Consider the following 288,358-nt stretch of genomic DNA (forward strand, 5'->3'; position numbering starts at 1 on the left):
ATGGCTTTTTTGTGGAAAGTGTTTTAAATGCTTTTCCAGGTTTCACAACGGAGGATTTATCTTATGATGTACGAAGACAGGGCATTTTTAGCTGGCACACATAGCTGTCACTGACCTCTCAGTCAAGGTAGATAGATAATAGTTAAACATCATGACATAGGATGCCATTGTTTTGCAAACACAATGCAGGATTTTTCTCCATATAGTGGTCTTAAATGGGGATCAGCAGGTTGAAGGTTCATATTGCAGTTTTAATGCAGCTTCGAAGGGCTCTACACGATCCCAGACGAGGAGTAAGGGTCTTATCTAGCAAAACAATTGGTCATTTTCTAAAAAAAATGTAAATGTATATACTGTTTAACCACAAATGCTCATCTTGCACTAGACAATGTGCATGTACATCTTCACGCACTATGTAACCATGTTGAAAAGATCACGTGCCGTTAGTTCTTCTTCTTCAACTTCAAAATCGTCCAAAATCAATGTCTTACATTTGTTTGTAAAGGGCATTTGACTTTCTTTGCACGTTTGCTTTGTATACACTGGGTTGGTACTTCCACTTACATCACATGTGACCTTTCCAATGTGATTACGTAATGCGTGAAGTCTACACTCTTAAAAATAAAGGTGCTTTAAAAGGTTCTTCACAGTGATGCCATAGAAGAACCATTTTTGGTTCCACAAAGAACCATTTAGTCAAAGGTTCTTTTTATATATATTTTTTTATAATCTTTCGCTACAAAGAACCTTTCGTGAAACAGATGTTAAAGGTTCTTTATGGAACCACTTAGACAAAAAAGGTTCTTCTATGGCATCATGAAGCACCTTTATTTTTAAGAGTGTTTGCAAGACGAGCAATTGTGGTTAAAATGTATATTCATTTAAAAAATTTTTTAGATAATGACCGATTGATTTGCTATATTATTCCTCTGCTGGGACTGTGTAGAGCTCTTTGCATTGAACCTATGATTTGGACTTTCAACCTGTTGATCCTCATTGAAGTCTATATGAAGAAAAATCCTGAAATGTTTTCCTCAAAAACCTTAATTTTCTTTCTACTGAAGAAAGACTTGGATGATAAGGGAAGACGTAAATTATCAGGAAACTTAAATTCTGGAGTGAGCTAATTTTTGAACTCACTGCTTTACTGAACCACAAGTCATTTAAAAAAAAGTATATTAGTTCAATTTCGCTTTCATGTTGACTTTAATATTCTTCCATCCCTGATTCTGAACCAAAACACTGTCGTTGCAATACATCACTGCCTTAGTTCCTGTATTATTTCAAATTCGAAGGTCAGTTTGCACGCATTTTGTGAAGAAGACAAAGAGTGCATTGTTGGCATTCTTAAAACTGACTTTATTTTTTCTAAATCTTTAAATATCTCTCCGACTATTATCTTTATTGATGTAAACTACTGTATTTAAAAGGTGTGCTTTTTTTCTACAGCATGTTTCAAGCTGAGACTGCTGTTTTCATTGAGAGGTCACATACACAATGTTGCAGGCCTAAGTGGTGAGTGACAGGGCCTAAGACTCTATGGGATGTGATCGGCTGAGCAATAACAGTCCTGGTAAGAGGAGCTGATGCGAGGCTGTGATGGAGATGAAGGAGCAAGCGCGCGAAAGTGAGAGACCCGGCGACGGGCGCTCGGAGTAGGCAGAAGAGACAGGCACTAGGTGCTCTGAGAGAGACTTGAAGGGTTGAACTGTTCAACTGTGCCGAACGCACTCCGGTGGACTCCTTCAAATATGAAACACTTACGTTTTGGACCCAGAACATCACGAATTCACAACATAAAGTGGATCCAAACAAAAGGCAACATTTACAGTAATATTCCCAGTGAGGCTAGCATGACTTCGGTAAGCTGAATGAAATAAAACTGGAGATGAGCGACTGGCTTGCATGAATTTGGAGGCTAAAGTACATGCACGTCAGCTCTCGGGGGTCTGAAATGAGGTGGATTTCTGAAAAAACTACATTATTATAGATGTTTCAGAACCTACTTCCGTTTCTACCTAACTGACACGGGGATTAATAATTGCGACAGATGCGAAGGAAAACTGTATACATTATATCATTACATCTGGATGTGTTTTACACACATGAACACTTTTTTTTTTTTCAATGTAACTATTTTAAGGGCAGATCTGTTGTTGGCTGAACTTCTTTAAAGCCCTTGTATGCTTGTTATCTGAAAACCAAAAGCCCTTGGAATTTATATTCATCAGTATGATATTGATAACATTAACTAAGCAACTAAATTACAGTATACATTTATATTGTGTACTTAAGTTCAGTATAGCACTGATGTAGCATTAATGAGCAGTATATATTTGCAAAGAAGTGTTGTATGCATGTTCGTAAGCATTATTGTGTATAGGCTTGAACCTGAAAATCCCATCAGCCCATTTAGAGGCTTGTCTACTCATGATATGTGAATGGTCCAAGTACTTAGGGCAGTTCCTTTTGTTTTATAATGTTCTGATTTTTATAAACTCTTGATGCCCAGCTTTTGGTAAATCTATGAACAATATTTTCTCCAAAAATATTTTAACTATAGACAATTAAGAAATCTACATTTGGCAGCCAACTGCTTTTCTTTCGCTAACAGATGATAATGGTATAACAATGACCACGATATTCACAGTAATAAGCACAAGGGCCTCCAATGAACCTCTTATTAGAGTAAATCACAGAAAACCTTTCCTTTTTACATTTGTCAATGAAAACAATGTAATACCAAAAAACTTTGGTGGGCTATAAGATCATATTTAATAACAAGCATTTTAACCCTGTTATAAAAGTTTATGCAGGGGAATCTTGCAATGGAAATAATGGGAGTAAACGTAAAAAAATATATATAAATAAATAAATAAATAAATAACAGAACTGTGTGGATGGCATGCAGAGCCCGGCCAAGTAGCTTGTGGGCAGCGTGTAGGTGGGATGAGCGGGGGTGATCGGCATGAGACAGTGGCACTAGTTGTGGGCTCAATTTCCGACCCGGGAGAGAAACCAACGATGTATACAATCTTGTGAGTGTGAGGCAGCACTCACCAGCTATGGGCTACTGAGCTGTGCATAAGGCGAGTTTCGGGACAGCCTTCCGGTTCGTCTGTCACAAGCGTTACAATCCTCCCCCTCAGAGGGCTTCACAGTTTCGCTGGGCTAACTCCAATCGCAGAACAAATGACTTTGAGGAGAGGACTAGCATTCTACTCGAGTAGCCCTTAGGGGGAGGGAAGTGTGAGTCAGGTGAAATGACAGAAACAGTGACTGAAAAATGAGGATTAAAAGGAAGCACCAATGATCTAACAATTACCATCTATATTTATATATAATGTTATAGAAAGAGGGTTAAAGCCCTGCAGGCCTCGAGTGAATTCTTCTTCCTGCTGGGCTCCAGCTCAATTCTGTGGGTGTAACGTCTTGGCCGTGGCACTTCCTCTGTGCTTATACTCTCTCAGACTGGAGTGGTCCTCCTGTTGGCCGCATCTTTGAAGTCCTTCGCGTTGGAGTTGTGAGCCTGCAAAAACTCCCTCTCGGAGTTGAGCAAGGCACCCATGGCGGCCTTGGAGGGATCCCTGGACAGGGTGTACATGGAGATGTCTGCCGCGGCGGGGCCCGTGTAGCCACTCTTGCCCATGGGCGAAGCGTCACGAGAGGCCGGCTCGCTGGAGCGGCAGCTGGAGCGCCGGCGGAATCGGTAGCGGTAGCTGGGGATGCGACTGAAGGCCGACTTCTTGATCAGCTCGGTGCGGGACTTGGCGCGCAGCTTCCGGTGCTTCTCGATGAACATGTGCACGGCGAGCACGCCCACCATCTCGGCCATTATGAAGGACAGCGCGCCGAAGTAGAAGGACCAGCCGTACGAGTAGCTCTTCTTCGAGTCGCTCTGGCCGGGGTCGCCCGAGTTGGCGGATATGTACACGATAATGCCGATGATGTTACTTAGGCCTAAAAGCAGAGGAGAGGAGAGGAGAGAGAAAGTTACGGCTCAGCACGCAGCTGTGGCTCATCATTCCGTATCATTACACAAGAATGCATCGCTTATCAGCCATGCGGAACGCGGAAAAAAAGAACAATTGAAACATTTTAATTAGCTTTTTATCATCGGCATCATAGTGAAGGGTAAATAATTAGCAGTTTGCCGTCGAATATTTAGATCACAACCAATACGACGAGGCGATTCGAGGCGCATTGTGTACAAAGCGACGCTCTGTCATCGTCAGCGTGTTGGCTGCAATCATGAAGATTGATTCATCATAATTCAATTGTAACGGAGGCTCATTTGTGTGCTCATGAGATCCTAATGGGGTCTTCTCTAAATATTTGACCAACATGCGGTTCTGTTTGAGGATCCCCGTCTGTCACCCTTTTCCAGGCCAGAACTACAGCAGTGGGTCAATATGCCGGCCTGCTGTTTGTTTACACTGCTCGAGCCGGCCCATCCATTTCCTTTGTCAATAATCAGAGTTAATCTGGGAAGTCAACACGGATCTGCCGAGTCTACGAGGAGGACGACATCCTAACCCGTCTGTGAACTAATCCATTCTCGGCACGCTGTATTCTCAACCCAACGATGCTCTCTGTCCTGTGGGGGAACCCTGGTTTGGACAATTGACTAATATGCTAAAGCTAAAGATATAAACAGGCTGAGCGCGCTAGCACTGATGCAGTGGGTTTAATCTCTTACCAGCGGAGACAAAGAAGATTCCAGCACTGAGGATGACATTGTGTCTGCTCCTGTAAAACTCACTGGCAGCCACACACAAACCTCCCATGAATAGAAGCCCAACGCTCATGATGGGGAAGATGCTGGACGCTCGCACTGCTCCTGAGGGGGATACAAGCAAACCCAAACACATTAGTGACACTGTAAATAGTACAGAGGGAAACTCTACATACACAGAGTCAGAAAACATTTTTATGTAAATGACAGATCATATTCTAAGCTCCATTTATGCTTCAATTGATTATTTAGAAAACAGAGCATTCTAGTTCTGGATATTGACTGGATGCAAACTGTACTAAACTATTACATCTATTGTTTATCACTGCACAGCACACACAGAGGCTAACAATTATTCTTACACTTAAAAAAAATCTTAAAAAAAAAAAAAGCACTCTTGGAGGTATTGGAATGGTAATGTACATGACAATGTTAATGTATTTGATCTTGGCGGAAAAGATCTGCTACGCCGCTGCTGCTTGCTACTGCAAATATATTCATAACATGCTGCTGTGAGCATGTAAGAAAAATTGCTGCAAATATAACATACATGAAATAAACCCCATATAGCATACATGAATCACCTCGTAGCAGATCTATACAGGTGGAGCTGGGGAAGGTGGAGAGTTTCTGAAGCATGCTGCAAACTGCTACAGCAAGCACTAGTCATATATTTGAATGCTGAATGGCCAGATCATTGGCTACCGATACATGAGAGAACCAATCATATGTGCCATATGATTATCACATCATTATGTGAATAATGATGTCATTATGTCAGATTGAGTTAGACCTATCGGACTGCACCATCTAGAGTTTCATGCCAGAACTTTGTATAAAAGAAAGAAAGAAAGAAAGAGGTCAGCTTTTTAATGTTTTGAAAGACGTTTCTTATGCTCAACAACACTGCATTTATTTGATCAAAAATTCAGCGAAACAGAAATATTGTAAAATATTATTACAATTTAAAATGTTCTATTCAAATATATTTTAAAATGTCATTTATTCCTATAATGGTGAAGCTGAATTTTTAGCATTATTACTCCAGTCTTCAGTGTCACATGATTTTCACAAAAATTATTTCAATTTGATGAGAACATTCTTATTATTGTCAATGATGAAAACAGTTGTGCTGCTTAATATATTTGTTAAAAACTGTGATAAATATTTTTTCATAATTCTTTGATGAATAGAAAGTAATATAACAACATTTATTTAAGATGGAATTTTGCAACAAATTTTGCAATTTGTCACTTTTGATCAATTTATTGTATTCTTGCTAAAACAGAACAGTCTTATAGCATTGGTGATTAGTATTGGTTTTAGTATTGGCAGGATTAGTATTGGTAATATATGATAACCTACTTTATTTCTTAAATATACATGAAGAGTTCAGATGCAAAAGCCTCTAAATCCATCTGATGTATTTCTTTAAAATGAGTATTTCTTTCTGGCTACTTTGTATAGGTTTCTATGTAAGTACTGGTACTTCTGACTGGGCTGAGGCTGAAATTTAGCGAGTTTGAAGTAAAAGTATTTGATGTGCGTATAATATGTGTCTGGGGCATTCACTCAGTAACATTATCTCACTTTTGACCGAGATGGCTTTTAGCTGGTTTTGCATCTGAACTTTCACATATACATATAGAATTCTGTCGTTCTATTTACTTTATGTATATGCGTAAACATGTATGTCTTACTTTGCTCTATTGAAAAATGCAGTGTAGACATTGTGCCAAATAACTCCTTTTATGTTCCACCGAAAAAGAAAAATGACATGTTGGTGAACAGATAATGACATTTTTGGTGATCTATGCTTTCAGGATATCCTGATACAGTGACATTTATGGTACACCGAAGATTTATGTTGTAAATCAGTCAGAGGTATTTGGTCTAATAACCCGGCATTTGTACGCTCCGTCCCGAGCGAGCCATCTGATGGTGCTCTGCAGAAAGAATATTTCCTCAAAGCGCTGTGTTTAGTTAAGTCTTCACAGATTTGAGCACTGCAACAGACAGCATCTGTCCAAAATGCCTCATACTTCCTTCCAATTATTTGCGGACAGTTCTGAATCAGAAAACGCAGCACACATGGGGCTTCTCAGACTGGCTGAACTCCTTCGCTCTGCCTCAGATCAAGCTTGATCAGCCTCTTCAGAAATAGGATAAAAGCTAAAGGAGGGGCGTCTGAGAGTGTCAGGATCAATGTCAATAGCCTAGTTGACTGCCCTTATCAGTACGCTATTGCTATGCATACCGCAGCGCTGCAGCATTTGCCCTTCCAAGCGCTTCTCCTCCAAGAAATAAATATTTTGGCACAAGAGGGGCAATCATGCCTACAGATGAAATAACCAGTGAAAATGAGGCTGTTTAGCCTTTTCTGAAATGTAGCCTTTGCATTATCCTGCATCCCAATGCATGTAAAACTGACAGAGATGTCAGATGGAAGAATAAATGACTTTAAATGTTGTTTGATCGTCAGTTCAACACGATCAGTTGGTAAGTTGCTTGTGAAGAAAACTGCACTACGGCTTCATTGTCTTTCTCTAACAAATGTCACTCTCCTTCCCTCTCCTTCATTTCTCTCTCTCCTCAGTGGATCAGCAGTCTCCCATGGCACACCTCATTAATATATTCGTGCCCAGGGGAAGACAAAATACTCCTCCATCATCCAATTTTCCTGCCATCCTTGAAAAATGGATCAGTGGCCGAGCCGTGCTTAATTACAGCTGAAAACGGGAGATATTTATTGAGGAGGATTGTACCAGGCATTAGCATGCAACAAAAAGGATGACATCTGCATCCTTGATGGGTCCATCGCCTCGCTGACAGGTGAGGTCTACGCAGGGTAAGACCTCCGTGGGACGACTGAAACATTCCTTCGTGCTTGGCTGAGACTTTGCAGTTTGAAAAAAACAAACAGGACGGACGGGCCTCTCTGGTTAACAAGTCGAGGTTATAAGCCTCGTGAATCCCCTGAAGTCTGTGCGGTGGGCATTTTGTACACAAAGATGTGCAGGGCAGAATGTGAAATGCCCGCCTGAACTTGCATGCAGAGCATGTTAGGCCAGAGGACACGGCCCTCTGCTTCAAACGAATAACAGAGAAATTAGAACAATGCTTAAAGCAAGAGACAGCCATCTCAAGGGTAACTAAAGTACGCTATGAGAGAGACAGATAAAGATCGAGAGAATCAGAGGCTGAGAAAAACAGAGAAGGGAAATGCATTTCGACTTTTTTTCTTTTGCTCAGAAGTGTGTATTTGTTGTGCTCATGAATGTATTTCAATGCATTGTTTATTCTGAATGAGCAGTATAAACAGGGCAGCGAACAGAGCTGTAACGCAGAGCTTTAAATTGTGTCTCCAGTGTTTTCTCTCTTTCTTGTTCTTAAAATCTTGGTAGGATATCTGTATTTGTGGCCTCTTGATTGCAAAACAGTCGACATGCTGACACCGATCACGTTAGACTCACCTCCTGTGAAACTTCAGTCTAAGACATCTAGTGTAAATAGCTATTGACAGAAACCCCGCTTGCTTTGGTTTGTTGTTTACATGCAGTTAGATCTCACATCACGTCAGCCTCTCCACGAAGCTCCAGTTGCTCTTGGATTCTTTTTGTAAAAGGGATAGTTCACCCCCCCAAAAAAAAAAAAAAAAAATCACATTCGGTCATTCCAAACCCATATACTTGTATATTTCCCCACAGAACACAAAGTAAATGTTTTTATTTTAAAGGGGTCATCGGATGCCCATTTTCCACAAGTTGATATGATTCTTTAGGGTCTTAATAAAAAAGTCTATAATATACTTTGGTTAAAATTTCTTAATGGTAGTGTAAAACAACACCTTTTTTACCTTGCCAAAATCAGCTCTGCAAAAATCATCTCATTCTGGTCGAGGCTGCTTTAAATGTTAATGAGCTCTGCTCGCCCCGCCCCTCTCTTCTCTTTGTGGAGAGATGAGCCTGTTCATTTTAGCTGCATTTAGCCGCGTTTAGCCGCTAAACTTGCTAACTAGCACTTTATTAGGAAAGACGATCACAAAGATTCATAAAAAAAACCCCTTATACTCACTTCTGCTGTAAGTGAAGCTGGATCACAAATGATTCGCGTGAACATAGACGGATTTATGTAGATCGGGAGGCGCATTCCCTTCACAAACAAACGTAATCTACTGCATCTTCAGCGGCTCAGATGTCGGGAGTAAATGAGGACCACTATGTTCATTATTACATCCAGCAACACAACACCTCAATCTCTCAATTCTTGTCTAATTTACATCCCTGCTCCGGCATCAAAACATGGAGGTCGGACTACAGCTGATCTGAGGTAAGAGCTCATGTCAATCAACCATCGTGGGAGCGGCCTCTGTGGGTGTGACGCCACAACGACAGGCATCTGAGAATGGCTCGATTTGAAAAAGGGGATATTATTTTTACAGATTAATTAAAAACCACTGCATGGATTTTTATCATTATAGGGTAGATTTGTACATACACTGCCAACACACATTAATGTTCAAGCAACATGTAAAAGTGAACTTAGCATCTGATGACCCCTTTCCATATAACACTGCATAGTCACCAATTGATAATCGCAAAAAGCACCTTAAAGTCTGTATAAAAATATAATTTCTAGTATATTTTTCTTTTTGACTTTGTAACTTTTAATTGAAATCACTCTTTAAAAAAAAGGTTCCAAAAGGGTGTTTTTGCAGTGATGCCATAGAAAAAACATTTTTGGTTGACCAAAGAACCTTTCAGTTCTTCTAAAAGAAGCATTTTGAAGAACATTTTAAAAGTCTAAAGAACCTTTTTTGACTATAAAGAACCTTTTCTGCATTTAAAAGGTTCCATGGATGTTCAAGGTTCTTCATGGAACCATCAATGCCAATAAAGAACCTTTATTTTTAAGAGTGTAACTTAAACACCCCAAATGATCTCAGATCCCCCTGAACAGACCCCGAAAGGAACCATATACAGACTACCTCAGGAGGTGATCTGAGTACGGTTCATTTTTACGTCCTTTTGTGGTTCCACTGCATCCTCTTTGAAAACCAAAAGCACTAGCTCACTTGCAGATTGTCTTTTTGGTTCACTTTAAAGGGCTAGTTCACCCGAAAATAAAAATTCTGTCATTATTTACTCACCCTCATGTCATTCCAATCCTGTAACCGTAATCTTCAGAACGAAAATTAAAATATTTTCAATGAAATCCAAGAGCTTTCTGACTATCCACAGACAGCAACACAAAGACACGTTCAAGGCAGTAAGGACATCGTTAAAATAGTCCATGTGACATCAGTGGTTCAACCTTAATTTTATGAAGCAACAAGAATACATTTTGTGCTCAAAGAAACAAAAATAATGACTTTAACAAATAACAATTTCTTCTCTTCCATGTCAGGATCATGACGCATGTGTGTGGTGCTGTTGACACAGGAGCCGGTGTTCTGATGTAGAACGTTCATCTCTCTTAGTTCATCGTCTGTATATTCCGGTTTAGATAAGTAAGGCTGGGCAAAAAATTGCAAGTCATCCTCTCTGTCAAAATCTTCAGACATGTTTACCAAGACTGTTTTATGTACAGCATGCGTCGTCTTCTGCTTGTAAACAAAGCGTAGCATATCTGGGTTCTATGTCAGAATACCGGCTCCTGCATCAGCAGCGAAGACTGACACGGAAAAGAAGAAATTGTTGAATAAAGTCATTATTTTTGTTTCTTTGCGTGCAAAAAGTATTCTCATAGCTTCATAAAATTATGGTTGAAACACTGTTGTCACTTGGACTATTTTAACATTGTCCTTACTACCTTTCAGGGCCTTGAACGTGTCAGTTTCATTGCTGTCAGGGTCAGAAAGCTCTCGGATTTCATCAAAAATATCTTAATTTGTGTTCTGATGATGAACGAAGATCTTATGAGTTTGGAATGACATGAGGTTAAGTAATTAATGACAGAATCTTCATTTTTGGGTGAACTATCCCTTTAACTAAACTGGGTTTGATTTATTAAAAGTATAATACTTGTATATATATAAAAAAAGTATGATTAATATGCTTAAAACCCAATCTATCCACCAATCGACTGCAAGCTTGCATTCATTTTTTCGATAAACGATTACAGTTGTACATTAAAGGAAACATTTAAAAATAATCTACACAGGAAAAACACTATATTCTACACTAATTTTGTGGATTAGCCCATTATACATTTTACATATCCAAAATAACATGTTTCCAACCCTGTTGAATGCAAAACTCCTAGTATTTGCAGGTATGGTTATCATTTGCCCATACCTGACTGGTATATTTGCCAAAAGTGTATATAATTCAAAAAAGATTATCATTAAATGATTATTATGCAAATAACATTATAATTTATAATTGTACGTATAATTGCCTGTTAATGTAAAAGGTCTAATTACTGATGTCCAGGGTGTTTTTATGGGTCATTAGCAGTATTGTGAGCATTCCCTCTACACACATATTCATTTAAATTACACATGATTGGCTGCTTTTGATGAATGGACATCACTGAGAAACTACCGCTACTTACTTCATTTTTGCTTCTTTTCCTCACATTTTTAATTGAACAGAGAGAAAATAAATGAATGTGGGTGGGTGAGTGGGTGGCGGGGGATGAATGGAAATCATGAAATTGAAACAAATAAAAAGTTAAAAGACCAGTCAATTCTGATGCAGCTTCATCACAGTAGCTTTCTCAGTGATGCTCATTCATGCACAACGATTTCCTAAAATGTTGTATTTCTGTTTTCCACAGGAGAAGAACAGCGCACAGGTTTGAAACAACATGAGGTTGAGTAAATAATGACAGAATGTTCATTTTTTGGTGAAGTTTTTCTTTAACGTGTGATTGTTATGTTCATAATTACAGGAATCTGCTGAGCGCCTCATTGTAAATGATGTAAATGACACACACAAACGAGAGAACAAACACATTCCAAGAAAATGTATGAATTTACACAAGAGAGCGAGTTAAAGAAGATGTCACTTAAATAGTACAACCAAATGGCCATGACAGTGTAAAGGCTTGTGGGTAAGCATGATTTATCACTAAGCATAAACCATGACATGCTTGAATGCATGCATCTACTTTGTTCAGCTTCAGTCACCAAGCAATTTCAAGACACGCTGCACCTAATCTATAAGATGGTAAAAAGTGTGGAGGTCATTGCAAAAACTGAAGAAACCCAGCAGGGCTAAACGAAAAAAATCCATCTGACCAATATGACCCTTCTCTATGCATATCATCAGTCTGGGTGATTGTGAGACGGTTAAGATATGTGGGGGAGACCGTATAGCAGTCGGGGAGCTGTGACTGTGCGTGTGGTGAACTCTGAAAGTCCTCTTTCGGGGTTTGAGATTTTAGTCCAGTATTACATTCATGTTTCATTTGAGGTTTATATGGTATATGAGAACAACATTTTATCTTACAGTGTTAATAAGAAACCAATACTATAACATTATTGTATGCTTGGACTATAGAAGTTTAGGGTAGGTAATTAATGTTTAATGTTAAATATTTTCCAAAAAAAACTCTCTTATGTTCAGTGAGGCTCCATTGATTTGATCAAATAGACAGGAAAATTTGTAATATCGTGAGATATTATGACAATTTGTATTTTTAATATTTTTAACAACGTAACTTATTTCTGTGATGTAAAGGTGAATGTTCAGCATTTTTTCAGTTTTTAGTCTCACATGATCCTTCAGAATTTATTATAAAAAAAAAGTATTAATATTATCATCAATGATGGAAACAATTAATATTTTTGTGGAAAGCATGACATTTTTAACATTTTTTTCAGTAATCTTTGATGGATAGAAATATCAAAGAGCAGCATGGCTCTTTTATCAATTTAATTTGCCCTTGCAGAATAGAAGTATTCATTTCAGACTGCGTGCTAAAAATACAACTCCCTCACAGATAATTTCAAGTCATTTTAAGTTTGTTTTGATTTAGACGAAACTGACAGTGATGATGTCTGAGTGGTTGTTGTTTGAGTCAGTTGTTTGTGTCATTAGACAGTTTCCACAATTTGGACTCATTAAAGGATTAGTTCACTTCCAGAATGAACATTTCCTGATAATTTACTCACCCCCATGTCATCCAAGATGTTTATATCTTTCTTTCTTCAGTCAAAAAGAAATTAAGGTTTTTGAGGAAAACATCACAGGGTTTTTACCCATATAGTGGACTTCAATGGGAGCAACAAGCTGAAGGACCAAACTGCAGTTTCAATGCAGCTTCAAAGGGCTCTAATGATGCCAGCTGAGGAATAAGGGAAGAGAATCCTGCCCACGTTTTTTTTTCTTAAATGTCATGCGCGGGGCTCCGTAGTAACTACCTCAATTTAAAGCATTTTTGGCAAATACAGGTAATTTGCAATAGAAATATGATGTTTTTTAACGTTTATGACTGTTATAGTGCCAGCTGTGGTCCGATGTCCTTAAAACTTTGCATGCTTGTTTAGAATCACCTGTCTCATGTGCTCATCAGATTTCGTTTTCAAGTTTTCAAACTCAAGTTTTGAGTTTTCCTTTAGGCTTTATAGGATTTTGGGTAAATTCAGACAGGCCCCTGTTCTAAACGACTCCACTATAACTTCCCAAAGGGTAAATTTCAATACTTTTTTGATAATTATTGACCTAAAGAGTCCAGAGAAAAACTTAGGACAAGTTTGCAAAAGTAGGTTTTTGACATCTCAATCATTTAACAAACTATTTGATTGACAGCAGTGTTTTTAGAGGCACAACTGTCCAAAATGAGGAGTTATATCGTACGATATGAATATTGCGCATATGTGCAAAAAACCATGCAAGATACAGTCGTTTTGAAAAATCCGATATCACCCCCCAGTGGCCGATTTCTTTTAAATTTCTCTCAGTCCCTTGGGGCTATCAGTCAAACAGGCCCACCAAGTTTCATTCCGATCAGCCTCCGTTAACCTTGTCTAACAGGTACTCAAATTTCGGTGGCCATGTTTTTTTTACAGTACGCAAATGTCCTCATAGACACTTGTTTTCATGTTAAAAGAACAAATGGTTGTGCAGTTATAGCCCTTTTTGAGTGCCACTAAGTGGCCCAGCTCTGCGATTTTTTTCCTGTGATCTCAGATTGAGCTCTTACAACAAGTGTTGTGAGTTTGGCGAAGATATCCCATACCGTTACAGGCATTTTACTAAAAGTGGCCCTGCCCCTTTCGAACATGTTGGCATCCCTTTGCGACGGTGAGCTAAAAGTTCAACTTTTTTTTTGATAATAACTGATATTCACTCTCCAGAGAATCTTTCTGCACTGGTTTGGTTCCGAACGAAAAACCTAGGACTAGTTCGCAAAAGTAGGTTTTTTAAAAAAATGCAAAATACCAGTAAATTTCGCCAGACTCACGATTGAATTTTGTTCATGTGTTTTGTCCACAGTGAGCCAAAGATTCCAGCAGCATAAGATACTTGAGTGTGCGAATGATGGTTTAGGAGTTATGAGCGATTTGGTACTTTTATTCTCTGTAGCGCCCCCATCAGGCCTATTGGGGCGAGACTTGGTCACATTGTAGGTGGTGTGAGTACTACCATCCCTCCAAGTTTCAAGTCTCTACGACTTACGGTTGGGTCTGCATGATCAGTTTTACGTGGACATCGCTAATACGTGACCATTCTAACAATTACAATAGGGTTTCAGCGCTACACACTTGAACTAATTATGTACTTTTTAACCACAAATTCTCATTCTGCATCTATGACTTCACGCATTATGTAATCACGTTGGAAAAGTCACGCGTGGTTAGTTCTTTGTCTGTGTATTTCGGTTCAAAAAGGTAGGGTAGGACGAAAAACTTCCACCAAGTCGAGCTAGTGCAAGATGAGCATTTGTGGTTAAAAAGTATACATTTTAATTTCATTTTAGAGAATGACTGATCGTTTTGCTAGACAAGACTCTTATTCCTCAGCTGGAGCACTTTTGAATTTTGACCTTCAACCCACTGATCCCCATTGAAGTCCACTATATGGAGAAAAATCCTGGAATGTTTTCCTCAAAAACCTCAATTTCTTTTTCGAATGAAGAAAGCCAGGCATGAACATCTTGGATGACATGGGGTGAGTAAATTATCAGGAAATTTTAATTCTGGAGTGAAGTAATCCTTTAAGGCAATTTGAGGGCCACAAAAGGTGGGTATTTTTGCACTGACAACATCATCAGCCAATGGTAGTGACGTGGAAGTAATTTTACCACCCCCAACCCTCACGTTTACATCATGCTATAGGATCTCAATGGAAACCAAAAGGAGGCAAAAGAGACACTGCCTCTTTATCACTGCTGGACAGTGTTATTTCATAAAAATGAATGATTTACACAATCTTTCTACTCAGAAAAGAAATATTTGTTGTGCTTTATTATATTAGATTATTTTATCATCCAATTTATTTCCAAGAGGTGCCTTGCCTCCTCAGAGAAAACGCCCCTGATGTGTGTTGTTCTGACAGACTTACGTAGTAAATACTCTGCTGCATCCTGCTCATAATCTGCATCCTCCGGAAAGTGGTCAATCTTCTTACAGACACCTCGAAATGTTCCTGCAGCCATGAAGAACAGAGAGCAGAAGAGAGAGAGAGAAATACCATTAGCCTGCTTTTTGTGCATGTGTTGGAGTGCATACAAATACACAGACACACACTACAGGAGTCCATTTCATGTGTAAATACAAAAGTAAATGGGTCTTGGTGTGTTTATTTTGCTGCATTTTCTTCTGCATTTATCAGGTCAATGAGCACAGTCCTAGTAAGCCGCTTGCTATGTGTATATGTGTGTGCGTATGTGCACGTATGCATGCCGTCTTGTGCATTCACTGACAACCCCTGTTCACTCGGCTGTGCGCTCAAGATGACAAATGAACAAAAATAACGCTTCTGCCCTCGAGCGTAACATGTGACCGGCTAATGAAGAGGTTTATCGTACCAAATACATGCGCCCTATGTAGGGGGAAACCATTCTGACACATACTGTCACATTCTCTGCTGCATTAAAGGAGGAGTACACGGCTCAAATGCTCTGTTTGTGTTTGAAATGTTTCCATTTTTAAGCAATACTCATGCATCAACTTCTCTGTAGCTAGTATCAGTGCATAGTACTGTTAAAATACAAAAGTAAATGGTAAAATGGATGAATTCCATACTAAATATTTAACCCATTTTCTGGTTAGATATTTTTGTGGTTCCAGAGATCCCTGTGATTACATCATTTAAAATCAACCTCTTATTTTCACTTGAAATTCTTTTGATATGCTCCTTGGACCAAATCAAACCCCATCTGACAGATATGATTGAAACATTAAACCTCTGTTTTATCCTATAATTATCATTTATATTCTCAAATATGTGACTGCTATTCATTCAGGCTCAGTTTGATTATAGCAAAAAAAACTATGAAAAAAAACGAATAAAATATGTTTTAAAAAATCTAAATTAATAAAATCACCACAACTAAATATCTATAAATACCACCATGTGAAAAATCTCTTTTTTAAAATATTTTTAAATCTTGCATAAAATGACATGATATGACAAAATTAATATTTTAATATGTTAATAATAAAAATGAATTAATTAATGCAAATAATTAAAATACAAAATTACATAAATTAAATAAATAAATTATCTGAATCTGAAAATTACATGAGAAAATGAATATTTAATATTCTGAATAATAATTTTACAATTATTTAAAAAAAATAATTAAAAAATAAAATTGCATGAATGAATAAATAAATAAATAATCTGAATCTGAAGATGACATGTAAAAATTAATATTTAATATATTGTATTATAATTAAAAAAAGTAAAATAGTAATTAAAATAAAATTACATAAAAATAAATACATAATCTGAAAATGACATGACAAAATGAATATTTAATATATTAAATAATAATGAAAACATTTAAAAAATCATTTAAAAATAAAATTACGTAAATAAATAAATAAATGAATAATCAAAAAAACAAATGAATAAATAATCTGAATCTAAAGATAACATGAGAAAATTAATGATTAATATATTGGATAATAATTTAAAAATTATTTTAAAAAATAATAATTAAAATATAAAATTACATAAATATATAATCTGGTAATGACATGACAAAATGAATATTTAATATATTAAATAATAATGAAATAATGAATAATGAAAAAAACAAAATATAAAATTATGTAAATAAATAAATAAATAAACAAAGAAATAAGTAAATACTCTGAATCTGAAAGTGATATGACAAAATGAATATTTAATATATTGAATAATAATTGTAAAAAAAACGATTTAAAAAGTAATAATTAAAATATAAAATTAAATAACTAAATAAATAATCTTAATATGAAACATGACATGACAAAATTAATATTTAATATATTAAATAATTACAAACATTTAAAAAATAATAATCAATATATAAAATTGAGTAAATAAACAAATAATCTGAATCTGAAAATGGCATGACAAAATGAATATTTAATATATTAAATAATAATAAAAATATTTTTAAAAATAATAATTAAAATATAAAATTACATAATTAATAAATAAATAATCTGAATCTCAAAGTCATATGACAAAATTAATATTTTATATATTAAATGATAATTACAAATATTAAAAATAAATAATAATCAATATATAAAATTGCGTAAACAAACGAACAAACAAGCAAACAGAATCTGAAAATACAATTACAAAAGAAAAAAATATATCAGAATGACAGATCAACCAAATGTTAGGTATATTTTACAACTATTAAAATGGCATTGACATCTCAGAGCACGCACAGAACATGAGGGTTAAGAATCGGTCATTGAAAAGCCCATAACATAGCATTTTGAATAAGCATGTGTTATAACTAAAGAGGCCACATAGACCAACTTCATAGTTTTCAAGGGTTTGTGTGCTTGTTTGTGTTTCTGTGAAATGCTTTTAGTCATTTTGTTTAAGAAAGAGACAGAACAGGTCTCTGCGGTGCATGGCGAGGGCTTTCAATGATTCAGAGTGAATCAGGGCACTCGGGCTTCTTCAGAAATCCCCTCTGGCTCAGCCCGCAGCCCTCTCCCACCATCACCGTCTACAGGTGACCTGACAGACCGGCCACTCAAAGCCATTCAGCTCTATTCACTCCCTCACATACACACACACACAGAGGCACACAAACATTGCCTGCTCATAACACAGAGATGGAGGGAGATCAGAAAACGAGTAGGCGATGAAGGCTCGGAGAGAGGGACGGTTATTGTCATGGTGACTGTGACTGCTGTGACGTATTTATGCTTTGAGTGGGAAGGGCTTTAACTTGATGTGAGTCCTCAGATATAAAATCATTTGAATTTTGATATGATCGAAAAATGGCGCTATAAAACACGCCATGAATCAACGACTTAATCTGAAGGTTGTAGCATACAGTGATAAAAAATTACTAAGTGTACCACTGTGTTTTTATGGCACTTTATGAACACATCCTGAAACAAAACATTTGCAGGTTGGGATTGGTGGTTTTATATCACAATACGAGCATTTATATGATGCATTATTATACACATTGTTTTTGGACATTGAGTGGATCGCTACATTATATTCCTCAGCAACAAGGTGGTAAAATTGCTGTTTTTGAAGTAACTAAACACAGCTTCATTGTTTGTAGAGAGAGACGCGCAGACGCAGGTAACTCACACACACAACTGTCATCTCTCTCTCTCTGTAATTAATTCAAATAAATGTGATCTTACCGCACTATTTCATCTCTGTGTCTAATTTGAAGCGGGTGAATGCTAGAGATAATGTGCCATAACTGACAAAAATAACCATCATTTTTACCCTTCTGGTCAAATATTGCGCTGCAAACATCATTAAAAGCTTTAAGTTGTCAATGCTGGCAAATGATCATGGTATAAGCGGGATAAAGCACTGCTGGCTGTGCATTAAATGACTTTAATGCGCTTTTGCAGAGGCTTCGCGTCGGGTGGTTCTTGGCCCCATAGTGCATTAAAATCATTTAATGCACAGCTAGCCGTGCATTATCGCTTGCATTATAGTTATATAATTTAATAATAATTTAATATAATTCAATATATTAAAGGGGTCATATGATGCAATTTCATGTTTTCCTTTATCTTTGGAGTAATAAGATCTGTAAAGTTGCAAAGATTAAAGTCTCAAACCCAAAGAGATGTTGTTTATAAAAGTTAAGACTCAGCCACGCCTTCCTAAAACATCTCATTCAAACACGCCCCCATAAATCTACCTCACTGTGAGAGAAAATTTGCATAACGCTGCTCAAATGTTTATGCAAACAAAGAAGGCGTAACTTTATTCTCGCTGCAATATTGTTGCAGTCGCCACCATGTTGTGAAGACGCTGTGTGTTTTGTTGCGAAAGCCAAAGTTCTTTGTTTGGCCTTCAAATGATCACACAACTAGAAATCAGTGGTTAAGTTATATTTACTATACTGTTCCAGAACAGTACAACGCAAATATTCGAGTGTGTGCAGTGCATTTTACGGAGGACTGTTTCCTGAACCTGGGAGAGTAGCCTACAATTCCGGCAGTGCACACTATAAAGTGGGGCAGTTCCAACTTTGCAAGGATAGTTGGGCACTTCTGACTCACAGCCTGTAAGTACGTTTTCATATTTAAAGAATTTGCTACTGGCTATTCAAACGCGAGATTTAAGCAGCATAGTGCTTGTTTGTCGTTCCTACAATCACAAATGCAGACATGGTGTTATGTTGACACTGCGCGACGTGATGCAACGTGTAAAAAGACAGTATAAATCATTATAATCCGTAATTATGTCTTCACTGGATGCAATAAATGTCTCATTTATAATAGGTTTTATTTTTTTTGTCCCATCGCGCCGGTACACGGCATCACAACATGGTAAGGGGCGTAACATTTCCAATGGCCAATCAGAGCACACCACGCTTTTTTAGAACGATGAGCTTTGTAAAAATTGATGCATTTCAGAAAGGCAGGGCAGACAGGAGCAACAATAATGTACATTATGTGGAAAATAATGTGTTTTTTTGAACCTCAAACTGCATAAACACAATGCATTACACCTAATACACAAAATAATGTTCTTTTTAGCAACATAATATGACCCCTTTAAACAATAACGTAATATATAAGACAGTCCAACTTGGTCTTATGACAAAAGGCTTTCTCATGACTTAGGGTACAGAATCTTTGGGTACGAATCCTGTGAAAACAGGACATGATGAAAGAGCTGAAAGATGACAGATCGAAAAACAAACTAAAAGGGTGTGCTTGCGATTGTGTTCACTTTTGTTCATATACTATTGGTTAGGTTTAGGTGTAGTGCAGATGGTACTTTTTTTTTTTCTACCTATTAGATTGTGTTTTATTAACTTCTACACCTACTCCAAACCTAAACCCACTCATTACAATAATGCAAAAACAGTCATTTTAGTACAGTACATATGTATACCATCTAGCCTTTACCATAAAACATACTATATGTACGTTCATCTGTTCCAGGGGAAAAGAACACTCGTTTAGCGCAACTGCAGTGATATGTACTTATTGGTACGTATTTCGTGTCTCGCAAAAAAGTTCCCCCAGTTCCCTAGGTCTTAAAAGAGGAAAAAAAGGTAAAAAAAATAAATAAATCTCACAAAAATGAAAACTGAAATACATTTTTAGGAGCATTAAGATTTGTGATTTTGCTAAACATTTTATCCATGACAACTAGGCATGTCCCCAATTCTCAGTGCGAAAGAAAGAACTTCATGCAAAATGTATTTTTTTCTTTTGATTTTTAGGTGAAATATAAAAATCTAGATCTAGATCTAGACATTTTTTTCTTTTTAGATATTTCTTTGTGAGATTCACCCACTAACATTATGAAACAAATAGTTTTAGCTGATCAGATGAGCCACAAGTTGTTTTAAAATAGCTTGCCTGCACACACACACACACACACACACACACATTTAATTAGCTAAGTAAATGTGACTCTGGACCACAAAAAATGATTTTCTCAATATTCGTATTTTTTTGCACCCTCAGATTCCAGATTTTCAAAAAGTCGTATCTGGGCCAAATGTTGTCCTAACCTAACGAGAGAAAAGATAGCCTTCTGAACTTTTACAATTTAACATTTTGTTAGAATTAGCTCACTTCTGGGTATGAATTTGTCCTCAAAATATGATTAAGTAGGTACACACACACACCCAAAAAACTGTAGTTTCTAACACTCCTGCCTATTGGAATGTCAACTGAAAGACAGTCATCTCATATCATATTTCAATAAATCTCCTGTCCACTGGCCGTGTCCACACTTATCTGTCTAGCGCAGTGTGAAGTACAACCAGGCCTCTCCATCCTCCAACGAGCTGCGATGGATTACAGCGGCACTAAAAGCATCATAAGACCTAGCAGCTGCTTTTACCAACAATCACTCAGATTTAGAGCCCGGCTCTTTGTCTCCATTTACATAACACAAACCTGCAGAATGACTGCGTGTTTGTCACAACTCCAGTCGCAGACCTGTCAGAGAGAGCTTCACCGGAGGATGGGTGAATGCATTAGTGAGGAAGTATTTCATTAGCTTTTATCTCTGTGTTTACCATCATTACAAACAGCCTGTGAATAAATAAAAAGAACACTGATGCTATTAGCTGAAAGGGTCCCCTGGAAAAACGCCTGCAAGGAATACTTTGCATTGGAATTAAAATTCCTAATTTGGTTTCTATGCTGACAATGCAATGATTCAGAATAATCTGATTAGAATTCACACTCAAACCTTTTTTTTTTTGGCATTGTCGTCTGCAAGTGGAAAGATTTGTCTTCATCACACTTTGAGGTCTCATTGACCCTTTTGTCTCAGGACCCTCTTAAAACAATTAGTCACATCTGAGTCTGCGCTTCACACTTTAAGCTAATGGAGTGCTTGTGCTCGGACATCAATAGAGACGTTGAGAGAAAGAGAGAAGTGGGAAAGCAAGTAGTTTACATTCAATATTGAGGTAAAATCACCAGAGACATGTTTTCAATTAAAGGCTACCTTTGTGTGGATTAGAAAACAACTCATCCGCTTGTGTTGATTCGAGCCTCTGGGTCTCCGCAACGGAGAGAAGGTGAACCGAGAGGTGAGCGGCGAGTCCCGTGGGCTGGGGGCTGTCGCTGCACCGACACACCTCCGGTTTGAATAATTCAACAGAGATCTCCTCAAAGGTGACAGCTTTGTTGGAGGAGACCAGAAAGATTAAGAACTGATGGAGACATTTTCCGCTCTGCCCTCCCTTCATCCCCTCCTCCTCCTGGATTGTGTAGCCAGTGCGGCTCTCTCGCCTATTCAGCGCACTGCTAACAGATAAAGCGACACTTTTATAAAAGCACAAGGAGAAAGGGGGATGAAAAGGGGCTTTTGTGTCGCTCTGAGCTTCGGCATTGCCGTTCTCCTCTCTCGGTCCTGTGTGGCCGGCGGTGGGTGGCTGTGGGCACAGTGAAGAGCTCTGCCGCTGGAGCTCCTCTGATAGCACAGGGCTGCCTGCCTCGCTCTGATTGACACATGGTTAGTCACACTTCAGAGAAATACATGCTCAGCTTAATTTGCCTATGCATTCACCCTCAGCTTAAAGGGAACTTACAGTCAAAGTGTAAAGACTTCATTTGTGCTGAACGGAGCGATGGAGCAGAAGTCAGCATTTCCATAAAATTTCCTGTCAAGCAAGATTTCACCCTGTTTCTGGAATATGATGGCCAAATCCATCGATGATGTAGGAGGTGGTCTCAAAGCCTTTCTATTAAGTGTGTTGCACATTTTATTATTATACAACATTATAGCTGTGTTTTAAAATGTAGTAAAAATCTAAAGCATCCTTCTTGACTATAAAGAACCTTTTCTGCATTTGAAAGGTTCCATGGATGTTCAAGGTTCTTCAAAGAACCACTGATGCCAATAAAGAACCTTTATTTTTAAGAGTGTAGGGCACTATAGGGACGTTCACACAGAACATGCTTGCGTATTCCACTGAGATACCTTTTCATTGTTTTTCTATGTGAACGTGCTAGATAGATGTGTTTGTTCACTACACTTGCATTTTATATGGTACTCAAGTTCAAAACTTCAAAAAATGTGACTATTAGTGACTATAAACACAACTGTTACAGATACATTACATAAGTAGACGACTTTCAGTTGGACTCGGAGAGACTTTCAGACACACAGAAATGCCCGTTCTCCTTATTAATGCCAAGTTCTGTCATGAAACTTTAGATGGCGGAGGCTGATGGATTATTAAGACAAACTGATGATATTCACAGTGTTAAACTACTTGGCACAAGCTGATTGGTTCATGTTGCATACGCAGCCAAAGAGCATTCACTACAGCATTTTGCAGTGTGCTTTCAGACTTCCTCTGAAACCTTTCACCTCCCCAGCTCCACCTGTATAGATCTGTTACAGGTTATTATATATGTTACTTGTGCTGCAGCAGTATGTCTTAAATACTCACAGCAGTGTATTGACGTATGTACTGGCAGTAGCAAGTTCCTATACTTGGATCTCAAAATCATACAGTCACTACTGGAAAGAGTTCAAATATGCAAAAGATGCTGGAAAACCGAAGAATCTGCAGGACATGAAGGATTTTTTCTGAAGAACAGTCCTCAGTTTAACTGTTCAGAACAAACAAGAGTTTGAAAAGAGTATGTGAAAAGTACCCGAATGACTTTCACCGAGATTCGAACTTTACTATCCCATGATGCCACAGCAGAGGATTTGTGAATGGCAGTGAAGCAAGGTTATATGACAATAACAACATGGTTAATGTAGTATATCAAAATTTCATTCATACTATCCATATTTATACCATACACAACATACTTTTTTAACAGTCGCAAAGAAAGTTTTAAACCATATAGTACTGACTAGACCAGCTGATCGCAACTACTGTCTTTTTTAATGCATCACATTCAATGCACACTACCAAAATTTAATTCACAAATTCAGCAAATTAAAGGGATAGTTTACACCAAAATGAAAATTACCCCATGATTTACTCACCCTCAAGCAATCCTAGGTATATATGACTTTCTTCTTTCAGACAAATACAATCGGAGTTATAATAAAAACAATATCCTTGCTCCAGAGGTCGCATTAATCGGAAATTGTCCGTCATTGGCGGAATTTTTTTTTTATCAATGATGGAAAAATCTGAGGGCCGTCCGTCACTTTGACAGATTATACTGAGGGTGATCTATTGTAACTTCTAACTGTAATTCCCACCCCTGTCCAGTTGGTGGCGAGTGCGCTCCAGTGCACAGGACCCAGAACAAAAATGAAACTGTCATAAATCTTTTGCTATGCGTTTGATTACGCACAGGCGAGTACCCAGAAGCTACGATTTATCAGGCCACATTAAAAAGGACCAAAACGGTATTTATTGCTTGAATTTCCTAATGAAATGGACACAATTTGAAATCAGACACTTTGTTTCATACCAAAAGTAACACAAAGCTTAGCTTTTTGCAATTTATTGAATGGGAAGCACACTATGTACTGTTCATTTATCAACCGAAAACTATAAATAATATATTAAAATCGCTGACACACTTCGGGGTGTGGTGTCTCATCTGTTCTCTTCAGAATAAATCCATAAGCCTATATCATCCTGTTGGTTCAGAATTAAAATTAAAATCAATTAAACGGGTTATTATAATTAAAATATGAAAATTAAAATGACGGTTAATAATAGATTATGAAGGAATTTTTACGAGTCTAACACAACCTCTGCCTGGCTCTTCCAAGCTTTATAATGGCAGTGAATGGCTGTTGAGATATTGAAGCAAAATAAAGTGCATCCATCCATGATAAAAAAGTACTCCACACAGCTTCAGGAGGTTAATAAAGGCCTTCTGAAGGGAATCGATGTAAGAAAAATACCAATATTAAAACTTTATAAACTGTGATCTATATGATCTGTGATCTTTATAAACTGAATGGTGTTCCAGCAGATGATGAAGGACGTAGCAAAAACTCCAGTGAGGAATAACCAAGAACCAAGTTTTGTTTACAGCAAAAGAAAACCAGTCTCCTCTTGGCTTATATCGAAATTCTCCAACAATTTCCTTTACAAATCCTCATATTATACTTCTAATTTGTGACCAGTGTTTTGTTTTGCTCTGTCGTCTGCGCTTCTATGTTCATCACTTCGACGTTTGTTACTGTGTTCACTTACAGTTAGTGGTAGCTAGAGATTACGGTTTATAAAGTTTTAAATATGGATATTTTTCTTATACAAATGCATCACTTTGCTTCAGAAAGCCTTTAACCCCCAGAAGCCATGTGGAGTATTTTTTATGATTTATGGATGCACTTTATTGGAGTCACAATGCCCATTCACTGCCATTATAAAGAGCTTGAAAGAGCCAGGACATTTTTTGATATAACTCAGACTGTATTTGTCTGAAAGAAGAAAGTCATCTACACTTAGGATGGATTGAGGGTGAGTAAATCATGGGGTAATTTCATTTTCGGGTGAACTGTCCCTTTAATTTGCCGTGGCGCTGAACATTCATCAGCAGTGGCATTGATTCAGAAGCGAAAAAAACTTTTCACACGACCAATGAAAATAGGCTTAGAGTGAAAGCTCGGCCTTGGGATTTCTATTGGAGATCATTTAAATGAAGATCCTGATTATTTTTACCCAGCCCTATGAATAGTGCTATTTGTGCGTCACGCGGAGTTGATTCCTAAGAGTGTTCCAAATAAGTCGCTTCACATTTTGTTTAGGATGCTATCTTTCTAAGGCAGCTATCTACGTAGGCTGTAAAAAGCAAAGCAGCTCACTAGGTTTTGGAAAGGAGCTTAAAGCACATTTCCGTAGCCACAATGAATTGAGCTAGCAACGGCTCGTGCCAGTCAGAGTGTGACTGTAATCACTGCTCCAGTGACAACACTGCACCTTTCTGCTGCTTTTAATGACCTGTGTGTGTTTAATTTTGCAGGTAGAGTCTGAAAATTAAGGCCCAGCTTGCAGAGAGACTGATTGGCCTAATGGTTTTGACACGGTGAGTCATCCACATTTATTAGGCATGGTTTTAATGATCCTCCACAGGGCACGATATCTTTGCACAATAATATTCCTACCAACACGAGAGGCTCACTTACCAGCCCGCTAATTCAACTAAACATAACAGGGCAAGGTACACTTTATTCAAGCTCTGCGATAAGCGAAGACATGGAGCGTCCATGTTAAATCATGTTTCCGGAGGATGGGGTAATAAATGTGCAACGTGGCCTATCCAAGACAACTGGGACGGGACTGAAAGACTTCAAATTGTACAAGAGGCAATCTTCTTCCACTTGTGGCGTCGCATGCCCCCTCCTCTCTCCCGCTCGCCCGCACGCACGGATGCCGTTAGCTGCTTATTACTGTTGTCTCAGCAGGGCCCAATAACCATTCTTGTTTGTTTAAGTTCGCTACTTCTGCTTTGGTCTTTTCCATTAAATGGAGCTTTTTCAAAAGACAGCACACTTCAGAGGACGGGTAGAGGAGTTGTGCAGCAGCTGATACAGGCAGCCACTTCCTGAAGAACCGCAGGGGCTCTTGAATGCCTCTCAGGGGCTGAATAGCCTAAGCAATCCTGAGGGGTTCAGGTTTACATCACTCCAGGACAATATCTCTTCTTTTCCTTCCAGAAGTGTCATGCCAATTCAAACTGAGTGCCCCCTCAGAAATGGATTAGCAATGCAATTTCCAAGAAAAAAATCAAAATCATATTGTATCATATTTATTTGTATCTTTAATAATTAAGCAAATATTATCAATCATTCATTACTAAAAATATTAAAATGCATTAAAATCAGGATGATATATACATATATATATATATATATATATATATATATATATATATATATATATATATGCTTTCTATTAATTATAGAATTCTGGAAAAATGTAATTTTTCCAGAATTCTATAATTAATAGAAAGCAACATTATAAATGTCTTATTTATTGAATAAATGAATTTGTTCATGCAAAATAAAATAAAATAAAATAAAATAAAATCCAGGATTCTATGATTAATAAAAAGTTCAAAAGAACAGCATTTATTATACTGCAACATTATTAATGTCTTTACTGTCACTAGTAATCACATTAATATTTATTGAATAAAAGTATTCATTTGTTCATGTAAATAATAAAATAAAATAAAATAAAATAAAAAAAAATATATATAATAAAATCTTCCTGGCCCCAAACTTTTGAACAGTGCATATGAACAATATATTTACTTTTATGCATAAGGACAAAAAGTAGTCATACAGGTTTGGAAAGACATTGCCATTTACATGCCAGAATTATCCATTTTAAGTGACAGTTTACCCTAAAAATATAAAATCATTTTAATAAGAAAGTCATCATTCACTCACCTTCATGTCGCTTCAAAACTTTTCTGTTCAGTACACAAAAAAATGACATTCTGAAGTTTCATTTTGATGTTTCTACTGTATTTGAATTAACAATGGAAGTCATACATGTTTGACATGAAGGTCAGTAAATGGTGTCATAATTTTCCTTTTTTTTACTGACTTTTCCTTTCAAAGGGGAGATCTAACGCTATTTCATGGATTTTGACATATTTACGCTGTTAATGAGTTGGACATATGACAGAGTATTTACACTCCTTCAGGATTCGTATAAGTTTCAGAAAGTTTTTTTCGAGCATGGCTCTGTGTGATGTCATAAAGAGCAGAATTCCTTGTATGGGCAGTTCTCAGAGAACAGCGACAACAACAGATCACAAAATAGTTCATGAAATTAACAAGATCACCAAAGAAGTGTGTTTTTGGTTGTGAGAGAATGACAACCTTGTTCAGCTTGCCAAAGAACCCAGTGTTAAGGGAACAGTGGATGCAGTTTGTTTCTCCGGGGCAGCAACGGCTATTTGTTCTCTGCATTTCGGTGACAAATGTTTTATAAACAAATTACATCAAATTTAAGTCAATAAAGTTTTTGTCCCTGTTTTAATTAAGTCAAAGACTCTTTAGCTCCCTCCAAGGGACACCTCCAGTACCTCGACTGATTTTGGAGAGAAGCGGTACAGCTATAAATGTCTTTTAGAAATCTGATACAACTAAAGACTCGTCTGAGTCATGAAGGATGTAAAACTACTCTATAGGTACTCAAGATTTAGATGAGATTGGCAGAAACTGTGTTTTATGTCCCCTTTAAAATTCCCAAAACAAAGACAGCAGTTATACATGAAAAATAACCTCAAAGTCACCAGTTTGTTGGGTCGCAAACTGCTAACTCACCCTAGCAAGGCCAAAGTGCTTTGACAGAGAAATGACAGTATTCATCTAAAGTGGGCTGCGCTCCCTATTTGTAATTCAATGAGACCATCTTGTCTTTTGGTTGCCAAAGACTGAGCTCATGAATATTTGGGCTTACTGCGCAACACACGACAGCAGAACCATGAAAGTGAACACATTTTGTGTGGGGGCTAATCCTAAAAGGCCGTATGTTCGGCCGATAAACATTTGCCGGATAGCATCGGAGCCTGATCCGAGGGATGGGGAGCACACGTATGGGAGGGACTCGAAGCCAGCTGGTATGTACGCACGAGCCAGTGCTGACGCCGTGATTGCTGTAAAAGCACTTTTTTCGACACACATCGAATGGCCTTCATCTCATGGCTATTCTTCAGAGCCAACATGCTTGATTTAGTTTTCCATGAAAAGGAGGAAGCTGCCTGCGCAAGCCAGCCAAAGGTTGCTGCCAGCCCATTCTCCACAGAGAGGTCTCCTCAGGCGCGGGCCAACATCGAGTTTAATGGACTTATTTGGCTTGTTAACACTCTAGCAGCGCTGCCCGCGTTCACGCAGAGGTGAAGTCGACACATACGCATCAATATTCACTTCTATCCCTCCCTGATCCCTTTGCTTTCCCACTCTCCCTAATAAAATACGTATCATACGAGAGCTCGGGAATAACGCCGGACATCTACATGAAATGTGGCAAAAACTGTTCCACATCAGTGGATGCAAGCGAGTAAACAACCAGGGCTTAAGGGAGATAACGGCACTTAATAACACAGGGAAGGAACACAGCTTTTTCAGCAGGCTTCCTAATCACAATACACCAGGAGATCGCAGAAACACAAGACAGATAGCTCATAAAAACAGGGACACAGCCATAACTATTGTTCGGCGGTAAGCTTATGAAACCCCGCAGGTGGACATGCTGCAGATATTGAAGACACTTACTCATTGCCAAAGCCACAATAATTCTTTCGGTGACTTGTGCGGACAGGGTGCTACTTTGAAGAGCTATAGCGATGCTATTGAGCTCTAAGTACATTAAGAGAAACCCCCTAGAGGCCAACGCAATCAATGTTTGCTCAAGGAGTGTGAAAGTCTGTGTTTGACACTGCCAAGGACCTTGGGACTGCTAGACCTATATTGTTGTTAGTGTCAGATAAAGCTGAGTGTTTAGATGTAACAATTGTGTGGGCATGCATGCACACTTGCATATGAGTGTTTCTTCAAGCGCGGGCATTTGTACAGTATATCCCAACGGTTGAAACTAGAAACATAACTTTCTTTTTCTTTTATATGAAGGTCACATAAAAACTTTTCACTAGTGCCTTTTGTGTAGATTTTATTGTTCTATTTTCTTCCCAGACCTAGTTGTAAAGTTTTGATGAAGCAGAGGTAGCAACAAATTTTTCTTCCTTATTTTGTCGTACATCCAAGTAAAACAAATTATCAAAAAGAAAAAAACTCTGTTTTGGGACTTTGTTCTATCCTTCAGCTGTTGATTGGGTGGGGGCAGATCATCTGCAAACAAAATAAAAAATGCACTGTGTAAACAGTGTTGGGTATGTTACTGAGTTAGTAACTGAGTTACATCATTATAAAAGTAACTAATTACCAGGGAAAGTATCTACTGTGTTACTTGTTTTAAAAAAATGTTCAAATATGTCAAATAACTTTGACGCCTCCAATATTAAACATGTTAAATTAATAAAACATTGTACACTAGTCTACACAGTTTAATGTTACTGTGGGACAATGTGAGAAACACCATCCATGGGAATAAATAGCACGTTATTGTGTGAAAAACATCCCACAGCAACACTGTTAACCCTCTGGGGTCAAAGACCGCACTGGTGCGTTTTGTCTTGTTTTTCCTCGATGACCGCAAAAAGAAATAAAAATACTCCATCACTTTGAAATTGCAAAGGGTCAAGTTTTAATTGTGTATACTCGTAATAACAAGAAAACAATGTGCTTTTGTAAAATAAAATAAACAGGGTGCGCTCTCTGCCGTCTCGACACGAACATAAAGACACGTACATAAACAACCTGAATCTCTGCGAATACGTGTCTCACAGACATGTATAGAAAGCTTGAAATGTCTACTTTTAAATGAAGTAAGTCACGTTGAAAACAAATATTCTCTGATAAAGTAATCCGTATGATACCAACGCGAGCTCCAATTTTTCCCGTCTAAACTCATCTCTAATGTAATCACATCCACAAGTAGCTGTTTTTCAAATTTAAAACATCCAGGTGAGACGCACGGACATGTAGGTAAACACCCACATCACCTCCATAAACAAACGTGAACATTCATCAAGTTCATCTCAGCTACTTTTCGTTTCTGGAAGAAGACGCGCTGAGAGGAATAAGCCAGAATTTACCTTAAAAGAAGAACGCAATGCAAAATTATAGTAACGCCACATTTTATTGTCAGTAATGGTAACAGCGTTGTAACAGGGGAAACTGTCATTTGTTTGATTACTTGTAACTGAAAAAAGTAATGGCGTTAGTAATGGCATTTATTTATAACACCGTTATTCCCATCACTGTGTGTAAACAAGTTCAGACCGCTCATTTGAGCGCGATATGGTCAACAGATGCCAATGAACAATAACCGTTTTAAATTGACTAACTGTAATACTGTACAAGATTTCTATTGAAAATGAAAACTTAAATCTAGGCTATGCGCTGCTAGTTTCACAGCAAAACACAAAACTGTGACATTTCATTCACTGATGCGCTTCACTCGGCAGCTCTAAGAAGGAGATCTCTCATGAGGACCAGACGGAAAATGAAAAAAATGATATTCCTTTTCTCAGTAATAATAATGTGACAAACCAATACTTATTTCCTGGCTGATAATCAATGAACGGGCAACATTAAAATTATATACTACCTATGTCTAAATAAATAAAAAATAAAGCACTAAAACAGGTGAATTTAAGCATCACAACAATGTACAAAATAAAAAATGAATTCACTTTTGCTAAAGATTACAAACTATACAAAGAGTATGAAAAATAGTGATTAATGCATTCAAAGTCTTTGCCTTTATGACAGTCTCCTTTGTGAGTGACAAAGTGACAATACTAGTGGCAGAGCAAATAGGCCACACACACAAAGACGGATTGCCAGCAACACATTCTCAGAAGCCCTGTTATCACCTAAATCAACACTCATTGAAAAGTGTTTGCACAAACAGATTTTTCAGGCCTGCTTTCTCTTGGCACCCTGTCCCTCTCGTCAATATAATACAGTCTCTTACTTTATTCCGCACTCCCCTTTTCACAGTAACCAATATGAAATCCATCCTAGCCCTGGCACTTTCATCTCAAGCTAATATGAGCCACTCAGTATCTCTGGCAGGTCTGTGTGAATATGTGTGCGTGTTTATGTACTGTACACAGCAGGCACGTTTCCAAAAGAGACTGTTTCGGGTCAGCGGAGGGCCCATAAAACTGTATCACGCTCCTTAGTGAATGTCTTAACAGTCAGATAACAGCACATATAAAATATATAATCCCTCCTTCTTGTTGAAAACCCAGTTACGGGTCACCGGTCTTTAATCAGTTATGTGTTGCCTTTGAGACTAATGCGTGATTGATTTGAGCAAGTTGTTAAAGTAAACCCAAAACGCATTCTCATAAATCTGACGCACACCCGTATGAATGTCGGATTCACCATGCAACCTCGCTTTCTTCAGCTCGGCCTACAGGAGTGGGGGGCGGCCGCGTTATCTCTGGTCGCCTCTGAGATGGGGAGGAGACATGGGGAGCTATTTTTGCAAGCTTAACCAATGCTGTTAGAGGATCTATCAAGAGTAATTTGCCTCACAAAGGTCATCGCAGCCAGGGGCAGAGGCAGCATCACAGGCAGGAGCCTGGAACAGCAGTGACTCACTATGGTCCACATTCTCCTGCCGGCTTCACAGGACGCCATGTACCCACCACATCAAATTAACACACTGTCACGGAGGGATAAACTAGCATCAATATTGTATTGATTTTGCATGGCATTAGATATTAATACATTGGTTTGCTAAATGTTGTATGGTTTCAGAACTATACAAACTGCAAAAATTGTGCTCTTCTTCAGTTTGTCACAGTGCATGGTGGGTACTTTTAGCAATGTCTTACACTCCAAAAACAGTGAGAAACGTAGGACTAGGAAGAGGCCAAGAACTTGCCATTGTATACACATACTAGAAAATACTCTGAAATAGGCAATGGCTCTTATTCACAAACAAATCATTACTCATCAATAACTTTCATACTGAGATTTATTCTAAGCTTACCAAAAAAAAAAAAGCAAATAAAACCACATGCATGTCAAAATCTTGTTTTAGAATAATTAAGGTTAATTTTTCATGTTTTTGAAAGATGCATTCACAAATGCTGAATTTATTTTATCAAAACGATAGTAAAAAACATATTTTGTGAAATATTATTCAAATTTTTGTTTTCTAGTTTAATATCTGTGAAATTTGAATTATTTCTTTGATTTACGCTAAATTTAAAGTTTTAAGTTATTTTTCACCAGCTATTACTTCAGTCTTCAGTGTCACATGACCCTTCAAAAATCTATCTAATATACTGATTTGGTGCTCAATTATTATAAAGACTTTTAATATTATATAATAATATAATATTATATAATAATAATAATATTATTATTAATGTTAAAAACTTTTTGAATATATATTTCTATATTATATACTAAATTACATACTATGAGAGTGAAACAACATATTTCAAAATATTTTTGTCTGCCAATAATCATTGCATTATTATATTATTATATAATTATTAAAATGAAATACTATGCCTAAATAAATAAAAATATAATATATTATTTATTTATTTATTTGCTTCCTGCAGTATTTACTGTTTAATGTTTTAATTGAATTCAATATTTTTCTGGAAACCATGATTCTTTTTTCCCCAAAGTTTTCTGATTAATAAAAAGCTACAAAGAAAAATATTTATTTATTTAAAATGGAAATCTTTAGATTTTTCTTTACTGTTTAATTTTTTTTTTTTTTTCTGTAACTTTTACACTTTTACCAATTCATTGTATCTTTGCTGAATATATATATATATATATATATATATATATATACACGTACATATATATAAATACATATACACATACAGTGGCATGTCAAGGTTTGGGAACCCCTTGCTTGCAGAATCTGTGAAAATGTCAATAATGCATGTTATTTTTTTATTTAGTACTGTCCTGAGTGAGATATTTTACATGAAAGATGTTTACATATAGTCCACAAGACGAAAAAAATAATTGTAAAAATAACCCTTTCAAAAATTTGTGAACCCTTGGTTCTTAATACTGTGTGTGGTTACCTGGATGATCTATGACTGATTACTGTTGACTGAGCACTGTTCTTCAGCGAAATCCTCCAGCTCCTGCAGATTCTTCTGTTTTCCAGCATCTTTTGCATATTTTCACCCTTTCCAGCAGTGACTGTATGATTTGAGATCCATCTTTTCACACTGAGGACAACTGAGGGACTCATATGCAACTAAAAAGGTTCAAACATTCACTGAAGCTCCAGAAGGAAACATGATGTTTGGGGGTGAAAACTTTTTGAATTTGAAGATCAAGGTAAATTGTACTTAATTTGTCTTCCGGGAAACATGCAAGTATCTTCTGTTGCTTCCGAAGGGCAGTACTAAATGAAAAAAAAAAAAAAATTCAACAAAATAAGAAAAATTTGGACATCTTCATCCTGTTCCAAAGTTTTCACCCCCTAGCTCTTAATGCATCATGTTTCATTATGGCGCATCAGTGAATATTTGCACCTTTTTTAATAGTTGAGTTACTCAAATGTCCTCAGTGTGAAATGATGGATCTCAAAATCATAGTCATTGCTGGAAAGGGAATCTGCAGGAGCTGGAGGATTTTTCTGAAGAACAGTGCTCAGTTTAACTGTTCAGAACAAACAAGGGACTCATGAACAACTATCACAATTATAAAAAAACAGTCGTAGATCATCCAGGTAACCACACACAGTATTAAGAAACATTCTTTTCCAGATTTATTAACATAGCATAATGTTATGAATGCTTGTGAATTTGACAGAAATTTTTCAGTGTGAAGTTCTATGAATAATCCACACAATTACTAGTGAATGAGACTCCATTCATTCTGCAATATACAATTCTGAACAGTCAGATATTTCTTACCATTTGCCGTTGTCCATAGTACTTTCATTAACACTGCCTTATTTATAGGCCATTTGTTTTGTGTAATGTAATGAGCTAAAGTACAAGTTAAGTTTTATTTAAACTCTAATCAATATTTAATGTCCACATATTGATTTATTTGGTGGTTAGCCGAGTTATAAGTAGGATAGCGTAGAATCAGTCGGTCATTATTGCAAAAAATAATCCCCAACTCAGGATGGAATACATTATCACTTACATACTTCACCAGAAAGAATTGTCTGCTTACTTGTCGTCATTTAAAATCAGGAAGTGTCTTCACATTCCCCCATAAGTCTTTACACAAAGACGTGTAGGAGCTCATGTCAGCGGCACTAAATGAAAATGGTGAAAGCATATCTGACTGTTATACTGACTGGGTTTTAACACAAAGAAACATTCATTATTAATTTCTTCTGCTCATTCAAATTGCCACCAAAAAAAAAATTCTGCTAGCGTATAGATAAAAAGTGTATTTCAACAATGTACTGCAAAGTGCTGACAAGTTTCTTCCATTACCACTGCCATAATAAATGAAGTCCACTGTATTAGCCCAACCTTTTGTCCCCAGTCTAACAGCCCTCACTCACACCTTTAAAAGGCAAAAACACAGGCCCGCATGCCTGCAAAGTGTCCCGAGTGCCAGTGTAAGTAGTTATGAGGTAGTATGTTCACATCCCAATGAGCCAATCTGACTCCACAATGCGTGCGCATCTCTCCATGCATGTTTGACACATGTTTGAGGAGCCGTGTGATGGCCGGGCAGCATTTCGTGTTTGTGTTTCTCCAAAGCTTTGGTGAACGAAGAGAGGAGGAGGACGGAAAGCAGGGTTGAGGATGGGGGAAGGTATGGAGATAGAGCAGTGGGCCTATCTCGCAGGCGGGAGCGGCTGGTTTCCAAGGAGATGTGTGTGCGTGATGAGAGTGTATGAGACAGGCTTTGCTTGGGTGCACACTTGGAAGGAAGAGTCCCTCTTCATCACTCCCTGCTTTGCCTCTCTCTCCCCCTCCTTACCTCAGTTCCCAGGTCATCATTTATCCTGAGCACGGCCAAACCGTTCCCCTGAGATCCACCTGCACTTGAGGACGTACTGCATTAATCTTACACCTCCATTCAGCATATGAACCCGTGTTAAATTCCAACGGAGCGTTCGCGTATTATTACGTACATAACCACTAATGCGTCTCCCTGTGATGACACGCGATGCAACGCGCCGTATATTTAACCCTCATGTTCTGTTTGGGAGGCCTGAAGGCCAATTTCATAGCTTGACAATTATGCTTAATATTAAAGTATCAGGCGGATACTTCTGGACTTTTCCTAATCTTTTGAGAATTGATTATAAACACATTTTTGACTTACGCTTCAAAAATACTCCTCTGAAAAATGTTACATCATTTCTGTTTGGGTCTCACAGACTCAAGATATAAAACACGATTAAATGTAATGGATTTTCACATGCTCAGTTCTCTAACACTTACAAATAAACTTCTGCCAGTTGTTTATTTGGTTTGTTTTGATATATGTATTTCTTTATTAGAATTTGTGGAATTAATAATAGTCACAGTGCATGTCTACTTTAGGATAACACAGATGGTTAAATCTTCAAAATGATCTGCTGACTGGGTTTTTGATTAGATCAGAGGAGCATATTAAAATAATTCAAAAAGTTTAATTTTGAAATTCTTATTTTTAGACATACACCACTAATATGGTTTTTGAAAAGACGTCTCTTATGCTGACCAACGCTGCACTCAAAATATAATAAAAACAGTAATACTGAGAAATATTATTACAATTTAAAACAACTCTTTTCTGTTTTAATGTATTTTAAAATGTCAATTTTATTTTATGATAAAACATAGTTAAAGCTTGCAAATGATCTGCTGATTGGATTTTGATTACATTAGGAGCACATAAAAATAATTTACAAAGTTTAATTTTGAAATTATTATTTTTAGACATACACTATTAGTAAGATGAAAAGATGTCTCTTATGCTGACCAATGCTGCACTTATTTAATAAAAAACACCCTAAAACAGTAATATTGAGAAAAATTACAATTTAAAACAACTCTTTTCTATTTTAATGTATTTTAAAATATCAGTTTTATTTTATGATAAGTTAACGCTTCAAAATGACCTGCTGATTGGGTTTTTGATTAAACTGGGGCATATTAAAATAATTCAGATATAAAATAATTTTAAGTACACTACAAATATATCTACATAATTATGTACTTAATAAAAATACCCTGCAATTGTACTTTTGGTGTAGTAAACTAGTAAATTTTGACTCCGCTAAATTTTGCGCTTAATGCACTTTAATTGTGCAAAAGTAGTGGTGAAGTCCAACTAAAGATATACTTAAGTATATCTAATTTTGATAAAGTGGAAGTATACTTAAGGTACACTTTACATATCTTGCATTTATTCAAAGATCATACAATCCTCATCAATAGTTACATTAAAACACATTTAGTCAATAATAAGAAATGTGCACTGTGCACAAGTAGTACTCTCGAAATAAAGTTTAACTATAATCTTTATATCAGTAAGTCTCAAGCAATATGTCAGTAAATATATTAACAGATTTGAACTAGTATGAAATAAATGTATTTTTAAATATATTAATTTTTTACTACATATTTAAAAATAGTAATATTGAGAAATATTACAATTTAAAACAACTCTTTTCTATTTTCATATATTTTAAGATAATTTAATTTTGTCCTGTGGAGACCTTCAGAAATCATTAATCAGCTGCTCAAGAAACACTTTTTAATAGTTAATTGTGACCCTGGGCCACAAAACTAGTCATATGTCACACTGGTATGTTTGTAGCAATAGCCAAAAATCCATTGTATGGTTCAAAATGATCAATTTTTTAAATGCCAAAAATCATTAGGATATTAAGTAAAGATCGTGTTCCATGAAGATGTTTTGTAAATTTCCTACCGTAAATATATCAAATTTTGATTAGTAATATGCATTGCTAAGAATTTCATTTGGACAACTTTAAAGGTTTTTCTCTTTATTTAGATTTTTTTTTACACCCTCAGATTCCAGATTTTTTAAATAGTTGTATCTCAACCATATATTGTTCTATCCTAACAGCACACATCAATGGAAAGCTTATTTATTCAGCTTTCAGATTGACCCTCATGAAAAAAATTGACCCTCATGTTTTGTGGTCCAGGGTCACAACGGTTGCTTTGTTTAATATTTTTGCAAAAACCATAATATTTTATATTTTTTATCAATAAAAGTTAGATCAATAAAAAGTTCAAAAGAACATTTATTTGAAATAGAATAATCTTTTTTGTAACATTTTAAATGTCTTTACCATCACGATCGATGTCTTTCTGTAAAAGTAAAAGTAAAAAACAATCTTACTGACCCTTAAACTTCTGAACAGTAGTGTATATCAAGGGGGTCTTTGTAACCCCATACATATAAAACAAGAAAGTATAATATCGAAAAAAAGAACAGGGCTAATAAACTCATGCCTTTTGGTAGCTGTGTGTTTCAATGAAAAACTGGAGCAGTGAATCACATTCTCACTGATTCATATCATTCACATGAATTCTAATGGACTGATATGATGTTTGCTTTAAACATATGACTGTACCATCAGCCTTTGGCTTTTAAACTGTAATTATGCAGTAAGAAACATGATCTTAAGCGATTCTTATGGCCCATCAAATCCAAGACGCACCTCACTTCACAGCTTTTCCGGGAAGTCTCGATCAGTGCTGCCGTTTAGGCCTCCTGCGGAGACACAGCCATTTACATATTGGCACACAGAGCTGTACTTGATGAACTCCCCTCAGAGCATTTAACACACCTGGCTGCTGGACATATAAGGAGTCTGCAGACGAAAGTAGTGCGACCTGACAGACTACTGAAGGCACAAACACACCCTTACACTCCCTCCCTAACACTCATGGCTTTTCGACAATATGCACCTGTACACAGGGCCATCCCAAGTTGGCACGGGGCCCATGGGCCCCTCCTCGGTCTGTTTGCCATGGGGCCGCTTCAAGCGCGAGGCCTGGTCTGGCCCTGCCTGTACACCTGTACAGTTTTTTTCCTTAGTGCAAACATCTGAGATGCTTTCCTCTAAAATTTCAAGCATCCAAAAATGAATGCTATGTTATAATTTATTCAAATGCATGTCATTCTAAACCGGTATGACTTTCTTTGCAAAACATAAAATGAAGTTCCAAACATAGGTTTGGGAGGAGCCCAGTCATTCAGACCTGTCAATTATCATTACGAGCCTATAAAAGCAGCAGACATTAGGCCAATTCTTCCGGCATCCCTCCACCTCCCCATCTCCTCCTCTATTTTTGTTGTTCTCCCTCTATTTAGTATTGCAATGGGGGTGTTAAACTTGGAGCTCAAGCCAAGCCTCGGGTTCAACCTCCGTCAAGGATAGCAAGCCAAGTTCATTTACCATTAACCATCAGGACTGGATGGGCAGGCAAAATCTTAAAAAGAATATATTTAGAGAAATGTCTCAGTGTCTTTTTTTAATCCAGTCATTGAAAGTCAATGGGGTCCAAAAAAGACAGATAGATACTTTCATTGCATTGACAAAAACAAAATCATGCTCCGAAGCAGCTTTGTGTGTGTGTGTTCAGCTAAAGAACGACATGAGGATGAATGAGGGTAAATGATGACAGAATTTTCATTTTTTGGTCAACTATCACTTCAAACACAAGACCGATAATCTCAAAGAGGCCAAGTCGCTCAAGAACAATAAGTCAACGTGTATAATGGAAAATATGTTTAAAGTCAATCTGAATTGGGTTTTCGCCACTCTTTTTATCTTCGTAATTCAACACATTTCTGATCAAGAAAGACTATTTGATGAGGGGAAAAACTTGATTTTATCAATTGAGAATTAATTGGATTGTGATAAGTAGGCATTTCACACCATGAACGGAGGCAGACCAAAAAAGAGCTTGCTAAAATGTGTCGAAATACCTTTTTGGCTATTGGTTAACCTTATCAAATACACTGCATGGCCTAGGTGATGTCATCACAACAGGAAAGTTATTATATTATAATTCAAGATTACAAAGGCCAACATTTTTTTCTATGAAATAAGACCCAAATTGTGCATTAAGAAAACAAAAAGGGTCACTGCTGGTTCTGTGATGATTTTCAATAACATGCAAAGCAAAGCTGTCATGCATGAAGAAAAACATGCATAAGGTAGTGATAGGCTGTAGAATAGCACAGTCCTGAAGGTTATATTCAGAGAAGCTGGTCATGTAGTCTTGTCCAGCAGAAAGCTTCATTATTACCTTCCTCAAAGATTTATGTACAGACAAGCCTACACCATGACTCAGAGTGATAGGTTTCTACTTAGACGGATCAATCGCTCATTGATATTACGCGAATAAATCATGAGAATCTTTTTGAGATTTAAAGTGGATCAAATATGGCTGTGGGTATCTGTGCACTGGGTGACAGTGACATACACTTCAATTAAATTAATACTGAAAAGTCAATCACTGGATTTGTGTAATCTGCCATGGCCACATCTATTGGATTGCGCCCATCCCTTTCAATTAAAGATGAGGATCTCCCATCACACTGCAGTCATGTCACCTCTCTGCGTTCCCTGGGGCAGGAGATTAATCAAAGTTTGAAAAGACATTATGAAGTACATTATTTCGCTCCCAGTCAAGCAGTGTCAGGGCTGCCAAAACCTAAACTGCATGGAATTAGAATGAATCCATCCAGAGGACAAAGGCAAGGAAAAAGAGGGAAGATAAGAAGGGAAACGATCTGATGTTTTGGGGATATATAATGTACATTTGAATAACAGGGTATGTTTCAACTCCATAGGGTGTTTTGTTGCGCTCACTGTACTTATGTAAGGCTGGAGGCTTCTAGTTTGAACTGACTTTGATTTCCCCTCAAAAAGCCTTTTAAAGACGCTTTGCATGTGAGGGGGGCAACAGTCTGTTCAGAGCACCTTGATTGACATATCGGTTGGGCCGATTACAGCTTTATGAGTGAATACGATGCACCCCCCGCCAATTCTCATTTTTAAGGCTTCTACATTCTTTCCTTTATGCAAAGGACAGATCAGCCAAGTATTCTGTTCCGTGTCAACACTGAGACATTCATGCTTCGTAGAATAGAGTGCTTTTATTGAACTGCAATATAAGGTAATCAATATGATTGCCCATCTTATTTTGAATTGACAAGTGAGTAATTAGACAATTTAGCCCTGATTTATTGGTTATATGACAGCTGCAATCATCACGCTGCATATTTAAAAGACTCGATTTGTTGAAAGAGCTTCAAAAAACCCTCAATTCACCTGGACAGTTAGGAATTATCTAAATATTGTAGTATAAAAATGCATTCTTCTAGACAGTGCTTCCAAAAGGTCACATTAAATAATCCTAGTGTATACTAGAAAAGCTTGTCTACTAGATAGATAGATAGATAGATAGACAGATAGATAAATAGGAGAGCAGATAAGTTGGACTTTCAGAAGCACACGAAATCTCTTACTTACCTTCTAGACAGCAGGTTCTCCACAGTCCGGAATGGGTCATGACTTCCTCGTTCTTCCTGCTCGTCTCGTTCTCGTTATTACTTTTGACCCGGCACACTCCTCGTGAGTACAGCCAGTAGTCCGTTCCCACAGCGATAGTCATCAGGCTGAACGCCGCGAACGCGCCCACTGTGGTGATGAGCATTTGGACTCCTCTGTCACACATCAACATTTTGCCTCATTTCAGGATGGGGGGTCAAAACAGGGTTCTTAGCGTGTCTCGTAAAGCCTCCTAGCCTGCCTGGTGTGCGGACTCCATGCTCCAATCGACTTCAGAAGCCCATACCATTATTACGTGCTGATTTCTGGGGTGTCGAGACTGTTGCAGTCGCTGTTGCTGCTTCTCAAGTTCAGTAAGAAAGCTCACAGTGTTTCCATCGCTTACGCGGAGAGCTATTTGTTTCTCATTCTGGCTTGTGAAAAAACTGTTATCGAGGAACAGTCTCTCATCAGCACCACAGCATTTTGCAATTGAGGCACGAGGCTAAACGAATGACACGATGTTTCGCCTGTGACTTCACAAGAACATCTTTGTTTCCCGAGAACGGCAATAAATCAGTGTTTATGCACGGAGAGTAAGTATGAAAAATACTGTCCTTTGTTAATCCAGCGGCAAACACCGTCGTTCAACGGATGCATCCGGTATTTTTCTCTAAAACACGAGAGAAGAGTAAAATATCCCACTTCATGATCAGCTTGTGTCTGTCCAAAATTCCCCTTCAAATCTGGCGAATATCTAAAGAAAATTTCACTTGATTATATGTGGAGCAGCATGTTATGAAGGCACCTATCAAGAAGTGATGGTTTAAATGAACATAATCCCAGCACTTGTAATTGCTGTCAACGGTGATGCTGGTCCCCGCAAATGTGTCTTACAGCAATGACAGCTCCCACGTTCCTCCCGAATCCGCTCGTTTGAAACACCGCCCACAGAGGGAGCGGAGCGGAGCGGAGGGAGCGCGCTGGCTGCTGTCCGCGCTGCTGAATGGACGAAGCCTCTCGTCTAATCTCTGAGTTTCTCCCCGCACAGCGCCCCTGGCTCAACCAATGTGCTACTTAAGGCCTTCATATGCAAAGATATGGGCAAGAAGCGATGCATGAAAAATCGGACCCTGGAGAACAGGAATGTCCTTAAAGAGCCACAGACATTTTCGATCATTTCCTCCATGGAGAGTTTTTAAAGATCGCTAAAATTATAGGGATATGTTGATGACGGTACAGTCAAAAGTTGCACGATTTGCATTGATCTAGTTTTTGAATTGGGTCGGGAACCACAAAATGTTATTTTTCAGAATCGGTAGTTCTAAGGAAAACACTGAATCTACAGCGCGAAATGTATAATGATGAGCGCACGTCGGTTCTTTTTAGTGAATAACTAAACGTGCTTGACCAACACTGTCCAGTTCTCAGAGAAATTACTCTTATGCGCTGATTCTTTTTAGTGAATCGAATCGAAAAGGCTGAATCTAATTAGTGGCTGACTCACTTACTGAGCCCTGTCAAAACCAAAATCTACTGCCGTATTATGCTGGGAGAGTTAGGTTACGTTTAACACAACAAAGATAAACTAAAAAAAATCCTTTGCGTTTTTGAGAAGTTTTGCAAACAGGCGATACTCTGTTAAAATGATCCAGTTCACACGGATTCGCGAAAAGGACTAAAAACGCTGTACTATGCATGCTAGACCAGTAGCTGGCGATGTCATTGTTTAAAGAAAAAACTACGTGCCTGTGCACATGCAGAATTAAGCCTGTGTGCGAGACTTCCGGTTCATTAGTTTCTATAGGGAAATAAGGAGAAGAATAACACCATGCACTAAACTGTAAAACCAACACATTCTCACTCCCAACTCCTCACATATTGACGATTGGTTTAGGACCCCTTAGATGTCACTTTTTGACACACAGTTTGATGTGCAGGGTACTCCATTGCTTTTAGTTGTTTGCATTATGCGTTGCATTTATTGGTTTGCATACATACATTTGTAAAAAATATGAATCATTTTGTATACATTTATATTTTTATAGATATTCTGGAGCACTTAACCTAACTTACCCATGAAAACATAAAAACACAACAGGCAAAAGCACAGTGAAAGGTATTTATTTCAAAAACTGTCCATAAAAAAGCAGTATAAAAGTATTACAAACAAGTTGCGTTGCATTCCAAGCCCTCCGAAGCCATACTATATCTTTATACGAAGAACAAATTAAATAATAAGGTTTTAATTGCTGAAAATGAATGATCCTGCTCCTGCACATATGTCATTTAAAAAGATACTCCCAAACTTGTTTAGCATGACGCAATCGGTCATGAGACACACAAGAGCCAATGGTATTTTACAACCAAAGCTGACGTAACGCTTCTTCTGGTGGCAATTTTTAAATTTGTGCACAGGATCTGAGCTCTGTGGCGGATAGAGACGGTGATCTATTCCTCTCAGAAACAAATTGTTTTGCCTCGGAAGACTTAGGGAATTTATACTTTTTGAATAAATTGTGACTGTAGTTGTATCTGTCTGTTATATCCTGTGTTTTATAATGATGAATGGTTATGTTTAGGGTTAGGGGTTGGGTTAGGTGTTTATAAATGTGTAAATAGTGTAATGTAAATAAAATTGTTGACTGTTTACATTGAAAAATCACATCCCAACATATATGCAATAATGGAAAAATTATTACCCAATATGTAATTTAATCATGACAATAAAATTCCCAATGCCTTTCACATCTGCATATTGATGCCATGTTGTTTCTTATTTAAAGCAATGGAGTACACTGCACGTCGAAAAATGACGCTAAAGGGGTACCCTATGTGTCAAAAAGTGACCCCAAAGGGTCCTGACCAAATGTCAATTTGTGACGAGTTGGAAGTGAGAATGTGTTGGTAAAACTGTTTGCACTACAAACCAGTGTACTCATAATTAAGATAATATATTAAAATAATATGGTAAGACACACCAGCTGTTTTGCACAAATAAAAATAGCTGGATGCGAATGAGACCGGAAGTCAGACACATTACATTTACAAATGGCGGCGCCCACTATTACGGGTAAAAACTGTTGGCATATTATGCCGTGAGAATAAGGGTACATTTACATGACTAAGCTGTACTAAAAATGGAAAAAACTTTTCCTTTGCGTTTTTTAAAAGTTTTGGAAACATGATAACGCTATTAAAAATGCACAAAAACAACTGAAACGCTGTACTATGCATGTCACAAGAAAAACTATGCACCTGTGCACATACAGTATCTATCCACCTTATTCAGTGGAAGTACGCCTATCAGCAAGACTTCTGGTTTATTAGCCGTTATAGGGAAATAATGAGAAGAATAACAACGTGCAGTAAACAATAAAACTGTTTGCACTATAAATGTGTTCATAATTAAGATAATCCATTAACATAATATGGCAAGGCCATATAAAACAAGCGGTTTTGTACAGCTAAAATAGCTGGATGCTGATTTTTTTTTTTTAAGTTTGTGTTTTCAGGCCTTCAAAACGCTGCAAGACTGTTTTTAACTGAAAACGGTGTCATGAAAATACCCCCTTAAAAAGTAACTGTTCATACTTTTTTTTTTTTTTTTTTAATAAGTAGTAAATCAATTGATAAGGAAGGTAAATCATTAAGTGGAATTGGAATTGGATCCATTTAGTAGTGGTCAGTGAGGTATTTTTTTCCAAAGAGGGTGATTAATATTCATCAAATTTTATTAGCTGCTAATATAAGTTTGCAGCAGATGTGTTATATATTTGCTGATAATTATGCTCACACAAATGATGTCCCCTGATATCAACAGTCTTGATAATTAATACTGCATTATTATCTCTCAGATCACCACCAACACAACAAAAGTCAATATACTAAATCTACAAAACAAATCACTGAGTGTCATTATTAGAGCACAACCATTATAATCATTTAGATGTGAATGGAGAGCCCCATTCCATCCAACACCTACTCATCTATGGTGAAGAAGTCCATCTCCCACACCTTCATTATGACAAATGCAGCCTATTTTCTTCTTTTTCTCCTCCTTTCTCAAGCAGTCCTAAAGCAGTAAATTCTTAAAGCTGATTGGCTTGAATATTTTACCTTTGACCATGATTGGTCCATGATACATCCTAAATGGATATATATGGTGAAACAGGAGAACTTAGGCTTCTGTTATGCCTTTTCAGCCACATGGATGAAAATAAAAGACGTTTAGAATATTTGAATGTACATCCTTATTGTGTTTTTGTGGAAGAAATCACCATGATGCTAGTCTCCCATAGCTAGACCTTTAGACTGACAGCTGAAAGTCCAATCAAGACCCACCCAAGAGGCCATTTGACTGACAGGTAAAGCAACCAATCACATTTCGTTTTGTGGCACGTCATGTTTAGGGGCATGGAAACGTCGCCACAATAACAGACCGGTGTGTAAAACTCTTGGACATATTTTAAAGATTCTATGCTGTGAAATTGAAATATTTCACATACTTTTGAAAATCCAGAGTTTAGTTGATACTAATAAGTGCTCATTGTCACAGTTGTAAACACGACAGCTTTCTTCTTCGATGAGGGAGTTTGGCGTCATGGCATCTTTGTTTCCAGGCGTAACGTCAAAGACTGCGAGACACGTCTCCCAGAAATCCTGTATAATTTAACCAATCCAATGACGACTTTGAAACACTTTGAAAGTGTTTGCAGATAAGCGTGCCTTATGCATCAGACGTTTAGCCAACGTTCCGTGGGGGTGACGTCTGAGGCTGAGACTAGCATTATGCAAACTTCTGTGCTAGCCTTCAAAAGTACGTCATCAATGCAGTGTGCTTTTATTAGCCTTAAAGGAGAAGTCCACTTTCAGAACAACAATTCACAAATAATTTACTCACCCCCTTGTCATCCAAGATGTTCATGTCTTTCTGTCTTCAGTCGTAATGAAATTATGGTTTTTGAGGAAAACATTTCAGGATTTTTCTCCATATAATGGACTTGATTGGTAGCCCGATTTTGAACTTTCAAAATGTAGTTTAAATGCAGCTTCAAAGGGCTCAAATGATCCCAGCCGAGGAAGAAGGGTCTTATCTAGCGAAATGATCTGCAATTTTGTTTTGAAAAATAAAATTTCTTTTAACTTTTTAAGCACAAAATCTCATGTAGCACAGGCTCTGGGATGTGCGTCCACGATGCTACATACTATTGAATCACGTCGAAAGGGTCACACAGAACGCAGGCGGAACTACAGACCCAGTGTTTACAAAACGATCGCGCAAAGACTAAGAAAGTGGTGGAAGTTTGTAAACATTGTTTCCAAACAAAAAGGTACAACGATGTCCTCCTCTCAAGTTGTAGGAGAAAATAAGATGGAGTTTTTTGCCATACTCAGTACACAGGCGGTGAACTTACACGCGATTCGTAGTAGTGATGGGAAGTTTAGATCATTTTACCGACTTGGACCTTTGAGTCTCGTTCAGCAAAATGAACAAATCTTTTTTAGAGTCATTTCGTTCATTTTAGCAAAATATAAATAAAATGTTACGTGTTATTTCCCTAACACATCTAACATTACTGCTTACACAAACGTTGATTACACTACAAACAAGACAAAACTGTAATGCTATAAGAAACAGAAAAGATTAATTCATTGTTTACCTGGGTCTTTAGTCTATGATTAGCTCACCTCACCTCTTATCTGACAAGTTTTCGGGTTTGAGTCGTTCGTTCATCATGTGGCAGCCCCATAAGGTGAACGAACGACTCGAAAAACCCTGAAGACTCGAAACAGGTGAACTAATTCCGGTACAGAACCTAATAGGATGTTGTGCATGCGTGACTGAATGAATCACTCCCCGAGATGACTCGTTCTTCCCGAGTCACATTAAAGATTAGTTCAAAATGAAAGAATCGTTCAAGAACGACCCATCACTAATTCATAGCGTCGTGGACACGCATCCCAGAGCCTGTGCTACATGAGATTTTGTGCTTAAAAAGTATACAAATGTTTTTCTTCCTCGGCTGGGATCGTTTAGAGCCCTTTGAAGCCTATAATGAAGTCCATTATATGGAGAAATGCTTTCCTCAAAAAACATAATTTCTTTATGACTGAAGACAGAAAGACATGAACATTTTGGATGACAAGGGGGTGAGTAAATTATTTGTAAATTGTTGTTCTGGAAGTGAACTTTTCCTTTAAAGGTTAGCCTAACCCTACAAACTGATTGTATGACTAAACCTTTATTACTTGCAAATGTAACATTTTAAGCAAATTTAATCAATTTTAATACTATTTTAAATGTATTTTTATACTGTGGTTAGGTGGACTAGGTCAGGGTGCATTTTTTGCACATTATTTCAAGTTGTGAAATAAATGAGCAGATGAGAAACGCATGTGTCACACCTAATGTGACACATCACCTCCTGCACTGTGTGAAGATCCGATCAAAGTCTGCCTCCCACTACAGCTCAGTGTTATATGAACCTCCCTTCGTTTAACATCACATATCCGTCTTCACTACCCCTAAATATAGCCTGGAAATGACATTTGTGTTTTACTTCATTCTAATTGTTCACTTGGTCCTTACAAAGCAGGCATACAGCATGGAAACACGTTAGTGTGACTCCAGACTCTTTTCCCAAGCGGGAAGCACCTTTATCCCCCAGCCTGCTTTTCCTGCTTTCCTCCGCCAGAGCCAGCGTAAGCATTGAGGATGAAGTTATCCTATGAATAATGCTTTATAATTCAAATGCTCAGCTACAAATCTCTCGAAGGATAATGACAGATGGTACAAATCGAAAGAGTGTCGTCGAAATCGCTGCCGTGATGCAAGACTGGGTTTCTTTCCCACTGACACAGCTTTGTGTTGTTCATATCATATTCAAATCAATAATACAATTCTAAAATCAATGTGAATGACATTCTAGTAAAAAAAAAAGGTAATAATTTTTTAAAGCTACCCAATAAACAAGCGAGTGTGTGAACTCCACTGAGCACTGCAATAACAAGACATCAAGCTTTTGAGATGAATCCATTTATTCACCATGTGCCATTTCCTGTGAAGTGATTACGATAACCCCTCTGTTCACATCCCTCTTTAACCTCTCATTCACAGTGGTTCCCCACAGAGGCACTGGGCTTGATTGATCTGGCACTGTATGAATGCCCGTGAATGAGCTCCAGATTGTCTTTAAATGGGGATGTGGGGTTTTATGTTAGAGGGACCAGCGCCATGAAGGTCAGTTCACATAGCTGTGTCATTTGCTGATGGAGCTGGAATGCAGTGAGATCGCTCAGCTTTAAGGCTGACAGAGAAGCACAAGGATGCTGCTCCCTTAGCAATAAAGCTAATGGCTGAAATAAAGAATTTTAGAAGAAACTGACAGCAGAGAAATTCAGGGTATTATGGGCAAACATTGATTTCCCCAAATGCACACTTTGACTTTTGGCAGAGATTTTCAGAGTATGTTTTACAAGAAAAAACTATTTCAGTCTTTCAAAATTTCATGCTTAATTCAACGTTATATTCTGTTTCTTTGTAAATTTGTTATTAATTTGAGTAAAATTTGTTTAAAAAAAAATCCAAAACCATTAATTACGCACAACAGGGTTCAAAATGAAGAGCTAAAATATTTATTAAAGGGGTCATCGGATGCTAAGTTCACTTTTTCATGTTGTTTGAACATTAATGTGTGTTGGCAGTGTATGTACAAATCTACCCTATAATGATAAAAATCCATGCAGTGGTTTTTAATTAATCTGTAAAAATAATATATTCTTTTTCAAATCGAGCCGTTCTCAGATGCCTGTTGGTGTGGCGTCACACCCACAGAGGCCGCTCCCACAATAGTTGATTGACATGAGTGTTTTACCTCAGACCAGTTGTCACAGTCCAGTAACTTTCCATGTTTTGATGCCAGAGCAGGGATGTAAGTTAGACAAGAATATCTCTGATTGAGCGATTGAGGTGTTGTGTTGCTGGATGTAATGAACATAGTGGTCGTCATTTACTCCCGACATCTGAGCCGCTGAAGATGCAGTAGATTACGTTTTATTGTGAAGGGAATGCGCCTCCCAATCTACATATATCCGTCTGTGTTTGCGCAAATCATTCATGATCCAGCTTCACTTACAGCAGAAGTGAGTATAAGCGTTTTTTTATTAATCTTTGCGATCGCCTTTTCTTATAACGTGGTAGAAAGTTTAGCGGCTAAATGCGGCTAAAGTAAACAAGACCGTCTTTCCACAGAGAGAAGAGAGGGGCGGGGTGAGCAGAGCTCATTTGCATTTAAAGGAACAACCCCTTAGAATGAGATGATTTTTGCAGAGCTGTTTTTGGCAAGGTAAAAAGGGTGTTGTTTTACAAAACCATTGAGAATTTTTAAACAAAGTATATTATAGACTTTTCATTAAGACCCTAAAGAATCATATCAACTTGTGGAAAATGGGCATCCGATGACCCCTTTAACAACAACAGCAACAACAACAACAACAACAACAACAACACAACAACAACAACAACAACAACAACAATAATACATTTTGTTCATTTTACTTATTTATTTATTTATTATTATAATATACTACAGGAAGGGTCAGAAATGAACTTTTTCCATTAAGGGGCAATATTTGCCCCCTGAAATTGATTTCCATGGGCATTTTTTACATTTGTAAGGTCAATTTATATAACAGCGCTGACTAATCTAAGTGCCTCTGATTGGCCAATGCACTCCTAAGTTCAACATAAATGCATTTGATTGGTTATAATGCTCAACACTGCACAAAACAGTGCGTAAAAGCAATCTAATGCAGTGTGAGTGAATCTAAATGTAATTCCGCAAATTGACACTTTTCATTCATTTTCACATGTTAATCGCAGCCATAATACATTTTTTAATTGTGCAGGGCAGGGGCATTTTTTTTGTCCCTTTGTCTTGAATTTATAGGAAGTTTTTGTTCATTTTGGTGGCATTTTTGCCACAAGCCCTCGTTAATTTACGACCCTGACTACACGTGTTGCAATATTGACGATAATCATGATAATAAAATCATGAGATATCACTATCATGCCATTTAGGGGTGTCACAATATACCGGATTGATAATATTTACAAATTAATAGTGCACATACAATAATATGACAAATAATAATCCAGCACTGGCACCATTATGAAGCGTAAAACTCTAGTGTGTGATTTGTTTCATTCATACTAGATAATGTATATTTATATTGCAATGTTAATTGACATAGTCTTTATTACTGTATAGAATACTATAAAATATGAATCAGTTCACAGAAGGAAGTTATTTCAAACACTCGATCAATGCAATAATGCAAGTTTGCAGAAAAAAAAAAATGTAGTTATTCTCATAAATTGTCTTACTTTGACACTAAAAACAGTTAGCATTTTCTGTTCTGTTCAGTGTAATTTTCCTTTTGTATATAAGGCTGCAATTCATTGGTTAAAAAAATAAATAAATAAAGATGAATTTGACTGATAGCATTATTTATTTATAAGTTTTTAAGATTTCTAAAGATGTCACAATTATGGAAGCCTGTTTCTGACCACTGAATTAAAAAAATAAAAAATAAAAGGTTATTGCATCTTTTTATCTCACGATTCTCAGAACTCTGTGATACAAACTCACAATTCTGAGTTTTTTCTCAGAAATGTGAGATATAAACTCGGAATTGCGAGTTATAAAGTCAGAATTGCGAGATATAAACTTGCAATTTTGAGAAATAAAGTCAGAATTGCGTGATAAAAAGTTGCAACTGCAAGTTATAAAGACAAAATTGCAAGATACAAACTCGCAATTGTGAGAAAAAAAATTGCAGAATTGCAGGTTTATATCTCGCAATTCTAACTTTATTTCTCGCAGTTGTGTTTACATATGACGAATTCTGAAAAAAGTCAGAATTCGACTGCGCGAATTTATATCTCGCAATCCTGACTTTATAACTCACAATTGTGAGTTTAAATCTCACAATTCTGAGAAAAAATGTCAGAATTGCGAGATGTAAACTTGCAACTGTGAGGAAAAAAATCTGAATTGTTAGATCAAAAAAGTCACAATAACTTTTTTTTTTTAATTCATTGGTGGAAACTGGCTTACACAATATATATTATGAGGCCTCAATAATCGTGTAGTGAAAAATCTGATATCGTGACAGCCCTAGTAGATACACAAACACACACGTATATAAATGTTGCTGTGTGGTTTCTGAATTATTCAGCAGTTTTTTTTCCATTGTATATCTGAGGCAAACAGTACGTTAAGGTGTCACTCGCAGCACAATATAAAGGCAGTCTCTGTAAAATGCCACCTCAAAAAATGAATATCCAGTGTGATTGTGTTTCTGACAGTAGTGACATCCTCGTATTGTGGTTTTAATACTCCTTTCTCCCTTGTTCTTGAGAATACAATCACAGTTCTGCTCTTCGTTTGAGGAATAGCAGCTCTCTTTGCAGATATTTGTCACATTCCCCATTATATCAGCATTTCATTACCGTTCATTAAAATTCTCCTTTCAACCCTTTCTTATGGGATTGCAAACTAAATGCATTTTAATTTGCTATGGCAGACCCAAATGCCTTTGAATGTCAAAGACTTGGGCTTCAGCATGCATACTAAGTCGCGTCTAACAGTAATCGCGGTCGGGTAACACGACGGCGAGTCCTAGTGCAAGACAGTCACCGTGGACAAAACACCCAATCTGGGCGGCAAGGACAACAAGAATTTCCATGCTGTCAGAACAGGTGGCAACAGCACCTGCTTCCAAACTTTTTAGTAATTTGTCACATTTAGCAGCTGCGTAGAAATAAGTTCCGATGTATTCAACGGCGGGTTGCACTATGAGGGGGAAATAATAAAGAACGAACACGAGACAAGCCCACGCAGCAGCCCGTGCCGTCTAAGGCGTACGCAGAACGAGTCGAGTACGACGACTTCTCCGTTAGACCTTGCCTATGATCTCGGGCATTGTTCCACAGCATCTAATGCCATTAGACAGGAAAAGAAAACCTTACAAACAGTTAAGCTGACAGAATCTGAATGAAAGTGAATGAATAAAAGATAAATATCCGCATGAACGGATAGACACAGAGGGCGAAGCCGGCAGCCCCTCTCATCTTAAAGTCTGTGTTGGAGAGGCAGCCCTTGCTGACTGTCTTATCTTATTGAGAGTCTCATTAGCATAGAAATTACTTCAGGCAGAGGCAAAGAAGCAGGACCCAGCACAGGTAACTCTCAACTCTCTCTTTCCATTAGTATGGAGAGAAACAGAAGATGTGAGGGGAGGAAAAGTTGAGTAAAAAGACAAAAATGGAGACTGGCTGAGGGCAACGAGAGGGAGCGGAGAGAAGGGGAAAAGGAACAGAAAAGCGAAATACAATGTCATTTGGATAACCAAGCGATTCCTACTCTCTTTTGATGTTTTTTTCAGGCCCGCATAAAGACTGCAGCCAGCGACTAGTTCTACGCGAGCAGTTCTAAGGGAGAAGTTCTGCAGAAAGACAAAAGCCAGTTGCATTTCGTCAAAAGAATTGGGAAGTCAGCACAAAATTTTAAACCAAAAATCTTCTTTCCCTGCACGTAACTTCAGTGTTTTTTGGGGGGGGCAGGTAACAGAAAACAGCTTTTGTGGACACAATGCACTCCAAATGTCATTAAATGCAATTTGTCCCGTACACACTCAATCTTTTTAATGACATACACTGTAAAAAAAAATTCAATAGTAAAAACATGTTAATTGGTTAACAGTAAATTCCCATTATATTCAGTAAAAACCATACATGCATGGGACATTTCATGTAATTACAGTAAAATGCTAATACAGTTACAGTTTTATTTGAAGTGAAAACAAGTCATCTTATAATTTACAGTACTGTAAATTGGCATTCCCAGAATTCCCTGTGTCACACTCAACATTTGATGGTTGCTCATTGAAATGTTACATTATGTTGTAAAATGAATGATTGCTGCATTATTTTAGTGTCAAGTGAGATACCATGCCGGTGTTTTGCATTTGTGTGCATATTAGTATCTACTTGTGATGTTGTGTTGTATCTAGCGTTGATTCATGATGGTTTTTGGTGGTTGTCAATGTATTATAAATTTTAATAATTTAAGTATAAAATACATTTTAATTTTAAGTCAGCGTATTACAAATGTATAAATAAATTTTAAGTTTTTCAGCCTGGTTCTCATAAAAGGACCTGGAGATTTGGTTTGGTCCTCATATTTTACATAGTGTGACCCATTAAATATAACTATTACAAAAAGAAATTTTTCATAGTGATATATTAGTAAATATTGGAATTTCATTTTTAAGTTTACTATAAGATTTTTATTTTCCCTTTTTATTTTAAACTATATTAGCACACTTTATTATTTTGTTTATTATTTTATTTTAAAAAGTAAATGAATAAAATGCAATAATATTATTTTCACTATTAATAATTAATGAGGAATTAATGAGGAGTCCAAATCCCCAGGTGCTTTTATGAGAACCAGGCTGAAAAACTTAAAATTTATTATGCATTTATAATACACTTTAAATTAAACTGCATTTTATACTTAGAATTATTAAAAATTTATAACACATTGACAACCACCAAAAACCATCATGAATCAAAGCTAGATACAACACAACATCACAAAAAGATACTAATATGCACACAAATGCAAAACACCATCATGGTATCTCACTTTACACTAAAATAATGCAACCATTAATTTGACAACAATATTAAATTTATTTTACCCTCCAGAATTTGATTTTTAATGGAGGCCCCCCCCCCCCCCTCGAAATACAATTGGGCTAGTTTTGGGATAGCAATTGGGCAGGTTTTGTTGTGAAAACTTGGCAACCCTGCTGGCAAGTAAGTATATGCGCTGCTGGGTTTAGCGCTGATGACTGAAGAACGTAAGTGAAGCGCGTCAGTGAATGAAACGTCTTGCATTGTGCAGATAGCCTAGACTTATGCTTTAGGTTTGAATAGAAATCTTATACAGTATTACAGTTTATCAACCAAAAATGGCAAATGTGCATTAACAGCTGTCATGTCGGTACGCAAACGAACGGTCTCAACTTATTTATAAAGTGCATTTTTTATTTTGGTCAGAAATGCGTACCTGCAGACCACTTACTGTATGTGCACCCGAGATTGAAGGTACAGAAAGATTTTAGTACTTCAAACTACATAGTTTTCACTATATATTTAAGTGTTACTGTATATTTATGGTTAAGTTCTGGCATCCACAGCATTTATTTATTTATTTATTTATTTAATATACCATCATTTATTTTATTTTATTTTATTTTATTTTACTTTATTTTAGTTTATTTTAGTTTACTTTAAGTGACTTTGGTCCACAAAACCAGTCATAAGGGTACATTTTTCGAGATATATACTGAGATAAAACTGATAAATAAGCTTTCCATTGATGTATGGTTTGTTAGGATAGGACAATATTTGGCCAAGATACAACTACACTTTTAAAAGTAAAGGTGCTTCACGATGCAATAGAAGAACCTTTTTTGTTTAAATGGTTCCATAAAGAACCTTTCACATCTGAAGAACCTTTCTGTTTCACAAAAGCTTCTTTGTGGTGAAAGAAGGTTCTTCAGATTATAAAAAGGTAAGAAAGAGATGGTTCTTTAAACAACCTTTGACTCAATGATTCTTTGTGGAAACAAAAATCGTTCTTCTATGGCATCGCTGTGAAGAACCTTGTAAGCACCTTTATTTTTAAGAGTGTATTTGAAAATCTGGAATCTGAGGGTGCAATAAAAAAATATTGAGAAAAATCACCTTTAAAGTTGTCCAAATGAAGTTCCTCGCAATGCATACTACTAATAAAAAAATAAGTTTTGATATATTTATGATAGGAAATTTACAAAATATCTTGATGGAACCTGATCTTTACTTAATATCCTAATGATTTTTGGCATAAAAGGAAAAATCAACAATTTTGACCAATACAATGTATTTTTGGCAATTGCTACAAATATACCCATGCTACTTAAGACTAGTTTTGTGGTTCAGGGTAACATTTTATTTATTTTGTTTGGTGATTTTGCATGTCACAACATTTCATAAATAATGTTTCCCATTCTGTGAATGAGATCTAGAACAGCCTCTTTCAAAGATGAAAATATGCATTCTCACCAAATGCATTTTATTACATGGTGCTGCATTTTGTCAACAACAGGTGTTTTCTGAAATGATAAGTTTACATTCTGCAGACATTTTTATTGAAACAAATGCATTTATAGTTGGCATATAATTTCCATTAATTCCTACATTCCCTAGGCATGACCATGGCATTGCTCTCCGGTATGAAATGAAAAGTTCTAATTAGTTTTTGGAGTGCTGACTTTTCAACTGATGGAATGCAACTAGCTTTTGTTTTGAAAAACTGCTTTTCATGACACATAATTCATTCAGCCAATAAAATTAGTCATATTACACTTGGGCGCGGCTCACATCCGAGGCTAATTTTGATGATGAACACCTTCCTAACCTAGTGTTTATAAAGACTCCAAGCTATTACCAGGCAGACCAGTCCATATCCGGGCTAACAGAGAAATGGGTAGAGCGAAGCTCGGTATAAAGCAAACGCTCTACAGAGGCACTTTGAAGATGTCCACCGAGAACAGCAGTACCCATTCCAATTAGAGCCCCAAAATGGACTCTGTAATGAACATAAACAAACCAGTTTAAAAAGTGCTGTTAGCCTTAATATTTGCTGTAACGTGATAATTAATAAGGAAAGACAAAAAAACTGCTTTGTATTTATCTTGGTAATTATTTTTAGAACCCTGGGGGAAGGTGCCTGTGTCAGAATCCTTCATTAATTCCGCGCTGTGGCTTGTAAAGTAGTTTTAGTCACTGCAGAGTGAACATGATAAATAAAGCCACAGGTAGCAGTGAGGTAAAGCCCTGCGGATGAGTCTGCGCTCGCTGAAAGCTCCGGAATGCAGCCTCTGCTCACCCACACAATCAAAGACCTTCAGAATCGCTTCAGTCTGCGAGCCAACATGTCGAGCAGCGAGAACAAGGGGGACCGGAGACAAATTTTGTCGCACAACGCTGCGCCGTGTAAACGCTTTATGTAAGATGTTAAACAGAGCTTCAGAATATAACCTTCATTAAGGTCAAACCATCCACAAAACAGAGCTAAATTTGCATTTACATTGAGAAACACAGCATTCCCACGTAGCTTTAGGACAACAGGCTGCCTCGGTCTTGGGTGGGCACTACCGAGACACTGAGCCCACTGCAGTTAAGGATATTAAGCATGGAGTCTGTCATCATTTGTGAAGTGCACTGACCCTGGACTAAACACACATGCCCCAGTATTGCTCAAATTCATCCTTGTCAACTGCAATGGATGATGTTTCTGAACAGCCTCTGGTGCAGCGGAGCATCACAGGCCAGACCACAGGAGGACTGCACCACAGTTCATTATAACTGCAAAGGTGGGGGGAGAAAAGGCGCTGTGTTAAAAGAGACAATACAGAGTACTGATGTGCCCATTTAATTTAGTATATTATATATCACAGCCTAGTGTATGCTATATAAAATCTAAAAGGGCTTCGGGGCCCAACCACAATAATTATGTATGCAGTAAAAGACTGTTTACCCCAAAACTTGTGCCCAGGCCAAGAGCAAAACACTATAAATTTAAAGTGTTTATTTTTACATCTGTAAGTATAAAATAAAAAACAAACCAACATATTTTTAGGAAGTCACTGCCACTAAAAATCGATGATGCATGTATATTTTATCTTTGCTTTGAAAAAGTGAGCTAGCAGGATGAAAGTTCAGCATGTTCCCATCTTTCCGCTGGGCTCTGAAGATCATTCAGAATAGTTTTATGATTTACTTAATGGCATCTGTTGTGTGAAAAGCATTCAGGGCTCATGAAATCACAATTTTCTGTCTTTTATTCATTATCATATTCATCTTGAACCAGGAACTTCAAAGAAAGAGAGGAACAAACAAAAAAAAACAAAAAAAAGAAAGTTTGCTATTCTGTTGGGCTGCAGGTGATATAAAGCCAATTTTTTATATTTAAAACTTGTAAACACCATCTACTCCACTATCCCACAACCCTACATGCCTGCAGCTTTCAGCCAAGAGGTCAATCTGTGATGTTTAGATCTTAGTCTTTAGTCAGGTTAGACACAACATTAAATTGAACTCAGATGAAAGTGAGGCTATGACGGATAGACTTACTTTACAATGGCATGCACTGTATAAACCCTAACCTATGCCATAATTTATTTAAATTACTTTTATTTCATACTAAGTATACTTCTAATCCATTAACATCTTTATTGACATTACACTTAAGACCGATATGAAATTACAATTAAACTTTACTTGGAGTATTTTTTTATTGCACAATGCACATTTCTTAATGTGTTTTAATATCACTATTAATATAGATTATATGATCTCTGTATAATAAAGGGTTTGCACTTGTGTCACGGTTTGGTCAGTTACTCAGATGCGCGGCAATATTGGAGATACTCGGATGTAAACAACAGCATTTGTTTTTACAGTTAATGTACTACTGAATACATTGTTCTGCTAATTTATGCTGTCTAAACCACAAAAACATGTGGAAGCTGCTAAATCATACAGAGAAGGACTTAGTAAGCAGGAAAGGGCACAATATTTTGACAAACTAAAGTCACTAGACGGTAATGCTATGTACAAGCAGTATTAATTAAAATAGTAGCCAAATTTTTCATCTACCTGATTGGAAATAAGAACAAACACGAATGTTGTCAAAGATTTTTGCCCTGGAAATGCTGCTTTAGTTTGGCCAACCACAAACGCTGCCTTTCTTCATACAGTTTTTTGCCCTCTTTTCCTTGATTTGTTATAACTTTTGGCAGCCTATAATACTCCAAATGTGTTTCCCGATTAGTAAAGCCCAAAACATGACAATAATTGACCATTTTCAGCAGCAATAATCATCAAAATATTCAAGTTCTGTTTGGTTCAATGGCTTTGATTATGTTCTGTGCCACCAATATGGCCAACTGATGACGCGTCATGAAAACATCTATATCAGTCTTTAAATGCAAGACCAAGCACACTGTGCTGTGCCTCCCCTTAAATAACAAGGAAATCGAGCAAGATTTAAAGGGGTCATCGGATGCCCATTTTCCACAAGTTGATATGAAGTCTATACACACTTTGGTTAAAAATTCTCAATGGTAGTGTAAAACAACACCCTTTTTACCTTGCCAAAATCAGCTCTGCAAAAATCATTCTGGTCGAGCCTGCTTTAAACGCAAATGAGCTCTGCTCGCCCCGCCCCTCTCTTCTCTCTGTGGAGTGATGAGCCGGTTTACTTTAGCTGCATTTAGCCACTAAACTTGCTAACTAGCACATTATTAGGAAAGGTGAAAGCAAAGATTCATAAAAAACCCTTATACCCCTGCTGTAGGTGAAGCTGGATCATGAATGATTTGCGCGAACATAGACGGATATATGTAGATCGGGAGGTGCATTCCCTTCACAAACAAACATAATCCACTGCATCTTAAGCAGCTCAGATGTCGGGAGTAAATGACGACCACTATGTTCATTATTACATCCAGCAACACAACACCTCAATCGCTCAATTCTTGTCTAACTTACATCCCTGCTCTGGCATCAAAACAAGGAGATTTGACTGTTACAACTGATCGGAGGTAAGATGCTCATGTCAATCATATATATATGTATATTCACTAGGGAAGGTATTCGATAATATAACGTACACCAACTTACAATTCATTAAATGTACTGCCCACACTCTACCCTGACTAAAATCTATTGGACAAATGTTTTTGCCCTATGCACATTTGCAGACCAAAGTTCTCCAAACATAAACTTTAGTAACTTTGCTTCATATCTGATTGGACAAAAAACTTTGTAGTGCTGGATGAATCAACAATATTTTTGGTCCATTATCCTGGAAGAGAAAGACATGACTAGAGTTGCAACGATTCCCCAATGCTATTTGAGTATTTGATTATAAAAACAATCCTTGATTGCATTTTTCCCATGTTGAGTAATCAGCAAAATATCGGAAGTGGTGCATTCCACATATTAAACTCATTTAAAAAACATAATAAAGCATAATGCTATTAAGAATTCACAAACGCTACAATTTAATTAAATAGATATCTGCAATGTCGGTTTAATATATGTGCTTTATTTCACGCTCTGAAGTGTAAAAACAATCTTCAGGCGGTTGGGGCCCTCTACAGGCATTTGTTATAATGCATAACGTACAGCTCTATTGTTTATAACATTGTTTTTTTTTTTCAAACAGTTTTGTTCAATAAAACCATATGATTACTTGCTTTTGACACTTTATTTGAATTTATTATTATTGCCTTATAGCTATTATATACATATTTTAAGTCATTTTAAAGGTTATTGCTCACCTAAGTCTATTTTTATTACTACAAAAAAAAATCATTATAATTATCCAATTACCTGATTAATCATCAGAATAATCGACAGATTACTCGATTACCAAAATAATCGTTAGTGAAAGCCCTAATCATGACTATTTTAGAATATATTTTAAGTGTGTGTATCTAAAAAGTCATTTTCAGTTAACTTTTATGTACTTTTAAGTACTCTAGCATACAGATGATGTCAATGCCATAGTAACAGACATGAACTAAAAGCCACAAATCAAATTTTTCATCTAATTTTTATAGGGTCTTTAAGAACTGTTGACTCACTAAGGTTTGAAATGTTTGTTGGAATGTTTTTACATTTTTTTTGGATTGTGTCCATGTTTTTTCTATACCTGATGTGATTTTGCTGTGCTGAGAGATTGAAACTGTAAATCCTCACGAAACTGAGACTGATAGAGGAAATACCCCCGAGGATCTGACGTGAGAGCTGGCAGATTATGCACCCTCTCCAAGGGAGAGGAATTTCTGTAAATTTACAGAAATGTACTCATCAACATGCTTAATTACGAACGCTGCAGTTAGAGTATGACTTTTCACTATGCCGCTACCTCTGAATGACTAATGGCTATAATGATTTGATGATAATGAAGTGATTTTCACTCCGCACAGGGTTATGATGAAAAGGATCATGAAGATAAAAGAGCGAGAGCTGAAAGGATACAGGTAAAAATGTTTCCAAACATCCCCTGGGAACACAACACGAAGACACCAAAGTCCCAGTGTGTCAGGATGAGCAGAGAGAAAGCCCTCACGCCGGCGTGACAAAAGAATATGAAACACAGGAGGGGGGCAGAGGGGGGACGCGGACAGAAAGGGCGGTCTGGAGCGAGATGGCAGCAGATAGAAACAGTGATGGTGAGTGACAGCCTCAGACAGAGGGAGGAGAGTTCACACAGGGATGAAAGGACACTTACATAATCAGAGGCTGGATCATGATCAGGCAACGCTCGCTCTACCTCGCCGCCTCTTCAGCACGAGCTGCTGTCGGAGAACAACTACATAAACATGAAGAACGCCAATTAAATGTGCCGGAAAGTTTATGACTCCTCAGAGAGGGGGAAGAAAGAGAGACAAAGCCTGGCTTCTGCTGGTGCATTCCTTCTGAATAACTTATTTATTCATTCTGTACTCTGGGAAATATTTATAGAATAAAAAGTTTCCTATGAAGTTTTCTATATTTGATGAGTGTTTTTATAATTCAAAAAGCTCAGTGCTATAGCACGCTCTCTGAAGATTACCACTGATTGACAAACATGGGTGTGCGAAGCCAAGTAATTACTATTCTCTCGCCTTATCATTTTGGGAGTTATGAACTAGACCTCTATAAAAACACCAGTAATTATCAGTTCCAGGGCTCCCCGTAATTAGCATCCCAGATGTTTCATTACTGATCACAATAGCGGAAAGGATCATTTCTCTCCTTCTATACCTCGCACGATTCCCTTGTGCTTTAAGGGGAGGCGCAGCACGGTGTGCTTGATTCAGATTGTCGAAGCGGCTGAAGTCACTCTGGGTTAAATCTTCTCAGTGGGTCCGTGATGATGCCATATTATTGAGTTTGCTGGAGGAAAGGGCAGTGGAGGGGCAAGAGCCACTGAAATGGAACAGAACGTCCACGAACAGCATCTCTCCACAAAACACCACTAATATAAGTGCACATCAGCAGGAAAGAGAACACTTTCATCCATCTGCACCTATAATGAGAGAATAGGAGTGTAGCGGTACATGTATTCGTCCTAAACCGTTACGGTACGGAGGTCACGGTTTGGTTTATGCAGTCAGGCGAGGAATAAAGTAAGTCCTAGGCGATCGATCTAAAAGGTAGTGCACGGAAATGTAACGATAACTGTCACAACAGGAAAGAGCAGAAGAAGAGATGATCTATGCAACAACCCAAAACAAGAACGGCGAGTTCAGATGGCACGCAAGAGCTCGAAGAACCGCCTACTTGTTTTAAATCAGCTGGGTGGGAAAGTTTCGGGTTCTAAAGACGCACCAGTCGACCAGCTTTAAATCAAAACTGGTTTTTAGTTGTATTTTGGCCAATCTCTATTCCAGAGATGCCCACAAACTGTATTGCTATCATTTCCCAAAATATAATTTGTGTGAAATTTTTATGAAGTCTGTAAAGAGGATAACTCTGTATCAGGAACAGAATACTGTATCAGGCAGATCAAGCTCACTGTTTGCAATGCTCCAAAAATAGGAAGACAAATATGTGGGGGTTTATATGAATGTGTCTCTGAGAGGAACTGACCGTCTTCAAAAATGTTTTGATGGTCGTTTCTTTTCCTCTCTTACCTACAGCCATAAGTAGGGTTTATAAGCACATCTGCTTTGTTTAAAGCGGTAATCAAGGAAACTCTATATCGCTGCTGTTCCATAAGCACCACCTGCTGTCAGAAAATAAATCTGCATTTTTATTCAGTGTTGCGTTACCTGTTGTTTGTCTTGAACAGTTCAACTGCCTGCTGTTCTTCAGAAAAATCCTTCAGGTCCCACATATTCTTTGGTTATTCAGCATTTTTGTGCATATGAACCCTTTCCAACAATGACTGTATGATTTTGAGATCCATCTTTTCACACTGAGGACAACTGAGGGACTCATGTGCAACTATTACAGAGGGTTCAAACGCTCACTAATGCTTCAAAAGGGAAACATGATGCATTAAGAGCCGGGGGTGAAAACTTTTGAACAGAATGAAGATGTGTACACCTTTTCTTATTTTTGCCTAAATATCATATTTTTTTCATTTAGTACTGCCTTTCAAAAGCTACAGAAGATACTGACATGAAGACAAAATAAGTTAAATTTACCTTGATCTTCACACTTCAGTGTGAAAAGATGGATCTCAAAATCATACAGTCATTGTTGGAAAGGGTTAAAATTCACAAAAATGCTGAAAAACCAAAGAATATGTGGGACCTGAAGGATTTTTCTGAAGAACAGCGGGCAGTTGAACTGTTCAAGACAAACAACTGGTAACGACGGAACTTGCGATCACAGTTGCTTTTGGGAAACGCAACCCTGAATGAAAATGCAGATTTATTTTCTGACAGCAAGTGGCACTAAATTAAAAAAAAGGTAACAACACAGTATTAAGAATCAAGTGTATGCAAACTTTTGAACAGGTTTATTTTTATAAATTCAACTATTATTTTCTCCTGTGAACTATATGTAAACATCTTTTATGTTAAATAACTTATTCAAGTCAGTACTAAACAAAAAATAACGTGCATTTTGTATGATCCCTCTTAAAGTGGTAAACTGATTTACATTTTGCAGATTCTGCAAGGTGTATGTAAACTTTTGACCTCAACTGTATTTAGCACCACTGTCTGTTCAAAATAAATGAAAAAATAAATTTCCTGTTGTACCAAGGCCGTATTGAACCGTGACCCCAAAACTGAGATACGTACCAAACCATTACTTTTATGTACTGTTACACCCCTATTAGAGACTAAAACTATACAAAAACATTAATCTTACTGAAAAGAATGTCATCAGCTAAGCTATAAACTACTCTATTGAAAACAATTAAATATAATTACATTTAAAAGACAAAATAATCTGAATGTTACCTAACAGAAAATAGCTAGTTATATACAAGCTACATGGAAAAGTAGCTTGCAGTTACTGTTATAATATTAATGTGTGATATATTAAATAGGTGTAATGTGATCAGATTTGCCAACTTATTTTAATATAAAATCTTTGAGAGTAAAAACATTGTCTGTTTGTTGAGAAGATGTAATATTACCTCACATGTCAAAACACTTTTACAGGAGTATTTAAGAGAGTATACAAAGATGTGTGTGTTTGTACTCACGCAGCGTGGGAGGAGGTAGTTTAGAGGAACAGAATTGAGTGATTGAGTCATTATGCTGGAACCGCTCCGATCCATTAAAAACTTAAATGTTTAGCTCGTGACTTCAGTTAGACTGATCACTGAAAAGAACCGACTCAAGTCTTTTTGATTTGTATGATCATCGCTTGTTCTGATTCTAAACAGCAGACAGAACGGCACTGCAGGAAGAGCACGCAGTTTGTTCGGACGTTCCATATGAAGTGAAAAATCGAATCCTTTCAGGAATGACCCTCCCGCGAGATCGTTAACGAAGGGTTTATGCGATGATAGGGAAGTAATTTTACCGTTTAAATCACGTGATCCTGATGACGCATCCTGGCGATTCGTTTTTTAACCCGGAGGTAGGATTACTTGGCAAGTTACCTGAGAGTTGAAACAAATGAAACCCAACGTGAAATATCCCTAAATATATCGAATATATTTTTTATGTTTATTGACATTTAGCGAATGTCAAAGGAGAAGACAATAAGCATTAATAAATAAATTTGAATTAAATTATTTACGTTTAATTGATGCAAGACTTCAACAACGACATATTTTCATTATTTCAACATCTTAACAGTTGGAAATTTCTTAAAAGTGTACATTTTAGCTGTTGTGTTACCAAGATAGCAGTGATGTAGCCTACCAAGGATGGACGCGTCGCTTTTCATGAGGCATTTCAACGGTCATCAGCAAATTATCCAAAGTTTTTTATATTTTCATTTCTTTAAATGTATGTATATTAACAGTATACTTGTATTATATTACCATTGCATCAAATTAAAAAAAAAAAAACGAACGAACGATATGCAAGGGTTTTTCTAATACAAGGTCAATGGGAGTGATGGTAAATTTGTCTTTTTCCCCTCTTGAAAAAGTGAAAACACTATTGTGGATTTGCTCAAATGTTTGAGCAAATGGGAATGCAAAAAATATATTTGTGGTAGTCTCCCATTCACTGCTATAGAAGTTTACCCAACAACTTCCGCTGCTGAGAAACCAGAAAATATTAAAAAAGGTAGATTGGGTTACTTTTGCACTGCTGCCACAGTTTGAAACAACACCCCCTCCCTGGAACAGGATTTTGGAGTAATTTTGATTGCCAATTTCCCCCAGAATGCAAGTGGGCTGGTTTTGTTACAGAAACCAGGCAAACCTGGTGGCATGTAACTCTGTGTAGGATCCATCCAAATGTGGGCATCTAAAAAAAATAAATATATTAAAATAAAAAAAATATAGAAAAATAATAAAATAACGCACAAGACTGGAGAGAATCAAGAGGCCTATTTTTTGCATGGATGTCAATAGAGAAGAAGCTTCAGTATGCTGAATAAACTGCTTTTATGGGAAAACAGCTTAATCAATGAATGAATTGACAGTCTATCAGCTAATCTTCATCATGTTTACAACAGTTTTCAACACTATTGATCTACTTTTGGAATTTACACGGAAAATATGCAGTTTTATAAGAGAAGTATAATAATATAATATAATAATTAAGAAAAATATACATCAAATGTACATACATCTATACTGCTGTAACATTTAAAAATGTAATGCTTCTTAATCAATATAGTTTCACTAGTTTCAAGATGCTACAATACATGCTACCACCTCACTACAGAGAAATACAGTTCAACTAATAGCATTGCTAATTTTAGCAATGCTGCCTATTCACTAGTCTCCTATGCAGTGAAAAGGTAAACAAACATGCGGTTCCAGGTTTCTGTGTTTCTCTACGTGTGCTACGCTCATGTGCTCACAGCGAGTGAAGCCCCCCCTTCCACACCACTCCTGTGACTGTACACAGGACGTGTGGAAGATCCCTGGAGCCTCTATAATAACTCTCCCGGCTTCATTAGCTCCATGCAGGCCCGCATGCTTGTTTTCATTAAAACAGGAGATTGCTTTTTAAATTGTTTTACCTCTATAAGACAGGACAGCCAGACCACTTATCACAATTAAAGAAAAGAAAAAATGCACGACTCTCTCTCCGTCTCCGCGTCTCTGTAAGCGAGTGCTACCAAATCCAATAAATCCTTCCGTCATGCATTTCTCCTAAACGTTCTCTAAGATCCAATGAATGAAATAAATATCAGACGCTGGGCCTTTGTCTTTTTTTTCTCTTCTCTTCTTCAGAAACGAGAGCGTTCTCTGTGGAGGAGAATATCTCTGCGCTTTGGTGTTTGCCATGTGCGAGAGAGCAAATTGTTTTGCAGTTAATTAGGGATCTTCTTTAAAAGCAAGAACAAACAGCACAAGGAGAGAACACTAATTGAGGAAGAACAAAACGAATTCAAATCAATAGCGGCTTTTCTCCATTTGTTTGCTCGCTGCACGGGGAGTTGCTGGGAGAATTGAGGGGCATTTAGGGGGGTGGGGGAAGTGGGAGGGAAGCCACCGCTGGGATATAATGCACACTAAAACACACACCATGCACCCGACGCCGCTTTAATTACATCCCATACAAAAAGCGAGAGAAGGGGTGCGTCTGTTGGTCTGTAAATCTCGCTGCAGGGGCCTGCTAGGGTGTCATTAGAGGATGGATAGGGGGCCGATGCATAAGGCCCGCACACCATGCGATGTGACGCTGAAAAGAAACGTCGCCTACATAGTATAGTGCTTGTGCGGTTACATTATGTACAACAAGAAAGGCAAGTAATTACATTAGCAACAGCAGTGGTTGAGGCGAGGTGATATTGTGACTAACCTGGCGTGGATAACCTGGGAGGCTGATGGATATTGTATTGTATTTAAGAACGCACACAAACATGAGCAAAGTCAAAGATACAAATAGGAAACTCAGAACTTTCTTTTAAGGTGAAGTTTGTAAGATTTTATGTCAAAATACATTCTCTTATCCCAGTGTTCATTCGCTGCTATAAATATGCCATTCATGGATTTACTCCCTCAAAAGTGTAAACTTCAAGCCTCCCAGACACCAACTTCTAGAGCGGTCCGCTCAGATCTTTCAGTCTGTAGCTGAAGTTTGTGGCATGGCTATGATAGCAAGGTGAGCCAGAGGGTGTTTAGCCAGTTAACACGGCTGACACGCTACATGGAAAAAGACATTCAGATTTGGTTTTAGGAGTGCAAGCAAAATTCAAAGACTTGCCAAAATACAGACAACAGAGCATAACAAGGGTAAACTCTTCTCACCTCTTTACTGTCAAACCCCAAATTAAATGGTAGGGGATTGTAAGAATAATAATAATGGTATGGATTGAAAATGGTTTGTTTTTGTAAATGTGCTTAGTGATACAAGTTCCGCATAAACTGAATACTTCACCTTAAAGGGACATCAGATGCCCATTCTCCACAAGTTCGTATGGTCTTCATGAAATGTCTGCAACACACTTTGGTTAAAATTTATCAAAGGTTGTGTAAATCAACACTCTTTTTTTAACTTTTCAAAACAGCTCTGTTCACAGCAACCCATTTCAGTGCATGTCTCTTTAAATGATAATAAGCTACTGTTCACCCCGCCCCTCTGCTGTTTTTTGTGTATTTGGTGAAAAACAAAACTAATCCACTGCATCCTCAGTTGCTCTGATGTCGGGAGAACATGAAGACTCATATATTCACTTTTACATCCAACTACGAAATACCTGCATTGCTTACGAAATGACGGACAGCGTACAACTGACTGAGGGTGGAAATATGCTAATACAGGTCAGTCTGTCAGCAGTTGTGGGTGGGGCTTGAGCAATATGACATCATACTGCTCAGAAAATCAAAATCGTTTGATAATTGAGATTGTTTAGGTTTTTTTGGGGAGTCAAAAAAGGAGTGAATGGATTTTTTTAGGGTTGTCAGTTTAACATGTTAATTAATTAGTTATGAAAAATAACATGATTAAAATCTTTTAACGCAGTTAATGCTCTGGCCCCCCCAGACCTGTACATCATCTTATATTTCATACAGTTGACTGTTGACAGATTTGCTGGGCAACAACTCAAATGCAGCTATGCTCTAAAATTTAAGATATTGGTGCAAAAAAAAAGCCCCTGTATGTGTTTTGTCTCATATTTCTATATATCACATATCATATGATATCACACGGGCAGCAAGAGCAATATGACACAAGTGCTGATTTTGTCCCGATCTTTCACAGGCTGATAGATGATTTTATACAACAGTTCAGTAAATAAGAAGTTGATATTGTGTTATATTTTAAACTATATTATGTGTTTTTGCTTAATTTTGCAGAGAACATATTACCTTTGAAGCCATAGCAGAATTGTTGTGGGTCTCAGAGCAACACAGCGCTGTTTAGTTTCTGAATGAATCCGTGTTTTGAACTAATCGTGTGAATCAATGATTCCAAGGCCCATTTATAAAGAGAGCCATTTACTTCATTCCTGAACAAATTAGCCGTTTGAACGAATCGAATGAATGAATAAATGACTGGCAGGTTTAGTTCTTATTTAGCGTATAATTTAATTAAAAAATTATAAAAAATAATAATAATAAAAACAATAAAGGGATAGTTCACCCCAAAAAATGTAAATTCTGTCATCATTTACTTAGCCTCATGTTGTTTCAAACCTTTCTTTTTTTGGAACATAAAAGAAAGTATTTTGAAGACTGCTGGTAACAAAACCGTTTTGGTTACCATGACTTTCATTATATGTGACCCAGACCACAAAACCAGTCTTAAGTAGCACAGGTTTATTTGTAGCCAAAAATACATTGTATGGGTCAAAATTATCGATTTTTTTTTTTTATCGATTTCTTTTATGTCAAAAATCATTAGGATATTAAGTAAAGATAATGTTTCATAAAGATATTTAGTAAATTTCCTAAAATAAATATATCAAAACGTAATTTTTAATTAGTAATATGCATTGCCAAGAACTTCATTTGGACAGTTTTAAAGGTGATTTTCTCAACATTTTGCTTTTTTTGCACCCTCAGATTCCAGATTTTCAAATAGTTGTATCTCTGCCAAATATTGTCCTATCATAACAAACCATGCATCAATAAAAAGCTTATTTATTCAAGTTTCAGATGAAATTGACCCTTTAGACTAGTTTTGTGATCCTGGGTCACATATTAACAAAAATATGGAGATGTTTCTCAAATTATCTTCTTTTATGTTCCATAGCTTGTGTTATGTTTATGTGTAATAAATTTAATGTTGAATCAAATAAAATATTTCTTTCTACTTGATACTTTTTCATTTAACACAAAAATAGCTTTAAATAATCTTTTGGAGGTATTTTCACAGTCAAAATTATTTTACGATTAATTAGATTAATTAATCAACACATTGTGTAATTAAATAGATTAAAAATTTTAATTTTTATCATTGTAGTGTAATTGTGTTTACACACCGCTAAGACGCATTATATGCAAACACCATGTAGAAGTAAATTTTGCATCCGTTGCCCCCTTTAAACACAGTGTTTCAGAGTTGGGGGCTTGTCAGTGAGAAAATGACAGACACAATCCACCTTTTTTTGCAATGTGGAAGAAAACTACTTTTTGTGAATGACTGAGACTTTGGAGAAAGCGTAACGGTCAACTTAGATCATGTGTGCTTTGATAACCAATCACTTTACAGCCTTGCTGTCACTGAATATCTGAGTTGTGTGACAGTTAATCACTATTTGTGGAGACCAAAGGAATGAATGAGAACGAAACTGAACCCTACCTGTTACAAAACTGTCTATAACTTTTTATAGAACAGACTTTTTCAATGTAAACAAAAATGAATGCAAACACGTTAAAGATTAGCCTATAGACTGTTGGTTGATTAAATGATAAGCTGTTTTTCTACAAAAGCAGTTTATTCAGTGTAGCGAAGCCTCTCCTCCACTGACATCCATTAAAAAAGTGGCCTCAGGCCTCCTTCCCTGCGTGCTGTATTGTTATGCTTTTTTGTTGTTGTTGTTTTTTTTACTAACCTTGGAGGAATGCCTTGAAGCGGTTCTGTTTCTGATTTATTAGCCACTTTCTGTAAAAAGCTAGAGGAATAATAAAGTGCAGTAAATGCTAAAATTATTTGCGCTACAGACCACTGTGTTTGTAATTACAATAAACTGAAATAATAACATAAGAAATACCTGTTTCCAATATCAAGCATAATGAGCTGTTTTGCACAGCTAAAAATAACTGCAATGGGATGCCAGTGGAAGCCTTGCAGATTCAAGTTAAATGCAGCATCTGTATTGATAGCAAATTTGTTCAGTTGAATGACCCCCCCCCCCCATATTTTATCCTAAGTGTACTTAGGATAAAAATATCGAATGGCTAAATTTACAACTTTATACATTTATTTAGAATGTAAAATGCAAAAACACACACAATGTGCATTCTTTAGTCATAATTCAGTAGAAGTAGAGGTTAAAAAAATCATGCTGAATTTTTTGATAGAAAAGGTACATTGACATCTTGAGCACACCTGACATCGTAATTACAGCTTCCCAACTCGTAAATACAAACTTCCCATTAGGACTTGAATGCACAATTAGTATCTGTTGTGGATGTACTGAGCTGCTTGCACGAGTAAGTGGGGAGGATGTATGGGAATCTCTCTCAAATTTTATGCTGATAAATGACTTGTGGGATGTAGTCATTATGAATCTTATTATTCCAAAGCAAGCTTTACTTTGCTGTCTTGTCTTCGTCCATATGTTCTCTTTTTTTAAGGCCAACTTTGGTCCTTCAGATGGCAGATTCTTTGTCATGGGGGATGGTTTTAATTGGATTTATACAAAAAAAAATCTCTAAAGGGGGTGAAAAAAACAGGAAGAGAATAAAAAAGATCAGAACACAGCAGTCCCAGACAATGCCTTTGAGGCACATAATGAGCTGTTGTCAAAGGCAAATAATTTCATTAGCTGTCACAATGAAAGCTACACCAAAAATGCTCACTCAGCACCGAGCCTCAGAGAAAGCACCGGGATGACATTTTGAGAATGAAACCTTCATATTCCCATGCACACACACACACACTATAACATCATAATGATTCGGACAGAGAGATGAGGATTTTGGGTAATTGTTCTCATTCTTGTTTATACCGTTTTGTATTGTCCCAGTCTGGAGTGCTGGACGTGGGTGAGGGAGATCTTCGTGAAGGATCAAATCATGTGGGAGTCAGCTCTGAGTGACGGCAGGCCAGGGGAATAATTTGCGTCCGCAGATTGCCCATGACTCCGGTCGCATCGTCTCATTTCCCAAACATGAATTTCGGCAGCTGATAAGATGGGACATTTCTTTGGCAGATAGCATCTTGTGCTTAGCAAAACGCTCGCAGGGGCCGCAGCCTCTCACATGCCTGCAAATACTGTATGTTTGTGTGAGTCATCCAAATATTAATACCTCAAGTGCGGTGAACACGCACACTATGCGCTGTTTTAAATTTGCAGGGCCGGTTTAGATGCGACTCGTATTGAACCCAACGTAAACAAGAAAATTGAGTATTTTATTCAATAAATTAGACGTGTGATGAGAAATGCTAAAGTTCAGCTTCAGTGCAAATTATTTATGAACCTTTTAGACAAATTGTCAAACTTTTCTGTTTACCTTTTAAGCTACAAGAGAAAAAGTAAAAAAGAAAAACATTATCTTTAAAACCACAAAACCAAAGCTGGATAGAAAGAAATCGATAAAATATCTATTCTTCTCTAAATGTTCAAAACAAACTTTCCAATTATAAACATGAGGGGATTTTTTTTTTCTTTAAAATGTCCAGTAAGGATATCTAGCCAATTTGATATTCGAAACAGCAAATATGTAAACTGTGATGTTTTCGAGTCCAGGGGGGTTTAATTTAAGAAAAACACTTATTGAATTACATTTAATATATTTTAAATGTTGTTTTCATATAATATCCACCTTTTTCCTGAGTAACCGATGAGTGCCACCATGATGGATTCTAATGAATCAATTGTTGGCTGCACAGTAGCAGCAATAAGCGTAAGGAATTTCTGTAAAGTACTTGTTTTGCATACCAGTAAATCTGTCCATGTCCGGTGCTGTATGCCTTGCATAAATGATTATAAAAGAAAACGAGCATGGCTTACAGCGCTTAAGTTAAAATACTGTGTGAAAAAACAAAATAATGTGTGCTCTTACCATTTTGTGGACAAAATCCTGCAAACTTCACCCAGATGGGGAGCTGTAAAGAGTGTTTTCACATAGCTTCATCAATTGGCCATATTGGCACACTGAACATAAACAATGACACTGACCTGAATGGAACTTGCTAATTTTGTTGATTATTACTGCTGAAAATGGTCAATTATTGTCATGTTTTGATACTGTACTAATTGGTGGGACTGCCAAAAGTACAAGTAACAAATCAAAAAGAAGAGTGCAAAAAACTGTCTGAGGAACAAAAGGCGTTTGTAGTTGGCCGGTCAGGTAGGTGAAATATTAGGCTAATATCTTAATTAATGCTCGTATGTATCTTTAACACATATTAACTTTAGTTTGTCAAAATATTGCGCCCTTTCCTTCTTACTAAGTCCTTCTCTATATGATTAAGCAGCTTCCACACATACTTTCCGTGGTTTAGACAGCATAAATTAGCAGAACAACGTATTCAGTAGTACAATCAATGCTGTTGTTTACGTCTGAGTATCTCCAATATTGGCTTCGCATCTGGGTAACTGACTAAACTGTGATGCAAGTGCGAACCCTCTTTATATGTGGGCTCATTTGTTTTCAATGCAGCTAACCTTACGTCGCTTCATGTCCTCTTCACGCTTATTGAACTACAAGTGAGTTATTGCAAAAAGACGGTCATTGCGACACTGTAAAGTGATTAAACTATGACTCCATGTGGTTTTTATTTTATATTTATGAACCGTTTTTAATAGGTTTAACGTTATATTATCGGCTCCAATACGTTAATTTGGCGAGACTTGCGGAGAAAGGTGGATAATGAGAATAAACTGAGCATTATGTGACATTTATTTTAAATATTAGGAAATTCTTAACAAAATACCAAATAACTGGACTTTACATCGTCATTGTTTTAAAGCCAGATTCTTAATTTTCTAGTACACAATTACATTTTTCCCAATCACACTACTATATGTTGACAAAGCCATATCTTTTTGTTCAAAAATGATGTTCATATCACATACAACCCTGGTATTCAGCTGCCAGATTTTGAAGTTGCTCATTCTACTCTGCATTTAAACATAGTTTTGCCTTCAGTTAGATTAGGTTATCAAGACATTTGGGTGTGCGCTTCAAAAATAATAAGTGTTTATTGTGATATAACTTGTTTTATTTGTGTCTGAAAAACCATTGTCAACTAAGTTACCCACTAACCCCCCCAGTACTGGTTTGTCCAATCCTCGCATAATTATCGATTAATTGACTGTCAACAGTGTTACACCAATACTATTGCTGCAAATTTTATGTTTATGAACATATATATACTAAACATATGTTTAGTAGTTCTAGGCTTCCATGTTAAGTATAGGCCTAAAACACTAAAAATGTCAACTAAGTTACCTGTCAACTGTGTTACCCAGTAAAGGTAACATGGTGGACAGTAGCAAACATAGATAGTAATTTATGCACATATTCCTACAGATCACCTTTATTTACATAGCACTTTATACAACATAGATTGTTTCAAAGCAGCTATGTAAGGTCATGCTTGGGTTTTTGGGAAAAGTAAAATTTTTTTCTTCACATTGTCAAATTCTAAATGTACCCCTAATTATAGAATGACCCTACAGACGCTCTCACACACACATACACGTCATTCACACAGGAACCAGACAAAAAAACACAGGTTTACATTGAATATCTGTATTATAAATAGAACATATTACATATTCTCTCATAAATACATCAATAAGTTATAACTTTAATGGTTTACCTAGCGTCTCGTCCAGTATCTATGTGTTTGTGGCTTCCGAGACCTCGCTACCTTTATCCCTGGAGCTGACCTCAAAGTCATAAACTGTTCGGCTGGCAATTAAGCAGACACTCTGTGCCGTTAAGCTCGCGAAATTCTCCCTCTAAATCACCTCGCGCTCACCCCACGCTCCACCGTGTCAACTGATATACGTCTTTTATTTCTCTTTTTGATAATTGTCCGATCGATACGCGGGAGCTTAACTTTCTCGGGTCTCGGACAGCATTATGGGATAGCACTACCGGCCACACGGTGAGTATAAAATGAAGGCTAGTGACACAAAGCCCAATCAAAACACTGCAACTATTCACCTCACAGAGACAGCACCGCTACACACACAGCACTAGAGAGGTTAGGATCTGTACAAGAGTAGGCAGAACAGATCAATCCAGCTCCGCTTATTCAGGAGAGAGAAGGCTATCGATTTATGTGGATCTAATCTCAAAGTCGTTTTCATTAGAGGTTTCGACGGGGATCTTTGAGACACATGAATATGTTTACATACTTAAAAAAAACGAGATGATGCAGAGGACAAATTACAAGCCAGTAATGTGTAGTGATAATAAATCTGAACATGCAAAACCTTAATAACAGTATGCCTTTATCTTTTAAACGAATGAGAAGGTAGCTAAGAAATTTTTTTTTCATTCAGAAAGTGCTTAGTTACATTATTTACACAAAGCCTATGAGTCATCAGTACACATAGGTGGCAGACTCGAATCACATTGCTATATACGACTGATCTAGACCAAGCGTTCGGAAATGCATGATTTTTGTGTGATTGAAAACCAGAGTCTTTTTATGATAGATACATCCAAAAATATTATGCCTAGAGGATAAACAAACTATTGCAATCATGCAAATTAAGCATTTGAAATCACAGGGATGCTGAAGTCCCTTGGAAAATGGCACATTGTGTTTCCTACAAGGTGCATAGATACACAGTTATGTACTATTTGAATTCTGTATTGCAAGACGGCGTCGACTGCGTTTGATCTATCCGGCTGTTTCTAATCCTCATCCTCAAGGATACTGAAATATGAACTAGTAGCTTTACAAATCTCCGCTCTCCCCAAACCCAGTGATATGAATCCTTCCTGAAATACAGCGTTATGAATGATAATGACATTTTCACTTTGCAACCATTTTGACATTTTTTTTCTTTCTCGTTCCCTCTCCCTGAATGTCACAATAGTGAGGACACTTCTGCCAGGAATTCAGCACTTCGCAGAGGCTGCACGGGAGCCCCGGCTCAAGTCATGTGTGGGAGGTAATAATATTTTGGTATAATGGGTTTAAGCCAGTGAATTAAACATTAGCTCAGCTCAAATAGAGACCAAACAGGGGGAAAAATAATGAACCGCAAATAAATAATTGAAGGCGGCATTGTTGTTTTTCAAATTGCTCACTCGGGGTTAGTCGTGTTTGTTTCTCGTTTGTTGCATAGGCCACGTTTACCGTCGTATAAACGCCAAACACTGAATGCACTCTCGCAGAGCTGAGAGTTACCGGCTCTCCTGAAACTGTGAAAGCCAGGAAGAGGGAAACGTTTGACTTGAGGTGCGACAGATTGGTTGAATTCTGGCCCCTTGGAAACATGTCCGAATACCGCACAGCTATATACTGAGGTGGTCCACCTGAGCCCTTTGGTAAAATCCTGTTACAGTAATATGAGTGAGCTTTCACGACCCTGAGCATACATGTCACACACATACAGGCAGAGAGATACACGGCCAGCAGTCTCTAGTATGTTTGCTCGATTAACCCTGAGCGGGATTGACATACTCCGGGTTGGTGTAGGAGAACCCCAGGAACTCGTCCTGGTCCAGATTCATGATAAACAGCTTGTCGGTGGGCGTGAGCTCCACGGCCATTTTAGTGAACTCCCGGTCAAAGTTGCAGGTATCTCGGCTGTTTCGCTGGAAGAAGAGAAAAATGACAGGTGTTAGCTGCATTTAGAAAAATATATATAGCTTTAAAGGGATAGTTCACCCAAAAATGAAAATTCTGTCATCAATTAATCACCCTCATGTTGTTCCAAACCCGTAGGACTTTTGTTCATCTTCAGAACACAAATTAAGATATTTTTGGTGAAATCTGAGAGCTTTCTGACCCTATAGACAACAATGTAACTGGAATTGTTCCCAGACCCAGAAAGGTAGTAAAGACATCATTAAAATAGTCCATGTGACATCAGTGGTTCAAACTCCAAATTTCTTCTCGTTTGATGCACCATCACGAGAGTAACACAACGCATTTGTGTGGTGCTGCTGAAGCAGGAGCTGGCATTCTGACGTAGAACGTCCATCTCTCATTCTGGTTCAAATAAGTAAGGCTGGGCAAAAAATTCAGACATGTTTACAAAGATATGCGTCTTCTGCTTGTAAACAAAGTTCAGTGCATCTGGGTTCTACGTCAGAACGCCGGCTCCTGTGTCAGCAGCACCACACGGATGCGCCGTGGTACTCTTATAAATGTAGAAGAGAAGAAATTGATGAATAAAATCTTTTTTTTTTTTTTTTGTTTTCTTTGCGCACGTCATGTGGCTTTCTATCGGGTGATCTTTGGACTTTTTTTTTCAAACTATTGTGGGGAAATGTCACTATGATTCACTGACGAAGGCTTGTTGCTGAAACATCTGATTGTTGATTGCTCTGTTGCAAAATTAAATGAAATTAAAAGTGATTAAGAAGATAAAGCAAGTGCAGATCCCTTACTTGAATATGTTTTTTAACATTATGCTTGAACCACTGTTGTCACGTCGACTACTTTAACGATGTCCTTACTACCTTTTTTGGGCCTTGAACATGTCAGTTACATTGCTGTCTATGGAGGGTTAGAAAGCACTGTGATTTCATCAAAAAATATCTTAATTTGTGTTCTGAAGATGAACAAAGGTCTTACAGGTTTGGAACGTCATGATGGTGATTAATTAATGACAGAATTTCATTTTTGAGTGAACTATCCCTTTAAAGTCATTAGATCTTAAAGCGATAGTTCACCCGAAAATGCTAATTCTGTCATTATTTACTCGTCTGCATGTTGTTCCAAACCTATGTGATGTTATTTTTTTTCTAGTGAAACACAATTAAAAGCATTTTTAAGAATCCTGTAGCTTTTGCCATGTGGCCACATCAAATGTCATTGATTTTTTGTAAGGTGTTTTGTAAAAAACATTATATTAAGATGTCAGACCTCTACTGTATATGCCACAGATTTTGAGAACTGTAGTGGAGAGGAATGAATAACAGCAAAGTGACTAGATATACAGCAAATTTAACAAAGCTATCATGTGACTTCAAAATACTTAGATTATAACATTAATAGATTATAACAAGTGATCTTTTTGAAGCTTGGCAGCACACGGTCATTATAAACTGCCATACGGAGAAAAAAAAAATCAACACTACTGTTCAAAAGCTTGGGGTCTGTAGGATTTTTTTGAAAAAAGCTTTTGATTTTTTTTAAAAAGATTTTTAAAATGTTTTTGAAAGCAGTCTATAATGCTCACCACTTATTTGTTCTAACATACAGTATAAATATATATGTGACCTTGGACCACAAAGACAGTCGTAAGTGTCAATTATTTAAAATTGGGATATATAATCTGAGGGTGCAAAAAAACAAAATATTGAGAAAATCGCCTTTAAAGTTGTCCAAATTAAGTTCTTAGCAATGCATATTACTAATCAAAAATGAAGTTTATATACATTTATGATAGGGAATTTACAAAGTATCTTCATGGAACATGATCTTTACTTAATATCCTAATGATTTTTGGCATAAAAGAAAAAAACAATCATTTTGGCCCATGTAATGTATAATTGGCTATTGCTACAAACATACCCATGACTGGGTATATTATGACTGGTTTTGTGGTCCAGTTTTCTTTTATAATTTATTTTAACACGTCATTTATTCTTGTGATGGCAAAGCTGAATTTTCAGCAGCCATTACTCCAGTCACAGTGTGAATGTACATATTTATAAATATGTACTGTACATAAAAAATAACAGCATATGGCTTTAGATTAATATGAGGCGAGTAAATAGTAACAGAATGTTAATTTTCGTCTGAACTGTCCCTTAAAAATCCATAATTATCCACATTAAATAAGAAGCTGATGAAAAGTAGACTCTAGGCAAAAGCCCAGCTGTGTTAAAGGCTGAAGAGGAATTATGTGCCAAAGAAGAAGGGATTCCACTTCAGGAGAAGACGCTATAACGCGCCAGCACTTAAAAAGACGCCGGGGCCACTGATGAGACTCATATCTCACTGACAGTCCCCATCCAGAGCTGCTGTGGGAGACGGCTCGCTGCGTCGACACACTGTGTGCTACCGTTTCTTTTATGAGATGCTAAAGCGTAGGCACTGCTGGCCTTTCTCTTTTACTCGATATGCCTCTGTCTCTGTCTCTCTCTGCGAGAGGAGTCTAAATGAAAGGGGCAGACGGTTTGTTAGGCCCACAGGCCTGTTCTTACTGGGAGAATTCCTCTCTGCTGCGCTACTGCTGCTGTGGCCTTGTGTGCCAGCGCGCCCGAGGGAAGAGCCAGCCTGGCTCAGAGGACACACACACACATTCAAACACACTGAGTGGGAGGACTGCGAGGGAAAGAGACAGACTAAAAGAAAGAAAGAAAGGAGGTAAGGTGGGTCAGAGTAAGCTTAGAAAGGGATGGAGGGAATGTGACAGAAGGTGTGGAAGAGATGGAGGGGACGGAGAGAAAAAATGCAGAGGGGAAAAGGAGAGAGGACTGGGCCTTCTCTGGGGCTAGACATTGTTAATGCACTGCTTGGCAATGTAAATCCACGAAGGGAAAGGAAACGCTAGTGTGGGGGGAGGGGTTTGCCCTCAATATGCTAAGCATCAGTGGAGCAAGAAAGCTTCGGCGACGCAAATACTACGTACCAATACACAAATGTACACAAGGCGCTATGCTATGTTGTCTTGTAGACGTGTGTTTGATATAGGGTAGTGGGGCTGTCATCTCAAACTATAGGGGAAAAAAAACATTTCTGAATGAGCACCACTACATTGCGGTGTTCAATAAAGTCGATATGGAAGCCTGTGTCTGCCTCAGAGTAAAAAAAATTAAATAAACATACATAAAAAGTAAATCGTTTTCTCATACAGTATTGGAGCTTTATATCTCACAATTTTCTTCTCATAACTGCAACTTTGTATCTCTTACTTGTGAGTTGTTCTCATTATTGTATCTTTACATCTGACCAGTGTGGTAATTGTGCACCACCCCAACCCCCCACCAACATTTTAGACTATCTCTTGTAACTGCACCTTCATATCTCACTATTTTAATTATTTCTTGTAATTTGTACATAATTTTGAGATCTCAGAGTTGTTAGTTTCTCATACTTGCAGCTTTATATTTCAATATTATTTTAAGTTTTGACTATTTCGCATAACTCTGCATTCCTATTTTACAATTGTGAATACACCTGTAACTAACTGTGATTGTGATTGTGATTTCTTGTAGTTGCAACTTCTCATTATTTTGACAATTTTTGGACCTTTATATCTCATAGTTCGGACTATTTCTCATAATTGTGCCTTCCTATCACACAGTTGTGAAAATTTATTTTAATATCCACTTTTTGTCTCACAATTGTGACTGTTTCTCATAACTGTGCCTTCACATCGCAGTTGGGAATATTTCTTTTAATATCGACTTTTTTGTCTCACAGTTGTGACTATTTCTCACAATTGTGACTATTTCTCATAATTGTGACTTTCTGATAATTGTGCCGTCATATCACAGTTGTGAATATTTTTTTAATATCGACTTTTTGTCTCACAATTGTGACTGTTTCTCATAACTGTGCCTTCACATCGCAGTTGGGAATATTTCTTTTAATATCGACTTTTTTGTCTCACAGTTGTGACTATTTCTCATAATTGTGACTATTTCTCATAATTGTGACTTCATATTGCAGTTATATTTTTTAATATCGACTTTTTGTCTCACAATTGTGACTATTTCTCATAATTGTGACTTTCTGATAATTGTGCCGTCATATCACAGTTGTGAATATTTTTTTAATATCGACTTTTTGTCTCACAGTTGTGACTATTTCTCATAATTGCACCTTCATATTGCAGTTGTAATTTTTTTTTTTAATATCGACTTTTCATCTCACAATTGTGACTATTTCTCATAATTGTGACTGTTTCTGACAATTGTGCCATCATATCACTGTTGTGAATATTTTTTTTTAATATCGACTTTTTGTCTCATATTTGTGACTACTTCTAATAATTAAACCCTTATATCACACAGTTGTGAATATTTCCTTTAATATCGACTTTTTGTCTCACAGTTGTGACTATTTATCATAATCGTGATTGTTCTCATAATTGCACCTTCATATTGCAGTTGTAATTTTTTTTTATATCGACTTTTTGTCCCACAATTGTGACTATTTCTCATAGTTGCAAGCAACTTACCTGTCATTATTTTGACAGTTTTGTCCTTCATATCTCACAAATGTGACTATTCCTCATAATTTTGACTTTGATCTTGTACTTCTGGTAATTACAACTTTATAAATAACTAACCACTGCAACTTCATTTCTAATAATTTCAAGCCCAGTAGTATAATTGAGCCCAATAGTTTATAACATGTGACTAAAATGTTTCTACTAAAATCATGATAATCATCATAAATTAATTAATAATTTTTTTCCCTCTGAGGCAGAAATGAGAATCTGTAAATCAACATGACCCTACTTAGTGTATATTTCTGGTCATGTTGCGAACAATTCATCAGCGCACGTTATTCTGAACAATTTTTTTTTTGTCTCATAATCTTTAATCAAAATGCAATAACTTGCTCTTATTCTGAAACTACATTCCTTTTTGCCAATACTGCAGGCTATTCCACAATCTTTTCTTGTTGAATATCCTGTTTCACTTGAAAATATGTCACGTTGTGGAAGTAAAATTGCTTGTAAATGGCAGTTCACACTGACTTTTAGACATCAAGAGAAGCGCAGAAAATAATCATGGTGGCCCAATATATATATACACATGAGTGCTAACCTTTCTCACAAATTAATCACAGTCTATTGGATGTCTGCTTGGATAATAAGGCCAAAAATGAAACCTGCCTTGGAAAAACAATGCAATTCAGTTAAGTTATTATTTTCACCTAAATAATTCAGCTTTCTGGTCAATGGTGAGCCTGAGGGAATTGTGGAAAGTGCAAAATATGTTTTACGCAGCATAATGCACGGTATTAAAGCAAACATTCAGTACGTTTTGAAGACAATAAACCAACAACGACAAGGCAGTGTGATCTCTTTGTTTTCAAGGCAATGAACACAGCACCTTAAAATGACAAAGAACAGGAACAAGTCGCTTTCAGGTGAGCAAGACAGAGAGAAGGATGAGAGTGCTGTCAAAGCACAGCGAAAAGGATTTACAAACAACCAGGATCACAGACGCAGAGAAGACATATGACTTCAAATATTGGTATGCAGATCACATCAAACAAGAGAAAACTAGGGGAGAGAAATGGTCCAGAAGAGCATTTGAGATCTCCTGGCACCAAGCACATGGATAAAAACAGCTCCAAACAACAGAAAGAATACAGTAGACAGGAGGAAGATATATGATACAACAACAGAAGCACATTTCCTACCTTATGTCCATTTGCTGGTTCAAGCACACCACAGCACATCGAAGCACACAAGCCACAACTCCAGAGCGATGGCCACTAGATTACCTGGGCTCTCAAGAGCCAAACAGTTCAGAGAAAAATGGCACTGGGCATTGGCATGGAAACCTCAGGACTGCAGGTCAATGCAAATGGAATTTTGAATGACTAGTTTTAATTCTAGTAAAAATACTAATGAGCCTACAAATCTGTCTACTGTTGCATGGATCCATGTGTAGGTGTAATACAATATAAGATACAGTGGGATCCAAAAGTCTGACAGACCTCAAGCCTAGGATATAACATTGCAAAAAATGCAAAAAATGCAGCAAAAAAAAAAAGGTAAATAAATAAATGAATAAATTATACATATATTAAATGATAAATAAATACATATTAATTACAATAAAATTAAAAATAAAATTAAATCTGGAAATGTAATGTGTTAATCTAGCTAAAAATACACTTCATATATTATAATAAAATGTACATATATAATATATTAAATGGAAAATTAATCACATAAATAAACTGTTATGCTGTCATATAATTTGTTACATTTGAAAAATTAAATAAATAAACAAAACTAAATAAAATATTAATCATAATAAAATTAAAAATAACAATGAAATCTGGAAATAAAACTTTCAGAAATTTGAAACTGAAATGCATTAATATACTGTAACTACAATATAATAAAAATACTATAATAAAATGTTCATATATAATATATTAAATGGCATAAACAAACAAAAAAATACAATTCTGAACTGTTCAATCTAATCAGATAAGTAATAATTTGTAACTTATAATCTTCGAAGCTCTAAAAGGTGACATTACAATTAGCATCACCCATAAATCCACATTTATATCCCTAAATTGGCAATTGACCTTTGGAGGTATGTGGGCACAGGTGTAGCGCTGGGTATCAGGAACTGAAAAAATGTTAACATCAGAATGGATATAACAGATCAAAGAGCGTAAAAAGAACATCCACCAAAATATTTGTCATCCTGAAGCGGCACTAAATGATATATGACACTAATTAGAGATGAATGATGGTCCAAAATGGTCTCAGTTGACAGGAATATCCATGCTAGCTTGCCATGCTGATGCAGGCCAGTGCCATTCTGTGTTGATTAGATACAGGTCTGTTTGACAAGATGAGATTAGCACGGGCACACTGAGCAGTTCACTTCCCATATGACGCACGTCGTGGACATATAAGATAGCGGTGGATGACAGCAGAACAAGGGACGCCGGCACATCGAGAATACCAGAATTTATCGCCCATGGTTTCATACAGATATACAGCAGAGATAGGGTTCAAGACGCATGCCGTACCAAAAGCCCCGAAGGGAATGACGATAGTAAAAAAAGCTCTCGGGAAGGAGAGAAAAGACGAGAGACACTCTCCTTTAAATCCAAGGTGTTCACTTTGCCAGGCTTTAATTCCAATCGTGATTCTGTAATTTTGTGCGATACTAAGGCACAGAGCTTTCTATAAAGGAGCGGATTAGCGGCGAGCTGATGTCAGCGCAAGAAGAGAACAGCAGTATCAAACGCTGACCTGTTTTCAGCTGATAAGCCGCACACACTTCGTGCTAACCGACTCATTTAATTTGAGGCTGCGACATTCAGAATTAATTAACACTCTTGTGCGGAGCGCCAGACTCAACTGTGCACCGCATATATGTAAAAACAACAAGTTTGAGCGATCACAGAGACCCCCATGCTGATTTTGACGCTGCTACTTACATAAGCAGGCCAACCACCACTCAGATGTTCACAATAAGCGTTCGCAGCATGTTTAATATGGCATCTAAAGCGTCTCTCTAGTTTTCACCCACCCTTATGTATGTTCTTCCCATATGTCATTGGCTGAATGGTGGTGGAACAGGATGAAATGTTCTCATGTTAAGTGGCAGGCATGAAATATGCAGAGCTTAGCGTGGGCACGTGCTGCGCACCGTCCAAGGTTTTATACGGCGGTGCTCTGAGCAAATTGACAAGACTTCCTCTGAACCAAGCGGTTCAGAAACACATACAAATAATGCTTTATGTGATCGAATAAAATGTCACACCACCTAGATAGCACACGTACGTCTGCAAGATGTCTGTTAAAGATCACTTCCCTGATAGCACACGTACATCTCGGAGACGTCTGCAAGAGTGTTTGCTCTTCTGCAAGACGTCTATAGGACGTCTCCTATCAGATGTCAAATAGACATCTATTAGATGTCTTTATGATGTTTATGGTTTAGAATGTATGTAAAACAGATGTCTGTCAGATGTTTGCACACAGTAGATGCTTCCAGATCAAGAGATCTTTAACAGACATCTTGCAGACGTACGTGTGCTATCTGGGTTGATCTGGAAACCCTTGATAGTACAAGTACATCTCGGAGATGTCTATTTGACGTCTGCATTTACATCTGCAAGACGTAGTTTGCTCATCTGCAATACGTCTATTGAACGTTTCCTATCAGATGTCAAATAAACGTCTAGTTGATGTCTTTAAGATGTTTATGATTTAGAATGTATGTAAAACCAACATCTTGCAGATGTCTGCCAGACATCTGGGCACAGCACATGCTTTCCAGATCAAGAGATCTTTAACAGACATCTTGCAGACCTACATGTGCTATCTGGGAAGCATCTGCTGTGTAAAAACATCTGACAGACGTCTGTAAGATGTCAATTTTACATACATTCTAAATCATAAACATCTAATAGATGTCTATTTGACATCTAATAGGAAACATCCTATAGACCCATTGCATATGAGCAAACAATCTAAAAAATACATTTTGCAGATGTTAAATAGATGTCTTCGAGATATATGTGTACTATCAGGGCAGGGTCTGGGTTTCCAAGGTCAAGAGTATTACAGGTATGCTTGAATTTCAAGGTTATATACACTCAAAATTGCAATGAGGGAAACAACGCAAAACCAAGGCTATTGAGGTTTCAGTTTTATTTAAATGCATACTTGTGGTTTTTTTGTGGAAAATACTTTGGCACAAGAAAAGCACTGAGGATGTATGAAGCAAAGCACACAGAAAGGTCAAGAGCACTCGCTAAAACACTAGGGGTAGTTCGTTGTAATTCATGCAGAAAGCTTCTATGCACATTTTGTGGTGTAGAAAACACAAAGAATTGCCTTTTTTTGTTTATTTTTATCTACAATACTGACCACATAGAATTCATAACATTTAAGAACATTTGACACATTTTATTTGCTTATATTATTTTAAGACACTTAAAAAAAACTCCTCGCTATATTTTGTTTTTGGCAGAAATGACATTCCATAACATGTCCTTTGTTTTCCTATCCCGCAATTTTCTACGACATATCTGAAAACCTTCTCATGTGAGAAGCCATTTTAGAGAGGTTATCCCTTCCCTGAAATCCCATGATGAAGATATGATATGAAGCCCCAGCGGTTTCCAATAAAAGCCACTGGCCGCTAGTCAGCACGGATAAGCGCTCAGGGAACTCTGATGTCTGAGAGGATCTGACCCGATTCTGTGGATGTGTGGCTCTTGTGGCCTTTCCAGTTCCATTTAGTGATACGGTATCTGTTCCACACAGGGACTTCGCTGCTGACACGAACAGTGCTCGCGTTTCTAGACCGACTGTCGTATCCGAGTCGTCAGCGTGCTAAATTAGGACACCGTATTAAAGCACTGACCAGCCTGTGTTGGATCCATTAACACAACAACGGTTGTGCTTATGAGCAATGTTTACACGCTTGAAATGTTTTATTTCCAAAGCTACACCGTCTAATTGCGTTGCAAATTATTCGTCAGCTTTATATCCTGTTCTTCTCGCCGCCTTTGATGCTTGTTCCACACAAACGTTGCGGTATTCTTTCAGGGTTTCAATATAATGTGGCGGGTCTCTATTGACGAGCTTCGAGATGGAATCATTCAAGCGAAGTGAAGCTGTATCAATGCATCCCAACTAGACTAATTTGCTCATTCACAAGCTCTTCAATGAAATCCAGGGTGTAATTTTAAGATATTACCCATGGGTCATCTCTTTGTCATCGTAAACCCCAATGATGGTTCTATTTGTACATGCATATCTAACATAGGGGTCAGTAATATATGGCCGACGGGTCTTTTAAAGGTTATTGGCTACAGCGCTAGCACGTTTCTGATATTAGCACTCGTTCTCACGTCCTGTCTCAATCTGTAATTGTCTCAAGCAGGAGGTAGTTGATATTTAATGTGCCTGTCAAATACCTCTCGATAAAATCCGGCTGACCTTTAAGCAGAAGTCAAGTGTTAAACAAGGAAGAGCCAACGGGAACCATCACAGGAGTCATGCTTCCTGTACATGGGTGAGTGTTTGCTGATGGTGTGAGATGATCAGGCAAAATAAGCAGATCACTACCACAATCAGGCACATCCATTAAGCTCTACTGGCCCATACATACACACAAACAGGATACAGGCATCCTAAAAAAGTCTTATTTACTCATGCTTCCAAAAAAAAAAAAAGAGAAAAACTTTGGTCAATTTCTGTTATCTACTTGTCTGTACAATGCAAGTCAGAGATGAAAACAAGACTAGGGTTCACGATAGGGCTAACTATACTAGGGCTAACCGTCATGCAAAAACCTTTTGAGTTTGCATTCGTTTTGAAACAGGCAAAAAGGTTTGATTATAAAATCAGCAGAATATCACTGTCACAGGCTGGATAAGAAGAGCGAGGGTAGCCATTATGCATCTTGTATGCAATTCATGCACCTTCAGTGCAAATGGCTGATTCTGAACACCGATGGTGTTCGAAACACACACACATCTCAGGATAGTTTAGAAAAGAGCTATGCAATACACACCGCATTCAGGAATAATAGTATAAAGAGACAGCCTTTAGATTCGAACGTTCCTCCAGCATGGATACACTCAATGGGATGTCGTGAAAAGCTGCAGCGTCCTTCAGGCTAGTCTACGAATATCGAAATTTCGCATGCATATGTATATGGTTTAGTTTCAGTGCATGGCTGTTTATATACATACACGTGGCCGTTTTTTACCGAGTGTATGATACATAAACGTTTGGAGGTTTGATGAAGAGGGGGTTTTGATGGAGGGTTGGGTTAGTTTTAGGAGGTCGCCCTTAACTCTGGGCTTCCATGGCAGGGTATTCGGGGTTTATGAAGGAAAAGCCCTCGAACTCGTCTTGGTCGAGGTTCATGATGACCTCCTGGTCTGGAGGGGTGAGAACCGGTGGATGGCGGGTGAAAAAGCGGTCAAAGTTCTCTGCATCCCGGCCACACTGCAGGAGGGAGAGAAGAACAAGAGAGGCATGTAATGGATGGAGGATGATGAACATGGTCATAAAGACAAAAGCAGAACGTAAAAAAGAGAACAAAGAAAAGTATGGGAATGGATGTGAATGTAAGGGATATGACAGCTGTTGTAGATTACTGAACAGCAGTTCGGATACATGGATACATATCCTGTTGGACAGACCAGCATACTCTAGGCTGCTGAAACAGCTTTACGTGATTGTTTACACTTTTAACTATATAAGGAATCAAAAAGAACCATTTGAGATCCCCAAAGAACCTTTCAGTGGAACCAGTTTTTCCTAGTGTGAAGAACTAATAATCTAAAGAAACTTTTGTGCAATGCAAAGGTTTCATAGATGTAAATACAATTCAGAGAATCAAAAATGCCAATGAAGAACTTTTATTTTTAAGACGTCTGTCATGATTTACTCCCATTCAAGTCATTCCAAAGCTATATATTTAAAAAAAAAAAAATAACTTCCTCAAAAACAACTAAAAAAACCCATGAAATATTAGTTCACTCCTGAATAATTTCCTGATAATTTACCCCCATGTCATCCAAGATGTTTATGTCTTTCTTTCTTCAGTCAAAAGTAGTGAAACGATCTGTCATTTTCTAAAAAAATAAAATTGATATACTTTTTGACCACAAATGCTCACCTTGCACTAGCTCTGCGATGCATGTCCATGACGTCGCGCATTACGTAAACATGTTGGAAAGGTCATGCATGGTTAGTTCTTCGTCTGTGTACTCCGGTTCATAAAAGGTAGGGTAGGGTGAAAAACGTCATCTCATTTTCTCCTCCAACTTCAAAATCGTCCGACATCGTTGTTTTACTTTTTTGTAAAGGGCATCTGACTTTCTTTGCACATATGTTTTGTAAACACTGGATCAGTACTTCCACATGACTACGTAATACGTTAAGTTGTGGACACAGACCTAGTGTAAGACTAGCAATTGTGGTTAAAAAGTATATATATATATATATATATATATATTTTTTTTTTTTTCCTTTTTTTTTTTAAGAAAATGACTTATTGTTTCGCTAGATAAGACCTACATGAAGACTACATGAAGAAAAGTCCTGGAATGGTTTCCTGAAAAACCTCAATTTCTTTATGACTGAAGAAAGAAAGACATGAACATCTTGGATGACATGGGGGTGAGTAAATTACCAGGAAATTTTCATTCTGGAGTGAACTAATCCTTTAAGTGCTATGTTTAAAGCCATATGATTGCTGGAGAAACAGACCAAAATTGAACTCATTATTTAATGAAAATCTTGACTCCATTGAAAATACTTGTGAAGTAATGATGTTTGATTCAAATAAATCATTTCAGTCAGATTTTTTTTTTTTTTTTTTTTTTTAGATTTATTTTTGTAGAAAATAGAGGACAGTAGAAAACTGACAGGCTCACTGACTCAAAGATCTGTTTGCAGTGGTTCACTGGAGGAGAAGATTATCAGTGAATAATGACTTTAGTCTGTTCATCAAACCATCACACTGCATCCTAAGCCAAATGTGACCCTGGACCACATAAGGATCAATTGCTTTCCACTGATGTATGGTTTGTTAGGATAGGACAATATTTGGCTGAGATACCACTATTTGAAAATCTGGAATCTGAGGGTGCAAAAAAAAAAAAAAAAAAATACAAAAAAATAAATCTAAATATTGAGAAAACTGCCTTTAAATTTGTCCAAATGACGCATATGACTAATCAAAAATTTAAGTTTTGACATATTTATGGTAGGAAATTTACAAAACATCTTCATGGAACATGATCTTTACTTAATATCCCAATGATTTTTGGCATAAAAGAAAAATTGATCATTTTGACTCATACAATGTATTTTTGACTATTGCTACAAATATACCCGTGCTACTTAAGACTGGTCTTGTGGCTCAGGGTCACAAATGTAATATAGTGCATAAGTCATATATTATTCATTTTAAAGTGCTAATGCATCCTTTTGCGTTCTTCATATGCATTCCAGCAAAAAAGTCAGTCAAAGTTTGGAACGACATGAGTAAATTATAACAGAATTGAAATTTTTAAGTACATTGACCAGCATTTTTTCACTGGTCCACCAGTTGCACAAGTATAGGACTTCATTTGAATTGGTAAAAGCCTGAAGCTGGTCTTTCCATCATGGTATTGGGTATAACTTAGAGAATATGAATTTGTGGAGGCACGTGTTAGACCTTTACACTCATACTGATACAGAAATATGTTATAGATGTCAATGGGGTGTTAGGGTGTCATTCATGATGCTTTTGAAAACAACAACAACAGTGAAAACAATAACAACAGCATTAATGCCACCACGAACACATACGCTTCAGTTCAAATGTCAGCTTGTGAAATTCCAATGTTCTTTTGCACTTCCAGTGACATTTAAATAGCTCGCTCATCATAATGGTAAGAAACAGGTAAGTCCACGCAAGCGAATTTGTAAATAAGAGTGAAATCCTTTGCACTGCATGTTCACACATGCGGACACCTTTACATGGAAAGCATTGATCAGTGGCAGTCCAGTACGATATCAAAACTCACCTTTTACAGCCCAAGTCATGCAATATTCATGACCAGGACTCAGAAGCAAAGTCAAACCATCAGAATATTCCAAACCTGGCCAGTTCTCTAGCTCTGGCCCATGATGAGGTATCTCTGCATCCTCTCCTTTGGCAAACAATACTGTAGGAGCAGCCACAATGAAAGGAAAAATCTGGCAAGTGGTGAAAATTAGAGCGCTCACGATATGATGCACATCACAATCCATGTGTTACTGTTCAACATATGCATTATCTTATAACAACATATTGTGACTGCATATTTTGTTCTATACGGTAATACTGTGCGGTCATTAGTGGAGAATCAGCACCAGCATTGTAGATCACATATTATATGCGTGAATCAAACATATTATATACAGACCAGCTGCACAGGACAAAATCACAAGCTTTCGACTTCATCATTTCCACCAATCAGAGTGAAGACCTTGTCTATAAAAGGTTCTGCTCCTAATAAGCACAATGGGTGGGCAATCAACTTTGGGTCCATTTGCTACAGCTCCTTCACAATGAAAGAAATTTACTTGCACAAAACCTGTCACAATACACTATTTTTTCCATTTTCCCATGTTGTCAGTGTTGCATTACATTTAGTGAACTTAAAGGGATAGTTCACCCAAAAATAAAATTACCCCATGATTTACTCACCAGGTGTTATGACTTTCTTCTTTCAGATGGAGTTATATTAAAACATGTCCTGGCTGTTCCAAGCTTTATAATGGCAATGAATGGCTGTTGGGATTCAATAACAGAACCAAGCTTTGTTTACAGCAAAGAAAAACCAGTCTCCTCTTGGCTTATATCGTAATCCTCATTCTATACTTAATATAATTTGTGTCCAGTGTTTTGTTTTGCTTTTACCTCTGTGCTTCCGTGTTCGTCACCGCATTCGCCAGCATAATTCGTTGTAACGCTACTCTCTCGTGAACGTGCATGCGACAGTTAGCGTGTGGAGTGCACTGTATTGGGCTTCTGTTGGACTACTCAATCCCAGCAGCCATTCACTGCCATTATAAAGCTTGGAAGACCCAGGAAATTTACAATTCCGATTATATTCATCTGAAAGAAGAAAGTCATATACACCTAGGATGGCTTGAGAGTGAATAAATCATGGGGTAATTTTTCATTTTTAGGTGAACTATTCCTCTAAGAAACAACAGACTCTAAGAAACAACAATCAACAGTTGTACAGTTGATTAATTCCACAAGTGGCACTTAAACTAATGACAATTATTCGTAATTAATCCATTTCTCACCTCAGTCATTGATTCTGATAGATTGAGCCACATTCAAAGCTGTTGTAAAATACTCTACAAACATACCCCTTTGTTGACTTTTGTGTGTTGCTTGGAAATCACTTTGTTGCAACCACAACTGTTTCTGAGAAACTAATATACATTGTTTGGTGGAAAAATACTGTTTTTATTTATATCATTACACTTTATTTGCTCTGTTTTATTTTGTGAAATCTTACTATGTATATGGAATAACCGTTTTATAACAGCAATAAGCCCCGTGAAGCCGTGGTTTACAGTGAATTTATAACAACTAAGGAGGTTTTAGGCACTCTGCTTCACATCCTGCCTAACAACGCCATTATATATTTACTGTAAACCACGGCTTCTTGGCAAGCTTGTATCCACCTAAATCAATGATTTAAAAAAGCATTTTTGGCAAATCCAGGTAATTTACCATATAAATATTATGTTTTTAAAGTTTATGACTGGTATAGCACCAGCTGTAGTATGATCTCCTTAAAACTCTGAATGCTTGTCACATGTGCTCACCAGATTTAGTAAAGTTTTGCATTTTCCTTTAGGCTTTATATGATTCAATTTGAACAGGCTCCTTTTTTGAATTACCTTTTTTGATAATTATTGACCCAGAGTCCAGATAATTGTACTGCAGTGTTTTTTTCCGGATTGAGCGAATACCCTAGGACTAGTTAGGTAGATTTTTTATATGTTGCATCATTTAACAAACGATTTGATTGACAGCAGTGGTTCTAGAGGCAAAGTTCTTTGGAATGTGGAGTTCTATCTTATGATATGAACATCACGTGTATGTGCGAAAAAAACAGTGCAATGTACAATCATTTACATCCTTGAAAAATGTGATACCACCCCCCCCAGTGGCTGATTTCTTTCCAGTTTGTCACAGACCTTTGAGGCCGTGAGTCAAACAGGCCAATTGAGTTTTGTTCTGATCGGCCTCCGTTAACCTTGTCTAATAGGTGCTCAAACTTCTTTGGCCAATGGCAGCCACGTTTTTTTGAGATACACAAATGTCCTTATAGACAATTGTGGCACTTCGGATCACAACAGTGAAAGTGGCCAAGCTCTGCAAACTCATTCCGTTTAGGAGTTACAGGCATTTTACTAAAAGTGGCCCTGTCCATTTGGCATTTAACTGTCTTGAGCCAGAATACACAGAGTTCAAGGACTGCAAGGGAAGATGAGCGTTTGAGAATAAAAAGTATTTAAACTGTATTATTTTTTTTAAAATAACCGATCGTTTCGCTAGATAAGACCCTTCTTCCTCAGATGCGATCGTTTACAACCGCATTTGGGATCGTTTGAAGCCACATTTAAACTGCTTTTTAGAAGTTCAAAATCAGGGCACGATATCAGTCCATTATATGAAGAAAAATGCTGAAATGTTTTCCTCAAAAAACAATTTCTTTACGACTGAAGAAAGAAAGACACATCTTGGATGACAAGGGGCTGACTGCATTAAATGTGAATCTTTGTTTTGGAAGTGGACTTCTCCTTTAATGCATCCTTGCTGAGAAAAAATATTCATTTCTTTACAAAAAATTAAAGTTTTGAGGGTAGTGTATACACAAGCATTTATATACATATACTAAAATTGTTTATAATCGATCACTGCATGATTTTTATTAAGGTTTACAAAAAACATGTTACCTCCTGAGCCTGTACCTCAACTTTGTGTAAACAGAAGCATTAGTAAGACCAAAACCGTTCATATAAACACTCCCTACGCCACTGGGCAGCCCAACAAAAGCTTGAGCCTTTAAAAGCCCCATTTCATACAGCATGAAATGACCTCATTTTCTTGACTGTACCATTAGCCCAGAATCCTTAGCGTGGACCTGGCAGCAAACACAATAGCTTTAGATGTGGCTCTGCATTTTCAGCAAGAGGCATCTGACTACCATGTGAATGATTTACAACCAATACATCTTATATAAGACAGAGGTGCAATCAAAGCTCAGACTTTCTTGGCAAGTTCACTCACTACCTCTAAATACTAAACAGCCTCACACACACGCAGAGAGTGACAGACAGTGAGAGCACTGAGGCATAACATCTGTGTGTGGGAACCATTAAATCACCCCGCGCAGCATCTGTGTACCTCTGCATTCAGAAGCCCCTCTAATTTAAACTCAATTAATGGTCCCATGCAGCAGCCACCTGACCCCTGTCGCCCCGCCGCAGACGCATTAGTATTTCCAAACGCGATCGGGGGAGGCAGCGACTTATGGATCTGCCCACTCGCTGCCATACGTGCCGTATGCCATCTAGACAAGTGAACCCACAGAGAGTCGAATGACCTGCATCTCGTCGGCCCCTGAAAATTGAGGGAAAAGCTTTTCGGTGTCCTCTTAAAATCACCTGTCCAAAGTCATTAGCATCAGGGGGCCACATCCACTGTGAACAGCCTTTGCTATTAAAGACACACATGTGACAAGCGGCTTGTCTGAAGACCGCTGTGTTAAACACCGCAGACCTTTTCTCTCTGACACACGCTTTGCTTTTATTCGTGAGAAAGAGTTTTCCCTCTGCTCGCCCATATCTCTGAGTGACTGCTGCACATGGGGATGAAGGGAGAGGGAATGAAGGGGAGAATAATATTCTTTAAAGCAAAAGCTATGGAGCATCACGCTCACACAGCCCATAGTTGTCATTTTTGACTACGACATGCTCTCAAATCTTCACTCTGGGCAAAGCCTGTTCAAAAGACCATAGCTGGACCCCAGCGTGAGATAATGGGAGTCCTGGTGGCTCCTTAACTAAGACTTCTTAACTAGCTTAAGCCCCAAGATGCTTTTATCCATAGCCATTTACAGAACATTTACTATATTACAGTGACAGTCTCTCTAGAGCAGGGGTCTCCAATCTTATTTCATTCAAGAGCTACTTTTAAAAATGAAAGTGGATGAGAGCTACTCATGTTATACAATACTTAAATCTTTTAGACAATTGAACAATTCAAACTGTTATACATGGTATTGATAAAATGTGCTGGAAAAGTTCACACAGAAATAATTTCAACAATTTTTATGTTGAAAACCAACAAATAAAATTTGCAGCACTATGCACTTGTTTTTTTTTTTAGCATAAAAACATTACATAACTTGTTATCTACTGACATGTACTACATATTTTTGATAAACCTCACATTTCTGCCTTTATGTTTTACATTTCAGAATGATAAATTATATATTATCTGCTCCATAAACAGTTCTACATAAGCTAATATGCATTCTAAAAATACATTTGTAAGAAAAATTTGATGCTCAGGAAATATTTCTAATTATTATAATCAATGTTACCATAACTTTTTCAGGATTCTTCGACAGTAAAAATGTCTTTAATGTCTTTTATAGTATCTTCTGCTCACCAAGCCTGCATTTATTTGATCCAAAGTACAGCAAAAACAGTAAAATTTTGAAATATTTTTTACTATTTAAAATGACGGTTTTCTCTTTGAATATATTTTAAATTGTAATTTATTCCTTTGATTTCAAAGCTGAATTTTTTTTAATTTTTCATCATTACTCCAGTCACATACTCCTTCAGAAATCATTCTAATATTCTGATTTGCTGCTCAAAAAACATTTTTGATTATTATGATGATGTTGAAAACAGCTGAGTATAATTTTCAGGTTTCTTTGATGAATAGAAAGTTTAGAAGAACAGCATTTATGTGAAATAGAAATCTTTCATAACATTATAAATGTCTTTAGCATCACAATTTAAAACATTCATGCTAAATAGAAGTATTAATTTCTATAATTTCTTTCCCAAAAAAGTTTTTGTATGTGTATACTGAATAAAATGTTCCACAATGACACACACAAAACTAACCTAAATATAAACTAAATATAAATTATAATTTAGGTCATTGTAGAATAATATTTTAATTGATAGAAAAAAGTATAGTTTTTTATGTAATATACATCTAATTGTATCTAAAACATACTAAAATTATATAATTTATTAAGAGCAAGCTATGCAAATTGGGTTTGTAATATTCTGTAATATTATAAAATAATTTGATCAATTACTGAAGATTATAAATAACCACTGTTGTTTAACCTCACATCCTCATGACCTGGTCCTTGCCATTTTTTTGCATTTCGCATTCATTGTACAGAAAAGAACAGAACTATCCACTGTCCCTTTAATCAGAAACACTTCTCAGCATCAGTGAAAGCTTTAGCATTTTACTGGTGATCATCAAAATCAACACTCACCAGTATGTACTAGCATGGGAGCCTGCTGGTATCAGCTAGACTTTTCATAATGAATCTGTCACTCTCCTCACCTGGCTTTAATCCCTTTTCACCCCTGCCCATCACTCCTTTGTTCCAGCATGAGCAGAGCATGACGGACAGTGTGTGTAAATGAAAGGGTGAGGTTAAGGTGACCGTGTCCAATCTGCACCGACACAGAGAAGGTGCCGGGTGACATACAGGAAGTGAGAGTGAGCGGCGCTGGCAGCAAAGAGACTGTCAGCGTTCAGAGAGCCGCCCTCCCGTGGCTGGCACACGCTGGCCGCCGCTGCCAGTCTTGTAGCGCGCAGGAAACAACAGTCCATCTGCTGCAGATACAGCCAGAGGCGTTCCACCTAGAGCTGGCTGGCATCCCAAGCAACAAATCAACAGTCACTTCTCACCTGCCACCAGACAATTCAACAGCACCAGCAGAGAAATGAAGAGCTCCGTATGGCGGCCCTCCCCTCGTTCTGCTCCAAACCTGAGCTGTAAAGTCACTCTGTTTCGAGGCCCGCGTCCCTCCTCGCATCCCCTGGGTCCGATTCCCTAATCCACCTCAACGCAGTGATCCCTTGCCAGACACTGCTGTCACGCTTAATTTCAGAGCCACAGGCTGTGATGTGTAGAGGGACATGCCATCCAAATCCTACGTCAGACTACCGTGATTCCCAGTGGAGTGAGATCTGGGCAAGGAGGACCAGGGCAGATTCTAGGGAACTGTCTTCAATGACCAGCCTGCCTTCGGCTTTTTAACTACAGGTTCTGGATCTTCAAACGCACATAGTAGCGTCTTTGCTGCTACATAGACAGCTGCCTTTTAAAGCGGTCATTGGATGCCCATTTTCCACAAGTTGATATGATTCGTTAGGGTCTTTATGAGAAGTCTATAACATACTTTGGTTAAAATGTCTCAATGGTAGTGTAAAACAACACACTTTTTACCTTGTCAAAATCAGCCCTTTTCACAGCGAGACATTTTGTTGCATTTGCCTTTAAATGCTAATGAGCTCTGCTCGTCCCGCCCCTCTCTTCTGTGGGGTGAAGAGCCGTAATGTTTACTGAAGCCACATTTAGCCATGAAACTTGCTAACTAGCACATTATTAGGAAAGGCAATTTGCAAAGATGAATAAAAAAAACGCTTCTGCTGTAGGTGAAGCTGGATCACGAATGATTTGCGCAAACATAGACCTATTTATGTAGATCGCCTGATGCATTTACTTCAAAAACGAAAGTAACGTTAACGTTAATTCTCTGCATCTTCAGCGGCTCAGATGTCGGGAGTAAATGACGATTACTATGTTTATTATTACATCCAACAACAAAACACCTCAATCGCTCAATCAGAGACATTCTTGTCTTCCCCTGCACCGGAGTCGACACAATGGTGGACTGTTCACAGCTCACTCAGGGCGGGTCTAAGGTAAAACGGTCGTGTCAGTCAACTATCGTGGGACCGGCCTAGGTTTTTGTGATGCCACACAGACAAGAAGCTGAGAATGGCTTGATTTGATTAAGGGGATATTACTTATAAAGATTTAAAAAATACCACTGGTTGGATTTTTATCATTATAGGGTGGTTGTGTACACACACTGCCAACACACGTTTATGTTCAAACAATATGTAAAAGTGAGTTTTGCATCCAAAGCCCCCTTTAAGGCGCCATTGTAACCGTTGAACAATTTTTTTCTCTTCCAAGCCAGTATTCATCATGCGTTAAGTAATTAATGACAATTTTCCTTTTTTGGACAAAATCGGGGCACAGTGGTATTTCACTGGGGCTCATAAAAGGGTTTACCAATGCCCCTGCCATAGCATGAAAATAATACTACATATTGGCAATAATTTTCAGTTGGGCTGCCCCCTAATAGTCGACTAACCGTTAGTCGATGAAAAGAGGCTTGGTCGACCAAAGTTTTATTAGCCATTTAATTGCAGAAAAAAATAAAATAAATAGGCCTAAATAAAAATTTTTTTTAAATCCACAGGAAGTGGCGAAGTCACACAGTCCCTGACAGATAGATCGTTAACGGATGGTCTTTGTGGTAATATAGTACATTGGGCAGGACATCCAAGCGCTCACCTATCTTTCATTGACCTCAAATATGGCTTATCATCTGAAATACCTTATGTAAGAAAGTAAGTAAGCAACTGTACATTGCAGTGTTAACCTAGAAAAATGAGCGCTATTCTGCTGTGTCACCAGCATAAATCAGAAAAAAGAGCACACGTATCTTAATACATTTGTCTGTTTACTGAAGAACTGCACGATAAAAACATCCATCTCCTTCACTTACATGTATGCATGACAATCCCCAACAACAACTCCCTCTAGTGGTACTTCTTAACTAACAGACTTATAATTGAACACAACATCCTTCCCCAACATAACAATAACATCTTACTACTTCTATCTTACTATCAAGGTTTACGTTACATAGTCCTTTAGCTACATTGGCTTCCTTCTGACACAATGTCTATCAACCCTTTCTGTTGCTGAGGCAGAACTAGGTTGTTCCACTGACCTGAGATCTGTATGCAATGGTGCCAGATGAGACACGTCCCAGGTCAGTCCGTCATTCAGTTCGTAGCTGTAGTTTCCTCTTCTCCTGACAATCTACAAAGGGTCACTGAATTTTGAGGTTTTTTTTATAACCTGTGCCGGTTTTCTCACACGTACACAGTCTCCTTCTTTGAGCTTTGGAATTTTTGCTCTCCGTTTTGTATCCAGGTATTGCTTTCATTTTTAGCTGTTTCTTCTTTACCTTCGTTCTCAGTTTCCTTATAGCCAGGGTTATGTTGCATGGTGTGAGAATTGACCACTTTGTTCTCATCTTTCTTCCGAACAAAAGCTCAAAAGTAGACGTTCCTCTAGTTTCATGAGGAGTAACTCCATTTCCTTCAGGATGGTAAATGGAGGTGCGAATGTGCTTGACATCTCTCTCTTGCAGGAAATGTTTAAACTCTGAAGAGAGAAATTGAGGGCCGTTGTCTGTAACAATCTCCAGTGGATTCCCCTTTTGGCTAAAGGCCGATGTAAGAAAACTCGTAAAAGTTGCTGCTGTCACATTCGATGTGAACGCAACTTCTGGCCATTTCGAGTAATAGTCAATTAATGTAATGGCATATCTGCAGCTAGCAGGACCTATCTCAAAAGGACCCACCACATCCATGCCAAGTTTCGGCCAGGTGCCCGCTGGATACTTAACCGGAGTCAGCGGTGCATGTGTGGTTCTGGCTGTCTTATCGTGAAGAGGGCAGGTGACACAGGTTGCAATGGTGGACTGTACTTGTCCATCTTAGGCCACCAATATAGCCCTCTCAGCCTTTGCTTGGTCCTCACGATTCCTTGATGGCACTTGTGAGCTAGAGTGACCAACCTTGAGCGTAAAAATCGAGTGGATGGTCACAGAAATCAACCTATGTGTTCCCCTCAACACATATGAGTCATGAATTGACAGTTCATCTCTTACCGGAAAATAAAGAATCATGTCATCAGGCAATGTTTTAGCTGTTGCAATTTGTATAGCTTTGTCCAAAGTTAAATCTGCGTCAAGCAATAAACGTGCCCGAATTCGGCTGCTATGCACTTTCTCAACAATTTGATCTCGCAGCATTTCCTCTTCTTTGTCACCAAATGCACATAAAGATACCATATCATGGAGCGCGGCCACATATTGCAAAATGTTTTTGTCATGCCGTTGCTCCCTTTGGCGAAATTTGTGTTGCTCCGCAATAGCATTAACTTTCGGGACAAATTGTGCCCTGAGTGCAGTTAGTGCAGATGCATAAGTCGTACCCGTTTTTGGAAGGGTGTAAACGATTTGCTGGGCTTCTGTTCTAAAACAGTGAAGCAGTATTAGGCCAGTCATCTTCCTCTGCATAATTCGCCATCAGATAGTTTTCAAACATCTGTATCCATGTACTGAACGGAATTGCAGGCTCCCCTGGGCACTGCAAATATATAGGAGGAAGATTAACTGCCATCCTCGTTGGCAATATGCAGTGTCACCAGCATAAATCAGAAAAGAGAGCACACGTATCTTAATACATTCATCTGTTTACTGAACTGCATGACAAAAACATTCATCTCCTTCACTTACATGTATGCATGACAATCCCCTACAACAACTCTCTCTAGTGGTACTTCTTAAGCAACAGACGTATAATTGAACACAACATATTTCTGTGCAGAGTGTGGAAGCTGAACCGCGCGATCACTGCATGACAGATGGAGGTGCCGGTGCGGTCACTTGCTCTTAAAATACGTAATGCTTGGTCATACAGATAATGGTAATACATTGTTCGAACCTGTAAAGACTCTCTGTTTATTTGTGTGCACTCAGAATAACAACAAAACATTGCGCATTTGTAAAATAACGAAGGCAAACAGGACGCGCATGCCCTCTTGGTCTGAACTTGAGCGTGTCAAGAACAAAATTAACAGATATTCTGTGAATACTTACCTTACAATCACAAAAAATATATCTATAAAGAGTGAAAAATCTACCTTAAAATGAACCAAGTCAACTGGAAACGAATATTCTCAGATTATGTAATCCATATGAAACATGCATACAGGCGCATCCACTAGCCTACTGCTAACAAGACAAAGAAAGCACTAGTTTATCATCCTGGATTTTTTTTTCTTCTTACTGTGCTTGTCGCAGTGCATTCTGGGATTGCCTTTAATTTATGCCTCTTACAAAGTTTTGGAAGAGAGCTAATGTCTGCATGAATTTTTGGTCTCCACATGAGACAACACGAGTCTCATTCAGATCATAATTGCCTGAGTTTGTAAATCACAGTTATTTGAATGTCCATCAAGCATGCGGCCGTCATCACGAAGAGGGTCTAAAATCATCCGTCTTTCTGCTCTGCTAATGACACCAGCATGCAAACATCCATCTGCTGCTACACACAGGCAGCCAGCACCACATGAACACTCCCAATCACACACACCTGAACAGTGAGCTAATGTACCTCACTGCTGTTTCACAGTATAAGTAAGCCTGAAAACTGGGAACAGATTTAGAGAATTTCAGCACTGAATCACTTGCTCATCAAAGGATCCTCTGCAGTGAATGGGTGGCATCAGATTGAGAATCCAAACAGCTGTGAAAAACATCACAATAATCTACAAGTAATCCACATGACTCCAGTCCATCAATTAAGGTCTTGTGAAGTGAAAAGCTGTGTGTTTGTAAGAAACACCATCATGAAGTCACATCACAAATCCATCATGAAGGTGTTTTAACTATAAACTGTCGCTAGCAGTCCATAATCCATGATAACGCTTCCTCTTCCTCTGTTCTGCTTTCACTTCAAAATCCATCAACATATTTGTTTAGAACTGTTTTGGATGCACTGGATAAATGCTGGGTTAAACACAACCCAGCGCTGGGTAAAATATGGACAAACCCAGCAACCGGGTTGTTTTGACGCAGCGGTTGGGGTAAATGTTTAACGCAACCTTTTGGGTAATAACCCAAACACTAGATTTGTCCATATTTTACCCAGCGCTGGGTTGTTTTTAACCCAGCATTTTTTTAGAGTGTGGTTTTTGCTTGTAAACAGTGCTTGATCTGTGCATATTTCTCTGCTGATTCAGATGACATGATGTTTTCATCAAGAAAGCATTATTATCATATTTTAGCCAGAAGCAATGGTTTGAAAATGTCTTGATGGATTTTTTAGGGGCTTTCAGCCAGCATGGTTGTTCCTGGAGAACCAATTTTCCTGGTTACATTTGTACCAGCAGCAGGAACAAACGTGAACAACTGGTGAATGGAGGATGCTGTGATCAGAGCTGTTTTCGTTGTGTGTTGTGGGTTTCATGATAATGAAGATGGAATGGAAATGCACAATTTACACAATTCATGATCTCATGACGAAAACGTACCTGTGGAAACTTTTTCGCAAGACGCAAAATACGTACCAATAAGTACATACCACTGCCGTTTCCAATTGAAATGAACACTAGAGATGGTAAAATAGTGAGCACTTGCAATTGTTTTCGTACACACTTATGATTACAGTTTTGTATTCTGGACATAACGTCACATAAAATGTACTATATGTACATTAATCTATTCTGGGAAAAAAACAAACACTCTTTTAGCACCACTCAGAGGACATTTCACATCGAATACTGTAAGTCAAAAAAATGTACATGGCTCTACATATTTTGCGTCTTCCCACGGGTACGTTTTCGTCATGAGATCTGGTTGTGAAAATCTAAGGGGCAGATTTACTAACAGCTTGTGCCAGTGCAAACCGTCTTTTGGCATTAAAATAGTACTGTCAGAATTTACAAAAAATGCACAGTGCATAATTTGCGCTAAAAAGGCGTGGACACAGTTATTTTTGCTCCTGACCTTAATGAATATGCATTTGTAGGAGTTTCCCTTTCAGACACAAAATTTATGGGAGAAGACTATTAGAATCATGCAACGCAATTTACTAACGTTTATGCTCGTCAAATTACTGGTATTTGCACCATTATTTAACGGCCAAAAAAAAAGCATGTCTTAAAGCAGGAGCTAATTTGCGCTGCTCTTGGTAGATTGCACTGGTCATTATGGAAATGATCTGAGTGCATCTGTGTTCTTTATTGTGCGCATTGTCAGTAAATCACACGCAGAATTTTCCCCTCCCATCTAACAAAGACTGTAGAATACCCAAGATACTCGTATAGTTTTGAATGGGGAAAGATGCAACGCTCATTATGGCCGCAAAGCCCCGCTTCCTTAATGAAAGAGCCAATCGTTGACTAGTAAAGTCAGTGCGTCACTGCAGCTGCTGATATAAGTCCCAGTTGCTATAGAAACAGTCAACGTTCTGAGACGTGCACACAGTATTGCATGAGCACTGGCTGATCTCACCTGAAAATAAGCTTTTTTTTAACGCTATTGGAGCATAAGGAACGAAATTTATGAGGCAGTTTGTTGTCAGATTTCATTGGTGGTTTCAAATATGAAATTTAATCGTAAGCTTGGTGAACAGTTTTGGAGAATTTGATGTTTCCTCACTCAAATAGATAGGAGCTTCACTTGCCTGCCCGTGAGGCGTTTCAAGAATGGCCTCGTCAAAATGACTTGCCTTAAAGGGACTTATAACGCTAATTTGCCCTGTTTAGTAAATCTGGCCCTAAATCTTCTATGACAACTTGCAGCGTTACATATCATCGAGGCTGAGAAAAGAACACAACGATGCAGACAATAGGTAAATGTTGTTATCACTGTTTTCCATGTTCGTGTAGTAAATATTTTTACAAGGCTTTTTAAAATGCTGGGAAGCCGGTGTTTCATATGCATTTGGCCAATCAGCATACACTTACATCACTGGTAGTTCCCATAGAACTATTTTAGAACCCTACTTTGAAGTAGGAGCTAATTTTGCTCCTTCCAAATGAAGTTCCTAGAACTAAATACGTTCCTAGTTCCTGCAGTGCGAACACCAAAAAGCAGATGCCTTCGCCAATAGTTCTAGGAGCTTTGGAAAGGTTCTTCCTTTTGCTTCACAAGGTGCTAACTGATGGACTGGAGAGTCGTGTGGATTACTGTTGTTTATTAAGATTCCAAACATGTTTTTATGAGCTGTTTGCACTCTCATTCTGACGGCACCCATTCACTGCAGAGGATCCACAGATGAGCAAGTGATGTAATGCGATTTCTGCAAAACAGTTCAGAAGAAGAAACAAACTCATCTACATCTTGGATGGCCTATAGTAATACAGTAAAATTTTATACGGTAGCACTGTGTTACAACTCGTTATGAGGCAAAAAAATTGCAATTTACAATTGCTCAACCAATGGTGATTTTGGAAGTTAGACTATCTGTTTGCTTGTCCAATGCACAAGGTATGGGGAAGTGTCAAGAAAACCTGTTTGAAAACCATATTTCTGTTTGGTGACACTTGAGTCAAAGAAAATTCCACACTTTGGCTCTGCCATTTTAGCTAAAACTAACACATTCAATTCAAGTGCTATGTAAAACATTTTTTTAGAGTTTATGGTGAAGATGAAGGTAATGGCAGCAATGAACTCTGTTTTCTAAAATCAACAGGACAATCTGTTCTCAATGAGTGCCCCGAGACCTCAATGCCAGGGAGGCACTGCAGGAAGGCGATCATGTTTAACAGGCCAGTCTGAGTCCGAGCGGGAGGTCAGGAGGGTTGATGTGGAGGGAAGCACTATGCAGCACTGCCTGGGCAATGCCTGCTCCATCTGACAGCTTGCACACACACACAGAGACGCAAGAGAAGCTGTACTCATTAAGGATCTGACTGAGGCTGACAAACGCGCCTCAGCTCGGTCGGAGCCCTGGCGCACACACCGCTAACAAAGCTAAGATGCTACTGTGCCTCTTGCTGTGGTGTGTAAGGAGGACATACAGACTCCTCATTACACCCTACTGCTTTTCACAGCCCTCAAAGTTTAACTTGTCATCTTTGTGCTACAGTACAGCAGAATTTGACTACTTTGACACTGTCTTCGAAAACTGCATGTCCAGTTGGCCAGTTTGAGCTTGAGCTGTTACAGGTCGCTTAATGTGATTTACACAAGTAAGACATTTTCTTGGAACAACATCCTTCGCTGGAACTGAGAAAACATTCCTATTAACCAATCACAGCCCTCTGAAATTAGGGTTAGGTTTCTAGACAGCAGGGTTGGGTGAAATTTAGAATTTAACAAAAAATAATTAGAGATTCAGAATTAAATTAAGCCCCACATGGGGTTGAAATGGAATTTGAATTTGAATAATTCAGTTCAAATAGATTAACTAATGAGTTTGAATCAAGGAGTGAATGTGAGTAAGAAAGAGAGAGAATGTGTGTGTGCGTGTTAGAGGTGAGGTGAACGGCCGGACTTACGGCTTTTGGTTTAAATGGTGGCTGAACTTCCTTGTTCTCCAGCTTCTCCCAATCCATGTAACGGAAAAAGCCATGTTCCCTGATGTCTCGCTCGCCCTCAGGACCGCAGCCCAGACGCTTACCTGGGTGTTTGGTCATTAGCTGAAAAGGAAAGGACAACCTAAAGGTGAGAGGACCAAAATAATAATAAAATTAAATGCATAATCAAGTTCATCAGAATTAATAGCATATAATCTTCATTTTCTGACAAAAGACTTTTTTTTACATGTACATTGCAGGATGAGCCAGTAGTCGTTGAGTCATTAATATATTTAATACTTCCTCCGCACACCCATCTCTCTCCCTTTTTCCCCTTCACCGACAGCTGTTTTATTCCCCAGCAGAACATGCTATGTTGAATATAACAAAATCGTTTGGCTATTTTATTCCAGTGAGTGACTTTAGCGTGTGTAGGAGAGATTAGGCAAGGGGAAAAGCTCAACAACTTGCCGCTTTTTCTTCAGCGCCTCAGTGCGCATGAAAAATTGATGGCAGCAGGGAAAGTCTTTCCAGGCTCTTGTAAGGCATAGGTGGAGGTGGGGGGGGGGGATAGGGGGTGAAGGTCTCTGCTGACTGGTAGAGCCTTAACCCTCGCTGGATCAGGAAGGGACTGGGCCGGGGCTGGTCTGGCTGGGTTGGATCAATCCCTGACCCTCCATGCCTTCTGGACTCATGGCGCTTGCTGAGAGCCGTGTGCTCCACTGCCCTCTGAAGCTTTGTCATCATTGTCATCATTAATGTATACAGCAGAGGCCAGGACACGCTCACTCGCTGTGTGGCAGCTGGGCCATGCAGCCACAGAGACACAGCTGGCTAATTCTCTCTCTCCATTCATCCATCCATCCAAATCTATCTGTCCAAAAAACACATCCAATTATCCAATATCTAGAAAACATCTATCTACCTACCTATCTATCATCCATCTATCAATCTATCTATCTATATCAATGCCTAATTATCTATCTATCTATCTATCTATCTATCTATATATCGATGCCTAATTATCTATCTTCCATCCATCTATCTACCTATCTGTCCGTCCATCTGTCCATCCATCCATCCATCCATCTTCCATCCATCCGTCCGTCCGTCCGTCCGTCTGTCCATCCATCCATCTATCTACCTACCTATCTATCATCCATCTATCAATCTATCAATCTATCTATCTATATCAATGCCTAATTATCTGTCTATCTATCTATCTATCTATCTATCTATCTCTGTCTATCTATCTGTCTATATCGATGCCTAATTATCTATCTTCCATCCATCTATCCATCCGTCTATCTACCTATCTGTCCGTCCGTCCATCCATCCATCCATCCATCTTCCGTCTGTCCATCCATCTATCTATCTATCTATCTATATCAATGCCTAATTATCTATCTTCCATCCATCCATCTACCTATCTGTCCGTCCGTCCGTCCATCCATCCATCCATCCATCTGTCTATCTATTTGTCTGTATTGATGCCTAATTATCTATCTTCCATCCATCTATCCATCCATCTATCTACCTATCTATCTGTCCGTCCGTTCGTCAGTCTATCCATCCATCCATCCATCCATCCATCCATTCATCTATACCTGCACACCTACCCATCCATCCCATCTAATTATTTTTCTTCCTTCTGTCCATCCATCCATCCATCCATCCATCCATCCATCCATCCATCCATCATTTTCAGCTAGTTTTAGTTTCTGTACAGCTGACTGCTCATATTTCACAGCTGTCCTGCTCTGAACGACAGAGCTGCAGTGTAATCTGACAGCGTGATTCAGGAGAGGCTCTAGAGGCCGAATGGAGCCAAAAACACAAGTGACCTGCAGCATCGGAGTCAAGTCAATTGCTTTATCTCTCCCTCCTGGCCCTCTTCAGCCCACTACACACAAGTGTGGCAGGAGTGCTCTTCAGAGAATTCAGCACTGATGTTCTTAAACTTTAACTCCAAGTTAGTGACGGTGACTCGGTTGGTCACATGAAAGACAGACAGCCATAGACACCTATGGGAATTTATGCCTCATCACTGTCCTGTCAAACGAACCTAAGATGGTTCATGACCGCAGGTCCAATTTTAAAACAAACGTTTACTAAATTCCCATGGCTATTCAAGTCTTTCATGGTGACTGGATAAGAACTCATATTGGATATTGATTTTGTTGGCACGTTAATCTGCACAGAAAATGTTTTTAAAAAGTTTTTTTTTTTTTTTTTTAGCTAATTTGCAAACAACTATCCCAAAACTTACGATTTTACTTATTTTTAATGTTTTAACATCTGGAAGTCATTTTTCTTTTTTTGGGAATGTGAATGATGTAATGGCACGCTCCAGTAGCATCTTCTACTTCATGAGGCAAAATCAATAAACAGCAAAAATAAAAGACAAAAGATCTGTCTCCTCTTTTAAATTTGCTACATTCCAGCAGTATCAAAAAGAGGCATTAAACTGAGCATGCACCATGTTCTACACTCAGATGGCTTGACAGATGGCTCTAGATACCATTGTACTGTTAGTGTATGGTGACAAGCGCTTATACAAATACAGCATATGCAAAGAGAAAGAGGAACGGAGACGGAGAGAGCAAGTGAGCGAGAGTCTGCGTGCGAGCTCTAGATTGGCCTTAGTCATGGCGTATCAGCCCGTATCAGGCTTGCGTCCCAAGCCTCTCTCAGCGGTGTGCTGGGCTGTGTTCCATATCAAAGAACCACAGCATCCCACTTTAATCCTCCCATATCAGAGCTGTACACTCCATCAACACTGATAATACTCTTCAATTAGCACTCAGAGCACCGCAGTCGCACATATCTGCTGTTACTGCTGCTGCATGAGCGCTTCCTGCAGTACGCCATCCTCTGCTTCTGTCAGCTTCATTAAACGAGTCCTTAAACGCATCCGGCAGGTTTTTCATTATTTTTTTGTACGGAATTAATGCAATATAATTTAACTACTTTATAACCCTCAGACGCTGTGTTTCAAAACACAGTGAGCTGTCTATCTACATTTGCCAAAATGTGTGGTGATGGTACCATACCGTAATTATGGTCTGAGATAGTGCTTTACATGCATACACTAACAGACACTTTTATACAGAATGTATCCTTGTATCGCTTGCAAACAAATAGATTTTTATCAGTGAACTACCTGGAATTTAACTTACGGCTATGCCATTCTCTACTGTTTTTTTTTTTTTTTTTATTATTATTATTTTTTTTTAAAGAAATGAATGCTTTAATTAATCAAGGATGAATTAAATTGATCAAAAGTGACAGTACACATATTATGTTGTCTATATTATGATATAACCTTACAAAAGATTTCAAATAAATGCTGTTCTTTTGAACTTTCTCAAAGAATGCTGATAAAATTGTCAGAAATTTTAAGAAGCACAAACTGTTTTCAACATTGATAATAATAAGAAATGTGTCTTATTAAAATCAGGGCTGTCAAATGATCGCATACAAAATAAAAGTTTGAGTTAGTCTAATATATTTGTGTGTAATTATTATGTATATATAATAACACACAAATTTATGTATACATTTAAGAGAAATATGTGATTTATGTACAAAATATATTTATTTTTATATAATATAAATTCTATGAAAATTCTAATAAATATTAGGCAAACTCAAACTTTTATTTTGTATGCAATTATTCGTGATTCATCGTTTGACAGCCCTAATTAAAATAAAAAGTAGTTATTTTATAAAAGAAATTGTTGAACAAAGTTGGTATTTTTATTTTCTTTGCACACAAAAACTATTCTCGTAGCTTCTTAAAATTAAGATTGAACCACTGATGTCACACAGACTAATTTACTAATGTCCTTTCTACCTTTCTGTGCATTGAACTCGGTAGTTGCGTTGCTGTCTACGCAAAGCTCTTAGATTTCATCAAAAATATCTTTATTCTTTATTCAATTTTCATTTTTGGGTGAACTATCCTTAATAAGTATAAGAGACTTCCTTAAAAACATTAAAACATTCTTACCGACCCCAGACTTTATAGTGTATAACATGGTAATAAACAATCACCAAATTCATTTACCATGATATTTACATATTATTTAAGACTATCATAGTATTAGCAATGTACCTTGTCTGAAAACAATGGTGCATTTTTGTAAACAGCATTTTTAGGCATTACAAATACATCTATAATTCTGTCTACATTTTGAGACAGGCATGAAATTATTGTGCATCAATATATACATCACGTCTTGCAGAGAGAGTTTAATACACTCACTGTGCTGTTCTCTGCAATCTGTCGATGTAAGTGGCACAAATGAATATTCCCTCAGCTGATGTTCTGAGCATAAAAGCCTATATCCCCTCAAACTAAAACCCAGCCTCTACAGAAATGAAGGGGAGGATTTTCTTTTGCTTTTTTATGGCAGAATAGGGCATCAACATTTTGATTACGACAGGTTCAATTTATCCATCTGTCCTCTGAAAGTCACAAGGCCAGACTAAATTAGTCATTCAATTACTGCGCTGGAAGAATGATTGCTCCGCTTGGTTAAGGGAAATACCTCATTTATATTGCATGGCTCCATTGTAGCTTTCTCGGCAGGGCGGGCGGCAGTGCCCTGCGCCTAAAGCCGCGCTTGTCCAAACTTACAGGATTTTCCAATCTGTCTTAAATGTCAAGGATTCATTTAGTATTCCTGCTCTATTTTAGGAGATTGTTGGGGAGAGAGGCCTCTAGGATCTGACACACTTGCTGCACTGCAGAATTAAGCTATTAGAGAAGTTCAGCAACCACTTACAGCAGATCCTATGAAGGAGAGAGGGAGACCCAACTCATCAAGACAATGAGCTCTGCAGACAAACTCAGGAGAAGGCAGAGAAGGATAAGCCAAGGAAGAAAAATCGACAAACAGAAAGGACGAGGGTTATACGGAGCATCTATGTGGGAAAATTGAAAGGATGGAGAAAAGAGAGGCAGAAGGAGGGAACGGAGGGAGGAGATGAGGGGTCTTTTGTTTATCAGGCTTTACCCAGCAGCATGCTGCATTTTCATGAAGCCAGTCAAAGACGGGCAGCATTCAGATTCTGAACGCAGAGGGTTGATTCATTATTTAATGTTCACATTAGCATGAATGTATTAGCGCGCAGGTCCCTCTGGAGACACCTGCTCTCACATCTCTCTTTCCACTTTATATTCCAGAACTTGTTGTCCTCAAGGTACCAAAGATTTCCATTGTCCTAACGCAAACAAACTGGGTCATGTTGGGTAGAAGATCAGCAAAGCCCAGGGAAAATCTACTTTGGTGAATCGCATGTCACATTTTCGCCCCAAAATGGAAACAAGTAAAATAAAATTATGCTTTGCATAAAATTTCTATGCATTTTGACTTTATTTTCACACCAATTCAGCATTTTTACTGTCATTTTTCATTACTCTAGTCATCCTATGTAATACTGGTAATTGCACATGTAACTTTGTGTTGCTTTAGCATAAATTTAGGCAGCGCAACAATTACTATCATGATGTATAAACATTTAATATTTTTATATTATGTAAACTTGGGTGATAAAACAATTAACAATGCAATCTATTTTTTATTTTATTTTATTTTATTTATTTATTTATTTATGTTTTTGCATCATGTTAATGCAAACAGTGAAACTGAAAATAATGGCAAAATTCAAAATGCAAATAAATCCCCCCCAAAAATGTTAAAAATATAAATATATAAGACTGAAAAAATAAATGTTCGACATTTAAAATAATAATGCAATGCAATATCGATATATTTAATTGCTAATATTATTATTCATTATATTATTATTAAGGCTGGGGATTGACACAAAATTTCACTATTCGATTCAATTCTGATTCACAAGCTTGGGATTCGATTCGATATAACAGTACTTGCCAAATTTTCTTAAGGAAAAAAAAACCCATAATGCTGTAAAATATAATATTACTATAATACTGAACATTAAAATGAACTGATTTGTATACAAATGCTTAAATTACACTCAATGAAGTGTTTATAATAATAAAGTTAGAATTACATCATTACATTTCTACTCCAATTCATTTTTTGAAATGTAAACATTTAAATGGTGGCCATCATAAAAACTTGACAGATTTATTCAAACATAAACTAAACACTAAAGAACAGTAAAAATTATAATTAATATGTCATATGGTGCATATACTTAGCAAAATGCTCCTATCTAGAGTTTATTTTTCTAGCTGACTAATGAGTTTTTGGTCACAAAACATGTTTTTTTTCTGAGGTAAATGTGACGTTACGTGACATTGTTTACAAGCTGTTAGACTGAAGTCTTCGTGCGGTTGAAACACTCATTGAGCGATATATGAGATAAAAACGGATTTCAGTAAGTTGTACTCTTTCTTTTAACATACCTTAAGATGTTCATTCATTTTTATTTTGTGCTGAAACTGGTTAAAGCCGAGGAGATGATCATTTCAAGTGCGCTTTACGCTACCGATTTTTTGAAACTGTGGCACTACACCGATCTGTCACTCCACATTAAACAGCACCAGAACGGCATTTATTGTTTGAATGCTTTAATAAAATGGACAGAATTTGAAATCTGAGACTTTAGTGCTACAATGTTCGGTTCATTTACTGAAAACAGGCTAATCGATTTTTGGGGGGGATTTAAGAATCAATATTGTTTCGTAAAAATGAGAATCGATTAAAATCGAGAAATTAGTATTTTTTATCCACCCCTTATTATTACTGCATTAGTGTTAAATGCATTAAATGTTTCATTTTTCTTTTTGGGTGGAGTGAAGTATGGCCCAAACATTTTGACAGGTGAGATTCACCCAAATAACAGATGTGTCATGTCCCAGCTATCATAAGAATGTACCCACGCACAAGCCTTTCTTTCATTCTTCTACAAAACTCTTTTCTCCTTTTCTCAGCAGCCATATGCTCCACTCTGCACCGCAGTGACAAGGAGAAAGAACAGAAACATGTAAAGAATAAGCAAACAGGAGACAGCTTTTTAGGGAATACGTTATACTATAGACTAAGATGCCCCTGACATTCTGCGGCTTTTGTCTGGTTTTGTTGGGGCTTTATCTTAAAAAAAAAAAACAATAAAAAAGCCAGCAACTAACAGAGCTGAGCTCCTGGGTCCCTGCACACAGCCAAGAGTCATTGGCATTCCCACTAAGTGCTGTCTAAGGCCGTATGTTTGTGTACTTTTAACTGCAGGAGAGAAGATCTCTCAAATAAAGAATTAGATCATGTGTACTCGCTGCTTCACCTGCCAGCGCTCGAGTCTGGAGCAGCACTGGCCTCCTAATAACAAAAAGAGAGTGAATCAAAGATAGCGACGGACAGACAGACAGAACTGGCGATTTTTGAGAGGGCCGTGATGCGCATATTGATGGAATAGGTCAGAGGCTGTGGTATTTTTCAAGGCTGCTGAGAGCAAACCACGATGACCACTGCTGCTATGAATAAGCGATACATAATGCATCACATGAGGTCATATAATACCTGGACTTTCATTCAAAGCCACTTACAGTACGTGAACTGCCGAGACAGTCACCTTGAAACAACTTGAGTACTTTCTCAGGGACACAGTGATGAGATCCACTGTATCTGCACCTTTCCGGGCCATTAGTCACACTAAACTGAATTTGATACTTTGGGTTACCTCAGGACAAGGGGACAAGGTGTGACTTGTTAGCATGACCCTGCTGGCAGGTGCTGTAACTACACCATTCTGCTGCATCTCTCTCCATTGACGATCATTTAAAAGAAGGCATGTATGCTGATAAAATAAATTAATACAAATCCTAATAGTAATAAGAACATCATTTAAATAATTTGCACTAAAGTTTATGTTATTTTTCAGCATCAGTCTTCAGTGTCACATGAAATCATTCTAATATGTTGATTTGCTGCTCAGGAAACTATTATTATCAATGTTGAAAACACTTGTGCATTATTTTGGAAACCATGATACATTTTGTTTTCAAGTTCAACAGCATTTACTTGAAATAGAAATATTTTGTAATATTATACATGTCTGTAATCTCACTTTACTGTCATTAATGCGTCCTTGTTGAAATCAAATTAGAAAAAAACAAATCTTACTGCTCCATTGTGAACTGATGTGAATACCACCACTACTAACAATAATAATCACATTGTGTTGGACATGTCCTGTCGATGTGGGACAGGATGTTGGATACTGTTTCAGGAATGTGATGTGTACTGGCAGCTCACCCCTTTGCAGATGGCCACAGCTTCCTTGGACATGGATTTGGGATAGGACACATGGTGCTCCATAATGGACTGAAACAGTTCATCCTCATCCTCACCATCAAATGGGGGCTTTGGAAAGAAACAGAAAGAGAGAAGAAACAGTGAAGATGAGAGAGCGATGCGGTTTACTATAAATGGTCAACAATAATAGCTCGTTTGCTTGCAATTTTCCCATTTGTGTACCTTTGAAGGGGTCATGAACTGAGAAATCTAAATTCCCTTGATATTTTGGCATATGAGTTCACTGCACTATAAAAACATCTAGTTTCAGAACTAAAGATGTAACGATTCCTCGATTCCATTTGAATATTCGATTTTTAAAAAATCCTTGATTGCATTTTGTGTTGAGTAATTAGCAAAATACCGGAAGTGGCACATTCCACATGTTAAACCCATTTAAAAATCATAGTAAAGCATAACGCTATTAAGAATTCACAAACGCTACAATTCAATTAAATAAATATAAGTGATGCAGGTTTAATATATTAATATACATGCATGTAGGTTAAGGATGTGCGGAGCATCTCAAACTCCATCTCTGCATGTTGTTGTGAGTTTGGGTTTATTATAACGCGCATCTAGGAACACAACCTGCGCTATTTAATCAGATTTGTAAGATAAATCATTTATAAACCTACGCAAACACAGGAAATTACAACTTTTTATTTCAAAATAAAATTTTACACCCTCACCCACATATTCAAGAAATTACAGTGCTGTAGCTCTTCTATCATAAAGAAATGGTTCAATATTAAAGATCAAGTGGCCATTTGAATTACATGTTGCTGAGTCAATATTAAACACAGATTAGATCACACTATAAAGTGGAAAAAACAATCGTGAGATCATTGGCGCCCTCTACAGGCATTTTATATAATGCGTAATGTACATTAGTTCTATTGTTTATAATACATTATGTATTTTAACAGTTTTGTTCAATAAAACCACATGATCACTTGCTTTTGACACCTTATTTGAACTAATAATCATTACTACCTAATTGCTATTATATATGTATTTTAAATGATTTTAAAGGCTATTGGTTACTTCAGAATAATCGACAGACTACTCGTTTACCAAAATAATTGTTAGTGACAGCCCTATTCAGAACTCAAAAGTTTCTCGTTAGTCTAAAGATTATATTGAAGCCAATCTGCCAAAACGACAGGTTGCGGAATGTGTCACTTTATGATGTAATAGTGTGGATAAGCACCGCCTCCACAGAAGAAGATCAACACCTGCTTCTACATCACTACCTGTTTAGCTCCGCCCACCGATTCACACATGTAGTGTAAATAACGAGAGGCGAATTAAGGTCTATGCAGATACCAAATGAAAAAGATTCTGTGCAGTGCCAAGTTGTGGAAAAACACAGTCTTTGGCATTGTCTTCCTTCTGATCCCAACTTTAGGAAAGATTTTTTTAATAAAGTTCCAGACTGCGTCAGTAAGAAGTTGTTCTTTTTTTCACTTAATTTTACAGCAGATTTGTTTATAAACAAAGCAGAATTCGACACATGACGGCCACAAACCGCGCCGGCGCGTTTTTCGACCCCAGGGGGTTAAGAAAGATTGAAACTAAAAGACAATGATGTGTAACTATATTGGATCCGACAGTAATGTCGCACCACACAGGTTTGTTTTTATTACGTGGCCACTATTGCTTTGTCCCATTACAGATCGTTTGATATGTACTGAGTATTTATGTGTCCATCTATAAAGTATGTAGACTGTCAAACATACACAACTGTTAGCCAATTATATCAGTGGGCGTTTACTTCTGAGTCTACAATCCACCACACCTATTCAAACAGAGCGTACTGATGAGGGGGTCAAAACAGAACTCAAAATAGCCTATTACTTCTAAAGTATGTTTTTAATGTAAAAATCTTGATAACATTATAAGTGGTCCTTAGAAAATAGTACAAAATAATAAAAAAGGCAGTTCATGAACCTTTTACATTGGAAATTTGAAAGTCATCATCATATAAGTGCCTCTTGTTTGTTTAGCAAAGACTGGAAAAGAGAATTACAACATCCTTTTGTCAGGACAGCTCAGCAGCAGCAGTCTCCGCTGAAAACAATTCTTTTTTTTCTCCAGCGTTCAAAGCTTGACTTGTTTCAGAACAATTCATAAATAATTGACTGAGCCCGATAGGCATGAAATACTTGCCGTTAGTCTCGGGAGATTTGCAGAACGTAATTAATAAAAACTGACCTTGAGATAGCAAGAGGTGATTTACTGCAAGCAGCAGAGAGGAAATGAAACAGAGCGAATGAGAGAAGGCCCAAAAGGCACAAAGCACGGACTTGGGCCTTCTTGATCTGGGTTATCATAACTCTTACCTGCCCAGCCAGCATCTCATAGAGCAGAACTCCAAAAGCCCACCAGTCCACTGACTTTCCATAAGGCTGGTAAGCGATGATCTGAAACAGACACACTCAGAGCGTAAGGCGTAAAAAAACAATTAATAATGTGTGACACTCCAAGGACACCTGTAAATATTAAAATCAATCCCGCCATATGCTGATTTCAATATGTGTTACAATGTGTTGTATATACGTGTTTTATGTGAAACAAGCAGCTTAAGCTTAGAGGACTAAATGAACTCAAATCCCTTCATTCTTGCAGAACGTTGTGTCTTGGTTTGGAAGTGTGTTGATATGAATCCATCTCTAGCTCATGCTGCTGGTGTTACACTTGGAGCAGTACCATCTGGTGCTCAGTGAAATGAACGCGAGATATCTAATCAACATAACTCTCTATTGCACAATGCTGCCTCTGGGTAACAAACCCATTTTCTCCAATATGAGCTCATGATGGCAATACAATGGTTAATATTGAAAGGATGACTTTAATAAACTTTAATACAAAGCTTTTTCTTGGACATACTATAGTATGTCCCGGCAGTCATTTCAAAATCTTCTACTGCTTTGTCTTACAGTTTTGCTTTGGAGAAATGCCTTGGGAATCGCATTTCAGTTCATTCTTTACACATCAAAAAATAAGATTTACATTTGCTACTGAGTCATTTTAAAACATTTAGACATTTACATGAATTACTTCTGTGTTATGTAGAACTGAATCTTCGCAAAGAATTCAACTGCCAGGCGATCTGACCAATCATAATGCAGAATCCGCCATTTTTGTTCAACAAACAAACTAGACAAAAAAGAGTAGATTAACTATGGTAAACTTGAACCGGAAAAAAGGGTGTGTATTGATGTTTTTCCGCAATTTAAACAAGATACATTTTGATGTTCATTCATGTTTATTTCATGCTTTAAAGGCACAATATGTAAATTTTCACCGCTAGAGGGTGCATATTCAAAACAAACAAGAAACAAAAACGTAGTTTGATGGCGTCGTGACTGAGTGTGGAATCATGGGAGTTGTACAATCCATCGGGACTTGGGCAGAAATCATGTTCATGGATGAGCTAATGTTTTAAAGACTTATTAAGACCACTGCATTATGAAGCAGGGTGGGGCTGAAAGTCGTGGAAGCGAAACAAGGCCACTAGAGCAGTTGCTAATGCAGGACGAGTGCGATACATGTCTCAAAAGCAGCGGAGCTTTTATTATGCCACAGTCGACCATTTCCGCTTCTTTCAGTCATGCGTATGTGAGGTAAAACAGCGCTGTTTTCTCATACTATGTACATTTGAGTGTGTTAAAAGTTTTGTTATAATGCTACTTTGTGCATTCGTTACTTTAACTAGTAAATATGAAAAGATAATCGATTCATGTGCCGCTTGAACTGAGACACTCCAGCAATCTGTCACGACACATTAAAGAGCCACAAAATGGTATTTTTTGTTTAAATGTCTTTAAAAATGACAAAATTTCCTCTTTCCCCCGCAATGTATTTTTCACTGCGCGAGAACATGATGTGTGGCGTGCTTCCTAGAAACAACACTGCAAATTTGTAAGGTTAGATGAACTTAAATTAGTCTAGTTACTGAATGGCAGATGTGGGCATGTGTTAGAACAAGTGCAGGTACAGTAATGAAAGCCCTGGTAGATGCGCAAATGTCTATAAATTATACATGCAAGAAATATGTAAGCCACTGGCTCTCTTTTCTCATCCAACACTTCTGCACTCATCAATGAACATGTACAGGACACTTTTCAAGCTCTCACCTCAGGGGCAATGTAGTCAGGTGTCCCACAGAAGGTCTTGGTGGTGACTCCATCCAACATATTCTCCTTGCACATGCCAAAGTCAGCAATTTTGATATGACCCTCCATGTCCAACATGACATTATCCAACTTTAGATCTCTGATGCACAAAGATGTGACAGAAATCAGCGTAGAACACGATTGTGAGAAAATTAGTTGTTCAAAGAAGGTAGAGGCTTTCATAGCCCATGATGTGTTAAAAAAATTACAAATATATATAATATATATTGAATTTCATATAACTTGTAAAAGTACACACAAACAGCAATATTTACCTACATCAAGTGTGACAAACTCCGGTTCTGGAGGGCCGCAGCCCTGCAGAGTTTAGATGCAACACTAATTAAACACACCCGATCCAACTAATCAGTTCCTTCAGGCTTAATTGAAAACTGCATAGTATGTGTGTTGGAACAAGGTTGGAACAAAACTCTGCAGGGCTGTGGCCCTTCAGGAACTGAGTTTGACACCCCTGGCCTACATGTTTATATGTGACCCTGGACCACAAAACTAGTCATAATAGTCAATTTTTTGAAATTGAGATGTATACATCATCTAAAAGCCGAATGAATCGACTTTCCGTTGATGTATGGTTTGTTAGGATAGGACAATATTTGGTCAAGATACAACTATTTAAAAATCTGGAATCTGAAGCTGCAAAAAATCTAAGTATTGAGAAAATTGCCTTTAAACTAGTCAAATGATATACATATTGATAATCAAAAATGAAGTTTTGATATATTTACGGTTGAAAATTTACAAACATATATTTACAGAACATGTTCTTTACTTCATATCCTAATGATTTTGGCATAAAAGAAAAATAGATCATTTTGACCCATTCAATGTATTTTTGGCTACTGCTACAAATATACCCAGTTTTGTGGTCCAGGGTCACATATGATGGTAGTTTAGGGGAGAATGAATTTTCCACTCCATCACTATTTTTCAATCCAAAAACACTATTTAAACATCTTTGTCACTTTGTTAAACAAGTGCAACAATGCACACCTAATGGCCAGATTAAAAGTGTAAAAATCATTGCAGTATTCACTCGCTCTTTTTATTTCGCCAGCAAAATCATCCCAACACACCATTAATATTCATTATACTGGCCGACCCTAGCAGCTTCATAAGGAGAAGCACGGGTGAGCTTGATGAAGGAGAAAAAAGGGCTCTGTAAAGAATTCATGAGTGCAGTCTGTTTGTAGTGGAAACATGCGGTGGAGGTTTTGTGTTAACAGCCTGGATTACAGACCTACTTCCTGTTTAGGCCACCATCCAGGGGCACACTCGCTACACTTGTACAATAAAAATGCAATGAAACACAAAGTGATTCACACTTTACTGTTTCATGAAGTCGCAGGTCATGTTTAATTAATCACTGCTTGAGAAGTCCAATGTTTTTTGGCCAATAAAAAATTCTGGAAAGACTTATTGTGTTGTCAATGTTGATCGCCACCCAGTTAAACAACAGTACAATAAATTGAACGGACAGTACTTCCATCCCTCAAGGCCATTTTTTTGTTTGTGTCAAACTAAATACAGCATCGACTAAGATCAATTGCTGTGTAAGCAAGTGTGTTTTGGTGTGTGTTGCTCTGAAAGCAATTCGTCTAGTATCCCAGCACCACTAAAGACCGTTGTGGTGGCCATATTGAAGAGTCAATTGTTATCAGGAAGACTTTTCTCACTTCTATGTGTGATTGACATGTGTGTTGCTGTCTGGGCTTCACTCACCTGTATATAATACCCTTCACATGCAGGAAGAACAGGCCTATGGCGATTTCTGCAGCATAAAACCTAAACACACACACACACACCCGAATCAATATGAACATCTGAGTACAGGAGATGAATCCGTTAAGTTGGTTTTCTTGGACAATCTTCATGGCTGGAAGTCAGCCAGGTGGTCATTATCAAAAAAAAAAACAAAAACAAAGCAGAGGGGACCGCATAGTGTGACGACTACCCAATCAGAATTGAGTATTCCAGACATATTTCTAATAAATAATATAACAGTCTGATAAAGGTGTGTTTTCTGCTGAGAGCATTGAAACTGGAGCTCTGCCCTCAGAAACGACATAAGAGAGATAAAGCAAGCCAGATATCTGTTATTAATACAAGCAGTGAAATCTTTTATTTATCAGGTGGTGTGTTTGTCTGTCCTATATTTTAGAGCAACATTTGAAAAGAATTAGCATTCGTGCTCAGTGACTAATGCAGCTGGGGGTGGAGCAGGAAACATGCCTCACTATAGAGTCAGATAATGTCAAAAGATAACTTCTGTTTCCAGGCCACAGCAGCAGCCAGCCTCTGGCTATCACCACTAAGAGAGAGAGAGGTGATTTCACTAAACATTTGAAACACTTTTACATGAAGTATTTTAGCAGAAAACATTCACTAACTACCTGTAATGAGGCACTAACTACACTATAACTGCTGTAGCAGTGGGCAAAACAAACAGTCAGTGATTAAAGAAGAATAAGAAACTAATTACAAGAAACAGGACAAAAAACTACAGTAGAACAAATAAATAAGAAATGCTACATACATAGTATGAAGTAATTTGGTTCCAAAATGCTATAAATCCATTTTGATTCATTTAAGTAAAAATGTGTTTACCAAGAAAGTGGCTAGATGAAAACCACTATTTTCTGTTTCAAACTTTCACATAGCATTTTTTAGGTTATAATAATATTAAAAATTTAAATCCAGATTTACATTTCCAGAGATTTATTATAAAAACTGAAAAATTTTCCCCCACAAAATGCAGTAAATCCATCATGATTCTACGCTTACTTTTCTTTTTAGGAGCACTTGTGCTTCTAACTTAAAAAAATTTAGGAGCACAGTCAAAATTTCAGGAGCACCTTCTAATCAATAATCCAAAAATCTGATCTGATCAAAAATTTGCGTTCCCATTATGAGGTGATATTTGACTCCTTAAAGTGAATTAGAGGGGAATTTAGTTTTTACCTTTGTAATGGGATTTTTTTTACTTTATTAAAAGTATGTTATCTTTTATGTCAATTTTTTAAAATATATATTTTATAAGCTTTTTTAAATTTCTAATTAAAATAACAGAATAAGTTATCAATCAACTGAAATTAGTATTAACAAAATTAATTTGTACTACAGAGGTGGCATGCGTTCATAAATTCATGTTGAGATTAATGTTTTAAGTATAAAATTTTGAAAATAGAAATATTAAATGATTTAAATAACTGAAAAGAAGATACTTTAAAAATTAAACTAAAACTGCCAGTTGGTGACGGTTTTAATTACTGAATCATATAATTTATTTAATTCCTTCGAGCGGCTGATTCATTCAGGAATAAAGCAAGTGACTGTCTTTATGAATGGGTAATTGATTCATTGACTCACTAGATCCGTTTAAAAACGTGCGTTCATTCATAAAGGAAACACCGCTGTGTTTGAAAAGAGATGCACAGTAGCTCAGTTTTGACTTCATTTTGACGAAATAGTGCAAAGTCAGGCAATAGTGTTATAGTCAGACAATGTTAGTCACTTAATATTAACTTCTTGTTTATTTAACAGTTGTATTAAATCAATATCTCATTCACAAACTTCCATTATAATCAACAAAGCTCTCTACACTGCACAGTGAATCTCTTATTTACACTCTCTACACTTTATTTATGTTTATGAAAGGATTCGTCAGATATGTCTGTGATACATTACTTAACGTTGAAAACTAGGACGCGGGGTGTATTCAAAGCGTCGCCTTTACTGTTTACAATGCGTGAAATGGTGCGCTGTGATTGGCTGAGCGGATGTATCGCATTTTGCAGAGAAGGGAGACTGGTGTTTGTCGTGGTTTGGAAAGATAGGGAGAAAACATGACAGAATAACACGGCGGATATCGCATTGTGCATAAAATTAAAAACTGCCTTTTTAATACTGACCAGATACAATACTGATTTTGGCAGGAACTCAGTTTTGTAAAAAATGGCGTTTATCATCTTATTAAAGTTACAAAAGTGATTTAGTCAAGAGCAGTGAGAGATTTTCTCTCTTTTGTTGTTGATTAACATTAATGACAGACAGCAGGAATATTAGACTACTGTCACTTTAAGAGCTGCCCGGATCCAATATGCTGTTATACATGTTTTCTTTCTCAGCTGTTTGCTTTAACTTAAGACCTAAATGACTGTGTTTACGAGGATACTTGCAAAGATGGGCATTTTGACACATACACAAGTGTGTGTTTAACCTGTAAAATCCTGTAAAATGGCAAAAATAACTCAGTTCAATACTCACTCTATGAGCACTGTCTTGACGTGCACACACCTTTCTGACAGTGCTCAGACAGCGCACACATTTAGTGAAATGAGTTTTCTTTTGCTGCTGATCGTGTTCCAACGGCTTAAAATGACTTGTTTTTAAACTGCAATGCTAAAAAATGCATGTAAACGAAGTTTTCGTAACCACGTAGCACAGCAACGTCACATGAACATGTAACAGCAATAGAGATGCTAACAGAAAATCTCCACCATTTGACAAATTTCTACTGGTTAATTGTGTGTACCGGTATATTGCTCACTTGCATACTGCTATATATCAATTAGTATATCTATTACTTTACTGTCATTCTTTTCAAACATGCTTTCTTTTTTGGAAGACTATAAGTGTCACATAAAGATATCAATTATTCATTAATTTTACACATTATTTATTAACAATGATTAATGCATTATTTTACTGTCATGTATTGTAGTGATGTATTAAATATATTATGCTTTGTTACACTTGCCCATTTTAAAAGTGTTTACTTTTATATTACATTGTCTGTAATTGTTACATTCAACTACATCTTAAACATTTTAAATGCTCAGTTGCAAACCTTGATTTATTTATATCAGCAGTTTTTTATTTTTGTTACATATAACTAGACTTAAAACATTTTAAATAATACATATCTTTATTTTTCCATTTTAAAAGTGAGTAATTTGAATCTAATTAGTGTAATTATGTTATTACATTCAACTACATTTCAAAACATTAAATAGTTTTAAATCATTGTCAAATAGAATATTACTTAATTTACATTTTTATTTCTTGAATTAAAACACTGATAATTGATTTCTTTATTTGATATTTAAGTGGTTATTCGCAGTCCTCCATACATTTCTATGTAAATCAGGCTCATACTTTGAGCTTCATTCACAAAACTGAGCGATTGTCTGCCGCAATTAACACTGTGTTTTTACCATCTGTGCTAATAGTCACCAAATGGCTTTTCGTTTAAGACAAGATGTTTGTGTACATTTTATGCATAGCAAATGATGCCTATATATACTGAGAGAATAAGGGAGGAGGAGCAAAGTAGCAAGAAAACAGTCATTATATCAAGGAATCAATACGACCGACTCTCATTATATCATAATACAAGCAAATAAAAAGCCCCCACTGTGTTCCATTACCATTGTGAGCTTTTGCATCTGGAAACCTGGTTCTATTCCATTTTCAACAGCGACAATGTGCTGCAACTGTTCCCTGCCCTCCCTGTCATTGGGTGCTCATAATCAACCTGACCTTTGAACTGCAGTGAGCTCCATACCCAACACAATGACAACACTGCTCTCCTCCACAGAGATGGGCTAATTCTTTATGATAAAGGGCAGACAGCAAGCTGAAAGCAGAGCAAATAGAGATGAAGCTTGTTAGATGTGGAGACAGAGTGTGGTTCTGAGAGGAGATTACCGCAAAGGTCAGCTCAGTCATCTACTGCCAAGGAGCCGCCCATACTGAGATCACCCTCAAACGCCTGTCTATTTGCCAGGGGTTCTTTCTCTTTCTTTAAATTAGTTACAGGTCGGTTCACAAGAATTTCAGCTTGGATATGACCACTTTAAATTAACCGAGGCATCAAACATTGAGTTTTATTTACTTGACTAGGGGTGTGTGACACTGACAAAAATTGATATTTTGAGGGGACTTTGGCATTGACGATAATTAAACAATATTTTGCTGAATGTGTTTTTGTGCTGGTATCTTGACTGGTTTAAACCTGTAGTTGACAACAAACTCCTGAACAAATCAAGATAATAATAAAGCTGTAAGCAGCGTTGATAGGGCCTTTGCACTGGGGCTCATCACCACCTGGTGGTTTTAGGAAAATAGCAAACAGTGGGCAATATGCATTTAAAGTGGTAAATACAGAAGAAATATGTCAAAGTCCTTTATATGTGCCAAACTTCCTGCTTCCTGCTACCAGGTGGTGGTGCTATGACTATGACTGAATACTGGCATGTAGATTTCTTCAAGCCAGCACTTTTATAAAACATGCAAAGTTTGGTGCAGATTGGACATTGTATGTTTAAGTTAGTGTAAAACAAGTAATTTCCTGTTGCCAGCATGTGGCGCTATGATTATAATTGAATATTGGTCTTTAGATGTGTTCAGACATCGTATGGCTGAGCTACAACACCTTTTATTCCCATGGCGAAACATCGAAGTCAGGCTGCCACAGACACACCCTTTAACAAAAACTCAAAATCTTCGCAATTTAACACTGCAAAGGCCTTTAGATTAGACTGACCAAATATATAATGCTGATGTCATTAAATCTCTATGAGGAGTTTATAAAAACAGACTTCCTGTTTACATGTGTCTGCCAAATTTCGTACACTGCCCTCCAAAAGTTTGGTTTTGGACGATATCAGCATAAATCCTTATCATTTTTTGGTGCAAATACATTAAAGTAACTTGACATTATCACTGAAGACCAGCAATAATAATTTTCATTTTTATTACATAATCATGGCAATATATACATGTCAAAGTCAGACATGCCCCTTTGCCAGCTGTGATGCTTGGTTAATGGTTTAAACTTGGCCCAGGTTTTTAGATTTTTGGGTCAGCACACCTTAATAGCTTCAATAACTGATTGCCAATTAATTTTTTGAATACAATGAATTTAGGCCCAGATTATGCAGAGCTGTAAGAGCTGCTAATGCTGGATATTTTGATGAATTGAAAATTTAAGTTTTTTCTATGTATAAACTGTTTATGTAATATGTTTTTGTAGTTTGTGTTGTCCCTTACCAGTTCAAAATGATCACAAATGAAAAAGAATTCACATTGTCCAAAACCCCACTTTTCTAGGGCGTTTCCAACCTTTGGAGGGCAGTGTACATGTATGTGACACATAGCTCGAGAGGCCATTTTGCCACACCCGCTTCTGAAACCCATATCAGATGTAAATTTTCACCACTTCTGGTGTGTGTGCAAAGTTTCATGAGTTTTCGAGCATATTTAGGCCCTCAAAAAAGTGATTATTTTTGAGAAGAAGAAGAAGAATTAGAATCAGTGCTCGGGCCCTAACAAGCATTCAAATTGTTTTTCAGGAACAAAGCAAGTGATTGTCTTTATGAATAAATCACTGAATCATTCACTTAACCAATTTGTTAAAAATGCAGATTCATTCAGGATTAAAACACCATCTGAGCAACAATCAGCAGTTCTTCTGTGGTTTGTTTGGAACTATTTTTGTTTGTGAAATAAAACAAAACTGAGAATACTGTTTAAAATTGAATAACAATATTATCGTCTGGTTTACTGAACTGTTGCATAAAATTAGTGTCATGTTTGCAACTTTGCTGATGTTTGGTAAAAACTGCACTCTTGTTTGTATGATATCGCTTAACTATCATATGAAATAAATACAAGACAAAAACAAAGGGCATTTTTGCTTCCATATCTTGAATTTGGAGTCACTGTCACTATTCTACCAAGCTGTATTCCACACAATCAAATCGTGCACTATCAAAGCATGTGTTTGTTTGGTTTTTGAAAGACAGTGTAGTAGCTTATAATTGTTAAAACAACAATTCTAATATTATTTTAGACAAAATAATCGCGCACACAAATGTACGAGGACAAATAAGCTTTTTTTATATTTCCTCTTATTCATCTGCCTGAATACCTCATCAAAACACAGGGAGGAGAGATGAATAGATGAATAAAGTGCTGCAGGGATGACACATTTCTTTAGGCCAAAAACACGGAAATGAGTGAGCATTTCAGCCTTTCCAGTTCCATTGTCCCAAAAGTCAATGGGTTTTTCAAAATGTATTTGTGTTTAAATGCCTGAAGTAAAGTCTATGGTCTGTGGTGGCTAGGCTTCAAACTTTATCATGATGAACAAAACGTTTAAGAATCAAGAACTGCTTGGTTGGCCTACAAGAAATGTCATCACTGCAACACTTCATAGAGCAGCAGAAATAGAGCTAAAAAGAAAAAAAAAGAAGAGTGAAAGAGAAAGTCAGAGATGACCTGGCCTTTGTACACCTAATTATGAATTATGCTGAGTAGACACCTCATATCTCCAACAGGAGGGCACTGAGGAAGAGGAAGAGACGAAGCGGCAGCAGCGAGAGTGGGTCAAACTACTTTGAGGTCACTTTGAAGTGACAACACAGCACAGCGGGAAACACTTTCAGCCCTATGAATGTTCCTCCTTTCTACTCATCATCCAATTGGGCAAAACAAGCAGAGCACCTGTTCATTCTACACGGTGTGTTAGCTGGACGAGTTCAACCACATTCAACTAACTGACACACATTGGTGTGCACATCATGAACTAATCAATGTGCTCATCAATGAACTAATCATTGAGCTCATGGTTGAAATAATCAAGCTGATTAAAAAGCTTATCAGTTTAACTGTGAACAAGTTCTTTGAAGTTAACATTTAATGTTGGGGAATGCATCAACGTGCAGGTGCTTGACTCAAAGGAATCATCGATCAGTCACATTAGCCATTCATCTGACTTCGGATGGATGAATCTAAAATTGCCACATCTTTGCAGTGTGGCCACTTAATGGTGTATGGTATGAAGAGACAAAGACGAGAGCTGTACTCACACAGCGTGGGGTTCCTTAAACTTGCCGACCTGCTGGATATGATACATGAGATCCCCACCACTGATGTATTCCATGACAAAGTACAGGCGGTCCTGTAGATACAAAGAGACAGTAGGGTAAGAGACAAACACAGGACAGTTGAGAAAAGATGACAGAGTTAGACCCCATTCAAATCCCATCTTGGATGACAAGGGGATGAGTACATTAACTGGACATTTTTGTTCTGGAAGTGGACTTCTTCTTTAATAAAAAGGCTTCAGTCTGTAAGAGTCCGTTGTCAGAGAATTGGACCACATTGGGCATGTTGTATATTTTTGGTTCATTAAAAAAGAAACAGCTCATAGGAGTCATTCATTTAGGAATCCGACAGAATTTATATTTCCATTTATTCATATATTTATCCAAATATGATTCTGATTACTGTTGTGCTGATATTTACAGCAAAATTTTATGATATGCCTATGGATTTGATATTACTTTTACTGTCACTCAACCCCCTGCAAGAATATTTACTTATAGTGACACAAGCCTGTAATACATTTTTACTCACACACGCACACACAACTGCACATCCACACACTAATACACGAGACAAATCCCAGGGCCAAAATCCAAAGATCAAAACACGCTGGACGTCTTCGTATCTGCAAGTTTCAGCCACATTTTCCCTGGGCTCCATTTTATTGGCTTTCTTCCTGTAATGATGAGGCTTATTTTGCATCAGTTGCGGGTGGTGTAATTTCCTGCAGTGGTGGTGGTGGTGTGTGTGTGTGTGTGTGTGTGTGTGATGGTCAGGGGAATTAGAGTCAGGGAGGATTAAGAGACTGAAAGTGATGAAGAGTGCGAGGGGGAGACGGACTGCTAGGCAGCAGTGCTTAAAGGAGGTCCCATCACTGTCAGGCAGGAAAGAGGGCGGGCGGGAAAGAGTCTTTACCTCACTCCACTACACACCAACTACCTAAACCCCCACGACTACAACACATCTGCATACACAACCACATATACACACACTCGCACATCTGACTAACTCCCCATTATAGGCTTGAGGATAATCTACATGACTGCAGCTGTTTGGCTGTCAAATACCTCCTGTGACTGATCCCCCTCCATAAAGAAATCCCCTCCCAACACCGCTCTCAAATATCTCGCCGCTAACTGGGCTTTATTTGCTCTTAACGAATGCGTGTGCGAAGGAGGAGATGATTTAGTGACGTCGCTTTGTTTGAGATCCAATGCATTGCTAGAAAAACCAGGCATGAAAGAGCTTCGGCCGTGTGACGTCACAATCTTTTCCTCCCCCAGAGTCTCCTTGGTTTCTGACTCAGTCCTCTCTATCATTTGACTCGCACTTCCTGTCTCGATTTCTCCGTCTCTCGCTATCTTGCTGTCGGTGACAGGGGCTCATGCGGTGCTCAGTAGGATGTTGAGAGATGGCGATGCTGCCTGTCACAGCTCTGCTGCGGCCACAGATGAGTGTGTGGCGCGCTGCCCCCCTGTGAGCATGTCACATCCACATGACCACACACACACACACCATTCTTGTCGATGTACAAATGACTGCAGTCTCTAAGCAGCATGTGGGGGATGGGGAGGGATGGATTCAAGTGTGTGTCTGTGTGTGAGTTTGTGTGTGTTTGGTCATGTGCTATAAAATGAAAGAACACAAAGCGACATGTGTGCCCACGCTTAAGGTTATCAGAGGATATACATTGAGAGGAGAAAAAGGGAGATGAGTTGAGATGAAAAGGAGAGGGGATGAGATGCTAAGAGGAGGAGCAAAATAAATAACATGAAATGAGATGAGAGCAGAAGAGGTGAAGAGAAGAGAAATGAAGTGGAGAACATGAGGTAAGAAGAGAACAGGAGAAGAGAAGATGAGGTAAAGAGAGGAGAAGAGACAACATGAGAAGATACGGGATGAGATTAAAAGAGAAGGAGAAGAGCAAAAGAGAGGACAAGGGGAAATGAGAACTGAATAGACAACAGGAGATTAGACAATGACATGAGGAGAGGTGAGATGAGAGACGAGTAGAGATGAGACTATGCAAGACGAGACGAGACAAGAAAAGACAAGACGAGATGAAGTGAGACTAGATCATACGAGATGAGACGAGAAGAGATTAGATGAGACAAGGCGAAAAGAGACGAGACTAGAGAAGAGACAAGATGAGGCGAGAAGAGATGAGATGAGATGAGACAAGACAAGACAAGACGAAACGAGATGAGAGACAAGGAGGTGAGAAGGGACAAGATGAGAAGAGACCACAAGAGAAGAAAAAGACAAGATGAGGCGAGACTAGACGAGAAGAGATGAGAAAAGACAAGAAGAGACGAGATGAGATAAGGAGAGAAGAGATGAGACAAGTAGAGACAAAACTAAGTAAGACAAAATGAGACAAGACGAGACAAGACTAGAAGAGATGAAAAGAGACGAGATGAGACAAGAAGTGACTAGCTGAAAAGAGACAAGAAGACAAGAGACTAGACGAGAAGAGACGAGAGGAGACGAGATGAGGCAAGAAGAGGAGAGAAGAGATGAAAGACGAGGCAAGAAGAAAAGAGGAGAGACTAGACGAGAAGATACGAGATGAGACTAGATGAGACGAGATGAGAGACTAGCTAAGACGAGACGAGGAGAAGAGACTAGACGAGACTAGAGGAGAGGTGATGAGATGAGGCACGAAGAGGAGAGAAGAGATGAGACAAGACGAGATGAGACAAGACGAGATGATAAGAGACGAGACAAGAGGAGACAAGGTGAGAAGAGGAGAGACGAGACGAGATGAGGCAAGACTAGACAAGAAGAGACAAGATAAGATGAGGAGAGACTAGCTGAGATGAGACATGATGAGAAGAGACTAGACGAAAAGAGAAGAGATGAGGGGAGACGAAGCAAGAAGAGGAGAGAACAGATGAGACGAAAGATGAGACAGGAAAAGGAGAGACTAGACGGGAAGAGACGAGATGAGAAGGAAAAAAACGAGATGAGATGAGATGAGACAAGACGAGAAGACAGTAGACAAGAAGAGATGAGACTAGAGGAGAGGAGATGAGATGAGACAAGAAAAGAAGAGAAGAGATGAGACAAAACAGGAAAAACAACAAGAGATGGGACGAGAGGTACCATGGTCTGAAAGCAGGAGTGCAGTTGAGTGAGAAATGGTGGTTTTCCTGCCAAGGCCAACACTCTCTTCTCCACCATAGTGCATTCAACATCATCATCCTGGATCACCACGTCCTTCTTCAGGATCTTTATGGCAAACAGCTCATCACCTCCCTTTCTCTCTGCCAACATCACCTACAAAAAGACAAACAGAGAGAGAGAGTGTTAAGGAAGCAGGGATGTTCAGAGTTATGTAACCAAACACATAACCAAAGCATTTGAGCTACCAAGCAGGAGGAGATCAGCAAAGCAACACTGTAACAGCACATTAGCTTCATTTATTAGCAGAAGATACACTGGCCTTTGACTGCAGATCAATATAGCAGCATTTACACTCATTCTCAGTAGTTTAGAGCATGTTAGGCCAGAGAACACACAGTAGGCACAGATGATATAAAAATACGAAGAGAAATGACAAACAGAAGAGACGAAGCTCTCACACGTGTGAAGACAATAAGGAGCAGATTTGAGTATGGCACAATTGCATGGTGAAGGAAATCTTGAGCGATAGAAGGGTAGATTTTAATTGTGCTCATTTTTAGGATTGAGCCTGAGGGCACATGTACTAAAGAGAAAAGACAACCAGAGAGAGAGAAGGGTAAAAAAACTGAGGAAAAAAGAGGGAGAAAGTTTAAAGAGTAAAGAGAGACTGAGCAATAGAAATGAGAAATAGATTAAATATAAAAGCGAGAGATGAATATCATAAACAATAAAAAGCATAAATATTTGAATTAAAATGCAGAAACATTTTAATATAAATAAAACTTAACCAACATACATTTTTATGAATCCAAAATTAGTGAGAAAAAAAATGTTATATGGTAAATAAAACCTGCCTGAAAAAATTAAATTACATGTCTAACATCATTCAATTTTAATAATGCCAATTAAAATATCAAAAACTAAAACTACAGCTAAGCTACAATCTAAATGCACTAAAACAACTAAATCAAAACTAAATAATGGGGTTATAACATATGAAACAAATGAATTATAAAATAAATTTAAAAATGTTAAAAATTGTAAAAAAAAAAAAATCACAACAATTCCACTAAGCAGAGAATGAAACAGTCAAGCCATTCAGAAACATTTTCTCTAAATATTTAGACGTCTGTTAAAAAACACCACAAAAATACAGCTGAAACATAGATGACCTAGACGAATGACATCAAACGTTGATCTCAGTTAATAGCATTAAAAGGAAAACAAATAAGAGCTTTCAAAGCAGCAGCTTTTCAAGCTCTGTGGTGCTCGACTTACTAGTACATCACATCCATATGCAAATGAAAAACAACTTTTCAGTAGCATGACAATAGTGTTAGCACTTTCAAAACAGTGTAGCTTTTCCAATAACAAGCTACTTTTTTTTTTTCAACAAGTGGCAGCGCAGTAAGACAAGGCAGCAAACAAACACGCTCTCCTAAAATATCCTCTTTCTCTCATATATGTAGTGCTAGAAATCAGATTCTTTGAAGTGACTCTGTTCATGTAAACAAACCAATTCAAAAAATAATTTACCAATTTGAGTTCCTATGCAGCATTTTACATTTTTATACACAGCAATTTGATCAGGTTCAGGTTGTGGAAAAAGTAGCCTGACTGTAGCATAACTATTTATGTGTATCTTGTAGTTTGAAAAGCTACGGATTCAAATTAGTTCCCAACACTGTTATGCGTGTGTGTGATAAATTTAAACCCAATCCAATATGCCTGACACAGCCACAGCATTTCTTGTCACCAAACCAATAGCGCTTCATCAGTGTGTGAAAGCATCTCTCAAATACCTTCCCTCATTCTGCGTCAAGGTCACATAGAAAGAAACCTAAAAGAGGAAAAGTAATGCTTGAAGTAACTTTATGGACAGTTTAACTCTGCCTTTTAGCTCTCTCTTGAAAATAAATGCACATATTGAAATGAGCAGAGTTATTTCAGTGTAAAGGCAGCCCCAGATGGACACCTTGTGACTGGCGATGGGAAAAGAGAAGCGATACACTTCAACATTACAGAGGACACCATCTGCTCCTCACAGGCTCTACACCCTAACACACACACACACACACACACACACACACACATACTCTGGCAGCATAGCAAGCAGGTCATATCCATTCCAACGCATTCATTACCGCTGCATACCTGTTTAGAAAAACGCACATCAAACAAAAGGTACACGACTGCACACAGTGCTCCAAAGTCTCAAGGACATTGTCAGCTAGAGCAGCCGCACAAAAGTATCTGCTGGGCCCTGGATGAGAACTGCTCCAGGATCAGCATTTTCAAGGACAGGATCTGATCAATGATTGTGTCTCCAACTGTGAGATCTGCATCAAACCCAAAATCACGCAACTGGACTTGTGAAAGTGCACATCTGTCAGCTTTTGAAGCTCCCTCTGCTGAAGGCTCATCATCATGGAATATACAGAACTGTCTTTTTGACAAAGTGTCATTTTTAAAGAAATAGTTCCAAAAAAGAAAATTCTGTCTTTAACTACTCACCCTCATGCTGTTCCAAACCCGTGAGACCGTTCATCTTGAGAACACAATTTAAGATATTTCTGAGAGCTTTCTGACCCTGCATAGACAGCAACACAACTACCATGTTCAATGCCCAGAAAGGTAGTAAGGACATCATTAAAATAGCCCATATGACAGTGTCAAGCTTTTATATATGGGTGGAGAGCGGAGCATTTAAGTTGCGCACAGAACACAAAACTGACGGGAGCGGCTCTGGTGGGAAAAACTGAGTGGATTTAAAACTTTCAGGTGACACACAGCTCATTTTTCCATCACTGTAAGTTGAAACCACACATGAAAATACGCAACACAAGGTAGACACACGTTTTGTGCAGCAGAGTGGCTCTCTCACTCTGTATGATGTAGGGCTGCCCACGACCGACTAAAGATTATTCTGGTCGACTAGTAGTCGTTCATTTTAAGCATTAGTCGACTATTAGTCACGCGTTTATTACTAAACCATACCAATCATAATAATGAGCCTTTAATAGCCTACATAGCCTAATAACCGCTCAAGCACACGCAAAAAAAGCTTGCCACAGTGCACCGGCAGATATAATAATTATGAATGTTTCTGCAAGGAGACTGCATTAACATATTAATAAGTTATTGCTAAACTAGCGCTTTCTTTGTTTTTGAGATGAAGTCGGTGACACTGACTAGTAATATTCACAGTAGTGATCCAGGGACGCCCCTATGTATTCTGCGCCCCCTGAAGAGCATATTCACCTGGGATGAGGGTGGGATGTTCCCCCTTGGTAAAAATCGCGACCTCATTCCGGGGGGTGTCCCTTTCCATAGAAATCACATTCCACGTTGCCCTTGGTAATTCGCAGTCACGTTCCACCTGGTACAAATAGTGATCACCGATAACGTTCCCCTTGGTAGAAATCACGCTCCATCTGCGGGCCCTTGGAATCGTCCTGACCTTCCCCCCCTTACGGCGCCCCTGGATGCGCCCTATATGCATGTTTCATACGGATTACATAATCTGAAAATGTTTTCTATTTGACATGGTTTGTTTAAAAGTAGACATTTCACTCTTTAGAGATATATTTTTTCATGTCTGTTAGCCAAGTACACACAGAGTTTCAAAGTTTTGTGCCCAAGTTCACAGAGACCGAGACGGCAGAAAGCGCATCCTGTTTGCTTTAATTATTTTACAAAAGCGCAATATTTTGTTGTTATTTTGAGTGCAGACAAATAAATGCAGAGTCTTTACAGATTCGAAAGATGTATTACTTTTATCTGTATGACCAAAAATGATGGAGTATTTTAAGTGCCAGTGACCGCAGCGGCACCTCCATCTGTCATGCAGTGAGCGCACTACTGTTCAGCTTCCACACTCCACACAGACACCCGAAGAGCCCCTTTTTTCTAGGTTAACATTAGATTGAGCTGCCATGTAAAGTTGCTACTACATACATCTTTTAGATGTAAAGCCATATTTGAGGTCGATGAATGATGAATGAGCGTTTGAATGTCCTACCCGATGTACTACATTACCCCAAAGACCAGCCGTTAACAATCTGTCCGTCACAGACTGTGTGACTTCGCCACTTTTGTGACTAAGCGACTAATAAAATTCTGGTCGACCAAGCCTCTTCTCGTCGACTAAAGGTTAGTCGACTGTTAGGGGGCAGCCCTAGTATGATGTGACAGACAACTAGTTGAATGAAGAATGCAGTTGTCATGCCCATAAATAATCGTACTGTGTGTGAACATAACTGTATTAAAAATTCAAATACAGGACTGACAACTGTATTTTGCTGCTGTGTGAATGTGGCCAAAAATATCTTAATTTGTGTTCTGAAGATGAACGGTCTTATGGTTTGGAACGACATGAGGGTGAGCAATGACAGAATTTTCATTTTTGGGTGAATTATCCCTTTAAATCACTGTACCATGTCAACACTGCCAGTCCCAGTCACTCTTTTTCCCACTAAAAGTATCTCAACCTCATTAAAAACAAAAAAAGTATATAAAGTATATATATATATATATATATATATATATATATATATATATATAAAATTTTATTTTATTATTATTATTTTTTTTTTTTTCAAAAATCAGACTCCACAGCTCACACTATGCTTGCTTTTGCCTACAACAGCCACTTCTGTTTAGCTGCAGTCTGGACTCTGGAGCAAAGGAATGAGGTAAGAAAACGAGGTCTATAATATATTTTTTATCACCCCAAAAAATAAATGTTCTGTAGATTACTGGAAAACAAATACTGATTAAGATCACAATTATTTTTTGACTGCAATCTCTGACTTCTGCACTGACTTTGCTCTCTGAACACGAGTCTGTGAGATTGCAGAGAACCCAAGAGTCACGTACAGACATTTGTGTGCGACGTTTGGTAGCCTCTGAGAATGAAGATGCAGCACCGAACTGGACAGGTCAGTCCTTCAGACGCAATAGTGAGGCTGACATTTCGTTTGTCGTGATGCGGACGACATCAAACAGTCTCGGCTAATGATGCTGATAGAGGTCTAGCACTACACCTCAACATATCAATATCATTTTAAAATCCGGTTGCCATGGCAACTGGCAGCAGCTGGAACATGAGCCCGCTCACCCTCCTATTTCCCCTCTCGCTGTCTTTTAGTCCTGCGTTCCAGTAATCTTAGTTGTTTAGAGTGACCTCACAGCTCGAGATTACCTGCTGCTCGAAGCACCAGTGAGCCTACCTGAGACACACAGAGAGAGAGAGAGAGAGAGAGACGAAAGTCGAGGGCGAAAGTTACCTTTCCAAAGCTACCCTTGCCCAACACCATGAGAAAATTGAAGTCGGACAGTTTCATGCGGTCCCGGTTGCCATTGCTGTCGAATTTGGAGATGGCGTTGGAGGAAGAGCCGTCTGTTTTGCTGGGACCAATTTTAGCTCTCTGTTGGGAAAGAGAAAAAGAAACAATAAGCTCGTGTTAGAGTGGGGTCAGAGACAACACAGACACACACGTTTGTTTTTCCAGCACGGTGGCGACTTTCATTTGACTTCTGTTGTTTTTATACTGAACTAATGATATTTTCTTTCCCCTACTCCTAAAACCAACATTACAGAAACAGACTCTCTCACACAAAAAAGGTACAGAAAGGTACAGAAGCTGTCGCTATTTTCATGTACGACAATATAACAATACTACACTGTAAAAAATTAAATGAAAAGACTGTAAAAATGCTACAGTAAAAACCTATTAATTGGTTAACGGTAAGTTCCCCTAGTATATATGTTTTGGTATGGTTCGATATATGCTATGTTTAGGAAAAAACTATATTATCAAATAGAAATAAGGAAAATAAGAACAAAAAATCAAAATGACAAGCAACAGCACAAATAAATACAACAGAGTGAAGACACACATAAAATAAATAGTGCTCTTCAGGTTTTTTAACACATTTATTACGTGAGGAGAGCAAGTCGACCTGACTGACAAGAAGAGAGAGGTGAGAAAGACAAGAGGAACGCAGATGATTTAGTTTTGAAATTAAATGCAAAAGCACCTGTTTGGCAATATTTTGAATTTTGAAAAGCCTGTTGACTTTTGCTGTTTATCTAAAGGTGATATTGGAAGTTTTTTTTAAACATTTGTTTCTTATTTTATTGGTTCCACATGTTTGTTGATTTTTACATTTATTTAAGCTTAACTTGTAATTTACTTATTTTATTTGACATCAATGTGTATGCCGTGTCTCCAAGCTTCCTTATTGTTTTGCCACTAAACATTTATTTGGTTCCACAGTGTTGACTTATTTTCAGTTTTGTATGTTATTTTATATTAGGCATAGCCTATAGCATGGTGCAATTTTATTCGTTTTGTTAATAAAAATGATATGATTTATTTATAAGCTAAGTGAGTTTGACGTTGTATTTTGTTGTTGCTTGAATTGCATTCAAGCAATTGACGCTGAATTACAGCTAATTTGAAAGTGAAAAACTGCACACAGTGCTTTTTAGCTATTTAAAATGAAGGAATGCGAGGAAAAGATGGAAAATTCAAACAAATTAAAAAGAATTGCTTTACGCTAAATTGGCGCTAATTTGAAAGTGAAAGTAAAATGCGCACTGTGCTTTTAAGCTATTCAAAAGGATTGGAAAGTGAAAAAAATATGGACTTCTTCTTCTGGCTCATCTTTTGGCTCAACTGGCAGAGCTTAAATGAGTTTAAACACAGATAGCAACTTGTGCTGTTCAGGTCTCACCTGCATACGTGCGTTATCAGCACCCGACTGATAAATGACTGCTCATATTCCAGCATGAATGTCAAGTTCGACATTTTACACATTTTGCATCCAAACAGAAACCTGTTAGCAATGTTAGATTTTCATTTAAGGAATAGTTTACCCACAAATGAAGATCCTGTCATAAATTATTCACCCTCATGTCGTTCCAAACCCGTAAGACCTTCATTCATCTTCAGAACACAAATTAAGATATTGTTGATAAAATCCAAGAGCTTTCTGCATAGACAGCAACGCAACTACCACGTTCGAGACCCAAAAAGGTATTAAGGACATAGATAAAATAGTCCATGTGACATCAGTGGTTCAACTGTAATTTTATGAAGCTACATGAATACTTGAAGAAAACAAAAAAAACAACTTTATTCAACAATTTCTTCTCTTCTGTGTCAGTCTTTAACAACAACGCATGCGTGTGGTGCCTTGAACGTGTCAGTTGTGTTGCTCTTGAATTTCATCAAAAATATCTTAATTTGTGTTCCAAAGATGAACAAAATTCATTTCTGGGTGAACTATCGCTTTAAGACTTTTGCCCACGTTTATTAGAAGCTAAGCACATAGTACAAGACTCAAGCTAATTGCCTTCATTTTTAATCTGTAACTAACTGACAATATTACAGTAGCCTATGCACTTGTGAGACTTGAAACTTTGAAATCTAGCCATCTTGTCTTCATATATGCACACTCTCTCAGTGTTTGAGAGAGCAGCAATAAGAAAAGACCAGTGATACAGTGAAAGACTACAAGGATACAGCGAGGCATTGGAAATTGTGAACAAATGCAAAAATAACAACCACTCCATATGTCTCCCCAAGCGCCATAACATCTATATTTCTAGTCTTTTTCTTATTTCCCTCCGATCGTTTGCTGGTCTCCACAACGTAGGTGATTTCAGGTTTTACAATCCTTGTGGGACATTCGGGCTTGGCAATGTAGGCAAAAGCTGGCCCACACACATACTGTACAAACGTAAGAATGAGCCACGGCCTGACACGACTGACATCTCTTGTTTGTTTCTCTCTGTTGATGTTAGTGAATTTCTTAAGCAGGTCTATTCATCACGTCGCTGCTAAATCTGTCAAACACATGATTCAGCAAACGCTGGGTAAACCTGTCACCCAGACTGCAGATGAAGCAATTTTTGGCTATTGTGTGCATGTGTGAAAAAGACAGCGTGTATCTGTAATACAAAGAGAGATATTAAATATGTCTTTGGCAGCATTTGTAAAACAGCTCTAAAGTGTTTGTCAGACACAGAGGAAGTGGGTGTGTGTCTGTTAAACTGTGGCGGTTTGTGTGTGTGTGTATGTGTGTATCTCTCGCTCTCCCTGGGTGAACGTTTAGTTTCTGGCAAGGATCTCGCTGCCCAAGCTGGCATGCTACGGAATGACAGACGGCCTGTGTAAATGTCTGCGGTTCCTTCTGTATTAAGTGTGTGTGCGGTCACAGGGCACAGTCATTAGGCCCCGTCCGCTGCAGGCTGAGGGGAAGTGTACTGCCGATTTCCTTGTTCACCAACTTTCTCCTTCACAGTCCACTGAGAACTGATCCATTATCTACAGCTGTGAGCCAATCACACCTACAGCAGCCTAGCAACAGGTCACGCACACACACACACACACACACACACACACACACGTACCGTCTCACACAAATGCACTAAAAGCTTTTCTCATTCACAACGCGTTTGCACAGCAACAGTGTGTCAAAATTCCTCACTTACTTTGCTTTTTATGCACTGCAGACACTATTTTAACTAGTATCTTTCTTGTTTTCCTACTCTAAAAATATTTAAACATGCTTAAAACAAGTTACATTTATTTAGACGTGTCTTGATTTTTACTTGTTTTAAGCATAAATCTCTACATAATAGACTTTCTGTCCATCTACCTTAGAAAAAAATATTTATTTATTTTAAATATCCGCTGTGATATATATATATATATATATAGTTTCTTAATATTTATTTTTTAAAATCACTTTTATATATTAGGACTGTCAAACGATTAATCGTGATTAATCGCATACAAAATAAAAGTTTGTGTTTCCTAATATATGTTTGTGTACTGTGTGTAATTATTATAAATACAAACACATTCATGTATATATTTAAGAAATATTTACAAGTATATGCATTTTTTATAGAACGTTTATATAATGTATATTACATATAAATAAAAAATAATTTGTACATAAATAACATAAATAACTTAAATATATACATTAATTTGTGTGTATTTATATATACATTATAGTTACACACAGTACACACACTTACATTTGGCAAACTCAAACTTTTATTTTGCATGCGGTTAATCGCGATTAATCATTTAAAACCCCTTTTTTTAATATTTATTTAAAAATCTGTATGTCTTTAAAAATGTTTAAATATCTGTTTTATTTTAATATTTATGTATGTATTTTTTCTAAATATGAGCTTTAAATAAAAGTAATTTAGTAAAATTTTCTTCGAATATCATTTATTTTTTTAAATATTTGTGTGTCTACTATTTTAAATATTTATCTAAATATCTATGATTTACATAAAAATGTATTTAAATATATCCGTTTTATTTGAATATTTATTTAAAACATATGTCTGTCTCTGTTTTTTAAATATTTAAATATTAGAAGTCTGCTCACCAAGCCTGCATTTAATTGAACGAAAGTACAGCAAAAACAGTAAAATTAAAATAAATATTTACTCTTGGAATATATATTAAAATGTAATTTATTCCTTTGATTTCAAAGCTGAATTTTTAGCACATGATCCTTCAGAAATCATTCTAATATTGTGATTTGCTGCTCAAAAACATTTATTATTATTATTATGTTGAAAACAGCTGAGTATATTTTTTCAGGTTTCTTTAATGAATAGAAAGTTCAAAAGAACAGCATTTATCTTGAAATCTTTTGTAACATTATAAATGTTTTTTAATCAATTTAAAGCAATCTTGCTAAATAAAATTATTAATTTCTATAATTTCTAACAGCCATTTTATGCAGTGGACACACCTCTTAAATTACACATGCCACTAACATCCTGTGATATGTACAAGAGGTGACTGTAATTAAAAACACGCTGAGCTGATTTCAATTCTGACACGTTTACAATCACTCCAAATGAATTTGTGCATGCCTCTCACTTTTCCCATGATTCCAACTGCTATTTACCAGCAGAATGAATGTGTAGGATTGCCTGGGTCCCTTCGGCCCATCCCACACGCGCCTGTCTCGCTGCCCTCTCTCTCACAGCCTTTTGGAGTACATTCAATTTTAATTTCCAAACTGCTGCCATATTGTGAGGCTGGCATGCGGCTCAGTCTAGCATAGAATTCCATTAACCCACTCCCTACTGTTCAGACGCCACACTTCACACTGTCCCTGCAGACTAACACACGGCCGGCTGAGTCTGCTGCCCAGTGCTCAGCCTCACTCACACTCACATCTCTGCCTCTTTTTCTATCTGTCTGCCTCTCATTTAAAGTGGTAAATACTGCTAATTACCCCCTTATGTTGTTCCAAATCTGACTTCGTCTGTACACAAAATGAGAAATTTAGAATAACGTGCTGGCTGCTCTTTTCAGAATTTACAATGAATAGGAACTGAAGCCCTCAATCTTTTAAAAAGCACTCAAAAGTATCAAAATTTGTCCAGACGACTTATGTCATATTCTCATAAATAATTTCATATGCCTATATTCTCAATAGCAAAACTTCAAAGTCATTCAAAATATTGGTCAAAAACTGTTCTAGGTCTTAAAAACGTAAAATTGTATTTATTTAAACATCCGTCTGTCTTGTTTAATATTTAATTTTTTTGCTTTATATGAATATGTATGTAAATATTTATTATATTATAAATTTTTTTTCTATTTTTATTTTTATTTTTATTTTTTAAACATTATTATTATTATTTTTGGGACAAAACTTTTTAGCTTGTTTAAAGCATACTTTTTTTTTTATATTTGGATATGTTTTATTCGAAAACAATACTTATACATCTATGCATGTTTATTACTTAAGTATCTGTCTTTAAATACATATTTGAAGGTTATATTAAGACAAGTCATATAAATCACTTTTATGATCCTTTAACAACTTAAACATCTGTCTGTGTTGTTGTTGTTTTTTGTTTTTTTTTTACATTTTTGCTATATATTAATATGTATTTTAATTTATCTTATGTTCATTTAAATATATGATTAATTTAAAATGTATTTGTTCTATTTTTAATTTTTGATTTCAAACAAAATTTTATTATTATTATTATTATTATTATTATTATACTTTAAATTTTAGGAAACACCTGTGCAATAATCATGCTATCTAATTAGCATCTTTATCTCGGCAAAGGAGAAGTGCTCACTAACACAGATTTAGACAGATTTGTGAACAATATTTGAGAGAAACAGGCCTTTTGTGTACATAGAAAAAGTCTTAGATCTTTGAGTTCAGCATATTTTTTAAACATGAATTTTTTCCTATTTATATTTATTTATAATAATAATTATTTATTATTCTTTTCCTTTACATCTTGGGACAGAACTAACTGGAAAACTACAGGGATTTTATCTGGAAATTATTGCAGACTGTTTCTTGGGCGCATCTGAAACGTTCTGGCTCACTGAATATATTTATATTTTGGTCTGTTCCTTACACTATCATAACACTTCAGAAGAGAAGAAAAAACTGCATGTCATATGCACCGCTTTTTTGCTACTTTTATGATGCTTTGTCTCCTTGAACCATTATTTGAAACTTGAAGGGTCCAGTTGCAATCACCCGGTAAAGAGCAGCCAGCACACTATTCAAAATTACACAGCGGGAAAAAAGCCACACGAGTTTGAAACAACATGAGGGTGAGTAAAAGATGACAGAATCTTCATTTGTGGCTGAACAATCCCTCTAATCTTCATAGCTCATAGAATTTTCCAAATCTCTCGCTCTGAAGGTCGTGCTTCTGTAGATCTGTGGGCAGGGACGTGTGGCCTCTGGGGAAAAGCCATTTGAGAAGCTCTGTCTCTCCGCCAAAACCACGAGTTGAGTGGCGGCATTGATCTCTGCGTACACATACACACACACACATAGCATACATGCACACACAAAACGCTCTCCACCTCCTCCTCCTCCATCGATTGCTGGGCGTGAACGAGCGATTAGCTCTGTATCCAGCTAAGAGCCTCATCACTGGACTAAGGGAGTGTTTCTTTTGTAAAAGACAAACATCTCAGCCATATTCTGCTCAGCGGTAAACCGACGCACACACGCGCACTCACACAGACATACAGCATCAAACGCTCTGCCCGACGACCCAGTGGCGACAACTTTTATTTGTCTGATCCGGAATAGACAGGAAGGATGCAGAAGAGGAGGAGAGAGAATGGGAAGGGAGGGATAAAAAGGAACGGAGACAAATGCTAATGTGGGTAGATTTCCACTGAGCTGAATGCGTCGCTTTCACCACGCTTCACTGCACACAAATACCATCATTTCTGCACAGCAGTGTGGAGGGTGGAGGGAGAAAGAAGAAGAAGAAGAAAAAAAATAAAGGGCTAAACAGTGAGAAGAAGTCATTTGTTCATAGCGGTGAGATGTGGAGGGAGGTGGTCACGTCTTGACAGGTCAAATTACAGGTGAATAAAAGTTGAGGAGATGCTACCAACAGGAGGGCGGCTATTAGGTGAGACGACTTAACCGTTTTGATTACACCTCTGACACACAGAAAAACACAAACAACCACAAAAAAGAAAGCGTGTGTTTTCATACAAGACTGAAAAGTGGTGCTGGGGAAGAGTTGACTAAAATTAGCAATGCTAGCATGCCAGCTCAGCTGTTTTCAAAATACTTATCTATCACTCAGCAGTATTCTCAGAAGACCCTACTTGAAACGCAGCATCTTTTTTTTAGCAGTGATGTAAATGTTTAGTTAAATATTCCTGCTTTTTATTATTCAATTTTAAATTTGAGATGAAACTACTGTTTACAAACAAACGATCAGCGATGATACTTCTAGGATGTTGCACCTCGGAAAATTGTGTTCGAAACAAAGTGTTTGAACAAAATTGTGATGATTAAATACCACACTTTAAAAAAAGATTTATTTATTGGTGATTTGAACCTCTTTAAATTTCCATCAGCGTCATGAATCAGAAAAACAAGTTTAAAATTAATTATAGGTAATTGCTTTGCAATTTTTTTTTCCACAAAGAAATAAAAATACTGACTGAAAAACTTCACACTGCAAATTGTTAAAAAGATTTGCATTTGTTTTAAATGTAGTAAGTACAGATGATTAGATATAATGAAAATCTTTTTAATTTTACTAGTATTTAGCATACCTTTACACTGCTCTAAAGCTTGGATTTTTTACAAATTTGGAAAAAAAAAATGATCACAATAAAATTTTTCATATCAGTCACCATTGATAATTATCACAATAAATTTCAATCTTTATTCCTTTTAAGTTTAAAGGCAGATTTTTGCTCCTAAGTAAAAGCTGTAGTTTTAAACAGCTCTTTATGGTCAGAACATGACAAACACTTCATGTTTTTGAATTCTTTACACATTTTTCTTTAACAAAACAAATATCTTAATAAAAAGATTCTTACTTTCTGCATGTTCTAATGAGTGGTATTGTTTAAAATCCTGAAACAGGTTTGTGTTGCCTGACTTTGATGACATGTATCTTCAGCAGTTTGCAGTACAGGCTGCAATATTAATAATATGACATATTTTTTGTCTCTTGACAATAGCTTCAGTTGACAGCCGTAGTAGCTTGAGTAATGATGCAGATGTTCATTTATGTTCATTATCAAAAACAGTAACATCTGTTAAAATTGTAACAACCTATTTTTTATTTGGTAAAATTTAATTATTCTGACTGATTGGTGTTTTTTTTTTTTTTTTTTTTTTTTGTAAAATGACCATTGATCTTCCATAGTAGCATTTATGTAGATCATGATAACCTAGTTAAAGCCACACAGGTCGCACCTCATTATTATGGTACAAATGTAACTATACGGTTTCTAGGTATCTGTATGAAAAACAGCAGCCTGAATACAATTAGTATAAATGCACAAACGCTATAGTTTAATCACAAAAAAACTATGTATATTACATGACTTCTTTATACATCTAATACATGTCTACATTAATAATATACTAAAATTTGATATGAATATCCCACATTGGTGACACAATACCATGGTGCAGTTAGTGTTACCACAGTAAATCCATGGTAAATAATGGCGATTTGTAGATTGAAAACCCTTCTGTCTCAGCGCACAGTGTTTCTCTTGTTTGTCAGTGCTGTTAAGCTAGTTTAAATCACTGTTAGCGCTGTTTAGTGCTCGTGAGACTCATCAGCGAGTAAACACATTAGCTCTAGTAAGCTTTCGCTGCTATTTGAACTTTGAGCCGAGCGATAAACGGTCCATGTTGCATGGTTCAAATGAATACCGCTGTTTTGTTCCTCATTTGGCGCATACACGTTACATCGAACTCTTGTTATTGTTTTATCGAGGGAAATTATATTGTGATAATTATCATTATCATTTTATCGCTCAGCCCTAGTTTGGATACCCCTATAAGTTGCAAAATGGGGTTTTGGACAATATTAACAGTAATTTGTATGATTTTTGTGTAAATAAATAATGAACTTGCTATCATTTCTTATCATTGAAGACCAACAATATAATATAATATACAAATAGCTCTATGGGCCCTATCATGCACCTGGTGCAATGCAGCGCCAGGCGCGCCGAAGGTGCTTCTTGCTAGTTTCAGCCCGACGCAGTTATCATTTTCACATTGTGCGCCGAAGTGTTTAAATTTGTGCGCCCATGGGCGCGCTGGTCTGAAAACGAGGTGTGTTCAGGTGCATTGTTGGCGCGTTGTTATTTTGAGGCAACTGAAATAGACTGCGCCATTGACCAGTCATTTTGTTATTTAAAGAGCACTTTAGTACTATGCACTGATAGGCAGGTGCACAATGCACACACTCACAATGCTTATTATACAAACACTGCACACAAACATGCCAAATATTAAAAAAATTAAAGGATTACAATATAAAAGATTATTATTTTGTACATAAATATAAAAATGCCTACATGTCATAATGGATAGTCAATTGTTTTCTTATGTGGGCTGTTTTTTTGGTTCAGCAAGGGAGGGAGAGGATGGAAAGGGGGTGCACAGTGACTCATTTGAGGGGGCTCGGCCCGTGAATGCCCCGCTTTGGAGCCAGCCCTGCTGTCTGGAGAAGCGTTCAGTCTTTGGTCTAGCAAATTTCGCAGTGTAAATAGTGAATCCGCCCTGGCGCAAGCGCAACTGGCTCTTAGAGGGAATAGGAGATGAGACTCTGATTGGTTTAAAGCATGTTACGCCCAAAACACACCCATGACTCATTAAGAGAATAGGGACAACCCTTTTAGGCCATGTGCCGGGCGTGCAAACCATTTTCCTGTCCTTAAAATAGCAAAAGTGGATTGGGATATGCCCTAAGTGTACCTGCACTGTGCACTTAGACCATGCGCTTGGATTGTTAAAATAGGGCCCTATATTTTGATTTAATAAAATGTGTTATTATAGTTTGTGTTGTCTTTTATCAGCGCAAAGTCATGAAAAAATATGAAGAATTTATGCTGTTGCACAAACATAGATTATTTGTTTTAAAGCCTTGCTGGTTAAACATTTCATACGCATGCTGTTCCAGCATGCGTGCACACTAAAATCCTGTCAAACAGCACCTAATTGCGTCTGACTGTGCTAATACTATCAAAACACACAATATCAGTTGCTTATGTCTAAAGTGAAGGTTAACAATCGAGAGAAAAATGGATGTGTGTCTGTATATTAGATGCATGCAGCTCTTTAAGGGACAGCAGACTAATTGTACTAAACATGCTGCCGCTTGTCATTAAAGGGGTAGTTCACCCAAAAATTATAATTCTGTCATTATTTACTCACATGTTGTCCCAAACATTTCTTTCTTGTGCTAAACGCAAAATAAGATATTTTGAAGAATGTGGGTAACCAAACAGTAGCTGGTTCCCATTTAATTTAATAACAGAAATGGTCAAATAGATAACATTCAACAGCAAACAAACAAACAAACAAAAAAACTCATTCAGGTTTAAAACAACCTGAGAGTGAGTAAATGATGGTATAAAAATAAAACACTATGACGAATTGACAGACAGATGACAGAATTTTCATTTTTGGATGAACTATTCTTTTAATGTTAATAAAACAAACCACAAAAAGAAAAATGACTCACTGCTCTTGACTGAAGAACTTTAATATAGTTGCTTTAAAGGGGTCATCGGATGCCCATTTCTCACAAGTTGATATGATTCTTTAGGGTCTTAATAAAAAGTCTATTATATACTTTGGTTAAAAATTCTCAGTGGTTGTGTAAAACAACACCCTTTTTATCTTGTCAAAATGAGCTCTGCAAAAATCAACCCATTTTGATGGATTGTTCCTTTAAATGCAAATGAGCTCTGCTCGTCCCGCCCCTCTCTTCTCTCTGTGGAGTGATGAGCTGTGCTCTGAGAGATTGTTTACTTTACCCGCATTTAGCGCGTTTACCCGCAAAACTTGCTAACGAGCACGTTATAAGGAGAGGTGATTGCAGAGATTCATAAAAAAAAGGTGAAGCTGGATCACAAATGATTTGCACGAACATAGACTCATTTATGTAGGTCGGGAGGTGCATTTCCTTCACAAAAAAAACGTAGTCCACTGCATCTTCAGCAGCTCAGATGTCGGGAGTAAATGACGACCACTATGTTCACCTCAATCGCTCAATCTGAGATAATCTTGTCTAACTTATGCTCCGGCATCGAAACAATGGAGGTCGGACTGTTACAGCTGATTTAGGGCGGGTCTGAGGTAAGACGCTCATGTCAATCAACTATTGTGGGAGCGGCCTCTGTGGGTGTGACGCCACAACGACAGGCATCTGAGAATGACTCGATTTGAAAAAGGGAATATTATTTTTTACAGATTAATTAAAAACCACTGCATGGATTTTTATCATTATAGGGTAGATTTGTACATACACTGCCAACACACATTAATGTTCAAACAACATGGAAAAGTGAACTTTGCATCCGATGACCCCTTTCATATAAGAATCAACGTATAATTTATATATATAGTGTATAAGTATATAGCGTTTCACTTTTTATATTAGTTAGTTCAATTTCTTGAATGCCACTGCTAAATACACCTTCTGTACCTGAAAAATAAAGCACTGTTTATTTGTATTATGTTTACATGTAATGTGTATCTTTGTTATTATTTTTCAATAACAAAGGTAAAATAATGACACTTTGTAATAATGATTTTTGTCAACACATAGAGACTAACATCAGAGTTAGTCATTTGTGTGAGAAACTTTTTTTTTTTTTTGAATAACGTAAAGGATTTGTATTTAAAAAATAAAAAAGTATGTCACGTCATTGACCCCTGGGCAAGTTGAGTCCATAGAAACATTCGTATCCATATAAAACAGGAGTTGATCCAAAATGAGTGTGAGATAATGAGTCATTTCCCCATCTCTGTTTTCATGCTGAGCCAAATCTGGCTACAGCTCACGACGCAGGAACAAAAGTTGACATGAGGCTACAGCTCTGAGCGTTGCGTGATGTGGGCGCTCTGGTCCTACAGCACAGGAACAGGAGTGACCGGCTTTGTGTTACTGAGACGGATCCTGAGGGAGGCCTGCCGGTCAGTCTGTGTGCGTAAGTGTGATGGAGCTGCTGGCAGGTAGCCTGATACAGCCCCGGCCTTAATGAGCTCAATATGAGCACCAACAGGCCAATCCTTCATCTGCCCCCTCCGCCTTTCAGCAGAGACCTGCCCTGACCGCAAAGACCCCGTCGCGAAGAACTGACTCGCTAGCCTTTCCTGCGTCTCCCATCCTGATGCTCTCAAACAGAGTTTAAGCACTTTCCCCTCACAACCACTCACAGTCTTGAAGCATGCTGGGAACACTGGGTCATTCATTCTCAGCCAGCAACAATCGAACACACATCTGAACAAGACACCAGATGTGATGCTAATCTATGAGAAAACTGCTCTAAAGCTAGTCAGCTGCCCACAGAGCCAGTGTTTTTAGGCAAAACAGACACAAACCATGCTCCATAATTTCAAAACAACTTAATAATGTTGCTTCTAAGCTGTAAGTTTTAGTTAATATAATAATAATAATAATAATAATAATAATAATAATAACAGATATTACAAAGATGATGGTGACATTGTATAATAACGTTTAATATATATTTATTTATATAAATTATATAATTATGTCTAAAACAAAAATTACTAAAAAAAATAGTTTTGTTAAAATTTGTAAATGTCTAATATTTAAAAATAAACAAACTGTTAATATAATAATAATAATAATAATTATTATTATTATTATTATTGATATTATTATGCAATACTATAATCATGTTAGTAGTACAGTAAGAGTGCAATTTTTTATAGTAATATAAAATTCTGATGTAATTTTAAAATGTAGTAAAGAAATTACAGAAAATGTAACATTTATTATATTATTATACATTTTTCTATATAAAGAATGTAAGACTACTAGGTTTTGAAATAAGACATGAAAGTTGTATAATTTCTAATTATACAACAACAACAGCAACAATAATAATAATAACAACAATAATAATAATAATAGATATTACAAAGATGATGGTGACTTATTTAATATTAATGTTTAATGTTTATATATATATATATATATATATATTCATATATTTATATATTATATAATTATGTCTAAAACAAAAATGACTAAAAACAAGAGTTTTGTTAAAATTTGTAAATGTGCAATATGTAAAAATAAACAAACAGTTAATATAATAATAATAATAATTATTATTATTATTATTATTTTTATTTATAATCATGTTACTAGAACAATAAGAGTGCACATTTTTTACAGTAATATAAAATTATAAAATGTATAAAGTTAATAATCATTTTAAAATGTATTAAAGAAATTATAAAAAATGTAATTTATTATAGTATTATAAAATTTGTCTACATAGACAAAAGAATGTAAGGCTACTAGGTTTTGAAATGAGTAGTGAAAGTTGTGTAATTTCTAATTATACAATAATAATAACAATAATAATATTAATTCTTATTATTACTACTACTACTACTATTTTTCAATTCTGTAATCACATTACTAGGACAATAAGAGTGCAAATTTGTTTAGTAATATACAATTATAAAATGTAAAAGTATATTAAATGATTTTAATATACATTTAAATATTATACATTTATTATAGTATTATAAAATGTTTCCATAGAAACAGAAAAACGTAAGGCTACTAGGTCATAAGTAGTCATAAAAGTTAATTTAAAAGTTATACAATAATAATAATAATAATAAAATGATGCAATATTTAAAACTTGCTAATTAATACAATTAGTCTATACAGACAATTTTTTTAATGATTAAAATTGGTCTATTTAGACAGTATGACTAGATGCTGCTCACTAGGTTTTGAAATAAATCAGCATACCTCACCATTTCAAAGACAGAGAGACAAAAAAAGACAAGAAAAGAGAGAGAGAGAGGAAAAGAAAAGACTTAAACCGATGAGTTAAGAAGTTTTTCCTCCTTGATGTGTGAAATGCCAACCCACCAGATGAGCTACAGATTGACCATTTCCCACATTTTGCATTATGCATCACACCATGTGTAGGAAAACTGCCAGCTCAGACACACACGCACACACACACACAGTCTGAGCAGCGCTAAGTTTCGCATTGGGCTGTTCATAAATAATACCATCATGCACTGAGTCCACAGCTGGGTCTGCTCGCGGGACCGTTTGAATTATGCAGAGACTTGCACAGTTCGTGCCCCTTCACACACACACAAAAATGCATCCAACATACATGCCACACACATCACATGCATGCACGGATAGGCATAAACCGACTGTCGGGACCATTTTCACCTATCAACTTTGTGGGAAACATGTCTGTACTACTAACTACTGTATGCTCTTAAAAGAAAGAGAAAACCAGAGGAAAGGGGACTTTAAAATCTGCCCGAATCAAACTGTGGTGAAAAAAGCACAGGGATCAGGAGCTTCGTGCTGGTACCTCTCAGTCAGCTCTACTCTGTATTCAAATTGGGACGTGCGGAGCAGAATGCAGGTTGACACGAGTGTGATTACTTTGGGAGGACGCTGGGATTTGCCAATGTGTTATTTATGCCAGATTTGTCAGTGAGTGATATATGCTTCATGCACAAAGACCTCTCTCTCTTTCACTTTACCTGCTTGCACCCAGTTGAGTCAAAATCAACATGAAATCAAAACTGGCTCTATTTACTTTTTTATATTTCTGGTCTTATTAGGCATGATTCAAGTACTTGTTATTCAAATAAGGGAAATGTTTGTCTTCATAATCTTTTATTCAAATATAATAACTTAGCTAAATTTATTTTCCTCTTACTTTTCAAATCCTCCCGAACCATCTGACTCTGTTCTGTTAAGTTAACAATGACTTTCATTTTAACTTTAATCCAATGCAGAAAGGAGAATATTCCATAACACCCAGTACTGTACATGACTACAAGAAATTAAAGAGTACCAGTAATGGAAAAATATAAACAAATCAAAACACAAAATAAAATTAACAAAACAAAAATAAAGACAAAACACATAGCAAAACCAAAACAAACAAACATAAAAACAAACTAAAATGAAGTAAAAAAACACACACACACACACACACAAAATGAAAAAAAAAAAAAAAAAAAACTAAATAAACCAGGCACAAAACAAAAATAAAAACAAACTAAAACAAAACAAAATAACAAAACTAAGCAAAAATTTTTTTTATAAAAAGCAAAATAAAAAAAAACAACCAAAACACACCAAATAAAAAACCAAACCAAACAAAAATAAAAACAAACAAACATAACATAAAACAAAAATAAAAAACAAAGTAAAACAAAACAAACAACAAATCAACAAGACAAAAAAAAATGATGAAAAAAAGCAACACAAAATAAACCAAAACCAAACAAACAAAACACAAAACAAAACAAAAACAAACAAAAAACACAAAATAAAGTGAAAAAATGAAATAAAAACAAAGCAAAACAAAATAAACCAAAACCAATCACAAAATCAAATTAAACAAAACAAAAATTTAAAAACAAAACACATAACAAAACAAACAACAGCAACCAAACATTAAAACAAAAATAAACCAAAACAAAGCAAAAAAATGAGAAACAAAACCAAAAATAAATCAAACACACACAAAAAATAAAACCAAAGTAAAACAAACACCAAACAAAAACACAAAATGAAGTAAAACAAAAATTAAATAAAAACTAAGCAAACTGAAACAAAACCAAACAAACATAAAACAAAACATACCAAAAATAAATCAAAAGTGAAACAAAACCAATTATATCAAACCAACACAAAAACCAAAATAAACTAAACTAAAACAAACAAAAAACACAATATAAAGTGGATCAAACATGAAAACAAAACCAACCCAAAATGAAACAAAACAAAAATTAAAACAAAACATAAAAAACACAAAAAAACACTCATTAAAACAAAAATAAAAACAACCCAAACAAAACAAACAAAAAAAATGAAATGAAACCGTTTAAATAAAAACAAAGCAAAATAAACAAAACCAACCAAACATAAAACCAAACCAAATCAAAAACAAAAGCGAAAAAAAAAAAAAAAATAACACTAATAATAAACACTAAACTAAAACAGCATTGTTCTCTAGCACCTTATCTCTTGCCCATTCCTACATGTCTAGATTTTGAAGTTGTGGTACTCCACTAGGAAATGTATGTGTATATGTATGTACACATATACTCTGTTACACCCAAAAAAGCAGGTGAACACACACACAAACTCACCTCAAACTTCTGCCGGAGTTCCTCATTGCCTTCTTCACCTTCGGGTGGGACAGGGACGTTGAAGTACTCGCCCTCTTCCTGACTGAGCAGCTTAAACCTGTATGTATGTGTGTGTGTGTGCATGTGTTTGACAGACAGAAAATAAGGGACAGTTAGATGAGCGCAGGATCTCTGCAGCATCACATATGGTTCAGCAACAGACACATTAAATCCTCCTCTGATAATGGTTCCATCTGGCCGCTATAGGAATGGCGCTCTTTCCTGAAACGCCACATTTTGCGAAATTACCTCAGCCCATTTAAACCATTCATACGCTTACAGTTTCCCTCTCAGCAGGGACGACCTTGTCTATGATCATGTGTGAAGAGGAATCCAACCGGTTGGAGTCGCCCCCAAACAGCTTTCAAACGTCTGAGGGACAGCATGATACCCCGCCTCATATTTAGCTCTTCTAACATCTGTGCTTCCAGATAGCAGAAAATCAGCTTCCTGTTTAACGGTGTGAGGTCACCGTAGCCGGGACCCGACGAGACGACGTGTTCAAAAAGCAACAGACCTACCACTGAAAGCGCCCCCCTCAGAGAGAGCAGCACGCTGGGTTTCCACCTCCTTTATTGCTACTGATGTGATAGGAGGCCCTGTGTTCATCTTGCCTCTGGTCTGCGCGGGTGTGTGTGTGTGTGTGTTGTGTTTATGACTGCAGATGAGTCATGGCTGCAGTGCTCTCCCCCTACACTCCTTTCTTCCACATCTAGACCTCCAAAGGCTTTAATGTGTGTGAGCGTCGTCCTCATCACATTCACAAAAATCAGAAAGAGCAGAAGAATGGAGCATGAAACGATCTGGATGATTTTTCTAATAGGTCAGGTAATATGATACATGAAGATATCATTATTACTAATATTTATTCATTTTATATATAGCATTATATTGTGTTGTTATGTTATATTATATATGTTATTTTGTTCTTATATTTTTAGTTGATATTTTGTTCTTCATTACACTACTGGATTTATTTTGTCTGGATTTTATGCTGCAATTATTTAATCAAAAATACGGTTAAAACAGTAAAGTTTAAAAACGTAACTGCTTGATGATGGCAAAGTTGAATTTTCAGCATCATTACTCCAGTCTTCAGCATCACATGATACTTCAGAAATCATTCAAATATGCTGATTTGATAACCATTTTTTTTTTCAGTATTCTTTAATGAATAGAAATTTCAAAAGAACTGCTTTTAAAAAATAGACATCTTTTAAAACATCTTCACTGTCGTTTCTGGTCAATTTAACGCACTCTTGCTAAATAAAAGAGTCAGTTTATATAAAGTGACACTATATTTGCATTCTGGGATTGTCTTTACTCGTAAAGGATACATTTGATGTACTCGACATGTTGGTCAGAGACTTTTATGACTTTTGGCTAAACATAGCGATAGGCAGTTAACAATCACTACATGCATAAAAGAGGTCAAAAATATTAATTAGTGGGGCTGGATTTTAACATAAATTACACGATTCGATTTGATTCTGATTCACAAGCTTGCGATTCGATTTCCAATTTGATTCGATATAGGTAATTTTGGATATATATCAAGTAGAGTACATGCCAAATTTTCTCAAGGAAAAAAAATCTCTCAACTAATGCTGTAAAATACACATCAGAGTCAGTTGGTATTACATTACTATAATATTGAAGGTTAAAATTAACTGATTTATATACAAACACCTAAACTGCACTCAATGACGTTTTTATAATAAAGTTACATAATTATATTTCTACTCCAATTTGTTTTTTGTTTTTTTTAAATATAAACATTTACATTTTCTGTCATAAAAACTTGACAAATTTATTCAAACATAAATAAAACACTGAAGAAGTGTAAAATTACATTAGACTTATTGCAATTTCTGGTATGGGAGTCGTGCTACGATATTCTGTTTATTAACTGAAAACAAGCTAAACTAATCAGTTTAAGAATCAATATCATTTCGAAAAAATGAGAATCGACTAAAATCGGGAAATTAATATTTTTTTTACCAAGTGCTATTAATTAGCTCACACTGACTTTTAAAAGTATTCATCCTAGGCTTACTATCACCAAATTAATATACATGAGCCAAAGACGTTCTACATGGTTTTGCCATTAAAAATTCAAGTCAAGCTAAAATTTATCTTTAGTTATCAATTAATCCAGAGATCGGATGTGAATAGCGCTGACCATTTGTTTGACCATATTTGACCATTTATCTAAAAAGTGAAAAAGTCTTAATATAATATAATATAATTTAATATAATAATAAAAGTAAGGGATAATGCACAGCTAGCTGTGCATCAAACAATTTTAATGTACAACGTGGAGGCCAAGAACCACCCGACGCAAAGCAAAGGTCTGTGTTACCTGTGCCTGCGTGTCTCTCTACAAACAGTGAAGCTGTGTTACTACAAAAACAGCAAATTTACCACATCGTTGCTGAGAAATATAATAAAGCAATCTAGTATCTAGGCTATTTTATTAATAAAACTGTGGGGCAGTGCTAACAACAAGTTTTTGTGTTTCTGTGTAGGCAATGTGTGATTCTGTGAGTGCAAGTTATCGGTTTGTGTTCATCAATTAAACCAGTGCATTCATATAGAACGGTGATTATACTGACTTGGAACTACCTGTGCATTAAACGGTTTTAATACATACCTGCAAGCCAATCAGAATCAAGTTTTTAGACAAACCATGGTATAATATGATATAATAATGATTGCAAAAAAAAAATTATTATACATACATGTAAGCTACAATGTTATTTGACATGGGAGGGTTGCATTGTGATTAGTGTTGAGTGATTAGACAATCATAATTATTCATTTGTTTTATATCATACACACTAAAAACAGCAAAACTTCAACAAAGTTGCAGTTTGAGGACATTCTTCTTCTGACATTCAAACTATCCCTGTTCTTAGACTCTGTCCCTTTACAAACATGAATGAGTGTCGTGGTGAGACAGTGACAGCTCTGACAATGAGATTGTGATCATGTGGATCTGTCCTGACTGAAGGTCCACTGGGGAGCTAAAACGTCTTGCCTCTAATCTGACTCTGTGCTTTTCTGTCAGGTGGCAGGAAGCAGCCACCACGGTCACAAAGAGGCTCATACGAAACCTCTGAAACACCCCCACAAAACACGTACACGCATCTCATCAAACCATCCGATAAAAGTCACATCTGAAGAGCAAAATACATAGAGAGAGGAGACACCAGCTACAACAGCCAGTAGGGATGTGAACTGTCAGCACAACCAGTGAAATATCAAAACTAAAAATGGAAAACAAACACATAAAACTAGTCAGCCTCACTAATCGATCATTTTCGTTGTGTTTAAAGGAGAAGTTCACATTTAGAACAAAAATTTACAGATAATGTTTTAAGGAAAGCATTTCAGGATTATTCTCCATATAGTGGACTTCAATAGTGCCCCCAAGTTTGAACTTTCAAACTGTAGTTTAAATGCAGCTTAAAAGGAAAGAAGGGTCAGCCAAGAAAGAAGGGTCTTATCTAGCAAAATGATCATTTATTTTCTGAAAAATGTACAATTTATATACTTTTTAACTGCAAACGCTCATCTTGGTCTAGCTCTGCTGAACTGTGTGTTTTCCTGTTTATGACAGTGAGGGTATGTGGAAAAACTCCCATCTCATTTTCTCCATCAACTTCAAAATCGCCCTACATCGCTGCAGAAGTACTGACCCAGTGTTTACAAAGTGAACATGCAAAGAAGGTCAAACACCCTTACAAAAAATGTAAAACAGCAATGTAGGGCGATTTTGAAGTTGTGGAAGAAACTGAGATGGGAGTTTTTCAACATACCCTAACTGTCTTGATCCAGAGATGCACAGACTACACAGTCACAACACGGAACTAGATCCAACACGGATGGACATTTAAGATTAAAAAGTATATAAATTGTACATTTTTTTGAAAATAACCAATTGTTTCGCTAGATAAGAACCTTCTTTCTCGGCTGGGATTGTTTAGAGCCCTTTGAAGCATTTAAACTGCATTTTCGACGTTCAAACTCGGGGGCACCATTGAAGTCCACTATATGGAGAATAATCCTGAAATGTTTTCCTCAAAAAACACAATTTCTTTACGACTGAAGAAAGAAAGACATGAACATCTTGGATGACAAAGGGGTGAGTAAATTATGTTTTGCTGTGGAAGTGAACTTACTTACACACCATACTAGCCAATACATTTATGCTTGAAATTTATGCTTCAAACAGTTCAAAAGGGTCATGAACTTTTTTTTTTAATGAAAATTCTGTGATTAATAACTTATCTTCGGAACACAAATGAAAATATTTTTGATAAAATCAGGGAGCTTTCTGACCCTGCATAGACAGCAATGCAACTGACACGTTCAAGGCCCAAAAAGGTAGTAGGACAGTGATAAAATAGTCCATGTGACATCAGTGGTTCAACCATAATGTTATGGAAGACACAATCATATGAAAAAATCGTTTTTGTTTTCTTTGCACACAAAAAGTATTCTCATAGCTTCAGAAAAATACGGTTGAACCATTGATGTCACATGGACTATTTTAGTCGTCCTTTCTTGGTCTTGAACATGTCAGTTGCAGTGCTGTCCTAAACAGGGTCTGAAAGCTCTCAGATTTCATCAAAAATATCTTAATCTGTGATCCAAAGATGAATGAACATCTTACGAGTTTGGAACGACATGAGGGTGAATATTAATGATCATTTTTGGGAGAACTAACCCTTTGTTTTCCTACAATTTAGACAACCTTTATATAATGCTATGTCACGACTGTGGGAATTATCTGTTAGGTGGGAAAGAATTACCAGACACTTCAGTCTCTAGATACTTGTACTGACTAGACAAAAAAACCCAAAAGAAAAAAAGATCTAACAACTGACAGAGAGAGAACATGAAGGAGAGAGCAAAGATTTCCTGTAAAAGTAGATCTGACCTTTCTCATTTAACTCAGTTCTGTCAAATTACCTGCATGTTTAAGCATTCACAAGGGGCTCATGTGACACAAAAAAACACAGATCCTAGCTGACAAGAGATGCGTTTAGAGGTGTTCGAGAAAGGACGGGACTGTGTGTGAGCAGAAAACAGGAGTGGAGAGCTCTTAGATGAAGAGCACTGCACTACTGAGGAGGGAGGAAAAACAGACTGAGGACTTCTGAAAGAGCAAGAGTCTTCAAATCCGGGGACGACTGAATCGGTTAGACGTGTATAGACTGCAGCACATCTGCGAATTCCTGTGATATGCAGTGTGGTTTAGCTGACACAAAGCTTTTGATATTAGTGTGTACACAGTCTATTTGACCATGGGGATTTGCTCATTTTCACTGATGTATATGTGTGTGTCAGCAGGTCTTCTCACCATCCGTTCACTCCTTGCTTCTGAAGCTCCGAGATGCCGAAAGACAGAGAGCCCATAAAGTCGTTCCGGCTGGTCAAGTCCCAGTCCCAGATCTCCACAGACAGCCTGCGGTCCTTGTCAGACTCCTTCAGATTACTGTAAGACACAGCGCAGGATGGAGGAGGACAGAGACGGCGAGAGACAAAGAAATCAAGCTCAACATTTTTATTTTGCATTTCTCAGACAAACAAATTACTGATCTTTTAGCTGCGCTACTGATGTCCATTACAGAGTGAAAGGTTTCATACAATGTAAAGGTCTCGTTCCACGTGGGATTCAGGCAGCACTTGATGGTCTTGGTCTTCTGTTTGCTCTCGCTCTTAGGGTCAGGGATGAGTTTTAGTTTGACGTAGGGGTCAGAGAGGCCATTGGGGTCCATGGGCACAAGGTTCTTCGCTTCTTTAACTGTAACATAGAAATACATAATATATCAGACACATAAGGACCTAGGAACAAGATTTCCTGACTTTTACTCTGCTTAGTATGCAATTAATGGCAAGTGAATCTTTACATTAAATTAAAAGATACAGTGCATGTGAGTTACAGTGAGTTTTGATCAATAAATATCACATATACCACTGTTTATGTTATGTTGTTTTATGTTCAGCACAAAAAAAAACAACAACGCATTATTTACAATGCAAAGTCGGACCTACTGATTTTGATCAAAAACAAGGATATGTTGACCGACTGAATGAGATGTTCATTCAATTTGATATGTGAGTCAATCTCACAATTAAAATGATGAAAGAACTGAGAAAAAAATTACTTACGAAAATGGTAATGATTATAAAAGGGGTTGAGTATTTGCACTTACATACAGATTGATTTCGTTCCAATTGACCGAATTAAAATATGAGACACCAGTTTAGGATACAGAATAAGACATATGCTTATTTGATAACTTTTTTTTTTTTTTTGGGCTCGTGTATATGCTTTATTTTTATTTTTATTTATTTATTTTTATTTCAAAAACAGTATCATAGCTATTAAACTATTTCTTGTTATGATTTTCAATCTTAACCTTAGAATGATCTCAAAGTAAGAAAAGATGCTAAAGTCTGATTTTGTGGTGGCTGTGCTTTAAAACTAAATTATTATAATTTTAATGCAAGCGATGAAGGATTTTGAGAGTCTGACAGTCATCGGTGTTGAGTGCTACTGTAAGGTTAACCCTGTCTGCTTTAAAATGTTTCAAAATGATTAACAGTTAAAATATTTCTTAGAAATGTATAAAAGTTATCAAAGAGTACTCAAATGTAACAAGATGCATTACTTACTACATTATTACAGTACACTACTTATTACATTTTAAATAGAGTAACTTATAATCTGTAAACTATTACATTTTCAAAGTAACCTTCCCAAAACTGCTTTTTGTACAGCTTGACAAAAGCCATGCCCGAGCAGACGACAAAATGGAAGACAAATGATACGTTCATGTTTTCAATGTTTTTTTTTTTTGAATAATAATACAGAAAACCGTTACTTTAAATTGTAAGAATAATTCACACTATTACTGTATTGTGATCAAATAAATGCATCCTTAGTGAGATATTAAGACTTGATTCAGTCTTAGGGTGTGTTCACACTTGTAGTTCAGTTCGGATTGGTTTATTTGTTCCGGACCCAAAAGGAAAATGATACATTTGGTCCTGGTCTGTTTAGCATTCACATTCGAACCTAAAGATAATGAACCTAAAGGCATAAAGATACATTTACATCCTGATTAGTCGGGTTGAATAATGTATATTTCGTGACAGAACTCACGGAACACCCCAAACAAAAGGAAAAGGTGCGTTCAACTTAACTGCACCTAATATCGTCTGCTGGACTAAGCGCGCTCATTGTTGCGTGTATATGATTTTATTTTCACCACCTGTGAACTCACAAAAAAGCCACTATACCTCCTCACTACTTCACGTTTGCCCTCGGCTCATTTTGTTTTGGATACACCACTTGTTCCCTTCGTGAAATCAGGCTGCATAGCGTTGCATCTTGACATTACTTCCTGTTTTTGGTTCGTTTAGAAGTATTTGGTTCGTGTTGCGTTCAGATTTCATTCGAACCGCACCAGAGTTCATTTGGAAGTGGACCGAGACTCATCTTTTTAGCAATCTTGGTCCGTTTGTTTAGTGCGCACCAGGGTTCGGATGGCAGCGTTCACACTTACTCTAATTAACCGCACTAACAAAGCAATCGTTTGTTTTAATCGAACCAAACATGACAAGTGTGAACACAACCTTAAACAACTCCATACTACTGAACTAACATTAACTAACCAATTCAATGACTCACTTGGTGAAGAACTTGGTGAATTGGTCATTCTCCTGATGATTTATGAATTCTGCAAACAGAATAACTAAACTAACCAGTGAATGAATCTTTGAACTGAAAACATGAGTCACTGGAATTAATCAATGTTACATTAAAAATGCTATTTTTAAAAAAATATTTAATAATTTTTTTTATATAACTACTAAATATTTAAACTATTGGTAACACTTTATAATTAGGTTTCACTAAACATTAGTTAACTACTTTATTTAACACGAGCTAAGAATGAACAATACTTCTACAGAATTTTTTTTAATCTTAGTTAATAATGATTTCACCATGTACTAATGCATTATTAAAATCAAATGTTGTGTTTGTTAACAGTTAATGCACTGTGAACTAACATCAACTAACAACGAAAAACTGTATTATTATTAACTAACGTTAACAAAAACGAATACTGTAATAAATGTATTGTTCATTCTTTGTTCGTTGTTTAATAAATAACTAAAGTTAACAAATTACACCTTATTGTATAGTGTTACTAAAATATTTACATTCAGAAAACATTTTTGAAAATATATTAACATAACATAATAAATAGCAATAAATATTTCAATACTCAGATAATTTATTTATAAACTAAACAATTTATTAATTTGATTACATTGATAATTGCAACAATTTTTTGTACTGCAATTTTTGTAAAATGTTAGGTTTAAATATGCAAATGAGGCATTATTTAATGAAATATGCGCTAATTTGCATACATTTTCTAGTACAAAAATCTAAACACTGGATGAAGTCAGTTTTAAAATTCTTGTTTAATTTTTGTGATATATTAGATTCAAAAGATTTTGCAGAGGAAATTCTGGGTATCTCATTTTGACACTCCATAAATCAGAAAATACTTAGAACAGACAGAAAACTACATTTTACTGTTTGGATAATAAAACATTGTATAAAATCAAGCAAATTATATATGAACAAATCTCTCTGTAAAAACCTTCAGGATATAGACAGGAATAAAAATGCAAAGTTTGGTGTGTGTAAGTCCTACTGAAGTGGAGATTTATGGCTCAGTGTAGGAGAAAAACAAATAGATATTGAAACAAATAGATAAAGTGATTTAAAAGAAACACTTAACAGTGTCTTTTGGATGTTTTCTTTCCACTAGCCTGAAAAAAACACTTTATGAAAAGCCAAAAAGCCCAAAAATGAGAGGTGCATGAAAAAACAGCATCAGTGTCGCCCCAAATCACATTTTAGGACGCCTAAATATTCCTAATAGAAAATGAAGATACTGAATGAAAAAAAAAAGTTTAGTGTAGGATGCCAACTATCTAATAAATTCTTTACCCCTCAAAAGCAACAACTATATGGACCCTAGATGTGAGTGAATAGCTGTCAGTCGTTTATACTTGCATCTCATGAGCCCTCATGGCCGTGTGGGGCTACGTATGCACACAGACTATCCCAGTAATTGGGGTTGACCTCAGCACTTGACCAGGACAACAATTAATGCAGGAGACTGCTGTGGCCTTGAGATTTGTGGCTAGTGTAATTTCCATAATGAGTGGTGTGTGAAGGTAGGCTTAGCTGTTCATTAAGACAGCAGTGTACTGCAGCACAGAGACAGGAAGAGAGAGACGGGCTTTCGCGCGAACCGTCGTGCTCACGGAGCAGGGTTTATTTCACCAGCTAATAAATGTTACCCACAACATACTCGTTCTGAAAGCCCTCCACACAGAGCAATTAAGAAAGCGGGATCACTGACCATGTAAGACTATTTGCATGAAGATATCAAAAGCTTTGACCTACAAGACACGCAGTTTTGTGGCTCAGAGACTCATAATGTTACCTAGTTGATTAAAAAATACTGATCTCATTTGCATAGCAGCGTATAACACAGTTGATCAACCTAACAGACAAAGGTGTAAAAGGCTGTAGGAATATAATTAACGTTTCAACAAATAATTAAGCAGCACTGCTCCCTCTAGGTGAAAAAAGGAACTGCAACTCAATAGCAAATGATCTGGTACTGGGATGAAATCCAGAACTGACTGGATCCATTAAAGGGACAGTTCACTCAAATAACAAAACTATTTTATCATTTACTCACCCTCAAGTTGGTCCAAAAACGTACTGAATATAAAAGAAGATCATTTGAAGATTTGAAGGCTACCGGCAACTGTTTGGTTTCAACATTCCTCAAAATATTTTCATTTGTGTTTATCAGAAGAAAGAACCTCAAACAGATTTGTAAATGATAAAATTTCATTTTTGGGTGAACTGGCCCTTTAAGGGCAAGATTTAAGTCTTCATTCACAAAAAGAAGCTGCATAACAAGCACTGACAACACACTAAACATGGTCACCCAGTTTGCCTCACTAACATTTATCAAGCTGCAACTGCTCCGGTGGTCAAATAGAGTGCGAGTGTGAGAAAGATGAGGTGGAAAGGACCTTTTAAAGGCAGAGCGGCCGCCCCATTTCCATCCAGGTATTGGTCAATTCATTAGCTTTAAGTAACAGCCCTTTGAAATGCATGACAGGAAGTGGCCCCATTCATCTTACTGTACGCTCAGCAGATCTGCGGCACTGTCGCGTGACATTAAATTATAAAGGACAGCGTGATGGATTAAAAATGTCTTTTGCGCTCAGGGCTGTCTGCGCCTCGCTTCTTTACATGGTGCAGCTCAGCTCATTAGCCGCTAGCGGGCTAAAGGCTGTTAGTTAATTCTAAGGGAAAATGGGAGCTGAGGCTCACGGGGTGAAATGGCCCAGGATGGAGCTTGAAAAGAGGGACGCATGGCTGAATATAGAGCAGTGTGTTGAGGCTAATGTCACATATACACACCTGCTGCTGCACAGATCCAGGCATACTGCCCTCCAGAAAGCATTAAAGTGATAGTTTACTCAAGAACTGCTATTCTTTATTTGCCTTCACGTCGGTCCAAAACAGTGTGATTTTATATCTTCTGTGGAACACAAAAGAAGATATTTAGAAGAATGTGTCTGTTTTTTCAGTCCACACGATGAAAGTCAATGAGGTTTTGAATAAAAACATCTGGGTTCTGTCCAAAAAAAAGTTTATATAGATTTGGAATGACATGAGGGTGAGTGCATGATAACAGGATTTTCATTTTTGCCTGAACTATCTCTTTAACTGCTCTCTGTTCAATTTTCTCTTGGTTTGTCTTCCAGAAATCTCATTTAATTGAGCTCATCTTCTGCTCTGAAAGTACGACTAAGTGGAACTAAGTGGAAATTTGATTCAAGTGCAAATTCCTCATGGATATAATAGTTTTATATCATAGATATAATAGCAAGTAAGTGGAAATTTATCATGGATATAATTTAATAAACTGTTTGAAAAGCTATTATCGTATAAAATAATCATATCAAATGTGGAAGGTTTACAAATGGGCCAAGTTAAAGGTATAGATCATGCAAAAATAACAATTCTTTCATCATCTACCCTCATGTTTTTCAAAAACATTTTTTCTAATCTGGAACACAAATGGAGAATATTAAAGAATCTTTACGCAAATATGTGCACTTTCTGACCTTCCATAGACAGCAATATAACGGAAAAGTTCCCAGACCCAGAAACATACACTATCAGTCAAAAGTTTTTGAACAGTAAGATTTTGAATGTTTTTTTGTTTTTTTTTTGTAAAGAAGTCTATTCTGCTCACCAAGCCTGCATATATTTGATCCAAAGTACAGCAAACTGCTTTCTATTTGAATATATTTTAAAATGTAATTTATTCCTATGATCACAGCTAAATTTTCAGCATCATTACTCCAGTCTTTAGTGTCACATGATCCTTCAGAAATCATTCTAATATTCTGATTTACTGTTCAAGGAATATTTATTATTATTATTATTATTATTATTATTATTATTATTATCATTACTTAAAACAGATGAGTCATTTTTTTCAGTATTCTTTGATGAAAAGACCTAAAGATCAACATTTATCTGGAAAAAAGCGTTTGTAACTTTATACACGATACCATTCAGTTAGTACAATTTTTATTATTTTTGGGGAAAGGAATGACAGAAATGAATAATTTAATTTAGCAAGGATGCTTTAAATTGATAAAACAAGGTCATTTATAATGTTATAAATAATTTCTATTTTAGATAAATGCTGTTCTTCTGAACTTTATATTCAACAAAGAAACCACAAAAAAAGTCTACTCAGCTGTTTTCAACGTAATCTTTTTTTTTTGTAGCAAATCAGAATATTAGAATGATTTCTGAAGGATCAGATCGATTATTTTAAATTGTAAAAAACGTACTTTTTCTTCTGTACTTTGGGTCAAATAAATGCAGGCTTGGTGAGCAGAAGAGATTTCTTTAAAAAACATAAAAAATCTTACTGTTCAAAAACTTTTGACTGGTAGTGTAGTATGAACAGTTAAAATAGTCCTTTATTAATGTGACATTAGTGACATTAATGGTTCGACTGTAATTTTACAAAGCTACGAGAATACTTCTTGTGCACAAAGATAAACATAACAACTTTATTCAACAATTCTACTCTACGATGAATGAAGGTCTTACAGCTTTGGAATGACATGAGGGTGAGAATTAATGACAGGATTTTCATTTTTGGGTGAACTATCCCTTTAAGTTTACACAAATCATCCTGCAGCTCTCAAATCAAACATCAAGTGCCAGTGGTTTTTGTATGTGATGTGAAGTGACCTTCTGATTTGAGAGCTACATGAATGTTTGATAAAGTAAATAATGAACCATGAATTGTTGCTGTATGGAAAGAGATGAGTGAAGACTCTTCAAAACTAATTCAACTTGTTTCCAGTGGAAAAAAGCATAGCGTTTGGAACCATATCAAGTGAACTATCAATACAGAGAGTGCTGAGGAGTCTGAGGACTCTTTTCTCAGTCAGGTATGTGTTAAAAGAATGAGAATAACGCCCTCTGCTGGACACTGAAGGCATTATCATATTTCTGTCTTTTCTTTTCACTGGCTGCAACAGAAGACCGTTTCCGTTTCCCTGCTTGTGTTTTTGTTTTGGAGGTGTGTTTTTATTGATGCCAAAGAAAGACAGGAAGACTAAGTGTGCCTTCTTGTGTTGCCATGGACACATGTAATGTAATACAAGTTTACAAGAGTGACCCTATAGAGTTTCACAATGAGGTGTAATGCATTTCACTACATCACTGTCACATGCTGCATTTTAGACATCAGGGCTATTATGTTGTTCTTTGTCGTCTTTTCTCACTGCTGTTGTCCTTTTTTGATTTAGCTTTTACTTTTTTAATAGGCTAGACTGTAACAAGCCAACTAGACATCTTAGTGTGCCCCCTATGGGAAACAGTTCTTGAGGTTCTTTAACAAGTAATGCTTAAAGGAGTAGTTCACTTCCAGAACAAAAATGTACAGATAATTTACTCACCCCCTTGTCATCAAAGATGTTCATGTCTTTCTTTCTTTAGTCGTAAGAAATTATGTTTCTTGAGGAAAACATTCCAGAAATTTTCTTCATAAAGTAGTGGATTTTTTTTTGGAGTTTGAACTTCCAAAATGCAGTTTAAATGCAACTTCAAATGGCTCTAAACCCAGCTGAGGAAGAAGGGTCTTATCTAGCGAAACAATTGGTTGTTTTCTAAAAAAAATGTACAATTTGTATACTTTTTAACCTCAAATGTGAACTCTGTGTAATCCGAGTCAATACAGTTAGGGTATGTCGAAAAACTCCCATCTCATTTTCTCCTTCAACTTCAAAATCATTCTACATTACTGTTTTACCTTTTTTGTAAAGGGCATTTGATCTTCTTTGCATGTTCACTTTGCAAACACTGGGTACCTCTGTAGGACTCTTTTGAAGTTGGAGGAGAAAATGAGATGAGATTTTTTTCGACATACCACTACAAATACAACTGTATTGACCCCGATTACACAGAGTTTACATGTGCATTGCAGATCTAGACAAGACAAGCGTTTGAGGTTAAAAAGTATATAAATTGTACTTCTTTTTTTTTTTTAAGAAAATACCCCGATCCTTTTGCTAGATAAGACCCTTATGCATTTTGGAAGTTCAAACTCGTGGGCACCACCGAAGTCCACTATACGGAGAAAAATTCAGGAATGTTTTCCTCAAGAAAAATAATTTCTTTACAGCTGAAGAAAGAAAGACACGAACATCCTGGATGACAAGGGGGTGAGTACATTATCTGTAAATCTTTGTTCTAGAAGTGAACTTCTCCCTTAATACTGACAACAAGGGGTGTCGCAATACACCAGTGTTGACGATAACTATGATAATAAAAGGGGTCATTGGATGCTAAGTTCAGTCTAAGTTCGTCTTACCTCAGATCAGTTGTAACAGTCCCACCTCCATGTTTTGATGCTGGAGCAGGGATGTAAGTTAGGCAAGAATTGAGCGATTGAGGTGTTGTGTGGCTGATGTAATAATGAACGTAGTGGTCATCATTTACTCCCGACATCTGAGCCGCTGAAGATGCAGTAGATTACGTTTGTTTGTGAAGGGAATGCACCTCCCGATCTACATACATTCGTCTATGCTCACGCGAATCATTTGTGATCCAGGTTCACTTACAGCAGAAGTGAGTATAAGGGTTTTTTAATGAATCTTTGCGATCGCCTTTCCTAATAATGTGCTAGTTAGCAAGTTTAACGGCTAAATGCAGCTAAAGTAAACAGGCTCGTCACTCCACAGAGAGAAGAGAGGGGCGGGGTGAGCAGAGTTAATTTGCATTTAAAGGAACAGTCCTTCAGAATGGGATGATTTTTGCAGAGCTGATTTTGGCAAGGTAAAAAAGGTGTTGTTTTACACTACCATTGAGAATTTTATGACCCCTTTAAAGGGGTCATTAAATGCCCATTTTCCACAAATTGATATGATTTTTTAGGGTCTTAATGAAAAGTCTATAATATACTTTGGTTAAAAGTTCTCAATGGTTGTGTAAAACAACACCCTTTTTACCTTGTCAAAATCAGCTCTATAAAAATTATCCCATTCTGAGGGACTGTTCCTTTAAATGCAAATGAGCTCTGCCCGCCCCACCCCTCTCTTCTCTCTGCTGCTCTACGAGCCTGTTTACTTTAGCCTCATTTAGCCGCGTTTAGCCGCTAAACTTGCTAACTAGCACATTATTAGGAAAGGCGATCACAAAGATTTATTAAAAAAACCCGCACACTCACTTCTGCTGTAAGTGAAGCTGGATCACGAATGATTTGCGCGAACATAGACGCATTAATGTAGATCGGGAGGTGCATTCCCTTCACAAACAAATGTAATCCACTGCATCTTCAGTGGCTCAGATGTCAGGAGTAAATGACGACCACTATGTTCATTATTACATCCAGCAACACAACACCTCAATTGCTCAATCGGAGATATTCTTGTCTAACTTACATCCCTGCTCTGGCATCGAAACAATGGAGGTTGGACTGTTACAGCTGATCTGAGGTAAGACGCTCATGTCAATGGTGGGAGTGGCCTCTGGGCATCTGAGAACAGCTCGATTTGAAAAAGGGGGTATTATTTTTACAGATTAATTAAAAACCACTGCATGGATTTTTATCATTATAGAGTAGATTTGTACATACACTGCCAACACACATTAATGTTCAAACAGTAACTCGTAGATTCTCCAACTTGGTATTTGGTGGTACAGCACCCTAACGCTGGTTTTTACTTGACCTTAAGCAGAAAAAGATGATGGCACAGTAAGGGTGCTCGATAATGACAAAAAAATGATATCTCAATATTTTCTGGAATTTGTCAGTGACGATAATTAGATGATATTTTGCTGAGCGTGTTACTGTGCTGGTATGTTGGCACATTTAGGACTGCCATGGACAGCTGACTCCCAAAAGCTAATGATGTTCATATTCTGTGCAGTAGTTAGTTTGCAGGAGTAACAGAAATTAACTTTTACAATGAGTTTAAATTGACCTTTTATGGGCATTTTTTACCTTTATAAGGCCATTTTTTTCTAACCTAAATAAATGTATACATCATGAGTCATTGAGTCATATTTCTAAATTGAATCAATAAATTCAATTATTAAGACAGTATAGGACAAAATCAGTATCAACAGAATTTGTGTTTACAATGCAGAGGTGGCACAGAATCTGCATCTGGAGTGGCATTTAGATGCATTTATACAGACTGTTTAATGCAGGACATGAATGCATTTAACCTGCAATTACAAATGCATAATCAAAGTTTTGATATTTAAATAAAAAAAATAATTAAATACTGATAATTGAAATGATCTGGGGAAAAAAGTGACAATATACTTTAAATATAAACCTAAAATCGCCAGTAGGTGGTGGCAAGTCACTGCATAAATGAGTTTTTGAGTCATTCATTCAGCTGATTTGTTCAAACGCTGTTGTGTGTTAATCAGAGATGCAAAACAGCTCTGCTGTGGATTTGTTTGGAACTGCTGTGTCTAAAATGTAAGCCACTTAATATTAACCTATTATGTATTGAGCTGTTTATCAAATCAATCTCACTTTTGCAATCGTGCTGATATTTGGAGAAAAACTAATATATGAACTATATTAGATTATATAAATATAAAAGACATATAAAAACATATTTGCCCCCTTATTCTAAATGTATTTTCATAGATTCAATCACGCAGTGAACTATAGCGTTAACTATAAATGCGCATCTAGTCTACCCTACATCATGTACAAGAGTGCACTCTCTGGGTGTGTTTTTGTTTGGTTTTTGCGATATACTCAATGTCAAATTGCATATAGTTTAAATAACAATTACAATCATCGTAGACGATATATATTGCACACCCCTACAATACAGTGTGTAGATACTACTACCGCACAAAATCAGGTTGGAGGAGATGACAGGCGAATGCGAGACATTCTACCTTGCACCCGAGAACAGTAAACTCGCCAGTGTGGGAGTTTGTTGGATTCTTTAAAAAAGACAGGGTGTTAGACACCTCAGTCTACAGGATGTGCCGATCAACGGTAAAATCTTTTTGTACAGTTATGTTTACAATCTCTCTCTCTCCACCTCTCTACACTCGTATTTTGAATGATTCACGGACCAAAAAAAAGAAAGAAAGCACAGAATAAAGTTAAAAGATGAATGTGACTGATAGTATTTTTTTTTTTTTAAATTAATAAATAAATATATTTAATTAAATTAAAAATAGACATAGCGATAATATCATTATTGTGAATGTGAAGACACGGTAATTGTGTAAATCTGCCAGGCTTATTAACAGCCAATACACAATTTGAAAGCTTAATATCAATAACCTGTTTGTGCTCAGATTACTATTGCAATAGTATAATACAACCTTTAATTTTTTTGGATTATGCTCCAGAGCCATAGCCCAGCAGTCAACGCTTGTGTTTAGACACATTAAGCTGTAATACTTGATTTTCATTTTTGGGTATTTCTTTAAATGCAGCTGGGTATTTTTAATATGACCAACACCTGTTCAAAAACCTTGAAATAGTAAATGCAAGTCTAAACATATCCTGCTACCTGGTGCTGCTCTGGATTCACCACTAGGAGGAATCAGACACTAGGAAATTTCCACAAGTCTTTAGAGCAGCACACTTCATGCATTAACTGAATGTACTGTATAAAGCAGTATAAAGTGCATTTTTGGCTGCTCTTCAAGGGTCAAACGAAGGCATGTGTGTGGTAAAGAGAGGTCCAAGATCCACCAGCGAGTGGTGCACTATTTAGGAAGCCGTGAGTGAGTGTTTGCTTCCATGCACATGTGTGCAGCAGTGATGTGTGTGAGTGGGCAGCGGTGACTCACTGCTGACGGTGAGCACATTGTTCTTGATCTCTGCAGTGATTTGGATGCGGCCCCTCCTCTCAGTGTGGTCAGTCCCACACAGACTCGGCACGTTGGCCACACAGCGCTTATGGATGTTCATCATGCAGTCTGGATGGAGGGAGACAAAAAGAGGGAGAGACGTTACACCACAACCCCATCTTACAGATGTGCATTGCGTAAAAGATGATACATCAACGTATATATAAATGTGACCTTTTAAAGGCCAGACGGAAAGGGAAAGTGCTTTCCTTTTCCAAAGACCTGTTGAGCCAATTCTGTAACTATGAATAGCAGTTCAGCCATGACTCATAAGTCTCCTACCAAGATGTAGACTGCATCAAATGTATATTTTGCAAGAAAAGGCAATCCCAGAAAGCAAACACAGAGACAGTTTTTATATAGATATACTTCATTTTATTCAGGGAAGATGCATTAAATTAATCAAAAGTGACAGAGTAGAAATGTATGCTACAAAAGATTTTAATTTTAAAAAAATATTTTTAATTTTTTATCGATCAAAAAATCCTAGCTCATATGCAACTATTACAGAAGGTTCAAATGCTCACTGATGCTCCAGAAGGATAAACAATGCATTAAGAGCCAGGGGGTGAAAACTTTTGAACAGAATGAAGATGTGTACATTTTTCTTATTTTGCCTAAATATCGTATTTTTTTCATTTAGTACTGACCTTCAGAAGCTACAGAAGATACTTGCATGTTTCCCAGAAGACAAAAGACCTTTTGAACAGGTCATTTTTATAAATTCAACTATTATTTTCTCTTGTGGACTATATGTAAACATCTTTTATGTGAAATATATTATTCAGGTCAGTACTAAATAAAAATAACATGCATTTTGTAATATCCCTTTTATTTTGGTAAAATAATTAACATTTTGCAGATTTTGCGAGGTGTATGTAAACTTTTGACCTCAACTGTATATATTTCAGCTGCCGTTCTAAAAGGAACCTGCCTATGTATATAGTAAACAGGGAGTTTACTAGATTTTGAAACAAAGTAACAGTATTTTCTGAAGTATGTATGATCTGACCAGGAACAAACTCCTCAGGTTGTATTCCCCTGCTAAAAACATTCCTAGCATGTGTGTTTTGGACACTGGTGTACTTCTTAACAAGCGAGGCCATCCAGCTCCATCAGAAACAAATAGGCTGGTTGACTACTCTAAACTAATCTTCACAGCCGGGTCAGCAGGGGCCGAAGAACAAAGCAGTAGCGAAGATGCTAATCACAGTTATGATGCTTTTGTTGTGATGGAGGCCACAGGCTAAAGAGAAGCAGCCGGACTCAACATAAGTTTACATATCAAACAGCCAAACAGGCACTCTGGCATTCAGACTACTTCTGAAAATGACTGTGAAACAAGCAAACACACAAGAACACACTCACACACACTATAATCCCTCATGCGCTGCAGCACTTCTCCACAGTTCAGTCAGAAGTGTGACGGAGCGCAAGCCATAGCTGGAGTGTAAACAGTGTAGCGGGCCCCGGAGAAGACAACGCACACATTGGAAACTAAACAAAGGTAATTATAGCTCTCCCTGTCGGCAACCATAACAACTTTGTGTCAGGTTTCAGGTGAAGATGCTGAGCGCATCGTTTTTTGCACTCACTTGCCTACCTGCCTGTCATACTTTAATAAGAGTAAAGAGCTGCTGGATGTTTTGCTGTTATATCAATGAATATTTGTTAGCCAACAATCAGGTATGTGTCGGTGAATATCTGTGCCCCGGAGGCTTGGACAGCTGCTAAGTGAGTGAAGCATTTTGAATGTTTTATGTATTGGACACTGGATAAGTGGCTGGCTAACGTGAGATGGAAAATCTCTTTTCAGTCAGGTGTTTTGTGAGCGGGACTTCATACAGCCTGGTTATGTTCTCAGGATATTCGCCTCGCAGGGATACGTAATACACACGGATCACCCAACCATTATACTAGGGTTGCACGGTATACAGTACAAATGGTATCATAAAACATTTAGTAGTAGTAACACAGTGACATTTCGCACATTTTGAATTCTAACAATGTGCTGCTATTCAGCACAATTCGGCAGTCCAAGCAGAGTGATGTAAAATGTGAATGCTTATGCTAAGTTAGCAAATTTAGAGACACTTTTTATATAGATACACTTAATTTCATTCAGAAAAGATGCATTAAATTGATCAAACATGACAGGATAGAAATATATTCTACAAAACTGTATTTTTGATTATATAAACGTAGCCTTGGTGGGTTTTTTAACCTTTTTTGTAACTAATTTTGTAACAAAATTCATCAATGCATGTTTTAAGCATGAAAAAATTGAATGCATTTATTATGGAACCTAATAATCAATTATTCTTCCTGTAATAATGTGTATATTCTAATAGATGCAGAGCATGTGTGACTGTGAAAATAAATAAAGTTCATGCTGCCTATACTACCATTCAAAAGTCTTGAGTCACTAAGATTGGTTAATGTGTTTGAAAGAAGTCTCTTAAGCTCACTAAGGCTGTATTTATATGTGACCCTGGACCACAAAACAAGTCTTAAGTTGCACAGGTATATTTGTAGCAATAGCCAACAACACATTTCATGGGTCAAAAGTATCGCTTTTTTCCTTTATGCCAAAAATCATTAGGATGTTAAGTAAAGATCAAGTTCAGTGAAGATATTTTGTAAATTTCCTACTGTAAATATATCGAAACCTAATTTTTGATTAATGCATATTTGATTTTTTAATATGCATTGCTAAGAAATTCATTTGGACAACTTTAAAGACGATTTTCTCAATATTTTGATTTTTTTGCACCCTCAGATTACTGATTTCAAATAGTTGTATCTCAGCCAAATATTGTCCTGTTCTAACAAACAATCAACAATGGAAAGCTTATTTATTGAATTATTTCAAAAACCCTTATGACTGGTTTTGTGGTCCATGGTTACATATGATCAAAAATACAGTAAAAACTATTTTTAAGTATTGTTTTCTATATTACATATATTCGACAATGTACAGTAATTTACTCATGTGATGGCAAAGCTGAATTTTGAGCAGCCACTAGTGTCACATGATCCATCAGAAATCATTTCAATATGCTAATTTGCTCAAGAAACATTATTATCAATGTTGAAAACTGTTTTTTTCCAGGATACTATGATGAATAAAATAATAAAAAAATAGCATTTGTTACTTTTGATCAAATTAATGCATCCTTGCTGAGCAACAAATTTCCTTGCCCCTACAATTTTTTTTAATTAAAAAAAAAATCTTACTGATCAATTTTTTTGTTGTTTATCTGTTTCCATCTGTACAGAATAATTTATAAGTTTTTGTTTTTTTGCTATAATATTCCAGTACATACGTTTTAGCTGTTAATTCTATCATCCCACTTTATTTAAACTGTACCTATTCTGACAAATGACAGATTTCGCATCAATTTTAATTAGTTTAGTTAATGTTCCTGTAACAAAATGTAAATTTATCTTAATTAAAATGCTAAAAACACACAAAAAAATAATTTTACAGAATGGAATTGGGGTCAAAACCTATATGTTAAAGGGATAATTAAAGGGTTAAAGAGATAATTCCACAAAAAATGAAAAATCTGTCATTAATTACTCACCCTCATTTAGCTATTTTTGTTTTCTTTGTAGCAGCTTCATAACATTATGGTTGAACAACTGATGTCACATGGACTATTTTAATGACGTCCTTCTTACCTTTCTGGGTCTTGAACATGCGTTGCTGTCTATGCAGGGTCAGAAAGCTCTTGGATTTCATTAAAAATATCTTAATTTGTGTTCTAAATATGAACAAAGGTCTCACGGGTTTGGAACGAAACGAGGGTAAGTAATTAATGACAGAATTTTCATTTTTGGGTGAACTATCCCTTTAAGATCCTGCACTAGGGGCTGCTATCAGACCAAATCCTACATTTTGATATCCAGCTAACCCTTCAACATCCGTACCACAAAAAGAATTTGCATCCTGGTATCAGCTTTGGACTATGAAAACATGTAAAAACTTTTTTCAAAAGCAAAGAAGTATTCTACTTGGTTGATTATGTGTTATTGTGCGCCTGAGTGGAAATTGAAGAAAGTATGAGATACCCACGGTCACATCTCATGCCCTGGTGGATGAGTCCGTACAGCAGAGAGCCGCAGTGGTCACAGAAGGTGGGGCTGGAGTACGTGTGGACCTTGAACTTGTGCTTACTGCGCGGGTCCTTCAGAGAGACACAAAAAAGAGAGCAGTCAGCCACGTTAGCCATAAATAAGCATTACCAAAAATAAACTGGGAATTTATGTTGATTGCAATAACACAAATACATGGTGCAAAAGTTCTTAAAGAGGAAGTACATTTCAGAAGGGAAATTAATTCGGTGTATTCCAGGTCACAGAGGAATTCAAACAGGTATTTTACATGGTAAGGAGAAGTGAGTAAGGAAAGTCAGCTTATCGCTTTACAATATTTAAATTTTAATCTTTTTGCTACTGGTTAAAAAAAAAGGGAAACATTAGAAATCAGAACGTTTTAAAGCAGTTTTAAAGCAGATGATTGCTACTGCAGAACACACGTACAGTACATTTCACAGTACAAATGTGCAATAACAAATACTGTATTATATAATGTATACACACAAACACACACACACATGTTGTTTCCATGTTTTAGGGGGACTATTTGAAAATCTGAAATCTGTGGGTGCAAAAAAATCTAAATATTAAGAAATTTGCCTTTAAATTTGTTACAATTATATACATATTGTTAATATGTATATAATATAATATTTACAAAATATCTTCATGGAACATGATCTTTACTTAATATTCTAATGATTTTTGGCATAAAAGGAAAATTGATCACTACAAATATACTTGTGTTATTTAAGACTGGTTTTGTGGTCCAGGGTCACAAATAATTATTTTTTTTAAAAATATTTCACAGTTTCTACAAAAATACTAAAAAGCTCTTTTCAACACTGATAATAATAATAATGAATGTTTCTTGTTCACCAACTCAGCATATTAGAATGATTTCTAAAGTATCTTGACTGGAGTAATGGCTGAAATATTAGCTTTACCATCACAAGAAAAAAAAAGTATATTTTAAAATATATTTTTTTAAAATAAATGTGATTTTAAAATCTAAAAATATTTCAGATTATTACTGCTTTTATGTCTTCATCAAATAAATAAATAAAGAGCAGTGAGATTTTTCTCCCAAAGATATTTCACCCAAAAATGTGTCCTCATGTCATTCCAAGATATTCGTTTATCCTCAGAACACAAATGAAGATATTTTTGATTAAATCTGAGAGCTTTCTGACCCTGCATACACAGAATTTTCATTTTGCGTGCACTATCCCTTTAACATCTTATTAATTATTAATATAATATTAAAATGCAAAATAATATTGATTAATAGTATAAGATTACATGTTGCAGGATGACACCTGAGCGATACTGGAGCACCGGGTCAGCAGGGCACTGCCAGTCAGCTGAAACACTGGCACACCAGAATAGCCTTCCTGTTCGCATCCCCCCAAGTGATTTATCCATTATTAATTAAGCAGGGGCTCTTTTATGACTTTCTATTCATAAGAAGCTGTTTTAATATTCTCCCTCTGAATACAGCTCATGGCGGCGTTGACACTGACACAAAAAGAGAGCAGCTTCCATACGGCCTGTGGCCTGGCCGTACAGAGAGGTCCCGGTGAGCATATGCAGCACACACAAAGCCCACAGGACTCAGAGTTACATGCTCTTACAGTAGAGGAATATGCAATGAGAAGAGGTCACAGTGAAGTTACAGAGGCTGCCCTCACATCCTAGAGCACACTGTGTAGGGAAAGCTCTCGGTGTGATGTAATGAGAGAGGGAGTAGGTGGTTGAAGCAAAGAGAGAAGGAGAGTCGGGCTACATGTTAATATTAAAACAAAAATCACAACAAGTGTTTTTAAAGAGGGCAAAGTTTGGCAAAGGCTGTTATAATAATAGTATTAAGTCTCTGCTAGAGGATGTTGTAACTACACGCCCTCTGGGTTAAAAGTGTTTTTCTATTCTAATAATAATAATTTTCTCTTTTGTTTTTCTATTTTACTCCAGTCTTCAGCGTCAGATTGTGCTGCTTAATAATTGTTATGGAAACAATTATATATATGTTTTCAGGATTCTTTGATGAATAGCCCAAAAGAACAGCATTTACTTGAGGTGGAAATCTTTTGTAATAATATAAATGTTTTAATAAAAGTAAATTATGAATGAATTTAACGCATCCTTGCTGAATGAATGAACAAATAAATAAATACAAATATAAATAAATACAATTTTATTGACCCCAAACTTCTGAACAGCACTGTGCATATTACCAAATATCTCACTTAATAATATATATATATATATATATATATATATTGTTAAGTGAGATATATATATATAAATCACACAGCATGGGCCGATTCTGTGCATCATCTAGTGGATGTCCATGCTTTTTTCACCAGACCAGTTGTGAAAATATCTGGATGGCACTGTACAAACAGCCAAAGCTTAGCAACCCATTAAGCAATAAAAACAGCACTGAGCAAACCACAAAACCTACATGACCTGTTGAGTTATTAGGACATGAATATGCAAACCACTAGAGCCAGTGCACTTTAGAATCTCAATGGAAAGCAACTAAGTGCTTAATTAAAATCATATGAAGCATCCCCGACAGCTCAGAGGAAGCTTTTGGAAACAGAAGCTGGAAGACATTTCTATCCATACATCAAATACAAAATATAATCAAGCTGTAAATCCTGAGCCTCCGTGAATTATGGACCAAGCTGTCCATTTTCATCTTGCATTTGCCGGCAAAATTTACAAGTGATGACTGTCCTTAAAGGAGAAGTCCACATCAAGAACAATTTACAAATAATTTACTCACTCCCTTGTCATCCAAGATGTTCATGTCTTTCTTTCTTCAGTCGTAAAGAAATTATGTTTTTTGAGGGAAACATTTCAGGATTTTTCTCCATATAATGGACTGATACGGTGCCCCGATTTTGAACTTCCAAAATGCAGTTTAAATGCAGCTTCAAACGATCCCAAATGTGGTTGTAAATGATCCCAGCCGAGGAAGAAGGGTCTTATCTAGTGAAACGATCGGTTATTTTCATTTAAAAAATACAATTTAAATACTTTTTAATGTCAAGTGCTCGTCCTGACTTACTCTGCTTGGACTGTTTTTGTTCCGGTTCATGACAGTTAGGGTATGTCGAAAAACTCCCATCTCATGTTCTCCCTCAACTTCAAAATCGTCCTATATCGCTGTATTTTTTTTTTAAGGGTGTTTGATCTTCTTTGCATGTTCACATTGCAAAGACTGGGTCGGTACTTCTGCAGCGATGTAGGATGATTTTGAAATGATTTTTGAAGTTGAGGGAGAAAATACGATTGGAGTTTTTCAACATACCCTATCTGTCTTGAATACACAGAGTTCATGGAGAGAAAGGCAAGACGAGCGTTTGAGATTAAAAAGTATTTAAATAGTATTTTTTTTATGAAAATAACCAATCATTTCACTAGATAAGACCCTTCTTTCTTGGCTGGGATCGTTTACAACCACATTTGGGATCGTTTGAAGACACATTTAAACTGCACTTTGGAAGTTCAAAATCAAAGACAAATTAACGTTTTTGAGGAAAACATTTCAGGAAATTTTCATTTTTCTCCATATAGTGGACTTCAATGGGGATCAGTGGGTTGAAGGTCCAAATTACCGTTTCAATGCAGCTTCAAAGGGCTGTACACAATCTCAGCTGAGGAATAAGGGTATCTAGTAAAACGAGTTGTTTTGTAAAGGGCGTTTGACTTTCTTTGCACTTTTGCTTTGTAAACACTGGGTCAGTACTTCTGCTATGTCACCAACATGATTACGTAATGCATGAAGTCATGGACACAGAGCTAGTGCAAGACAAGCATTTGTGATTAAAAAGTATAATATTTTTTTTAAAACAACAAAACGTTTCGCTAGACAAGACCCTTATTCCTCGGCTGGGATCGTGAAGAGCCCTTTGAAGTTACATTGGAACTGCAATTTGGACCTTCAACCCATTGATCCCCTACTGAAGTCCACTATTTGGAGAAAAATTCTGGAATGTCCTCCTCAAAAACCTCAACTGAAAAAGAAAGAAGTAATATTTTTGAGTGAACTATCCTTTTTAAAAAAGCCCTACTTCGTGCTCAATGCATCCTTCTTACATAATACATTTTCTAGCATTCAGAAACAGTCCGATGAGACATACTGGTGCATCTCATGACCACAAACAATTTACAGCACCATCTAAAGCAGCAGCACAGAGAACAATATGATGTGCTCACGTCTGTGAAGCTCCATTCAACAAATGAAGGCACAACAGAAGAGGGCTGTGAAATGCAGAGTAGGTGCAGGTGTGAAGGGGCTTTTGTAGACTCATCTGAATAGTCTGATGACAATGTCACCCCTGTAGCGCTGGCCCTCACGACAAAACACAGATTCACTCATAATAAAGAGAACAGACACAGTATAATTCATTTGTATTATAATCCCCTGTCAACTTATACAGATGGGACACAATGTGCAGCATACAAACAATAACAAACAATGAAAGCCGGTAGATGAAATTAAGCCCAACATATGGGTGCCTGTCCAAACAGAGATCCAAAGACAGGAAAAACAAAAAGCGACAGACGCAAATAAAATCATAGCACCGTCTATGTGCTAGTACTCATCTAAAAAAAATGTATTATTATTATTATCTTCAAAATATATATATATATCTAACTACACAGTGTCATACAAACAACCTGTCAGTTTTGTGGCTGATTTTAGGTCTTACTGTCTGTATGGGGACATTTGATCCCAATATGTAGGCAAAACTTGAGCCACCCACACACACAGTGTGCAGGTGTGGGTTTCTCTGATCACGTCCCCCACTCTTCAAAGCAGATGTGATCATTTAAAGTGCTTTGTTCATCACTGGACCCTCATTAAAATGAAAAGTGAGAGCACAGGAACTCTGTCTATTCATAAACGTCAAAGGCAAAACAGCAAAGCCAACCAGTCTAAATCTGATCAAAACACAATGATCACAAACGACTAATGTTCCTTTTTTGGACATCACAGAAGATTACAACCATACTGACCTTCACTACTACATTTTTACCAGAATCTATATCAAATTTTATGACTATATACCTATATTGTATGCTGAAGATAAGTGAAGGAAAAAAGGTTTTCTTCTGTGTGTTCTTTTTAAATGACTCCAACAAACATGCGTCTTTTTGTACAAAGTGAGACATTTTGCAGTTCACCCCCCGCAGTGGTTTGCAAATCAGCCTCAATACTGGTTATAAACTGGCAGACTGAAAGAGAGCTCAGCTTGTGGTTGCAGAGAAAAGATCTTCAAGAGATCTTTAAAACCGTCATGTCCTATCACATAAAATGAGTGCGAAAAAGCCCATAACCACCAAAGGCTAATCTCCAAAATATTCAGATTAGCGCTCAACAAACGCAGACGTAACAAATACAGACAGGTTTATTCTTAAAGTGAGTGTAAAGGCAATTCAGAGAATTGTTGTTAAAAATGTATTGCTTAAAAACATTACAAAGACTGTAAACTATGTAGTACTGAATGTTTTTCACCATTTTGAAATTATGTATTTTTTTTAATCATTCAAATTTGGCTGTGTGGTTAATAACACATTTTTCTGTGGTGTGACAAACACAGAACACAGTTAATATTGCTTTACACATACTTTAAATAATATATCACATGCTGAGTATGTGGTTACATCCTCAAGTGTGACAAAGTGAACTGAAGCTTCTTCAGTGGAGGGAGTGGTGAGTTGGGATTGGCTGAACTTGTCATGCAAGAAGTTCACAGTTTCTTCAGACAAATGCAGGTGTTTGGGAAACCAAGAAAAAAGCCCCACAAAGCAGTTCACAGGAAACAGTGTTACACAGGAAAGCCGTAGATTAAACTCTGACATAACAGCAGTTTGTTTGACAACTGAATACTCTCCTGTAATTTAAAGTGTGATTCACACACACCTCTCTAGAAACTCCATCACTAATATGCCAGTGCCTAAACATGCTATTAATTTTCTCTCTGCCTACGCAGTAAAAATGGCTATATATTCTATTTATTTTTACATGCGCTACCAAAATCATTTACATTTAGGATTTCCATGACTTCTTCAAGCTTGTCCTGATGATTTGTTGGTCTTAGCTAATTTCATCTAGTCTTCCAGTCTGGCCAAACTGGTGTTTAGTTGGGCATTCCAGCCTGAATAACTGAAATATGCTCAAAACCTCTTTAAAACCAGCTAAAGGACCAGTCTGTCCAAGCTGAGAGAGCAACTAACACAAACAAACCTGCCAAGTGTAGTTTTTTTAAAAGGTTAAAAATCAAAATTTTTAAAGTCCTTAATATTTCCATGTTTTCCCTTAAGTTTTATTAAAGCTGTAATCTTGTAATCTTGTAAAGTTGAACCTGCCAAAAATCATTTCCATCATGACAACTCTCGGAAGGTTTTAGCATGGTAATGGATATGATAATGTTCATGTATTTAGTCTTATCGGTTGGGCTGCCCCCTAATAGTCAACTAGGGCTGAAACGATTCCTCGAGTAACTCGAGCAACTCGAATACAAAAAAATTATTATTTGCCTTGAGGCTTCGTTTAATGAGTCTATTTACTGTAACTACACACGGAACACTGTGTTTCCCTACGGACCATTATTACTGACGCACAAACCGATAAACGCTGGACATATTTAAGACCGTAAATTAATGGCGGTTAGTTATGATGTCCCCAAGTTAGTATGTTTTGTGAAAGACTAAGTGCCATTTATGTTAATTGCCTCACTCTCGCTCTGTGACACACAGAAAGTTAGAAAGTTAGTCAATATCAAACGAAAAGTGCCTCAGCATGATTACAGATGTGATAACGTTACTGATTTTATGCAACAGTTCATCAATAAACAAAAAGTTTATATTAAGAGACTTACATTTTAGACAGCATATTGCCTGTTTTTGCTCTATTTCACCAACAAATAACCATTACAAACACAGCCACAGCACTGTTTTGCATCTTTGAGCAACATGACAGTGTTTCATTCTTGAATGAATCACCCGTTAATTTATTCAGGTTAATCGCAATGACTCACTTACTTAACAGTGACTTGCTGCCACCTACTGGTGGTATTGATTTCACATTTAAAGTATCTTCATTTTAAATAAACATGTAATTGTCAGTATTCAGTATTTTGTTTAAAATAACAAAATATTATTTATGCATTTGTAACTGCGAGTTAAATGCATTCATGTCCTTCTGAGCTGAATTAAATAGTGGGTAAATAGGCCTACATCTAAATGCCTCAATTTCTTGATTTATGCATTCGTTTTAGGTTGTAATGTTTACCTTTTTCTAAAGTAATGTAAAATTGATTTTTGTATTTTTATTTATTTATTATATATGTATGTATGTATGTATGTATATATATATATATATATATATATATATATAAATATATAAAGTGTGTGTGTGTGTGTGTGTGTGTGTATTTGCATTTTGAAGGTAATTTGGCAAAAATAAAATGCATTAAATGGGTTTAGTTTTCATGGTTATAAATGTATTCAATTTCAGCAATAAAAATATTACTTTTTCTAAACAGGAAACAAATTAGTTGTTTATTTTAAGAAGGCTTTCTTATTTTCTCTTGTATATTTAGTATTGCTCTTTAATAAAGAAAAATGACTTCTTATCCGATTTACTCGATTAATCGATAGTAAAATCGGTAGAATAGTCGATTACTAAAATAACCGATAGCTACAGCTCTATAGTCAACTAACCATTATTCAATGTGAAGAGGTTTGGTTGACCAAAATCTTATTAGTCGCTTAGTCACAGAAATAAAAAATCCACAGAAAGTGCCGAAGTAATGCCTGATACAATATATCAGGCGCTCATTCATCAACCTCAAATACTTTTCATCTGACAGATGTAAGTAGTAGCAACTTTACATGGCACCTCAATCTAATGTTAACCTAGAAAAATGTGCACTATTCAAGTGTCTGTGCGGAGTGTGGAAGCTGAACAGCAGCATGCTCACTGCATGACAGATGGAGGCGCCAGTGCGGTCACTTGCACTTAAAATACTCCATCATTTTTGGTCATACAGATAAGAGTAATACATCTTTCGAAACTGTGAAGACTCTATAAATATTAGCACTCACAATAACAAAATGTTGCGCTTTTGTAAAATAATTAAAGCAAACAGGATTTCTGCCTTCTCAGTCTCTGAACCTGAGTGCAAACCTTCGAAACTCGCAGACATAAAAAAAATATATGAAGAGTTCAGATGTAAAACCAGCTAAAAGCCATCTCGGTCAAAAATGAGATAATGATACTGAGTTAATGCTTCTGACACATATTATATGTCCATCAAATACTTTTACTTCAAACTTGCTAAAGTTCAGCCTCAGCCCAATCAGAAGTACCAGTACTTACATAGAAACCTTTACAAAGTAGCCAGAAAGAAATGCTCATTTTAAAGAAATACATCAGATGGATTTAGGGGCTTTTGCATCTGAACTCTTCATACAGAGAGAGTGAAATGTCTACTTTTAAATGAACCAATTTAAATAGAAAACAAATATTATATAAAAAAAAAAACATGCATACAGGCGCATCACTACCGCAAAGATGAGTCAGTGTTGCCGACTTATTCTCTTAAAATAAAAACAAAGAAAGCTCTAATTTACCAATAAATTATTCAAACATTAATGCAGTCTCCTTGCTGTTTTTCCCTGACACATTCGTAATAATTATATCTGTTGGTGCGCTGTGGCAAGCTTTTTTGTGTGCACTTGAGCGCTTATTAGGCTAGGTAAGCAATTAAACGCTCATTATTATGATTTATATGGTTTATTAATAAACATGCTCATGCATAAAATGAACGACTACTAGTCAACCAGAAATATTTTTAGTCAAGGGCAGCCCTGCTTGTTGAAATAGATTTGCTATGCTGCTGAATTGCTGCTGACGTTGGTTATTGCTGTTGTTGTAGATTACTGCTGCTCCAAAGCAAGTACAGAAACTTGCTACTGTCAGTACATACGCTGATACAGTGCTTTGAGTATTTAAGACATACTACTGCTGCACAAGTAGCATATATAATTACCCGTAGCAGATCTATACAGGTGGAGCTGGGGAGGTGGAGGGTTTCAGAGGAACTCTGAAAGCATACTGCGAAATGCTCTAGTGGATACTAACCAGCCATTTAAATGTAAGCAGGAAGTTCATTGGCTGTGTATGCAACATGAACCAATCAGCTTATGCCAAGTAGTTTTGCCTTTACAACCCATCAACCTGCACCATCTAGAGTTTCATGACAGAACCTGGCATTTTTGCTGCATTTGATAAAGGTCAAAGTTAAACAGTTTGAACTTTGAATAGTGCATTGCAATGCTTAAGGTACCACAGCAGCTGATGTTTCGCTCCACAGAGTCTAATGCACTGAGCAACTCTGATGCGAGTCATGCGAAAGGACCTTAATACTTGTTAATTATCTCACCTAAGTTACCGTACACTGCGTACAAATGCCATTATGTCTGTCATAGAGGAAAACGGTGCTGTTTTTTTCTATGACAAAGCAACAAAGATCCTTTTCAGATAGAGCGCATGCACAATCCTCCCACTTCCATGCTTCTATCACACAGCACGCAGCGCACTGAGTCATCGAATAATCAGTACTGAATAAGAAGGTGCAGGCAGTTCTGTACAAAAGAGTTCAAATGGAAAGACGGGAGGGAGAGGAGACGCAATAGAAATGCATCGCTATAGAGCCCTCCCACCCGGTGGCCTTCAGAGGGTTCCCATGGTGATGGCCAAAGCCCATCGCCCAGCAACAGGCTGGTACCTGTCACAGCGAGAGTTCGCGACGGTTGTCGCGTCTGGCTGAAGGAGAAAAAAATACACTTGAGTAAGCTGAACATTTCTGTACAAAGACACACATACTTTAACACTTCCATTTCCTCTTTTCTCAAACTGTGCACTATTTATGAGACATGTTTTTCTTTAGTAGCAGGTGTAGATTATGATCATGTCAGAGAGGGGGGTTGTGGGTAGCATTTATGACAGTGTCAGTATCACTGAGTTCCTGTGGTTTGCTGCAAGAAAGGGTTATGATCAAAAGTTAAAGGTTATTATTGACCATTTAATAGTAAAAAAATAACAATAATGTAAAATAATCTCAATTATTACATGTGATAATATGACATTTACATGTAACATTAAAAATACATTAAACAAAAAATATGAAAAATACCTATGCAAAAATATAATAAAATATACAGTAAAATATATAATTTTATTCATTTCACAACCTGAATTGAATGTCATTTCTACTTGAAACGGCTACAAAAAAATCATATTTAACAAAAGGTTCACATACTTTTTCCTATGGTAAATGTGCTTCTCACTACTAAAAGTGGCTGTAAAGCAAATTCTATGGTGTGAGGGACAGTGATGTGGTCAAATGTATTTTTTCTCCCACACAGACATCCTCAGTTCTGATCAGTCCAGCCACATTTCCTTCTTAATGCTTTGTGACAAGCAAAGAGCCGCACTGCTCGGCAACAGAGTGACGTTTGGTTTCTCCTTGAAACTGCTCTTTAAATAACTGCACAATAGCTTGAGCTGGAGCATATTCACACAGAGAACAGCACATCCACACAAACAGCTTACATATGAATACACTTTATACCTTCATGCCTACAAGCATGAAAGGTAAATCGCCCAATCAGAGAAAAGTGTGACTGGCGCAGGAAACGTGTTTATGCAAATGCCTGCCTGGCCTTATTAAACCAGTGCCCCATGGGAGCATGCAACCAGTGTGAGAGGGGTATTTATAGATATCACCCACTTCTGGCAGAGCATGTGGGCGCATCCATGACTATCCTAGCGGGATTTCAAATAATGACAGTGGGGAGTGGGAGACGGCGTGGAAATTTCTAGAAAGGGTTAAGCTTTGTGAATGGCACAAGATGAAAAGAAAGCCTAAGGGGGTCTTTTTGTGTTTCTCAAAAACATTTAACCGGCTCACAATATTTCCTAACCAGTAACGGTACTGGCAGTTATTTATCCATAAAAGTTTGTGTGAATATACACATACACTTGTTTAACGTGAATGTACATATTAAAGGAGACCTATTATGCCCCTTTTTACAATATGTAACATACAGGGGTTGGACAATGAAACTGAAACACTGGCCAATATAGTGTTGGAGGTTTCATGGCTATATTTATGCAGCCTGGTGGCCAGTCTTTACTGATCGCACATTCCACCAATAAGAGCAGAGTGTGAAGGTTGACTATGTGCACCCAATAGCTCAAACATTGTACCCTGAAGGTGGTGCCGTGTATTAAGATGATAATGCACCAATACACACAGCAAGACTGGTGACAAGAGTGATTTGATGAACATGAAAGTAAAGTTAAACATCTCCCATGGCCTGCACAGTCACCAGATCTGAATATTATTGAGCCACTTTGGGGTGTTTTGGAGGAGCGAGTCAGGAAATGTTTTCATACACCAACATCACATAGTGACCTGGCCACTGTTCTGCGAAAGGAATGGCTCAAAATCCTTCTGGCTACTGTGCAGGACTTGTATTTGTCATTCCCAAGATGAAATAATGCTGTATTGGCTGCAAAAGGAGGCCAAACGGCATACTAATTGTGGTCTAAACCCAGGTGTTTCAGTTTCACTGTCCAACCCCTGTAAGTCGCAGGTGTCCCCAGAATATGTCTCTGATGTTTCAGCTCAAAATACTCCACAAATCATTTATTATATCATTTTGAAAATGTAAACAGAAACACGTCTCTTTAAATGCAAATGAGTTGCTGCTCCCCACACCCTTTTCCAGAACAGGGCTGTGCCTTTACAGCTCGTGCCTCAGATACTCTGCTTAAAAAAACATCTGTTTGGTTTTGATTATCATGTATATCACACTGAAATCATGCGTTTTAAAGCCACATCAGTTTGAATTTATGATACAGGGTTTTCTGAGTGTCACACGGCCTGTAAGTACTAAACTACTCTCTTTCATGTCTTATTGCGCTTAAACTGCCAAATACACACAAGTTTATGTTAAAAATATACATGAGTTACAAAAACAGTCGGTTTTGTCTGTGAAGGTAAACAGCTGGGAAAGAAATTTCATGTTTATATTAGATCTGTGTTGCAGCAGTGTAATATACAGAAAATGTGATGCGATCTGAGAAAACCTGTTGGATGTCAAGCTGGGATGTTTTAAGGAAACTGAATGTCAAATTTTTTGTCAAAATTAGGTATCATTAAATTATTATTCTATAAAATCTTGTCTATCATCTCTGTAAATATCTTGGCAAAATTCACTTGTTTGGTGCAGAAAAATAGCCATTTATTGCTGCAAGCAGAAATGAGGTGCATTCTCTTAAAACCACAAAACAGTTAACCTATCAAAATAAACCATGTAACATATTTAATAAAGGTGTATCAATGCACATTCCCCACCAGTCCTTTGTAAACTAAGACATGCAAAGTTTTTTTTATTTATTTATCTTTTAATATAATGAGATGGCGGAGCACAACAACGCAGTCTGAAGTACTGTAGCTGCTCACTTAAGCAATCTTACTCGTCTCAATCTACTCAATCTTGGTGATGTCAGTGCCCTAAACGATGTTATAATGGACTATTTCACATCCAGAGATGAAGGATTGGATGATGAAGTTTATAAAGAGGAGGAGTCTGATGACAGTCTGTTATATGCACAGTGCACAAACAGTTGCGCTGCGCTCGCTTTTCTAAATGTAAACTACAAGGTACATTATTCATGCTATCTAAACATGCAAGGGGTCATTAAAAGTTCAGAGACTATCCCGATGATAAAAAACAAACATGACAGTTCTCATTAAACCCATGAAGTGAAAGTAAAAGCCGTTTCACTTTAAACCCGTTTTTCTCAAAATTCCATTTCTGAAAATCATAGCTATCAGCCAACATAAGATAGCCATAATTTTTGATACATTACGATACAAGCTATGGACTAAATAAAAACAGTTTTGGAAAGGGCTTAAACCGAGCTTTCTGGCATCTGTGCAAAGGTAAAATTTCACCATGTGTTGGGTTTTCCTAGATCGTATCACAAATAAATCAATAAATTCACTGCCCTCTTGTCTCCTCTGAGGCTGGGAGTCTAAATAGTTTTCTGTGCTCATTTGTGCAGTCAATGACAGAACAGTTAACACGCTTTGTTTAAAATTTTGCCGTGGTGTTAGAACTGGTACACCGTTGTGACTTGCGAAAACATAATAGCGGCACTGTGGGTTTAAACATGCAGATTAGGTAATATTATAAGTTCCCCTTTCTACGTCACTGGGGGAGCAAAATCCGACACATACGTTTTTTTTACATGCTTGCAGAAAAAGGCTTACCAAAACAAAGTCGCTGAGCTGTCCTTTTTCACATTTTCTGGGTTGATGCACCGGGAACCCAATTATAGCACTTCAACATGAGAAAAAGTTAGATTTTTCATGATAAGTCCCTTCAAAATCATGTATTAAAATGTCAGCCCTAAAATACATTTCTGCTCATTAAATATTTACATTTCAGAATATATAGCGTCAGGGCATATATATGTGTATGTATATATGCATATATATAAATAAATGTATATGTGACCCGTGTTGCCAAAATGCGAATGGGCTAATTATGACACAAACAAAGTGTACGCACTGAGTCCCGAAATACACATATACACAGAATTACAGTATTTCAAAATATCTGTCTTGCTGTGTATTCAAGCAAACATAATCTGTTGTGTCTTAAGTGAATTTTTGGTCATGAGTTGAGGAAAAACATCTGATGTGTAACATTATATTAGATCCGTGCATTACAGTAGGTCTTAATATACAGGCCGTCTGTCTTATTAATGGTAATCAAGCTATAAAAGAAAAGAGCGAATCACTCACTGCTCTTGATTGAACTACTTTATTTCTAATGAATACACTTAAGACTATGCAGTGATTTTTAGATTTGATTATTTGTTTTTCTTACCTGAATGATTCTACTGTTTATTTGCATCTTTGTTCTTATGTTTAATAACAAAGATAAAATAACAAAAATAACTATATTAGGATGAATACAGTAATTATTATTAATTAAAGAACTAGAGTAAAAGATGCATTGTGATGCATCAAAAATGCAAAAAAAATTCTAATCAGTTGTTACCCTCTGGATCTAAGTGAAAATTTACACTGCTAGTGCTAGTTGCAGTAACATCTGCGATTGTTCAAAACATCCCACGCTTTGCATTGTGGTATCATGGGGAAAAAAAAAAAAACATATTTTTTTCTATAGATTTGTGTGTGCCGAATCTGCCGGTATTACCAGAGATTTTAAGGTATGACTGCTAGATGATTTTGTCTCAAAATTGAGTGGGCAGTGCGCTGACTTACAGCACCGTTGCGATACGGGTGTCCCGTGTTTGAAGACTCGAAGACCTTTCCCGATGCCGCCCCCTATCTCTCTCCAACTTTGCTTCCTGTCCATACTGATCTGCCCTGTCATACTAAAGGCTAAAAATAGCAAAAATAAATCTTAAAAAAAAAAAGACTTTGCTGACTCTATCGACTTCAAACAGGTGTAGCTCAATCACTTTTTGGTCCGATTCCAACAAATCAAACATCATTTTGAAAGTTTTTTTTTCAATAGAGAATGTGGAAATAATAGGTATATGTGTTTGTGTGTATAAATGTACGTGTGTGTGTGTTTGTATCTCCACTGTTGCTCATGCCAGACAGGTAAGCAATGCAGCTAACAAGCTCTGCTTTTGTGGCAAACAACAGCATTGGAACAATTGGCTTGTCTATTGTGTCCAATTATTCCAGTGGAGCTGTGTGTCTCTCCGTAGCATTTTTAAGAGGTGACGATCACCAGGACTGAGAGGATAAACAGGGAAACCCTTTCTCACTATTTGACAATGCCTTATGCGCAACAGAAACTGACCACTGCAATGCTGATATATCATAGATTTCAATTATTTATCCAGAAAGTGAACTGATCCAAAATGAGAATGAGGGCTGAGATTTTAAAAAACGTAGGTAGACTCTAAATATTTTAGGTTTCCCAAAAAAACAGTGGGCGATCGAAGGGACATTTCTACTTTCTAAAACCCTTGCTGTTCAAAGCCAACGGTCTTGTCACAACTCCCTTGAACACAAAACACAGACTATGGAATAAGACTTAAAAGCAAAAACACGTCCATGAACCCACCTAAAGTCTGGCTTGGTCTGGTTTTCATTGCACAGCTGCAATCAGAGTTGAGTTTCAGTGCGATACAGAGTTCTTATGACGTGAATAAGAGTTTAATGAGACTACCGGTACAGAAATCCCTTGGTGAACGTCTAATTAGCCCACTTCTATAATTGAAACCTAAAATGAGCCCCTTCGAAAACATCTTTGAGTCCGCCTTGCTTGGCTGTCTTTGACATTGACTATATTTATACCTACAATCCCCTTTAGTGGCTCTTCTGAGACTACCTAGCAGATTTACAAAAGAAAAAAACTAATGACAATGTCACAAGGCCAAGGCTTCATCAAATAGAAATCGTGCCTAGTTTACTGGCACGCCGACGTCCAGAGCGCACACGGTTTTGGCGGCACTTCTAGACCGGTGGAGAACAAACGTGAAAACGGAATTAAGCATGAACCTCATCGCCGTGGCTCTGGAGGAGGATGAAAGGGCGCGTTTCATCTGCATGAATGAGATGAATGGCGAGGCTTCTTAGAAAAGCGGTGGGACAGCGCCAGATCGCTAATGTGGACTGAGGCGTGGAAATGTGCTAACGACATCCCACCAACGGTCTCCATTTTAGATCACTCTGAATCCCTTTGTGCAGCGTCTGCCAGCTGTGTCATATCGCCCGGCCCTGCTGGGTGTACTGTGTAAATATTACGGTATTCTAAGCAGGGGAGCCGACCCGGGACTTCTAGGGCGCTCCTCTGAGAGCTGAAGGTACGTCTGACTGAGGGAAGGCCGCTGAGAGGGCTGTCAGACGTACAGCACTGGGACTATCATGCTTAAAGAGTCCGCAGGGCACATCTGAGAATGTGAAAGAATACAGCATCTTATTTCAAGGCAGAGCGATCTAGCTCATAAATGAAGGCTGAAGCAAACAGTTCCTATATGGTTTATATGGTTTTACTGGTTTGTTTATCAAAGATTGAGGTAACATAAGTATTGCCAGATTGGGCGGGTTCCTGCCCACTTGGGCGGTTTTGAATTTGATTGTGCGGGTGGACAAAATTTGAGCTGGTTTGGGGTCAGTTTGGTGGTTTTCAAACATCTATACCCATGCTGTATAATGGGTAAACTGACAAAAATAAAGAGCACAGTCAAAATTTCAGGAGCACCTTCTAATAAATAATAAAAACATCTGATCAAAAAATAGCCTTACCATTACGAAGTCATATTTAACTCCTTAAAGTGATTTACAGGGGAATTTTGTTTTCATCTTTGTAATGGCATTTTTCTAACTTTATTAAAAGTATGTCATCTTTTATGTCAAATTCTTAAAAAAATATATTTTACAAGCTTTTTAAAAAAACTTCAAAAAACAGAATAAGAACAAGTAGATTAAGAATAAGTTCCCAATCAAATGAAATCAGTATTAACAAAATTTATTTGTACTACAGCGGTGGCACAGAAGAACACAAAACTGGCTTGTAGGTGTATTTTCATATGTTTAATGAGGCTCAGAGGTGGGTGAGATTAATGTTTTAAATATAAAATTTTGAATACAGAAATGTTAAAGGGGTCATCGGATGCCCATTTCCACAAGTTGATATGATTCTTTAGGGTCTTAATGAAAAGTCTCTAATATACTTTGATTAAAAATTCTCAATGGTTTTGTAAAACAACACCCTTTTTACCTTGTCAAAATGAGCTCAGCAAAAATCATCCCATTCTGGTCGAGGCTGCTTTAAATGCAAATGAGCTCTGCAAACGATGCGAAACAGAGCAAAATCAGGTAATAGTGTTATAGTCGGACAATGTTAGTCACTTAATATTAACTTCTTGTTTATTTAACTGTTCAATCAATATCTAATTTACACACTCGCTTAAAAATCATTAAAAGTTGTCACTCATCTTAGTTCATCATGATCTCAAAATTCTATTATAATCAACAAACCTCCCTACACTGCACAATGAATCTCTTATTTACACTCTCTCTACACTTTTTTATGAAAGGATTCGTGAGATATGTCTGTGATACATTACTCAATGTTGCAAAAACACGTAGAAACCTTTGAAGCACCCCTCAGCGCAAACAAATATGCTGATCGGGTCAGTTGCACTGGTGCTCCTAAATATTTTTCATAGTCGCACGCAGTAGTTTTCAGTCGCACTGTAGAGCCCTGATTATGAAAACATTTTAACAGTGAAATTCCTAATAATAAATTCCAGTAATTCCAAATTGCAATAATGTTTCTCTATTAAAACAACAGCGGCTGAGTAAGTGCATTTATTCAGCAACTATAATCGCAAACAAAAAAAGTAGAGATCTCATGCCTAAACACAGAATGACAGCTTACAAATTTTTGTCGGTTTTTCAGATCATCATTGGTGCCTCTGCAATGAAGAGCAAGCATGTGGATATGGTTGCCAGATTGCAAAAAGTACCAGGCAGACAGTGTTGGGGGTAACATATTACAAGTAACGCAAGCTACGTAATATTATTACTTTTTCCAAGTAACTAGTAAAGTAATGTATTACTTTTAAATTGACAAGAAAATAAGTTACTCTTTTCAATTAAGTAACGCTAGTTACTTTTCCCCCCATTTATTGATAAAAATCTCTCCTTTCCCCATGCTGAGAGAAATCGGGAGTAATATGTTCTAAAATGTGAACATGCATTAATTCATCTCACTCACATTCAGTATTCCTCAAAATGAATAAAAACACTGAAATTCAACTCAGAATATGACGCAAACCTGCAATAATTAAATATGTTAAATAATACAAATATCCTTTATGCATTTCATACCGCATTGCTGCTGACCTTCGATGATCCAATTCAACCATACTAATAAGCAAAAATTACTCAAGATAATCTAACATTTGTTTTCCTTTTTTTATTGCTGAAAAGTTGACATTTTTTTCTTCTGCAGTCTACTGTACAGACATGTAAAGTAATGCAAAAGTAAAGTAACGCATTACTTTCCGTAAAAGTAACTACGCAATGTAATTAGTTACTTTTTTAGGGAGTAACTCAATATTGTAATGCATTACTTTTAAAAGTAACTTTCCCCAACACTGCAGGCAGAAAATGTATCCTTTTAACAAAGAACCTCTGATGTGGAGATTTGAACTCTTGATATTTGGCAACCACACACATGAAAGCTCGCATAGCAGAGGCGTGTCCTGCAGTTCACACTAATATTTTGTTTATTTTGTTCTAATACACTGCAAAAAATGCTTTTCTTACTTAGATTTTTGGTCTTGTTTCCAGAAAAAATATCGAAAAATTCTTAAATCAAGAAGAATTTTCTAGACAAACAAAAATTATTGTCTTGTTTTCAGAAAAAAAGTGAGTTTTTGCTTAGAACAAGCAAAATAATCGGCCAATGGGGTAAGCAAAATAATCTTATTTCAAGCAGAAAACAAGATTATTTTGCTTACCCCATTGGCAGATTATTTTGACTTGTTTTTTCTGAAAACAATCCTTCTTGATTTTAGAATATTTAGATATTTTGGCTGGAAACAAGAAAAAAAAAAAGTAAGAAAAGCATTTGTTGCAGTGTATTTTATTTTATTTTATTTTTATTTTTTTGATTAAAATAAAAAGAGATTTTAGTATACTTGTTATTTTTTAAAATACATTTTAGTCTTATCTTTTATCATCAACGATATTGCATGTTGATATAGTCACAGTTATCATTTATTGACCTTATTGTCGTCTCCTCACTGGTCATGGTGAAAAAAAAGCTTGTCAATGAACATTTTTCGTTACAGCTTTCGTTAACAAAATAAACACCAGTTCTAGAGGGTCCAAAGAGTAATTACTGATAAAAATTCAGCCATCAGGAATATACAGCATAAGTTATGTTGTAAAAACATTTCAAAATGTATTATATTTTTGAGCACACTCTTAAAAATAAAGGTGCTAAAAGGGTGTTTTTGCAGTGATGCCATAGAAGAACCATTTTTGGTTCCTCAAAGAACCTTTTAGTGAACAGTTCCTAAAAGAACCATTTTAAAGAACATTTTAAAAATCTAAAGACCTTTTTTCAACCATAAAGAACCTTTTCTGCATTTAAAAGGTTCCATGGATGTTCAAGGTTCTTCATAGAACCATCGATGGCAATAAAGAACCTTCATTTTTAAGAGTGCATAAGCATATATTAAATTTACTATCCCATGAGGCCACAGGAGGAAAGTCATGTACTGTATGTATAAATGGTGGAGGACAGGGTCACCTGATGTAGTATGTAGATTGTATTTATACTACACATGTGCATACTTATAAAATGTAGTTTAAACTGGTCAGGAAGTTGTTAATTAAAGCATCAAGATTTCTTTTTTAATACTGTTGTGATTCATCTTGAACCAGACTGGTCTGATTCATGGCTTTTACTGTTTTTTTTAACGTCTATGGTGACTGATTTCTGGATGATGCAGTAAAATGATTCCTTGCTGTGGTTTCACCGTAAGATTTTTTTTCACAATTCTTTTTTTTTTTTCACTCCTGGTGAAAAACGCTAGTTTAGACAGTCAGAGAATCAAGAAGTGGCTGAGAGTGAAGCAGAAATGTATTTTTCATAATTGCACGGATTCAAAGAGCAAAGCCATTTCCCGTAACTGCACAGCGCCATTCATTTCTCCCTCCTGTTCCTGTGTGTAGTAATTGTAATGATGTGATTGAGCTGGCATTCTACGTTCGCTCTCATCCACGATAACAAAAAAGAGCTCTGGTCCCCCGTGTGGACGCGCTTCCTGTAGCTGTCACTATAGACTGGGTAATTTGTTGATTTAAATGGTTGTATAACTCAGGGGCCCGAGACAAAATGAGCGGAGAAGACGACTCCAGGAGGAAATCTGAAACGGGAAGGGTTATCGTCACCGCAGCTGTCTCACACACTTCCTCTGTGACAGTACATCTGATTAGATTTGCTAGAGGACGACAACTTTTGCCCACCTCTTTTCTCTGTTCTCTCACGTGGGATTGAGAGAGAGACAGATTGAAGAGGAGAGACAAAAAGAAGGGAGACAGAAAGCAGAAGAGTGGAGGAAGGAAGGAAATAGGAGAGATTTTTGTACTCACATCTGATGCAGGACCCTTATCTGCTCCAGGGCAGGAGAAGGTGACGAATTCATGGCAACGCTTGTGCACCACAAAGCAGCAGACTGAAAGGAAGAAGGACAGATGAGATAAACGGTGAGAATCAGAGCTCATGGCGCTGACAGACATTCATCTGCTGTGACAGAGATCCTGTTTGATTTCACGTCACGCCCCTTGACCTAACCTGAGCCCCCTCACGCACATTGCATCACAACATAACACCGCATGAGGCCGAACTACACCCGTTTAACAAAAAGTGGTACTTGCGCACCATGAGTGCTTGTTTGTTGCTGTTATTATTACATAATTCTTGGCTTTTGAATTGATTCCCAATTTGTGAATGTTCCAGAGTTGAAACAAAAGAGCTGTGTGAGTGTTTTGGGCATTTAAATGCTGCTTGGTGTACCACAGATTCTATTTTTGTTGCCGCGCACACCGACTACAGCACTTTTTTCTGGAATAAAATACATGGCAATTAATTCACCCATTAAATTTGCCAATAAAATCATTGTATTCATTATTTAAATTGTCAGTTTTGACAATGAGTTGTTGGAAAATCCCTTCATTCGCTTCCCATAAACTGCAATAAATCACTGGTTATATTAGTCTTTTATTACAGAAATATCACTCATTTTTAATCGTTTAAGATGTCAAAATGGTGCATAAACACACTTCTTTTTTTCAACCATGATGATGTGTGATGAACAAAAAAACAAAAATTTTGCTTATGCAACTAGCTTAACCAGCATGGCAAACATTTTTTGGTCATTCATAGCTTTTGAGACAAATGTTCATAAACATTCGCAGCTATGTTGATCCACCAGTTAGACCAGCACAAAACCAGATAAAACCAGCATGAAATTCATGTTGCCCTAAGCTTTTTCAACAAAATGAGGCTGCATTTCCGTTTTTGTTTCAAGTGGAAGCAAAATCTAGATTTGACTCACTGTTTACCTTTATTGCAAAGTTTTGCATTTCTTTGTAGTTTATTTATAATAATTAATAAACATTATTTGTAATAATAATAATAATAATAATAATTGTCAATAAATATTTTTTGTATTTTATACATACATACATACATACATACACACACACGCACACATATATATATAACAAAAAAATGTTAAAATGTTTATTTCTTTTAATTACATTACTATATATTTTAATAATAATTTAATTTATATAAGTACACACACACACACACACACATACACATATATATATATAACTATAATACAATATATACTGTCTATTATTTAACATAACTACATTTTAATAGTAATATAATTCAGATAAATACAATAAAACGCAATAAAACACAAAAACATGTTAACATAATAACATGATTTCTAAAAATGTCATATATATATATATATATATATATATATATATATATACACACACATGGTATGTGTATTTAGTGTATTTGTAAGTTACAAAAAGTGTCATTTTAATTTTAAAAATGATAGAAATACAGTAATATAATTCAGATATACACATGCCGTGTATATATGTATATATATATATATATATATATATATATATATATATGACATTTTTAGAAATCATGTTATGTTAACATGTTTTTGTGTTTTATTGCGTTATTTTTACTTGATATCAAAATAACCCTACTGCAGTTTGATTGAGATTAATTGGAATGCACAATGAAAAAACATTGAGTTTCTGTTTCAGAGTTTCTGTTTTTGCAAATGAACTCTTCATATACTGTATTTTATTTTTATTATTTATTTATAAAATAACTGTATATTTTAATAGTAATATAATTTATATAAATACAAATACTGTATTTTATATATGTGACCGTGGACCACAAAACCAAGTAGCACGGGTATATTTGTAGCAATAGCCAAAAATACATTGTATGAGTAAAGATCATGTTCCATGAAGATATTCTGTACATTACCTACCATAAATATATCAAAACTTAATTTTCGATTAGTAATATGCATTGCTAAGAACTTCATTTGGACAACTTTAAAGGTGATTTTCGCAATATTTAGATTTTTTTTGCACCCTCAGATTGCAGATTCTCAAATAGCTGTATATATTGTCCTAACCATACATCAATGAAAAGCTTATTTACAGATGATGTATAAATCTCAATTTTAAAACAATTGACCCTTATGACTGTTTTTGTGGTCCAGGGTCAAATACGTTGTTTATATGTGTATTTAATTCAGTTAGTTAGTCCAATAAAATCGAATATATTTGATGTATATGTGAGAACAATGTAGTATCACTGCTGTATTGTGTAAAAGCTTATCACTGCCTGTATGGTGTTTTGCTGACTATTAGTAGGCAGTATACAGTACTTTATATACTACACTTTAAGCAGCATGTTAGTGTGCAATAACCTGTGACCGCAGCCAATCTGTATTAGAGCTATAGCAGCTGAAACTACTATGCAAATGATGTGCTGTGCTGAACTACACATATAATGCCCCTCTGTTCACATCACTATTGCCCCTGGCACCTCCGTGGTGTGACATATCCAGGTCATCATAGGGGCATCGTTCTTCCTGCTGCAGGTTAACACTCCTATTCTGATCCCATGAGACTGGAGCAGGTTATAGGCAATTTCCTCATGGGGAATGACGTAAAAAGTCTCTCACGTTCACTGTAATCTCTTTCAGAATCTGCACTTTTCAGAGTCTGGCAGCTCCGGCCAAAAACACAACAGCCAAACTTCAGACAGGCTGAACAGCCACTGTCACCCACACACTCTAAATACTCCAGTGAGAAAAGTGAGAGATAAAGAAAGAAAAACAGATTTGGAACAGAACTGAAGCGTATGATTCAGTAAAGTTTGCTCTTTTCATCTTTGTGATGTTTATTAAAAACCAGTTTACTAAAAAAAATAACAATAAAAATAGGCCAAGAACAACGTGAGCTAAACATTCAAGCAGCACAGTAACAACAGTGCTCCAACTGTTTTGAGCACTTTCAGCTTTTTGGATCGAGCACTGGGCAAAAGAACACCATATACTGATTAATCGCAATAATTTATTCATTGCAATTTTCAAGTCAAGATCACTATAAAAACAATCATTTTAAGGTTCAAATTTTTGATTGAATAAACATGTCAAACATGTTTCATGTTAAATGAAACAAGCAGAATCACATCTCAGATTTTTGTCTTTTTCTAGTACTAAAAAAATTAAAAATAAATGTGAAAGTAAAATAAATAAGTGTGGTAAATATGGCAATAACAGTGCTTGTCCAGCTGAGAATTTTACCAAATTCTCTCCCAAAAAAACAACAAGGGGGTGATCAGTTGGAGGGCACAGGTTTTAGGGTTATAAATGGTTATAAATTATATAGTTATAAATGGTTGCCATTGATCATAGAAAGATCCAGAGCTGCCATTCTGAGAACATCTTTAGTCCAAACACTTTATAGTAAATACATTTCTGAATTTGATCTTTAAACTTTTCTTCTTTAGAAGTGTATGGAACCGCTTCAAAACAGAGTGCTGAATCCTGTGTATCTGAGCCAAAAGGAGACAAAAACACATGATAGATTTGTATCTCGCCTTTTGGCAAACACCTCCTTTGTCCCTCTCTTTTTAGTGCTAAGAATAAAGATGTGATGTGCAGACTATGATCAGCACTTGAGAATGGTCAACAACAATTACCTTTTTACATCCTGCATTGCAAAAGCATTACAAGCTATATTAAATGAACAACTCTCTCCCAAAAAATGACTTTCTAATATTAACTTTCTTCCTACCAATGCAAAATAGCTTTTTTGGACAGTTTTAGCCATGCAATTACAATGAATGGGAACCTTCAAAGCTTCAATACACACGTTTTCTTCTCAAATCACACATTGCTACATCTCTCGTAAACACACAAAGGAAGGGTCTTCAGTTCAGTGTAGAATATTCAAAAGTGCATTCAGCAGTTTGCTGCTCATTTAAAACATTTTACACTTTAGGAAGTAAGTAGATGAGGAATCATCTGAACGGTGTAAACTCACATGAGTACTCATAATAGTTTTCTTTAAAAAGTGTTTTAATTATGTATGGTGTGAGTCACCCGCAGTGTTTCACTAAACGGCAAAGAGAATCCTCACACTCATTGGCTGTCACCAGATACACTAGTAGAGTAGAATAGTGTTGTTTGGTTATGCAAAGAGCAAAAATTAGACAATGGACTGCACTTATCACGTTAATTATTAAAGAATCAGCTAAATACAGCCAAAGAAGCAGGGAAGTTCTAAAGCTGGGAGAAAGATATCACATACACAGGTTAGAAAGATTTCCCTATGGAAAAAAAAGAAATCCCGGGTAGTAAAGCCTAAGTTGTAAAGGTGTCAATCAGAGGTCAACCAATATTGGATTTTACAGACACCGATAACTAGGTTGGACCACACTGGCCGATACCGATTAATTGACCGACAGTTTTTAAAATGGATACTGAACGGAAAATAAATAGTGCTCTACTATTTAAAAAAAAAATGCCTACTGAACCATACTTTGTAAATGAATAAAAATATTAATTATATACTGATCATTACAGTTAGTTCATTGTTCATTAATGTTAACAAAAGCAACTAAAATTTTTAAAATATATCAGTAAATGCTGAAATTAACACACTCTAACAAGGCACAGTACTTCTATTCTACAGCTTTTATCAATCTTAATGTTACAAATGCACTCATATTGTAAAGTGTAACCATTACATCAACAATCAAGCTAAAGATGGCCATCTTTAAATATCTACACAAAGGCCACAGTATTGAAACTGCATACATATGGATAGTGTGAACTTTTACAATTTAACTGCTTCTATTCTAGAACATTTGTGGTTATTTAATCAAAATATAAAAATATGTTAGTCACACAACGGGCAAAAGTGCAGCAGCACGTCTAGAAGAACTCGCAGCTATCCGCTATCACACACACTGGACGCGTCGTGTTCAATTCAAGTGGCGGACTACAAGACTTTATTTGATCACCAAACGGGCAAAAGTATACTGCTGTCTTTTCTCCACTAATGCAGCATCTAGTCAACAAATTCATCGCTTAGTAATGACATGTAAACATGCACTACAGTATACTGCACACACCGTTTCGTTGTCGATGTTTCAAATCCGCCTTTGAAGTGTCCAGCTCTGTGCAGTGTGCCGTGTCACGTGTCTAAACAAATGGCACGTGCTGTCTGTGATTTCCGCCACTCTCGCGCTGTATAACAAAGACTATAGGGACTTTGCTGTATAATGACAACCTTCTCAGCCGCTCCAGCAACGCACCCAACCCAGAAAAAACTATCGGCAGGGATTTTTATCGATAACTGATAGTTCCGCCTATCGGTGGCGATTAATCTGCAAAACTGATACATTGGTCGACCTCTAGTGTCAATAATCGCTATAATCATAATTTACATGAAATAATCGTTCTGATCCACATCAATAATGTAATAAAATGTAATAAAGAATTTATTGCAAAATCAAGCAAACTCTGCATTATTTGTGGCATCTTGCACTTATTTCTGCAATTTTTCAGCACAATAAAAAATACCAAGTTCTGTCATGAAACTCTAGATGGTGCAGGTTGACGGGTTGTTAACACAAACTGATGATATTCACAGCATTAAGCTACTTGGCACAAGCCATTCATGTTGCACACACAGCCAATGAGCTTGCTGCTTTACATTTAAACGGCTGGTTAGCATTCACTTTAGCACTTCACAGCACATTTCAGAGTTACTCTAAAACCCTCCACCTCCCCAGCTCCACCTGTATAGATCTGCTACAGGTCATTATATATGCTATTTGTGCAGCAGCAGTATATCTTAAATACTCAAAGCACCATATCGCCGTATGTACTGTATTGGCTGCAGCAAGTTCCTGAACTTGCATTTCAGCAACAGCAGCAATAATCTACAACAACAGCAGCAATTCAGCAGTGTAGCATATCTACTTTGCCGAGACCAAATACATTAATACTGTCATATCCATCAAACATCCAGTTTAATTAAACATCCAGTTGTCATAATAGGAGTAAATAAATAAATAAATAAATACCCTGAAGGAGGGAAATGCAATATTAGATAATAAAAATGTATTTTATAAATAAAAATGTAATTAATTAATTAATATGTGTCCTGCCTGCACTTTAATAAATTCCACTGTAAAGTGAGCAGGGATGGACTGAGCACCCTATAAAAGACTGAACACTAAAAAGGAAAGGAAAGGAAAGCATTTCAATGCTGGTGTCACCTTTGCCTTGTGCATAGGGGACTAAAACCACAATTTCAGTAATTATGTACAAAACTATTTACAAGTAATTGTGTTCTTACTGTCACTTAAAATAGTAACATAATTACAGTTGAAGTCAAAAGTTTATATACACCTTGCAGAATCTGCAAAATTATAATTGCTTTACCAAAGTAAGAGGGATCAAACAAAATTCATGTTATTTTTTTATTTAGTACTGACCTGAATAAGATATTTCACATAAAAGACATTTACATATAGTTCACAAGAGCAAATTATAAATAAATTGAATTTATTAAAATAGCCCTTTTCAAAAGTTTACATACGCTTGATTCTTAATACTGTGCTGTTACTTGAATGATTATTTTTGTTTATTGATAGTTGTTAATAAGTCCCTTATTTGTCCCGAACAGTTAAACTGCCCGCTGTTCCTCAGAAAAATCCTTCAGGTCCCACAGATTATTTGGTTTTTCAGCATTTTTGTGTATTTGAACCCTTTCCTCACTCACTGATGCTCCAGAAGAAAACACGATGCATTAAGAGCCGGAGGGTGAAAACTTTTTGAATTTGAAGATCAGGGTAAATTTAACTTGTTTTGTCTTTTGAGAAACATGTCAGTATCTTCTGTAGCTTCTGAAGGGCAGTAGTAAATGCAAAAAAATATGATATTTAGGCAAAATAAGAAAAAATATACACATCTTCATTCTGTTCAAAAGTTTACACCCCCAGCTCTTAATGCATAGTTTGAGCATTTGAACCTTCTGTAATAGTTGCATATGAGTCTCTTAGTTGTCCTCATTGTGAAAAGATGGCTCTCAAAATCATACAGTCATTGTTGGAAAGGGTTCAAAATAAGAATTTGTTGGACATGAAGGAAAACAGCAGGCAGTTTAACTGTTCAGGACAAACAAGGGATTCATGAACAACTATCACTAAACAAAAACAAAAAAATTTTGCCTTTGTAAATAAACTTTTGATTTTTTTTTTTTTATAAATTCAGCTATTGTGTAAAGTTCTTTTATGGGAAATATCTTATTCAGGTCAGTACTAAATAAAAAATAACATGCATTTTGTATGATCCCTCTTTTTTTGGTAAAATAATTAACATTTTGCAGATCCTGCAAGGTGTATGTAAATGTTTGGCCTCAACTGTATATCCAGATTACTGGTCGGTTTTCACTGCAACATAAAAAAAAATACAGCAAATATCACCATAATTTTTTGAGAAACCCACAAAAAAAGTCCAGTGAGATCCTGGTGGGACTTGGCAGTGCAGCATCTAACATCATTGTAATATCAGTACAGCAATGCATACCGTAGCTAAAAAAGAACTACTGAATGCCCCTTTAATATAGAATATAGCATTCAAGACATGAGCTTCTGTGAAAACGTTATGCCACTTTTGTAACTATTTATTATAATTGCAGCATGGAAGAGAGTGACCAGCACAATCTTCAAAATGTTATACTTCAAAATGTTTTGAAAAGACATGATATAAAATATGAAATAAAACACTGTTTTCTGTAGTTTTGTACATTTCCACAGCACTGGGCAACAATCCACATATGTCTGAGATCAGCTTTCATTCAAATAAAAAAAACAACACAAAAAACCTGTTTATAAATAACAGCAGTTCCTAATATTTAAATGGTTGTGTAAATACATCTCATCTACCAAGAAGCGTAAGCATTTACATACAGGAAGTTCCTTTTGTGCACTTGGTGACAGGGCAAAGATCGACCCAGAGGTGAAGCGCAGACTGCCATCTCCAAGCGGCTCAGTTAAACAGCCTCTCACAGGGCCTATTGAGCGCACGCTTACATAATGGCCAGCCTGATGGAGAAGGATCAGGCCCAGTAGGAGTTTCCCTGACTCGGTCTTTCTCCAGCACTCTTAAAAGGTCAGAACGAGAGAAAGGCTCATGTAGCAACCCACGTCCCTTCACAGCGAGACTGATCTGGGCCTTCATAATTAAACAGCCCATTAAATATCCATGCCACGCTAGCGGCTCAGCGCCTCGCAAAAGCAACCATGCCGAACGCCCCGCAAAGACACCAAACTTTGTCCCGGCAGATGCTGCTCAGAGTCGTTCGGAGACAAATTCAATTAGCTCGGAAAAGCACGAGCATTAGTTCTCTCCTGCTAATCAGTCCGCCGCTCACAGACAAACAGCAACGGTGCACACCCACGTACTCGCACACTTACAGCTCAAACGCACACACATACACGAGCACGCCCACACAAACACACATGCACTCGACATCCAAGCATATCTGCCTTCTGGACAACTGCGAACCTTTAAAAAGAGCCTCCAGTTATAGCAAGCCGCGTCTGGCCAGAGAAGCCGCGAAAGAACCTTTCACGATTTTAATTCACGGGCGCGAGAGATGTGCGAGCGATCCCGGAGATGACTGGGAATGTTCATCTTGATATTGAATTCAGCCCAGCTGTCAGGGAGATGCAGATTAGGAGGAAGGGAAGGGAGTTTGTGCGCTTGTTTACTAGAAATGGAACAGCATGCAAAAGATATTCCTCATGGTGCAACATCATTAAGGCTTCATGAACACAACAAGGTGTTAGAGCTGCTAAATTGAATCGAGCTGAAGGAAAGGACGAACACTTAAAAACAGCTTGTTTTCTCCCCACACAACCCTAAAGGAGGTGAATTAAACAGAGTTCAGCTGAGTTTACATGGGAAGTCTTGCTTGGGCAAAACAGCCAATCAGAACACTGAGAGAAGAATGAATTCTGCACAAAGGAGGAAAAACAATCCTTACTTTTAGGAGGCTGATGGAAATATGAAGCATGCTAGTACTGCTAAATACCCAATGTGGTTTTTCGACAAAGTCTATTATATTTGAACTTATCTATATGCTGAAAGCGTACTCCTAAAATGATGAAAAAAACATTTATTGTGCATTTCTGAATTAACTGGGATGCACAGTTTTAGTTACACAACCTTTTCTTAGTCTCCATTGTTGATTCGAAAGCCTACCATAAAATGATCACCGTTTTTGATTCACACCAAGTCTCAAGAAAACGCTATGCAAATCTGGAGTCAGAATGAATATTGCCAAATTCGGCATTCTCGGACATTTAATCCACACTCCGTCTCCATCTGACGGTTTCTGAAGGCTTTTGAAGATCAGTACAGAGAACATGCATGTAATACTCAATAAATCTAATGCTGGTTAAAGGGACACCACACCTAACAATCACCCTCATCTCGTTCCAAACCTCTTTCACAAAAGAAAATCTAACGAGAAGATATTATGAAAAATGTTGGTTACCAAACAGATTTGGTGACCTTTAATTTCATTGTACGTGCAAAAACACTTTTATGTTTCACAAAGAAGATCATACAGGTTTGAAACAACTTGAGGGTGACGACAGAATTTTCATTTTTTGGGTGTATCTCTTTAAGTAACTCAATGCACAAGGCATTCCAATGCACACTGGCAAACCTTATTTTGACCATATCTTCTCCCAAAATAACATTTAAAAAAAAGGTGAATTTAAGACCAAACCAGTTTGTATATAATTTTATATTTAATTTTATTATACACTACCAGTCAAAAGTTTTTGAACAGTAAGATTTGTACTGTTTTTTGAAGAAATCTCTTCTGCTCACCGAGCTTGCATTTATTCGAGCCAAAAGCACAGCAAAAACAGGTACAATTTTGAAATATTTTTACTATTTAAAGTAACCGTTTTCTAATTGAATATATTTCAAAGCTGAATTTTTAGCAATATTTCTATATTGAAATAGAAAACAGTTATTTTAAATAGTAAAAATACTTTAAAGAATTACTGTTCTAATTGCTGTACTTTGGATCAAATAAATGCAGGCTTGGTGAGCAGAAGAGACTTCTTTATAAAAACATAAAAAATCTTACTGTTCAAAAACTTTTGACTGGTAGTGTAAGTTTAGCTATACATTGTCTTTTGTTTGTATTTCAATTAAACACATTTTAAAAAATGAACAAAGATTATTCATTTTAACTGCATCTTCTGAAATTTCAAACTTAAAACATTATATAAGAATATGACAAAAAAATGAAACTTAATAGAAAAAAAAAAAAAAAAGAAAAAGCTTAGGGCAATAACAAAACATTATCCTGATCCTAATTATGTTAATTTGCTAACGTAATATTTGTATGCAGCTTTTCCAACCATGACTAAACAACTGGGTTTAACTGTCTGGAAAATTGATTCCCTTTACTGAGGAGACACTCATAAATTATCAATTTAGCATACATAAGACGTGCTGTGAATTCTCACTCATAATCAAATGTTCACACGCTGTGCACGACATCAGACAATCCTCTGTACATACACACAGGTCACACTCACAATATTAATTTCTAAGCATAAACATACAAGTCACACAACCTAACACAACAATGAGCAGGAATAAAGTACTGACAAGCTCCTACCACAGATCATTAAACACAGATGGACAACATCCTACTGTTAAAACAGAAACAAGCTTGTCTTTCAAACTAGAGCACAAGTTCTTCCTCTTCTTAGTAGTATGATATGATTATAAAAGTAAACACAATGGTCCTGATGCAGAGGATACATATATATGTTTATCTAACTAAATGAAGACTTCCACATTGACTTTTTGCCTTAAATTAAGCCAATTTCAAGTCGTAGAGAATAAGTCAAACCTGAAATAACAACATTTTAGACATTTATATGCCATTTGAATAGTAAATTATTACATTTCACTGGATTTCAGAAGTGAATAAAGCTATTAACGCTGGCAACATCTGGCATGAAAGTAGAGACAAAAATAAAAAATATATACTTATTTTCTTTTACTTGTTTTTACCTTTTGGAGTTAAATGTGACCGGTCCGGGACATGTTCTGGTAAAAGTTAGTCATGTGAACCATTTCTGGTAAACCATTTGTTAACATTAGTTACCTACATTAGTTAAAGGGGTAATTGGATGCCCATTTTCCAAAAGTTGATATGATTCTTTAGGATCCTAATGAAAAGTCTATAATATACTTTGGTTAAAAATTCTCAGTGGTAGTGTAAAACAACACCCTTTTTACTTTGTCAAAATGAGCTCTGCAAAAATCAAGCCATTCTGAGGGGTTGTTCCTTTAAATGCAAATGAGCTCTGCTCACCCCGCCCCTTCTCTTCTCTCTGTGGAGTGACGAGCTGCTCTGAGAGATTGTGCGAACATCGATGCATTTATGTAGATCGAGAGGTGCATTCCCTTCACAAACAAACGTAATCCACTGCATCTTCAGCGGCTCAGATGTCGGGATTAAATGACGACCATTACATTCATTATTACATCCAGCAACACAACACCTCAAATCGCTCAATCAGAGATTTTCTTGTCTAACTTACATCCCTGCTCCAGCATCGAAACAATGGAGGTCTGACTGTTACAGCTGATTTAAGGCGGGTCTGAGGTAAGACGCTCATGTCAATCAACTATCGTGGGAGCGGCCTCTGAGAATGGCTCAATTTAAAAAAGGGGGTATTATTTTTACAGATTAATTAAAAACCACTGCATGGATTTTTGTCATAATAGGGTAGATGTGCACATACACTGCCAACACACATTAATGTTCATTTACTACATTTTTCCTTTCAAAAATGTACATACACAAAGTTTCTACCAAACTTTCATATTTCACAAACTTGTGGCAATGTCAGAAACACACAGAGGACGGATGTTAGCAGTGACATTAACTGGATTGGCTGGGCTGATCCTGCGCTCAGTGCTGATGGGACTGTTAAGAGTGAGGCTTCACTGAGATTAACACATCTGAAGAGCACAGCAGCACACACACACACACACACACACACACACACTCACTCCTGCTGTCCGCCACAAAATCAACAACAGATGCATCTTACACAGCCATTACTTACGCTGTTCATTTACACTCGCAGTAATACTGCACACACTCTCCGCTGACAAAGTGTCTGCCAGTGGACTGGAGTGGAGCCATTCCTGACAACAAACCACTCAACGAGAGGATGGCGGGCATAGAGAAGCTTAAATTTTTGTGATGTCTTTAAGCTTGTCAGTTTCAAATGCCTGTCAATTTCAAATTCTGAGCTGGTTAAAGGGAGTTTTAATATTTCAGGGCATTGTACTCTTTAAGCAATAGTTCACCCAAAAATAAAAATTACCCCATGATTTACACAGCATCAAGCCATTGTAGGTGTATATGACTTTCTTCTTCCAGACGAATACAAGAGTTATATAAAAAAATACCCTGGTTCTTCCAAGCTTTGTAATGGCATTTACAAGATTTTGAAGCAAAATAAAGTGCGTCCATCCATCATAAAAAGTGGTCCACATGGCTCAAGGGGGTTAATAAAAGCCTTCTAAATCGATGCATTTGTGTAAGAAAAATATACATATTTAAAACTTTAAAACCATAATCTCTAGCTTCCGCTAACTGCCGTACGTTCTTTCACAAGAAAGTGGATGACGTAGGATGAGTGGGATTTTTTTTACACAAACATGTCGCTTTTCTTAAGAAGGGCTTTATTAACCATCTGGAGCTGTGGGGAGTACTTTTTATGATGGATGGATGCACTTCATTTCGCTTCAAATTCTCAACACCCATTCACTGCCATTATAAAGCTTGGAAGAACCATAACATTTTTTAATATAACTCCAGTTATATTTGTCTGAAAGAAAGTCATATGTGACCCTGGATCACAAAACCAGTCGTAAGGGTCATTTTCTTTCAAAATTGAGATTTATCATATGAAAGCTGAATAAATAAGCTTTTCACTTTTTGTTATGATAAGACAATATTTGGCCGAGATACAACTATTTAAAAATCAGGAATCTGAGGGTGCAAAAAAAATCAAAATACTGAGAAAATCACATTTAAAGTTCTTCAAATAATGTTCTTAACAATGCACATTAGTAATCAAAAATTAAGTTTTCATACATTTACAGTAGGAATTTTACAAAATATCTTAATGGAACATGATCTTTACTTAATTTCATAATGATTTTTGCCATAAAAGAAAAATCAATAATTTTGACCCATACAACGTATTTTTGGCTATTGCTACAAATATACCCCAGCAACTTAAGACTGGTTTTGTGGTCCAGGGTCACATATACACCTAGGATGGCTTGAGGGGGAAAAATCAAGGGGTAATTTTCATTTTTGGGTGAACTATCCCTTTAAGCATGACGACAGGTTGGCGCTATAATAACTGTCAGTGACAAATTTTTGATTGTATATAATTTTTTTATTGTAATTTGCTGTCTTTATTGCCCTCTTAAAAGTCCAGTAAAATATTTATATTGACTATATATGTAATCAATCAGAATTTAAATTGAATTCTTGAATGCAATATATATATATATATATATATACACACACTGCACTACTTCCAAATATTGTTGCTTAATGTTTTCGAATTTTTACTGTGCTTCTGCAACATAACATCTCAATGCTTCCGTTATTAGTGTCATAAAGCTCTTGAGGGCTCAGGGTTCCTGTGCTTGACGTGTGGAGTGGTGCAGCCCTGCACATTCACACATCATCTTAACAAACCGACCGAGTGGGTGGATCACACTCACTCACTCACTCACACACACACACACACACAAAAACATATCCTAACGCAACAATCATGACCATCACTGGCTGCACTGATTCTTTCCTTTGTTCCGTGCAGTTCTAGACACGAAAACCCCCCTGCATGCCACACAATACACGACCAGGCCATGGGAAAATAAAAAGACTGTGAAAGAGAAGTCTAGAGTTTGTCTGATATCCCTTCACTCCCATATGGCCTTTATATAATACAACTGCTGAGAACTCAATCAATGAGGCTTCCACCCACCATACATTAGGCCACTCAATAAAGGAGCAGAACAGTCCAAGTACTCTTTTTTTTCATTCTCCTTCTTTTTCTTTCTCACCCCCTCACTTCAATCTACGCACAGGCTGGCAGTTGGTTTGCCACTCCAGCTTTACACTGCCCTGGCAGCGGTGCCCGCATGGCGAATCGGTCGCATGCCAATTAAACCTGGCGTTCGTTCCTTTTCTCCCTCTCGCCGTCTTTCTAATCTTTCTCATTTCTGAGATGCTACAGAGAAAGACGGATCCACACACACCTCATCCAGTCTTCAGCCAAGGCGGTGCTCCCACCAGCCTCGGTGTTCCCTCTTCCTGAAATCTAGATAATGAGAGAGAATGGCTTTCACTGCTAATGACTCTCTGGCAGCTGATGTCTGTCACAGTCTTGGCAGAGCGGTTTGAGCTGGCTGAGAGGGAAGTGGAGCCCAGGGCTTCCTGTTAGAACAGGATATACACGCCAGAGACACTGCAAGCACCTGCGTCTCTCAGCTGAGGAGAGCAGGTTTTCATCTGAAGATCTGCGGCTAGAATATCACGGCTGCTGACTGTGGCTCTTGGTTATGTTTTTAAAACAGGTTATTTAAATATACCCCTAGAAGCAATGCTTTTTTATTAGACTGTGCACATGGCACACACAGCCTTTCTCTGAAGGGAAGTCAATTATGACTATAACTAGCTTGAAGGATTGAGACAGGTTGAGAGAGTTTTACCTTCAGCTTTGGTTTGATTCCTCTTTCTGTTTTCTAATCATCTGTGACACTTTTCCTACATCAATTTCTCTAGAAGGACCAGGTTCACCCAAAAATAAAAAAATCTGTCATTAATTACTCATCCTCATGTCATTTCAAACCCGTAAGACCTTGGTTGATCTTCAGAGCACAATTTTTTGATGAAATCCGAAAGCTTTTTGACCCTGCATAGACAGCAATGCAACTGACACGTTCAAGGCCCAGAAAGGTAGTAAAGACATCATTAAAATAGTCCATGTGACATCAGTGGTTCAACCACAATGTTATAAATCTACGAGAATACTTTTTGTGCACAAAGAAATACTTGTGCGAGAAGAAATTTTTGAATACACTGCAAAAAAAGGCTTGTCTTACTGCATTTTTGTCTTGTTTCTAGTCAAAACGTCTAAAAATTCTTAAATTAAGATGCACTTACTAGATAAGGAAAACAACATTAGATATTTACTCTTGTTTCCAGGGGTAAAAAACTAAATTAGGTTCATTTTGCTTAAAAAAAAGGACTAAATAGCTAATGTTATTTTGCTTATCTAATAAATGCATCTTGATTTAAGAATTTTTAGATATTTGGACTAGAAACAAGACACAAATACTACGTAAGATAAGCCTTTTTTGCAGTGTAAAGCATTTATTTTTTTAGTTTACGCACAAAAAGTATTCTCGTAGCTTCATAAAATGAAGACTGAACCACTGGTGTCACATGGACTATTTTAATGATGTTCTTGCTACCTTTCTGGGCCTTGAATGTGTCAGTTGCATTGCTGTCTACACAGGGTCAGAAAGCTCTTGGATTTCATCCAATATATCTTAAAATATCTCAGTTTTCTGATCCAGAATGAACTGATTCACAAAACAGAAACTGACTTGACAAATCTGCATAATAAAAGATAAGAACATTCCTGGAAAGTGTTGCCTCGTTTGGCTCGGCTGTAGTGCTGTGCGCGTAATGCAATGTGACATAAAAACAGCAAAGTAGCCTTTTGTCACACTACACCACTACTTGTTAGCAAGCAGTTTGTTACTTCAAAAATCTTCACAGTTTTGAAAACAGCTGAGCTGTCATACTACTGAGTTTTCAGCATCATTACTCCAGTCTTCACACTGCAAAAATGATTTTCTTCCTTAGTATTTTTGTCTTGTTTTCTACTATAAATATCTACAAATTCTTAAACCAAGATGCATTTACTTGACAAGTAAAATGACTTAAAATATTATATCTAGTTTTCTAAAAAAAAATAGGGCTAGAAAAATAATCTTGTTTAGCCTTTGAATTAAGATTATTTTTCTTACTCCATTGGCAAATATTTTTGCTTACTTTAAGCAAAAACTAACAAAATTTTAATTTTGAAATCAGGACAAAATATCTTAAATCCAATATGCTGATTTGCTGTTCAAGAGATGTTTTTATTACTATTATTAGCAATATTTAAAACAGCTGAGTAATTGTTTTCAGGATTCTTTGATGAATACAAAGATCCAAAGATCAGCATTTATCTGAAATTTAAAGCTTTTGTAACATTATACACTATACCATTCAAAAGCTTGGGAAAGAAATTACAGACATTAATACTTTTATTTAGCAAGGATGCTTTAAATTGATCAAAAGTGATGATAATGTTACAAAAGATTTCTATTTCAGATAAATGCTGTTCTTTTGAACTTTGTTCATCAAAGAAACCTGAAAAAATTCTACTCAGCTGTTTTCAACACAATAATAATCAGAATATTAGGATGATTTCTAAAGGATCGTGTGACTGGAGTAATGATGATTAAAAATTCAGCTTTGAAATCACAGGAATAAATTACATTTTAAAATATATTCAAATGGAAAAATAATAAAATAATAAAATAAAATTTTAAATAGTAAAAATATTTCAAAACTGTACAGTTTTTGCCGAATCGAATAAATGCAGGCTTGGTGAGCAGAAGAGACTTCTTTAAAAAAACATTAACAAATGTACTGTTTAAACACTTTTGACAGGGATATTATGTGGACAAACATGCATTAGTTTTCTAAATATCTATTTTAGTGTTGATTCTCCCTAACACTGATCGTAATACACCAACACATGCCCACCAATTCAATCTGGGCCCTTAGCAAATTTAGTGGGTCTTGATTTGAATAACAAAGTAATTTAAAGTTAACTGAGGTCTAAACACGGCATCCTTTTAGCAACGCGTGTGATCTTACACTGAATGAGAGACACTCACAAAGGAGAAGAAACCTTTCATCTGACCTTCCATCCACTAAAATGAGTGATTCTCACTCAAGCTCAGGAACATTATAAAGTCAAATAACAGAACAACAATAAGAGAGAGAGAGAGAGAGAAGCAGTAGGGGAGCGCAAGCGCTGGTAGACAGGCAGCATCGCTCGCTTTTTTTTTTTTCTCAACAGGAGATACGAGTGATTGTTCACAAAGAAAAAAGATATTTGATTTTCACCTTTTCTGCCTGTGGTAATGGGAGTTATGCAAGTGAGTAGGGCCGGCCTACGCACTAAATAAAAATACCACGGCCCGCTGAGCGCTATGCTGAGCTGCCTTACAGAGATGCAGGGATGAGGTCAGTGAGTCAGCCGTCAATCCACAGCTGTCCTCAACTTCTCCTCTCTCACCACACACACACACACACACAGCGGCCTCCTCCTCCTCTGTGCTGCGGCCTGCAGCTAAACACACTTCGAGTGCTGTAAACATGGTGTAGTGCACTAGCACTCTGCCCTGCACTGGATGATGCCGGTTACAAACGTGACAGAATCCGAATGATATTTAAGGTTGACAGAATGGTGACCAACTACACAATCGGCAAGTTTAATGAGGTTACGTATGAAATGTGCTTCACTGTACAAGTAAACTATAGAAAATGAACTATAAGAAACTACGCTAAAGCAAAAACTAAGAGCAAGTTACTGTAAACTTCTTTGGTGTTTATAACACACACACACAAAAATCATCCTGGTCTGAGCTTGTCTTAAAGGGAACATTGAATGCCCATTTTCCACAAGTTGGTATGATTCTTTAGGGTCTTCATGAAACGTCTGTAACATACTTTCGTGAAAATTTTTCAATGGTCGTGTAAAACAACACCCTTTTTACCCTGTCAAAAAACAGCTCTGTTCACAGCAACCTGTTTCGGTGCATGTCTCTTTAAATGATAATGAGCTACTGCTCACCCCGCTCCTCTCTTCTGTTTTTTGTGTGTTCGGTGGAGTGTTACCATCAAAAACAAAACTAATCCACTGTGTGCTCAGAGTTTCACTGATGTCGAGAGAAAATGAAGATTCTTATGTTCATTTTACATCAAACTACAAAACTCCTTCATTGCTTACGGGACTTTGTTGTCGCTTCAGCTGCTTGAGCGTGGAGAAAATGGTGGACTGTTTACAGCTGGCTGAGGGCAGAAATATGCTAATATGGCGCAGTCTGTCAGCGGTTGTGGGCGGGGCCTGAACAATATGATGTCATACTGCTCAGAAAATCAAAACGGCTTGATAATTGATCATTTTTTAGAGATAAAAAAGGAGTGAATGGATTTTTATAATTGTAGGGTGGTTATGTCCACACACTGCTATTTGCAGCAGTCACATTTATATGCAAACACCATGTAAAAGTGAATTTTGCATCCAGTGTCCTCTTTAAAACCTTGTAAGCAACCTAAAAAGCATTGTTGGGCATCATAGAATTAATTTAGTTTGATTGATTTAGTAACCAGTGTATGCTGCTAGCTAAAATTACTTGAAATCAGCTGTGGGAGTCACATATTACAAGTAAATGACAGATTATTCAGGTTTCCAGGCTAAATATATGACTAGAGAGCCACTGGCTCTTATTAAACAAATTAAACACTCATAAACAGGTTATTTTTAAAGGGATAGTTCACCCAAAAATGAAAATTTCATGTTTATCTGCTTATCTGCAGTCTGTCAGTCATATAATGGCAGTCAATGGGACCCACGGCTTTGAGAGTCAAAAAACATACACCGACAAAACCAAATTAAACCCTGCGGCTCGTGGCGATACACTGAGGTCTGAAGACACTAAACAATCAGTCTGTGCAAGAAACTGAACAGTATTTCTATTATTTTTTGCCTCTGATCCACCGCAATGTCCAACTGTCCTGAGCGCGTTCACAACAGCCAGAGCGTGACACGTCAACGTGCTCTGTCACATACAAGAGCAAGCAATCATAACTTCAGTCGATTACCCTCAAAAGTTGTGAGTCGGTGAAAAGCCAACACTCCCAGATGAGTTCGCACAAGCAAATGTAATCTTTTAGTTTTTAAAGGAGAAGTCCACTTCCAGAACAATTTACAGATAATGTCATCCAAGATGTTCATGTCTTTCTTTCTTCAGTCGTAAAGAAATTGTGTTTTTTGAGGAAAACATTTCAGTGTTTTTCCCCATTTAATGGACTGATATGGTGCCCCGAGTTTGAACTTCCAAAATGCAGTTTAAATGTGGCTTCAAACGATCCCAGCCGAGGAAGAAGGGTCTTATCAAGCGAAACGATTTAAGCACTTTTTAATCTCAAACGCTCGTCTTGTCTTGCTTTCCCTGAACTCTGTGTATTCTGGCTCAAGACAGTTAGGGTATGTCGAAAAACTCTGATCGTATTTTCTCCCTCAACTTCAAAAATAATTTCAAAATCATCCTACATCGCTGCAAAAGCACCAACACAGTCTTTGCAAAGTGAACATGCAAAGAAGATCAAACACCCTTAACAAAAAAAGGTAAAACAGCGATATGGGACTATTTTGAAGTTGAGGGAGAACATGAGATGGGAGTTTTTCAACATGAACTGTCATGAACCGGAAAAAAACAGAGGTCGGGAAGAACAAGACGAGCCTTTGACATTAAAAAGTATAGAAATTATATTATTTTTTATCAAAATAATCAATTGTTTCGCTGGATAAGACCCTTCTTCCTCAGCTGGGATCATTTACAACTGCATTTGGGATTGTTTGAAGCCACATTTAAACTGCATTTTGGAAGTTCAAACTCGGGGCACTATATCAGTCCATCATATGGAGAAAAATCCTGAAACGTCGACTGAAGAAAAAAAGACATGAACATCTTGGATGACAAGGGGGTAAGTACATTATTTGTAAATTGCTGTTCTGGAAGTGGACTTCTCCTTTAATCGGTTGCAATAATTAGGATAAGCACAAGAAATTACCATTTTGAGTAGCTGTCGTACCCACAATCTCTCTGCACTGTGTAAACAATGAGTGACGTATATGCACGACAGATCGCTTTCGCGTATGCGTCTACTATGTCAGACCACATTGACACGTCACGCACAGTGATGACACTGAGGTGGATCAGAGGTAAAAAATTACATAAATACTGTTTCGTTTCTTGCACAGACCAATTGTTTTGTGTCTTAAGACCTCAATGTATCGTTACAAACCGCAGGGTTTAATTTGGTTTTGTCTGTGTATGTTTTTTGCCACTCAAAGCCGTGGGTAATATAGACTGCCATTATATAACTGACAGACTGCAACGGTTTGAGTTAAAAATCTTTGTGCTCTACTGAAGACACAAATTCACCTACATCTTGGATGCCCTGGGGGTAAGCAAATAAACATCAGATTTTCATTTTTGGGTCAACTATCCTTTCAAGTACAGAATCATTTGATATAGACTGTTGTTCAGCGGCACTGTTGTCCATCATCCAGTCAATATGGTGAACAGACAAACATTTGTCTACAGCACAAAATTCCGCTTTGTATATAAAACACATACTTGACCAAAGGTACGATTGGAGGTGTACCGCAATAATGCATCATATTTCCAACACTGTTTGTGACTGCAATATAGTGTGACAAAAGGTAAAATAAGCATTTCACCAACTCATGAACAGTTTCTGTCTATTCAATACTGTAGCGTAAATCATTTTTTGCACTGGAGTCACAGGGTTGAGTTCTGAGGGAGTGTGTGTGTGGTGTGTGTGTGTGCGCGTGTTGCCCTGTGACAGGCCCGTGTCTCCACTCTACCCATCCCATCTGTTTGAAGAAGCCTCTCCACTGACTGCTTGTGAATCTGCTGAAGAGTCTCTCCGTGCAGCTCACCGCCCCCTCTGGACCACGACCCCCCGCTATACCTGTCCCCCACACAACCCTTCCCCCCGCCACCCACGCAAACACACACACAGACACACAGAGAGACAGCAAAATGGACAGAAGCAAACACACACGACAGATGGACGGATGATAATGCAGAAGTGAGAACAGTGAAAATAATTCAAATAATGCAAAAATAAAAACAGGATATGACTTATAAAAGCAGAAAGAAAGAGAGCAAAGTTGAAAAGGTCAAAAAAAAAATCTTCTCTGAAGAAAAAAATTGTAGAAACAAATCAGAAATTGCCAGTAAATTTCAGAAATAATTACAAAGAAAGGCTAAGTAACAGATTGGATTAAATGTGAAATTTTGAAATAGTATTTTCATGTAAAATGTACTGTTCACCTGATCATATGCATTTCTTAGTGGTTATTTACATAAGATACAATTTAAGAGAATTACAGTGATGAAAGAATGGATGAAAGGGTGTTGAGGTACATTAATAAAAGTACTGTTTTAAAGTTTATTAGCAAAATGTAAACCTTGAGTTTACACCAAGTCACTATTTATATATTCTACCAAATGTACAGAGCTGTGATTACATGTAATCAGTTACATTATTTGGTTAGATTATATAATCAATTCCAAAAATTAAGTACTTGTAATTAGATTAAATTACATTTTAAAATACTCATAATCAGACTACAGTTACTTTTTTATTTATTACATGATTACATGTCATTCACACAATTGCAATAAACTAGTAAACTAGTAAAAAATATTTAATTTTTCATTAAGGTTTTTATTTTAATTGATTTTAGAATGCCTTATTTTAAATTTGACATTTTTATGATTAAATTAATTATTATCTTGCAGTCCCTTCATGAACCCTTGAAAAGAACATTTACAATTATGCATTTAGCAGACACTTGTATCCAAAGTGACTTACAAAAAAGAGAGGAACACAGCAAAAAAAAAATAATTAGAAAATGCTCTAAAAGCAGCTTTATTTAAATAATAAAATAAAATAAAATAAAATAAAATAAAATAAAATAAAATAAAATAAAATAAAATAAAATAAAATAAAATAAAATAAAAACTAGTCCACCTAATTAATCAAGTCGCATGAACACATAAAACGATAATATTTTGTTATGAATACTGTAATCATTTAGCCCAGGGGTGCCCAAACTCGGTCCTAGAGGGCTCCAACTTACCTCAACACACCTGCCTGGAAGTTTCTACGATGCCTAGTAACAAAGCCACTAGGAGGCAAGCCTGCAACCTTTAGCCCAAAAAGCGTAATGCTAATGCTAACAGAAAGGAGACCAAAGGTCATTTTTTCAGTGTATGTGTATGGAGAAAAGGCTTAACTGCCCTGAATCAACATCTTTTTAAAGGAAACAGCTCATCTTTAAATGAATCGAAAGCCATCCGGCTAATCTTCCAGATGTTTTACACTAAGCAATAGTTTTGGATTAAACTATTTTCAGAGTTTACACCAAAAAAATGCTGTTTTATAAGAGAAGTCACAGACTTTTTGCGACAGGTAGGATCCAGCTCATTCATTCCTATGGTATCAGTAAACAGTACAACTATGACACTATTCGCTGAAATTCAATGACGTCAAGGCTGTGTGACTGGTTATCAAGGCACACGTGATCCAAGTTGACCATTACGCTTTCTCCAATAGTAATACAGACCCTCTCATCTCCCAATAGTAAGACAATCTCTGCCTAGTAAGACCTTGATTAGCTGGTTCAGGTGTGTTTAATTAGGGTTGGAGCTAAACTCTGCAAGGACACCGGCCCTCCAGGACTGTTTGGAGCGCCCTGATTTAGCACAATTGAATAAATCAAAGTATCACGCATGCTATTACCATTTAATTAAAATAACTTTACCAATAAAAGTAAAGGAAGAAAGAGAAAATACAAGGCTTAAGATGTGAGGAATGATTAAGAATGAGACCATGGATCTAATCTCCATGGAATCTAATCACACATGCAGTGTAACCTCCAAACAACCCACGAATCACAGCACAGTCCTCTAACTGCTCTACTGACATCAGTATGACCCAGCAGCATTCGGCTGCGACGACAACAGCTGCTTTCAGTACAGCCTGTGCGCCCGGTCTACAGTCAGCGGTGACAGAGGCCCAACTAAATCACACTTTATGACTAGAGCTATGTTGATTACTCATTTATATTAAAGATTTCTACTAAAAGCTATGGGTCGTATGTGTGTGTGTGTGTGCAGATTAAAACACAGCAGTGATTTTCTCTAGCAACTGATCCAGAATCAGAGGACAGCCAACAACAGACACCCAGATATGCACTTTGATTTATCTATAAATTCTCTGTGCATGTGCTAAAAGCCCTCTTCTGACAAGACTAGTATTCCCTGAGGTGGGTTAAATTAGTTTGACAGACATACTTTGTGATTTTGTTCCCATTTGAATTGACCATGTCTGTATTTTCAACACACACACACTAAAACACACACAAAATCTAAAATAAATAGTCTACAGTATGTACATATCTGCAGATAACTGATAAGGTGCTGATTTTTGATGCATCCCAAGATTTAGATATTTTTTGCCAAATTTCTGAATAAAATAACAGTTGGTGGTTCAAGTACAGCTGGCACCCCGTCTTACAGAAAAAAAGAAAATGAAACTAAACCAAAATGAAATGACAGACCGCTCACAACAGCAACTAGAGTATCTTTAACATTGTATTCTTCCCCAAATTAATTATGATCTACATAATTAAAAAAAGAATATCACTCTAACAACTACTCTAATGATCGTGGCATCATGGGAGATATGACTGTGTTCACGGAATATCTGAATCAAACGCTTCCTTTTTCACGTAATTGAAGCTGTGATGAAAATAATCACAAGTGGAAGCTAAAACTGATACTACAACAGCTTGAAACCACCAAAGGGAAGTTAAGTTTACTTTGATATGCCTTTTTTGTGCGCTGACCCAAAAACAATTCTATTTAGCTGAATATAATCTCAAGAAGCAGTGATATTTGGGACAGCGTATCCGCAAGAGTGACGGAGAGAAATAGCGAGAAAGAGAGCGAGTGCTTCAAAAGTAGTCATGTACTGTGAGTCTACCCATCTCCTGTTGCCTAGCAACTGCAGCAAGCAGTTAAATGGTCCTATGGGTTAAATGGGTTTGAGGAGCACTGCAGCAATATTACTGAAGCCTTCTTTCAGGTCTTTACTTCACCAATCATCAGATGCACCATCTACACACCCTATTTACTCTCATTCAAGCCAGATCATGTAGAATGTAATGTATAATTAGGCATAAATAGAGTCTGATATGAATCAGTGCGACACTATGAATCAAAAGTCAGACCTTTCATGTTCTATCCGCATTCAGAATAAGTATAAACAGCTCATCATGGATTAACACAAACCTGAAGTGTACAAAAATTCTTTTCTCAGGCAGTTTGGGCATTTTGGTATCAGATGAACTGAACAAGAACATCCAGGTCAGGTGTAGAGATTGAATCAATTTACTTAATATATTTATTTCCAAAGTGTGTATTTTAGGGCTTTAGGGCTTGTAACTCTCATCAGTGTTAAAGCTTGTGAAACCATTAAATTTTAATTTTCTCATTTAACTTTAGTCATAATTTTCTCCTTTCAGTCCCAAATCTGACTGAGTCAGTGGAAAGCTTGCATATGCATATTCCCCCGTGTTCTACAGCAGAAGGTCCAATTCAGTTGCTCGCCTGAGGGAATTCACTGCATTAACATCGATCAGGCTCATACAATAGCGCCAATACCCAGTAGGGTCAATACGGAAAAAACTTCAGCCATGGTTCAGTTAGGCCGTCTAAAAAAAAGGGGGGTTGCCCTGACCCTCATGCGTTTCTGTGCACTTCCAGAAAACAGAACCTGTTGACTAGCTCAAGTGGTTGGTAAAAGATCTCATATTATGAATGAAGTCATTGAGAAAAAGTTTTCAGTAGTGACTGTTCATTCCTTACCAACTCTGCACTGTAAAAAATGACAGTGAATTTAACAGTAAAAAACTGTAAAAATGCTACAGTAAAATCCTGTTAAATGGCTAACGGTAAAAGACTGTAAAATTAACAGTAAATAACCATAAATTGACATTCCCAGAATTTCCTGTGTTAATTTTTGTTTTATTTGATGTTTTTTTGTTTAAATAACTCTTTCTTCGTTTTTTCTTAGCAGTTTTGTACATTAGGGTTGTATGTTACATCTAATGTTTGTGTGAATGACACTGTGCACCTTCTATATATGATAGTATTTAAAAGCTGTTTGTGATGAGCTTTGGTTCATCATGTGACTTTCTCATCACCACCAGCTTTTGGTGGTTATCAGTGTATTACAAAGGTACAAAACAGATTTCAGTACTTCAGTAGGTTGGTACATTATATCTGTATGAAATTATGGTATTTACCTGTAAATTTAAGTGAAAACTTTAAAATGTAAAACGCTGCTACCGTATTTTTCACAGTGAAATTCCGGCAAAAATTTCATTTTATGAAATTTTTTTTTCAGTGTGTTTAATTTGAGATTAAATGAAAAGTTTGGTTTTTTTTTTCCTTTGGAATAAGTCTCTTATTCTCACCAAGGCTGCATCTGGCGCCTACAAGTAAATGAGAAGTTTACTTCCAAAACACTCCGTTATCATCCAAGATGTTCATGTCTTTCTTTCTTCAGTCATAAAGAAATTATGTTTTTTAGGAAAACATTTCAGGAATGTTCTCCATATAGTGGACTTCTATGGTGCCTGCGAGTTTAAACGTCCAAAATGTAGTTCAAAGGGCTCTAAATGATCCCAGCTGAGGAAGAAGCTAGTGAAACGATCAGTCATTTTCTAAAAAAAATTAAAATGTATATATTTTTTAACCTCAAATGCTCGTCTTGTCTAGCTCTACGATGCACATGCATACTCTGGGTAATTTGGGTCAATACAGTTAGGGTATGTCAAAAAACTCCCATCTCATTTTGTCCAATGAGCATTTGTGTTTAAAAAGTTTTTTTTAAATGACCAATCATTTTGCTAGATAAGACCATTATTCCTCGGCTGAGACCACGTAGAGCCCTTTGAAGTTGCACTGAAAATGCAGTTTGGACCTTCAACCCGTTAGTCCTCATTGAAAGCCAGTGCACGGAGAAAAATCCTGGAATGTTTTCCTCAAAAACCTTAATTTCTTTCTGACTAAAAAAAAGAAAGAAAGACATCAACATCTTGTATGACATGGGGGTGAGTAAATTATCAGAAAATTTTCATTCTGGAGTGAACTAATCCTTTAAATGTGTTCTTGCTGAATAAAACAATTTATTAAAAAAAATAATACGAATCTAACAGACCCCAAACATTTGACCTACATCACATAAAAATATAACAAAAGCATAATGCTCTTCATAATGGTCTGGAAGTTCTTAAAGGAAATATGTCACACCATCTCACCCTGGGAATGCCTACAGAAAGCTAACTGTTAGCATTCCCATTCATCTCCATAGCAGTTGTAAGCTTTCGCTAGCATTTAAGGCTAACTGGACAATGCTAACCAGCAAAACCCTTGAGAGATGACCTGAATTGCTCCCTGAAGAAAATATCAGGTATTCTGGAGCTATTCCTTTCTAGCATTTGTGCAGTCCAACACACGCTAGTTCTGTCAGGTAAAGTAGGCTAATGTCATACCTTGCTGCTTTGTGATTTATTTTTAAACACTCAACCAAAGTCTCCCTTCTTTGTCAACTCAGGTAAGGCCGGTAGCTGTGCTTAAAAAGAGCCCCTGTGTCCTAACATACTTGCATTTCAATTAAAAGTGTGACAGATAGCCTGGGGAAGCTTTTAACCTAGCTGGCCCACTCAGAGATTGCCCATTTTTAATATGCGACTGACAGTGATCCCAGCGGTGAACCTGACTTCACTTTAAAACATACACACCTGCAGGTTCACCCCTCAAACTGACTCCCTCACTTCACCCGGTGCATCTCACCAGCACAGATTCGTCTGTGAACATTTCAGTCTGAAGCTAAAAATGATCTTAAAGAGACACTTCACCCAAAAAACAAAACTCTGTCAGATCCCTAGCTCTCAAATCCCATTCATATTTCTGAACATTTCTTCTCCACTTTCTTCTTTTTGTCAGTGGTGTTGAGTGTGCTGTATTTCTGACTGTCTACTTCTTGTGTCGCTAACGCTACGTGAGTATGATAAACAACATTTATGAAACGGTTCATGTCAGATCTTGTTGGTATTTTGAAATATGTGACCCTGAACCACAAAACCAGCCATAAGGCTCAATTTTTTAAAAATGGAGATTTATATATGTCATCTGAAATCTTGATAAATAAGCTTTGCCAACACTTTTCGAGATTTCAGTATATTTCCCCATTCAAGTAAACAGGAGTTGGTCTTTCATGCCTGAAATAGCAGCAGGGAGGCATTGCAAACATGGCTGCCAAGTGAAATGACTTCCATTGAAAAGGTAACTCTTATTTGATAATATTGCCACTCTACTTCTTAGGTAATGTTACGAGGCATTAAGAAAACCTGACAGGTGACAGGCGTTTTATTTTAGGGTGAACTATGCAGACTACTGGAAAGCAGAAATGCCTAGTCTGTACTAAAAGCATGGCAGAACTACTTAGCATGTGGAAGTTGTCAGCGAGGTTGATATCTGGACAGCCCAGCTCGGAGTGGTTTCTCTGGAGAAAGGGCTGCACTCTTGTGTTCTCTGTTCTGACAGCACTCTCAGACTGTGGTCTTTGAATCATTGTCAGTCATCGTGATAACGCTGAGACTCAAACACAGAGATACAAGGAGGAATTAGACAAGCTGATAGATCTGTGACAGGATCCCACACGCAAAGAACTAGCACAGTCAAGTGGAGGCCTGGGTGGGTGAAATACATCTAAGATGGCAGGTAAATGTTGACATCTCAGATTTACAGAACCCTTTTGAATCTCTCTTCAGTTCTCACAGATGTGGGCGACCACGCTGGAAAAAGCAGAGAGTGTTTACATAAAAACAGATGATGAACCAAAGTAGTCCTAACACTGCTGCTACTATGATGCTGTCACATCTATATCAAGCCCAGTGAGTTTTTTCTGCCCATTTAAAGGGTTATTTCACCCAGAAATAAATATTCTGTTATTAATTAATTACTCACCCTGTTGTTGTTCGAAACCTTTTAAACCTTTGTTCATCTTCAGAACACAAATTAAGACATTTTGGATGAAATCTGAGAGCTTTCTGACCCTGCGTAGACAGCAACTGACACATTCAAGACCCAGAAAGGTAGTAAGGACATCAATAAAGTAGTCCATGTGACACCAGTGGTTCAACTGTAATATTATGAAGCTAAGAGAATACTTTTTGTGCAGAAAGAAAACAAAAATGTAACAATTTTTCTCTGCCATGTCAGTCTTCGACACACTTTCATGAGAGTACCATGACGCATGAGTCATGCAGGATCAGAAAGCTCTTGAATTTCATCAAAAATATCTTAATTCGTGCTCTGAAGATGAGCGAAGGTTGTACAGGTTTGGAACAACATGAGGGTGAGTAATTAATGACAGAATTTTCATTTCTGGGTCAACTATCCCTTTAAACTAGGGTTGGGCATCGAAAACCGGTTCCATTTTAGAATTTCCAGGAACCGGGTATTCGATAAGACACGTGCATTTTGGTTCCGCTTAACGATTCCTGCGTTTGCAGTTTATTGTGATTTAAAAGTTTAAAATTAAACAATTTAAGCGCAGGAGGGGAAAGAAGTTGCATACAGTTTGTGTGCAGCGCACACATCTGAAACGAGAGCACAGCGAACAGCGGTCCCGGTGCGGGTTCCCGGCCTGTGTCCGTTCTTGAACCGTTCTGTGCATTTCCGGGCCAGATCTGACTTCTCTTAAACATTTACCACACAATATGCCCACAATATGTCAGTATATCATCATTTCACTTTTTTTGTCGAAAGTGAAAGTGAAAGTAAACAGACGAGAAAGAAAATGCATGTGTAACAGTATTTTTAGATCCGTGTTCGGTGTTAAAGAGACATTAATAATTCACTGATCTTGACTGAATATCTTTTGTAACTTTGATGATGATTAATCTATATTTTATTTATGAAATGAAAACTATGCAGTGTTTTTAAACTTCTGATTACAGTACCTGCAATTTGTTCAGTTGTATTAATTTTTGCTATTGCTAATTTATTTGCTTGTTCCTTACTGACTGTTTACTTGTCTTTAACAATTTAATGTTTGAAATTTATATTAGTCTAGTTGTTTTTGCTGTGGTATTTTTTGTTAAAACCATAGGTAAAGGTTCCTCTTGGGCCTGCGTATTCTGTAGGCTGCTGATTTTTGCTTATCTTATTCAGCTGCAAAAGAAAGCTTTGTAAAAATACAGAATTAAAAGTTTGACTTTTTTTATTTACTTTTTCATGTTATTGGAATTGAAACTAGGAATCGTTAAGAATCAGAATCGATAAGCAGAATCGGAATCGCTCGAATTTAAACAATACCCAACACTACTTTAAATAATGTTAACTTTTAGTTGAATTATATGAAAATCTCACCGAACAAGAGGCTAAAAGAGACACTGCTAAAATAATACCGAGAACAATGCACAAACAGTATGTAAATAAAAAAGAAACTTTGAAGACAAATTGTCTTTAAAATTCACTAGCTGTATGCCAGGATTGCTGGTCCGAGTCAAAAGAGTCCTTATGAAATCCTCAGCAGTGCCCTAGGCACCTACTTAATGGGATACTTCCACCCTTTTATAGTCCACCAAGCAAAAATTATAAGTTGCTTAGGAAAGTTATAGCACAGCTCTCCTCAATGAGCCACATGATTTGAAGCATCATTTAGGTGCCTTAGCAAGCACCATTAAACAGTAAGTCCTCAAAGTGTCTGTCTAACTGCAGCTCAAAACTGGACTGCCTCATTGATGGAGTGAGATCTCTCTCATGGCCCATTTAAAAGTAAGGCCAACTAAGACAAGATGGTCCCCACAGGACCTCCAGCCAGCCAGTTTCAGACGCTCAGCTGGTGGCTGCCTCTGCTGTCCTCCTAACCCTCTTTCCAACTTCCAACGGACCCGCCGGCCGGCACATCACACATCAAATGCGGCGCCGGCTACCATCAAACAAAGAGCACCTGAACAGCCGCCTCGTGAGGTGAAGGTCAAAACTCTTCCAAAAGCCCTCACATTAAGCCTGAGTACTTTCAGGCCATCGAAACTGAAAACTGACAATGACATAAATACTGAAAGGACTGAAGTTGGTTTAATTTAGGAAAGAGAGAGCGAATGAGGTCCAGCAGAAGGGAATATCGAGCCTCATGCGTCTTGTCCTCGGGGACACTGGAGCCACAAAGGTCAGACATGTTTGTTCTAAACAAAAGGATCCTGTTCTGCAGTAAACAACCTTGCAGTGTCAATAGAGCAGGAACCCTCCCTCGGGTGGCCTGGAAAACACCGCCATGATCTAATCTGGTTGAAAGCACCGGGAGAGGCTAACAGCATTCAGGACTAAATTGAGTTTCAACTGTACTTGCTTAACATGGAGGCACTTTTACAGGCAGTTGAACGTCCTTATTGCATTATTACACGCATTCTCTTCCTACAGTGTGGCTCTCAGCAGACCTTTTTATTAGGTCCCCAAAGCCGAGCAGATGGCCCTTGTTGGGCTCTTCTATCCATGTGTAATTGGCTCTCAACATTCATTAGCTGGTTAAAACATCAGCAATCAGCCATTGACTATTCAGAATTCACTTCTAACGCAAATGGATTCCGATCGAAACTGGATCTACAATGGGACTTTCGGGGAATCATTATTTATTTCTATTTGAGTTGAGATGATAAAAGAACAAACTGTGATAGTGGCAGAGGCTAGAAAAATTGGAAATACAACTAGGCTACATGCACACAGTCAGTGCTGATACCAAAATTTTGACTTCGATACGATACCTGACTAAAATATCACGATACTACTCCTGAACCGATACTATTTTATTTAATTAAAAAAAAATTTATTGTCTATATATGTTTATATATATGCTATATATATGTTTGTTTATATGTCTAATTAATTGAAATCATGAAACTTGCAGAATTTAACAGCAATTTATTAAAAGTTTAACAGAAATTACATTTTTAAGGCTATGTGAAGTACATTTTTTTATTTTTCTCAAATTCAGTTTTGTTTGTGAATCTCTGTTTTCCATTAATTTTCTTTATTCTATTTTAATCGTTTCATTACATTTTAATACTCAAAAGCATGTCTAATGAATTTATAAAGGATAGTTAAAGAATTAATTTATTATATGCTATTTATTTCTCCTTTTTTTCAGAAATACTATGTTGTGTATTTACAATTTTCTGGTAAATAAATTCTGGTAAATATTTTTTCTGTTAAATATTTCTTAAACATTGTTTTAATAATATTTTTATTGGTAGTAGTAATACTATCTTTACATCAAGTAATATATTGATATATTTCTAGCTGTCAAGTTAAACCAAACTTTTATTTTCACGGGTTGATGTGAAGACCTTTAGGATCTTCATTATATGACGATAGCTTTCCGCAAAGGAAACGGTAAAATGCTCATGCAGTGACTCTCAGAGCAGTTCTAAAGAATATGTTCATGTGTTCATGTACTCATATATTGAGGCGGCAGAGGCTGCGAGCATCACGCGTATGTGTGTAGTAAACAAAACTGAGTGTCTGCGCCATTTATTAACACAGACACGCAGAAATACAGCTCTTATTAAAACGCATTCTTAAAGTACCGGTACTAGTAAAATGCGGAATTTTACCATTTTTTTAAAAGCAGGGTATCGCAATACTTTTTAAGTACAGGTATATTGTGCAACACTAGTGCTGACTTGTGTCTACTAACAGATCTGAGTCTCAAATTGTCCAATCGATCCAAACAAGGCAAATCCTAAAAATTGAAGGCAGTCAATTCAAGCAATAAATACCGCTTTGGTAGTCTTTAATGTGGTGTGATAGATCGCTGTAGTTAAAGTGGGTAGGTTACTCGCATATGCGTAATCAAACGCATAGCAAGAGATTCGTGACAGTTTCATTTTTGTTCTAGAACCCGTGCTCTGCTGCCACACTGGAGCGCACTCACCACCAACCGGACAGGGGTGGGAATTACAGCTCTGATTTACATCACCCTCAGTGTAATCTGTCAAAGTGACGGACGGCATTTACCTTACACTTTTAAAAGATTAATTACTCTTTTATTCTGAAATCCATTCTGACTGAAATCAGACTTTTTAAGTGCATGTGAATGTACTTAATGAGATCACACACAAATGGAGACTTGTGCCTCTCAGATTTTTCTCCTGAGGAAAAACAGCAATCTCTAAAGTGCCTCCTCTAGTGTATCTGTAAAGAGCTCAACGTCTCAAATTGTACTCAGAATTGCTACGATATCAAAGTCTGCAATCAAAGGTCAAACATTTTAATGAGAAATCAAATATATCTCATCAAATTCTTCCAAAACCAAAATTATGCCATCTACGCTGATTTTATAGCTCTATGTCTCTATTTTGTCTCTATTTTTAGGAGAAACATCTAAGTTAACATCCAAAAACGAACTCTCCTGAGAAACCTTTAACAGCAATGAAATCTTCCTCGTGGCTGATACACACAGCTTTACTCCTCTCTACAGTAGAGTGCAGCAGTGCCGTATGTCGCCATTGATCATTTATATTTTTCCCCTCAAAATGAGGCTACTGTCTGGAACATGTCATTCCAAAGCTGCTAAAATGGAGCAAACACATGAATTATTCTTGCAAGAACAGGGTGATGACGTATATGATCTGATGCCATGTTCTCTGATGATCGAGGTGCTTCTATGCGTTTCATATACCACTGATCTCCCCGAACGCCCACACATATCCCCCCCACCTTATTTAAGCACTGCTTCATGGAACACTTATGCTATTTATAGAGGCTTTAAACGGCCCACACCTTCAGATGCGGTTATGTTCTGCCTTTGCTCAGAACAGAGCGAGGTGTGAGACACCCCCTGCATCACAAATATACAAATGCAACCACAGTCTGCTTCGATCTCCAAGGGCATTAAGGCAGAAGGTGTGTGGTTGGAGACGTACAAGTGAAATCATCAGGGTGGTTTTGAAAGGTGTTAGGTGTAAAAATAATGATAACTGTCATCAAAGAGTCTCTTTTTTCTCACATAACAAAATATCAATATTTCATATCAGTTTAAGCAGGTAAAATGAACCGATAACAGGTGGTTATCATAAAAAAACTAACAATTTTCAGATTTCTAAGTTCTACTGACCAACTTGCTCCCTTCTCGTCATTCGTGTTCTTCTTTTTCTGTCTCTGTTCCTCTCTTTCTCTTCCTGAGTTCTATCCAGATGTAGCACATTCTGCCAGCTCTTCTTCAAACTCGTAATTTTGCAATTAAGACTGAGGAGGCAAAAGAGGCTCTCCTAAGCAGCTGGCTCACCATCAAGCTGACAGCAAGAGGAAATCCTCTTTTATTATTTACTCACTGTTTTCCACATACTGATGATTAAGGAAGAACCAGATCACAGCTGTGCTGGTATTCCATAAGGAACGTGAAAACCTTCCTCAGATAGTCTCTTTCTCATTTTCTTCTTTGAACGTGCACAAAAATTGTCAGTCAGTGGCCAGCTTGTTATTTGTGTCTCTTCACTGCTGAACGGCCTTAAATGGATTCACTGTCTTGAAGGCAAAATAATTTTGTGTCTGTGTTTAGTCAGTTAGTAATGAATATAATTATGAATAAGCTATAATATTATTTCCCTTGAAGTTCAACTTAAATCTTAAGTCAGGGTGATACAGGAACTGGACATAGTCAGCGTGGGGACAACGCTTTGCAAGTAATGTAATCAGATGACTTACTGGTAAAGTAATGCATTACTGTTAAATTTACAACAAAATATCTGTTACTTTTTCAAACAAGCAACGCAAGCTACTTCGTTTTCACATTGATTCACTCACACCTCTCCTGTTCCCATGTTGAGAGAAAATGGGAGTGAGGTGCAAAGGCACTTGCTTCAGTCTGAGGCTTATAAATTTCACTGTTGGTATGAAAGTCCAAGCCCAACCCAGGTGACAAAGAGTAACACAAAAGTATGGTGTAACACAATATTTGACCCTGGACCACAAAACCTGTCATAAGTAGCACGGGTGTATTTCTAGCAATAATCAACAATACATCATATGGATCAAAATTATTGAATTTTCTTTTATGTCAAAAATCATTAGGAAATTAAGTAAAGATCATGTTCTATGAAGATATTTTGTAAATTTCCTACCATGAATATATCAAAACTTAATTTTTGATTAATAATATGCATTGCTAAGTACTTCATTTGGACAACTTTGAAGGCGATTTTCTCAGTATTTTGATTTTTTGCACCCTCAGATTCCAGATTTTCAAATAGTTGTATCTCAGCCAAGTCTTGTCCTATCATAACAAACCATACATCAGTGGAAAGCATATTTATTTCAGATGATGTATAAATCTCAATTTCTAAAAGTTTATTTTTTTGTGGTCCAGGGTCACATATTGTAATGCATTACTTTTAAAAGCTTTTAAAACAGCCCTGATCCACTTCCACTGCACTTCAGCATGTCACATGATACTCTAGTAACGACTGATCTGTAACTAGTATAATGTATAATCTTTATTGTTGTTTTGTTGGGGATGTGGGCACATCAAGATGTGAAACAAATTTGTATAAAACTTTTAATGTAATGCTGAATGTAAAAGTCATATTACTTTTTGTGATGTCAATAACAGTGCTCATGCAAACTAAAAAAAAATGTTGACAACTAATACAAGCTAATCTGTTATTACTCATGCATAAAAATTACTTGGGACATGCATAATACTGAGCCAAAAAGAGTTTAACATTAAAAGTCGCCAAAAGTGAGAAGTGTACACTGGATGATTTTTGTCTTTTACGACTAGTCCTACAGTGTTCTGGAATGTTCCAGAAGGCACTAGAATATTACAGAATATTCTAGAATGTTCCATAAACTTCTAGAATGTGCCCATTCTTGCAAAATCAAAATATCTTTAAAAAAAAACATGCAAAATTAGTACAAAAACATGTACTAAAACAAAATCTGTACTAAACTAATGTTTCATAATTAGTGATAGTTCTAAAGTTCTACAATTTACCTGACCTAAATATTTACCAAAATATTGATGTTATGTGATAATAAATAGTACAGTAAGAATTACAGACAAGTTGTGCAATTGTTATTGAATATCCAGTGGAATTTCATTGGACAAAAGGCCTTTAATGTCTACAAAAAATAAATAAATAAATAAATAAATCCTCCCTTTTATAAATGGATACACCTTTTCTACCAATACTTCACACAATTATAGAGTTAGTCACATTTCATTAATTGCTTTTAGAAAGCCCCAGCTGTACAGGCTCATTCTGTCATGAACAAAAGTCTAAAGAGTCTAGTGTTATTTAGGGCATTTTCAGACCTGTAGATCATTTGTTTTGCTCCAAAACAAGGATTTTAGTTACAATGTTGCATTTTATTTTTGGTTCAGGTCTCTTTCAAAAAAAAAAAGAACATTTCAAAATACCAAATATGTGTTTATGCAGGTCACGTGTACACTACTAGTCAAAAATTTTTGAACAGTAAGATTCTTAATGTTTTTTAAAGAAGTCTTTTCTGCTCACCAAGCCTGCATTTATTTGATCCAAAGTACAGCAAAGACAGTAAAACAATTCTGAAATATTTTTACTATTTAAAATAATTTTCTATTTGAATATATTTTAAAATTATTTATTTGGTAAATTTATTCCTGTGATTTCAAAGCTGATTTTTTAGCATCATTACTCCAGTCACATGATCCTTCAGAAATCATTCTAATATTCTGACTTGCTGCTAAAAAAAAAAATAAATATATATATATATATATATATATATATATATATATATATTATTATTATTATTATTATTATGTTAAAAATAGCTGAGTACAAAGTATACTGACTCCAAGCTTTTGAATGGTATAGTGTATAACGTTACAAAATCTTTTTATTTCAGATAAATGCTGGTCTTTGGATCTTTCTATTCATCAAAGAATCCTGAAAAAAATGTACTTGACCATTTTAAATATTGATAATAATAATATAATAATAAAAATGTTTCTTGAACATCAAATCAGCACATTAGAATGATTTCTAAAGGATCGTGTGACGCTGAAGACTGGAGTAATGATGCTGAAAATTTAGTTTTGATCACAGCATTTTAAAATATATTCAAATAGAAAGCAGTTATTTTAAATAACAAAAATATTTCACAATATTACTGTTTTTGCATGTATTTTGGATCAAATAAATGCAGGCTTGGTGAGCAGAAGAGACTTCTTTAAAAAAACATTAAAAATCTTACTGTTCAAAAACTTTTGACTGGTAGTGTAGGTAACACTCTTCAGTTACGAATTATTTGATACTAGGGATGCAACAATACATTAGTCCCCGGTTCAATACGTACCTCGTTTTTTAACCACGGTTTTCGGTTCGGTTCTGATAGCTTGCCACATCAGTGTTTTTTTTTTTTTTTTTTTTTTGCATCTAATTAACAACAAAATACTCCTGTAAACCTCTGTACACTGGAAAAAGCGTGGAATATTATATGTCTGCCTAATATTTTTTGTGAGAGAGGTATTATTTTTTTTTATTTTTACACAAAATAGGATGGGTTTTTATTCATAATGGATGCCAGTGGGCGCCCTCGTGCAGAAAATCCACATATGCGTCAAAGAGAGAACACTGATGACCTTCCAGCCAGGAAATCTCTAATATGGATAAAGGCATTAGTATTGCTGTAACTGTAGATTTTTCAAATATAAACGGGGAGGCGTTTCCTCATCTCAGCACGTGAAATCACGGACAGACACAGCAAATTTCGAGAAAAATAAAACAAGAAAATTATTTAAATGCAAAACCGAAAAACCGCAATTCACAAGCACGTATTGAACCGTGGATGTCGTACCGAACGGTTCGATATTATATTGAGTGACATCCCTATATGATACAGCTTGGTCTGTTAGATTGGGCTGCTTTCTCAACACAAATGAACTGTTTGGGCAACCTCTGGCCGTTCTGGTGCAGATCTAAGTGCAATTGCCATTCACATATACCAAGAAGAACTAAGGGAGAAAACATCAGGCGACTGCTTCAGAAACAAACACTCCAAACAAGCTATGTGCGAAAGCTTCCTTACAGGAACAGTTCACTCAAACTAAAAATTCTGTCTTCATCTATAGTCAACCCTACTCATCTTGTGTTTTTCACCATTAAAACAAAAAGGGAATAACCCAGAAAAATGTCCAGGCTGCTCTCTTCTACTCTAAACAACTGGAAAGGAACATCAAGATTCAAATAAAGACAAAAAATACCATAAGCATTAGTGCAATATTCTTTAAATCATTAAACTTTCCTCATGCGCATTCAAAATTCACACCAAAAGGAGAAGAAACTGCACAAACTATATTAATAATGAACAAGATGTATAGTTCCTACACTGTTCTAACAAAGCTTCGATCTTCACAATCTACAGGAGGCACAAACAGCTTTGCTCTCCAGCAGAGACCCTCAGGTTTCAGCATGTCTGAGCATGACCTTGCAGAAGAATCCCCTTTCTCCCTCAGGTCCTACGGGGTCCGGGATTCCAGATACAGTCAGCGCTGCTCTCGCAAATCAATGGAGGCTTTCAACAGGTTTAGAGAAGATAGGAATAGATTTGAGAGCGCGACTGAAAGAAAAAGAGCGAGGAAAAGAGGGAAAGAGAGGAAAGATCGAGCAGTGGGTAAAGTCATCATACACTCATCTGTGCACCTGTAATTAGAGCTAGTGCTGAAGTCTGCGGTGGAAAAATGGAGAAGCGCAGCACCGCAGAGGGTGCCATTGACCTGCCGTGACCGGTAATTGCAGTCGCCTTAAAGAACATCCAGTGCCTTTAGTGCGTAAGAAGGGGGGCAGGAATTAAAATCACTTTTCCAGGGTAATTTAGACTCATACAGTGAAGAAAACAGCCATCTACAGGTATTCAGGTACAAACTGCAATGTTAGAAAACGTGTCAAAACTTCACACTTCCAAGTCATACCGCCTGTGCAGGAGTTTGAAAAAAGCTGTCCGGATGGTCTGTTTGCATTTTCAACAAGATTTCATATGAGAAACGCCTTGTTCATGCTCAAGTGTGAAAAACAGCCCTCAGAAATTGGATAATTAGACTCATGAGACAAATGGGAAGACATCAGATGCTTCAAATCTGAACAACTAAGCAGGTAGAATCAGACTTCTGTCATTAAAATGATTTGAAAATCTCATTTAAATGAGATATGTAGATATTAGAGATTGCCTAATAAATTCTATCTATTTAACCAGCGTGCAAATTTCTAGTTCATGAAACGTCCTGTTAATTAGTTTTCATTTTACTGTCAGGATGCTTTGTGAAAAATGAAATCTACTTGAGGCACCATTTTGGATTCTCAAGATCATCACACTGGTGGAAACCTTTGTAAAAAAAAATTAAAAATTTAAAAAAATCAATGCATCCTTTCAAAATGGACCTTATAAGATCATGTAAGACTCCAAACACTGTCAATACATCCTCCAGTTCTCCATTTTCACAAGAAAAAAAGCTTTGAGACATGTCAAATATACAATACTGAAGGTCCTTGAAAAGGATTGACTGTTGCTGCGAGACATCTACAAAAAGCACCACAAGCATTTTACACTTTCCAAGATCTTTCAAAATACGTAATGAATAAATTCCTACCTTGACACTGAAATCCTTGTTTCCCAAAACCCCTGAAAAATAAAAGCAAAGGTTCATTGAAAAAAATAACAGAACCATAATTTTTTAAATATTTACACATGCACCAAATCACTTTGTGGTTTGACTGTTGTCTCATGCAGTATGACTCATTTCTTATTTCTTGCACTCTTATACCCTTCTATTCTCTTGCAACAATGATCAAGGCTTTTTTTCATTCACATTTTTACATTTTCATTTTACTTTACATCTTTTAATTTAGGAAATCAATAAAGCTGTGGCTCAAAACCAAGTGAGCTTCAACCGAAACAGCATTTTAGATATTTTAGGCTTGTTCTGAGTCAGCGGAGCCTACAAATGATACCCATAAATAAGTGTGGTCTAGATAGACAGCACAATAGGTCTAGAGACACAGTGTACAGTGTTACACCTGAGCCGCAACAGTAACAGGTCCACCTCTATGGAAAGCCATTTTAACATTTATTCCTTAATTTAAGTAGAATCTCCTTTTATGTTGCTACACCTATTTTTTGTGCTTGTTATTCATTTATTAGACAACAGTGTCTTTCCCATACATCTCTAATTTAACTAATAAGACATTTAAATTGATGGCAAAGAAGCAGTTCTGACAAGTCATATGACCCTGGACCACAAAACCAGTCATAAGGGTCAATTTTTGGAAATTGACATTTATACATCAAGCCGAACAAATAATCTTTAAAGTTGTCCAAATAAACTTCTTAGCAAAGCATACTACTAATCAAAAATAAAGTTTTGATATATTTTTGGTAGTAAATTTACAAAATATCTTCATGGAACATAACCTTTATATAATATCCTAATGATTTTTGGCATAAAAGAAAAATCGATCATTTTGACCCATAAAATGTATTTTTGGCTATTGCTACAAATATAGCTGTGTGACTTATGGCTGGTTTTGTGGTCCAGGGTCACATATACTAGCACTTCATATATAGATACTAACACTCTCTGTTAGTAAAAAGATGTTACAGCAAAACAGAACTGTTACTGGCAACTAATGAGCGAGTACTAATAGTATCTACTGAACACATACATGTATTTGAATAAATAGCTACGTGCACATTTGAAAAGGCTATTAGTCACAATTAGACTACTTAGTAGTAATCACAAGAATAGGAACTAGCAACACAATACCACTACTTTAATAAATGAATGTTAAAGCAGCTTGCCATACACTTCAGCAGAGCGCATACAAACTCTCTTACCAGATAAAGTCCGTGCAGTGGCTGCAGAAAGTAGGCTGCTTGAAGAAGCGAGCGATAAACTTGTGGTTCTTAACTTCGTGAACGTTCTTCTGTCTCAGGGCACCTTGTCGGGCAAAGCCCCTCATGGGTGCGCTCCTCTCCTCTCCATCGCTGTTCGACTGCTCTGCCATTCTCAACGGCGGGAAAGTTTGCGCGAGCCTGTACACTGGAGTGAGTTGTGCGGAGTGCGTACATGTAATGCAAAGCTTCAGACTGCGATGAACTCTCAGGCGCGATGCTTTGCGTCCCTCTCCGCCCAAGTGCCCTCCTTACGCACCGGTACACGCACACACACTCTGACGCGCTGTTACAAGACTCCTCCCACCCTCCCACTCATTTACCTTTGGCAAGCGGAGCTGATTGATAGAGATGCTGTCAAACCTCTCTCACATTTACATGAAAGAGTTTAACAGCATAATGAGAAGGAGACAATGGGAAACATTTACGAGGAGATAATGAAAAGCGAGGCTGATGAAAATTTATAGTGCAAGAAAATTGTCAATCATTAACTCGTCACTGTTGATACTGTGTAAGTAGAACGCATTTAGGTGATAAAACTTAAAGGTGCACTCAGTATTTTTCATATTAAAAGAAATAGCACTTTAGATAAAAATGATTAGAATCATTTACAGACATAAGAGTTAAAGACTAGACTGTTGTCATCTCGAAAAAGCGATTTATTCTACATGGAGCGGGTCGCCCCCTCATGGGCACTAACGTGTTGACATCACATGACCAGTTGTACAAAACGCAGGCATTTTTACATTTGTCTAGATTAAGTTGAATGTCCATTACACGCATGTGTCAAATATAAGACTGTGAGGAAGAAGATACATAACTGCTTCTGTGAAGCTAAGAAATTAGTAAACAAACTAAATGCTGATTGATGACAGTGGTTGTGATGTTCACAACCACTGATTAATTTGAGATGAATGAGCCAGTTAAAAATAAAACTTACCGAGTGCACCTTCAACATTTAATTAATTTGAGCATTGCATATTCATACTTGAGGACTGATTAGACCATATCAAGATAATTAGGAAATCATTCCTAAATTTAATTAGAGTGCATGTATTTAATTACATATATGATAAAATGAGAAATAAGAAAGAATAATTTTTACACAGGTATATATGTGTTTTTTAATGGCTGATTCTTATTTTTGTTCATCCACATCCTGAAAATGTGGTTGAATTTGACTACATGACAGATAAATCTGTCATTACTGCCATTGTTAAGTCAGAAAACGCATTAATGATAATGCTGTTACAACTGTACCAAAGAGTTTTCTTAAGGGGTTTTGATGCAACAAGCTGCAGGTTCTCTGATCTCCCCGAAGCCTGAAGCTGCACAGGGAGTCAAGTTATTTCGGTGGCTGCTCATATAAATTGACGTCTATGCTTTGTTACATAAATTTTTGTGTTGTGTCCCAGCTGACTCTTTTCAGTAGAGTTGTTTCATTCCTGTTCTGTGACGCACTAACAAGTAGGAGGCAAGGACAACCAGTGGCTGAGAGTACAATGGCACCATGCACTTACCGAGAGAGACTGAGTAACCCTCAGCAGGGAGCTTGAACTTTTTGTGCTGATGTTTTCATATGCCTGTTGATCATATCGTTGATTCATGCTTGTTGCTGAACTGCTATACATCAGGGACGCCACAATCGATTATACTGGTAATCGAAGGTTTCAACGACGAATTAAGTATTGTGAATTTGTGAATGTTTATCCCATAGATATGTATAGGTAAATGCCCTATTAGCGGCTGCTTCTATGGCCATTCGCCATATTGGAATGTCAAAGAATTAACTAGCAAAGCATCTAAAAGGTACTTTAGTTCAAAAACCTGTATATATTTAAAACAAAAACCAACACATTCTTACCTGTGAAAGTTTATCCAGTTTCTTCAGGAATTTTGTTGCAATGTTGTTGTTTTTTTGTGAGTGACAACACATTGACCGTTCCAAGATGGCGGGTGCATCGACGTGTTTGGAGCAGTCAAACCTATATATGACATTTTGGGACATTTGGAGACACTTAATTTCCAGTGATATCGTCAACTTAATTGCACAGATACTATTTGAACTGAACTGAGCTGGATGATTGAATTGAATGATGAACTGCGTGTTGAGTGTTTACTGTCCTTTTGCATTGACACTATTTTCCTATTTGATACTGTAAAGCTGCTTTGACACATCTGTACTGTTAAAAGCACTATATAAATAAAGGTGACTTGACCTGACATATTTACCGTTTATCCACCTTATTTTTCAACGTGGAAGTAAGCCGTTTATCATTTAGCTATTTACTGTGAATGTGCAAGACTTCAGGTTCATTAGTCGCTGTAGGGAAATAAAGAGAAGAATAACAGGAAATGGTAAAACTGTTTGCACTACAAACCAGTGCATTCATAATTAAGATAACACATTTAAATAACATGGTAACAGACCAGTTTGCAATATCAAGGAGCAAGCAAAATGGGTCATAATCTTTTTATCATAATTATTTTAGTATGTTCCTTTAGGTTTACTTATAATATTACGAAAGTTTTTTTTACACAAAAATAGACAAATATGTGGAAAAATTATTGTTTTCAACTGTCATTCTAAACTACGTTAAGGGACAGGACCTATAAAGCTTGTTAGTAATCGACCACTGTTAAGATTGCCTAACGTCATTGCATAAGAAACATGCAGCTGCAGTCAGATCTAGTCCCGCTTCATCTTTTAACCAAATTTCTTTGTGAACTCTCCATGACACTGTGCCTTGTTTACAAAACAACATGCTCCGATTAATCCTTAGACTTGCTCCTTACGCTGGGATCCTTCTGATATCTGTACAAAGATGCAAACAAGCTGTTTAAACCAAACACGAAAGTCAAAGTGAATGTTCTTTCAATTAATTTGTCCAAATGACGTCAGACTCAAGTGCGTGAACTGTGTTAGAAAAACAATGCTCGTCTGTATAATTTGCTTTTGACGCAACATGACACTTGCGTTCAGCGTATTCAAGTGTCAGCCATTAAGCAACTGAACACTAGTGGGTGGGGCCGGTGGTGAGAAGGTGACTATTCGTCGATGTGTTGCTCTGGAGGCAGTGTTTATGCAAATGTTTGTGCCTGGGTGACTTCACCTTGCACCTCAGATCCAAACGAGCTGTTTTCGGAGCTCGAATTAATAAATGCTTTATTTATAATGAGGAGGACGTTTTAAGCTATGAAGCCCCTTTAAGAGGTTTAAAGGTCCACTTCCAAAACAAAGATTCATATAATGTACTCACCCCCTTGTCATCCAAGATGTTCATGTCTTTCTTTCTTCAGTCATAAAGAAATGATGTTTTTTGAGGAAAACATTTCAGCATTTTTCTCCATATAATGGACTGATATGGTGCCCCGATTTTAAACTTTCAAAAGGCAGTTTAAATGCGGCTTCATACGATCCCAAATGCGGTTGTAAAGTAGTGTCTTATCTAGCGAAACAATTGGTTATTTTCATAAAAAAAAAATACCATTTAAATACTTTTTAATCTCAAACGCTCGTCTTGCCTTTCTCTCCCTGAACTCTGTGTATTCTGACTCAAGACAGTTAGGGTATGTCGAAAAACTCAAACCGTATTTTCTCCCTCAACTTCAAAACTCATTTAAAAATCATCCTACATTGCTGCAGAAGTTCCGACCCAGTCTTTGCAAAGTGAACATGCATAGAAGATCAAACACCCTTAACAAAAAAGTTAAACAGCGATATAAGACAATTTCAAAGTTGAGGGAGAACATGAGTTGGGAGTTTTTCGACATACCCTAACTGTCATGAACCGGAACAAAAACAGTCCAGGCAGAGTAAGACAAGATGAGCGATTGACATTAAAAAGTATATAAATTGTATTATTATTGTTACGCTAGATAAGACCTTTTTTTCTCAGCTGGGATCGTTTACAACCGCATTTGGGATCATTTGAAGCCGCATTTAAACTGCATTTTGGAAGTTCAAAATCGGGGCACCATATCAGTCCATTATATGGAGAAAAATGCTGAAATGTTTTCTCAAAAAATATAATTTCTTTACGACTGAAGAAAGAAAGACATGAACATAGTGGATGACAAGGGGGTGACTACATTATTTGTAAACTGTTGTTCTGGAAGTGCAGTTTTCCTTTAAGAAGGCAAATGCACACCATAAATGCAACAGAGATTGGATAAATATCGTCTGTATGCATATGCGCAAGGATTGTAATGAATAGGCTTTGTAAGTCAACAAAAGCAGTTTTTAACTAGGAAATAACGTCAACTACATGTAGTCTGGCTTTGCCATTACAACAGCCAGTTTTATCTTTAAGGCACATGCGCATTAGCTCGGCGGCAAAAATACAGCTTCTACATGTTTTAGCTGAAGTAACATCTTCTCCATTAGTAGATACGAGCTACTAATTGATTAACTGATAAATGTCCACCACAATTTTATATATGCAAACTGCTCTTCATGTTGGCGCAATAAAGTCTGTTGAAAATACAAGCAGTGGATGTTAAATCCTGGTAATCATTGTCTATGGGCAGTTTCATACAGAAACACACACGTAGGCTAAACGGCTACTGCGCTTACACATTTCTAAACACCTTTTAAAGGGTTATGGCTTCTTTTTACAACACTACAGAAATAGTTCACCCAGATACTAACCATGTCTTTTGAAGCCTGCATGACTTACTTTCATCTGTGGAACATAAAAGGAGATAATTATAGCAGAATGTCCCATTTCAGTTCCACTGCATGGAAGTGAACCGAGTAAACATTCTTCAAAACATCTCCTGTTATGTTCCTTGAAAGAAAAAAACAGTTTGTAATGACATGATAATAATGTGTGAATGATGACAGAATTTTCATTCATTTTTAGTGAACTACAAGCTTCACGTTCTCTTGCAGCCTTACTCTTTAAAGTTGCTTTTATATCTTTCAACCGATGTTGCAAAATTCATCTCTGCTGCAGATGCCTTCTAGAGATGTTGTGAAGTTTTGTGTTGTGAAATCCATGTTAAATATTTGCTCTTGGTTGACATTGTCTTTTCCTGTGTTAAAGGAGTTACAGGAAACTGTTAAATGCACAACAGCATGCGAGATGCACAGTAACGCAGCCTAGAAATGTGTAGTTTAACGGTGGTGCGGGAGATATAGTGTTAAGGTCACAGAGATCATCTGTGAGTAGTGATGCCCACAAGCTAACAGCATCCAGAGCAGCTTACCTGCTCTGCGCCCACTACGCTTGCCGCTGCTAGTCGCCCACGCAACACACATCATACCTACAGTACATGCACTGAAATCCTGCGATATGCAGTGTTCTTTGTGAGTTTGTGCATTATGGGAGAGAGGTTCCTCAAGAATGGAACCTCAGACACCTATTGATGTAGTTTATAAAACGTAATTGATTTTCAAGCACATCCATCATTGCAAAACCTTTCCTTTTTTTTGTCAGCAGAGCAAAACAAGATAAAACACTGCCACCTACTGTTGGAATACATGCGTTAAACATGCACTCCTAAGGGATGGTTCACTTAAAAATGAAATTCTAGAAATTCTGTCATTTACTCCCTCATGTTGTTCCAAACCTGAATTAATTTCTTTATGTTGTGGAGCATAAAAGAAGATATACTGAGATATGGTTTCAAGTCGATGGTCACCAAAATTGTTCTTCAACATATTTTCTTTTTATGTTCCACAGACAAAAGTCTTACAGGTTTGGAATTGAGCTCTTCACTTTACAATTATTACAATTATTATATTTTTTACTACACTAGGATGTTACACTTGTTTGTGCAATCCACATCAAGATGATGCATTCAGCATTCTGAGATATAGGCCTATTGTTCCTAAAAATGTCTTGTAACCTTTTCTAGTGCCTGATCTCTGTCTCTCTCTAATGCTCTGATGTTAAATGGAATAATAAGTAGACTGTGAGTCTTTTTTTCCTATGGTTGCTATGGAGATGCCTTTACATAATGATAAATATAGGTTGATCACATCCTTTAAACACTTGGGATTTCTGTTCTCGAAATCCTGTTTCTGTTTGTGCACGCACACAAAATCTTCAAAGAATATGGCAGTTCATTCAACTGTTATTTGTCCATCACAGTACTTGTTTTTAAATTTATTTTCTCTACTCTACGCAAATCGATAAAGTAGTTCACTTCCAGAATGAAAATGTCTTGATAATCTACTCACCCTCATGTTATCCAAGATGTTTATGTCTTTCTTTCTTCAGTCGCAAAGAAATTAAGGTTTTTGAGGAAAACATTCCAGGATTTTTCTCCATATAGTGGACTTCAATGGGGAACAATGGGTTGAAGGTCCAAATTGCAGTTTCAATGCAGCTTTAAAGGGGTCCACACGATCCCAGCCGAGGAATAAGGGTCTTATCTAGCATAACATTCGATCATTTTACTAAAAAAAATAAATGCCAGTCTTCACGCATCATGTATTCATACTGGAAAGAGTGTATTTTGGTTCAAAAAAGATAATGTAGGGCAAAAAACTCCGTCTCATTTTCTCCTCCAACTTCAAAGTCGTCCAACATCATTGTTTTAGCTTTTTTTGTAAAGGGTGTTTGACTTTATTTGCATGTTCACTTTGTAAACACTGGGTCGGTGGTACTTCCGGGTACGTCACACGCGTGATTATATAATGCGTGAGGTCCAGCTAGTGCAAGACGGGCATTAGTGGTTAAAAACTACATACATTTCTATTTTTTTTTTTTTTTTTTTTTTAGAAAATGACCGATTACCCACAGTAGATGGCGGTAATGTTCTATTTAAGCATGTGAACCATCAAGACATTTGAAGTGGATCAAAAAAAAGTTCATCAAAGTTATCCTACGACAAGTACAGGTTTTGTTTAGTTTTTAGGACAACTTTCATGAAAAGTTTTGATCCACTTCAAATGTTGACTACTATATTCATTCTACTCAAATCCACTATATGGAGAAAATATTGTCTAATGTTTTCCTTAACGTTTTTGACTTTTTCTTTTTTGACTTAAGAAATTAAGATTTGAACATCCTGGATAACATGGGTGTGAGTAAATTATCAGGAAGTTAACTACTCCTTTAATGTCCTAATGGTCAGCATAATCTCATGTAATATGGATGCAACTAATAAAAAGGTAGACCACAAATAGCAGAGCTAAACCCAAAATCAGAATACAAAACTAATATGTCTGAAACTAGTATGATGTGCTTATCCACTTAATGAAACAAAGCACTAGTGATTTTAAAGAGATTCTTCAACAGAAAAGGTCAAGTTCAAAAGGCATCATATCAGATTTGGATTATTTAAAGATTCAGAACTTGATTTTACAAAGGTTTTAAACATGTTTGCTTTGTGTATCAGTAAAACATTTTGCAGATTATTGTACATTCCACATTTATTTATAATAGTAATTTTAATATGAAATACTTTTTAACTATCCTTGGTACAAATGAATTAGACCTGAACTAAAATTCAGCATTTAAATATATAAATATATATATATAATAAAAAAAGACTGACAAATTAAAAACCCCAAATCATAAAACCACTAGACAAAAGACAAACAGAGCAGATGTTTAAAACAGACATAGAAATCACTTTATTGAGGGAATACCTTCCAACAATACAAAAACACAATAATCCAGAGGCTTAATGTAATACCATTCCATGAAGATATCTGTTCTGTGTGGTCAATCTGTTGCAATGGAAAATCATAAGTGTTAGCATGGCTTTATTTTAAGTACAAAAAAAATAAGGGGGGGAAAAAAACTAGGATGGGGGCGGGGGGGTACAACCCACAGACTACTCAACTAAACTGTGAAAGGATGAAACAAAGATATAGTAAAATAATCGTGCCACAGGTAGATAAAACATGGTAAGCGACAGCAAACAGCCTTGCACTTGAATGTAAGACGCAAGTGTTACATTTTACTCAACATTCGCCCACTTTACAATGATAAAACTGCTTTTTAATGGCCATAAAGCTTGACAGTACTCAAGTGGGCTTGTAACACAAGAGTTAGATCAAATAAACAAGATGCGCCTGAATGAATGTGTGTAGAGCGCCAAATAAGGTTCTGCTGTCCTTCCAAAACATTTCACTGTGGAACATTCAGGAACGGGTAAGCAATTTTTCACTGTTCTCACTCACTGACTGGCAGGTCATAGGATTACAAATCCTAAAGGTCAAATGACTTTACACAGAGTGAAGTGAGACTTAAATGAACATGAAGGTTAGGGGTTATTGAGGCTGGGTTGGCAGCCGCTCTTCAGGGGTGTCTGAGGCCTGGGGTTCTGCTGGGGGTCCAGAGCTGCTCTCAGACGGAGCAGTGCTGTCGCTGGTGCCCTCATCTGTAGCGCCCTCTGCAGGCTCAGGTTGGGCCGGTTTGTCTCCGGCTGCAGCCGGGGTGCCTTGCTCAGCCTCCTGAGATCCTTCAGAAGCTTCAGCCAGAGACTCTGCAGAACAGACACCACAGAGGTCAGTCAAACATCTTCTACTTATCTATTTTTGTTGAATATTCAATGTTAGAGAACATAACGGCGAAGGTCTGACCCGTCTCCATAGGGGTGGGCTTATCTTCTCCATCCTTGGCCTCGCTGGCAGAGGTTTGCTCTGGGTTGGCATTGGCCTGGGCGCCGGCGGCAGGCTGTTGCTCTTCTTGAGCAGCTCTTTCCACCTGCTCTGCTGCTTCCCGCTCTCTCTCCTCCGCCCTCCGGCGAGCCGCCTCCTCTGCAGCAGCCATGTCGGCTGCCAGCTTCTCCATGTCCACCTCCACTTTCAGACTGCACAGCTAAACAAACACAAACCGCACATCAATCACTGACAGCCCGTTTGGCATTTGAGCTCAGGCTAAACACGGGGGGGCTATTAGTTCAGCGATCAAACTGAATTTCACACCCGCTTGAGCTCGTTATTGAAAGAGTCTGTGCTCTCCAGGAACCTCCTCTTCTTCTCCTGGTGTCGGTCCTCTATTTGAAGCAGCTCTGCTTCAAGTTTCCTCTGTTTGAAAATCAAAGTGCGATGATTAAACTATGTGCGTAACAGTCTGGAGTTTTATGTCTTTTTGTGTTTAACATACCTGGTGCACCATGAGGGACTGGACTTGGCGTTTGAGGACCTGCATGCGGGCAGTGGTCACCACTGAGCGAACATCAGGCACCACAACCTCGCTCAGGATGTCGCTGATGAGCCGGTGATTCCTCTGGAAACGAGCTGCCGCTATATGCTTCATGGAGAACCCGTCGTCATAGTCTACAGAGACATTTTGTATTTGAAAGCAAGCAAAAGAACAACCAAAGAGCATTTTCTCAAATGCACAAGCTACAGAAATTTAGTGCCATTCAGACAATTATCTGAAATAATTATTCAGATAATTACTTCTCAACAGGAGGCTTGTAAAAGAAAATCTGAATGGCTCTCCTATTATAAACTCAGAATTTAGATGCCAATTATTTCACTGAGAACAATCCTGGTAGTTTACTTCCCCCAAGGTCATAAGATATACAACTTTAAATCTAAAAGCATTTTGTCATATTTAAACCAAGTATTTGCTGAGAGTAACATAAAAAGTAGCTGCCATTATAATGGCCCATTTTAACTAGATCTAAAAAAAAAAAAAAAAAAAAATTATATATACATACATACATATATATATACACATACATATATATACACATACATATATATATATATATATATATTATATATATATGAATGAATAAAAAGTAGTTAATTCAGGATGTGGAAACGCTGGAGAAGAATTTTCTCTAGGTATCTTATGATATCCCTCTGAGAAATACTCAGCTTCTGAATATGGCTGTTTACTAAATGTAGAACCCTATGATTTCTGTGATGCAGAAAATGCAAACAGAATGATGGAATCCAGTCATAAAAATGCAAATTACTGTATAATGCAGAACGTCATAGAATTTGCCAAATTTGAAATGAATAAATCAAAAGTAGGTCAGTACACTTAAATCAAAACACGATGTCTGTGAATATTAAAAACGACTATTTAAATATGAATTCTGCATTTTTCTGGGTGTAAATGAGTCATTTCATGAACATTTTACAGTTTTATTTGAAAAACTATTGTCATATCACATGCAAACAGAAACCTAAAGATCTTTACAGCAACCAGCCAGAATAAAAGTTGGGTTTAACTTGATGATAATAATAACAATAATAATAATAATAGCAATAATAGCAATAATAGTACAACTACAACTATAAAATTATTAAAACTTTATTTCTTAAGGAATACCTACCAAAGAAATTATTTACTAGAATTTATTTACCAGAAAAATGTAAATACATAGTATGCAAGTAAAACAGCAATATATATTTAATAAAATAAGTTAATTAGAGATGCTTTTGATTATGTTGGCGCTGATAGCCTTGTGGTTAGTGCACCAACATATATTGCGCAACTGCGCTCACGGCGGTCCTCTTGAGGTCCTTTGCCGATCCCGCTCCCCTCTCTCTACCTAATACCTTCCTGTCATCTCTCCACTGTCCTATCTGAATAAAAACCAGTAACAAAAGCCCAAAAAAAAAAAATAAAATAAAAAATAAAAGAGAGAGAGATGCTTTTGATTACAAAAATTAAATGAATCCATTAAAATGGAATCCAGAACATGAATGAAAAACAGAATTTAATAAAAGGTTCATTAGTCTACTTCAGTTAATGAACTAAAATGATTAACAATGCACGACTGGCTTTTCATTAACTGGTGTAATAAATCCATTGTTCATTGTTCTTTCATGTTAGTTAATACATTAACATTAACTAATGGAACCTTACTGTAAAGTGTTACCAAAAAAACAGAATTTGGGAAAAAGTGAAATGCTATTTGAGGAAAAAATAAAACATTTTATGGTAACGTTAAAAACACCTGCCATCAGTACCTCTTAAGGTGCAGATACATTTACCACTGATCAGCAATTGCTCATGGGCGGAACCCAGTCATTTCAGTAGAAATGCACACAATCGGGAATTCAGCACAAAGGGAAAAAGATTTTCTCATTTACACTTCACAAAAGGTTCAAGTTTGTCAGAAAGATTTGCCGCATTGACCAACAGAAAGCTACTTGGTTTGAAAGTGAATTTTGTGTAAGCTGTACTTCATACATTAGTACACTTTTTACAACAAAACACCTTTTTTTCAGCAAAACGTTTCTGAAATTGTGGCTGCACCTTTATGCTTAAAAGGGATTCTGCAAAAATACCAAATTTTTAAAAAAAACAGTTGGCATTTTTTCCATGTTAGCTATAATAGCTCTAAAATATGCATATAGTCGTCAACATATGACGTGGATAAAAGTTGTCCTAAAACCAAAACAATACCCATTCTTATCTTAGGACAACTGTGATCAACTTTTTTTGATCCACTTCAAATGTTGCCTACTGTACTTTGAAATTCAAAGATTTTAGATAATGTCAAATGCTCTTAATAAACTAATATTCAGTAAATCATCAATTCTTTAATTCATTAAGAGGTCAATATCTCACCATCAGGGTCCTCAGCAGGTTGGATGCTCATATAGGGCTCGCCCTTGTCTAGGCGCGACTGTCTCTGCCGGCTCTCTTCTTCTAGAGCAGCCTCCGCACGGTTCTTAGCGTTAACGTACGCCAGGTAGGCTGGAGAGTTGTGGTAGGCCTTCAGAGAGTCATTATACTCGATCTGTAGGGAGAGAAATGGCTTAGTGCTTGACTTCTCAGCAATCTCACTCAAAGAGAGCAGAAAAAAAAAAAAAAAAAAAAAAAAAACTGAAAGAGACAAACCTTCTCTGCTTCGTATTCGTTTAAATAGTCCTGTTTTTCCTCATCAGTGAGGTCCCTCCACATGCCACCGATGATCTTCCCAATCTCCCATAGCTTCAGGTCAGGATTAGAGGCTTTAACTTGGTCCCAAACCTAAGATGATACAAGTGTCAGTTCAGAGTCGACAGAGCAGTCTGGATTCCTGGGCGGGGAGGGTTGCATTTTCCCAAAAAGGATAGAGATAGAGCACCAGTTTTTGCCTACTATTTTGTCCAAAGCTAAAGCATGAATGCAGGACAGAGGAGAAATTGATCTGAAATTGTTTAGAACCTAAACAATGTTTAAATTTGATATTTTACCATGAGTAATCCATTATAGATTCCAACCGCATTAAAGGATTAGTTCACCCCTGAATTAAATTTCCTGATTTCAAAATGTTCTGACTTCAATGGGAATCAACAGGTTGAAAGTCCAAATTGCAGTTTCAATGCAGCTTCAAATGGCTTTACACAATCCCAGTATATTTAAAAGAAAAAAAAAAAAAAAAATACATTTTTATATATTTTTAGAAAAAAAAATGATCATTCCACTAAATAAGACCCTTATAAGATTGTGTAGAGCCCTTTGAAGCTGCACTGAAACTGCAATTTAGACCTTCAATCCACTGATTCCCATTGAAGTCCACTTGTGTTTTCCTCAAAAAAAAAAAAAAAAAGTATTTATTTTCAATTGAAGAAAGACTTGAACATCTTCAATGAATAAATTAGCAGGAAAGTTTTAATTCAGGAGTGACCTAATACTTTAACAAACCTAACTGCTTTATCTTTAAAACCACTTATTTGCTCACAACAGAAAGGAAACGGAGCAGAGAGTTTATATTCTCAAATGAGTAGATAAGAAACAAAAGATGTCAGTTTCCCAGTCTTGTTGCAGAGAAGAAAGCAATGAAGCGATGTTGGGGTCTACCATCTGAAGGGGCAGAATCAGACCACTGACCGCCCCTCAGTCTCCGAGCTGATCGCAGAAGCGCTCTCCTCAATTTACAAGCAGTAAAAGCAGACACCGTGGGTGTCTTACCTTCCTGCTTACCTTCCGGCTATACCGCATGTAGGGCATCAGCGGCTTGTCGGGCGGTTTGGGCGGCTTAGGAACGGTGATCCCTGAGGAGTTCTGTGGGAGAAGGAAAGAGGCCCACGCGGGCTGTTAGAGATCACAAAGGGCACACGTGGTCACCACAGAAAACAGTGAACTGTCATAATGGAGCACTATGGAGAGAAAGAGACAGGAGGCAAAAGGCACGACTGAAAGAAACGATGAGAGTGTGAAGCGCTTCGCAAAGGGGGCGGGAGACGTACCTAAATGGCAAACCAAATACAGCACATTAACATTACGCTGACAAGGCCATGCATTAAGCCATTTTGGACACAAAGGCACTGTCTTTTACGCCTGAAAATGCATCTGTAGAGGTTTGGATGAAACCAGCCAACAGCTAAAATGCCTCAAGCTTGCTAAGAAGCCGTGCCAAGCTCTTGCGTTTGGCACGGGCATCTACAGCCATGCGAGCTGACGGCCGTTAGCTCTCGTGCAAGATGAGGTGATAGGATGGCCGACGGGGGAAAGGGGGAACGCTTCTGAGAAGCAATCACTCTACGATTCACACGGTGTCAATCACACCCATCCAAACGCTGCAGAGAGTGAGTGCTTCGCAGAAGCATGAAGATTATGGAAGCTACTAGTTGAGAGCTACACAACTACCCAAGACTCGACTCTACTACCCGACAGACACCTTCAACTCTATGAAATGAGTCTGTACAGTGTAAGAGCAAAGCATTTCACTATTTCATATTCAGTTAGCTTTAGCGTCCTCTCGTCTGGGCTTTTAGTCCCTCGGCTGTCGCTAGGGCCCTAGTTGGCACCGGTCCTACCATTACCCTGTTGTTCCCGCCGGGGTTCCCTCCCAGCCTGTAGTTGTTGTAGGCCAGATGGCTGTATGGGTTGTACCCCACAAACCCAGGGGTGGTGGGCATTTGCTGATGGAGACAAATGAGACAAAACACGAATGAGAAATGACACAAACAAGGGAGGAAGGGACAAAAAAAATGAAAAGGAGAACCTGCTTTCGTTTTCTGTCATGATTTGCATAAAACATGCAAAAAGCAGCAATCTTTGATAGCAGCACAACCTTGGCATTATTCTACATCCATTTGTAGCAAAGCCACAGGCACTATGGGTGGTGGTGGTGGGACGTAATGAGGTGCTAGAAGGCTTTGTTAACTTTAGGGATTCGGATCGGAGTATTTGAGCCAAATCTCTCGGTGGCGTATGACCTGAATAATCAGTCTTCAAACTGGCAAAAATAATTCTAGGACGCTAAAAGTAATTAATGGGGATTTGGATCAAATATTTCAACCTTAAGGGATTCGAGATTTCCAAGGATTCGTGTGGAGCGAAGCATCGATGCTAAATTACTACGAATGATTCTCTGTATCTATTTTAAATGAACAATGATTATATGATATGTGAAAGACAAAAGGAGGCTCATACACTTAATACTCCAAACAGTGTTTAATGAATAACCAGAAAGGTTTAACATCTCAAGACCATAAAAGTTAAGGCTGCACAATACATCTAAATAAAAATAGAATCGCGATATGACTGCAAAATGTATCAGAAAATTTGTTCTGTAATATGTGACCCTGGACCACAAAACCAATTGTAAGTAGCACGGGTATATTTGTAGCAATAGCCAAAAACACAATGTATGGGTCAAAATGATCAATTTTTCTTTTATGCCAAAAATCATTAGGATATCAAGTAAAGATCATGTTCAGTGAAGATATTTTGTACATTTTCTACCACAAGTATATCAAAACATCAAGGCGATTTTCCTAGTATTTAGAATTTTTTGCACCCTTAGATTCTTTCAAACACTTGTATTTCAGCCAGATACTGTCCTGTCCTAACAAACCATACATCAATGGAAAGCTTATTTATTCAGCCTTCAGATAATGAAAATTTGACCTATATGACTGGCTTTGTGGTCCAGAATCACATATATTAGTGCAATTATCAAATATGATTTAATTAAAATGAACAAATGCACTGTGGGTTTCAGAGTGAATCACAACACTGTTAATTTACACTTGTACAGCTCAAGATGTCACAGAAAACAAACCAAGACACTCTTAGATGTCAAAACATCATATCACAAGCTGCATGTGCATAAATGAACACTGTACCATGCTTTTTCAAATACTCAATTTTTAAATCAGCTACAATAGTATTGTTACAATAACATTCTTATTTTGTTTACTTTTGGTGAACAAAATTTCACATCTGTATTTTTCATAGATCTATTATATTTTTCTTAAGTACTCAATTTTAACTACAATAGTATTGTAACAATAACATTCTTGATTGATAATGGTTTACTTTTTTGTAATACTTTAAATTACAGCAAAATTAATAATAAAGATGATTAGTTCACACAAAAACCTTTTCAGAATAAAAAAAAAAAAAAAAAAAAAAAATTTAGATATCATGCGACAGTCATTTTCTAACTTTTAAAACATTATTTTTATGTTCTGTGCATAATTACTCCCCAACAAAATCACCCCAATCGTTAAAAAACATAATCAAAAAAAAAAAATCTCAAATAACGGCAGAAAATATTGCAATATTTTTTCCAATATCGTGCAGCCCTAATGGTTATTCATTAAGCACTTTCAGAGCCTAAAGTAAGCAGCATCCTCAGCACCTTATAGAGTGATAGAGCCTCATAATATGAGCACAAAAAAGCCACCCCATGTGATACTGTGTCCTTCCCACAATCCTCTCCTCTCATCTCTAAGAAACCTACGGTACATGTTTGGGTGATGGAGGGGAGGGGCCATATGGATGATTGGCATGTTCTGTTTACTTACTGTTGTGGGGGCTGGGGTGGGGGCTGGGGCATAGGGTGGCCGCTCTGCGTGAGACAGAAGGGGAAAAAATTAATCCACTCTTTTTCGAACAAAAATCACTAACCAGTGGTAAAGCCTACTTATTCGTCACATCTGCATCAGTTCAATGTGTATAAATTAAGCTACACCAGAAATGTTATGGTCAATCACATCAAGATAAGCACACCCATATTTACACATTCATTAGAAAAAGCGGTAATATCAAACAAATGAATGGTAAAGTATCTTTAATAAAGTCATTTCTGAAGATCTGATAAAGATGGGTGGGCTTCAAGGGGGTCTAAACCAACTACGTGGTCTAATCAATCAGTTGAAATGTGCTCTTACTTGACATCTTGTTTGTAGGATTGAGGATATCAGGCTATCCCCATCATTTGGTTCTGAAATAGGGCAAAAACTTATTAGACGAATAGGCATGCTTTTAATATGTGCAAAAGAGATAACTGGATCAAGCTGCAAATATGATCATATCAACCTGCTTTTTCACCAAAATGACATTTAACAGCAATACACCCACCTGTTTAGCTTTAGCAATTTGAGACGATGTTTGATTAATCTGGCCACAGTTTGTATGCTTATTAATAACAATAAGATGTGGATTTAAGGAGAATTAAATGAGATAGATAATGTTCATGGAGCCCAGGCCTGTAACTTACTGAATACGGATAATGGCGCACACAATGAGGCGAGTGAGCTTGCAGCTCGCCAAGAGGTTTACTTTAAGATAAATGTATTAAAATTGAGAAAAAATAACAAATAGAGGTTATTAACACGACATGTAATGAAAAGGTGTTGTACTTGGCGAGCTATAAGCATCCTGATAACATGAAAGCGTGTCGGTGAAGATGCTAACATGCACAATATCAATGAATGAAACTGGCTAACGCTAGCTGAATAACACAACACTGAAATACATATGAAAAACAATTTATCTTCGTATCCCATGCAGAACATCTGTTTTAAGTTATTTGGATTGTGTTTAACGTTTTTAAACGCTTTTAATACCTCATATTTTACACAACACAAACCGTTGTTATCGAAACAGCATTAGCTTGCAGGCTAACGTTACAGCTAAAGTCGGACAACCGTTTCAGATATTAAATTCATGATACGTGTAAAAGAACGGCATTTTAAAACTGGTATGTTTGATGTATTATAACATGGAAAAAAGTTATTTGTGGAAACCAGTAATCTGGAATAAAATGCACAACGATAGCGAACACTCACCCCCAGCTCCTTTGTTCCCTCAATGCTGCTCCGCCAGGATGTGACACATTTTGAGCCGCATCTGACCTGGTTTTCTAGCACATTTCTGCACCCTAGTGGCCACCAGCTAATACTGTACTATAATGACCAGACGCCGGGAGGGAGAGAGAATATGGGCGCCAAATGTGAAACTGCCCCATACATTTGTGCATTATGTCTGATGTTAAAACAAGAACTGCCCAGTTTAGGTAGATTTAGCAAAAAACTGCCCAACTTGGTATACATGCTGTTCAAATGTACCATTATTCAGCACGTATGCGTTTAAACGATTAAGGTAATGGCTGCTGATCATATAAATGAATCACATTTACAAAATACATTAAAATAGAAAGCAATGTTTCACAGTATTACGGTGTTGCAGACTTTTAAAAAATGTTTAAAAAGCACCTTTTTCTTTCACTGAAGTGTATAAGCAAGCTCAGCTTGGTAACCCTATTAGGTAAATAGTGAATAAGATAATACATTAACATATTATGGTAAGACACACCAATTTGCTAAATCAAGCTGCAAAACCAGGTGTTTTGTACAGCTAAAAATAGATGAAGGCAGATGGTATTGAAAGCCAGACCCATAAAATTTACAAATGCAAAAGTTTTAGTGGGAAAAACTATTTGCCAGATTTTAAAATAGTTCTTTTTTAAATTTCTCTTTTCGTTTTTGTATGATTTATAATTCATTAACTCATCAGTGCTAATTTTTTTGTATAAAAATAATATAAAGTTATCTAAGTTTTAAATTATATATTTATATGTATGGAAAAATGTACATTTAGATGTAAAAGAATACACTGAATGATGATAACCGTACAAGTATAAGAATTGAGACATTTGAAAAATGCACTATATACAGTTGAGGTCAAAAGTTTACATACACCCAGCAAATGCAAAATGTTAATTATTTTACCAAAATAAGAGGGATTATACAAAATGCATGTTATTTTTTATTTAGTACTGACTTAAATAAAATATTTCACATAAAAGGCATGTACATACAGTCCACAAGAGAAAATAATAGAAAAATAATTTATAAAAATGACCCTGTTCAAAAGTTTACATACGCTTGATTGTTAATACTGTGTTGTTACCTGAATGATCCACAGCTGTATTTATTTGTTTAGTGATAGTTGTTCATGAGTCCCTTGTTTGTCCTGAACAGTTAAACTGCCTGCTGTTCTTCAGAAAAATCCTTCAGGTTTCACAAATTCTTTGGTTTTTCAGCATTTTTGTGTATTTGAACCCTTTTCAACACAGTATTCCCACACCTTGGTTAGCTTCAAATTCAAACACCTTTCAAGGACTTTCCAGGTCCAATACCCTCAAATTTATGGACTTAATGCGGGGACACATTTCAAGTGAGAGCAAGGTTACATTGTGTTACCTTGTAAGATACAGTTACAGTTTTCATGTGTCAAATACTACCATGCAAAAAAGCATTTTATTTTAACTTCACAGCCTATTTTTGCAATGTTTCATGGTGTGTCTGTGAAACGTTGAGGTACCATGAGGTACCATAGTAGTTTTGCGTGCATGTGAACATCATGGCAAGATACAACACACAACATAACGCATAAATGTGTGTAACTAACGCAAGTTAGTATGCATAGGTTAGTCTGGCATTAGCGGGCCAGAGAGATAATATGGATTTTTTTTCCAGAAAACGTCTTGCACAAAATAAATTCAAGCACTTTCAAGGACCTGTATCTATGTATGTCTATTTTCAAAAACTTTTCAGGGCCTTGAAATTTCTTTTTTAGATTCACAAACTTTCAAGGACCCCTGGGAACCCTGCCAGCAATGACTGTATGATTTTGAGATCCAGAAAGAAACACGATGCATTAAGAGCCAGGGGTGTAAACTTTTGCACAGAATGAAGATGTGTACGTTTTTCTTTTTTTCTGCCTAAATATCAAATTTTTTTCATTTAGTACTGACCTTTAGAAGCTACAGAAGATGCGTACATGTTCTTCAGAAGACGAAGTAAGTTAAATTTACCCTGATCTTCAAATTCAAAAAGTTTTCAGCCCCCGGCTATTAATGCATCGTTTTTGATTCTGGAGCATCAGTGAGTGTTTGAACTTTCTGTAATAGTTGCATATGAGTCCCTCAGTTGTCCTCAGTGTGAAAAGATGGATCTCAAAATCATACAGTCATTGCTGGAAAGGGTTCAAATACACAAAAATGCTGAAAAAACAAAGAATTTGTGGAACCTGAAGGATTTTTCTGAAAAGCAAGGGACTCACAAACAACTATCACTAAACAACAACAACAACAAAACAGCTGTGGATCATTCAGGTAACAACTGTATTAAAATCAAGTGTATATAAGCTTTTGAACAGGGTAATTTGTAAAAATTCAGCTATTATTTTGTCTTGTGGACTATATGTAAAACATCTTTTATGTGAAATTTTCTTATTCAACTCAATACTACATAATCAATAACATGTATTTTAAATGATCCCTCTTATTTTGGTAAAATAATTAACATTTTGCAGATTCTGCAAGGTGTATGTAAACTTTTAAACTCAACTGTATTTCAATTCATATGATTTCATGAAATTCAACAAAATATAGCAGTTTATGATGATAAATCTGACCAGATTTGTTTTCTGTAACACACTCCATTACACATTCACCACCCTATAAATATTCATATCATAAATCCAAGCTATGTCAACATTTTCTAACATTACTCAGCAACATTCAACAGACTGAATTATCCATTAATTTTATTGGCAACCCATTAGCATCAACTTTGCATCTTCATGATACCCAAGATTCAAAAACATTAAAAAGTAAAGAGAAACATTCACCACAACCACTTCAAAGATTTATTGGGCAGATATCACTCAATTCATTTAGCACTGTAAACACTTACGTAGAGAAGGCAACATGCTCCAAATAGTCCAAGATATAGGCTTAAAATCCTTTTGTTTGCCTTGTGTCAAAGTAAAGTTTAAATCCCTGTGCATAGAGCAAAGGTAGTTTTCCATTCGCTGCAACAAGGCTTGATTGCACCTGCTATTTGGATGCAAACAACAAGAGTAGACAGTACCTCAAGAGTGAGCCGAAGAGCCACTGAGAACCAGTCCTGTCTGATTAAATAGTCTGAGCAACTGTTTTCAATGTCTTCGATATATATATATATATATTGTTATAAACATATAAACAAGTAGAAAATTAATTATATATATTTTTTTTATTATTGAAGAGTCTCTGTTAAGTCTTCATCTCATTGTATATATCCCATTTTTCTCTGTCTGTTGGCCATACTTCTTCAGCTATCACCAGATTGTTGTAGTAACTAATCCACGTCAAGCTGTTATTTCAGAAGCCATTCATTCACTGGAAACAGAAGTAGAGAATGTGCTGTCAGAAAACTTTCTTTGTGAAGCGCAACACTTATTCATAAAGACAAATGTGTAATTTCCATCTGTTTCAAAAGCAATAATCGTAAGTGTCTAATTAGAGCGCTCAGCTTTATGGCACACAGCATGCAAGCAGCAGTGCGTTCGTGACACAAAGTTTGCATATGTTATTGATGGGAAGTGTGACACAGACCTCTGTACTGTGGCCTCAGTACACGGTTGTTAGGACAGTCCCGTCTCTGACTGAAGTTGATGTTGGTGCGGATGCAGCGCTGGTGCAGTGGCTGCGTCGGCCTCATGTTGTCACCCATACTGAGGAAGATCTGGGACGGTTGGTTTTGACTGAGAAGACGAAGGGACTGCATCTGCATATAATATAATATAATATAATATAATATAATATAATATGTGTGTGTGTGTGTGTATTTACATAGAAATATACACAGTACATAAATATGTACATAGAAATATACACAGTACATGCACATATATATTGTGTAAACAAACTTTTATTTAGGGTTTATTTATTTAGGATGTGATTAATCGATTTGATAGCATTAAATATAATATAATATAATTTTGTATATAATATAATTTAATTTTTGATGTGATTAATTGCGATTAATAGATTTGACAGCACTAAATATACTATAATATAATATAATTTGGTAAATTATATATATATATATATATATTTTTAAATTGTGATTAATCGATTTAACAGCACTAAATATAATATAACGTAATATAATATAATATAATACAATAAAATAACAATTTTGTATATAATATAATTTAGTTTTAAATGCGATTAATTGCGATTAATCAATTTGACAGCACTAAATATAATATAATATAATATAATACAAGATTGTACATAATATAATTTAGTTTTGGATGCGATTAATTGCGATCAATCGATTTGACAACACTAAATGTAACATAATAAATAATATAATGTAATAATTATAATATAATATAATATAATAATTTTGTAAATAATAAAATTTTATTTTGTATGGGATTAATTATATATAATAATATAATATATAATATATAAATATAATATAATAATATAGTTTTTCAGCTTCCATTCAGAAGGGATGCATTAAATTGGTCAAAAGTGTTTGTAAAACCATTTATGTTACAAAATATTTCTATTTCAAATACGAAATATAATTACATTTATATGTCAAATATTAAAGAATATGATGAAAAAAGTACCACCGTTTCTAGAAAAATATTTTTTTTCAACATTAATAATAGTAAGAAATGTTTCAGCATACTAAAATGATTTCAGAAGGATCATGTGACACTGAAGACTAAAGTAATGACTGCTGAAAATTCAGCTTTGCCATCACAGGAATATATTACACTGTAAAATATAATACAAAAGAAAACAGTTCAAGTGTACTATTTTTTTTAGAGAAAATGCTTTTGCAATATTTTACAGCATTGCCAGCATTTTACCTCTATCTGTGAGATGTAAATTGGCTTATTCATTAATATCCAGGTTGCTGTCTCAAGGCACGGTGGAATAGTTATCGACCCTTCATATGTGATAAAACGGGAGGTTTCGGGATACAGCTCCTCAATATCGAGCCCCATCAGTAAGTATGCATCATCTGAAAAAAGACAGTATAAAAGATGAATCACACACACTTACAATAAAATTTTCAGCAGCCTTCATCACTCCGAGCTGTCAACATTCCTACAGTTCAATACAGGATATTATCATATCACTATTATTATTATTTTTTTGTTCTGATAGCAATGCTGAGAGAAATAAAATATCACTTCTTATCCAAGACCACCAGGTGGTAATACAAAGCCAAGTTTGTTTTTCCCGTCTTTTTTCATTAAGAGTTATGAAGGCCTTGCAGAAGCAATATTTCACACTCAAGACTGTGGAAACCACCTGACTTAATAATACAGATGCAAGCAGTTTGCAATTTATTCTTAACAAAATTAACACAAATTCAAGTTAATAAAAGCAATATAAATCTAATTTAATGCTAACCTTTAAAAGTTAGAGAGTGTAAAAAGAGCATTGACATTAACAAAGCACATGGGTATTTGAGGACACTTACGTTTATATGTAATCCTCGTAATGGTCTCTCTGCTCAGCATACGGTTTAGAAATACATTTGTAGGCTCCGAAATCTGAAATTTCAAAGAAAACATTACTTAAAGCCTGACATCTGCAGCTTTTTTACTGATGAAAAGGCAGAGTTTCATAAAACATGGTTTTGTTCAATGCATTAATCACAAATGACATGACCGTTAACTTACCGCTGAGATATTTCATTTCATCTTCACCATATCACAACTATAATCAATAATAGTCTAGTAGAATTTATTCCAGGGGCATCTGGATGTGTTTTTTTTTCCATGTACTGAAGATGAATGGCTTTCACCCATGTGCCTTCATTAGTAGCAGAATGGTGGAGATTCCCCGTCATCACCATCGCTGCGATCTAGGATGAAAGTGAACGGGGGGGCTGCAATATGGCAACACCTTCATCTGAACCCTGGCAGTTCTGCCCCAATTACACAGTAGTCACGATTCACAGCCATCCGTGAGTCTGATGATGTCATGCTGTGTGATGAGCTTAAATGCCAGGGAATCTCCACCATTATCTCACTTTGGTGGATAACAAACAAATCAAGACCCAGATTGCAGTTTTTAGATGAATTCATTTACTAAATTTTCATTTAAGAAACATGTCTTGACATTTCAAACCTGCCATCATTTAAATATAATAATTTACATACTTATGAATTTATAAATTCTTTTATTAATTACATATTTAATTTATTTAACATTTAAATATATTAAATGTTGTTGTATTAAGAACTCTCAGGAACACAAGTGATTCCAGAGCAGATCTGAGCATTGCGTTTTATTTTTAGTTTAAATAGGCCTGCTCTGAACAAATGGATTAGTGGCTCATTCAATCCCATTTTTGCTTTTCCCGGCATGCACTGGGGCATGAATAATTAATATGGATTGACCATTTGCCTGTTTTATTTACACCGTGGTTTGTAATCATGTGTGTGAAGCCAAATAGTCAAAGACATCAAGCATGTTCCGCTCTCCTCTACCTGTGAATGTCTCTTAGAAAACAAAATATTGTGTTTTGTTATTTTGTTATGTTAAAAATGTAACTTATCTGGAGGCTTTTTAAAAAGTTACAACTTAAAGGAGAAGTTCACTTCCAGAACAAAGATTTACAGACAACTTAGTCACCCCCTAGTCATCCAAGATGTTCATGTCTTTCTTTCTTTCTTTCTTCAGTCGTAAAGAAATTATGTTTTTTGAGAAAACCATTTCACGATTTCTCTCCATATAATGGACTGATATGGTGCCACCGAGTTTGAACTTCTAAAATGCAGTTTAAATGCAGCTTTAACGGGCTCTACACGATCCCTGCAGAAGTACAGACCCAGTGTTTACAATAAAGATCAAACGCCCTTTACAAACAAGGTAAAACAGCGATGTACACTGTAAAAAATAAAAAACACAATTTGTTTAGTCAGCTTAAAATAATTTGTTACCCTGCTGCCTTAAAATTTTAAGTTCAGTCAACTAAAATAAGTTCAGTCAACTTGAAATGTTAAGTTGTACTAAGTAACAACTTAGATATTTGTGTTTGTTAAACTTAACAGATGGGTAAGTAACCCAGCTGCCTTAAAATTTTAAGTTGATTCAACTCAAATATCTAAGTTGTCACTTAGTATAATTTAACATTTCAAGTTGAATAAACATTTTTTGAGTTGACTAAACTTAAAATTTTAAGGCAGCCAGGTTACAAGTTATTTTAAGTTGACTCAACAAATTGTTTTTTACAGTGTAGGATGATTTTGAAGTTGGAGAAGAAAATGAGACGGGAGTTTTTCGACATACCCTAACTGTCATGAACTGGAATACACAGAGTTCACGCAGAGCTAGACAAGATGAGCATTTGAGGTTAAAAAGTATATAAATTGTAAAATGGTTTTAGAAAATAACCCTTCTTCCTCGGCTGGGATCGTTTAGAGCCCTTTGAAACTGCATTTTTTTGGAAGTTCAAACTCGGGGGCAACATTGAAGTTCACTATTTGCAGAGAAATTCTAAAATGTTTTCCTTTAAAAAGATAATTTCTTTACAACTGAAGAAAGAAAGACATGAACATCCTGGATGACAAGGGAGTGAGTAAATTATCTGTAAATTTTTGTTCTGGAAGTGAACTTCTCCTTTAAATTAAAAGAGCTAACACAGGGATAGTAAGTTAACAAAAAATACAAGTATCAAGTACATCTTAGGTCATTACAATCAGAATTTTTACAGTGCACTTTGCAAGCACACAGTGCATATGAGATGCCAATACTGATGATTAATAATGAAGATACGACTTTGAATAAAACAATAAAAAGCTTTTTGTGGTCATTTATTTTTGTTCCTGGCAGTCGTTAATAACTTTTTCTGGTCTGGAATGTACATTTTTGCCCAAGAGAATTTTCTCAGCAGGGCTGTCGCTAGTGGGGAGAAAGGTGGTGACGGTTATAGGGGCCCATGGCTGTGAGGGGATTTCAACCAACTACTTAAGGGCAAGCATATAAGACACTCAGGACAGTTGACAGGCCACTGCTGTGGGTTATAACTGTTGGTTATGTCTTAAAGGAGAAGTCCACTTCCAGAACAACAATTTACAGATAATGTACTCACCCCCTTGTCATCCACAATGTTCATGTCTTTCTTTATTCAGTCGTAAAGAAATTATGGCTTTTGAGGGAAACATTTCAGGATTTTTCTCCATATAATGGACTTCTATGGTGCCCCAATTTTGAACTTCCAAAATGCAGTTTAAATACGGCTTCAAACCGCAAATGCAATTGTAAATGATCCCAGCTGAGGAAAAAGGGTCTTATCTAGCGAAATGACCAGTTATTTTCAGTTAAAAAATACAATTTAAATACTTTTTAATGTCAATTTACATTATCTGTAAATTGTTGTTCTGGAAGTGGACTTCTCCTTTAATTGAACGTAAACAGTTGAGAAAGAAATCGGATGTGTGTTATTATATTGGATCCATATATTAGGGGCTTTTGCATCGAAGGAAACTTTTCATAGTTCCTAATGGCAGAAGTTCCTGCTTTTTGGCGTGTTCGCACCGCAGGAACTAGGAACGTATTTAATTCTAGTAACTCCATTTGGGGAACTAAATTAGTTTCTACTTCAGAGTAGGGTCTAAAACAGTTCTATAGGAACCAGTGACGTATGCTGATTGGCCAAACGCATACGAAACACCAGCTACTTGGCTTTTTTTAAAAGCATTGTAATAAAGCAATAAGCCCCAAGAAACCTTTATGTTTACAGTAAGTTTATAACAGCTAAGGAGAGTTGTGAAGTGGAGTGCCTAAAACTCCCTTAGTTGTTATAAATTCGCTGTAAACCACGGCTTCACAGGGCTTACTGCTTTTATAAAACGGTTATTTCATATATGTAAGATTATAAAAATTATATATAAATAAAACAGAGCAAATAAAAGTGTAATGGCATTAATAAAAACGTTATTTTTCTGCCAAGCAATGAAATTCCTCACACAAACGTAAACAAAGATGTATGTTTGTAGAGTAATTTACAACCCCTTCGAACATGGCTCAACCAATCAGAATAAAGGACCTGAACTATCCGTTTTATAATAAAGCAATAAGCCACAAGAAGCCATGAGCTTTTGACTGAATTTGTAGTTTTAACAAGAATTAATCTACATTTAATTCATACATTGGAGACTGCAATGCTATTTTTACATTTAATTATTCGGTTTCTGAACACCGACAAACTTAAAAAAAAAACTTAAATCATTTGTATCGTTGTTCTATTTCTGTATTTGTGCAATTCACATGATTTCAAACAGCACACGAATACAACCTGCACCAGGGCCACAGCTACAGCCCTGTTTTTTAGAAAAGCATTTTATTCATTTTCCACTCAACAAAAATGTGATTCTCATTTGTCATGGAGTGAACTTTGTTTTAAATAATTTAGATTCATATAAATTATTTAAATGTTATGTGAAATTGCTTAAAAAAGGAATTGTTTGTTTCCTTCAAGAAACAAGAGCAGGATTGATGCATAATGAATGTAGACAATATAAAACAACTGATGCAGAATACTGCAGTCTCACTTGTTTTTGTATTCCCTGTTATTAAACAATCTAGATTTTTAGAATTTGAGCAAAAACTGATTAAAAGCTAATCTAAGAGTCAGTTCTGCTAGATTATTCCATGTTAAGTTTCAAGTATTTACTGGTAGTTGAAGTAAGATTGCTTTAGATTTCTTGCATGCAAAATTAAAATGAATAACATTCATCTGAAATGCTTAAAAACAAATAAATAATGTACACTTAAGCACTTTTATGGCATGTTAATTTGTGCATGTTCATATCTGACTGGACATTAACTTCTGATCTCCCAAGTCTACATAATGTTTGCTAAGATGAATGCAGTTTAAGACTATTTAATGAAGTGTCATCTCTCCATTGTATACATTTTAAGCAGCTGAGACTACTAACCTTCATGAAGATAGAGACAACTGCTATTCCATTAGGACTCCGGACGGCATCACTGTAATTTAAATACAAATCCTGATTATAATGGATGAGCTGCACCTGTGAAAAGAAAAAAAGAAGCGTGACTTCCCGTTAAAAAAAAACAAAAAAACACCTTGGATAACAAACACCTGCTAACTGTGAACACAGCCAAAACATTGTGATTGTATATCTGGCTGTGCTATACTTTCAAAAAAAAAAAGCCATAATGCATAAAATATGCCCATACATTATATGAATATAAGTGCATATAATTCCATTAACTTCCATTGTGTCAGCTTGTAATCTCGTGCGACACTGTAATGAGGGTCAGTACATTAATCCGTATAAATATTTTGCTGTGTGTTGTGTATAAATTGTTAATGAATTGTTAATGGGACCATTACGAAGCTCCTTTATGCTCCTCCATCCTGCTTTATCGTTCTTTCAGCACAGCTCAATGAAAGCAGAGAGATGGAAGCCAGGAAAGCTGCTGCTTAATTTTCGGTGGCTCAAAATTGCATTGGAACTCATTAGAAAATATGCTTCAGTCATCAGTTATAATGAGCTTGCTTGTCAGCTTCAAAATGAAGTTGTTGGAAAGCTGCTGCCCATATAACCTCATTTGGATTAGGAAAATGAAGTGAAGCTGCTGACTTCAGTGAAATCAGAGGTGAGGTGGGGATCAGAAAGGGCCGCGCATCTTTGCGCCACAATAAAATAAAGTGTAAACTTATTAAAATGATTTGATATTTCTGGCACAAGTTGGTGGTCTTGACAGTTGTTGTACATTAAAGGGATAGTTTACCCAAAAATGAAAATTACCCCATGATTTACTCATCCTCAAACCATCCTAGGTGTATATGACTTTCATCTTTCAGACAAATACAATTGGAGTTATATTAAAAAATGCACTGGTTCTTCCAAGCTTTATAATGGCAGCAAATGGACATTGAGACTTTGAAGTCCAATAAAGTGCATCCAACCATCATAAAAAGTACTCCACATGGCTCCGGCAAGTTAAAGGAGAACTCCACTTCCAGAACAACAGTTTACAAATAATTTACTTTATTACCCCCTTGTCATCCAAGATGCACATGTCTTTCTTTCTTCAGTTGTAAAGAAATTATGTTTTTTGAGGAAAACATTTCAGCATTTTTCTCCATATAATGGACTGATATGGTGCCCCGATTTTGGACTTCCAAAACGCAGTTTAAATACGGCTTCAAACGATCCCGAATGCGTTTGTAAACAATCCCAGCCGAGGAAGAAGGGTGTTATCTAGTGAAACAATCGGTTATTTACATTAAACAAAATACAATTTAAATAGTTTTTATTCTCAAATGTTCCTCTTGCCTTGCAGTCCTTGAACTGTGTATTATGGTTCAAGACAGTTAGGGTATGTCGAAAAACCGTATTTTCTCTTTCAACTTCAAAAATCATTTCAAAATCATCCTACATCACTGCAGAAGTACCGACTTGCAAAGTGAACATGCAAAAAAAGATCAAACACCCTTAACAAAAAAAGGTAAAACAGCGATATAGGACGATTTCGAAGTTGAATTTTTCGACACATACCCTAACTGTCATAAACCGGAACAAAAACAGTCCAGGCAGAGTAAGACAAGACGAGTGTTTGACATAAAAAGTATATAAATTGTATTATTTTTATTAAAATAACAGATCTTTACACTAGATAAGACCCTTCTTTCTCGGCTGGGGTCATTTACAACCGCATTTGGGATCATTTGAAGCCGCATTTAAACTGCATTTTGGAAATTCAAACTCAGGGCACCATATCAGTCCATTATATGAAGAAAAATGCTGAAATGTTTTCTCAAAAAACATAATTTTTTTACGACTGCAGAAAGACATGAACATCTTGGATGACAAGGGCGTGAGTACATTATTTGTAAATTGTTGTTCTGGAAGTGGACTTCTGCTTTAATAAAGGCCTTCTGAAGTGTAGGCATAGCATAAGCTCCAGTGATGATATGCTTCTCACATTATAAAGTCAGTTTATAAAGTTTAGAATATGGATATTTTTCAACAAATGCATCAATTCACTTCTGAATGCTTTTATTAACCACCCAGAGCTGTGTGGAGTACTTTTTATGATGGATGGATGCACTTTATTGGACTTCAAAATCTCAACACCCATTCACTGCCATTATAAATCTTGGAGGATCCACAGGGTTGCCAGGCTTTCACAACAAAACCTGGCCAACTGGTACTCAAAGCTAGCCCAATCGCGTTTTGGAGTGGGTCCCCTGGTAAAAATCCACATTTTTTGGCAGGGTTCCCCTCTTAAAAGTTGCATTCCAGGGGCTAAATATCACGTTTTTGAAGTCGCTTTAACCTGGACTTGGCAACACTGAAGAGCCAGGACATTTTTTTATTTAACTACGACTGTATTTGTCTGAAAGAAGACAGTCATATACATCTAGGAAGGCTTGAGGGTGAGTAAATCATGGGGTAATTTTCCTTTTTTAATTTATAAATGACATGCTCATCATGTAAGTAGTTCATTCAAGTCTTTGTATGTATGCATTGCATTTTTAATATCATTTTTGATAGTTCAATAGATTCAGACAAACAAAGACAGTAAAAAACTAGACTCCACAAAAGCTATAAGAAGCACCTGTGTGATGGATAGTTTTTTTTCCCCCTCACTATTAATATGTACATTTTCAGCACAAGACCAATTCATATCAGACTGTGCAATCTGTAAGATGACCCATTGCTTCACGGTTTTATTTAGTCCCTTCTTAAAGCACAATCACATCTTAAGATAGGAATTTCCATAATCCTGCCTTTGGCCTTTAATCCTGAATAAAAAAAAGACTTTATTAATGCAAACTCAGTGACACTGCACAATACGCATATTTTGTGAGAAATCACAAATTTATCACTCCAGTGAAAGTTGCAGTAGACTAGGCTTTGGAATATTTCTCTCTGATCTACTCAAATGAGATCTCATTGTGGTATTTTGTCTAACTCTGTTTCATGTTGTCGAAGGAAAATGGTGTCAGGGAAGTAGAGTTTTTATTTCGTGTGCAAAACGGAACTGATAAAAGAGACTAACTTCTGAATTTTGCCTACTTCATTAACTTCAGTGCCAGTACTTCAAGGGTTTGTCGCCCCATCCAAGCCTTTGAAAGAAGACAGGTTTAATTGAATCCCACAGAAGTGATGCATTTCCAGGCTCTATGTTGGCTCACCTCTCCAGGGAAGGCCTGGCCGTTGAGCAGGTGCTCAGAGCCCCGACTGTCCTCGGCGCCAAAATGAAGCCGGATCTCCTCCAGCCTGTAGCTGTAGCTCAGCGGCCCGCCAGAGATGTTCACCAGGTGTGACTTGTCTGGGCGCAGGGACACATGTCGGCCCGTGTTATACATCGTTCCACTGACCTGAAAAACAAACCTACACTGTAAACAAGTTGTAAATAGGTTATTGGAGTACTTTTTTACAAGAAAAATACTATTTTGGTGTATCACTTCAACATTTCATGTTTAATTTTTTCACATTGCAGTTTTGGGGAAATGTTTCAGCTATTTGGGAGCAAAGTAAACCTTACATTTTCTAGAACAGATGCTTTCTGCAATTCTTTTATGATAAATCAATATTAAGTGATTCTACAGTGAGTACATTTGGGAGGACAAAGGTGAGGCAGTTTTCACCTGGATAGGCTAAAAGAAATCATACGCGCTGTTGGACATTGTGCCTCACGCACAGGGAATTCCTGGAAAAACAGACACGGATGTAATGAACAGACTGAGGTTTTTCCAGTAAAACCTGGTTGACAGGTGCAACTGCTGAGGTAGGAATTATGAAGCAAATGCATCCAAGCTGAAAAACAAGACGCTATAAATGGAAAAACAACACCTGGAATGCTTTGTCATTACTTTGTGTTAACTTTGCTACTAAGGATTTCTAATTGAGACCAAAATGTCTCTCGTTAAGGCGCCCTAGTGACCAGAACATCTTTGTCAACAGCTGTGAGAGCACTCAAGAATGTATTCTAATGGGAGATTTCAAATTAGTTGAATAAAGTTGGCTCATTTGTGATCTGGAGACAGTTTAAGAACTGCTGATCCCTCAGGAACATGAGAATGAGCAATGCATTTAGCCTGACGTCTCATCTGGATAAATTCTTAGAAAGAGGTAATTAAGATCACTCTGAACTGTAGCCCTGAAATAATTCAGATTAAAACGGCAACTTAAACTGAAGTACAGTACAAGTGATGACAGTCATTATTCACAGCATTAATCAAAACTGTCCACCAAAACTCAGAAGACTATAGGAGCCTATTTCTAACTCAGAGATGAGAAAGAAGAAAGTGACTTTTTCCTCATAACTTTGATTTTATTTCACATACACTGTCATAAAGGGAGTACAACACCTTTCCACTGGGACAGTACCCTCAAAGGGACACCTTTGTAACATCTTTAGCCCCGAAAGAGTGCATATTGGTGCCTTAGAGTAGTAATATGTACTCTCATGGTACTATATGGTACTGGACCAATAACAAGCTGTTTTACCCCTAAAAGTACAATTTTTGCACATTTTTTTCTGAGAGTGTAATTGTGACTTTTGACATTTGTGACTGATGTTTTTAATTGCAACTTTATCTCTCCCAATGGCAACTTTATATGTCACTATTGTTATTTTTGTATTACATTTTACAAATATGTATAAAATATATGATTTTAGTATTATTAATTTTATTATGTGGTTTTGTCATTTTTATAATTTTTGTTATTTTATATATTCCTATTTAGCTTAAATTTGTAGTTATTTCCGTTTTAGTTTTAGTAATTTTTAACACTTCAACATAAACTTATTTTATTTCAGTTGGAAACTTGAATTCAAGTTTAAAATTTCACATTTACCTCAGAAAAAAAATTAACTAAAAAAAATAATCGGTGACCATATGCTCGTTGGTCAGGTAGAAAAAACTTTGGAGAGAAACATTTTGCTAAATTTATGCACCATATAGCATATCCATTATAATTTTTTACTGTTCTTCAGTGTTTCATTTATGTTTGAATAAATCTGTCATGTTTTTATGACAGCCACCATTTAAATGTTTAGGTTTCAAAAAACAAATTACAGTAGAAATGTACTTGTATACTGTAACTGTAACTTTATTATTATAAAAACTTCATTGAGTGTAATTTAAGTGTTTGTATACAAATCAGTTTATTTCAATCTTCAATATTATAGTAATATAGTACCAAGTGACTCTTATATATATTTTACAGCATTAGTTGAGAGATTTTTTCCTTGAGAAAATTTGGCATGTACTCTACCTGATATTATCTAAATATATATTTTATATCTATATTTTACATATATATCTATATATATTATAATCTAAAATAATCAATATTGAATCAACAATCAATTGGTGAATTAGAATCAAATTGAATCGTGCAATTTGTGTCAAAACCCAGCCCTAATAACAACACTGTATCTCACAGCTTTGACTCACAGTTGCAATTCACAATTGAGCTTTTTTCATATTACATTTACATTTATTCATTTGGCAGACACTTTTATCCAAAGAGACTTACAATTGAGAAACACAACAAGTGATTCAACATAGGATGGCAATAAACACAAGAAGTGCCAGTTACACAAGGTTTCCGTCATCATTCAGAATAGTAAAAGCGAGGACAGGAAGAGAATAAGGGATAATGAGAGCATATAAAAAAGTAAAAGCATAAAGTTATAAATGGGTTTTCATTTGTTTCTTAAAAATTGAGAGGGATTCGGCTATCCAGATGGAGTTAGGATATTTTAAGCTATATTGCACAATTCCCCAAACTCAAGAGATATGAGAAAGAACAAGTAAATCCGATACTACAATTCAGTAATTTAAGGCTGGAATAAATCTGACACTAGACGTCATACACTTACCGACGGTTTGACAAAGTGACAAAGGAAAATGGGCTGCTACTTGATCTCATGATGAAAACGTAACTGTGGGACACAAAATACCTACTACTACCAGACTTTGAAATCATTCCGATCACAACAAATTCAAGCAGAAACGTGCACTTGACAAATGAAAACAGTATGTGTTCTAAAATCTAATCTAATATCCTCAGACCGGGTGGAATCAGACACTGAAGCTTTAAAAAAAAATCAGAGTCTGTGATCATCATACACTACGTGATTTTCAAGTCAAATCTGCAGACTGGCTCTCGGTAACTAACAGTTACCTTAAGTTAACTTCTCCAGACTGTAAATCAGCAGAAAATCGGGGCAAAAATCGTGTAGTGTATTCCAGGCTTTAAAAATGAATAAATGAACTTGTGCAAGGTACACATATAGCTATTCCATCTAAAAGAGACCATAAACTTTTCCATTACAGCCTAGAGTTTCCATGCATAAATTTCATTATTTAACAGCCCTCCGGTAGCCAATGCCAACAACCAATCGAACGGGCTTGAATTCATGGAGAACATTTAGGTCTCCACTGGAATTTTCTCTAGGAATAACATGCAACTCCCAACACAGAAAGAGCACAGTCATAACACGCTCAAAGGAGCAATGCATACATAAATGTAATTGGGTCTCTTGAAATAAGAGCAGAAAAACCTCCAGAGGAAAACAGCAGTACACTTTTATTCCAGGCTCCTGACTAAGTCTAGGGTACTAATGTATTATTGAGCGAAGATGAACTACGGTATATCATCCATAACCACAACCTCTTGGAGCTTCACTGGAGAATTCTTCACTGACAGCCCCTGTCAGCACAGATGGTGAGCCTGCCTAATCTCCCCCAGCAGATGCACAGCAGCATTAATCATAAAACAGGATGTTAAATGAGGAATTAACTCCTTCCTTTCCCTCCCGCTCTGCGGAATAAATCCCCCTTAGCGCTCAAGATCTGTATGACAACAACCGCCCGAATCCCTTTAGAGGTCGGAGCGATATCTGATGTATACCGAACCATCGATAATCAAACACTGGATTCGTGTCTTGTAAATGAGTTTAGTCACACTAATCTTCTGACTGACTGCAGGTGCACCTTATTGAAAGCAAATGGCAAGCAATTGCGCACGCCGGAGAGAATTAGCGATCTCATTACGGCTCCGGTGCAACAAACTAACAGTCGTGGAGCATTAGCCATCTTCAAAGGCTTCATTTGGAAAGCTTCACTGTTGTGCTTGGCAAAAATAATTGAGGAGCCGCTTCACTGGCCAATAAGAGGTGTATAAGAAAGTCATCCACTGCAATAAACAAAACTAGCTGTCTAAACAACAACCACAGAAGTAAATACAGAATGTGATTAGATTTGACAAATGGACCGTTAAGCTGGGGTTATGCTGTGTGACCCGATCTTCTCAAAATCCTAGTGAATTATGGGACAGTAGTCTAAAGTGAATAATGTGTGGTTGTCCATCGTCTACCAGTTCAAATAATGTGAGAAATAGCTATTTTATGACATAAAACAGATACTTTAGAAATTTAATAAAAAGCTTTTCCAGTACTTACCTTGCGTTGCCCTGCATTGAGACGTAGTGGATTGAGAAAGGGATCAAAAATCATTCGACTAGTTTCGATGTTGACAGGCGACTGCCTCTTTCCAATCGCACACAGGTTCCAGGCAGTGTTAACTAGTCCCCAGAAAGACGGCACTGCAAAATACACAAAAAGTGAAGTTCAGAGCATTAGCTTTCATTTTCAGCCGAAGACTGTTGCGCTTGCCGTTTTGTAACGGGTCATGATCTGATTGGCGGTGGATATGTTTGGGATTATCTCAAATTGCTCATCCCAAATTTGCTCCGTAAGCCCCATCCGTGGTGAGATGTTATTTTTGAGTTTGGATCTAGTGGTTGATATCCTTTGAGACAACCTTTTGACTAGCAATCAATTTTAACACTTAATTACCAGACACAGCGGCGGTTCTCTTTTGAAAACGAGGTCATTATCGTGCATCCAAATGAAAGAACTGCATGTTAATGCGATTCGCTTCGCAAAAACAAACTCACAACAACAAAAAAAAAGAAACACAGATGGAATTAGTCACATTAGCCACACAGCCAAAGGACATACTTGACCTTACATGATTAATTTATTCTCTGAGATGTTTCACAGTTCTAGAACAGTAAACAACTTTATTGCTGATTGGAATGACTTTTATTAGAGCATTGAACCTCAAACCTCATTTATCATATTTAAAATCGACATGACAGATCCAGGGAAGAGCCCAACACCTGGGATGTCCCTGACTTTAAAGAGATAGTTCAGCTAAAAATTATATTTTTGTCATCATGTACTCACTCCACCGTCGTTCCAAACCTGTATAACTTTCTTTTGTGAAACACAAAATGTTTTGTAAAACATTGTAAGACAAACAACACTGGAGACCATTGAAATCAAGTGTATGGAAATAAAAAAAAACTAGGGTTGTTATTTTGGTAATCAGGTAATCAATCGATTATTCAGACGATTAATCGAATAATCTTGTTATAAAAATAGACCTAACGAACAACAGCCTTTAAATTACTTAAAAGACGTACGTGACCCTGGACCACAAAACCAGTCTTAAGTCGCTGGGGTATATTTGTAGCAATAGCCAAAAATACATTGTATTGGTCAAAATGATTGATTTCTCTTTTATGCCAAAAATCATTAGGAAATTAAGTAAAGATCATGTTTCGTGAAGATTTTTTGTAAAATTTGTACTGTAAATATATAAAAACTTAATTTTTGATTAGTGATATGCATTAGAGCTTCATTTGGACAACTTCTGATTTTTTTTGCACCCTCAGATTCCATATATTCAAATAGTTGTATCTCGGCCAAATATTGTCCTGTCCTTACAAACATGGATCAATGGAAAGCTTATTTATTCAGCTTTCAGATGATGTATAAAGCTCAGTTTCGAAAAATTTACCCTTACGACTAATAGCAATGAGGCAATAATAATTAATTCAAATAAATTATTAAATGCAAGTAAGCATATGGTTTTATTGAACAAAAATGTTAAAATACAACAGTAGAGCTAAAGTGCATTACGCATTATAACAAATGCCTGCAGAGGGCACCAATGGCCTAACGACTGTTTTTACACTTTACTACGCAATCTAATCCTCGTTTAGTTTTGACTAAACAAAATTTAATTCAAATGTCCACTTAATCTTTAATATCTGGCCATTTCTTTAGGACAGAAATGCTACAACTGCTGTAATCTCTTGAATATGTGGACATCGAATTTAACTCAGAGGCAGGTTTAATACTTTTACTTTGAAATAGCATACTGAGAAAGATATTGATGTATTCTCCTGGGTTTGTGTAGGTTTATAAATGATTTACCTTGCAAATCTGATGAAATATTGCACATTGTGTTTCTAGATGAACGTTATAATAAACCCAAACTCACAGCAATTTGCAGAGATGGAGTTTGAAATGCTCCACACATGTAAATGGTAATAGTTTGTGTGGAGCAGCATTTACTGTGAACGGAGCCGTTTTGAGACGCACGTACGTAACCTACATGCATGTAAATCATTAAAAGGAACCTTGGATACTGGAACTGGTGTAAATGATGTATCTTACTGAAATATTTAGCAGAAAACCCATGAAAGATTTATGCTATTTTAAAAATCCACATTGTTTTATACATATTTTAGACTATGGGCGCGCCATTATTTCAATGATACTGGTGCCATCTGTTAGTCATTTTTTTTTACCACAACACAACTCGGAAAATACAATACTGATACAATGACCACAGCTACTGAAAGAGCTTACAGAACCAAATGCCGTACCATTGATTTTTTCCCCACAAGGAGTCTAAACGCCCCCGGATATAGAATGAAATCCGTTCAGAGAAACTTCTTTAGTGGCTGCAGTGTCATGACCAGCGTTTCTCGTCTCTGCCATATGTAAGCTCTTTCAGTAGCTGTGGGCGATTAAAAGCTTCAAAGGCATCAAGACTAAAGTGGAGAGAACAAGGACGCGGATCCATAGGAAGTCTTATTCGTCCATAGCCATCTTCCCATTCTTTTTTTCTATTCTTATCCTTAGGAAAGCAGTGAAGAATTTCACTGTTTCTCTTGTTGCCCTTCGACTGAAAATTGCAACCAGAAGCAGCACTATGTGGGATCGTATCAGCATTTTATTTTCTGAGTTGCTTATTCTGAGTTGTGTTGTGGTAAAAATAGCAACAGGTAGCGCCAGTAGCTCACAGAGTACAACCATTTAACAGTAAATGGCATGTTTTAATATGTTGTTTTCATTTATGAAGAATTATAAGTGTGTATTTTATGCATATTTGTTCAGCCTGGCAGATTGTTCACAGGATGTAGGCAAAAGTTTTTATTATTTACAGAAAGGATGCGCATTCTCTTTTTTCTATTGCGCTGCTTGTCTATTTTTCTTCAAAACTCTAACTTAGATGGCCTATTTTGGTTTGATTGCATGTGTTATGTGTGTTATATCTCGGAATTCTGACTGTATGACTCGTTATTGTGCCTTTATTTCTCAGAACTGTGAGTTTACATCTCAAAATTCTGACTTTATAACTCACAGTTGCGAGTTCATATCACGCAATTGCGCCTTTATTTCTCAGAACTGTGAGTTTATATCTCGGAATTCTGACTTCATTTCTCAAAATTGCGAGTTTATATCTCAATTCTGAGAAAAAAAGTCTGAATTGTAAGACAACTTTTTTTTTTTTTTTTATTCAGTGGCGGAAAAAGGCGTCCATAGTTTTCTACTACATATTACCATAAGAGACATTATTTACATTATATTAAGCCTTACAAGTCCTAATGCCCAGGGTTCTCTTTAAAGTGCATAGATTAAACCTGCATTGCATATATTTATTTACTCGACATGAGCAAAACGCAATCAAGGATTTTTTAAAATCAAGTACTCAATTTAAATCGAGGAATCTTGACAGCCCTAAAAAAACAAGCAACAGAATACATCTCTCATCTCTCAAATATCTTCTTATGTGTTTCACAGAAGAGACAGTCATGTTTGGAACAACAAGAGGGTGAGTAAATGATGACAGATTTTTGGGTGAACTACCCCTTTAAGAGGAACGATCCAGCGTGAGGTCGCGACAGCAGCGCGAGAGCAGATGATATGATGACCCTGACCTCCACAATGGCCACGTCATCATCATTAGATCACTAAGACCTCAGACGCTTCAATGTAAAGAGTATCACCTTTTGTCCCCATAGACTGAGATTATAAACAGATTCATCCAGCATGAACAAGCGATCCCCTGGCCTGATTTTCCTCTCATCATGTCCAGCTCTGTGGGAGTGAAACCGGACTGGGCTATTTGATGTGCTGCCGTATTAAATTAGAAAGAGCGAAAACACATTAGATACAAAGATTATGCTACACGAGGAAGCTGTGGAACAACACAAGCTGTTTTCCTTCGAATGCATGAAAGCTATTTCTGCTGTATTTGTATTTATTTTCAGCATCTCTCTGTACAGCGACCTAAATAAATGATTTTTTTCCAAACCCATGATCTAACTAAAGGTGTAATCCTGCTTTTGTCTGGCATCCTAACAGCTACTGAGCTCATTACGTCGAGTTGGTTTTTATTTTTTTCCACTTCTCAAATGCCTCTCTTGGTGCTTTCTTAAATGTCAAGGACAGACAGAATATGCAACTGCTTATAAAACTGAGGGAGAAACGAGTGGGACATTTGTGCTTATTTAGAAGTAGGCTCAGCTCAGTCTATAATTCAAAAATGTAAATATCAATATACTGAAGTCACAAAGTTGTCAGACAGTAGTTATATCATCTAGGATGGGAGGAATACAAAAACTGTAAATATGAACATAGTCATATATTTCAGGGTTTGTTTTTTTTTTCCACCAAGAACATTGTAATGTTTTCCACCCTCTCTGATGCACCGATATTAAAATCCTGGGTGATTTGATAAGCTGATAATGAACGCCAACTGCCTATGTATATCCAGTATAGTATACTCCCACAGCAAACTCTGGTAGCAGCAAGCCCTTTCTGTCATATTTTTATTAACTGTCAATAAAAATAACTACTAATATAACTAATTATATATACACTACCAGTCAAAAGTTTTTGGACAGTGAGGTTTTTTTTAATGTTTTTTAAAGAAATCTCTTCTGCTCACCAATCCTGCATTTATTTGATCCAAAATACAGCAAAAACAGTTAATTTTGAAATATTTTTAATATTTAAAATAACTGCTTTCAATTTAAAGATATTTTAAAATGTAATTTATTCCTGTGATTTCAAAGCTGAATTTTTAGCATCATTACTCCAGTCACATGATCCTACAGAAATCATTCTAACTTTCTATTTCTTTGATGAATAGAAAGTTCAGAAGAACAGCGTTTATCTGAAATAGAAATCTTTTGTAACATTATAAATGTCTTTACCATCACTTTTGATCCATTTAAAGCAGCAGCATTATGCTGACTCCAAGCTTTTGAATGGTATATGTCAGGTCGTGTGTAGGAGGAAGACGTAGGGAGACGAAATATAACAAAAAGGCTTTACTAAAATCCAAAAAGGGTACATACAGACAGGAACAGCACAGAGACACACACCAGCATAACTTTAAGATCAGGCAACAACCACGGCACTGAATCAAACTTATAAAGGGGTGTTAAGGATACAAAGACAGGTGCGGGTAATTAACCAATAAAGACACAACAAGAAACGGAACAGGAAAGACCATATAAGGGCACAGAAGGGCAAAACCAACAAAACAGTCCACAGGGGTGTGACAGTGTAGTGTATACTATTACAAAAGCTTTTTTTTTTTTTTTTTCAGATAAATTCTTTTCTTTGGATCTTTCTATTCATCAGAGAAACCTAAAAAAAAAGTACTCAACTGTTTTAAATATTAATGATAATAATAACATTGTTAATAAGAACAGCAAATCATATGGACACTGAAGACTGGAGTAAGGATGCTGGAAATTTAATTTGCTTTGAATATATTCTAACAGGAAGCAGTTATTTTAAAATAGTAAAAATATTTCACAATATTACTACTTTTTTTGTTTGTTTGTTTGTTTGTTTGTTTTGTTTTTGTATTTGTGACTGTTACTCAAGATTTCTTTTTGATTTATTTTTCTTAACGTCCATAGCGTCCATAAACTGTGCAACAATGGAAATAAAAGGCTAACCATTGAAGCATATTTTTGGTACATAATTTCATGTTACAGCTGATAAATAAAGATTATGACCAATACTAAAATTACCATTTTAGTATTCTTTACAAAAATAAACAATTTAAACAACATTACAATGTACATTATGAAAAATTAATATTCACTTACATTTGACATTACATTCAAAAATGTTATTAAATTATTAGCGTTTTAAAAATTAACTTGTGTAAGATGGCAATTTAAATATATAAAAAAATCATTTAAATATAAAAATAAAGAAATTAGGCAAAAACATTTCAATCCAAGCAAATATTGATCATTATGTAAAAATAAACTGATACTTTTAATTTAAAAATCTCCAATATTCATCAATAACAATATAGTAAAAATATATCGTGGTTTTGTTTTTTAAATCAACTCTACAGATTTTTTTTTTTAAATAACATTATGAATTTTTGCAATTTTGAAGCCCCCCCACAATTCACTGAGTGCAAGTCACTTTTGTAAATATGTCACCGTGGTATTTTTAGTGGACACCTGGGCACATGCATTTGTTGCTGCCAGATCTTTTAACAGATTTTTGCACCTGCTTACCAACCTTACACATACTCCCAGACAAGACATTTGGGGAATGCATAGAAAAGAAACAAAAGCCATTCACCTTTAAAAGTCAAAGCGCCATCAGAATGATATTTCAAGGTAAAAATGACATATAGCTGCTTTAAAGAGAAACAAGACAGACAAAAACACACACACACACATAAAATTAAGCTATGCATCCAAAAATAATAATGAAAAAAGCTAAAGCTAAACTAACTCTGAATCCATTGTTAAGGTCCACAGAGCATTTTGAGCTCTGATGCTAACAGTCTGTCCCATCCAGAGTGATATAGTGATTTTGCTGTAGCAATTGATGAGTGGTAGACAGATGGCACCCTCATCCTCAGGGATCTGTGCCAGATTTGGCTTTGGGTTCAATACATTAATGAGAACTCTCTCAAAGTGCTTTTTAGGTATGACAGGGGACAAATACATCCACCGAACAGCAAACAGCACAATGCGAGGCTGAGCGCTGCTATTACATTATACTGAAAGTTGCATGAAGTCTTACATACGCAGGAAGCGCATTCATTTTAATGCTACAAATATTTACTTTTTACACATTCTCTTGGCTTTAAACATTTCTGCGTCTGAGTATTTATTCAACAGTGCAGTTTTCCAGATGATGAGAGAGCAATTAGGAATTGTTTTGTTTTGTGAGGATTTGCTTACACAATGCTTGTTTATCCCCTGAAGCACAAGTGCTGATGGGAGATAGCTGAACGTAAACATTTAATCACAGTATAATGGTGAATCGCTTCTTCAGTTTCCCTAATAGTAGCACATAAATGCAATCACCTGAAACGTCAGACCAGCACTTAATTATGGCTTATTTTTTAAATGTTAAAAGAAAGCAAAAAGCTCTCCACTTTAAATTATTGAGGTTTAGAAAGAAGGGTTTTAGGATCACCAGTTATCTGATGGAAAGAAACAGATATTTTCTTTGATAAAAATAATGTTTTACTGTAACGATTAATTAAATCCATCCATGCTGAAAAAAGTAGTCATTTCTTTAAAGGGGACATTTAGATTCCTGTTTACCACAAGTCGGTATGATTCTTTAAGGCATTCATGAAATGTCTGCAACATACTTTGGTTAAATTCCTTGATGGTTGTGTAAAACAACACCCCTTTTAGCTTGTCAAAAACAGCTCTGTTCACAGCAACCCATTTCAGTGCATGTCTCTTTAAATGATAATGAGCTTTGCTCACGCTGCCTTCTTTTCTATGTTTTTGCAGTAGCCCCTCACTGCAGAACACAAGATTCAGGGGGCGGGGTTGGATCCACATCTAGGGGGAAGATAGGTCTAGGGGTGGAGATGGCTGGGTTTAGGGATCAGGGGGTGGAGACGGGTAGGTTTAGATCAGAGCTGGGTAGATTACTTACAAATTGTAATACATTACTGATTCCAAATTACATGACATTGTAATTGTAGTCAGTAATGTAATTCATTACATTACACATTTTAGGTCATATAATCAGACTACTTTTAAATTACCTTTAGATTTTGACCTAACTCATTTATCACATTGATTGAAACAGGATAACCATAATGATGTAAAAAATACACAGAGTGAGAATAAAGGGTTCTGGGGTTCGTAAAGGAACTGCAGGGTGTATGATGAAAGGCTGACAAGTAATTAAATAATAAAAATATAAAATGAAAATAAATAATTTTAAAATAACAATTAAAATAATACATTTACTAAAAAAGATGAAATATTTTATGATTACCAGCCAGCCATATGACCATCAACCAATGACAGAGAACTGTGAAACTTAATTATTAAAACATTTATTTTAAAATCTCGGGGGTCACTCATTATGATTTCTCTTTTTTAACTTTAGTGTGTAATGTTGTTGTTTGAGCATAAACAACTGCAAACAACAATCTGCAAAGTTACAACGCTCAAAGTTCAATGCAAAGCGAGATATTGTCTTTTACAGAATTGCTGACTGACCACCACTTTAAAGTAAATGGTGAACGAGGTTTGAGAATGTCTCCAAATAAGAAATAACGAGAATTTGTGCATTTAAAAATGAGTTTAAAAGACAAAAGCCTTTCAATAACACATAATAATACATGGTTAAATAACCTACTGAATGATAATTCAAATAAAAATGAATTTGTTCTTTAGTAGTTGATGCAATCTTGAAACACTTCTTAAACCTGAAATGATTTTTGTAAATCCATTGATCAAACGTTGTGTCGCCACCTGACTAATGACTAGTCTATGGCTACGTTCACACTGTCAGTTTTTGGGATTGACAACCGCATTTACTCACAGGTGTCTCGAAATGTCCCGTTCACACAGCAGCTTACAGAAGCGTCTCGAATACTGTCTGTATGAACGTGCAACAGGAGACAAGCCTGTATTCCTTACCAGTAACTGCAACAGTGACCAAAGTAATATCAACGATGGCGACGTCAATAAGACTCTAACTTTTATCACTCTCTGACACAACAAGAGTCCAATCGAGCTGTGAGTGCATTCATCAAAAGTTCATTAACCAACAGCAGCTTTAATATTTGGGCTCCGGTGGAGACTGGACATAAAACTTTCAGATGACCCACAGCCCATTTCTCCATCACTGTAAGTTACCGAAACCACACATGAAGCACGGAACACAAGGTAGACGCACGTTTGTGCGACAGAGCGGCTCTCTCTCACGCTGAATGACGTGACGGTCAACTAGTTGTCCAGTCCTGTTCCGTTCACACAGCGTGTGATTTCCGATAATGCGGATGTGAGTGAAAATTTACAGTTATAGAATGTGGTTGTCAAACCCGTAAATAACCGTACTCTGTGTGAACGTAACCATATTAAGGACTCAAATACAGGACTGATAACCGTATTCTGCTGCTGTGTGAATGTGGCCTATGTGTGAATGTCCACAAAACTGGAATTTGAGTGTATATAACTGGTAAACTATTTTAGAAAGGAACATTTAAAAGATAAAAAAAGGAATTAGAGAGAATCAATAAATGATGAATAATTTATTGCTATTGTGTGAATAATATGTAATCATGTAATCAATAAAAATGTAACTGTATTCTGATTATGAGTATTTTAAAATGTAACTTACTCTAATTACAAGTACTTCATTTTTGGAATCTGATTACATCATCCAGATTACATGTAACCAGTTACTACCCAGCTCTGGTTTGGGTATACGTAAGGTGGGAGGAGTTGGATCTGGATCCAACCTCACCCCCTGGATCTTGTGTTCTGCAGTGAGGACCATCTCATTTTTTGCATATTTGGTGACGCGTTACCATCAAGAACAAAACTAACGTGTCCTCAGTGGCTCTGAAGTTAGGGGAAAATTAAGAATCTTTCACATTAGCCTAACTCGAGAGCATTCACACTGGAAGTGTTTATACAGTGTCACAACAGCGGCTGCTCACACTTGCGGTGCGAAACCATCCTTATGTTCACTTTTACATCCAACTACAAAACTCCTTCATTGCTTAAGAGACGTTGTTGCTACAGCTGCTCGAACACGGAGAAAATGGTGGACAGCGATTTGAGACTGAAGGAATTATGCTAATACGGGACAGACCATCAGCGGTTGTGGGCGGGGCCTGAGCAATATGACATCATACTGCTAAGAAAATCAAAACGGCTATATGATTGAGAGTGTTTAGGTTTTTTGAGGATTAAACAAAAGAACTGTAGGGTGGTTGTGTCCACATACTGCTGAGACACATTTATATGCAAAAGTGTAAAAGTGAATTTTGCAATCGATGTTCTCTTTAAAACTAAACTTGCTGACCCCAAACACTGTCTCCGATTTTGTTTGTGAAATACAATGTGCTGTTTTTAGTGCAAGCGAGACGAGTCTTCAACATGAATTTCAAAAGTAGAACATGTCATGTAGCAGCTTCAGCGCAACCCTCGGGAGAACAGAGGAGATGTTCTCTTGCAATTAACAATGTAGAAACTTCCTGCCACAGCTATGTAAGCATATAATGAGCGCATGCCAAAAACAGGACAGAAATATTCATTCATGAATATGCACACATTAAAGAATAGTTCATCTCTCACTGGAGCGAACTGAAGCGCATGACCAAAAATATCCAATGCGTGTCAATCGTGAGAGTTTTTGGAGCATCACATTCAACTGATAAGACGAAATTTCTTCCTCCCAAACTTAATTTGGTCTCTTAAACTTTTCAATTGTGAGATATGAAAGCTAATTCGTGTGGCTGGCATGATCAAAGTGACTGAGGGTTACATTTTATTCCTGTTGTAAGTATGATGAATCAATCATAAAAGCATTTTACGCCTAAAGCCGATGTGTGTAATTTTTTTTCACATGTTAAATACTTGCTATATGGCAGCTTAATATGCAGAGACAGCTATAAGGAAGCCAATTCAACAAGCTGAGTCTCCAAATTGAAAACACTTTGACTCTGTGGTGCTTTCAAAACAATGCAATCATCACTACAACATCAACGGCGGTTTAACCAATGACATCAGTTTGAGGGCGGGGCCTTCTGTTTGCTTGACCAATGGTCAGAAAGCATTTTTGAAAACAAACATTCTTTTTCCAGTTCCATTTGGTTGTGCAGAAATCCCACACTTCATCTGTATTATGCCTCATTTTTTACAATAATATCAGATTTAACCGTAACTGATATATTCTTTGACAAGTGAACACGACATATGCGCTTAAGGCAAACACTAAAGTGTAAAGGATTATACTAAACCGTTGCCTTTAGTGTTCTCAAACCATTTGGACAAGCAAAGGAGTGTTTTTCTTGTGAAGACTATCTTGAAATGAACCCAGACACGCTCAGGGAAAGGAACGACATTTGCTATTTGAATGCTTTCTCATCTACTTTCTTTCACAGTCCTTTTTAAGTCTCAAGGACATTTACGCAATATAAATCCAAAGAGTTTTTCTCCCTTGCAGAACGCTTAATAAAGAGGTAAATTTATGTGCAATACATATATTTATGAGTTGCTATAGGGCTTACTTGATATCCCCTACAACTCAGATTGATGCTGCACTACATGCCGTGTCCTTGTAAGTAAGATCAAGTATTACTTTTTTGGAAATGCAAAGACCCTTCCTCATGAATACGTAGGACGTGTATGGTTCTGTCCCCTATAGATATTCTCTTTATTAAAAGCTTTTAAGCATACTAAAAGGAAATTACCATTATAGTCCTTGTCAGTGTTCAAAGGGCTCCTTTGCTGGCTACATACATTGCTCTGACTGACTACATAATGAAGTACTTCGAATAAAACTCATAAAGTGTCTCAGACCTCTGCTGCAATAGTAAGCATTAATCAGTTGAGACCACAAGCTGTAAAAATAGATTAAGCTATAACCAGACCCACACGGGATCTGCACCCGAAGAACAAGATATGGGGAGAATTCATTCATCCACCGTTCACAGGGTTCTGCTATTGCATGTTCAGTTATTAAATATTTCGGCTAATTTGATTATGAATACATTTTACAATTTTTAAAGCCATTCTTCATAATTCCTCAGATTTTGCATCAGAAAACCCTACCAAAAATGTTGTACATATGCTATCATTTAAAAGTCTGGGGTTAGAATGATTTTTAGATGTTTTGATTTAATAAAATGTACAGTATATACACAGTAATAAAATTACTGTTTTCTATTTTAACATATTTTAAAATGTAATTTATTTCTGTGATGCAAAGCTGAACTTTCATCATCATTACTCCCGTCATCAGTGGCACATAATCCATCAGAAATCAATGCTGAAAACAGCTGTGCTGCTTAATATGCTGTGGAAACGGTGACATAGACTACCAGTCAAAAGATTTTGAACAGTAAGATTTTTGATATTTTTAAAAAAAGTTTCTTCTTCTCAGCAAGCCTGCATTTATTTGATCCAAATTACAGCAAAAACAGTAACATTTTGAAATATTTTTACTATTTAAAATAACTGTTTTCTATTTAAATATATTTTTTAAAATTTAATTTATTACTGCGATCCAAGCTACATTTTCAGCATCATTACTCCAGACTTCAATGTCACATGATCCTTCAGAAATAATTCGAATACGTTGATTTGCATTTATTATTAGTAGTAGTAGTATTTAAAACAGTTGAGTACATTTTCCAGGATTCTTTAAATTAATTAAAAATAATTAATTAAAATTATAGAAATTAACACTTTTATTTAGCAAGGATACTTTAAATTGATCAAAAGTGATGATAAGGACATGTATGATGTTACGAAAAATTTCTATTTCAGATCAATTCTGTTCTACTCATCAAAGAAACCTAAAAAAAAATCCACTCAGCTGTTTTCAACATAATAATAATAATAAACATTTTTTGAGCAGCAAATCAGAATATTTGAATGATTTCTGAAGGTTCATGTGACTGGAGTAATGTTGCTAAAAATTCAGCATTGAAATCACAGGAATAAATTATTTTAAAATATATTCAAGCAGAAAACAGTTATTTTAAATAGTAAAAATATTTCAAAATTTCACTGTTTTTGCTGTACTTTGGATCAAATAAGCGCAGGCTTGGTAAACAGAAGAGAGTTCTGTAAAAAAAAAACATTAAAAATCTTACTGTTCCAAAACTTTTGACTGGTAATAAATTCAAGGAAATTCAAAAGAACACCACTTCTTTGAAATAGAATTTTTTTCTAACATTATAAATGTTTTAGTGTCACTTTCGATGAATTTACACTTGTTTTGAAACAATCATTATTTTTGCACACAATTCTGAAATTTCAGCCTTAAAGTTTACCTTCAAAAGAACCTCTTGCACGTATCATTTAGTGACCCTAAACGTATCAGTCTAACTAATCTAGTGTTGAAACGTTAGCAGTGTGAACTCCCCAATTTAAGCTCTAAATTATAATGCAGCATGTGCAAAGCCCTGTTAAATAACTTTTCACCCTGATGTGTGTAAAATCCATCTCCTTCACACCGCATACGTACATTAAACGTGCGAATCAAACAGAATAAAATATTCATTGGCACCCTGGAGCTTCATGTGCTATATGTCAACACACAAAGCCTCAACGAATAAAGCAGCGCATATCTTGCGATTCTTAGCAGCATGACTCTTGACAAGACACATTCTGCATACTCTCACAGGGTTCTCTTTTCTTTTTTGAAAGGCTTACCTGGTATAAAGCTCCCCTGGACAACATCTTTGTATGCCCACCAACCATCGTGCAGCTTTGATGACACTGGCTGTGCTGCGGGAAAAGAAGAGATTCACACATCACTCACCCACGGCTCTTTGAAAATACAGTCACACCTGTAATAGACCCCAGTTCCCCGCGGAGAAAAGTTTCTGCTGTCAAATGAGAGGATGAAGTTGTCTGCTTCAAGGCACATTTAAAAAAGCCTGTTTGAGGCAAAACTAGATGCGTTTGACAAAAACACAGCATGCAAATTTATAAAGTCAATATTTGCCTAGCACTGCTTAATTGCACTCAAAAAAAAAGGACATTTGTGTGATGACGACAGATGCATCCTGGATGCTCTGCTCTGGGCCTTGTCGGCAGAGCTGGAAAGTAGGTCACAGAGGCAGCAGACTCCAGCATTCTGAATTCACTCTGTTATCTCACATCACTATTCCCCTCACCTCTCTCCCTCTGGCTTCAGGCTGCGGCTTGCATCATATCCACTGCCAAGTCAAGCACTCAGGGCTGCTCTTTAATATACCACACCACAGCTCTACTCTCGAGCCAGGTCGCTTTGATGTGCCCGTCATGAACGGGGCGGAGGATTGGAGCCCAATTTGCTTCCACCCCAATTTATCGACATCTGTATCTGAGATATGAGAAGCGTGTGCACTTTCACTTATGCGAATCACAGGAAGTCGCTATTTCTGAGGCTGCGGTATCTAGAAGCATCGAGAGTCACGGATTTGCTGTAAGTGCAGGTGCTGAGATTCATACGCCGGGAGATTCACGAAATGCTGACACTCGAATGGAGCCCCGCTATCAATATATCCTCTCTGTTGTGTGCGGCTCCCTGCGCGATGTTGAGCTGAACATAAAAGGCCTCGTATATTATCTTACACCACACGTTTTTGACACGCATGAATCACTTTGATATTATTGGCTGGAATGAGGAAAATAAACCTCGCTTTTAACGCTTTTAACCAGGTAGCTTGGTGTTTGTTTGTTTTTTCCTCCTCACAGCCGTCGTTTCCCTTTGTACTAGTCTGACCTCGGACTGCACGTCAACTTCCTTTCAAACATATTACGAGCTTTTTTGTAGAAACCCTTCATGCACATATCCAGCTCTTTGAAGATCTAACTTGTGTTTGTGTTTTATAGATGCCCATCCCCCGGAGAAAGGATGACGTCAAACTCTGGACTGCCAAAACAAACTGGGTACTTCAATAGTGGAGAAGAACACAAGAACCTCACAGACTCTAGATGAGCTTTACTCTAAGGCTTATGACTCACTGACAACCTCTTTACATTGATTTTTTTTTTTATACTTTTATCTAGTATGTTTCTTTGACATTTTTCATGTATTTTTCTTTTTATAAAATGCATTTTCTCATGCTTTGTATTACTATAAGACGTTTTTACGCATTAGAGAATGATTATTCGAGAAGAGAATGTCCAAAGACGAAAAGAATTGAGAACTAGTTAAAACCAGCCGAAGATGGTTTGCTGGTCTGCCTGTTTCAGACCGGTTTTAAAAGGGTCTGTTCACAGGCTGGTAGATCCAGTGAAACACCTAAAAACCAGCTTGACCAAGGCTGGAAAACCATCTTAAACCACAATAAAGACTTGCAAACTATCTTAATTTGCTTTAAGACAATATTCTTCTAATCCCTAGATATTATTTTCTCAAACATCACAGCTACGCAGGAAAGTAAATTTATAGGAATCAAATTTTTTCTCTCTAAAGCTGTGCTTTTTAGAGATAAAAATACAAGATGTTTGTACGTGTTATAGAATAATTATTTGAGAAAAGAATGTCCAAAGACTAAAAGAATTGAGAACTAGTTGAAACCAGCCTAAGATGGTTTGCTGGTTTCCCTGTTTCAGACCTGTTGGCTGATTTTAAAACGGTTTGGTCACTTTTTAACCGAACAGGCCGGTAGTTCCTGTGGACCATCTGAAAACCAGTTTGACCAAGCTGAAAAACCACCGTAAACCATACTAAACATTTTAATCGGGTTTAAGACAATATTCTTCTAACCTCTGGATATTCTTTTCTCAATTTTGTTTAAATAAAACAAGAAATCAATGCAGTCTTGTAGGAAATGAAATTTATGAGAATCTTTTTTTTTTCTCTCTAAATCCCTGCTGATTTAGAGAGAAAAATATAAGATGTTTGTACTCATTAGAGTATGAATATTTAAGAAGAGAATGACCAAAGATAAAAAGAACTGCGGACTAGTTGAAATCAGCCTAAGATGGTTTGCTGGTCTCCCAGTTTCAGACCTGTTGGCTGATTTTAAAAGGGTTTGGTCACTTTTTAACCAAATAAGCTGGTAGATCCTGTGGATCGTCTGAAAAACAATTTGACCAGGCATCTTAAACCACAATAAAGATCTGCAAACTATCCTAATCTGGTTTAAGACAAAATTTATTCTTCTTTCTCAAAACTGGTGTTTTTTTTTTTTTTTGTTTTTTTTTTTTTTTAACAGCAAAACAAGAAATTTATGGGAATCATTTTTTTCTTTCCAAATCCCTGCTGTTTTAGAGAGAAAAGTATAAGCTTTTTATACTCGTTAGAGAAAGATTATTTGAGAAGAGAATAACGAAAGATGAAAAGAATTTACTAGTTGAAACCAGCCTAAGATGGTTTGCTGGTCTTCCTGTTGGCTAATTTTAAAAGGGTTTGGTCACAGGCTGGTAGATCATGTGGACCACCTGAAAACCACCTTGGCCAGGCTGAAAAACCATAAGATGTTTGTTCTTGTTATAGAATAATTATTTGAGAAGAGAATGACTAAAGATGAAAAGAATTGAAGACTAGTTGAAACCAGCCTAAGATGGTTTCCCAGTTTCAGACCTGTTTGCTGATTTAAAAGGGTTTGGTCATAGGCTGGTAAATCCAGTGAACCACCTGAAAACCAGCTCGACCAGGCTGGAAAACAATCTTAAACTACAATAATCTTAATCTGGTTTAAGACAAAATTCTTCTAATCCCTGGATATTCTTTTCTCAAAACTGGTGTTTTTTTTCACAATAAAACAAAAATACAATGCAACTACGCAGAAAATGACATTTATGGGAATCTTTTTTGTTTTAGAGAGAAAAATATAAGATGTTTGTACTTGTTAGAGAATGATTATTTGAGAAGAGAATGACCAAACATGAAAAACATAGAGGACTAGTTGAAACCAGCCTAAAATTAGTCTGGTCTCCCAGTTTCATACCTGTTAGCTGATTTTAAAAGGGTTTGGGCACATTTTAACCAAACAGGCTGGTAGATCCTGTGGAACCACCTAAAAAATCATCTTGACCAGCAGACCGGCCAACTATCTTAATCTGGTTTAAGACAATGTTCTTCTAATTCCTGGATATTCTTTTCTCAAAACTGGTGGGGTTTTAGCAAACAATACAAGACAACAACACAGCTATGCAGGAAATGAAATTTATGGGAATCATTTTTTTCCCCTCTCCAAATCCCTGCTTATACATTTTAAATATTTTTAGCCGACTGGTCCTATCTAGTCTGTCAGCCTGGTCAAATAGACTGGTTTTAGAAAGGTTCTGAGTACTTTTCAGATTGGCTAGACCAGCAGAAGACAGTGTTAATAGCTAACGCCTGCTTAAACCAGATAAAACTAGTCAGTCAGTAAACAATCACTTCAGACAATAAATATCCAGCATTATTGTGTTAGCAAAAGATGATTTAGGCTATCAGTTTAAAATGACACATTTAATTTAATACCTGTTTAGCTCTGGATGCATTACGCATAAGCATAATGAAAACGCCGCTATATTAACAACAGAGCTGTCAGCAGTTAAACATCTTAAGCGTCCTGAGAGAGAGTTTTCATATGTGAGCACAGTTTACCTTCCACAAAGATGACATTAATGTTGAGAATCAGAATGAACTCCCAAACGTGCGGCATTCTTCATTTAGTCCATCAGGTAATTAACTTGATAACACTTGGCCAAAGTCTGAAGCGTCATTGCGCGCTCCCGTCACTCTCAGATATGATGAACATCGTCCTCTCCAAAAGACGCGACCCACCGCGCGGATTTACTCTGAAATTTGAGAAAACGAAAAACCACTGGACAGTTCACAGCGTAGAAACTTGCCAGTCCAGACGGCGACCTGTCGGATGGTGTCGCGAAAACCAAATTAGACCAGCCCAAACGCTTTATTTCTCCTTGTTTGTGCTCTTAGGTTAGTCGTGGATGCTGTTTGCGGCGTTACCTGACAGAGAGCGCGGATCTGAGGTTTAGCGCGTGCTAATCCCCCTGCAGGCGGGGCTCGCGCTCCCGTGACGCTCGCTTGAGAATGCGGTTAGTTTTGACATCTATTCAAACTCTAATGCAATTACTTTCCTGTTGGTGTGAGGCTTAACAGGATTAGAAATCATCACATTGCTGTTCATTACTTACAAAATTAGCAACACGAGCGCGCATTCAGGACGAAACGTGCAATCATTGTCTTTTATTAAGCCATCACTTTATTTATTTATTTACTACAGCAGCTTTGAGAGCTAATTAATGCACACGCTTTGATAAACAGCCTTAAGCTGCGTAGATTTACAGGTCTGTGAACACAGGACTTGTTTTCAACAAATGAACGTTTAAGTTAGACTTGTAAACAACATTTAAATACAAACAGAAATACTGTAGAAACATCCACAAAATCAAGACACTAATCGTCACATAAGATCTAAAACTTGACAAGAAAACGAACAAGAATCAAGACATGGAACACACACACACGTTCACACACTACAGCACCAAGAGTTGAGCTAAAAAAGGCTGAATTTGAAATTAGGTACTGTCCCAGTTGCATGGGCGAGGAGTGTTTGTGTGCATGTCTGTTTATTGTCTTGTGTTGAACGATTCACATTCATATGTTGAGTTTTTATTTCCTTTGAAATCCATCTGTGTTTCACATGAACGTGACCTGATGCAAGATAAAAATATATGAAGCAAGAACCGAATGAGAGGGATGAAACAGTGAGTCATGACTGGGCAACAGATTTTAGCACTATCGAAAAAGTCGAAAGAGAAAAAATACAGTGCTATTCTCAGTTAGGGCACATACAATTCCTCACACAGATAAATGCGAAAGAATCAAACATAACACAGAGCTTAACAACAAGGATGATTCACTAGAAAAGTGGATGACTGACACAATCACAAATTCACAATCATTGATTTTGGACATACATTTTTATGCTTTTCACATTTAAGCGTTCGGTTGTATTCTACATTCTAGTTGGATAACAAACGCAAGCTTTTGTTACAAAAGAAAAAGAGTTGGGATAATCTTCATCTTGAAAACGCCAATATGTTTTCGACTGTACACTGTAAAAATGAAAAAGTTTTTTAAAAAAGGATTACTGGAGTATGCCAAGAAGATACTATTTCAGTCTATTTCAAAATGTCATGTTTAATTCAGTGTTACTCATTTCTTTGTACTTACTTCCTAGCAATTTCTGAGTTCAAATTGTTGGTAACACTTTACAATAAGGTGTTATTTGTTAACATTAGTTAATGTATTAACTAACATAAACGAACAATGAACAATACATTTATTACACTATTAATTCATCTTTGTTAATGTTAGTAAAAATACAGTTGTTCTTTGTTAGTTCACATTAGTCCACAGTGCATTAACTAATGTTAACAACTTGTGATTTTAATAATGCATTAGTTAATGCTAAAATAAACATTAACTAAGACTAATGTGTAGAAGTATTGTTAACTCTTAGTTCATGTTAACTAATGTTAACTAATTGTAAAGACCTCATTGTAAAGTGTTACCAAATTGTTTCTGAAGCCATTGTTTTTTAGCATAAATGAATTACAGTATATTTTAGCTATAGAATTTCCAGCTTGTTGCATGTTGTCTTTCTGGAGTTGTGATAAAGGAATTTTAATGAATAAAAATTAAAAATACGGTAAAAACACATTGCAATTCTCTTAAAAATAAAGGATTACCGCGATTTCATAAAAAAACTATTTTGGGTTCCCCAGAGAACCTTTCAGTGGAAAATATCATAGTGTAAAAAACCTTTTAAAAAACTATTACTTAACTATATTTCCACTAAAAAGAACCTTTTGTGCATTGGAAAGATTCCATGGATGTTAAAGATGTCATGGAACCACAGATGCCAATAAGGAACCTTTATTTTTAAGAGCGTAAATATAAAAACGGATCATTCCTTTGTGGTGGGTGACAGTGAAAATGTTGGCAGGCCAAGCACAAATCTGACCTACTGAGCCAGCAGAAAAAATCCTTATTGTTGAGCCCGTCAGCAAACATAATACATGCATTCCGTTGAAAAAAATGGTACCAAAACAAGCATCAAAATGTAATCTCACACAGTGTCTTCTGCATAACGAGTTCATGTTCGACAGTTTTGAACAAACATGTTCAATTACATCTGATATCCAAAAGAAGTTCTAATCCAGAACGTCTAATAAACGTCTGTAAAGTCCAAGGTCCAACGGAGACAGTTTAAGAGTGCTTTCATCAGTAGTACTGTGTCTTTTCGGTCCAGCGTGTGATCCAGTGTTTCGTATTGCTTGTGGTGTCCACAATCAAAAAGCCCTGGTTTACCTGGTACTGTTCCTTCTTACAGATCTTCACGCCTTGGTATTTTGGCATAGTTCGGAAGTAGGCAGCCCGCTTAAAAAAAGCCACTCTGTGAGAATACATAAAAAGAGAGCATTGTGAGCAAGCGTCCTAACACATTATCTTACCAGGATTATTATAGTGACAAGGTAAGTAGCATGTATTCAGAGAGGCTTTGAGAAATCCGAGAGCTTCAGCTGATGTTATTTTGTGAGAGAAAGCATTCTTTAAACTCAAGTGAAATTATGAAGAGAGCAAATTATTAAGAGACAGAGCAAGCGCGTAAAAACGTATTATAAATTCAGCCGCAGATTGTGAAGGGGAAAAGAAAGCTTGTTATCTCTGTAAGAGAAGATGTGATCAGAAGGAGTTTGTTGCCTCAGTTGAAAGCAAGCCCCAAACTGCAAAAAAGAAAAGAACGTGGTAACGCAGAAGGAAGTGATTAGTCTTGTCAAAGCAAGAAAAGGCGTTCAGAAGTTGGATTAAAGCAATATACAGTTGATGTTTTAAAACATCATTCTATCTCCAAGATAACAGCATCACAAGCCTGAGGACATAACAAAGAGCCTCAAATATCAATTTGTTTCAGGAAAAAAAACAACCCCTAGTGTTTTTGAGAGCAATGATGAGAGTTGAAAAACAGACGAGGCAAGCGTTGTGTCTCAAAAGGGAAGAGGAAAGGCAGTATTAGCGGAGCTTGCATGGAATACATTATTGTTAATTAAGCCGAGCATTTTAGCTAGAGAGCTGTTGGCTGTGACACCTACGAATTCACTATTTGTGTCAGAGGCCCACAAAGGCCAGCAAATCTCAGTCCTCTTCTGTAAGGCGGTCATTTTCAGATGGCTGTGTTTTCATTTCTGCTTTCTGGGCCTTGGCCTCATAAAGCTCTCTGGTGTTGGCCCTCTTGAAGAAACCACACTGGGGAACAGGATTCAGATATGAGCAATCAAACAAAACACACAACATGGCTGTAGGAACTGATTGAACTAGGTTCAATCAGCTGCTCTTCTGGTACAAATGTTTTGATATATGGGTTCTTCTATAGTTCATTCTATAATTGTTCTCATGTCAGTGAAGTATATTTTTAATATACTTTAACCAATATAAAGTCCAGGTGCTAAATTTTCTAGCACACAATTATATGTGTCCCAGTCACACTACTTTATCACATACAACCCTGGTATTCAGCTGTCCAATTTACCTAAAACATAAATTCATTTCATAGTAGCAAACGTAGATAGTATTTTATGCACATATTCCTACAGATCACCCTTATTTATATAGCACTTTGTACAACATAGATTGTTTCAAAGCAGCTATGTAAGGTCATGTTTGGGTTTTTGGGAAACAGGCATTTTCTTCACATTGTCAAATTGCAAATGTACCCCTAATTATAGAATGACCAATGTGTGATATATTTAAAAGGATAGTTCATCCAAAAATGAAAATTGCCGAATAAAGGCGTTTTTTTAGTTTTCTTTGTGCACAAAAAGTATTCCTATAGATTCATAAAATTACGGTTGAAGCACTGATGTCACATGGACTATTTGAACAATGTCCTTACTACCTTTCTGGGTCTTGACCGTGGTAGTTGCAATGCTATCAGGGTCAGAAAGCTCTTGGATTTCATCAAAAATATCTTAATTTGTGTTCTGAAGCTGAACGAAGGTCTTATGGGTTTGGAACATGAGGGTGAATAACAATGACAGAATTTTCATTTTTGGTTGAACTATCCCTTTAAAATATATCAAAGTGGAGCATCAACACAAAAAAAACATTAAAAAATACTTAATTTGACTGCAAAATATGTGATTTGGGAAGTAAAACGTGTGAATTATTCTATTATATGAATTATTTCTAATATTCTATTCAACAAGAACATACACATACTTGTGTTTTTTATTTTATTAAAGGCACAATATGTAAGTCTTCGCCGCTAGAGGGCGCATATTCAAAACAAACAAAGAACCAAATGCATAGTTTGATAACGTTGTGAGTGTGGAATCATGGGAGTTGTTGTCTTCATTCCCACAGCTGATGCAATCTTACGGGACTTGGGCAGAAATCATGTTAATTGATGAGCTAATGTACTAAAGACTTATTAAGGTCACTGTAGTATGAAGGGTGGGGCTCAAAGTCATGGAAGCGAAACGAGGATGCTGGAGCGATTGCTAATGAAGGACGAGTGTGATACACAGCTCGAAAGCAGCGGAGCTTTTATTATGCCACAATCGACTGTTACCACTTCTTCCGGTCATGCGTATGTGAGGTAAAACAGCGCTGTTTTTTCATAGTAGATACATTTGAGTTGAAAGTTCTGTTATAATGCAACTCTCAGGTGTGTTTGTCACCTGTCTAATAAAATGGATAACATATTAAAGTGTCTTTGGGGTTTTCATGTTTTCTACAAAATAGAAAATTGAGGGTGTATGACACATTGGCAGGCGATGCAAGGACACTGTCCATTACACTACTTAAACATTTCTCTGGATTTAAACATTCTTCAAAACATTTGGGATAATGTAAGTACACAAGTCAGCAAAATACATAACACTGTTCTAG

General features: G+C 36.7%; 5 protein-coding genes across 11 annotated transcripts in view; all 5 read right to left on the minus strand.

Moving 5' to 3' along the window:
- Nucleotides 1-1,346: 1,346 nt before the first annotated feature.
- On the minus strand, nucleotides 1,347-41,910 carry cacng3b (calcium channel, voltage-dependent, gamma subunit 3b). The gene is made up of 4 exons (XM_051105864.1): nucleotides 40,862-41,910; nucleotides 15,247-15,330; nucleotides 4,700-4,840; nucleotides 1,347-3,960 (listed from the first exon to the last, which is right to left on the minus strand). The coding sequence occupies exons 1-4, from the start codon at nucleotides 41,070-41,072 to the stop codon at nucleotides 3,467-3,469; spliced, it is 930 nt and encodes a 309-aa protein (XP_050961821.1). The 5' UTR covers nucleotides 41,073-41,910; the 3' UTR covers nucleotides 1,347-3,466.
- Nucleotides 41,911-73,011: 31,101 nt separating this feature from the next.
- On the minus strand, nucleotides 73,012-231,623 carry prkcbb (protein kinase C, beta b). 2 transcript variants are annotated; one of them, XM_051102886.1, is made up of 17 exons: nucleotides 231,311-231,623; nucleotides 230,067-230,098; nucleotides 191,289-191,371; nucleotides 171,008-171,119; nucleotides 166,870-166,998; nucleotides 155,028-155,184; nucleotides 154,741-154,875; nucleotides 149,334-149,430; nucleotides 132,890-133,030; nucleotides 127,581-127,754; nucleotides 124,457-124,548; nucleotides 117,306-117,368; nucleotides 115,527-115,665; nucleotides 113,730-113,810; nucleotides 111,346-111,453; nucleotides 103,079-103,219; nucleotides 73,012-75,045 (listed from the first exon to the last, which is right to left on the minus strand). In XM_051102886.1, the coding sequence occupies exons 1-17, from the start codon at nucleotides 231,478-231,480 to the stop codon at nucleotides 74,887-74,889; spliced, it is 2,013 nt and encodes a 670-aa protein (XP_050958843.1). In that variant the 5' UTR covers nucleotides 231,481-231,623; the 3' UTR covers nucleotides 73,012-74,886. The 2 variants fall into 2 exon arrangements, with proteins under 2 accessions (XP_050958843.1, XP_050958837.1); XM_051102880.1 differs by lacking the exon at nucleotides 73,012-75,045 and adding an exon at nucleotides 83,758-86,090 and having other exon boundaries at nucleotides 231,311-231,622.
- Nucleotides 231,624-238,931: 7,308 nt separating this feature from the next.
- Nucleotides 238,932-248,412, minus strand: smarce1 (SWI/SNF related, matrix associated, actin dependent regulator of chromatin, subfamily e, member 1). 6 transcript variants are annotated; one of them, XM_051106088.1, is made up of 11 exons: nucleotides 248,310-248,412; nucleotides 247,410-247,462; nucleotides 247,044-247,087; nucleotides 245,046-245,150; nucleotides 244,198-244,290; nucleotides 243,142-243,273; nucleotides 242,869-243,040; nucleotides 240,436-240,608; nucleotides 240,255-240,356; nucleotides 239,910-240,147; nucleotides 238,932-239,812 (listed from the first exon to the last, which is right to left on the minus strand). In XM_051106088.1, exons 2-11 carry the CDS (start codon nucleotides 247,414-247,416, stop codon nucleotides 239,598-239,600), a joined length of 1,281 nt encoding a protein of 426 aa, XP_050962045.1. In that variant the 5' UTR covers nucleotides 247,417-247,462; nucleotides 248,310-248,412; the 3' UTR covers nucleotides 238,932-239,597. The 6 variants fall into 6 exon arrangements, with proteins under 6 accessions (XP_050962045.1, XP_050962048.1, XP_050962046.1 ...); XM_051106091.1 differs by having other exon boundaries at nucleotides 244,210-244,290; nucleotides 245,052-245,150; nucleotides 248,310-248,411; XM_051106089.1 differs by having other exon boundaries at nucleotides 245,052-245,150; nucleotides 248,310-248,411.
- A 2,546-nt stretch (nucleotides 248,413-250,958) lies between these two features.
- On the minus strand, nucleotides 250,959-283,446 carry ca10b (carbonic anhydrase Xb). The gene is made up of 9 exons (XM_051099073.1): nucleotides 283,043-283,446; nucleotides 279,166-279,240; nucleotides 265,790-265,932; nucleotides 261,507-261,692; nucleotides 258,271-258,366; nucleotides 253,803-253,875; nucleotides 253,183-253,337; nucleotides 251,906-252,077; nucleotides 250,959-251,689 (listed from the first exon to the last, which is right to left on the minus strand). The coding sequence occupies exons 1-9, from the start codon at nucleotides 283,098-283,100 to the stop codon at nucleotides 251,667-251,669; spliced, it is 981 nt and encodes a 326-aa protein (XP_050955030.1). The 5' UTR covers nucleotides 283,101-283,446; the 3' UTR covers nucleotides 250,959-251,666.
- A 735-nt stretch (nucleotides 283,447-284,181) lies between these two features.
- The window catches only part of itga3a (integrin, alpha 3a), a 45,432-nt gene continuing 41,255 nt past the window's right edge, over nucleotides 284,182-288,358 (minus strand). Inside the window, exons 25-26 of the mRNA XM_051106050.1 lie at nucleotides 286,561-286,714; nucleotides 284,182-285,863 (exon numbers count right to left, since the gene is read on the minus strand). Coding sequence (XP_050962007.1) covers nucleotides 286,604-286,714 — 111 coding nt within the window. The 3' untranslated portion in view covers nucleotides 284,182-285,863; nucleotides 286,561-286,603. The remainder of the gene's footprint in view (nucleotides 285,864-286,560; nucleotides 286,715-288,358) is intronic.

Source organism: Labeo rohita, chromosome 3, assembly GCF_022985175.1.
Source record: "Labeo rohita strain BAU-BD-2019 chromosome 3, IGBB_LRoh.1.0, whole genome shotgun sequence".
In the NCBI taxonomy this organism is placed as follows: Eukaryota; Metazoa; Chordata; class Actinopteri; order Cypriniformes; family Cyprinidae; genus Labeo; species Labeo rohita.

Coding starts and splice junctions, on each gene's coding strand:
- cacng3b (XM_051105864.1), bottom strand. CDS start 41,072: ATGTTGATGTGTGACAGAGGAGTCCAAATGCTCATCACCACAGTGGGC. Junction 4,841..15,246: donor TGCAGCAGAGTATTTACTAC/GTAAGTCTGTCA, acceptor TATCCCCCTCAG/GAGCAGTGCGAGCGTCCAGC. Junction 3,961..4,699: donor AATCTTCTTTGTCTCCGCTG/GTAAGAGATTAA, acceptor CTCTGCTTTTAG/GCCTAAGTAACATCATCGGC.
- prkcbb (XM_051102886.1), bottom strand. CDS start 231,480: ATGGCAGAGCAGTCGAACAGCGATGGAGAGGAGAGGAGCGCACCCATG. Junction 191,372..230,066: donor ACAAGGATTTCAGTGTCAAG/GTAGGAATTTAT, acceptor TCTTCCTTTCAG/TCTGCTGCTTTGTGGTGCAC. Junction 117,369..124,456: donor TTTAAGGAACCCCACGCTGT/GTGAGTACAGCT, acceptor GTGTGTGTTTAG/GTTTTATGCTGCAGAAATCG.
- smarce1 (XM_051106088.1), bottom strand. Junction 240,357..240,435: donor AGTCCCTCATGGTGCACCAG/GTATGTTAAACA, acceptor ATTTTCAAACAG/AGGAAACTTGAAGCAGAGCT. Junction 240,148..240,254: donor TCAATAACGAGCTCAAGCGG/GTGTGAAATTCA, acceptor GTGTTTGTTTAG/CTGTGCAGTCTGAAAGTGGA.
- ca10b (XM_051099073.1), bottom strand. CDS start 283,100: ATGCCGCACGTTTGGGAGTTCATTCTGATTCTCAACATTAATGTCATC. Junction 265,933..279,165: donor CCAGGGGAGCTTTATACCAG/GTAAGCCTTTCA, acceptor TGTATTTTGCAG/TGCCGTCTTTCTGGGGACTA. Junction 258,367..261,506: donor GCCAGGCCTTCCCTGGAGAG/GTGAGCCAACAT, acceptor TTCTTTTCACAG/GTGCAGCTCATCCATTATAA.